The following is a 286,091-nucleotide window of genomic DNA, read 5'->3' as shown; positions in this document are numbered from 1 at the left end:
TTTGAGCGAAAGCCAAAGAGCTCCAACACATTGCAGAATCACTGACAGAATAGTTCCAGAGCCAAAGAGAATCACGTCACGTGCAAATAAATTATCCTATAACCCAATGCTCCCTGACCCCTGAGTAACCAAGATGCAAGCCAGCCATGCCAGGCTAATAAGGTTACGAGAGCAGGTAACCCTACAACAACATCCTGGATGAGCAGAGCAGATCCAGCAGGAGAGACATCGAGGGAAGGATTCCATGAAGCTGAAGAGATTAAAGAAAGGGGTGAAAATTAAGGACACCAGGTAAAGAGACACAAGAGGGGAAGGGCTATTGAGGCAAATACAGAGTCAGAGAAGAAACAGGCTAAAACTAAGAAAGCAGCTACATCTGTACCTGGGAGAGGAGGATATTCCCTGTCTTTGATCATTCCTCCTCTCTTGGCACAATGGGATCCTGAACAGAGAGAAAAGTAGAAGCAGACAAGGGGAGGGTTTGAGGAATGACTCTGAAAGCAGCAAAATTCAGGTGCATGTAGGAACAGTGCTCAGCTGAGGGTGATGCTGAGTGCTGGCAGGCAGGGAGAGGGCAGAATTGGAGAACAAATCAGCAGTGAGGAAGTGTGCTTGGTCATGACATTTCCTCCTGAGACTCTCCAAGGAGGAAGAGCAGGAGTAAAGGAAGCAGAGGTTGAGAGTGGGAAACAGGGCCTTTGAGAGGAAAGAAGTAGGCAGGAGGAAAGAGGACGGACGCTGTGACGCAGAAGGGCAGCGAGGTGAGAGCCATGAGTGGCAGGGACAAAGCTACAAAAGCAACTGCTGTGAAAGCTGCCCAGCTAAGCAGCTAAAATGCATTATCCCCTCCTGGGAGGAAAGGTAGAGAAAACAACTAAGGTCATGCCCAGCTTATTACAAATGCTGGGCACATCCAGAGCTCTGCACTGTCCCCACACCTGGCAAGGGGACAAGCTGCATTCATCTGATACTATTTGAAAGTCCATCCCAATCTGAATTTCTGCCAAGTTCAGGAGGTTGCCAGGGCTGAGATCTCAGTTCCAGCCCACTTTTACAAGTTGAAACAAAAAGAAAACAAAATATGGCTGCTTAGACAAAAGCACTTCCAAGGAAATACAGATTTGTGGCTTATCTGTGCACAGTCCAGCGGTTTAGCTATTCAACACAAAGCTAAGCAGATATAAACAGCTTTGAAGAAAGCAGATCTCCTTAAAACTTCCACAAGACAAACTCATTCCCCCAGTCACTTTTACTGGAACCCAAGCTACCCTAATTTCTCTCTCCCAGCATCCTTACCTCCTCCTCCAGTTTCACCACCTTGGCCTGAGCGTTGTTCAAGGCCTGGTCTCGGATCTCGATGTGTCGTCGTTGGTCCTCGTTGGTGGAACGGGCAGCAGCCAGTTCTATTTCCAGTTTCTCTTTTTCCCGCTGTGTTTCCTTGTCTGTGAAAACAAAGAGAGAGTTATCAATGGACTTGTCTCTGCCTAGCTTTCAGGAGTATTTCACTCCAGAGGTGAAGGAATGATTGTACTGGAACTTCTCACAGGAGGGAATGTAAATCTAGTGCTAAGGACAGAAAAAAAGGACATGGCTTTCAAGGAAGAGAAAGACTTATAACCCTGAAGAACAAGCATGGTACCTTCAAGTAACAATGTGCCACAATGATAGTAAGAAGGAATAGAAGGTGCATCACTTAGTACAGTTAGTCAGTGAGGTAATTTGCTGTGATTATGCAGATGGTTAGTGAAACTTGGTACCTCTTCACATCTGAGCTTTCAGTGGTGGAAAACAAACTGAGTAATTGTAATATCTCAGGCTGGGGAGAGAGATGGCAGAGTTCTGTGCCTGAAAAACTTGCGCTCCTTTTTTCCACACTGACCTCACAAACAGGAAGGCTGCTCTGTCCAGGGCAACTGTCCCTTTTCAGAGGAACCCTCAGCTGTCCCACTTTGCTGGCAGTACCATCAGAGGAGTCAGAAAACAAGTGAACAATGAGAACTCCTGAGTCTTCCCCTTAAAAATGACACCCTTGGCCAGAACTGAGGCACATATATCTGTTTGGTCACTGCTCAAAGCAGACCTGCAGCTAAGAAAGCCCTTTGCCCAGCACTGAGAGTTCACGTCTGATGCTTTAAAGCCACCCCAAGCACAGCAGCTCATTCTTTTCTGCTGCTCTCCAGAAAGAGCTGGATCAAGTTGAAGCAGCAGTGCTGTTTCAGGAACAGGGCAACTGCCTTCAGAAAAAACTAAACAGGATAAAAATAATTGTGGACTGGAGAACTTATCACACAGGGGTGTAAGGCAAAGCCACAATGCAGAGTTGATGTCCTCTGTATGTTGTCATTCCCAGCTCAAGCCAACCAGCAACAATGATAACATTAACCCACTTGCTGGATGCATAACCACAGAATACTCCCTGGAGTGATCTACACCCAGCACTGATGACACCAGAGAAACTGCATTCCAGAAACCAATATCCCACGACAAAGGAATGAGGACAAGGAGTGGAAGGCTTGAAAAACAGGAACTAGGTGCTGGGTGTTAGAACAGACTGCATACGGAGTACACGGGCCCGTTTGTGCAAGCATGTGCATAACTATATTTACAGCACCACAATTACTCCCTTTCTTCTGCCAGCAAAAAGCCAGGAGCAAAGCTTTAGCAACATGGAGAAGCTAAAGATTCCCTTTTGCTGGGAAATCAGCACAGCCCACACACAGGTTGCAAAACAAACCTGTCCACCACCAGCACCCAGAACTCTGCAGAGCAAACCCTGACTGCAGCTCAGAGCCAGCCCATGACAGAAGACACAAGGACAAAGGCTAACATCACCTGTCTATTTTTTAATTCATCTTTTCCCAGCATTTCTCCTCCACCCAGGAATGAGCTGCTGACAGTGTGAGCACATTAAAGTGTGCTGCAGAGATTGAGCTGCAAGGAGACAGGGTGGCATTATGCCAGCAGGTATCAGTCAGTGCCAGCAGGCTGTTTTTTAATCTCTAAGTGCTTGCAGAGAGCCTTTTGGAGTTTTGGTGCAGACTTTTCCCCAAATGAGAACTGCTTCACTTGACAAGTGCCTACAGCACTCCTAGAAATGCTGGGACTGATGAAATGTAGCACTATGGCTTTCATGTTCCTTCAAAAGCAGAAATGGAATGGGAGGCCTCACAGCTTTGACCTTCCCATCTCTTTGGAGGCACCTATGAACCTTAATGTCCACCCAACCAGTCTGAAGGAGAGACTAAACTCACAGACTTTCCCCTACCACCAGGAGCTTGGAATTCACCCCCTGACAGCCATTTGTTTGCAAAGTAAGCCACAAGGAATAGAGATGACATGAGACAGGAATACCAGCATTGTCAGAGTAGCAGCAGTGTGTGTTGCACTACAGAAAAACTCTATTTTGCAATTTTATTGTGCTACCTTTTCATGTAACAACTAGAGAAAAGTGAGCGTTGTCAGAAGGGTGGAGTACACTATGGGATGACAGAAAAGTTGGCTCGTCACCATCAGCCTCAAGACATTTCAGTACAAAGGAAAAGCAGCATTTCACATCCGTCATTTTGGTTTGCCTTGTGATAAATCCGCTGCTGTGGACAGAATTCCTGACCCTCATCCAGCCCAGCAGACTGCAGGAGTGTTCATCCCCTTTACTTTTGCTGACAGGATAGGGCAGGGGCAAATAAAGAGGAAAGAGTCAGGAGACCTAGCAGGCTCCACTCCCACTGGCCTTAACTCATGCCAGGAGTCCTGTCATTCTGGGAAGGTTTAATTCCAAAGCTTTCAAGGAATAAAATAGGTGGATAAAATATCCTGTAAATTATGGGGTAAACATTAATTTTACAGTTTAACTGCAAACTACCTTTGCTCTGCAATCTCTAATAAATCCCATCAGATGGACTTTACATACTGACAGAAAAGGAATTCTTGAATCTCTCCTCCTTTCTCCACTGCCAGTTTTGGACTGTCACTGAACTGATTTCTGTCCTGATAATTAACCTGCTGCACTGTCCTCTGTCCCAGGGTGGCTGGAGCTTTCCACTGACCCATTATGACTGTCAACTCACCTTTGTGCAAAGAGCTGAGAGATGGTTTTCCGATTGTCTTCAGACCCCTCAAACTCCTTCTCTGCAAGCTGCTGTTGGCTGTCTCCATACGTTCTGCAAAAATTTTCAATAAAGCAAAACTAAATAAATAAAAACTTTCAGCGTTAAGTTACATCTGCTCAGGGCATTTCTAATGCAAGCTGAGGGAATGGATCTCCTAATTCTACACAGTCTAAAGTAAAATGCCCATCTGAAGCTGGCACTCACTTTTGAAATGTTTCTAATTATGTCCTTGAAGAAATATGCTCAACGAGACAAAACAGTTTAAATGAAGTTCCAAAGAAATTACTTTAAACAATTATAACACAGAAGAAGTTTGGTTTTTCAATTATACCTTTATTTCTTCCACACAATTAAAAGATTATCTTATAATTACCCACTAAAACTTAACAGAAGATTAAATCACTGTTGTCCAATTACCTGACTTGAGGGAGTAGTGTGAAATGCTAAGAACAGCTCAACAGCTCTGCTGCTTCAAGATGCTAGAAATATGTATCAGTCTATGAAAATTAGAATAAAATGTGTATGCTGTGTTCTACTCTGAATAAGATTATTTAATGCAGACATTTGTGTACTGTCCTTCTCAAGGGCACTGGGCACTGCATGCCTTTACTTCCTGGATGCAAAATAATTTCTGGGAGCAGGCTCTTAGCAAGAGACACAGACTCTCTCTTAGCAGTGAGAGCAGATGACATGCAGGACAATCAGAAGGCTTCCATAAAAAATTAAACTTAAGTTTAAAAGACTGTTGTGCACCTTTAAACACCTCAGATGTGTTTTTTCACTTTCACCTTTTGAACTAATGCTTAAACTTTTACTCCTGTTAAGGTCAAACACCACTCTGCCCTGCCAGCCATCATGCTGCTTCAGCCTCTCGGCAAGAGCCAGACACTAATAACATCTCCCTCTGGAAAAGGAAGGGAGATCCAAAACCAGATGCCTACATTGGATAAGGAATGACAAGACCTTCAGGAAGAACAGACAGCCTGCAGTTTGTATGTAAGTGCAAAAGGGTCACTGGACAGGAAATCAAGTGAACACGCCCGGTGTGGGATTAGGCAGTCAGCAAAACCTCTTTCCATTTGTGCAAACTGAACAAATTGTACAAATTATCTCTAGGATATAAGACATGAGAGAATTCCAGGCTTGCATCTGGTTTATGGTATTTGGCTTATCACATGCTTCTTGTCAATGAGAAACAGGCTGGAAATGAAAGACTACAGCACTCTCCTAAACCTCTTTTTCAATTCTTCCAGCAAGTGCTTCAAATCTCCAACTACTGAATAGTCCTGAGTATCCCATCATATTCCAGTTGTGTCAGACACAGTGAATTCTGCAGCAAAATGCTGTCCTGTCAAGTAAGTATAATAAAAAAACCAACACTGATGAACAGAAGATTTACTTCATTTACCTCTTAGATCCCTGTTGAAATCATGAAGCCTTCGAATTTCTCCTTCCAGTTTGTTTCTCATGGCCTTTTCCAGGGCATCCCGCTTAGAGGATGATTTCTCCAGGTTTTTGTATGCCTCTGAAACTTGCTGAATTTCTGTTTCCAACTGCAGTGGAAGTGAAAACAAGCACTTACTATTTTATCACTAACAATATTCGTTCGGTCTCAGACGAGATTCCTTTCTCTCAAGTGTTCTTTATTGAGAGAAACCTACACTTATAAACTAAGTAAAACAACACTCTCGGGTCTGGATCCATCTGTATAAAGAATACCAGTGTCTGAAACAGAGTTTTGGACCCTCTTTTCAGACTCTCACTCTGGTTTCCCAACATGATGAGAACATGGATAGAGCAAACTGAAGAAATGCAAATGTAATCTATTTTTTTTCCAAGACTGGGGCAGTTTGACACTATAGTAGTTTGGGCAAAAAGCATTTATATAAATAGCTAATGCAATATGAGGTAAGTAAAATTAAAAAAAAAAAAAAAAAAAGGTAGATCAAACTATGCCAAAAAACCCCAGTGACATACCCTGCATTTCTGAGGAACTCTGTAGATAGTTGTAATGGTCCAAAATTCACAAAAAAATCTCCTGATCTTCTATGTTTACACTCCTACAACTTAGTTGTGCTTTTAAAAAATGCAAATTATAAATGGGGAGAGGGAAACTTTGCAGTAGAATATGTTCTATCCTTCTTTCTGGCCTTCAGTGTAAAGTTTCTCTGATCATTCAGAGCAGAAGGAGATTCACTTCTAACTCTCCTCACTAGGCATGGTTTGCCATGGAAGTGTGGGTTTATGTTACAGCAAACCCCACCAGCACTGTCTACAGCAAGTGGTCAACAGGGAGGTGGAGGGAAGTGCATTTTTATCCTTCTGTTATTATCAGAAGCTGTCAAATACTTCTCTAAAGCGTTTCCCTTGTCAAGAGCCCTCTAAAAATACAATAAAACAAACTTATGTCCCTGAAAAGAGGTACCACAGCAAATAATGAGTGTGGAAAGCCATGCTGGTCACCTGAACGCAAACATGTGTTTCAAGCAGTCACACATTTTTATGGCCCTGGACACTGGGCAGTGCAAAGAGCACAGCAAGGCCCACAAAGTCCTAAACTGGAAGTAGCATCAGCCTTTCCACAGTTGCAAAGCAAAAACAAAGCTGACCTGCTGCACAGCTTTAAACCACTGGTCATCAAGAAGTTATTTGTATGAGGCAGCATGAAAACACCTCCACACATGCACGTTAATGATGGGTCTCACTGAGATATTTTCTTTTAAATGTTTTAGCGTCATATACTCTGCTTGTTTCATAAAGCCAAGGTGGCAAATAGCGGGTCCAAATCAAGACATTAAGTTTTCAGGGAAGTTGTGTGGCATTAAGACAGTGACAAAAGAAGTTTTAGTCCCAGTCCTGCAGTCCAAATGTCTTTAATGTAGCCATAGCAGCACTACTTGCATTGCACTCTGTCCTGACGACCAGTTTTGTAGCAATGTCCCCTGTGCCTCCAGAGTGACTATGGTCTGGTGCTAGTCCAAACAGGTCCTTCCTGCAGCCTCCAAAATCTCTAAGGGAAATGAAACCTGCTGCTATCCTGGACACAAGCCTTAATTTAACCAAGCAGTCAGCCTCTTCAGCAGCTGATGAGGATGTGCATTTGAGCGTGGTCAATAAACTGTTAGCAGAAAACTGATAGCTTTGCTTCTATCTTCTGACAAAGTTAAGCTGATGCCCAAAGGGACAGGATACAGACCAATCAATCTGCATATGAAAGACTCTGAAGTAGTTAATAAATTTGTTAAGCAAGGAATGTAACAGTCGCAGATTAGGTGATTCAGCTGTGGACTATACCAGGCACGGGAGAGTGCCTGAATTCTTACCAAAAACACCCACCTTCTGCAGCCGGGCCACTTTCTCATAACACCCATCCAGCTCCTGTCGCAGAGACCGGTTCTCTTCTGACAGGATTTCCACCATTTGCTGGGCCCTGGAAACGATGGCAAAAGGATCTACTTGCATCTGCTGGTATGGGGAAGGGATCTGCTGAGCCCGGGGCATCACTGAGTAGGAGTCGCCTTGCTGCTGCTGCGGGCCAAGGAAGGGCTGGCATAGCCGGTACAAATCTCCCTGATGGACTTGGTTGGACAAGAAAGGCTGCTGGGTCCGTGGCAGAATGCCAGGATCTGCCTGGCTTGGAGTCAGAGGTTGCTGATGTTGGGAAGGGGACAGCCTAGATGGTGGCGGAGACTGAAGCAAAGTCAAAGATCCCAGGGATGTCAAGGAAGACGTCGGGCTGTGGTGGTGAGGTGGTCTCTGTTGTAACTGCAGTGGCACATCTGGGTTCTGCCTGGAAAACAGAGAGCAGAGGCTCCATCACAGTCATGCAGAAGGTGCAAAAACCCAGTGACAAGGTGTGGGATGACCCAGGTAGCTCCTGTGCACAGGTCTTCCTACACAAAAGATTCATGTGAGGTTTTCTCAATTTTATATGTTTGTTTTTAAAAATGTTCCAAAATAAAATCTTTATCAGAAATATATTCTAAGTGCACAAAGGTCTTTCCTCTGGGGACTATTTTTTAGACAAACACTAACAGAAAGTCCAGCAACAACTACTATTATTTTCATAACTTTTCACCATACTTTGCAGATAAAACTGCTCAACCGAGGACTGTTAGGAACGGGCTCTTTTGTTCTGCCCTTATGGCCTTAAGTGCCATCTCTCATGAGAAAACAGTGAATTTTTTCTGCAATTCAGGATACAGAGCTAAAAGGATTGGCTAAGCTTGATGCTAGTATGCCAGCACTACTGATTTGAGCTTTCTGAACTATCAACCAAGAAGCTGCAGCCTGGTTACATGAGACAGTTAAAAGATCTGAAAATCAACCTAAGAATCAGAAGCAGCCTTGTGATTTCAAACCCTGCTCAGTCCTATGCAGTGGGTATGTTTACTGTTCCTAACAATAACCTCTGCACGATATCAAAGACAGATCTAGCAATCTGAGTCCATCACAGAACTAACTCCAAGCTACACCAGCTCACATTTCCCAGGCTCTGGAGATCCCCAGCTCAACTTCTGCTGCTTTAGCCAGTAGAAATCTTTCTTAGGAGACTGTGTGGATTTATCATGCTTGCATGACCTCAGGAGGCAGGTTTTGCATTCTTCTCCCAAGACATTCAACCTTTAACTTCTCTGGATGTTCTTTATTCTAACAGTTGAAGTCACTCCCTCTCCACACTGCAGCCAGTCTCTTAAGCACGGAGCTCAGCCTGGTGCAGACCCAGTCTGGCAGTCAAACATATTCTGAAACACTCCTGCTGCTCTGGTAAAATTTCCCACCCTTTGGGATGCAGTTCAACCCTGCAGCTGGAAAAGCACACACTGTTGTTCCACCTGGCCGTGGCTGCTACAAAATATCCCCACGGCTCTCTGTGCTCCCGGGAGGGACCCAATACACCCTGCAGGGACCCGGCTGGACAAGGCAGCTCCCGGGACACCGGGAGCCTTAGAGGAACTGACAACAGCGAGCATGAACTGGGAACTAAAGGGTTACACAACGGGCTTCTCAGCCCAAGTGCAGAGAAGCAGCATCATCCTTCCTGTTCTCCGCAGAAAGAAGGAATCCACTCCTCATCCCTGTCCAAGAGGAAGCTCCGGCATTACTCACATCTGGCTGGCAGTGCTCGGGGAGTTCAGACATCCCCAGGCCAGCACAGGCTTCACCATTTCAGTATCATGCACCTTATGGCTCATTTCCCTGCTTCCCAGCAGACAAGGGGTATGGAAACCTCCAAGCTTATGAGACAACTCCTTAACAGGGAAACAAATCTAGCCTTTGTCAGTTAGGAAAAAACAGAATCGTTGCTTTAGCTTCTGTTTCTCTCTTTCCCACACTCACAGGTGACTGTGGTCCCTGCCAGCAACATCATTTCAGGAGCTGTATTTCCCCAGAAATTATCATACGCAGCACGAGGATTTCAGGGGTCATGCAGAAGAGTGATGTGCAATTAATTTCCTCAGGAATGTTCAGTTTCGTAGCAGCAATTTGGTTCTTCCCCTCCCAGGAGGCCAGCTCTACTTATTGTTGCATTGATTTCATCAACTTTATTTGTCAGTTCTCATAATGAAGAATGAGGTAAAACCATCACAGGCCATGCTCAAGGTCATCTGGTTTGTCTTAGGTGGTTTCCAGCTCCATTCTTAGCTCACCCATTTGTATGCAGTTAAAACTTTGCATCCTCACAAACCACTCATCTCCTTGAGCTTATTCTTTACCTATCACCCGGCAGCTCTGCTTTGATGTTATAATCAATTAGGGAATAGCCTTGCTGTGACATTTAATCTATGAAGACCTATGGAGGTTAGATCAAAAGAATTATGTTGCCAGCATCCCTCATGGATGCAAAAAACCAGTTTTCAACCTACAAAATACTCTCTTCCAGTCTGAAAACAACCCAAAGCAGTTACTCAGAGACTGATTCCACTGCTCTCAGTGAGTTAATCTTACAAGCCTAAGGAGGACTACTTAGATGCCAATGTTAACAATTTGAGCTATTTGACTAGAAACATCTGTTATTCTGCTCTCAGAAACAAAGTGGCAGAATCTTGCCATCCTGAGCACTAATGAAAGGCACAAAATGATGACCAAAGAAAAACAACAGCAGCACTTAAATTCAGAATTTATGAAGGGACAGAATGCTGACATGCCTAGCAATGATTTTAAAAAAACCACCAAACACCTATTGTAAAGAACAACTCTAGGAAATCACGAGTATTTCTAAACAAGATATATTTCCAAGATATCCAGCATCTTGGCACTCACATCCAATGCCTCCTATAATCTTGAAATTATAGCAATCTTGTGGGCTCAAGCTAAAACATGAGAGCTAGGAACCTCTAGTTCTGTGGCATCACCAACAGCATTAGGACTTCTGATTGTCACAAATGCATTTATGTTCCCAGCAGAACAAGATAACGTGGCTGGGCTAATACATCCTACCTTTAAAAAAATGTATTTAAAAATCCTAGTAACCTCACAGTGACACTAGACCTTTTAAGATCTTGCATGCCAACTTTTACATACACATTCAAAGAACTTTTTAGCATCCCCACTACTTACAATTTTGTCTTATAAAATACTTGCATATATTTTGTGGGTACAAAATACCTGGCTGTGAGATTCTTTCATATTAACATGAAGATGGAAGAATTTGTTCCTCTGGTGAAGCAATTTTGAGCTGAGAGATTCAGAAAAGGTAAATGAACACAACTGGACTTTTCAAGATTTTCAGGCCAGACTGTGAATTTTAAGGTTCAAATGACTACTGGTGTCACCCAACAGTATTGCTGATAGAATGGAAGTAGAAAATTCCCTTCAAACAGAATGAGTCCTTGGGTAAACCTTCCACTAGTAATCAAAAGTCTATCTGAACTAACCACTTCAGAAAAAATGTAGTCTCTCAAAATACATGGAAAACAAAATTATGCAATCTCCTTCCATTTGCCTCAGTGTCATAGAGACCTGAAAAAGCCAAAGGCAGGAAAAAAGACCTCAGAGCAATAATTCCAACAAGTGTTTAAGTTTGAAAGCATAACTTTAAGCACCACTTCACTTTGCAGACTGTATCACGCAAGAATCTCTGCTTCTCTGACAGTTTCTGGTGAGTATCAGAGAAACACTCCACATGGGCCAAGTACAAACCTGGATTTATGGTTCTGCAACTACAAGGGTCACCTCAGCTTTTAAGAGATGAAGACAGAGATAGGGAGTGAGGCAGCTCTGCAAGCAGACCCAGCTATCAGGAGTGCTGAGGCGGCCAGGACTGCGGAGTCACACAGAAAATCTGTGGGTAGAGCAACACAGTGGGGAAGGTAGAAAAATGAAGGGCTCAGGAAAGGTCTCTGGCTTGTTAAATTTTTCCTGCCTGTTTCGTGCTCAAGAAGCTCCAGTTCCCCTCTCTTCCCCAGCCCTCCTGCACAAACCAGGAAGCGCTGGCTGCGGGAGGGAGCAGGCTCCACTCCATTACACAGCTGAAATCAAAGCCAGACATTTTTGTTCTGCTTCCCAGTCATACCTGATTAGCCCCCACTTTGATGCTGCTCAGGGGAACGCAGTGCACAGAAGTGATTTACTAATTATGGGACAAATTCTGCAGACCTCCCTCTCAAAAACTTTCTGTGAAGTCAATGGGATTAATCACCACAGCAGGAGCTCAGTCGCTTGGGCTGCAAACAGAGGATGGCACTTGAATCGGAGAGACAGGAACTTCCTCTGCACCCAAAACTGCATCAGCTCTTGCTGTGCTCTCACAGGAGACCTTGCAAGCCCCTGGACACCGAGTGCAAGGCACCCGTCCTCCCCTGTTAGGCCTGGAGGCTTGTTTTCATCACCAAAGTGCAATGGAGATATTAGGGAAAGAACAGGAAAGATTTTGGAGCTTCACATGCAGCTACCCCTCTTTCTGAACCTTCCTGAAAATTTCCAAATAACAGCACACATGCCTCCAGCGTGCCTGGTATTTACATTAAACCGGCATTATTACCAACATACACTGTTCCCAAACTTACACCACCCAGGAGCAGGTGAGGCAAACTGTTTGCAGACTGGTTTAAACTTACCACACAGCCCATTCCTTTCCCAGACTGGGGAGGGTGAAGCATGAGAATGCTGTGAATTCCCCAATGTTTATCTTGCTCAACGAGTTTTATTTAACTGCATCATTAGGTCACCCTCAAATTCCCCCGAACAATGAGGGGAAAAACCCGCAGAAAAGGGTGTGGCTTCGGGAGCAGAGAGAAGGGGCTTTGTTTCCTTGACGCACAGTTCAAAAAATGCACACATTTACCAACCCGAATGAATCCCGATAAACACCGAGCTGCAGCACAGGAAAGCTGAAGACTGCAAAGGCACCCCTCGTGCGAGGCAAACTCTCTCCCCAAAGCTGTATGCCTTTAAAATCCCCACACCGTCACCCAGCTGCACCTTTAGTAACACAGAAGGTTTCTTGTCTGAGTTTCTCTTAGAGTGTGTGGGAGAGGGAGGGGAATAGAGGACTCGTTCCCTTCCTTTGCTACGCTGCTCTGTAATTTATGGATTAGTCTTGCAATTGTTCTACTTCAGCATTTGCTTGCAAAGGAAACCTCTTCTCTGTGCAGCTATTTAGGTTAAAAAGTAACCTCATTAGATTCCCAATGCTTTGAAGACAAATTTCAGTTGCTTCCCCTACTGGAAACCTTGCCAGCTGAACCTTTCTCCTCCCCCCGCTCCCCCCCACCATGTTCTTTCAAAGCAGCCAGGATCCATCCAATACAGACAAAAATCACCCTGTCTAGAGGAGCTGACTATTGGCGTGTTTTCAAATACCTCTCCCTTAAACGGCAAGCAGGCTAAGTCTCACTTTCACTGCATATATATTTGGAGTATTTCTGAAGCATAACCATCGAGGATCTGTTTCCCTGTCCTGTGTGACAGAGGTTTGAGGCCTTTGAATTTTCAAAAACATTTACAACAAGCCGCTACAATCATTACCCCCCCTAAACCCTTTACTTCCCCTTTTCCTGGCCTCTTTATTATTTATTTAGCCAGATCAAAGGGCCTTTTCATCAGGCTTGTATGCTGCTGAAGTCATTTCAGATCACAAACAATGGTGGACAAACTCTGAAAATAGCTCCTCGTAGGACCAGGAAGATTCTGAGCAGATTCAAATTCCGCAAAGCTCAGAATCTGCTCCCAGATACTGACGGGTTTCTTCATCATGCTCCCCTCAGAACACAACACAATATCTGCAAACACAAACCCACAGAGACCTCACCATTTACTTATTGCAGCAATGCCATCCTGTTGCTCCTTTGTATTAGCCTTTTAGCTTCAAAATGAGCCCAAAATCATTACACCAAATCCCACCTGGTCTTGGACAGAGATGGGATGGGATGGAAACAGGTAAAGTAAAGTAAAGCTGGGGTTTAAGCCCACCGTAAGAAAACTTCATCTTCCCCCACACGGACATCAGAGTTTGACTCAAGCCAAGTCCAGCTCCTTATCTAGAGCGAACCAGAAGAGGCTGAGACTTCAAATGAGGCAAGGAAAATGAGCAAAAGCTAAACAAGCAGGTCTGGGATGAGGTACTGAGCACACTCCATTTTCCACTCCTACACTTCAGTCCACTGAAGACAAAATTTGAAAAACTCTACAGGAAGCTCAGGTGATTTCTGTTACCTGCACCTTTATCGCTTTCATTCACTTTCTCCTTTCCTATGTGATGAAGTTTTTAAAAAATCTTTTGTCTGGACAGACATATGTAAACAACAGCTTAAGTCTTGCAGTAACTAACTGCAAGTTTCTACAATGAATCACACCATCACTTTGGTTTTCATAGCAAAGCTTTTGTAAGGCTCTGGAGCCTCAGCATTAAACTTCTCCATGCCATAAAATCAAGCTAGCTTGTTTTGAGGGGGTTTTTTGGGGGTTTTGTTTAGTTGGGTTTTTTTCATTTGTTTGTTTTTTTGGTTTTTTTTAATAAAAAATAGTCAGTCCTCTCTAGTCAACAACTGAACCAACAGTCCTTCCAGTCAGTCTGTGGATGAACACAACATGTCATCTCCCACAATAAAGATAGGATCTTTGCTGAAAAAAACCCTGCTTCAGGAGTGAGTTTTATACTGTCTTTCCCTATGTGGCTGTCATGGAATTTAAGATCTTGCTTACCTGACTGACCCATACTCAGGGGGGTGCTGATACCTCATCATAGGCCCATCAGCTCTTCCCTGCTGGCTCATGCGATGGTCACTATAGAAATGTCCCGAGTCCTGAGGTTTGCAGTTCATAGACGGGGTGGACACATTTTTGTACGGATACTCGGGAGGAGGACCCCGCTGCTCCATTCCTTTCATGCTGGGCTGGGAAGGGGGCTGCACCGAGTTCTTGTAGAACTCATTGGAGCCAGAATTTTTATAAGGGTCGCTGGACTGCTGAGGAGAAAGTGGAGAGAGGGGGGAGAGCGGCGCGCTCGTGACCGGCGCGTGGGCCTTGACCCCGCTGGTGGCCAAGGACAGCTGCATCAACCTCTCGCTCAGCGAGCGCACGTGCCCTTGCTTGAGGTCCTTCAGTCCTTCATCCTGGTGGACCTTCCCCGGGCTCACCCGCTGGACCGTGGGCCGCCCCTCAGTCCTCATCTTTTGGTTGGTGACCCCCGTTACATAGAAGGCTGCCCCGACGCTGGCGTGAGGCTGACCCCGGAAATACTGGGACTGGACTTTGGCTTCCTCGTAGGTCGGGAGATCCTCGCTGTTCTGGAGCCGTGGGGAGAGCTGCTTCTCCATGATGCTGTTGTCCACCTGTATCTCCTGGCCCTGGGGCTCCTGACGGGCAGCATGAGTCACAAGCTGGTGGTCCTGGGAGCTCAGCCCTTCGTTCTGAGATGCTGGACTCCCGGTGCTGCTGAAAGGGGGGGCATTCCCTGTGGCCTGCTGGTGTAAGGCAAGAAGGTTACGGTTGTCATTTGGGTTTCCGTATCGGAGTTGCTCCTGCAGCAGGCGCTGTAAAACTGTCGTAGCTGCTTGCTCTTCTGAATTCCTCATCTCAAACTCTGGTGCCTTTTGGGTGGAATGTAAAAGCTGCCCTTGACCTAAGGGAAGGAGACACGGTTATTAGTGCCTGGGTGGATCAAGCAAGAGATATTTAAGAGCGATGGCTCGAAATACAGAAAAGAAGCAGGTTCGATTACCAAAGGTTCCCACAACAATGGGAATCATTAAGGTCCTAAGAACGACTTGCATGCCAGGGGGCAAAGCCTCAGAAAGGTGATGAACGGTGACTAGCAAGTTTATAGGCAAATCGATCAACTGGGAGCTGTAGGGATGCATGCCAAATACCTCAGACAGCATCTCGGGCAAAAAGGAGGCCTGGAATTCACAGGATGATGGCAAAAATGCCTGAGACCTGTTCGCTTTACTCTTAGAGCTGCCAGTGGTGAAACATACTTCCCATATTTGCAGGCTGACAAGCATTAAAGGGTGAAATCAGCAATTCATCAGTTTTAAGGGTGTCATGGTTTGAAATTGGCCCCCCCTTGAGAGTTCGGGGGGCTCAAGGGTGATTGGGTGCCAGGGCAGTGTTCCCTGGAGAGCCAGTCACTGTCCATGTTGTTCACTTCTGCTCAAAATCATATATCACAGCCCCGGAAGCTGTTGGCAGTCTTGGTGTTCTGCTGTTGGTGTATGTCTGCTGCATGCAGGTGTAGGAGGCCAGGGGCTGGCTGGGCTCCTTCCCTCCCCCCGGGGTGGGGGAGAGGGGAGCCCTGCAGCCCCCCCAACTCTGCCTGGGCCGGAGTTGGAGGCAGCATTTGGAGTGTGTGCTGTGAAGGAAGAGATTCACAGCACCGGAGGTAAGAAGAGAGGCAGGCTCTGCAGCCAAGCCCTCTCTCCCCCCTCCTTTCTGCAGTGAAGCTGTAGAGGGGCACTTTTCCTTTCCCTCCACTGTAAGCGGAGGAGAGGCTCAGCATTGAAGCTGAGCCAAGAGATGGGCTGGAGGAGGAGGCTCGGCGCTTGGGAGAAGAATCCCAGGTGAAACTGGAGACGGGCCAAGAGCTCGGGGGTTGCCCTGCAGAAGCCGACCTGGGGCAGCCGAAAACTGACTCGGAGGATGCTTGATAAGCTCAACTACACTGCAGCAGCCTACGAACCGAGGTATGAGATCGAGAGATCACACAGCAGAAATGACACAGGATAGAGGAGAAAGGACTCAAAGCTATCTTCTTGGACTTCATGAGGAGGAAAAACTGCAACAAACAGCTGGAGCTTGGTGGGGGGGGAGCGTTCGGGCCCAGAACACTCCCACAAGGGAAAGACTGCATTACATATCAGCCTTGAAAGGGCTGCTTCTGGACTAAAGTTAAGGGGAGGAGCTTAAAAGACTGATAGAAATGTAAAAATATATATATATATATATAGTTGCTTTTAGTTTGTACAGTATATTTATTTGTGTAAATAAATGTATATACTTCCCCTTCCCCTATAGAAGCCTCTGGCCTGAAAGTTTCTCTCCGGTGTTGAGATAAATTGTGGGAAGGGGTGAGGGGAGGCCTGGAAATTAGATTTTAGATTTCTAATGTGGCTCAAACTGCTACAAAGGGAAAGAAAAAGAAAAAAAGAGAGGCCCTTTGAGATAGCATATGGTTCAAAGGAAGTAAAAAAATCTCTTTGCTTAGATCGTTTAAAGCAATTAATGAATACCTCGTTAGCCAGCAGGTTCTCAGAGTTATGAAATGCCCAGAGTGAGATCAGCACCTATTCTCCCTGCTGCAGAAAACACCACGCACGGTGCAAGTGAGGACTCGGCAACTTCCTGCTGCACAAAGGCAAATAAATCCTCACCCATCTAAATATCTCAGCGGAATGCATGCAAATGCAAGGGCAGGAAAGAGAGTTGTCTGATCTAAGGAACAGAAAAAGACCTCCGAGTGGCAGGGAAAACCACTGTGTCCAAATGAGAGAAACACAAAGAGCCAGTGTCAAGCCACATCCTAAGCACAGATTAAGCCAGTGACCAACAGGGATTACATTTCAGTCAGTCTCCCAGTGGACCCAGGAATTGGTCATGGAAAGTCAAGCCCATTGGTATTGCGTGAGCTGAAATATCAAAAATTAACAATACCTCTGAGACATCTAACTGAAAGCAGAGCTACTTTTGAGCTAGAGCAGCTCAGAATAGAGGGTATGCCTCACTTGTGGGCTAAACTGTGGCTCTGCCCTGACAGCAGAACACATGTTGGTATTCTAGCACTTTATTTTGACACCTTTTTCCTATATAACATTGTCCCTTGGCAAAAGGTAACTTGCTTCCAACAAATTCCGTGGCAGAATCAGGAATGCACTGCAGGAGTCAACACCTGAAGGTTCTGCTTTGTTCTGCATCTCCACAGCCACCCCCTGAAACACAAGGACTCAAATACAGAGACAAAAGCCTTCTACAAATATTAAGGAAGAGAAAGTTAAAATCCACCTTGTTCCGGGCTGTCTCACCAAGCTAGGAGGAGTTCAGGCCCTGTCACCTGGCCTGGAACATGACTCTTCTGAAGTCTGAAGAGGCACATACCTATGTCCTTCACCTGGAGTTCCCTGGTAAGGAGAAGCAGTTCTGCCACATGGGGAGACACACTCAGCCTTCCTTGTCCAAGTCCAAAATTTCCACTCAGGGATGGCTTCAGGCTCCTCTTCAGTAGGCCAGATCACTTGATACTCTCCTCCCTTCCAAAATAATTCTGAGGAAAGCATTGAAAACATCATTTTAATTAGCAGATGAGACCCTACAAATAATAAACCTTGGCCCATATTTCAGATTTTCCTTTTGTAGCTTCTTGTTTTCTCCCAGAGCCCAATAATTTTGATCCCTTTAGGATGAATGAATCCCCCTGTCCCTAGCAATCTACTCCAGCTGCTGCTTTAATCATGACCATTTCTGCTCCAAGATTAAACGTTGCCAAGTAATGCTCTGTCCCATCTGTGCCTCCAAGTGAAACAGTGATTAAAACCCGCTAATTCTTTAACTCCATTGTTTTATTTTTTGCTCAGAATGAAAGCTGCAACACAGATGAGGATGCCCTGTGCTTATGGCTCCTTTGCCTGTGGTGCTGTGCATTTCAAACTGTATCAGCAGAAATGCCTTGATGAACCATGGATAGTGAAATACTTCATAAACTTCAACACTCTGTGTCTCAGAAATGACTGTGAGAATGATCAGTATACGAATATCAGCTTTATTTTACAGACTGGGAATGTGAGGAGAGGAAAAGGACACAGGGTTTATGCCAGAAATATAATGCAGAGTACAGCTCTAATTCCCAAAACATTCTTTAATTACGTGACTTTTTCAGAATATGAAGCAGTAAAGAAACTTTAACCATTGAGTGGAAAATCAGGAGAACATAACAAAATGTGTATTTAGGTGTGTTATTCAAGCAGTTAAATCTACTACTGAAGGTGTCCTAAAGGAAAAGGCAAATAATGCAAAAGAAGAGAAAGATACTTGTGCACTCAGTGTGTTCATACTTAAAGGGAAGGCAATGAAAACACAACTTAAAACTCTTCGTTGATATGTATAATTTAACCTAATTTCCTGGAATGTTGCAAAAAATAAAATGAACAGATGTAGTGAAGGAATGCAGACATGGATACTTCTGTCTCTGACTTATTATAGCACACATCCACACCCAACGAAAATTATCTCAGATCTGCAAGTTAAATACTTGAGGTGTCAACAGCAATTTCAAGGCACATGAACAATATCTAAGGAGAGAACAAGGCAGTGTTGTGTGGTGTGGTACTTCAAGATGGTGGTTGAAAAAAAAGAGCTAATGTCAAATTCTTAACTGGTGACTTAGTTCAAGAGGGATATATTGAAAACAGCTGCCAGCAAATATGCAGTAAAGAACCTTTAAGCCAGGCATTAAGATAGCAGATAACTAGAGCAATTTCCAACCTCTTTCCCAGTGTTACACAACTGAAGTTAGGGATTCCTCATCCCCCTCACACCAGGATCATCACTGACTCTTCTTTTTTTTTTTTATTTCTTTTAAACCAAGCTGCCCTGAGCAACCCTTTTTATTAGAGCATAAAAAGGCTTTTATTATGCAATATGATGCTGCCTTTCTACCCAAAGATTTCTTTTGTCTCAACTGGAAAAATCTAAGCGGGTGGGGGAGTGTTATTTATTTTTTTAATACGAAGATACAACCCAGCTTGAGATTCTGCCTCTCTGCCTTACAGATTTTCTCAACAGACAAATCCAATCTGGGCATGTTTAACTCCTTCAAATGCTCAAGGAACCATTTCACACACAGAGCTTCACTCCTCAGCACTACCAGCTTATCCTGCTGAGCCGATGAAGGGAGGCCCCAGTTCACACTGAAAACATTTGCTGGAACTGAATACTACCAATTTTAATGTGGATGTACCTGGAATCAGCCTGGAAATCCAAGACAAAAGGTGGACTGAGATACACTATAACAATATTCTGGCTAACAAATACCGACTAATAGCATTAAGGCTATTTTTTCCAGTTTTATCCCATTATGTTTAATTAACAAAGAAAATCTTGTGCAACTAACTTGGGTGGCAGTATTCCTGGAATCTGCTTTCTGAGCAAGCTGGAAACTCCTGGCAGAACCAGTGATTTAACTTTTCTATTAACAAAACACAAAAAAGAACAGTACAAGCGATGCTGGAGCCCATGTGTTATTTATTTGGACCCAAACTCAATTTGTGTTAGGCTCTTCCAGCAATTTCAGTTTGCAGTGTGCCAAAGATGGAAATTAGTGAAATGCACTGGAAAGGTTGTTACGACAGACCTGGAAGGAAATTGGAAAGGTTCTGTAGACATTTTAAACAGACACATTTGGGAGGTTAGTCTAAATCTATTATGAAGGACAGGGCTGAAATCAGACTTCCAACAACTCTGCCAAACTGTACTGGCTTATGGATTAGATGGTGCACTCCCCATAGCCAAAAAGTCTAGAAACACCTTGCTTTTGCAGTGGAAAATTCAGGTTTAGATCAATTCTAACCCAAGGAACCACTGTGAGATTTCCCAGGAAGAACCAATTTCGCAATTTGCTCCGAGCATCGCAGTTCTATCGTCTGACACCGCATTCTAACCTCTGGTCTGAAATTATCCGTGGTAACTTGAGGAAAAAGCTCTTGAGGAAACATCAGAACCTAGAGCTGGTAGAACTAACAAAGGAACTGCAAATAGTGTTTCACCAGGCTGAGATCAAGAACGGGCACAAAAGGGGAGGTAGTATGGGTACTATTTAAGGAAGAAAAGCCTCATATTTGTAAGGCTTTGTGTAAAAACCCAGTAGCTGAGGCTTCTGTCCTAAAGATCATGTAATTATGCACAGGAACCTTGCCAGTCCCTCATGAGAAAGAAAGATTAATGAAGAATTAAAAATGATAATACTGCCAGGCTGTAGGGAATCAAAGCAGCACATTTCTGTACAGCATGCAAATATTTTTCAGCATTATAAAAATAAACAAGCTTAGACAAGTGAGCGACTCACCACTGTTTGATGAGTGCCTCTAATGCTATAGCTCAATTAACCTGCATGGAGCAATAATAACCTCACAAGCACAGAGAAAGATCTTTCTTTAGCTTGTGAAACTAAGAGGAATGCAAGAGTCCCTGTGAGGACAGCCTGTGCATACTTGCCCAGAATTACTGCTTAGCCAAGGAGCTAATTATCTTATGCATCAGGTGGGACAAGAACAGGTTCACCACCTCAATAGGGCTGGAGGACAGTTAAGCACTTTCAGTTTTACTCCTAAATTTTGAGTCACTCATACACAAAACAATCCAGTTACAGACTTCAAACTCCAGCAGCAAATTTTGCAAAGTAATTCTGTGTTTTTCTTAGAAGACGTGCATGTGATACTGTTTGTCCTGGTTGGCAACAGGTGATGGGATGTTATCAGCTAGATGAAGTCTGAGGTGGGTTTTTTAGGTGCAGAGTTATCTTCAGACATACCTGCACACTATAATAGAGGAGGGGAACACGAAACAGAGATAGCACAGAAAGGACTGGCTGTGAGGTCCCCAGGCAATTGCAGGGACCAGCTCCCATGCTGAGTCACCCCCTGGTTAATGGGAACACGCTGTTGCTCCATGGCCCACGCAAACCCCAGCAGGCTGATCGCCTGATCCTGCAAAATTCACTTAACCTCAGTGTCTCCAAGACCACTGGAAACAACATGGCTATTCTGCACACACATTCACTTTGAAGTGGCTGGGAGCACCAGACTCCCAAGGGCGAGGTCCCAAATTATTTAATGAATAGTGCAGGTTATCACTGAATGCTCTTTACTTCATTTAAGTCCTACCCAAGGAGGAGGAAGGGAGAGAATACTCACAAGGATAGTCCTTGGGAATAAAGGTCCCCAATGTCTGGCACCAACACCCAAACCTGCCAGGCAGCACACAACAAACCCCAGTGTTGTGAGAGTATTTTAGCACCTGCTCCTAACCAGGAGGAGGTTTCAGATCCCAACCATAAACATCTCCTCAGCTTCCATTCAACTGTCCCATCCCTGCTTGCCCTGATCTGCTGCCTCGGGCTCAGGTGATCTCAGAGGGTGGCACTGAGCAGGTGCATGGAGCAGTGCCAACATTATTCATCTTCATACCAGAAGGCCAGAGTCACTGGGCAAACAAGAAAAACTTCCTTCTTTTAACGAAAAACAAGAACAATGTCACCCGGAGGGGGACAAATAATATGCATACCCATTACATTAGATCATGGGGTAACTGTAGAGAGAGGCCACCACAATACCCGAAGACTGATCACAATTCTAACAACTCTCTGGGCCAAACAGAGTCCACCTGAGCAAGGACTAGAACTGCCTCAACAACAGCCACTAGTCCTTCTCCTCAAACACTCATGGCACTGGGATCTGGGCACAGAACAGCACAAGAAAGCCTGACAGACCTAAAGAAAAGGTAGCAAGTTGCTCAGCCTAGACTGAGAAAAATAAGTCAAGACATCAACATAGAAAGACTCTCCCTAAATAACATTTCTGAGGAAAAAACTGAAAAGACCTTACTTGACCTTTGAGTTACTGCTCCCTCACTAAAAAGTATCAATTTCTTCACAGGGAAGTTCCTATAATCTTCAGCAACATAATTTAGGTTTCATATTACAAAGGGAGGAAAAAAAAAAGAGAAGAATAAACATTTACAAAGCCCGGTATAAATAGGAATGTGTCATGGCTCTTAAGTATTTTGAGAAGAATGCTATGGAATTTCAAGTTCCTCCATAAAATTTTAAAAGTCACAGGGGCAGGAGGATTTATTCTGAATATACCAGTCCTAATAGCCAAACCAGTCCAGCTGTTCTTATTGGGAATATTTCTACAGGAACACATCAGTTATTTAAGCTCTTGTGCAGAGCTACCTAACACTACTCACACACCTGCAGAGACACAACCCTTTAGGGGCAGGTACTGGAATTTCTGCATCATTAATGAAACACAAATTCCAGCACAGGCAATGGGAGCTCTGCTACCAACTCCAGAAAGGCCCAGATCTCACCTTTCAGATGTCTTCTTGCTAAAACCAGCTCCCGCTTACAAAGGTTGAGTCACACTAGCTCTCATTTCAGAGTGCTGCCTCCCAGAGCAAGGAAGATCCACCTCCTTTGAACTTTCCAGATCTCCAGTTATTATCCCTGTAGAACTGGGGAACTGCTGCAAACCCAAGCTGCAATTTTGATTCAACATCAAGTTTAGTTTTGTCTCCCCGAATGCTCCGTGCCCTGCTGCTGCTGGCGCTCCGGCAGCACCCCACTCCTGTCTCAGCAGCCCCTGTCCCACAAGTATCCCAGCTATGCCTCAGCACCATTTTCATTGCATTGTGTGGTTTCTCCATTCCTTCCCTGATTTAGTCCAGGCCTCTCCTCAGGGCTCTCAGATAATGAAAACCATGTGAGAGTAAAATGTAATCTTCAAACACACAAACCAGTTTCATGTGCATTATCTGAAGGGAGCAAAATGTTGACAGTGCATCATTTGTCCCTACTGATAGGATCAGGCTCTTTTAATTGCTGCTGAGATTAAAAAAAAAAAAGAAAAAGATTGGAATCACCATCTATATTAAAAATAAAGTCAAAATTCAAACCTAAAAGCTTAAGTAGTCCTGAAAACAACCCAGATACGATCCCCAAACAGATATATCCATTTTATACTACCTTAAGGGAGCTTTTTCGCATATGTCAGTTGTGACATACTGAAAATTTATATATTAAGTTGACATAAATAAAAACCTCAGGTGGAGAAGGATGTGGAGAAGAAAACAATGACTATGGCCTAACTTTAGAATTGAATTTTCTGGCTTTTTCTAGCAATACCACAATTTGAACTATTCTCTTCTTATTTCACAAAAGAGTTTCACAGAATTTAACAGGACCAGTCACAGAATCCAGAACACAGGTAGGCAGGGCCCCTCCTTTTTGTTAAAGGGCTGGGTTTTTTTCCTTTATAAAAACAAACAGTTAAAATACAGGTACCTTATCAGTTGTCAGGTACCTTATCAGTCAGTCAGCCCAACAGAGTTGGTAATGCTCTTTCTGAGATGCTGTGGCTCAAGGAAGGGTACAAACCTATTGCAGTATTGGTATAGCCCAGTTCCACAAAGTGATCTCAATGGGTGCCATGGATCAGCAAGATGAATTACAGTGAAACCCAACAGAAGATCCAGAGCACCAAATTTTTAGAAAGTGACGATATTATAAAAGTGGTTTTAGGGTTGTTCTTTTATCGTAACCACCTGGGGGTTTCATGTGCACCTTGTAAAAAACCTTTAATTACTCGTAAGATGATTAATTGAGCCTCACCACCACACTGGGAGGAAGATATTAGTGCATCCATTTTAGCACAGCAATGACTGGCTAACTCCTGGCCTACATTTATGTTTTTTGTTGCCACAACTATGTCACTGAGGGAATTGATTTCTTTCAATGTAACTCTTCCAACAACCACTGCAAAGCAGATGCAGTTACAGTAGGAAATAATTGGTTTTAGGTGTATTGCTTAGGAAACCTTGTGTAAACCATCCCAGCACAACCTCTTCCTTGCTGATAGAAACTTCATCGCCAGTTTTCTGTAATAACTGCAACAGTGAGTACAGATCCTGCCTAAGTGGTTTGGATCAAGGATGTTGGCACCCCAGACCTTGTGCAAGCAGGAGACAGGGGAACCTTCTGAATGTTTTCTACAGCTGGAGAAGATACTTCTGCCAGGTCTCCCTAGTAGCTGCAGAAAACACAGTTAAAGATTTAGAGGTATGCAGTATTCCCTCCTGAGCAAACGACCCTGGCCGAAGGCACAGAGCCCACAGGTAACACGTGGCCCCTGGGGCACAAAGCCAGTGTGACTACCCTGAGCTGCATTCCACCACTGGAGATTGCTCCATGCAAACATCCCTTCAAAATCCACCTGAGCAGCACGGGATGGGGCCAGTGGTCTCTCACACAGTTTCTGTTGCCAGCCCTACTTCCCCAAATCAGAAAGATACTGGTCTTTCACCAGGTGGTAAATCCACTCTTCCCTCCGGGGGTGCTAAGATTTTTCTATTATTTTTTCTTTTTTTACAGAAGATTCAAATGTTCCAAACCCAATCCCAACTTGACAACAGCAAAAGCTGCTTTTTTCCATGTAACTCTGGAGTGCTCTTTTCTGCCTGCTCCCCATGGCCCTGATCTTATCCAAAGGAAGGATGGGACAGGCTACATAATTGCTCTCAGTCTCTTCAACCTTCATCATTCTACAGTAAAATGACTTGCAAATTTGTTCTTACCCAATAAGAATATCAGCACTCAGCGGGGATGATTTCAGAAAATTACCTATTCCTAATCCCTTGTGTACCTCCACAGGCTATCCCAGGATCCCAGACTGGTTTGGGTTGGAAGGGACCTCAAAGCCTGTCTTGTTCCAACCCCCCACCATGGGCAGGGATGCCATGTCCCACTGGTTTTAAGTTCTGTCTCTCCAGAAATACCAAGGAGGTTTCAACTTTGTTTTGTTTCAAAAAGACAATGGGAAAACTAGGAAGATATGTTTTTCCACCCTGTTTTTCCCAAGCCCCACAACAAGACAGGCTAGCCCTAGTATGAAGCAATCAAATTTGTTTCAGCTGAACACAGAACCACCCAAATTACAACAGCAGGAAAAGTCCACCAAACCCTGATGGGAACAAAGTCACTGAAATGTGGAATTACTTTCCTTGATGGTTACAGTAACTAATCCTAAGAGAATAAGTAATTCTTTTAAAAAACAAGTTGTGTAGAGACACAAAACATTTTAAAGCAAACAAATATTACTGTGATACAACTCTTAGACAAGGTCTTACAAATGCTAATTAATTCACTAAACAAAATCCTAAATTAGCTTAATTCATAAACATTCTTATAAGGGAACTGCTCAACAACATCTTGGTCTACAATCAGACACTGTAAGTGCTTTGCTAATACAAACAGGCCTTTAAAAACCAATTTTATTAGATCAGTGAAATTTTTTATCACTTAAAAAAAATCTGGTTCTATATTGAAACCAATACTGATGAACCTTATATAGCCCAAAAGTAGTTACCATGGAAAGTGACCAAATACTTTTTCAAACTCCCGAAGAATTTCAGATATTTAGTATTTTAAAAAATCCAAAAGTTTATTTTAAGCTTAGACACAACCAAACTAGACAACAGTCATTCTCAGAGAGGATGAGAAAGTAAAAAAACAAGTGTGAATGGTAGCATTTATGTCTGAAGCCCTTCTTCAGGACCAAGAATGCAGACTGCATGCCAGAAAAACAGGAGACGACTGAGCCACTAGGAACAGGAGGGAGCCCTCACTTTCCCAGTGCCAGCCAAGCAATATGGGAGCTGCTCACAACAAGGAATGACACATCCAACAACCACCAGGAGAGATGACCAGTGCTCATGACCCCCAGGCACCACAGGAGACTCCAACACATGTTCTTCCTTCCCTTAGGATGAGCACCTCACATTAACCTCCCTACTCTACTAAGGCAAGATTTTAAGGCTTTGAGAATTTTGTTTCCACAATCTTTTTATTTTGTTCTCAAGGGTTTTTTTGTTCATGACTTTTCCATTCCTAGTCATTCACCTATTCATTCCTCAGTCACTGATCTCCTGCTGACATCAAATGTCTGGTTTGCCCTGAATGGCCATTTATACACAGAATTTCAAATATATTCTTACATAAAAAATTACATCCAAGTGTCTATGTAAACATGAATTTCATCAATCCTGAAAAACTCCTTTCACTTACAGGCATAGTAGGCAAGTAAGACAAAGATTATATTGCAGATTTAAAAATTAATTGCTCCTAGAAGCAAGTTTAAACTATTATTCCCCAAAGCTGTTGAGATTTTTTTTCTGTCTTGAAGATTACATTTCAAGGCTACTCTGGAGAGCCAAGTAATATGCAAGACCTGGGTATTTGCTGACTTTAGAGTTCTCCATACAGTCCATTACTTTTACATGGATACAATTTCAGCATCAGATCTGTCCAAAGCATGAAGCAAATACTTTTGCAAAAGCTGAAGGCACGGCCATAGCACAGAGGCTGCAGCGTGCAATCCTTCCTGTGGCCAGCACTGCATTCCAGAGCTGCTTGGGAATACACTCTCTCCTGTGTAAAAGGGTTTAACAACTGAGGAGCTCCTGCAGCCACACTGGACTCACAGGGCAGCCATGTGCCTGCTCCTTCATAAAAGACAATGATTTAGGTCCACAGCATGGTGATGGTGCCACAGACACGGGCACGTGCAGCCAGGGAGGATGAGGCACAAGAGTAGGTGCAAGTCTAACCAAGAAAGTAACTACTCATCAGAAAGTGAGAGAAGCAAAGAAGTCCTGAAAGCAAGGAGCTTACAGAAATGGGTTGTGGCCCAGATTCAACACAACAGACTAAATCACTTTGACAAATCCTCTAGTGCTTCCTGAAACTGTATAACCCCAGTAACAGGCAATTTGGAACACTTCTATGAAGAACTAAGAGATCCAAGTCCTCTCTTGTATTTCGGGGGACAGAAAAGGAGAAAGAGAGCCTTGAACCTTTTTGCCAATCACCAAGAATGGCTGTTCTCACACTATTACAAACATTTGGTCTCCATGGAAGGAGAATACCTAGCAGCAAACATTGGCAACCAAGGACATTCCACTCCCATTATATTGTCCCCAATAACAAGGAGAAAAAAAATCCATAAGGCTGTTTTGATTAGGAACCCTTTGAGAGGACTTCCTCAGAAGTGAGTGTCTGAAAATACCTTGAAAGATGGGAATGTGCAACAACAGTCAGATGGGGGAAAAGAGGCATCTTACTTTATTCTGAAAGCATTTACACTTCAGCCCAAAGTGGGAACACCTATTAATCCATGAACCTTTTTGCCAAGAACAAGGTCATTGTTTTCTTTTTAATTCAGAACAGAACCTAACACACAGCATATTCTGCATCTTATCCTTTACAGGTGTTTGGAGCCAGGTTTTAGTTCAATACATACTCTGAACGTGTCAGAACTTTCTTATTGGGCTTTGTCTTCCCAGCAGGGTACAGCTCTGCATCTATTTAAAAGCCATCAGTAAGAATGAAGCAAGAACTGCACAACGGAGTTCTGCCCCATGAGGGGTATGAACAGACAAATTCATTCACAGCTATAAGTATTTATACTTTAAAATGATCTTGGACTGTTGCTAAATCTAGAATTAAAGACCTATCTTTGTGTATACATTTATACAGCAACAACCTAATCTTACATCAGATTTTGCTCCATGTTAAGAAAATAAAGCTTTAATGAGCTCAAATTTTACTTGAGCTGTTCATTCATTGCAGTGACAGTGAGCCCCAGCATAGAGCAAGGCATCATTGTGCTGGGCCCTATAAAGAATTAAATAGTGCAAATCGTTCCATTAAAAAAAAAAAAACAAAAAAAAACAAAAAAAAAAAACAACCCCACACAAAAAAAACCCAAAACAAAACAAAACAAAACAAAAAAAACCACAAAAAATCCAAACCAAACAAAAAACCAACAAAACCCAAACACATTACACTTAACTGAAGACTAAAGGAAGGGAGAGAAGTGGGAGAAGCATTTATGCTTTGAGGACTTGGGGATTGCAAATTCTCAATTTCACTGTCACGGTTAGGAAAATGTGGCAGTAAAGCAATGCAACCTTATCTCTAAATAAACAAAAAGAGTGGTCAGTCTGCTGATGCAAGACAGACTAAAGAGAACAAGAGAACTATTAAACTATCTCCACTTCTGGGATTCTGGCTATTCTTTTGCAAAGTGAATGGCTTATGCTAATCAGGATGCATCTGAAATGCATCATTCAAGCCTTCTTGTACAAATATAGTTCTTATTTATCCCAAAAGATCCCCACCAGCTGGCCATGTTTGCATACAATGTTAAACCCAACCTCAAGAGCCCGTGCATTATGAGTCATTTTACACTTAAAAACATTAGTTCCCTTCACTGTTCTTGAAGACAGTGTATCCCATGAGGGGATTTTCAGTGGAATTCAACAATAATATACTATGTTACCATCCAACCTCCTCCAGCACAAAGAAGTTACAAGTTTTCTGCTGTTTGATGGGTTTTATTCTCCTAACAGTGCTTTTTCTACAGAACATCTTTGGGGAAGGGACAAAAGGATTTGCACCAATCCCTTCTATATGAGTCAAATATTTATGCTATGCCCTCTTGAAGCACTTTCATCTAGTAACCTGTGGAATGTGATCTCCTGACCTTAACACTCAAGCACATCTAAATCAGCTGCCCTTTGAGCTGTATTACAGACTGCAGAGAATTTTTATACATTTGTACTCCAGCCATATGAAAACCTTGTGGTCCAGCTGTAGCATTCTCTGCTACAAAGCTTTAGTCCACAGTGGCCTGAGCGTGCTTCAGGAAAGAGGAACCCTTCGGTTCTCCCACATCTGTGGCAGGATCTCATGGTGTGTGTCACCATGCACAGGCAGAGTGGTGAACCACCCTCTCGGTACATTAACCAGCCTGCACAATTGAAATAAGTGTCATGGCAAGCCAGGCCCCAGTGCTGAGGTGCCAGCACCACTCCAATCCCATGTCCCACTACATGACCCGTTTTGCCCACTCCCACTCCCAGCTTCCTTTCTGCCTCCAGCCTCCTCCCCAGGGCAGGCAGTGCTGCCTGCAAAACATCTCCAGAATCAGAAAGACAAAGAGCTTGGGAGAAGGCCAGGCATCCCCTTTCCTCCATCTGTAAATCCCTCACTTTCCTCAAGAAAAAGAAATTATTCTGTGTTGTGTTTGGGGCTTCCAGGAATGTTTTAAGGAGAGGGGTTACGTTGCATGTAAGTGTCCTGGAAGTAAAAGAGAGGGAGACCAAGTGTCCCAGATGAATCTGCATCTTCAACCATGGGACAAATTTTTCCAGGGTCAGCTCATGACCCTATTTCCCTTGAGGAGCAGTCACTGAGGTAACCCTGGTGAAAGTCTGACCCAAAGATTTAACAGGGTCACGGTCCTGATGGTAGGGTTCATGTTTTCATATCAGCCCTGAAAACCAACCTGATGCTGCCCATCACTCACACAGGAGCAGCACAAGGGTGCAGGGAAAGCTCGAGAATATGGTTCTTGTGTTCCCACCCAGATCTGGTAGAAAAGTTCAGTCCACAGAAGGAGTCAAGGGTGGCAGAAAAAAGTGAGACGGCAGCCAAAACCTACACCGTGTCCTCTGCCCCGGGATGGACAGCGGAGAGTCACCTGCCCCAGTCCCCTCATGCTGCACCTCAGCAGAGACTGAGTCCTCTGAAGGTCTGGCAGCTCAGAGCATGCTGACTTGTTGCCTCTCCTCTAAGGCAGGAACAGGACACCTTTTCCACTTTCTTTTCCCACAGAAATCCCTCCACAGAAGGGGAAAAAAAAACCGAAAGAGGAATGAGGACCAGGACCAGGATAGACTACAGTGTAGCATTTCCTGTATCATCCACAGGAAAAACCCAGCAGTGGGGAAGAGCTTGATGTTAAGGCTGGTTTCACCACGTGAACAGGCAGTTCCTCCTGCTGGGGGATGCTGTGTGTTTCCACAGGGAACAATGTAATCCTCCCTGACACAAGGAGTCCTACTACCAGCCACACAAAATTCCACCGGTCCTTTCCTTGCAGGAAAGGTTCATAGTGCTGAAACTCCGGCCTTTGGGAAGGGGGTATGCGGTTACAGAGCTGGGGGAGAAGGAAAACGACACAATCACAGTAGTATTATCAGTTGTAAACGAGGACACTTCCAGCACTTGGCCCCTACAGAAAGGAGTATTCTGCGAAATATGTTTCCCTGCACGGAGACTGGGCCTTCATCCAGTTATTATGTGCATGTCTCCACTGCATTTTCAGTCTTACTTTGAAAAAAAATCTCAAAACAGAGGAAACATCTCCTCATACTCTCTCTGCACAATGCCAAGCGTGTTCCTAGCCATGTTCAATAATCTGTTAAGGCAGGTTAATTATAGATCCAACACTTTTACACCTTGTGACACAGTAGTAAAGCACTTAATGTAAAACAAATTCCAGTGTGAAACAAGAAATGCCAAACAATTGTGGCAGCCCTGTTTGCATGTGTGATATGTAAAGGCACATACGTGCTCCTCCGTGAAGCACAACAAGCAAAGACAATCTCAACACGTGGATTACAAGCACAATGATTGTGATTATTTTCTCCAACAAAAAGAGCACCACAAGAAACGCAGCTGCTTTCAAACACAGCCTGACACAAAACCACTTCAGCGACTTCCACCGAGTTTTACTCGATCCAGTTACACTCAAGTACATCCCTATTGATTTGGCAATTAACTACCAGTGGTAGTGGACAAGTGTAATTTTTTTTCTTGCAAGAATTTTGCAAGTTGAAAAGTAAACTTTACAGGAAAGAGAAGTGATGGGCAAAAGCTGACAGAGGAGAGCCAATCTAACTCCCAGGTTCAGGCTGATGAATGAATGCAGAGTCCCTTGTGCTGTGCATGTCTCTTACCTACTGATCTGCTGAAGACAAAAGGGTTTTCTTCTTTTCAGAAACTGGACACTTGTAGCTCGTTGGGTCAGTCACACAAAGCTTCCCTGCTGCCAAAGGTATTCTTTTTCCCCTCGGGTTTTTGTTGTTGTTGTTTGGTTTTTTTACCCCAGAGAGTAAAGGGCAGAACAGTGGATTCAGCAGGGGCAAAGGGTGGAATTCGAGACTCAACAGGCTGGAGAACTGCAGAGCTCTCTCCAAAAGATGCTGTATTTCAAGGCGCTTTCATTTGCAAATCCTTCTTCATCCTCAGTGTCAATAAAAGTGGAGGAGGGGGAGTAAACTTTTTTTATCTGTAGAAATACACCGGGCTCCACAGAAAGGGGAATGTGATACGAACTGGATTTGTGGCTGGACTTTTTCTTTTATTAAAAATAAATATATTTTCAGACAGGAGACCGAGACAGAAGGGTAAAAATCCAATACGGTCAGCCGGGACCTGCCCGCGGTGCCTGGAAGGAGGAGAGCGGTACCTCGAGATCGGCGGAATAAACAAAAAGAAGGGCAGTCGTTGTCCCGGTGGCAGCGGCGCCCCTGGGCTGTCAGTGGCAGCGCGGCGCGGGGCTCCCGCGGCCCCGGCAGGGCAGGGCGGCCCAAGGCATCGCGGGCTCCGCTCGCTCCCTCCCCGGGTTACCTGTGCGCGGCGGGGCCGGGCTCACGGGCGGTGGCACGGACGGGACGGACCGGGCAGGGCAGGGCAGCTCAGCTCCTTCCGCTGCTCGGGCTCGGGGCCGCGGGACGCGCTCGGCGGGGCGGGCAGGAAGCGACCGCCGGGCCCGCCCCGCCCGCGGCACCGCCCCGCCCGCCGCTATTGTGTGCGGGCACGGAACCGCAGGGTCCTGAGCGGGGAGGGACGCGCGGGGATCAGCGAGTCCAGCCCCCGGCCCGGCACAGACACCCCAACAACCCCACCCTGTCCCTCAGAGCGTTGTCCAAACGCTCCTGGAGCTCTGGCAGCCTTGGGGCCGTGACCACTGCCCTGGGGAGCCTGGGCAGTGCCCAACCACCCTCTGGGGGAAAAACTTCTGTCTAATACCCAATTTAAACCTCCCCTGACACAGCTGCAGCCGTTCCTCAGGTCCTGTCACTGGTCACACAGAGCAGACACCGGAGCTGCCCCTCCACTGTCCCTCGGGAGGATGTTGTAGACCACAATGAGGTCTCCTCTCAGTCTCCTTCAGGCTGAACACACCAAGTGCCCTCAGCTGCTCCTCACAGGGCTTTCTCTCAAGGCCCTTCCCCATCTTCGTTGCCCTCCTTTGGGTGCTCTCGAATGGCATAGTATCTTTCTTACACTGTGGTGCCCAAAACTGCCCCAGTATTGCAGGTGAGGCCGTCCTAGTGCAGAGCAGAGCAGGACAATCCCCTCTCGCCCAGCAGCGATGCTGAGCCTGATGCCCCCCAAGACCACCCTGGTCCCTCCACAGAGCTGCCCCACCAGTGTCCCCACTGCTCCCTGAAGCTGCTGAGCGCTGTCCCTGCCCTGGGGAAGTGGCAGAGCTCCGGCCCAGCCTGAGTTTCAGCCGTGCTCCAGTCCCGGTGCTCCGCGGAGGGGCTGTAAGGGGGAGCATCCACAGAAGTCAGACCCAAGGTCTCACACCCGACCCACTGAGCCAGTGGAGTGAAACAGGTTTATACCAACGTACACTGGCCAAGGGGCTGACTCACCCACTTTTTCCTGGCCAAATGCTGAAAATAATTGAAAGTGCAGCAAGAACTGATCATGACTAACTGCACACAGGCAGAATATTAAAGGAGTTCCCCATATGTAATGTTCTGCTTAAAACCAAAATGTACATCACGGAATCTTCCAAGGCTCAGCTTATCCTAACAGGAATTATCCACAGACCTCTACCACCCTACCACAGCTGGATTGAATGGTCAGTGTGGGAAGAGTAGGTGGAAGAGACTTCATTTCTTTTCCCCAAATACAACCATGGTTTTGCTTTGTTTCAGCATTTTACCGCATAATAAAAGATGATGGCCACGCTCAGAGATATCTTCTGTCTAAGGCTTTAAAGCCTGGAATCACACTGTAGAATTTCAACTTCTAAAACAGCTTATCTTTAAATATGTCACAACCTTTAAAGCAAAGCATGTCTCTCCACTCAAAAGTCAGTAAAAGGACCCCAAAATGATTTAAAAAAAGAAAGACTTAAGCCAGTCTCCCTCTTTTAGATCTAACAGGAGTTGGGAATGACAGTAATACTGTCAGCTCTGCAGTGGAACCAGCCTCTGCATCAGAGAGGCAAAGCTCTTGCTCTGAAATGGGGTAAGCAACACCAACTTTTTCTTGCCCCATCCCTGTAATCAGGGCAAATCCCCAGCCTAAACAAAGCCGAGATAACAAACTGGTCCTTCAATTGGGACTTGTGTACAAACAATGGTACCCTGTCTTTCTCACAATCCACCTCCAGCTTTTGCATATAAAGCAGTAGAATCCTTCCCCAGTGAGGTCACTCCTGTCCTGAACTCAGGAGGAGAATGATCTCCCAGTGACAGCTTTCACTTGGCTCCTGGTCACTAACTTAGAATTTCAGGAAAGAGCGACACAAAAAAAATGAATGAAACTGTCACAGTGTGTCCACAGCTGATTCAATACATAGAGCATAACCATGCAAATATGAAGCCCATTAAGTAGTCCCAGTATGACAAGGTGTGGCTGTAAGATGCCACCAGTTTCCAAAAGTACTAAAAGTGAAAAAATTGGCCACATGTCAAATCCTTGCACTGTGAAATTCTGCCTTCATGTGAGGAGACATGACATGATTCAGCCATTTACCTTTTACTTGCTCTGTGCAAACGAATCCTTTCTGACATTCTCAACTCTTAACATTGAAAAGAAGCTCTGGACAAAAGTTCAGGAAGTCAAACTGCAGAAATCCCAAATGCAGAATATATATAAACATCTATTTTTTCGCCTCATAACCGACATTCATTCATTGGAACATTTCACTGGAACAAATGTAGAAACACACATGTAACCAGCTCATTGACATCCCGTAACGCTACAGTTTGAAAACGCCAAAGGAAAAGGGCAAGGCAGAAGGAGCTACTGAAGCACATATTTGCTTGGATGCTGTGGGGTAGAACTGTAAGGGAAATACACAGCTACAGCGAGTGGAAGAGTTAGAAAATGTGCCTCAGTCACACATCCTGTCTCCCTCCCACACGCTCAAAGAAAATATGGGAGCAAAGCGAGAAGGCAGAGTCATCGGGAAAGCACAACTCTTGCTTCACGCAGGCACTGGGAAGGGGTGAGCCTTGCCTGAGGCGTGTTAACCCCAGCTCCTCTGCCGCTGTTTATTCCAGGAGCACTGCTCGTGTTTAACCCACAGCTGGAGATACCAGCACTATCGAACTGCAAAAGAACAAAGCTGCACGAAATCCAAATTCTCTTCCTCACAATATTGTCCCGCTGTATCCTCCCTTCACCCAGCTCCCGCCCAGCGCAGTCCTCAGGAGCTCCAGCGCTCATCTGAGCGGCTGCCAGCAGAGGAAGTGAGTGGTTTCCACACACACATCACGCCACAATGTGGGAATTCAGGAAACAACACAAGAAAGGGGTTCCTAATAACTGTTCCAGAGTACTGGGGCCAATTTATGCAATCACACAAAGGTGACGGTAGTTGTGTCAGAAAGCACAGAAGATAAACTCCACAACGGCAACTACGTTCAAAGTAGGAAAATAAATCTTGGGCTTCGGAGCTGTTTGAATGACCGGGAATCGCTCCACCCACAATTTTTTAAGAGGTTGTCCTTCACATTCTTTAAAATTCCTCCATCTTAAACTTCCTCCCTCCAGGAATCACTGTAGCTCTGCTGCCCTTTGTCCCCAGCAGCTGGAGCTCAGGAAGCTGCTGATATTATCCCTCCTGTACAGACACCACCGCTCAGTCCGGCGCTCAGTCACTGGAGAGGGGCATAAATTAATTTCCATGGATCTCTGCTCTTGGGCCAGTTTAACAGAGCTTTTCTTCTTACACATAAAAGTAAACCCTTAGCAGGGCTCGGAAGTGCCGTTGTCTCTTGGGACCAGACAGTACATCCCCACCACCAACAAAGCTGGATGTTCTTTGCCCAGTCTGTAAACACACTGTTGGGTGAAATAAGGACCCTACTGTAAATAGACAGTAATGCAAGAAATAGTAAAAAAGAAAAAGAAGAGGAGCTGAATACGTTTACTATGTGAGCAGGAGCAAGGAACAGACATTTCTGAAAAGGGAGATTGTATTTCTTGTCACGGATGCAAAAGTCACAGAATGGTTTTGGTTGGAAGGGACCTTGCCATGGTCAGGGACACCTTCCAATAGACCAGGTTGCTCTAAGCCCCATCCAGCCTGGCCTTGAACACTTCAGGTCGGTTTGACAGATAGATTCATTAAAGAAAAAGAAGTGAACCAACACATTAGGGGATACAGACCAAAACGAGACTAAAACATTTCAAAACCTGGTAAGAAGCACAAGAAACAGGTGAAGAAAGTACCAAGGTATAGGAGTGGTTTGTCCAAAGTCAGTTCAGTCTGGACTTGGAGAGTCTCTGAGAGTCACAGGGCACAGACCCTGCCTTGCTGCCCACACATATAGTGAGCCTGGACCTGCAGCACTGCAGCTTTTGCTGCAGTTTTACCACCTGGTTTTAGCACTCAGCCTTCAGGGTGGTCATGGCCATTTCAGAGTCATATGCAGAAGATTTGGTGTTGCTGCTACATCCAGCCCTGAGCTGTAACAAAGCCTGAAGGACTCCCTCAGGTCCTGCCATTGGGTACAGCTGGAGACCAGCTGTGACTTCTGAAGAGAAACAGAATCCATCTGACAGACACAAGATTGAGGCATGAATTATATGTAAACCCAGTTATCATTCACCAAGATGGCAATGACAGGTATTCACAGACCAACAGCACCAGAAATTACTACCATGAAACTTGACATGCACAAAATCACTAGAAAAATTCTCCTTCTCAAAACACACAAGCAGGAATAATTACACACTATGTACTCCTCTGGCCTTCACTAAGTGATTGCTGTGTCTTTCTACACAAATGTATTATTTTGCCTATTCTATATAATCAAACTTTGATGACCACATAACTTCTCGGAGGGAAGTAACTGATACAGAAACTTTTGCACAGCCAACTTAATATCCTGTCTATATTGTGATTTACGTTGTAACACAGCTCCCGCTCATCTAAGGTTTTGCATGCTACTGCCTGTGAAGATTTTCAAAAGTATGTCAGCTTGGGAGGTACCTCTAATGGAGTGTAACTCAAGTGCAGCATGGTTCCTGGGAGAAGAAAGGGCCTGCACAGGAAGGGGCAGAAAAGGAACAGCTTACACAGTGAAATGCAATATAGAGGTCAGCAGTCTCATGTCACCCGTGAGGTGATTGATCAGGTACCACCTGTAAGGAGAATTATTCTAACTGCTGAACTCTGGCCCCTTTCTATGCAGAATTTCAGAAGAAAGACGTGTAACCAGGAGAGCGATAAACAACTGCCAACTATGAAAAAATAAACGTCTCAGCTTTGCCCTAAACACATTCACACCCCAGTGCCCTACAGCTAAATGTACTTGGGGCAAAATAAGGACAGCAGGGTTAGTCTGGACAAAGGGATTTCCCTCCAAGACACTATTCTTCTCCCAAAGAGAGTTCTGTAAGCCGTTAACTAATGTCTATTATATATTAACAACCTCGATGTAAAAAAGTTGACCATCTCCCTTGCTTACCTGCACTCCTGCCTCTCATGTCTCTTTAAAAAAATCTGCTGAAATGAATGAAAAGATTCCTTCAACGTCCAGTGGATTCAAATCAGAGTAAACCCTAAGAGTAAGACATGGAGGCCCTGGACTTCAACATAGCATTTGTTCGGCCTCAGTGACTAAAGAATGATGAAATTAGTCAAGAACGAGATGCACAGCAGGTTCTGCAGCAAAAAACAGACTTGATAATCCTGATATTGCAATGATCATAAAGACTGTGAGGGGACAACCATGGCTGATTTAAACCAAAAAGCCTAACCTCTTCCAAGTCTCCAGGCCTTGTAAGGGTGCAACTGTATTGATAAACACCATGGGGATGGGGGAGAGGGGGTGCTTTTTGATTTTAAGCTCTTGCAACTTCTTTTTAACGCTGATGTCAAGCAGACTCAGGACTGAGAAATGAAAGAGGCCCAACCAACAGTAATCTTTGGCTGGAAGCAAACTTCCATAGCCTGGGAAGTTTAAAGGTTTGGTCGCAGTGAAACACTGAGTGCCATACACATGCTAGAGCTCTACGAATTGTAGGAGCAGGACCATCTTCCCCCAGCACAGAGAAGCTGTACTAAAGAGTAAACAGCTTATTTTGAACATGAAATTAAAGAACAGAAATTAAAGGAGAAATAATTTTATGAACAAAAAAGGTCAACGCACTGGAACAAAATAGATTAATTTCTGTTAAATGACTGCTTCAAAAAGTGGCAATTAGAATTTTTCTGAACATAGTTAGTTGTGCTCCTAAAAACAATCCCGTAGTAAGCTACAAAACTATTGATAATTAGAGACAGCAAGGTATCAAGTTACAGGTAATTGATTAACATTTTGTTTTCACATAAATGAAAAACTAAAAATAGAATTATGGAACAAAGTCTGATTAGATTTTAGAATCGAATTCAGAAGCTACTGCCACATTCTTGAAGAGCCACAGCACTCTCTGCTGGTGATCTTTGTTCAACAGTTATTGAGAGAAAAATGAGGAATGAAAATGCATTATGTTCTCGATATGAAATGCCTTTTTTTTTTTTAATGGATGATTAATTAGATCTTGGAGCTAGATATGTTTTTGGAAACAACACAGTCATTACTAAGAACTGCACTTACTATGGGCAATCATCACTCACTGGAATAAATTTCACTGTCACAAATAAACATCTGATGTACATGCTTCTCTCAGCAGAAAGCACTTCTGTGGTGCTGTAGCACAAAGACAAGCTGGTGTGAGAAATTCTTATGATGCCAAATCCTTTGGCTCCACCCTGACTTTCCATCAATTTTAGAGTCATGCCAAGAAAAACAGCTCTCCTTAAAATTAAGTCCTAGTACAGTTCCAACATCTTCCCCGACAGGAGTCACAGTGGAAATGCTGCTGCTTTAATCAAAGCAAACCTGCTCCCAAACCTGTCTCTGTTCCACCCTTTGCCAGGAAGCTGGAAAGGCTTTGATTTCCTCTCCCCAGGATGCACCCAAGCCTTGTCCACACCTCTCCTGGATTACCTTACCACACCTGAGCCTGCACAGGGACAAACAGACCAGCAGCAACAAAATAAACCCGAGGCCAAGTACCCAGCTGACAGGTGTCCCAGTTCCCAAACTGCTGAGATCAGGGTAAAAACTGGCAAATTGAATCCGTGTGCAGCTCGTGGAAGTGTGGGAAACAAAAGAGACAATGTTAAGGACAGAGTATTCATTAGCAAAGGGCTTGAGTTTCTTGGCTTTTGCCATCTGCTTCCCAAAGGCCATTTTTCAAGGTAGTTTTTTGTTCTTTAGTTTCAAATGTACTCATGGAAAGACATCATACTCCTTCTTAGCTGATGAACTAAAGCTCAGTACACACTGAACGGCTTAAAAGAATTGTCTTTAAAATCCCCGGGGGCAGGAGGGGAAAGCAATGTCAAAGATGGGGCTTTTCTGCTGGACTACAGTGGGATTTGCATCAGAGCTTTACCTGACAAAACTGATCTAAAGACCTCAGCCAGCTCCCCAAATATTCATTTACACTATGGTAGTAAAGACATAAAGAAATCCCATGTTTACCAAAAAACAATACACGAGAGTTGAGAATGCAGTCCTATCAACCTGAGTCACAGCAAAGCCAGGGCTCAGCTCTGCAGGGCCGGGCTGGACCTGCCATCACAAGGACCTTTCAGTACCTGCAGGGCACTCAGGAGCTTGTTAACGAGGATGGCTTCAAGTACTTGGGATGCTGAAGAGATGCTTTGGGAAAAAGGGGTCCCAGTCATACCCAGGTCATTCCTGAGGTCTCTGGTTTTTCCACCTAAAGGGACAGAGTTGGCCCTCTGAGCAGGCAGAGGGTGCAGCCACAGCTGCATTAAATGGTGTGGGAGCAAGAGCTCCCAAAGCCCCGTGGTGGGCCTGTACCCCTCCATCACATGGGAGACATCTGGAGCAAGACTATGAATCCCCTGATGCCCAGGCCAGGATTCTGAAAGCAGCTTCATGTCTGGTAGGACATAAATATCACCTTAGGATCTGCTTCACTATGCCCCCACATATAAGCCAAATTTTGAAAATCTGACCTTTGCTTCTTCAGAAAAATCTGAATTTTGCTAATCCTGGGGCTCAGAGGGGAACTGGTGTAGAGCTCAATCCAGAAACTGCAGTGATTAAGGTGAAGTTCTGGAAGTTCAAATAGGGGGTCAGAAATTGAAACCCAGGGCCTATTTCACTGTTTCAGTCAGTAGATATTTGTATATTCAGTGCAGCAAGATACACAGCACTTTCAACCATTTTTCTTTATGAAGTAAAAAGTGGGAAGAACAGAGAGAGAGAAACTGCAGAAACAGCTTAGAGCCTTAAAAGGAATACACACACTGGTAAAAAAAGTGAGTTTTAACATAGTTATAAGTCAAAGTCAGGAATAATTGTTGTAATGCATTCTGCTCCTGACAAATCTCAAATTTAGAAGAGCTTCACATCTGCTGAGAGTCCCAAGAAACTTTTTAAGCATTCAGGGCTCACCGACACTTGGCAGAGTAGGACAGAGTGACAGCCAAATGCCAAACACAGCTCCAAAACACTGCAGCAGGAACAGACATTCCTGCCTAAGGGATCGCAGCAAGTTTCCTGTCACAGAAAAGGACAAAAGCTTTAAAACCTGAAGTTTTCTACTTTTCAAGGAAGTTAATATTGTGGACATAACAGCACCCAGCAAGAGATCAGTGATCTACAAGGATGAGAAGATGCTCAAAGCCTTGAGAACCTGAGTAACTACAGGAAATTAACATGATTACTTTTTTAATGTTATTAACTATACATGCCAGACTGCTCCTAAATATTCTCTTCCCACATTTCTACCCACACCTTTACCTTAGTACCATAGGAATTCTGTATTCAGCTCTGTCCCTTGATCATTAATGCACAGACTCCTAAGCTTCAGACTTCAAAGCAATGCACGGCTAAGAGTCACAGGCACAGGACTGGGACAGTGTCAAACTCTCCCTCCACCTTCTGTTTGACTTCACCATACAAACACCTCCTTCTACAGGAAAGCCACTGATTTATGTGGGGCTTTCCACAGATTAAGTTAATAAGGGAACCCAACAGTGCTTCATCTCCTTCCACCTTCCAAACACTGGAAAATCAAAGGAAATGGGAATGTCTCCTGGGGTAAGAGAAAAACACAAGCACTCCACAAATATGCAAGGGAAGAAACCAAAGGCTTCATTGTGTGGATATGCACTTCTCCAGGAGCCCTCTACCCTCCTCCTCCCTCCCATAAGTCACATATAATGTTCTTAGGGAAACTTGGTTCAACTGCAAGGCCTCACCCACACAGATCGTCACCTACAACGGTGGTGGTTTAGTTTTATTCCTGATTTTTCTTTTAGATTTTTCTTTCCTTTGTCCCTCTCTACTTTCTTCTGTTCCAACCCTCCCTCTTTCTGCTTCTCAAAATGTCTGCATTCCCTTATTTCTGCAGATTCCCTTATTTCTGCAGATTCTCTCCTCTCATCTGTAGCACATTTCCAGTACCACCATCGTTACTCAAAGCTCCAGTCATGCCCCACTGCTCAAAGCTTCCAGCATATGAGAAGGAATTACACTTAACACAATACAAATGAAGAAATTACAGCGCAGATATATCAAGATATAGGTCTCTACAAGACCTAGGGGACTTAGGGACTCATTTTAAAGTAACTTGCAATCAGCCTTCCTTTGAGCTACATTTGAAAATTACACCAGCATTCCCTGGCAAAGATTAAGCCCCATCAGGGTCAGGCAGAACAGCAGTCTGGGCTTTTCCAGCTTGATTTGTAACTGTTCTTATATCACCAACTTTCAAGGAAATTACACACCACCAGACTAACACAGGTGCAGTTCTTTAGTGGTAAGAAAGCTGCTACAGGTCATCAGATGCAGGAATTTTCATCAACAAGATGTGCCTGCTGTGAGCTGTCAGACATTGCAATGGTACAGTGGGAGAAGTGTTGTAGATACACACACTTCAAAGCGCCTTCACAGTCTCGCTGTCCCTCATAAAACACTGGGCTAAAGCAAAGTACTGATGCAGATGGTGTAACAGAGGAATGATTTACTTTCTGAGAAGGTGAAATGTAAAGCCCGGCTCAGAAATTTCTCTGCCTAATGAGAACGTTGCAATTAGGTCATCACTGAACACTGTGTAACCACAAATCGGAGCAAAAACATTCCCACAGAATAACTAAGATGTGACAGGAGGTATTTGGAATGAGAACAAGATTTCATCCACGTAGCCCTGCTGCTGAATTATACAGATAAAGAGCAGCCCTGAGATAGCCAGCTCCCCATACACAGGTGTCGGGATACACAGTCCCAGTTTAGCAATCTAGAGCCTAAATTCCCAAACAGGAAAGTTCATGTCTAACTTTGATGAAATCTGACAAGGCATTCAGAGCAAGTTTCAGGGTCAGAACTCTATTTAGGTCATGGATGAACTGGATCCAGGCTACAATCTTCTTTATATCTCTTGGACTCTGGTATGAGCAATGCTTCTAATTTCCAAACCCTATTTCTGCTAAAAAATCCAATCAGTTCTATGCCCTACCCTGCTCAGCTCAGGCTGGACACAAGACCTGTATTCAAATGACAAGATAAGGGAACAACAGAACAGTCTCCAGACTGCTTTGGTCACTGAAACACCCTGCACTTGGTCCTGCACTTGGAAGTACCTGTTGCTGGGGCAGAAAAGTCAGGAAAGGGAAGATTTGTGGGATAATGGGATACTCTTCTGATCAGGGAGATTAGGTTACAAGGCCATGCCTTGTAACCTAATTTTTCATGTTTAATGAAAAATTTTCATGTTTAATGAAAAATTATCATTAAAAAGTGGAGTAAAAATGAAAACTAAAAACTAAAGCGGAATTTGCTATTTTATACTGCACTAGAGCTGAATTGAGGATCATTTATCAGAGGCAACACTGAAAATTTTAACCTGAAAATTGAGTGGGGATCTTCTTGATGCATCTCATGATGGGAGAATGCAGGTGGGAATGCCAAGGACCAGAGTCTGGGCCTGGATGTTGTGAGAAGTCCAAACAGCCCGCCAGGAGCCTAAAATACGAAAGTGCTGGGCTGTCCCACCACGTGCTGGACATTGGTGGGACTCTGGCTGGTTACAGCACCAAGAAAAGCAATGAGTGTCTGGGATCACACAAGTCCCTGGGTCCACCACGGCTCCTCCACATCAAAGATTTGGCCTTCCAAGCACTCACCTTCCCCAAAAAGTATCCTGGAATTGAGGCAGAGGGGATTTGAGCTGCTTAGACCTTGCAGCAAATACCACGGTGAATATTCATGGCCCTACCCGACTCAGTCTAAGGAAAGGCCTGAGGGCAGAGGGAGCGGCAGGGACGGCCAGAGCCAGAGCCTCGAGGGGGCTGGGGTAGGATCCCGCTCTCCACAAGGCAAAGCCTTTAACTCTTCGGGGATTATCACCCTCGGACTGGCATTCTGTTCTCTCAGAGATCAAAGCAGGAGGATTTGGAGACGTTCCTGTTAATTTGGAGTTGGGTCAGGTGCGAATGAGCTCCTGTGGGACCGGGACGAGCGCGGGAAGAGGAGGGCAGAGCAGGGGCCATCTCCCGCCGCTGGGGCAGAGGCCCCGGGCTGTGGGTAACAAAACAGCGCCTGCACTGTCCGGACTTGAAAATGGACCTGGGAAGGGGCAGGATGGCTCTGCGTCCCCTTCGCACCGGCCCCGCCATCCCCACTGCCACACACGCCCAACAGCCGCCACAGCCCCTCAGCGCCGCTTCCCCGCGACCAGACTCTCCCCAGACACCGGGGGTGCCCGCGGCGACCCCCGAGCGGTGTCCGTGGTCCCGGGGGCTGCGGGATGACCCACAGAACCGCCCCACAGCCGCCCTGGGAGGAGGACATCTCCGTCAGGGCAGCTCCCCTCCCCGCCTCGGGGGGACCGTCCGGGCGGTGCGAGGAGGGGACGGCGCCGGCCTTCAGCCCCCTCGGAGCGGCCTCGCCCGGCGGCCGCAGCCTCCGCTCCGCTCTTACCCCGCGGGCGCCTGCCCCGGCGGCCGCCCGCTCATCCATCCTGCGCCGCTCCCCTCCGGGCTGACAAAGCCGGCATGGCAATGAGGGACACCGGGGAGCTCTGGGAAGTGCCCACCCCACATTCAGTGATTAACTTTCACCAGGCGGCTGCAACTACGGCACCCGGCATCCCCCGCCGGCCGCGCTGCGGTGGCGGCCGGGAGCTGTAGTTCTGCCCGCCCGGGTCAGAGCGGCCTTGGCTCGGGGGAGCCGCCGCCTCGGGCAACCACGGCTTGAGCGAGGAGGAATCCCAGAATCGATTAGGGTGGAAAAGACCTCTGAGGTCATCGAGTCCAACCTGTGCCCGATCCCCACCTTCTTACCCAGCCCAGAGCACTGAGTGCCACGGCCACTCCTTCCTTGGACACCTCCAGGGACGGGGACTCCACCACCTCCCTGGGCAGCCCCTGCCAATGTTTAAGCACTCTTTACATGAGGAAATTCCTCCTGATGTCCAACCTGGCCTTCCCCTGGCACAGCTTGAGGCCATTCCCTCTCCTCCTGTCCCTTGTTCCCTGGGAGCAGAGCCCGACTCCCCCGGCTCCCCCCTCCTGTCAGGGAGTTGCAGAGCCAGAAGGTCCCCCCTGAGCCTCCTTTGCTCCAGGCTGAGCCCCCCCAGCTCCCTCAGCCGCTCCTGCTGCTCCAGCCCCTTCCCCAGCTCCGTTCCCTTCCCTGGACACGCTCCAGCCCCTCAATGTCATTCCTGAATTGAGGGGCCCAGAACTGCCCCCAGGATTCAAGGTGCAGACTCACCATTGCCAAGTACAGAGGGACAATCACTTCTCTGGTCCTGCTGACCACACTATTCCTGAGAGGCCAGGATGCCATTGGCCTTCTTGGCCACCTGCTTTTAATGTTTCTTCTATAGTATTTCTAACTAGCACCATTCCTTGCCCCAGAAAGATTCTCAACAAAAGCAATAAAAATGTAAAAGCCAGACTGTCAAAGATTCATGTCTAGAAAGGTTGCCATGTCAAAATAATTTAGGAAGACCAGTACGACTCCAGAGGATATAAAATTTAATAAGAAATTTCTAGATGCCTTAAGAACATTTTAGCACCTGGCAATAGTCAGGTGCTAAAAAGTATTAATAGGTAAAACTTAAAAAAATCTGGAAACCCTGTCACTCAAGTAATCAGCAGCTGGTCGTCAAGTGTACAGCTCTTGCGATCTCATGTTAAAGTGTTTCATCCATTTTTATTTACAACCCATAAAGTATCTCTCTGGCCATGCAAGGTTTACTGTGTTAAGCACACAGAACAATGCATAAAACAAGCCATGTGGAAATAAAAGGACATTTTAGAGATGTGAGTATGAAGCCTCCGAAGTCAGGTGGAAAAATGCTTTTAAGCACAGACATCTGCACTCACAGAACATTATTACTCCTTGCTGTTTTTGATTAAAGACAGCTTTGTTTTGTTACTTTAGATGAAGAGAGGAAAAACCCAGCAGAGTTAGTGGCCATACACCAGCTTCCACCGTAAACATCCAGAAGGGAGGGATGGAGGGAAAGGCTGTTACTGCTCCATGGGAATCCAGCAGCATGGGGGCATAAGAGTGACACAAAAATGGGCTGTGCTGTCACAAGGCCTTGTTTGCAAAAGCAAGACAAGGAGAATGTATTAAAAAACATGGTGGAATGTTTGTTTTTGTAGTACTTGATTTCCAAAATCCAGTCTTTTTGTGGCTGACAAGCTCCCTCCTTTCTTTGCCTCGTTCCTGCAGCTGTCAGGGGTCTGCACTCTCGCCTGGGGAACACGAGTACAGCAAGCAAGCCCTCCCAGGAAAAACCTGAATCATTCATGCACAATCAGACAATGTTTGGAAGAGTCACAAAGGATGGGAGGAGGAGGAAACCACGGCGCTGTAGTCATTTGCATTATTTCTAGTTTCTTTGCAATAGTCACTTTCAGCTGTAAAATGTAACAATTATGTATTTCATACTTGTTTCACCACTACTGGGCTTTAATTTGCATCCCACCATGATCAAGTAAAATCTGGCCAAGAGGTTGTGTCTGTTGAAATGTGTGCTTTCATTTTGTTTTGGTAGAATCAGGTACATTCATAGAAATTAACTTAAAAGCACAGTCTGTGTTGTGGCCTCACATTCCCTCCATGGTTCATCCTGGCTGCTTTATATTGTGCAAAATCTCATGGGAAGAAACACCACCACTGAAGGGGATTCACTAGGAATCAAAACAGGCTATCTGTCACTGCTTCCACACCACTCTTCTTGGATCCAGCAGGAAGACACACCAGTTCAGCTGGAGCACTGCATCTCCTCACAGCTCTTGGGAGCAGGGCTGTGCCTGCTGACATTGTCCAAACCCAAGGCCAGGCTGAGGCTGGAGAAGGCTCAAGTTTGGTTTAGAGCCACCCTGTGCTCACATTTGGGTCCTGCAGCAAGCACAGGAGCCAACACATGACAGCCAATATGGGAATCCAGCACAGGACCCATGTTGGTGGGCCTCCACTGACAGTCCCTGTGGCTCTGCGTGTGCTTTAAGCCACACTCAAACCTCGCTGTCCAACTGTGCAGTTTAACTATGCTACTTTTAGTGCTTTTAGGACCACAAACTTGAGCAAAGGCTCATTGCATTTGTTTGCCTGTAACTTCATTTTTACCTGCCTGTTTTCAAAATTTCCCCTATATTGACATGAAATACATTAGTTGCCCACTATTAGGCAAGTTCTCTAAGTGAGAAACACTTAAACTTGTTGTTTGTTTTTTTTTTTACTTGACTTACACTTCAAATTGTCATCTTACTTTATTACTGGATGTATGGAAGTTTTAACGTAACAGCACATCTGTAACAATTTACTTCCCTACCAACCAAGTCCCCTTTGATGATGACTGGGTGCTTATAGATCCAGTGGACAAACATAAAAAGGAGATTTAGAAATATAAGTAGTTCAAGTAGGAAAATTAGCTCTGATTCCCAATGCTAGGAAGAAGAAATTTTAATTGTAAAATCTGAAATAAGGACAACATACAAACTGGGAGCACTTTAAATATGTTTATTCAGCAGCTATTACAACCAGCCTCCAAAAAACTGGAGTCCCCTCTTATTTCAGAACCGTGTCAAGTGATGAAAATGCCTCTAAGATGGAAGCTGAACAGTGCACTCCTTTCTGAGATATATGTCTAACAGGGATTAATCTCTTTGAAAAGGCAAAATATAAATATATACACTCTAAATTCACAACAACAGTTTCAACTCACTACATTAATTTAAGTGGGGTAACAGTGGACAAACCCACATCATGTAAACTGCAGTTGGAAAATCTCTGCTCTCTCCTCCTCCAAGCCTGTCCCGTTTACATTCTGGGATGTGCCTCTGGCAGAGCTGGAATACAGAAGCTGAAGTGTTGGATCTCAGGGGCTGTGCACAGGACGGGATGTGGGGCTCTGCTCTCTACACGTTGCTCAAGGCATCCACACCAGGAAGAACCTTCCCTGTGAGCAGTTAAAACACACCAACAAAGTTAAGAACCCCTCTGTGCTCAAACAATTAAGCTTTCCTTTACAGCTTGCAACTGCAACAGTTATACATATTAAAAACAGAAGTAAATCAGAATTCACAGGCTGAGAGTGGAGGAGCTTGGCTCCACACATGCTCCTGAGGACCACTGTGGTTACATGGACACTGCTGCACACAGCAAGTCCTCCTGCAGCCCCCCACAGTCCCAGAGCTGCCCCTGGATGTCAGCAGAGATTCCCAACACACCCTGCCATCAGTTCTCAACTAACAGTAAGGGTACATTTCTATCCAAGTCTCTGCTAAAGTCACATCCAAACACTCAGCATCTTTTTCCACTACATTTGATGGCAAAAGGATTTTTTACTGGATTTAAGGAGTTGCTGCATGTTTTCTTCCATCCCTAGTGGCATTTAAATTAGAATTTTGGAGTGTGTAGTGGAAATGTTAAGAATTAAGGAAAAAAAGCCTCCTACAAGTCTAAAGTCTTTTACTGAGACTGAAACACCCAGATCAAGACATTTACGTGTCTCAATCCAAGTGAAGGAAGCAAGGAATATGCTCATCTTTGAGTATGAGGGCCCAGATTATTCAAGTGCAATGTTTTCTAAAGCATTTTTAGCTTTTTGTCCTACTTTAATAATGAAGAGACATCACCCTGGTTTTGCCTTTTTTCAGAAAACTGACCTTCTAATGCTCAAGCTGTGCAACAGGACTGAATTTTAACATTGTTAACAACTCATGGCTTGCTGGGGTTTCAGGGATTTTTTTTTTTCCCTTTTTAATCTTCAGAAGCTTTCTAATTAGCCAGACTTCCGTTACATTTAAAAGATCACACACACAAACCCACATTTTGGGCCAAAACTTAGCCAAGTTTGTCCTTTTGAATACACAGTGTTTCCTTCGAGCCATCCGCATTCCTTCCCTTTCCCATCACTCCCTAGGCAACAGAAACAAAAGCTCTGTCTCCCATCTAACTGCTGGAAATAGCAGCTGCAAGGCAGTTTATTGCAGTTTCTCCTCTCCAGAGAAGCTAACAGCATTAGGTGATTTACACAAACTGGGAAACAGCTAATTAGCAGAGGAAAGGAAAACTCCCGTAACTCGTTAGAAGAATGCTGCCAACCCTCACCACTCTGAATTCCAAGTACCCTCGTGCAGGGCTGTCACTGGGCACTAGAGGGCTCCCCAAAACCAGGGAATTCCATACGAAGGGCTGAAAAGACCTCTCAAGAATTCCAGACTACTCTGATGAGATTTCCTTAACAGAAACCAGGCATTTTAACAGGCTGCTTAGCATGTCCTGGGGAATCACCTACAAAAGCCCACTCTCAGTTTGGTTTTCTATTCCAGCATTTTTGTTTTCTGGGAGAGGCAGACTTGGCTGTTTACAGGAATACTCCATTTTCCTTCCTCTATGAGGACTACAAAAGAGCAGCAGGAGGAGCTCATTGCTCCAAAGCTATGTCCAAACTCCACATGGTTGGACAGAGAAGACATTCACTCTGTTGTTGTGCTTTCTTGACTACCAACACATAATAGAGCACCCAGAACTTTGGATTTACTCATAGTGAAGATAAAAGAGCAGTTACCCTCTAGCAGCTCCAGGCTGGCACCACCTCCTGTGCTGACATGGCTGACTTTATCCTCAGTGTTCCACTTAGCACAGCAAGTAGCTGTATCTCCACCACCTGTAGCACAAACAGAATCAATGAGACACACAAGAAATTCAGATTTGATTCACCTGAAGGTCCACAGCCTTGCTACAAGCTGGTGTTGCTCCCAAACACTCAGCATTAGGACATGCAGCAGTTTTTTAAAGTCCCATCTCCAAGCTGAAGAACAGATGAAAACATGAAGAAGGGAAAAAAAATTTGACAAGTATTTTTAACATGATGCTGGCAAGCAGAAGCTTCCTTGGGGAGTTTAGAAAAACAAGAACAAACACAACTACTAACCAATAATGGTGATGCAGCCTTTTCCAGTTACTTCTACAACTTTGTCCATCAGGGCTTTGGTTCCTTTGGAAAACTTGTCCCACTCAAAGACCCCAACTGGACCATTCCACACGATTTGCTTGGCCCTTCCCACAACTTCAACAAACTTCTTCACACTTTCAGGGCCGCAGTCCAGGCCCTAAGGAAGGGAGAGAAGCCACAGATACGGTCACTGCCAACCCTCACCTCACATGACCCATGTCCAGCCAGGATCCCCTCATCCTGGATCTGAAGCAAGAGTTTCTCTGTATGCACTGACAGATTTGCCTGCAGTTGCTGCAGGAGAGTAGAGTCTGGTGTGGTATTTATCTTCCTAATACCAGTAAGTGAATTTTAAACCAATGCTTGAAGCCTTAGTTAGAAACCTTTGCCAACTCTACCTAAATTCCTAATAAAAGGGATTCCAAATAAAAGGATTTCTACTGCAATCAGATCTGAAAGTTGTAGAGGAATTTTGCTGTTTTAATCCAAATCTCACAAAAGCTACTTTAGACTTAGAAATTCAGGACAAACAACAGGGCTTCAATTTCACTAAACCAACCAACTCTACACAGCTCGAGCGCCCTCAGAAACATTTGCCCCGGATCACAATTACTCCTCCTACTGCTTTAGGAGGCGTCCTGCCCACCCCACTGCTGCCTTGCAGTGCCTCCTTTCGGTCCCTTGCCTATTCAAACCTACCATCCAGCCAGCAGGGATGCCTGAAGCCACTGTGGCTTCCCCAGTCTGTGCATTCTCATCAAATTTGTCAGCAGTGATGAAGTCAACAGGCAGAGTAATCTTCACACCGTTCTTCTCTGCCTTGGCCATCAGGTCCTTGACAATTTTTGACCCCTCTTCATCAAACAGAGAGTTGCCAATCTAGAGAAATTATTTGGGAAAAGAGAAAAACGTTTGTTTAGTTCCTGGTCGTTACAGAAGAGAACAGCAGCAGCCAAGCCCAACTGCTCAGCAATTCTGGAAAGCCTATTTTCTTAAAGGATCTAGTAAGACATGGGCAGTAATCTGAGTTTTGCAAAGGGATTTTCAAGTAACTTCTCAGTGCTTCCTACTCTTCCACAGAGCCGAGACAGCCAGTGCCCCACATCAGGACATACAGGGGCACTCAGATCATGTTCTTTACTAGAAGTGACCACAGAATTGCTCTCTTCTTACCTCCATGTTGTTGAGCACTTTGAGGAAGGTGAATGCCATTCCACCACCTATGATCATCTCATTGACCTTATCCAGCATGTTACTGATCAGCTGGATCTTATCCTGAACTTTGGCTCTGGCAAGAGAGAAAAAGAAAAGAATGAATAATGTAGCCACAGCCCAAAACTCCTCAGATAAAACTTACTATCCAGTAATCTTTAGCTAAGACAGAATGAAGCCTTGTAAGGACTTTTTGGATCAAAGCTGAATTAATCAACTTGCTCTTTGGTAATGCCAACGTCGTGATTGTGGCATGTCATGGTTGTTTTGAAAGAATGAACCAACAAAGGAGTTGTTGGGAATGGGCAGAAAGGGAATTTGATGAGTTAGCAGGCCAGCATTACACATCAACTTATCAGAGCATTATTCAATTCTCCTTTTTTTTTCTATTTAAATAATAAACCTCATTTGGCACTTTAGAGCCTGACTTCCTCTGACTGTCCAGCAAAGTTAATTCACCTGATGACATACACCCCCCCAGAGCTGCCCCCTAGACTGGGCACAGACGTGACGAAAATGGCCTCAACTGGAAAATATTTCTGCACAAAAGCAGTTACTTGGTTTGCACCTTCAAGTCCCTTTGCAAAGCAGCTGCCAGGGCAGAGCAGGGCCTGCCCAGCTGCAGTAGGGCACTGTTGCATAATGCCAGGTCGGGTCAGTTTACAGAGTGCTGAGCCTGCAGCCTGTACCCTGCACTGGGGAGGGAAGGTCACTGCCCATGTCCCAGGGCCATTCTGTGGCTGTAACTGCTCTCCCAGTGCAGCAGGACAAGCTGCTGGGCACTGTCTCTGCCTGGGGAATGCCAGAGGTCAGGAGATGATGAACAGACCCTGATTGTGTCCACAGAACAGACACAGTCAGGTAGCTCCTCTCTAGTGCACATCCTACAGAGATCTCAGGACTCAGCTACAAATCTGAACTGTAGGTACGCTTGAAAGGAAAGCACTTGTTTGAAGCAAGACAAAACAACTTTTAATTTCTTACAGAGGAGCTAGCCAAATACAGTCACTATGTTGTTGAGTCTTACCCTCCAAGGATTGCCAAGAAGGGTCTCTCTGGACTCTCTAGAGCCTTGGCAAAATAATCCAGTTCTTTCTTCATCAGGAAGCCAGCAGCCTTCTGAGGCAGATTGACACCTACCATGGAGCTGCAGAATAAAAGTAAAAAGTGAGAAAAGGGAAAATTATCTATCAGTACAAGTTCAAACATCACAGCATTACAAAGCCAATCCTTCAGTCAGCTGCAGCAATAAGAACAGCTGTATGAAAACACATACATGCATGAAAACACACACAGGGGCTTTGTTTTCCTAGTTTGATAAGATGGCTGTATGTGCTTATGTTCTGAGATTGGTTTTGCCCACACATATTGATATGCAAGACATTCATAGTATTAACTAGTGATCCAAAACACTGAGGGACAAATAAGCATAGCTAGAGCAGAGATTTCATCTTCCAAGACAACCACTACAGTTTGCAAGTACACGTATCTAAACACATTTCATGAGAATAATCATCAAGGAGAAATCAATCTTTTGGAGAAGATGTTTGTTTCAATTGCAGGACTATTTACACAAGCCCTAAGCAAGTAATTTTTATATCTTCAATGTCTAAAAAGTCACTGCAAGTCTTAGGCTCTTGTTTCAGCTGTCTCCTGTTCCCAGAGGCAAACTTGAAAGAGCATACACGATGACAAATACCTCCAGTAAATCTATTACTCAAGAACAAACACAGTACAGCAGTACTGGGATAAACCCAGAAGGAAGTTAAAACTCCTTGTAGGCAAAGCTGTCTGTGTTTCCATGGCAGCCATGGTTCTGCAGTTGTGCCTGTGGAAGGGAAATGGGTACACACACACCTGTGAGCTCGGTGGGCAGTTCCAAAAGCATCGTTGACATAGATATCTCCCAGTTTGGAAAGAGAGGCTCTGAAAGCCTCCACTTTCGGGGCATCAGCCTTGATCTAAAAAGAGAAATAAGGACAAGTTTGTACACTTAAGAGTTGATTCTGAATCTAATGTCAAAGTCAGCAACTTGACTCATAAGCCCAAAGCAAAGAAAGGTCAACAGGAGGAACTCATCAGTTCATCCAGTGGGTCACTGTATTTCAGACCCTCTTTCCCAGTCCAGCAGGAGTAACGAAAAGGTTTAAGTGGTTTAAATTCCAGATTAAACTCCCTGAGACTGCTCCACTGCAAGTTTCCATTCCATAAACAGAGCAGGAATGAATTGCAGCGCTACCAACCTTTCAGTGTCTCTCTCCAACAGATTTCCAGCTTTGTGTGGTACACACAGGTAACACAGGAAGGGGCAATGCTGAGATCAGACTGAACAAAGTCATGCTCGATTACTGAAGAAAGCAAGCATAGTCTCCAAGTGCCACAGGTAAAAGGATGAGCTCCTGGAGGACTGATTTAGCAACTGCACTGAGGATTAATTGATAAACAGTCTGATAAATAGCCTGCACACTATAACATGCCCCAGTGAAAGCAGCCAGCTCTGGAAAGCTAGAGACAGGCACAGTGTGTAGTGGGCAACAACAGATATATTTCTGTTAAGACTTTTTCTCCATCTCTCAAGCATCCTACCGAATCCTTCTGGAATGGTTTATGCAGTAGAGTTTTCCTTCCCATCCCGAAGAGATAGCAGAGTTCACTGGGACAGCAAGTGACTGCTCAGACCTAGTTTCAGCCACTTGCTCTTGGGGAACAGCCCATTCTGGCAGTGAAGCCATCACCTCTCCAAGTGCTTTCTGCTCTAATCAGCTCTCCATCTCATATCAGGCCCCTGCCAGCACCCAGATATGACACCACAGGAACAATGGCAGGAAGGCACTGCAATATATGGCAGGTGGGTTCAGCCCAGCTTTGGGTGCCCTTTGTAGCCCAGCCTGAGCAGGACACAAGTCAAAGGGACTACACAGATTCTATATCAATGCTAACAACTGCTCCTTCACTCAGTAACTGCCTGGCTTTCTGCAGAGACTAAGTGCTCCCATTAAAACCAGTACCATCTGTGAGCAGAACACAAGAGGTTCCTGTGAAGGAACCACGACCACTCCATTTGCTTTGGAAAGCCACAGCTTAAGCACCAGTCAGTAACATGGAGTCTTGTGCTGCATCACTGTTTCCACAGCACTGCCTTTGAGCTCCACAGGATGAGAAGCAGGTCTGACAATGGCACGTCTCTTGTGCTCAATGCAGTGTGTGTCTGTATGCAAACACCCAGCTAAATCATCTGGGAATTAGAGAAATGCACAAAACCAAAGGACTGCTTCCCAAAGAAAATCAAATCCTGACCCCGCTCTTCTCCCTGCCACATACTGGCTTGCAGCAGTTCTACCAGTGAATAATTCCTGACTTCCTCATTTCTCCTTGCCATCTGCACAGGCCCACTAATTCTCTGAGCTGCTTTCCTAAGGTACAGGAGTCCTGTGTCAGCCCATAAAGGGCACCACTCCGTGTCACATTCCGCTCCACACACTGGATCTGAACGGAGCCAAGGCCTGTGTAAAGCCAACGGGGTCAGCATTGCTAAGAAAAGCAGCTGTCTGGAGCAAGCACCCTTCCTGACCTTCAACAAAAGGTCAGAGGTGCAAGGCAGCCCGCTTCTAGATGACTGCTCCTAAGAGTAGACAGGCTTAAAGAAGGGTTTGATAATGCCTGTGCTGCAGAATGTTTAAATATTACATTAAAATATTAGCCATGTAACCAAGAAAGAAGCATCATTCTTATAGGCCTAGTGATAATAAACTAGATAATAAACTATCTCCAACAGACCTTGGTTTTCATTCTAGACATCCAAAAATAAAGTCTAACAAGCAGCAACCAGTTTCCTGCACAGTCCTATTTTGCTAGTTTTATCTTCTTTTACAGACTACACCACCTTCCACAGAGCCATCTACAGCCTTTCACTTGAAGTGTTTCATCTTGGAAACTCAATGCATTCCACTTAACTTTTGCATAGCAGTGGGACACGCTGAACTAAAGATCTGTGACATCCTTCTGAGAGGAAAATCATAATCAGTGTTTTAGACAGGCTGCTGGTTCCTTGTCAATCTGCAGCAAAGGAGGTGGTAAGACCAGAGCAGGCACACAGGAAAGCCAGACTTGAAGTTTCACCTTGTTCCCTGAAGCATCCTTCCCTTTCCCTTCTTCTTCTACATGGAATCGGAGGTTCTCTAGCAGGATGACAGAGCCAGCAGCAGGATTAGCACAGGCTTTCTCCACCTCAGGGCCAACACAGTCCTTCAGGAATAAGACCTCCCTGCAAACACAAGATAGACACTGTGTGACTCTTCCTGTTGGAAAGGAAAGCATCCAGGTCCACTGCCAGGGAGGGCCTGATGCCCACCAGACTGCTCCTCCACCTTACCTGCCCAGGAGTGCCTTAAGCTCCACAGCTACGGGGGCCAAGGAGAACTTTTCAGGCATGGGAACACCATCCGGGCGACCCAGGTGACTCATCAGAACCACTGATTTGGCTCCATGGTCCAAGCAGTGCTTGATGGTAGGAACAGCTGCCTTGATTCTGTAATGGCATAGAAGAACAAATTAAAAAGGATTCAATCAGTTTACCAGGCAAACAGACTATAATCACTTACACAAGAGCCCTGGGAGTTGTCCCTCAAAAATGATAAAAGAAACGGAGCAAAAGAGCTGGACAGAACAATTCCTTAAAAAAGCATCAACAAAATTCCCCATCCTAGCCTGTTTCATGTTTCACTGTTATATTCCAAGTGATGCAGGACACAGAAGTAAAATGTGTTTTGTCATCTAAAGTCTGCTGATTGCTCAGCTATCATAAGAAATGCCAGGACAGACTTGAACATTACCAGGCTTCCTGGGTTAGTCTGTGATCCTGCACCAACAGAGAAATTATGGGAATACTGGGCAGTGAGCACACAGTGGTGAACAAAACTGGCACCTGCCTGCAAGTGGGAGACCAGCAGGACAAGACATCTGGTATCACTGTTTCTAACCCCCAAGTCTTTGTGTGCTGCACTGCAACAATTATTCTAACATAAGCCAACAAGTTAGTGTAGTTTGCTAATAGTTGCAGGAGGGTTAATTAACAATTGTTGGACTTGCTCTGAGACATCTTTAATATTCTGGGATGGGCAATGGCAGTTTAATGACTGTAATGTTCCAGGTACTGGGCTGAAGTAAGAGAGGAAGCAGACTCTGGGGTCTCCATCTGGGATGGAAATTATGGCTCACCTCTGATTGTTGGTTATTTTGTGATCCTTCATTGGAACATTGAAGTCAACCCTAGAAAAAAAAGCAACCAGAAATAAAATTACATATTCAACAAATTTATTTAATAATGACTGAGGGAACCTGTCAGTAAAGGTGCTGGCTAGATCAAATTAGAGTAAGATGTTCAACTCTGCCTGGTACTCAAGTTCCCTTTTGAAATCAGTGTGTTATCAACCATTTCTGCTTGTGATAACAAAACACAGAGAACAAACCCTGCTGGAATGACTCAGTAAAGCTGGGCCACCGATACCCCCTAATACACCTCAGTAGCAGTGATGCTGAATAGGAAATAAAACTGAGATTGAACCTTTTATTTTTAAACAGCATCATCTCAGATCCCACACGAGGAGCTTCCATGGGAAAGAAAGTGAATAATGACAAGTGACCTTGTGTTCTCTAAGGAGGTCTCTAAAATGCTTGGCTGGACTACTGTGGCGAGCAGGCAGTTCAAGGAAGCTTTAATTTCTGCTCTCTGCAGCTCTAATCTCTCTCCAGCTGAGTGCTGTGGCTCAGCACATTCTCCCTGGAAGACCTGACTTCGATCTAGAGGTAACTTCCTCAGTCGTGCCAGCCGAAGGGATGGAAGGGAGGAGTCTCACTGGCATCCCTTGTGCCCATGTGCAGGAAGCCTCGTTGCGTAAGCACAGAGGCAGAAATCGCTGCGAGCTCCGGAAGGAACCCCCAGGACTGCAACAGTGCACCCGAGCGAGGAGAGCCAGTGTGCTGCCACAGTCCATCTCTCGCCCTATACACTGAACAACAACCGAATTCAGCTACGGGCACGAAAGAATTCTCCGACGGCCTACTCAGCACGGGAAACAAACGGGAAGATGGACGAAAGCTGCCAGCAAAACAGGACTAGCTGAGCAGAAAGAGATTGAACTGGCAGCCCCAGAGCACAGTGAGCTGATTCTAGAAAGGGGAAGAAAGGCACCATTATCGTGCCATTATCCTAAAAGGAGAGAATGAAAGAACAGTTTGTTTTACAGAGCCATCAGAACTACAAAAGAAAGACCCAGCTCAGCCTTCTTCCCCACTGCAGACAATTGAAATCTGAGCTCCCCTGAACCCTTTCCCCTCCCCATTCCCAACTTCTCCTAATGGGCCGGAAGCTAAGCAGGGTGTGAGCGTACCTAAATTATGATGGACTTGGGCAGAAAAAGAAGAGGTATCGATTTTAGTACTACTGAGAGCACGTGGTGACTCCTTTCAGGGAGATGAAACACAGGCAGGAAACACAAAGCTTGGCAGGTCACCTGCAGTGTTTGAATAGCCCCTCACAGAATTGTAAAGGTAGATTTGTGCATTAATTATTGGAGATTTCAAGGGGGCAAACCCAACCCATCCTCTGTCAAGGCACGGCTGCTCTGTAAAACGGCTCAGAGAAGGGAAAAAAACAGTCAGAGAGAAAATAAAAATCGGGTGCTACAGAGATAGAAAGATCTTTTGTTGTACCAGCTTTAGGAAGCACACAGAAATCCTGAGCAAGCTTCTTCAGTACTCGCTACAGGGGCTGGTTTCTGGTAATCAAATTTCTAGGGAACTACTTCAAAATAAGGTTACAGAGACAAGAAAAAAAGAGCAAGTTGTCTGACAAACTACAGGTAAAAGAAATCATACTTTTGCTATCCCTGCCTACTCGCAAAATAGTTAACGGACATGTAGTAGCCACATCATAGTGACCTTGAACAAACTATCCCCTAATAAGAGTATTTCGAGCAACGTGTATCACGATGTCCCTTGCTGCCCTTATCTCCCTGGATTTGGCAGCAATTCCAACATTAGGCTTTCAGGCCTCGATACTCTGTAAATAAGCTATAAACTTCGATTTTACGGTTTTAGAGCAGGATGTACTGAATACCTGCGATGATGCCCCATCCCTGGAAGTGTCCAAGGTCAGCTTGGACGGGGCTTGGAGCAATCTGGTCCAGTGAAAGGCGTCCCTGACCGTGGCAGGGGGTGAGTTTTAAGGTCCCTTCCAACCCAAAGAGGATGGAAAGAGAAGAACTTTAAGGTTCCTTCCAACCATTCCAAGAATCTGTGATTCGACTCCTGCTGCAAAAAGCTGAATTATCAGCCGTATTTGGGTAGTTGGACAGAGCCACAGCTTCACTTTTTTATTACAATGCTTACTGAATTTGCAGTAAGGAAAAAAAACCTCGGAAATAAGTCCTTTTGGGGTAGTTCTCCCACCTAAAAGCACGGCAGTCTGGCTGGATTTCCCCTCAGGCCGCCTGTGGCCGACACACGTGCGAGCGGAGCGATCCAGGGCGGCAGAGCCGGGCCGGGATTTACACCCTGCCCGGCCGGCACGGCCCATCGCTGAGGGATGGGGGAGCCTCTACAGCAGGCGACGAGGGAAAAAAACGAAACCAAAACCCCACAGATCGCAACGTGCTGGGCCTGGGCACAGCGCTGCTGTCTGGGGACACCCGCCCGGCCCCAACGTGGAGGATGGGGCAGGGCGGCCCGCGGGAGACGCACATTCCCCCCACAACGCCTCACCTCATGACGACCCGCTTGCCCTTCACATCCACCTTGTCCAGGGTGAGCTTGTTGGAGAGAGACATGTTTGCTACCGGCCCGAGTCGCTCAGCTACCGCTCAACTCCCGCTCTGCCCACTCGGCTCCGCCGCCGCCGCGTTCTGCCGCAGCGCCCCCCGCGCCGCCAGCACCCCGCCCGCCTAGCCCCGCCCCACCCGTCACCGATTGGCCCGCGCCGCGCACCGCGCGTTGCTATTGGTAGAGCCGCCTGCTCGTCAGCGGAAGCCTCTCACCGCGGGGCGGGGCTGCGGCGCCGGCCCCGGTCACGTCCCGCACGCAGCCGCTACTCCCTGAGGGGCGTCCGGGGCGCGCGGGGTGCGGGCGGAGAGGGCCAGAATTAACAGTTCTGCATCTTATCTGAGCCTAAATTACCCATAACTGTGGCAAAGAAGTGCGTCGGTTGGTGGGAATCCTTCAGATGAAGGGCAGGCACCTCCGCAGCTGAGCCATAGGCCTGGGGCAGGCCAAGCATCGGCACTAAAGGATGAACAAAACCCGGGATATTTTTAAGTGACTTACATAAATACTTTCCAAGTCAACTGGGGAAAAACCAACTGTTTGAAGGGATGCACTTTCCGGCAGCATGGTTTCATAGAATCACACAATAGTTTGGGTTGGAAGGGACCTTTAACCTCATCCAGTCCCACTCCTTCGTGGGCGGGGACACCTTCCACTAGCCCAGGACACCTTCCACTAGCCCAGGACACCTTGCACTAGCCCAGGACACCTTCCACTAGTCCGGGACACCTTCCACTAGCCCAGGACACCTTGCACTAGCCCGGGACACTTTCCACTAGTCCGGGACACCTTCCACTAGCCCAGGACACCTTGCACTAGTCCGGGACACCTTCCACTAGCCCGGGACACCTTCCACTAGCCCCACTAACCTTCCACACTTCCAGGGATGGGGCAGCTACAGCTGCTCCGGGCAACCTGTGCCAGGGCCTCCCCACCCTCACAGGGAAGAGTTTCTTCCTAATACCCCATCTAACCCTGCTCTCTGCCAGTTTGAAGCCATTCCCCCTTGTCCTGTCACTCCAGGCCCTCGAAAGTAGTCTCTCTCCATGTTTCCTGTAAGCTCCCTTCAGGTATTGGAAGAGCACAATTAGGTCACCCCAAAGCCTTCTCTTTTCCATCCCAAACAATCCCAACTCTCTCAGCCTTTCCTCAGAGCAGAGTTGCTCCCTCCCTCTGATCAACTTGGTGGCCTCCTCTGGACTTGCTCCAACAGGTCCTTCCTGTGCTGGGGATCCCAGAGTGGAATGCAGCACTAACCCTGCCCTCTGCCTGTTCAAAGCTGTTCCCTGTTGTCCTGTCACTCCATACCCTCACAGTAGGTTTGTGTCAAAAAATCACCTGCCCCAACATATGTGCAGCCCCTAGCGCAGTGCAGAGGGCTGTGCACTGGGTGACAATAGCACAGTGCAATGGACTCTACTGGTTGAAAAAGGAGCTCATGGTCTTTTGTCTTTTCCCCATAGGATAGGCCTTTCTGTTTGCTGACGGGGTTATTTTTCTGCCACGCTCACAAAATGTACAGGCACTGCTGAGAAAATGGTGATGGTGAGCTGAGTGCCTGAAAAAAATCGGTTCTCTGCTGACAGCGAGGGCAGATGCAAAGGGAGAGTCCCCGAAAGGTAAGTGAATTGCAGGCAGGATGAGTGCTGTGTCCAGTTCTGGACCCCTCAATTCAGGAACGACATTGAGGGGCTGTACATGTCCAGAGAAGGGCAACGGAGCTGGGGAAGGGGCTGGAGAACTCCTGAGGGAGCTGGGGGGGCTCAGCCTGGAGAAAAGGAGGCTCAGGGGGGACCTTCTCACTCTCTGCAACTCCCTGACAGGAGGGGGGAGCCGGGGGGGGGTGTCGGTCTCTGCTCCCAGGGAACAGAGGACAGGACAAGAGGAAATGGCCTCAAGCTGTGCCAGGGGAGAGCCAGGTTGGACATCAGGAGGAATTTCCTCATGTAAAGAGTGCTTAAACATTGGCAGGGGCTGCCCAGGGAGGTGGTGGAGTCCCCATCCCTGGAGGTGTCCAAGGAAGGAGTGGCCGTGGCACTCAGTGCTCTGGGCTGGGTGAGAAGGTGGGGATCGGGCACAGGCTGGACTTGCTGATCTCAGAGATCTTTTCCATCCTAAATGATTCTGTGATTCAAACAAGCATGCACTGACAAGAAATTAAATATGAACATACATAGAAAGCCAGACAAATGTATTGCTCACATGTGGGTGAACACACTGCCTGCGTGGCTCTGGGGCAGAAGGGTGGGAATCTCCTGCTTCAAGACTTGTCAGGAGGCTTGGAACAGCCTGGCTGGGCTTCCAAGACAAGATAGAGATGTCAGTTCAGCCAGGTGATGTGCCAGTCCCAATAGCACCAAACACTGAAATGCACAACTGGGAACAGAAAGGTGATGTGAAATCACCTCTCAGGTAGGGTACTGGGTTTATGTGGCCAGGTCTTGGCAGTGGGGAGGGCTACAGGGGTGGCTTCTGTGAGGAGCTGCTGGAATCTTCCCCCCATGTCCCGTAGAGCCAATGCCATCCGGACGGACCCACCTCTGGCCAAGATCGAGCCCGTCAGGAGTGATAATAACACCTTAGTGAAAACATGTTTAAGAAGGGAAAGAAAAAAAGTTGTTGGGCAGATGTAAATTGCAGCTAGGGAAAAGCAGAGTGAGAATATGTGAACAGCTGTTCAAACACCAAGGTCAGTGGAGAAGGAGGGGCAGGAGGTGCTGCAGGTGCCAGAGCTGAGGTTCCCCTGCAGCCCGTGGTGCAGACCAGGGTGAGGCAGCTGTGCCCCTGCAGCCCAGGGGGAGCATCGGGGTGCAGAGACCCCCCTGCAGCCTGGGGAGGAGCCCATGTCAGAGCAGGGGGATACCCAAAGGAGGCTGTGACCCCATGGGAGGCCCAAGATGGAGCAGGGGCCTGACAGGGACCTGCTGATCCCCGGGGAGAGGAGCTCTGCTGGAACAGGTTTCCCTGGTAGGACTTGTCGCCCTGGGGGGGACCCAGGCTGGAGCACCTTGTTCCTGAAGAGCTGTACCCCATGGAAAAGTGACCCATGTTGCAGCAGTTCGTGAAGGACTGTTGCCTGAGGGATGGACTCACATTGGAGAGGTCCATCAAGGACTGTCTCCCGTGGGAGGGACCCCACGGGAGCAGGGAAAGGACTCCAACTCCTCTCCCTGAGCTGCAGCAGAAACAACAACTGACAGTAACCCCCATTCCCTGTCCCCCTGTGTAAGGGGGGTACTTTTGAATTGGATGATCAATGGAGCATAGAGGCGTGAGAAAGGAATCATATTAGGATGTGAAACCAGTTAGAGTATGGTACAATGGAACTTCATGGCACAGGCTAATTGTAAGGTCCATTGTGCTTTTTAGCAAGTCAGCCTGATATCCCCTATTATCAGAGCTGAGTTCTTCCTTAGTTTTGCTACATACTGCAAGATAGATACATCTACCCTTGAAACACAATGGTAGAGGTCATACATAGGGGTGAGAAAGATGATGATGGGAGGAAGATTCTGTGGGCAGGGGTCGCTGGCCCCTTGCCCTACAAGTAGGGCATGCACAGACTGTTGCCATGAGGGAATGATCAGGCAGGGTTTGGCTGCCACTCAGGCATCACCTTATACTGGGTACTGGCCCTACGTGGTGTGATGTGGAACTGATAAAATGGGGTGTCAGAGCTGCTGAGCTGAGCGATCCTCATCCTACCACCCAGCCTGTGTTGCTCCGCGGGGACGCCCGCTAAGCACGGGCACCGACCAGCTGCTGCAGATCCTGACAGCCCTGGCCTGTCTGGGTGGGTAAGCACAGTTTATTGAGAGGAAGCAACTGAGAGAACAAACTTTTCTTTTTAATATCCTTTTAGTGTTCCTTTAATTCCCTGTTTTGTTATTGAATATTGTTCCCTTTAATTTCCCTTTTTACTAACCAATATTGTGTTAATAGTTATCCATAATATTGTGTTAAGATCTTTTTTTTTTTGGTATCCCTTTAACCCCCCTTTTTTTTTCATTAGTTAATACTGTATTAAATGCTGTTCGTAGTATTTGTTTTAATGTCACCCGATAAGGTAGTTATTTTGTATCCCTTTTTTAGTTTTTGATTCTTCTTGCTAAGTTTATTACTATTATTATTATTATTCTCACTGTAATAAAAGATAGTATGTGTGTTTGAATATTTCTGGCTCTTGTCTTTATTCCGAACATGTATCCAAACGAACTGTTACACCCTGCACAGCTGGGGGGGAGGAGGGAGAACATGGAAGGAAGGAGTGGTGAGGGTAAGGTGTTTTTAAGATTATTTTACTTCTCTCTTTTGCTCTGATCCTATTAGTTATAAATTTAATTAATATCCCCACTTTGAGTCTGTGTTGCCTGTGATGGTGATCAATAAGTGACTTCTCCCAGCTCTTCTCTCAGCTCATGGATCTTTCATTGTATTTTCTTTCCTCTGTCCAGTTGCAGAGGGAAGGGAAAGAGTGGCTTTAGTGGGTACCTGATGTCTAGCCAGGGTCACCCCGCTACAGGTGGTCACCTGTTCAGATGGATGAGATCAGGAAACTTCAGCTTAGTTTGTCAGTGTGTGTCGCCCTAGTTTATCATCTATTGCTATAAATCATACAATCGGGGTTCAAATTAAATTAGGCCTGGTAATGGCTTGACTGCAGAATAAATCTGGGGTGTGCCCAGTGGTCCCTCCTGCGATGCAGCAAACCAGCCCAGACCTTGCAGTCGACCTCACAAGGACCAAGTGGGTCCTTGTGACCCGGAGCACCTGGGCAGTGCTCGCAGCCTCACCCACGGGCAGGGACATCTGCAAGTGTGGATGCTATTACAGCCTTCACCAAGGCCCAAGAGTCAAAGCCTAAACTGGTCCTGGATGCAGCCTTCCCACGAGGCGAGAGCACTCCACCTTTGGATCCTCTTCAGGGTTTATTGAGCAGAAGAGCTCAGGTGAGCATGGCTGCCCAGAGCCACTCCTGTCTGCTGAGCCAGAAGCACGAGTGGGAGCAGGTGAACAAACACTCACCTTAAGGGACTGCAGGTGAGGAGATAAGGAAGGGGTTCTGCAGATCCATGGGAGCTGTAACTATTTAACTGTTCTGAAATTAATCCATTTCCTTCTCCATGTTCTACTTTGTGCAGTGCTGTTTTCTCCAAAGGCAAAGGTTAAATTCCTTAATGCTGACTCAGAAAGGAAAGCTCTTCCCAGGTGTAGTCCCCAACCCAGTCCTTGTGGCACCTAGTGCTTTCCCTGGGAAATGGATTCATTCATTAGTACAAGACTTTATTTTAAAAATCTTGCACACCACCTCCAAGGGGTAAGAAAGCACGGAGCATTAACGTCCTGGTGTGTGGCACACAGTAACCTGAGCACCCACAGCAGTGAGGGACAGCTGACTGAGGAGAGGGGACAAAGGACACTTGGGAATCTCCAGGTAGATGTGGGCATTCAGGAATAAAGGACTAAGCAAGCCATAAATAAGAGTCAATAAATAAAAATGACCAAGAGTACTCTACTCAAGAGGACTAACTCTACTACGACTATATCCACCCAATAGGTTAGGACAGTACTGGGTAAGAAGTCTGTAGTAATCTCAGTGCATTTATAAGGATCATTGTTCTGGCAGAACTGCAGCCATCATTCATGAGATGTACTGTGGTTTCATCCTTGCTTGCTTTTTCTCCAGCTTTGTGTTGTGAAGAACATGAGGTAGGGGAACAGGGAGGATGTCATGCGAGAACTTGCAGTGGCAGAACGTAATTCCAGATAGGATGTGGCCAAGGCACCTGAATTTGTGTGTTATAAAGAAGTTACAAAGAAGGGGGGAAGTAATCCAGACACGCATTTGAGACACAAAGCTCATTTCCATGCTTGAGTCACCTCTCTGTCCTTCCCTCCTGTTGTGAAATATTTAGAATATACTGCAAATATTTAAAGAAAAAGGCCCGTGCAAACAGTTCAAACCCTGTACTTTTAAATTAACCTGCAGCAAAGCCAGGAGGGCAAAAGGCTGGTAATGAAAAACCCACAGCAATAACAAAGGTCTGAGGTTAGACCCGTGACCATCCTGGGAAGTCATTCCCAGCAGCAGCTGTACTTTAGACTGGCATAGCCCTCACCTGCACGATGCTGCCAGCTCTGTTTAGCCAAGAGGAGTGGGACTGTGGCAAGTTTAGACAGACCAGGCTTTGGTGCCCTGGGGTGCACGTTTATGTGAGACAAACTGGAGGCTGTGGTTTGGAGACCAGTAATCTGCATCTGCATCTGTGTCCTGTGACCTGGGCTGCAGAAACTTCCTGCTTTTATAACCACCCACTGCAGCCGAAGCTTCCACTTAAGAACAGGCTGCAGCACAAGGTCTAAGCTGTCTTTTTTCTTTGTAGTAGTGTGATTTTCAAACACAGGGATCTTGTGGGAAGGGTAAGAACATTCTAGAGAGAGAGATGGAAATAGTTCAAGAGGGAGGCTGAGAAAAAGCACACTTTTTTCCCCTAAATACTGGCTCTTATCCTTCTGTGTCCAGATTCCAGAAACAGAGTATCACTGAAGGAGTCTGGAGCAAGACCAGTTATTTTAAAAGGCTTTTACACACATATCATGTATTTAACTATGGAGATTTAATACCACAGTTTAAAAAAATGTTTTTTAAAAAACTATTATTTAAGATGTCCTGAACTGATTTGTAGTAGAGATTTTCTTGGATAGTCAAAGCTGAGTCTGTTTGGGGCATGTATTTTGATATTCAACATAACTATCATACTCCATCAGTCTTAACTGCACATTTATCTATTCTAATGCATCAGCTCCTGTCCTTTGGTTTAGCCCTTAATAGTGTCTGCTTAAAAATGGGTAACAAATTACTGTAACACTGATCACCAACTAATGAAAGGCCAAATCCCCAGTTAGACCCTCCAGTAGATTTGCCACTGAGCTGGGCTTTCAGTGAACAGAATAACCCGAGGGAAGAGTGGTTTGGGGCACCTGCCCCCTGCCTGCTCCCCACTGGATGGAGCTCCAGCACAATCACAGCACTCTTGGGACTTAGGAATTTCTGAAAAGATGCCATTTCTGGAGCTTTGAAGAAGCAGGGCCCTTCAAGGGAAGGTGGGCAAGGACTCACTGGGAAACATTTATGCTCCACCAATATTTCATAGTGGTTTCACAGTGCCTCAAAGTGCAAGAGAAGGCTTTTTTCTGCCCCCCAAATTCCTCCTCAGCACTCTTCCAGGTGTTCTTTCTCTGCGCTTTCCCTGTTTCAAGTTACCTGATTCGCTTTATTTTATTAAATATTTCTTTAATTGTGCTTTAAACTTTGGCACTCACACATCTGCTTTGCTAAGTTGTCATTCACTGGGTTCCCAAACCACCAAGCACTAAAGAAATAAGCAGATTGTGTTTTTCCTCCTCTATTTCTCTCCTACCTCCTTAACGTGGCAGTTTCTCACAGCACAAGCCAGTTTGGGTGCTCCAGGGCAGGCTGTGAGGTGACACCCCACTGGGAAGCCATCCCTGCCCCCAGCAAAAGAGGAGACAGGAGGAAGCACCAACCAGTTCTGCCTGGATTTTGTCTCCTGAAACTGCCCATGGGAAGAGGCTCCTCAGGTGCTCCGGCGGGTCAGGCCTTTCGGAGAGGGGGGAACTCCGGCATTTCACGGGAGGGGACGTTTGTCACTGCCCTGTAAACGATCACCCGGCTGTGGCTCGTGGGATCAGCAAAGGCTGGGAGGAATTACAAGGATTTGTGGCAGTGTGCATGCACAAGGTCAGCTTCTACCTTTTAATCCTAAATAAGCGCTGGAGTTGACTGCTCCACGTGTGATTGTGGGCACTGTGAGCATTGCCAGGTTGGGAGCATCAGAATTTAAGGACAAATTAGGAAAAAATGTTAAGATTTGTACCCCCAAACTTGCTGCTGCTCTGGAGATTAAAGATTAACGTGAATGCACATTCCGTGTGTTCTCACCTGCTCTTGCTTTGTCTGGGTTTTGTAATCCTTCCCTGCTTTTCCTTTTAGTCATCTATCGGGATAAGGAGTTGGAGCAGCCAATCTGGGATTGTGGGAAAAACTGCCTGAAGAATGGGCACAGATCTAAGAGAATAAAGGCCAATGTGTTCTGGCTGCTGCCCTCACCTGCCCAATGCCAGCACACAGTCCCATTTCTACCATCTGCAGAGACAAAGGGCTTCAAGGCTGTCCAAGGATTACATTCAATGAGGAGTTAAACCAAAAATGCTGAAGAATCCCACTCTGTGTCTCCTTTTCCTGCATCTGAGTGTGTGTGTGTGTGTACAGCTCTCCAAATGTCCTTAAAAACTTCATTTTAGAGATATGTTTAATGGAATACAAACAGCCCAATCTTACCTCATCAGCAGTTTTCCTTCATGACTGAGCAGATGTGGTACAAAGTCACAGCTACTACTTAAATTATCCAGTCAACTGGAAGGAAAAAAACCCCAAACTCTAACATTGCCAGTGGCACAGCTCTGGTATCAAGGCAGATGCTGAATTTGGAATCAGAGCCTGACCTTAAGGGCTGGTTAAACTGTTCTGCAGAGATGTGCTCTAAAAATGCTACTAAAAAACTTACTGAAAAAGAAAATGAAAGAGCACTTTAAAAGATGATGCAGCCATCCCGAGATGAAAGCATCTAGGGAGTGGTTAAAAAATCCATGCAGGAGCTGCGTGCTGGTAAAATGGATCCTGTCAAGCCTGAAAACGATGTTTGAGGCATCAGCTGCAGAGGCTCCAGTATTAACCCCTGGAGCTCCTGGCTATGACAGGCTGCAGGAACACAGGACTTCTCTGTGCTTCTGCAGTGCCCAAGAAAAGAAGTTTTAAACTAACATTAATCCTACCATTATCTATGATAGGGTTTTCCACCAGAGCCCTAGAAGTTGGTATTTGGTCCACTGATTTTGTACAGTGTAGAATGAACTTATATTTGATCCAAATAATTTAACCTTTCTCTTTTTTTCCCCAACAGAACAGTGATATGGAATGCCAGAGCTCTGCTCACCACTCAGAAGGTGCCTGCTGCCACCAAGGGAGGTGAGGCAGGTGAGAGGCTGCTGTACTAGACACCTGTACGAGCTAAAGTAAAACTGGAATCAGTGGCTTGTAACAGCATTTACTCTGGGGTAACTCAAAGCTTTCACTTTGGAAATATCATTGTCTTATCAGATTTCAGGAAAGGAGAGGCATTGTCAAATTCCAGGAGGATCCTAATAATTTCTAATTCTGTATTAATCTTGAATCACAGGTGATATACATCGGCCAGATGAATAAAAAGATTTATGTATCATACCTTGTTCCTAAGAACATTTGACACAGTATTTGGGGCCTTCTTGCTACTTGATGAACATGTGAGTGTTTGGGGTTTTTTTGTTGGTTGAACAACAAGATACAGGTTGCATAAAGATGTTTCAATGAATTCAGATCAGGGATTCTGCAGATTTATCTTCCCTGAAACTATGGAACCTTCAGCTGAGATAATCTTAAGATGCAGATGTGTTAATTTGGTGAGTTTTCTGTTCAGAGAGGTGGTGCAGCTTCACATCAGGGTAGTGTGGTACATGGCAGGTATCATGTCCATCCTGCAGTGACAGAAGCCCAAGGCTGCAGACCAAGATGCTTTAGATCCATTTCCCTAAACAATCTGCCACAAAACTGTGGATGGATAGATACGTTAAAAAATAAAACAAAAAAAATTCTAGCTAATTTTTGTTGGTTTGGTTTTTGTTTTTAATTCAGTCAGAGCTAAAGTAGAACCATTCAGACTGAAACAAGAAGGTTCACACACTCTCTTAACCCAAAATGACTCAAGGCCTAAATTAAACAAACTCAAATGTTTTGGTTACTATTTCTGTGCAACAAACATGTATCTTCCAAAACACAAGTGCTAAAACTGCAGGTTTCCACACCTCTTGGGGCACACCAGGCCAAAGACACAGTCCAAGAGGAAGAAATTACAGGGTTGTGTCCTAATGGAAAGTACAACTAATCTTGGAAAGACTTGGATGCAAACTTCTACACACAGCAGAGCCGGTGGTAAAGACTCCCTGTGCCTAAAACGAGTGGCCACTGAAGGTGCCTGCAGAGCCCGGGGGATCCCCCTGCCAGGCTCAGTCAGACCCGGGCTCAGGGATCCCCCTCCTCCTTCCCACTGCCCCGGGACGCTCCCAGCACAGCAGGATCTGCCCATCCAGCTGCAGCCAAGCACTGAGTCATCTGGGGAGGGAGGTGCCTTCAGCACTCAGATCACACCAAAACCTCTGCCCTGTGTCCAGCTGAGACCAGCACTGGGCAGGGATGAGCTGAGGGCCCAGGGAGAAAGCGGAGCTGTTTGGGACCCCAGCCTGAGCAATCCCAAAAAACCAGACAGGATTTCTTTTTCTGGCCATGCAGCCCGGCCAATCTACTGTGAACAGGCACAAGGCACGGGGGAATGGACAGAGCAGAGGGGGTTTTTTAGTTTGTTGGGTTTTTTTTAACAGAAATAAGAAAGCAGCTCAGAGAAGTAGTGGAGCATTCACTCATTGTTTAGTTAAAATGCTTGAGAGCTGCTTCTAGAAAACTCAAAAATATAAGACCTGTTCAGGCCTCTCACCTTTTTTCTATCCTGACAAATTGGAGGTATAAACCCCCCTGGAGCTGTGCTGGCCCTCATAGACCACAGCAGGGTACGACAGGGGGGTAAGTGCTCTGCATTCCTTCAAACACTGCTCAGGAAAGTGTCTGGGCTTTGGCAGATTTTGACCCAAATGCTTATCCTGAGGCAGGGAGCCCAGCCAGCTCCATGAGAGGAGCACAGGAACACTCACAGGCAGTTTTCCCCCCCACTTCACACGTGGCACTTTGCTTTGGGACACAGAACTGCACTTCAGCCTGACTGCTCCGTGACACCCACTGAGAGAACAAGGCAGGGGGCACAAACCAGAACACGGGAAATTTCATCCCAGCACAAGAAAACACTTTTTTACTGTGAGGGTGACTGACCCCTGGAAAAGCCTGCCCAAAGGTTATGGAGAAGCTGAAAACCTCAGTCCTGGGCAAGCAGCCCTGGGTCAGCTGCTGTGACAGGTTTTGACCCCGTGACCTCCAGCAGCCTCTTCCAGCCTCAGGTACTCCCCCGCTCCCTGACACAGCGCTGCTCCCACAGGGGGATTATCCCCCCATCTCCCAGCTCTCACTGACACCACTTGCTCCCAGCCCTACAGCTCCATGAAGGCTCAGTGTTTGCTTAAGGCTGTGTTTAAGCAGGGCTGGAAACACACATAAACCCCAACCCTTGGCCTTGTGCTGACCAAGCAAAAAACACTTAAAAGAGATCACAGAACATGATTTAAAACAGCCTTCAGTCACATTTTTATTACATGACTTGTAATTGCCATTATAATGATGGAGGCACAGTCTTAAAAGAATAGAAAGCATGAGAATGTTTCTAGATGCAAAGAACTGTAACAGCCCTGCATTAACATTCCACACCAGCATTCACTTCTCCATTCTCTGTAGCAAAATTGAATAAAAAAAATTCTCAAGTTTAAAACATTTTGTTAGAAGTTCTAAGCAAAAAAATAGGCATAGTTTTTAATAAATAAAAATGTTTGCTTGCTTCAATTGTGTTGTCAACTTCACGTGTTTTTTTTTGGTATAAAATTTCAAGTGTTTTGAACTCTTAGAAGTTTAAATAAGTTTGGTAAGAGTCAAAGAGCAACTTTTAAAACCTGGAGCAAATATACTTTTTTATTAAATAGAGCACAGGTTTTATAAATAGACACAGAAAACAATAAAATAGACAAAGGAGTAATACAATTTTGTTTGTAACTGTGTGTTTCCAAGTGATATTTTAAATTTCTGAATCCAAACTGTCTACAGCAGGAATAAACCTATTTACATATTAAAACATTTACATTTAGCTCCCACATTATTCCATTTGCACTGTACATTCAAACTGAAAGACATTTTGGTTTTTCAACATAAAGCACCTTATGTAATATTTTAATCACAAGATAAACATTGTGGAAGTCATTAGCACACCTTTGGGGAGTGTTGGACAGACAACCTGCTTTCAAAGATCTGGGCTGAATTTATCACAACCACCTTGTCCCCATCCATCCTTGGGCTCAGTTATTTCCTCTCCCCAGGGTCTGGTCCTCTGGCTGTCCCCACAAGCTGCTCTCACATCCTCCCAGCCAGCATTTACTGCTCCTTATTCCCTGATAATCATCTCTGCACATCATTAGGTATCCTGGTTTGGAAAAGGAGCCTTATTTTGTTGTAACAGGATCAAACACTGAGTTTCACAGAAAATGGTGAACATGGAAAAACATCTGTGTTGGGATAAAGTTGGAGATAAAGGCAGCAGTCTGCTGTAAACATTCACCTACATACAATTTGGACAACAAGAGGCAAAGTGCTCTAAAAATATTCTTGGAAAGAGTTTAACAAGTTCTTCATGCTGCTTTATCTACCAACCAGGAATTTAGCCCTGAACCACCTCCCCATTTCCAGCAGGAAGAGCCTGATGTGTCATTTCCATGCCACTCACTCCACAACCAGCACCTGCAGCCATGAAACTCCTGCCAGGAGCAGTGACTGAGACCACCCTCAGCACAGTCAAAACCAGCTAAACACTTCCCTTTCACCTGCAGAACTGTGCCAAGAACAACACCGAGAACCAGGGTGGATAAACAAGGAAACTGAAATCCTTGGAAACAGTTTGCATGACTGTGAAGCACTAAACCCCATCATAACATGATTAAACAGCTTTCAGGTAACAATCTGCTTTGTAAGAACAGCTCTGCTGCTGCAAAGTGAGAACACCTCATGGAATGGCTTTGCAGTGGTGTATCTCAGCATGTAACAACACTACCTATTACATACAGCTATAATCTAATTTTTAAAAATACTCTGTTTTCATTAGAAATATTAAAAATCAAAAATCCTGCAACAGAAATATTTTGTTTCTTAAACTAGCAGAAGCAACACATGATGTTGTTCTCCTCACTGCAATGTGAGTACACTGATTTACTGACAACAGCCACAGCACAGCTCTTCTGCTCTCACACAGCAGGACTTTTCTAGTAGTTCTCAGATAAAATGCAAAAGGTGTTTACTCATGACTTTTTACATACACAATCTATGCCCTGACATCAGGCTTCAAGTTAAGAACCAGAACATTACAGAGATCTCTTTATCACATGCCAAACTGAACTGAGTATTTCTCCTCCACAAGCACGACTGGTACATGTTTACACCATGGGCTGTACTTCCTAATGAAATCCACCTTTACTGATCCCAGGAATTGCTGCCAACAGCCACCTCAGCAGCAGGCTCAGGGAGTAACCAACAGGTAACCAGCTACTGGGTGATGAACACCTCTTTTCTCACCAAGGGTATTTTTAGTATTAATGATTTCATGATCAAAACCTGCATTTTGATATTGCAGTTCAGTAGCAAACGAGGACTGTCTCAATTCACAAAGCCTGGATCTGAACAGTGCAAGCAAAGGGGGTTTGCACCAACCCATGGAGGGATTCTGAACCATTCCTGGTATACAGACATTTATCTTTAGAAGGAAAGACTGAACTGTAAAGATTTTAAAGGTAGTCTGTGTGACAAACTCTCCTGATTCATTTAAGGAGTGCCAGCAGCCACTGGTGGTGAGCAGTAACTACACTGCCTTCCTAAATCTGAACACTTTGGCTAATACCACATCACACTGATATTGCATTCACATGTTGCAGAAGTTTTTGGCTTAGGAGAGGCTGGGAATGAACAAACCTCCCAACCCAGCCAACCTTCAAGCAGTGTCAGTAGCAGGAGTGTCCCAGGGCACGAGGTGCAGAGCTCAGTGTGGGTGTGACCCCAAAGCTCCCCGGATCACACGGGGAGATTGTCTGAAGCTCAGAGTGTGAAAAGCTGAAACCAGATGTTTACAACATGAAAAGGCATTTGAGAGGAACCACTTCTGGCAGAAGGCAGGCTATGGAAACGAGAGGGGTTCAGGAAGTTCTGAAGTAAGGCACATCTCTCTGCAAACAGAACCTCCAGATTTTGCAGATGCAGTAATTCACACTTTTTCAACACAGCACTGAACTCAACTATGCATAAAGCAGCCTGGTATAAGGCTGGGAAATATTGTTCTGGTTCCTTGGTTTCCTTAGTTGTATTTTGACAATTTGCCAAAATAAATGCTATACTGCAAGCTTCATGGAATGGGAACACAGCCCTGTTTGTCAGCATCAACAGCTATGCACCAGATTTTTTGGTAAGTCTAGATTAAAAAAAAAAAAACCAACAAAAAATACTCTGGAAAGTCACTGCAAAAAGTACCTCTACACTGAAGAAGAAAGACCTCCAGAGGGATCAGTACATGCACAGACCTCAGACAGCTGTTTTGGTTGTGTTTTCATTTTGTTCCAGGTGTTTTTCTTTGTTTTGCCCCAGTGGGGGTGGGAGGAGAGGGTTCAAGTCTCTCATAAGGCCGTGTCATCGTCCTCTCCAAAGTCCCCCACCAGCAGCGAGTGCTTGTCTGGCTCGTTGAGGACGATGCTGTTCACGGAGCGCTTGTCTGAGAACAGGGAGTTTATGGAGGCCCTGCTGTAGTGCAGGATTCGATCCATCAGGCTCAGCTTGGGGGAGCCAGGCCCAGCCTCATCAATGCCAACGTGGACACTGATCTCTGACGGGCTCTTGTGCCTCATTTGGCCACGGGCCCTGTACTCCAGTTTCTCAGATCTTGGTTTCTGGTACCTAGGGAAGGAAAAAACAAAATATAACAAACGCCTCTCAGGTTGAAGTGAAGTACACTGAAATACAGAGAAAACCTGCCTATGTGTATGATTGTGCCCAAGCCAGAGCCATTTATAGTTTGACTGACAAGGTTTCTCACAAATCCACAAAGGCCATAAGGAATTTTCCATTCTGAACACGCCTCTGATTTGTACATCCCTCTTCAAGTCAGAAATGACATTTTTAAGCACTAGTGCCTGCTAAACAGACCTGCCTGAACTGTTCTTCAAAAGGCTTTGAAATCTCTCATAGTCCCACCCTTATCTTCTGCCACTCTAAGTGAAAGATCCAAGCTTCGAATCTGTCCCAACTCACATCTTTAACAGCAAAGAAGAAAGCACAACAGAGACAGAGGAGGCAGCCATTGCTGCAGATCCCATCCAGGGCTGCAAAACCAACCCAATGGGCAGGAAGACACCTAGAAAAAGCAAACAACAAAAAGTTCAGAGCAGGAACACTCCATTATTCATGTATTAACACCTAAAATTTCACACAGACTGCCTAGTTTTAGTTGCATCTCAATGTGTTAATAAATAGGATTTTAATTTAAATGACAAATATTTAATACATAAGGATTTGTGTTCTATCTCAACTGGAACTTCATGTGAATTCACACCCGGGCGTGTCACCTGCACACTCTGAAACTCAGAGGAGAAATGTCCTGCCCACCTTGCAGTAAACTGCTTGTTCACAAGGTCAGGCTCATTCAATAAGCCTTTTATCTCGAAGTTATTTTGATGTGTTGAGCATATCCAGAGTAGCCACAGTGTGGGAGGAGGACAGCTCACAAATACCCACTGCAACGTGCCCAGGCAGAGACCTCTGCCCTCACCAACAGCCAGAAGCAAAGAAAATGGAAACTCTCCCACACAGCAGTAAATCACTGCAATCTGCTACTCACTGGGCCCAATCTTCTTAGTGCAGGGAGACACTCACATACCTGCAGCTATGGGAACTCCAATGAGGTTATAAATCAGAGCAAAGACAAAGTTGATCCGGATCCTCTTCACAGTTTTCCTTGATAAATCTATGCTTGCTACCACATCCATCAAGTCATCCTGCAAGTTATGTTTATTGGAGAAGTCAGAGAGAAGGAAAGGCCCCCATGTAGTGTCTTTGCACTCCTGTTTTAAAGCTAAGTCCCACACACCAGGCGTCACAGACTGTAGTAAGTACCCTGTAGGCTGCTCTAGTCTGTCTGCAGAGCCCATACAGTCAGTGCCAGTCTTATTCCACATGTCATCATAACCCAAGTAATGTACACAGCACCTCACAGTGCAGCTCTAAACACTGACCACAGTCTCTGCCCAGGTGTTGTTGATATGTAACCTCGTGACTGTAAACCTGGAGGTGCTGTGGGACAAATACAATTTATGTTTGCCAAAGATTAGGTCACTTTTTCCTGTTTTGCCCATTCTCAAACTTTAATTACCCCAAAAGGTGCAGTAGCCAGAAGATTGGGGAGTTCCCTTCATAGGATAATCACCACCACACTGAACAGACATGATGAAAACAAGCCCTGCTCCAGTTCTCCTGGTTTGTGGAGGCTGTACACCTGAGGGGAGATCTGCATCATTCAGCACATCCCGAGCCTTCCAACCCCTCCTGTCAGCTCACTTCAACCAAGCACTTTTCTCTCTCACCCTGATGAGAACCACGTCAGCTGCCTCGATGGCCACGTCGGTGCCGGTGCCGATGGCGATGCCCACGTTGGCCATGGCAAGGGCTGGGGAGTCGTTGATCCCGTCCCCCACCATCGCCACCCGCTTCCCCTCGTCCTGGAGCTGCTTCACTTTGGCCACTTTGTGGGAGGGAAGAACCTCTGCGAACACTTTGGTGATGCCAACCTGAAGGGACAGAAAGGACACGACTGTGTGGCAGCTCTTCTAGCACCTGTTAAAGCTTCTGCCTGGAATAATGTGACTGGGAAGGGTGAAACCCATGAACTCTTGAGCTAAAGACAAAACCCATCACAGTGGATGGGTTCACTCAAAAAGGCTCCTTGCATTTCCTCCTTATTCCAAATGTTTTTACGTTGCCATCTTTCACAACAGACCAGTTCTATGCCAGCCACCAGCACTATCAAGTGCCACAATGAGCCCAGCTTCAAACCCAGGCACAGGAGCAGCAGCTCACCTGAGAGGCAATGGATCGGGCTGTTTTGCTGTTGTCACCAGTCATGAGGACAACTTCTAACCCCATGCTCTTCAAAGTGTAGACTGCCAGCTCAGCCTCTGGCTTCACAGTATCAGCAATAGCTATCAAGCCACACAGCACTCCTAAAAACAGAAGGGAAGTATTTGTAATGAAGATGTTTACTGCTTCAGAAGGAAACAAAAAAGTAACTTTTTTCTCCCCAGTAAGACCAGTTCCAAACCCAAGTAATATTGACAATAAAAAGCAGAATGAGAACAGGTATCAGGGCAGCAAAGTTTAAAGCAATACAGACCATGGACTATCCAACCAGAATAAAAAACCCCACCTTTTCTCTCCTCTCTTCCCCTTTGCTCTCTTTGAATTCTGTGCTCATGTCCAACTCTCCTGTCAGCTAAGAAAGGCATGACAAGGTCCTTCTCATAGGAAAGTGCTGCAAAACTAGTTAATGATCTCTTTTCATCTCATTATTCTGCTTCAGGTATAACTGCTATTACATCACTAGTTAATAATTCCTACTTATGGGATATTTCAGATGGTATTTAGTGACAAATCAAGCTCAGAACAAAGCAGCAGCACCACACTCACCATCCACAGCTGCCAGAACGGCCGTGCGGCCCCTCCGCTCGTGCTCCATCATGGCTTTGTCAACCTCACTCCTCACAAGGAGCCCGTTCCTGGTCATCCACTCCCGGTTCCCAATGAGAACAGAGTATTTCTGAGAAGTCATGGTAGCTGAAGGAAGAAAACACAGTCCTACCATCATATGGATTAACCAGGGAGCTTCCCTTCAGCTCATCCCATCCGTGTTCTCTCGGCGTGCAGTGAAATAGCACTGCAGAGAATTCAAACAGAAATAGTCTTTCTTAATAATTGCTGCCCTCCTGAACTCCTCATGTGTTCTTGACGAGAGAGACACCAACATTTCTTCAGTGCTGGGTAGTTACACGTCAGAGGAACCAAAAATCCCAGGTCAAACAACAATAAAGGACCAAGTCCCCCTCTCAGCCCTTCTAATATATATGTAACAGCCCAATGCAGTTGAAAGAGATCTAACAGTGAGTGAAAACCACTCAGCTGTGCAAATGTACATAATTTTGGCAAGCAAGTGGTAACTTGGGATAAAGTAAAGTAAAACTAGAGAGAGCTGACAGAGAACTCCTGTATGATTTTCCAGCCCCATATTCAATATGTAACTTGAAATTGTATTTAATTTAAACGTTTGGAGTGATGTGTGAGCACAAAATAAACTAATGACCAACTAAATAATGTGTGCCTTGATGCCAGGCCAGTTCTTCGGGACAAAAATAAGTGACCTTACTCTTGAGGATCCTAAAGGCACAAAAGCAAAAATTCTTCATTTTATTCTCTAAACCAGAATGAACTTACTTGGTAGCTCAGCATCAATAATCAAAGCAGGCTGCACCGATTCATCTGTATTTTCCTCAATTTTCACGAGAGTTGCATTTTTAATATTGTTTTCTTCAACCATTCTATTTTTCCTGTAGAGCAATGCTTCAATATTGCTGACTTTACAACTAATGCCACAGCCTGGAACTACCTGAAAATCTGTACATGTTCCAAGGGTTTCCAAGTCCAGTTCCTAGAGAAAAAGGATGGAAACGGAGGAGGTTTTTAAACATATATAAAAACATGTTCTATTTACAAAGCCCCACAAAATAAAGTGCACTCGAACAAACAGGAGGAATCATCAAAATCTAACTTTGAGTACCCATCTAACATGGCATGAAGTGCTTTATGTGGTCCCACAATTTTCAGATTTCCCAAATAAATACAGTAAGTACTTCATATGTACGAATAGTCTGGTGTTATTTATGAAGTACTGCAAGAGAGGTTCTTCTGTAACACAAACTGCTCTTCCCTTGTGTAACTAACTCACCTTTTTGCAGTACTTGGTTATTGCTGCTCCAAGGGGGTGCTCACTGTTACTCTCTGCAGTCCCCACTATTGCCAGCAGTTTATGACAAGGTAGTTGGTTACCCTCCACCAGGAACTTCACCTGCATCACTTCTGGAGTCCCGTGGGTGATGGTCCCTGTTTTGTCAAACACAACCACCTTCACCTGCAGCACAACAGGAAGATTTTTTTCAGTGAAACAAACTTTAAGGTACAGATTCCTCAGGAAACCACCGCTTTTAGAGAAACCTGCTGACGTGGACTGACGACTGACACTGGTGATGTGCACAGAAGGATCCCGGGGGACCCTGCTTTCAGAGATTGAAACAGTTAATGATTTATGCATTCTAGGATTGCCAAGGGACTTTTGCAGGCTTCTGCAGGACTTTTGCATTATATCTCTGATGGCCCATCAAAGCCCATCCCCCCCTCTGCCAATCTTGAAAGGTGGGAAAAACCCTTTGGCCAGAGCCCTCACGGGAACTCTGCGCAGGCCCAGGAGATGTTGGGGGCTCGTGGCATGGCCTGTGACACCAACCATGGATACAGTAACTCATAACTTCCTTGAATGTGGGGGCTTCCCTCCCCCACCCCCAACGGATCAAGGCCACCACTTCAACTCACAGACGTGGAAGCTGCAACTCCCAAGTTCCATCGCTGGACCCCGTGAGTGGTGACTACAGACATCTGTCCACTCTCAGCTTTTCTTTCCCTTACTCTCCCTTACCCTTATCCTCTCTTTCCTTTCTCTCCCTTATGCATTTTCCCCCCAGGGGTTATCCCTATGATAGATAATATAGATGACAACACCCAAAATGCTAACATACCTGTTCAAACAAAATTGTTAAAATGAACCCTACCTATCTATGTTTTCAGACACCGATTATTCAGTGTCGTTTCACTCTAATTCACCCCAAGAGAATTATTGATAAGAACCTGGGTTACCCCCTTCCCCTTTTTCTGAGGTCAGTGTGGGGTGAAGTCGCAGCCCCACAATTGAAGCTTGAGGGGTTTGGAATATTACAAAGTGTTGGGCCGTTTTCCACGAGAACAGTAAAACTAATTAGATAGTTCCCATGGACACAGCCTTGAGTTATAAAGAACACAAGGTTAAAGCTGTTTGGCTGAGTGCAGGTGCCTAAATGTTTTTGCAAGAATATGTTTATATTGTATGCGTGAGAAAGTTGAAGGGAGCGATCTCAATAAAAGCTGCCTGCTACGCTGAGCAGGCAGACATCTCTGTCTCATCACCCTATTTATTGTGTGATATTGTGTCTTTCTTCCCCCACAGACCAAGACCTACCAACAGATACCCAACGACAGGCGAGTCGTAACACCTGCTACCTGGGGATATTCCCCAGCCTGCTCCAGCAGCAGCTGGCACACACCAGCCAGCCCGGGCTGGGCGCCCCTGCAGCAGTGTGTGCCCCCCGCTCACCTTGTGTGCCATCTCCAGGGGCTCCCCCCCCTTGATGAGGATGCCGTTCTGGGCCCCCACGCCCGTGCCCACCATGACGGCCGTGGGGGTGGCCAGGCCCAGGGAGCAGGGGCAGGCGATGCACAGCACCGTGATGGAGGCCTGGAAGGCGAAGCGGACGATCACCTCTGCCGAGGAGAGGCTCTCGCTGTAACCCTGCGGGCGGGACGGAGTCTGCTCAGAGGAGAAGCTGGACAATAAGACAACACATTCAACTGCACATTGCCCTGGGTGTTGGAAAAACCTGCAAATTTATCAGCTAAAGTATTAATATTAAAACTGAAGCACGGGCAAATTATAAAATAGCTCAGAGTAATGAGTAAATTCATGACTAACTAACCAAGATCTGAACCACGGGTCATCTACCGCCACCACCTGCGTCTCCTCGAACGCTTCCATCAACACTGTTCAATCCTAAACATCCACTGGTCAGATTATGTGACCAATCCATCTGTTCTAGAACAAGCAGCAGTCACAAGTATTGAGGCCATGTTGCTGAGAAAACAGCTGCGATGGGCAGGGCACGTCTCCAGGATGAAGGAGACCTCCCCCCTCCCTAAGATCCTGCTCTATGGTGAACTTGCCACCGGCTGCCGCAAGAGAGGAGCCCCGAAGAGGAGATACAAGGACTGCCTGAAACAACATCTCAGCCTTGGCCATATTGATCATCATAACTGGTCTACTCTGGCCCCCAGTCAGGAGGTCTGGAGACACACCATCTATAACGCTGCTGATGCCTTTGGGAACGCAGCAGGATCACCCTTGAGGAGAAAAGACAACGCAGAAAGAATCGTGCCCTGCAGAATTTACCACCCAAGGAGTCTTTCTGCTGTGCCTTTTGCAATCAGACAGGTCTGTCTCATATTGGCCTTCTCAGCCACCAACGCGCTTGTGACAAACGTGGGTAGAGCCCTCCCCAAATCTTGGTTCCCGAAGCCCGGCCATGAGTGAGTGAGAACCAAGTTCTGTTCTGTACTGCATATACCCATGACTGTTTCATTTATAGGACATTTTCCTAAACAAGGTACCCCATGCCATAACTTTCACCCTCTAATGTAATAAAAGATACTGTATCAATACAGTAAGGGAAAAAAAACAACCAGATATTCCATGAAGATTGCTTTGCTGAAAGTAATAAATTCTAATCAGAAGTAGTCTTGAACCAAGAGACCTGTGATCTAAGCAACCCTAAAGTCCAGGCTGGGATCCTGACCCTCCTCTGGCATCTGTAATGAAGATGAATTCCAGGATTCCCAATATGAATTCACCTAGAGCTCTGCTAACAGAGCTGGATGCAGACTTGGAGCTTGTGACACAAGGGACCTCTTTTCTCCACAGAGAAGGGATGGATGGTGGGAAATTTCTGATGTTAGTATTTACATTTTTTTAATTAACTTTTTTTTTTTAATACTAACTTCCAGGAGTTGATTAATTACTGTGGATTCTTTCTTTAAGTATAAATGTAGGAGTGATACAGTGTAAAAAAATACATAATGTAAAACTGTAATAACAAGAACAATAATAGTCAGCAACTGTCTGCAAGGACAATTCAGAGAGGGAACCACTGCAGTCTAACAGAATTATAAGGCTATTTATTAAATATTTCAGGTGTTTAAGGAGATTTACTTACCAGAAAGTATTTTTCCACTATTCCAAAATCCACAAACCCAATTATAATCCAGGCAAGAAGGGTAACCACAGAGACAGCCACAATAAAAGGAACAAAGTAGCCACTAAGTTTGTCTGCAAATTGCTGGATGGGAGCCTGGGAAGGAGAAACAGGTCACTCAGCAGCATCATGGTGACTCCCTTCTGTGCCAGACACAGTCACAGCTGCTGCAGCACACTTGGTTTGCCACAATTTATAATTAGAGATTGACTTCATAAAAGGATGAGGTTTGGCACAGGAGCCTGTATCAAAGTCCTTAATCAGCAAGAACCTTCATTATGCAATTCAAATCTAAACAAACTCAACCACTCCTCAAGTGATGTGGTGTGCTGCTGTCTAATGTGAATTTGACAACACCCTACCTTTGAGGTCTGGGCCTCCTCCACGAGTTTAACAATCTGGGACAGAGTGGTGTCAGCCCCGACGTGGGTCGCGGCGATGAGCAGGGACCCGTTCTGGTTGATGGACCCTGCAATGACTGTGTTCCCAGGCTTCTTAGTCACAGGCATGGCCTCACCTGAGGGAAGGGCAACAGCAGAGTGCTGAAAAACAGATCTTTGTAACAGCCACCAACTCCTCATGAGAGTGAGAGCATCAGTTCCACCTTCCCTTCTTCACATTTGTCTAAAGGAGAACGTTTTTACATCTGCAGAAAGCAAATGCTCACCTGTGATGAGAGATTCATCTACCATGGAGTGGCCTTCAATAACCCGACCATCCACCGGGAATTTGCCTCCTGGGACCACTTTGACAATGTCACCCCGCTGAACCAGCTCAACATCGACTTGCTCTTCACTGGAATGATGGAAATGTTTCTTAGTAAGAGATGTAACTGAAGTGACCCAGTGCAAAAGGAGCTGTCACTACACACAGAGCACAATCCCACTGCTTGACACAGTTAATGCATACAAAAATTAAAACAGAAAAAAGGCCATTTTAAAGAAGATTATGACTTTTATCATAATTTTATTTACTTTCCAGTTAAGAAAATCCACTAATTGTCTTATCACAGCAAAAATCAGCAGTAAGTCAATAAGCTAAATTAGAGCAGTGTTAATTCTTCTGCATTTTAACATTTTTAACTGCCAGCAAATCTGAAGTTATTTGCTTCATGGTTCTATTGAATGGTAACATTTATCTGTGAATTAGGCATATTAACATTAAAAAAGGAACAACAGAAAAAGCAAATGACAAAGCAAGATACCTTAAAAGAACGTTATCAGGGCCCAAGGTAACAATAGTAGCTTCAGTAGCTTGTAATGAAATTAGTCTTGCCAGGGCTTCTGAGGTTTTACCCTAGAATAATAATTTTCATATTTTTCTGACTATACTATTGAAAAAAAAAAAAAAAGCTGGGTAAATGACAACTGCATGTGTTGCAATTTACCCTGTTAAGAAAACACAGACTGATAATAAGTCATTTCATGTTTTTACTAGTTCAGTTACTAAAGATGATTTTACAGCAAAGAAGGTTAAAAGAACCTAACAAAGCTTTTTCACGGGACATTTTTCAAATATACAGGACATTCTGAAATGATTCCTAGTCTTGCAGCTATCAGGGATTTTCATTTTCCTTACCTTTGCCACGTGCTCCAGCCACCGGCCCAGCGAGATGAACACGAACAGCATCGGGGGGGTGTCAAAGAACGTGACAGGGTTTACTTTTGCTTTCTCAGCCATTGCCACCAGGAGAATAACGAAGGAGTAGAGGAAGGCAATGGAGGTGGCCAACACAACGAGCACATCCATGTTTGCAGTGCTGTGTTTCAGTGCCCTGTACGCCTGGATGTAGAAGTGCCACCCTCCAAACACCTGCAACAGAGTGTATTTTACACACACCCGTAACACACAGAGCAGCATTTCCATAAGAGAGGGAGACACGTGTGATTTGTGTTATCTGCCTTCACCATCTCTTCCTGAGCAAAATCCCAGCTCTAGCCAAGGGCTGTGATCTCCTCCACAGTGCTCTCAGGTACTCCCACCTCCTCCCCATGCCCACTGGTGTGGCTCAGCAGCTGCCTCAGGTGCTTTTTGGGTGCCCAACCCCTGGGCACTGACTGCCCTGCCCAGGACAGTCTCTAGCATCAATTATTTTGGCAACAGCAAAAGCACGTAACAACCTCAAAAGCGTTTTGCATCAGCATTATACTCACTTTTCAAATTTACTTTCTTCATAGTCTTCCAGTTTGAGTGTTTAAACCCAACAAACCAGGAGTTGTCATAATCCCACTTACCTGTACAGGGACACAGAGCAAAAATGACAGAAAATTCATAACAGACAATCCTGGCAGGAGCTGGTAATCCAGGACCATGGAGGAGTGAGAGGCCTCCCTCTCCTGACTGCTCATGTTGTGATGTGTGTGAGCACCCGAAGGATGACTGTTCATCACCATCATGTAAATCATCAGCCCCATGACAGGGATACAGAAAACAAAGCTCACGACAAAAGACCTTTTCCACCTTTGGATTTAAAAGAGAAAGAAGAAAAACAACTTGTATTGCAGTCAGGTGCTGGAGAACTTTTTAACCAGCAACTCTGGACAGTCACAAAAAACCCCCATAGATTTACGGGTGATTAAAAAAGAAGAATCAAAGATATTTACAGAATCTAAATATGTTTAGGAATACTTACTGTCTGATTTCCTGTTTGTGATCCAGATGACTAGCAGATCTATCCTTTTTGACTAAGGAAGTAGTGAAACCTAAATCCTAAGGAAAAAAAGCATAATAAAAAAGAGAACAGTCACTTTTAAAATACACTTTGTGGTCAGTTATTGCCAGATTACTGGTATGGTGCCAGCCTTATCTTTGAGTTACTTTATTAACATTTCTGATACAATAGTTACTATTGTTTAGTTACCTTGTAAAGAGAGAAAAGCAATTTGTTGTAAAAATCAACCTTTCTAGAATAAAATGCTTTTCTAAAATGTGGCTTTCCAAAATGGTTTTTCCTGAAGCACAGACATAGAGAAATGGAGGGAGAAAGCTAAGAAACATATTTCACCTCTCACCTGCTACAGTATTAATTTTTAAATAAATGTGATTTATTTTTCTACAAACCTATAGCTGGTATCTCCAACTCTACCATAGCCTATTTTTTATAGTATTTCTGTTTAAAGGTTTTAGGCAAAGTTGTAACAGAGCGTTTCTGAGCCAGAACATATGTATTAGTTACAAAAAACCTGCACTAAGAAGAAAGCAGATGGAAGAAGCAGACCTATTTTTTCCTTTAATAGCCTTCCCTTCTGTTTCTGGGGTGTGTAACTCTTCAAAGGATACTGGATATTTTATGAGACTTGGCATCTGAATGACTCTCACCTTTATCACTTGTATAACATCTCGAGGACCAACAGCCTCAGGGTCATATTTGATGTGTGCTTTGTTGGTTGCAAGAGCTACTGAGCAGTATAAAACACCATTAGTCTTCATGAGGGTGGATTCTATCTTGTGCACACAAGAAGCACATGTCATCCCTCTCACCTGAAAAACAAAGGTTCCTTCCTGTTATCAAAACCACAGCTTATCTGGTAAGTGCATCTTAAAAAGCAGGAAAAGTCCTTATGACTATCCTTCCTTATTTATTGCTTTGTTCTGGGGTTTGAAGCGGTGAGATGGAGCTCCAGCTAAGGATGAACTATAGAATCACAATAGTTTGGGTTGGAAGGGATCTTAAAGACCATTTAGTTCCAACCTGCTGCCATGGGCAGGGATGCCTCCCAAAAATCGTGTTGCTCAGGGCCCATCCAACCCTCCTAGAGGAAGCAGAGCATAGAGACAAGGTTATTAAGCCCTGCTAAGGCTCTGTTGGCTCTTCAAGCTCAGAGCTGGGTACACAGAGCCAGACTCACCTGCAAAAAGTAAATTCTGGCAATAAGCAGAGTAATCAGAAAAATACAGGAATATTTCTCTGACTTCAGTGTAGTAGTAGTGAGCCAGAAGAGTTTGCAGGACCATTTGTGATACATACCTGAAGTGCTGTTATATTTTAATTTTTTGTGAATTAAGCTCTATTATATGATTAAACTTTAGGAAGTGGAACACTTGCACAAGTGCATCCAGTAGATAAAAGTAGCAGAAGCCGAGGGTGTCAGGTTTTAATCACTAACTTACAACAAGTTCCAGAATTCCATCTCCTTCACCACAGTTTTCCATCACGGTGGCTCCAAATCCCAGCTCCCGAATGAGCTCTGCAATAGCTGAAGGGTGTATGACAGCAGGATTATACCTCACTTCTGCCTTTCCTGCCATGAGGGCAACAAGGATTGAATGTATTCCTGGGAAACAAAATGTGTGAGCAGCAGATCAGGTTTAGGAAAAATCCTGCACTTACGGTAACAGGAGGGCATGACACAATTTGAAATTGGGAAAGGTACCCTATTGCAAATCAAGAAAAACATGTTCATTTTTGGAAGATACACCAACAACACAACCACAGCACCTCAGTGTAGGTGTGACTGATGAAAGCATTGCTCTCCGTGAGTGGCATGTTTCTAACAGTCTAATTACAAACATTCTGTCCATGCTATATGAAAAGATTATCTATTTTTACTCCAAAGTAGTTCTTCTAAAATACAGTGCTATATCTTTTTCTGATCTGCATTTACTACTTCTAGAAGCCTTTTCTTCAAGGGAGAACATGCACGAGAAAGGGCAGATCTAACAGTCAATCCTATTGTACACTGAAAGGATTTAGATTCATCCGTTTTCTAGGATGAAAATATTAAAATCCAGGTTAACCTGGAACACATCTACCTTCATTACAATAATTAAACACAGTCTGCATTAATGACTGTTTGCTACATCACAGTCATGCAGCCGTTTGTTCCTGCAAATATAATCAGACAGACATGCCCTGACTGCCAGAGCTAAAATTAACTTCTGTCTCTTTAATCCACACTAATACTGTCCCCCTCTAATAACTCCCTCCCCAGCACACACACAGTTGTTTCTGCCTTTCAGCTGCACACCTGGGCACCTCCCTCCAGTAGGAAAGATTTGTTTTCCTTTCAAAAGGATCCATATTTGATCCCTACACTCTTTGGAGCACTCAGGTGCTGTTTTTGTGAGGGCAGTCCCTGGTCAGCATGTCCATAAAGCAGCAAGAACGACCCTGTTCCCATCCCCTGGGCCAGAGGTGAGCAGGCTGTTGTCACACCTGGAACACCTGCAATGTCCTTCTCCTGACAACCCAGCCATGAAAAACGCTGTGCAAAAGCCAGACGGATTCTCCAAAACAAACAGAAATGTAGCAGCTCACACTGACACACATCTTACCATCTTCCCTTCTCAAATTCCTCTCGATGTTGGCTACACACGAAGCACATGTCATTCCTGTGACCTGGACATAGCACTTGGAGATGGTCTTTGCCTCCTGCCTCCCGAGGTGGGCTGGGGGCACTTTGGAGGATGGTTCAGGTTTGTGAGAGTCCAGCTGTGCTTCAGGTGAGGGCTGAGCTTTGGCCACAGGCAGTTCTGCCTTTGCTGGAAAGGAGATTGCAGTTCATGACCTCAGGAGCAGCCATTGCAATGAGGTGTGAGCTGGCATCACAGACTGCTCTGCACTTACACTGAAAATGGAAATTGTATGTGCCCTGTCAGTCAGACCCACCCACCTGTCTGTGGATTCAGAGTCAGCAACAGAAAACAAGAAAAAGGGTTGGGCCACTGATTAACTCACTGTTTTGTTACTGGTTTTCCTTTTGCCTTTCCTCACTGTCTTTGTTCTGTTGCACATCCTTTGTCCTCTTCTCTAGGCTGTAAGTGGAATGTCTGCATTGCAACCTTAGTTTTACACACAATTTTATTGACTTTATCTGGAGCACAAAGCTGAATCTGTAAGCAAGTGCATGTTTCATAAGCAAAGTCAGTGATTTTGACCTTAGAGAAGGGCTCTGGAACTAGAGACACCTGCTCCTTACAGCAATTCAGGGAATGCTGTGTTTGTGCAGGAGCAGTGCAAAAGGAACTAAATGGGAGCACCCAACCACTTCTTCAGTTATTGCCATAAAATAGCTCATGTGCTGTATTTACTGATATTTAATCTTACTGAATCAACAAGTGGAGCTTCCCTGTTCCCTCAGGAAGCCTCTCTTCATATTGCTGGAGGTGGGGGTGAGAATCTGGGAGAGGCACAGCTAGGACAGCCAACCCACAAGGATGGACAAACATCTGCCTGCCCATGGGAAGTAATTAACTAATTCCTTGCTTTGCTTGCAGGGGCAACTTTTGCTTCACCTGTTAAACTTATTTTTATCTAATCCACCTAGTTTTTCTCTTATACCCTTCTCTTCCCCCTCCCACCATGGGGAAATGAGCAAGTGGGTGGTTGGTGCTGAGCTGCTGACCAGGGTTCTCCCACAGCATCATCATTTTAACATTCTGAGTGATGTCCACTCTCTTCAGACTCTAGTCACTCCTCAGTCATGCCTGAGCCTGCTTAAATCTCCCTTCATTAGTTAGTCCACAGGAGCCAAGACAGATAATTCAGTATTAAAGAAACTTCAGCACAGCAATTCATAGTATTCTTCACAGCTAGCAAAGCTACAATTCCATATTCATGCCATGAATATTATAAAGCAGCAAATAGGAACATTGAACATCAATATTTATCTGACATTTATATTTCCAGGCATCTCAATTATTTTAATTAATCTGATGTATTAAAGGCTGTGCACGTACCTCTAATTATCTCACTGGCAGAGAAGACAGAAAGCTTGGCAAGCACAAAGTGCGTGTCAGCTGCTGAATTTCATCTTGAGTCGTACCAAAGGCTAAAAAAACTGGACAATCCTTTTGAATTTAAAAGTTTAATATGTTATTACCTGGAAAAGAGGCATCGAATCCCATGTCCTCTATTGAGGACCGCAGGTCTTCTGGGCTTGTTTGCAGCGGGTCATATTCTATAGTCCCATTTCCATTTGAGAGAGAGACATGAATGGATTTCACACCTGGCTTTTGGGATATGACTCCCTCGATGGACTGCACACAAGAGCTGCAGGTCATCCCCTCAATATTGATCACAACAACTTGAGTAAGTGGCTGGCTGGGATCCTTCAGAGCTGCGTGAGATTTCAGGGGAGACGCCAGCGGGGGGAGAAGTGCCAGGTTTTCATACTCCTCAGGAAGGCTGACTTTGAATGTCTCAGGAGACACGGCCTCTATGGCTTTCCTCAGCCTGTCTATGCTAATTAAGTTTGGGTTATAGCTTATAACAGCAGATTTCTTCTCTAACGAAACCACGACCCCTGTTACTGCCGGGAGTGCTGACACAGTGCCCTGGATGTTGAGGACGCAGGAATTGCAGTGCATCCCATCGACTCTGAACACAACCGTCCTGCTCCCAGTCCCACTGGAGTTTTCCCTCTGTGCTGGCTCAGAGCCTTTGGGCTGAGCACTCCTCAGCCTCTCCAGGTCAATGGCACTGAGCTTCAGGGCTCTGGGCTGCTTTTTGAAGGATGCTGCGAAACCCGCTGCTTCAATTTGATGTTTTATTTCTTCTGCTGTAATTAGGTGAGGCTGGTAGATAACAACAGCCTCCTGGTTGTCCAGAGACACTGAAATTTAACCAATAAAATAAATTAACCAATAAAATAAATGAACAAAAGTGTGTGTTACTGCCCTAAACATAACGAGCACATCAACAGGTCTTGTCAAGGCTTTCCAAGAACACTTTAAATGGTCATAGAAGCAAATGCAACAGAAAGGAGATTTCACTTGTTTGGTAAATACCAAAAGTTAGTTCTTCAACCATTTTTTTGTCTAGTACTACAATAATTTTCAATTCCTCTTTTCCTCAATTTTTTGCTCTTTCCCCAGGACTTTCACAAATGGCATCGGTACTTATTAAATTTACCCTTTTATTAGGTTCTTTGGCAATACATTAATGCCAAAGCTAATTATACAGATAAGTTGATTTTGCCTTTTAGATACAATTATATACATGACAATAAAAATTTTTAATTTACCAGAAAAGATAAATTAATATTAATTAAAACATAAAAACAACATCTTGTATTAGAGATTTCTGTAACTGGTAATAAAGTTATGGAGCACAACTGCTCCCAACCAAGATACAAAGCAACCACTGAATACTGTCACACATGTAACAGCAACAGCCACCCCACAGTTTGGGCCCATTTCTTCACTTCTAGTTCAAATTAAATGTGTAACTAAATAGCCAGTACCACAAACAGTCCCACACTCAGCTCTCTCACGTAAACACAAGGCATCTCCACAATGCCATCAAAGAACAGCACGGTCAAATGACATGAAGATACACTAAGGTTTCACCTCTAACCCGCTGAATTCCTTGCAGTTTTCCAAGCCTGCCCTCGATGGTGCTGGTGCAGGAGTGACAGGTCATCCCGTCCACTTTCAGGCGCAGCACAGCACTGCTCGCCTGAGACCAGACGGGATCCTCCCAACTTCCAGGGGTCACCTCTGCTGCAGAGATATTTAAATCTACTCCTGGGACCACCTGGATAATCTGTTTGCCGTTTATGATGGAAGAAATGAAAGTCACCACTGCAGTTTTTTGGTCAGAGGAGACTTTCACATCCAGGATCCCTTTGTTCTTCAGCAGTGTGGTACAGATCTGTCTGGGTGTTAGGGCTGACTGGGGAGGGATGGTAAGGAAAATAGTGTCAGGTATAACAGGTTGTGGGTGTGAATCAGCCAGTGTAGCATCAAATCCCATGTCATAGATGGCTTCCTGCAGTGTCCCTGGAGTCTGGAGCCTGGAGTCATAAATGACGACAGCATTCTTATCCTCCAGAGAGACCTTGGGAGGCAATAAACACAACAATTTAGCAAACTGCAATACAAAGAGTTACTAATACTGCATAGGACTAGAAATTGCTTTTACTTGCAAATATTAGTGACACTTGTCCAGTATAACTTCATCCCTCATTCCTCACCTTGAGGAGCAAAGCCATACCAGCAGCCACCACTGAGTGACTTCTGTGCAACAGCCGGGCTGGAGAGAAGAGATCCCACCCCTTCCTTACTCCCAGTTTCAGAATCCTTTCCAAGTCTGTCTGGCCACTTTTACTTATGACATCCAGACAGCACCAACGCATTTAATGAAACTTCCAGAGCCAAATTCTCCTGAATTATGATGATGAACCCAAAAGACCCCACAGCAAAAATTCAAATCAGTTAACAGTAATTCTAATGCAGTTAGCAGTAATTACCCTCAGGCTACAAGGATGGAAGCAAACAGTCTTTGAAAAAAACCACAGCTTTAAGTAGCAGTGGAAGGAACCCAGTATTTCCAGGCATGGGAGGCACAGGGTGGTAACTTGCTGTGAGCAAAAACTTGCATCAGACTTCACTGAACAAAATTCAGTTTGGAAATCTGATATATGACAAACATTAAAGAAGCTGTTTTTCCTCTCTCTGTACATTTTGGTGATCCAGAGACATCCTGATTTGGTATTAACCTTTCCCATTAGATGGTACAAATATCCTCAACTTAATTTTCTCCCAAGGGATGACAAATCAAATATAATAATTGCAGTTTCCAAAAGGAAAAAACGAAGCCTGCCAGGCCCAACACATTACCAATTCAATTCTGTTTTTCCTCTGGGCAGAGGTACAGCCTAAACATCACAGTCATGATTAAATTAGACCAGTTAAATCATTTTAAGAACCACCTCTCCTCATTTCTGTCCCAGTTATGGGCCCTTGTAGAATTAGCAACATGGACATTTATTGGTTTCATTGCAGTTGGAGGCAAAATAATCAAAGAGCAGCTGTTTGTCTGTATTAGCCATCTAACATTCCCACCCCTTGCTGACCTGATTCATAATTACTAAATAAAATCCTGTTTTACTGTTCTCAGAGAATTTTCTGAGTCAAATGATCTGACTGAACCGTAGCTCTGATGTTATAAAGAGGATAATTACTAAATATGTCCTCTTAATGTTTCTTAGAGTCCTGTTCTACTCAGATTACATTTTTGTAATACAGTTTTTGAAACAGTGTTCAGCTTTGGGATAAGGTATTTACCTTAAAATCTAAATATAAAACTCTTAATATTGTCCTTCTAAAAATCTGCTTCATTCCTTATGTAAAAGACAGTATGGGATGCACCTTGTCTTGAGTTAAAGCAGAAATCTCTCCTCCCTCTTCTATCTGCAGTCAATTGTATATTCTCAGAAATAGCTGAGAAAACACAAGGCTGACGAGATTACATTTTCTGCTAGAAAAAGGAGAAAGTGAGGATTCTGAAATCCAATTATCTGGGGGTATTTTACAGGTTGCTTTCAGCCTTCCTGTGACTCCATGTGGGCAGACACCCAGTGACTGATCTCACCAGGCACAGAGATGCTCCAAGGTCCTGGTGGCAGAGCACAGACCCACATTAAAGCTCCACTACAGCTGAAGGAAGATGAAAAATTATGTGTCTTGTAAATATTGCTGCTCTTCACCAAAATTTCCATTTCTGTACAGGAACATCTACTTCAGGCAAAAGGAAACTGCACTGAACTAGTGCATCTCTTGCCTCTGCAGGGAAAGTGCACCACAATGAACCCTTCAAAACCAGCTACAGGTAATGATCACATGCAGCCCAAACTAAGATACTGTGCCCAGTCCTGTGAGAAAACTATTTGTTAAAGGCATTTCTACTAAAATAGAAATTAAATCTTGATGAAACCAGGAAGATAGTGCTTTCTTTGGAGTAAAATCAACCACCATGCAATGCTATGGTATGTTTTCAGAACACAGATACTCAATAACTCAACTTTGCAGTTTTCTGTTGCTGATATTGATAAGACTGTTCTTTCTACCACAGATTGGGTCACAAAATTAACAGCAATCTCCCAGCTTTTAAATTGTTTCCATCAATAAATCTACTGTAAAATTATGTACCGGGTAGGGATAATCAGCTCACTCTGGAATACTCTACAGTCCATTGTTTTGCCCATGACAAAAAAAATACTAACAAAATACTGATCTCTCCTCCAAGCTAAGAAAAAAAGTTAAAATCAAGATAGGTCAGGGAAACCTGGATTAGGGCAAACCTTAAGCTTCGTGAGCAATTCAAGATTACAGTTCTGCTGCCCTTTCTCTCATTTCCTCATGGACAGTACAAAGGAAAGGAAACTTCTAAGACCTGTCAAGACTTTCCTATGTTATCTGGATTTCCTGCTACTCTTATTTCATGGATCACAACAGACCAGGTGTTTTTCATGGTGAGTCAACTACCCCACAATTAACTGGACACCTCAAGCCCACAAGCACGTTTGAGCCTGTGCAAGTGACCTCCTTGCACCATCAGCTGGACAGAAAAGGCCTGTAGGCTTTTGAGCAAATACTGACATTTGTGCAGTATAAGGGACAAGGACAGCTCCCTTTTTTTCACCAGTGCAAGTTCTAGGGCTTTTGCTTTATTCTATTTTAAAGTTTATTGTTCTTGCCTTTTTTTACTTTTTTTTCCCTTTACTCCACAATACTGAATTAACTGTAAAGCAGAAAATTAATTAAGAGCAACAGGTAATGACTTAGGTCCCACTGCAGGAAAGTAAGCACTTGTTTTCTCTTACATACCAGAACTACACTAATGGATCTCCAACATCAGCTTCCCCTCAAACATTCAGAATATACTCTTCTCACATCATTTTCCTCCCTTGGTGCGAAATTTTATCATGGTTTCTCATATAAGAACAAAGTTTTGTAAGAAACAGTGACAGCATTACTTACTTTAATATTATGGATTCCATTCATCTTCCCAACATGCTGCTCAATGGTCTGAACACAGGAATTGCAGGTCATCCCCTCCACACCGATGACCACGGACTTGGCCTCCATTGTGAATTTCTACTCCAGTCTTCTCATTGCTGTTGGCTAAAAACAAGTAAGACATTAGTTCTTAAATCATTTCACACAGACTGAAATGAAAATAGGGATGTAGTGGAAGGTGTCCCCATGGCAGAGGTTGGAACAAGATGAGTTTTAAGGTCCCTTCCAACCCAAACCATTCCGTGAGTCTGACATTTAACAAATGTCATACTTAGCCACATGTAACTCTAGTAGACACTAAAATATGAGCAAAGCTGTACAGAAAGATACTCTGAAGAGTATCATTATTATTCTTTCTCGTAAAAACATGTCCAGAAAAAATTACTGAACCTAAATGAAATTAATTTGTAGAAATAACAGCTAATGCAAAGGACTCCTTTTGCCAAATGAATAAACTGTTTAGTGACCGAGGGAGAAAGAGGGCAAAAGAAGTGATTTTCAGATTTTTTTCTTAACATTTTGAAAATTTGCATTATTTTTCCAATGACAGAGAGGTTAGTGAGCAAGAAAACGATCACAGTTAATGTCTGGTTGCAATGGAAGCAACAGCAAAATGTGATGCCTAATTGAAGAGCTGAAGTTAAGACCTGCTTAACTCATTTTTCTTATCCTGAAGACCTATCTTGGAAAACTAAATTACATTAACAATGTTGAGTAAAATTAGTTTTCTTGCTCCTTGGTGACATTTCCAAGCTGTTCCCTGTTCCAGAAGATCTGGGAGTTTCTGGTTTCACTTTGAGTTGTGTTACAAACCACGTAAGAACACAAGAAGTTTCATCATAGAAACAGGTTTTACCTCCCTGATGCAGAAAACTAAATGTTGAAACTTAATAAACAAGGAGCAAAGACAGTATAAAACTGGGAATTAGTGACTTTTTCAATAGATGAAATACATCTCAACCCTGCTAAGAACAGAAATAAGACAAGTACATCTGAAGAGTTATTACAGCTCTCACTTCTCACACACACACAAATGTTTGCATGTAAATATTCACACATTACAGAAATACAAAATTGTCACTTGACAAACAAGAATTATCAATCAGCAGAAGAGTGTATTTTAAGCAAATTTCATATAGCAGGTCCTTTCTCAGACTCATCTGCACACTTGGAGGCACTTTAAAAAACTCTGTAAGTCACCCAAGAAAATACTTGCTTTCATGTCATGTTGAAATGTGATCCTCCCTGATTACCTCAGTTCTTCCCTAAGGAATGCTCAGTCCACACAGAGCAAACAAAGACATCATTGTAACTCCACAGTCTGGGAGAAACTGAATATTCCCACAAGCCTGAAGGGCAAATAAAGTTGCAAGAAGTACTTGACTTAGAGTGCACTTTGTGAACACAACCAGGCACACAGAACTAACTAAAATGAGACACAAAAGACTGTCATAGACAGAGACAGCCTGTCCTCTAGTCAGCTTTGGATAGACATGAGTTTAGAAGCATTTCAGGTACATGATCAACTTGAACTGCCCTGATAACTTGCACAATTACTGTACTTTGAAAACAAAAATAAGGAAATACTGTAACTGTGAATTGCTACCTAAAACAAAGGTTGGCAAGATGCTGCTTTAGAACTGGGAAACAGCTCTAAGCCAGAGCCTGCTGACTTGTCTGTTCTTTGGCAAACTACAGTATAAAAATATTCATTTTTACAGAAACTAGGATACTGTGTTAAAGTTTTTTTCGAGGTCCTATGATGAAGTAACAGCAGCCTGTGGCTAGTGAACCAGCACTGTTAAAGAGATTACATTCACCATCAGCACTACTACCAAATGCCCACCAACACACTAAAAACCCAACTGCTTACATATGCAAAAATAACATTACACTTTTTCCCTATCTATTATTATCATAGTTTGTATGCACAAAGTATTTCCTCCATTTTCTCAGTCTGCTTCCTTGCCCTTCTGCTGTTCATTCATAAACACAGCAGAGAACACCCTGTCCTGGAAGAGACTGTAATTCAAACATGCAAAAAGCATAAAGACATCAGGAAAGTAAAAAAGGCAAATTTCATTTTCATTTTTAACCCCTCAAGGCCCCAGAATACCAGGACTGAATCCAGAACTTCCACCAACAGAATTCCTCTGTTGGACCAAGCTGTCTCTTCTTTCTGTTCTCTGACTTTCAGTTCAGAAACACCCTGGCTGTCTGTGACATGTGCATCACTCACAGCTCTCTGCTGGAGGGGAATACGACCAACAAGGACTTTTATTGACATTGTTGAAAGTTGCTAACAATTTTTATATTAATTTTAAAAACAGGCTGTTCTCTAAAAAATGAGACGTGTCCAAATCTAAATAAGCCATTTGAGAGCATTACTGCCTCTTCACATCAGTCACATTATATTATTAACACTGAATTAAGAACCAGCTCATTAACAATCTCAGTTTTCTGTACAGCCTTAATGAAATTTCTGAAGACTACATTGCCTGAATTTCCAGTGCTCCTGATGCTTCAAAGAAATCTTGTTCTCGGAACAAAGTATAGGGTTTACACAGCGACTCTAAAAATACACACATCCTTCCCCCTCCCCTTACAAAATGCCCAGGACAAGCAGTTAAATACATGCTTACAGCTGAGGCAGTACCTTGTCATATTCCATTCCATTTCTAATGCTCTGCCTCCCTCACAAGTGCTTCCTGGAAAAAATACTTCAGCTGAAACTTGAAAGGAATATTTTTGTCATATTTCCTCCTCCTGACAGCATGAAATTAAGAAAATTCATAACTAAGTAGACTGAAAAATATCTGTTGCACCAATACATCATAACTAGATGCACACAAGAGGTGTATGAATAATAAGAATTGAATCCTAGTTTTTCTTGTATGTGTTAATATTTTACCAAGTTCACATTAAAGCAGATGTAGAAGTCAAAAGATCTGCATGAGACTGTGCAGCAATCCGTGGATACCACAGCAATGGCTTGAACTTGGAACACGCTGTGTCCTCACTCTTGCCATCCATCACTCCATCTGTGTGATTCCTCACTCCATTTTTTATACATATATATACACACACACATATATATATATATATTCATTCTCTGAAAACAGAACCCCATCCTACAGAGGACAGCTATGGTTCTGGCAGATGCAGCTGAAACAGCCAACAAACTTCTGCAACACCTGAAAAGCTTTGCAGGTGCTGAGAAGTATTTTAAGAGTTGACCAAAGCTCTCAATTACTGAATTCAAAGCAAATGACTGCTAATAAATAAAGTTATCATGGATATATCTTTTTAAGTTAGAAGCTAAGTTATGGATTGCATGTGTTTTAGAGAAAAATAAAGGTTCTATCTTAAGCAAGGCATTGCTTCATCTGTAAAACACCTTAACCATCAATTAGTAAAGCATTTTAGGATTTGACAACAGAAAGGAATGGCAGTTCCCCTGACAATTTAACAGCTCTGTATTTAGTTTCATTTTCTTGAAGAAAGTCAGCTAGTGTTTCTACGAAGAATGAAGCAATTGAAAGAAGTAATTTCTACTTCCAACAGCAATTTCTTCCTACGGAAAGGAAATTTCAACAGTGAAAAAGCACAAGGTGACTGAGCCACTCATATTCATCTCAATATTTTTTGGGGATGTGCTAACAGCAGTCACTGTAAGTAAAATAAGTTTGATGAAGTCAGAGGTCAGTAATTCATAAACCCACACTATCAAAAAAAATTAAAAAAAAAACATAAAGAGGCAACACAAAGAGGAAGTTACAACACTGGTAAAACCACAGAGTCCCACTGAACTCCACAAAAAACACTTTGGTGTTTCTCACATCTGAGTTCACCCAGGCAGCACAGTGTTCTGTTCTGGGATCAGCAGGGACACAGAATGGGGAAGGACACCACACTTCTGCCTAAGTGTACAGCACCAGCTTCCACCAAAGTTCTCTGTATACAGTTAGATTTTATATTTTTATATGTAATTTATAGCTGCTGAAACTTAACTTAGAGGTAAATATCACACAAACACCAGAAACAGAATCTGTCAGGTTTAATTACAGCCTTTGGATTTTATTAAATTTCCAAATGGCCAAGTGCTACTTAGCTTACTATATTAATGGCAGCAGAAAGCTATATTACTAATCACATTAAATGGAAAAAAGGTGCCTGTTCCTAAAGGTCTGCAGGGACCTGTGGAAAACAGCAAAGGGTAGCAAGAAAGGAAAAAGCTGCATCATCTCACACTTGGACTTAAAAAGTGCTCCAGAAGATGGCATCCAACACAGAACGAGATTTTATAGGATTCATGGGCAAACAGAGCCATCTGAAAGCATGACTAGATAGGAGATATTCTGGATACTCTCATGGATATATGAGGCTTAATCACTGAGAGAGAAACTGTGCATCTGTAATAAATGTCAGAGCTACATGACTCTCTAAACAGGCTGTGTTTCATGTTGCTCAAGACTCTAACAAGCCTTGCTTGGTCAGCAGACAATGGAAATTGCTCTTAGGGAATTTATTTCTATTCAAACTGCGTGGGGGAAAAAAGTACATATTGAAAACATTCTGTTTCATTTCTAACAGCAATTTTATAGCACTTGAGACAAATCCTTTGCAAATCCTTTTATTTTTTTTGTAAGCTTCCACTACCTCTTCAAGTCAGATTTTTGGAGAACATGAATGTTCCCTTGGAAGAAACACAGCAAGTATTAGGAGTAGAATATAATGTACAAGCTCTTGTTATGTGAGCATACTAAGGCCAACTAGGACTTCTCACTCTTCAGCTTGGCCTCAAACTACTTGGCAGAACAATGTGAAATGCATTATACAAGTGAAAATAAAAATAAAAGAGTAAATGACATGCAATGCTAACTTTCACTTCCCTGATTTGCCACTTTGAACGTAAAACAGCTTCATGACTTTTCTCTATAAGGAAATACACTATAATAGTTAATTTCTAATCAAATTGTGTTTGTGCTCACACAGTGCATTGTAATACACACAGCTACCTCCCACATTACCAAATCTTAGCCTATTTACTTCCAGAAACACAATTTGACAAGTATTTTAAGTACAGAAATACAATCTTTGCTGACTGCATGAAAGATTTTAAGCAACTTTACACTAATTATGTGCAATTTCCAGAACATGCACACAGAGAGGCAACAGTTACGGCTGTTTTGCTCTTGCTCATTTTCACAAGATTTTACCCCAAAGCATCACGGACAACTTTCTGCTCTTTTCCAGAACATTTATACTATGCTTTAAATGAAAACACTGGAAAAGAGGAACTTGTGCAGAGAGCTGCCATCATAAGGTGGCATAAGGTGACATAAGGCAAAACGCTAAGTCAGATGTTTCAGAGGGACAAGTTGAGCAGCTCAGAACCGGAAAAAAGGCCCTGGGAGCAGAGGCTCCGTGTGCCTTCACATTCCCGACGAGTCTTTCTCTGCCGACCGACGAGAGCTGAACGGGGCCTTTTCGAAAGCACCCGTGAGAGTGCACCAGACATTCCTGCGTCCCAAGGAGAAGGAAATGTGGGCGCTCCCTGAGAAGCAGAGCCCGCCCGCTCCCCGCCGGGCACACCGGGCTGAGCAGGGCTGAGCAGGGCACCGCCCCGGGATGGGGGCACCGGAGACCCTCACACAGCCCACGGCCCCTCCGCGGGGCTGCACAGACGCCGCCCGAGCCAAGGGCTTCTGGGGCTCGGACCCTCCTCGGGACCATCTCCCCCCCGTGTCCCGGCACCGCGTCCCGCCCGCGGGAGCGCCGGGAAAACCTCCCCGGGACAGCGGGATATTCCCCCGCCCCGGTCCGTACTCCCCGGGGCAGCGGGATATCCACCCCCGGTCCCTACTTCCCAGGATATTCCCCGGTCCGCACTCCCGGGATATCGCCCCCCCAGTCCGCACTCACCAGGATATCGCCTCCCCAGGATATTCCCCGGGCTATTCTCCGGTCGGCACTCGCCAGGATATCGCCCCCCGGTCGGCACTCGCCAGGATATCGCCCCCCGGTCGGCACTCGCCAGGATATCGCCCCCCGGTCGGCACTCGCCAGGATATCGCCCCCCCGGTCGGCACTCGCCAGGATATCGCCCCCCGGTCGGCACTCGCCAGGATATCGCCCCCCCGGTCGGCACTCGCCAGGATATCGCCCCCCGGTCGGCACTCGCCAGGATATCGCCCCCCGGTCGGCACTCACCAGAATATCGCCTCCCCGGGCTATTCCCGGTCCCGATCGCCGCTCCCGGCCCGGGCCCCGCCGGGCCCTTCCCCCGCCCCGCGCACGTGACACGCCGGTCACGTGACGGCGGAGGGCGGGGCGGCGCCGGCGCAGCCGCGATCGCGAGCGCTGTGGCCCTGTCGCGACAGGCGCCGCGGAACAAACGCGGGCCGGTGCTGGGGGCGGCTCCCGCACTGAGCCTCGGCCTCGGGAGCAGCCGCTCACAGCCCCGCACGGGGCCCGGCAGGGAGGGCTCGGCAGGGGCAGCAGCGCTCGGCGAGGAACCCCCGTTACAGTCTGCGAGGAGCGAACGCTGCCCTCTCACACACCTCTGCGGTATGAAAACCAGCACGCTGGGGCTTTGCAGGGATTCGCAGAGTCGGAGGTTTACAGAGTCTGCATACACCTCAGATCTATTTCCTAACAAATCTTGAGTGCCCACGGCCAGGTTGGACTGGGCTTGGAGCAACCTGGGCTAGTGGGAGGTGTCCCTGCCCATGGCAGGGGGTGGGACTGGATGGGCTCTCACGTCCCTTCCAACCCAAACCATCCTGAGATTCTCTGATAATCAAGTACCAGCGTGAACCAGTAACTGTTGTTTTTCCACCTCACTTCTCTAATAACTTTGACCCTACACAGAAGTTAAGTGCAGAGGCAGAGGGTTGGAACAAGACAGGCTTCCAGGTCCCTTCCACCCCAAACCAGTCTGTGATTCCATAAGAGTTCACTAGGAAAGTCACATTTCTCAAAACTGCCTCTTTCCATGGAGCCTGACTCAAAATTGAATTTAGTTTCTTCACAACTCAGAGGCCACAGATGCAATTACTGGCAGAGTGATTCAAGACATAAGAGTCCTTCTGTTGAAAAAAAAGGGATCTCAGCTTTGTCATTACAAGTCAGAGGTAAAGGGATGTGCACTCTGCAGTGAGAATGCACTGAGGCTGATTTACACACACATCTGCCCAAGTGGCCAACTCAGCAAAATTCTGGATTTGTCCTTAATCCACTGGCAAACTTTACAGGAACAACTGGGATTACCCAAAAGTACTTTAAATTTTTACACTTACTTATACTTCATCAGACTCCGAGCACAGAGGAAACCTGGAAGAGCCAGACAGGTTTCTAGGTATGTTTATTAGACCAGGAATGCCACTGCACAAGTGGTAATCAGGGAACAAATGCCATTACAGGACCATTTTCTCAGTGAAAGTTCAGAGCAGTTCATTAGAAGCAGAGGCTGTTACTCCCTCCATTCTCTTGGAGTGATTCTGCCAACAGGTGACAAGCCCCACTCCATTCCAAGCTGTGTTAGCACCTGTAAGAGCATAAAACCCAAGATTACTAACTCTGAAATTAAGGAAACCTTCCAAAAGAGGGCTATTTCTATTGTTTTCAGTTTAGATTTCTTGTATTAGAACACAACACCTCATTAATTTTCTAATAAAGCAAGTGGAATATATTTATATTGAACAGTATTTAAATATTTCAGCTTTCTCTTTCAAAATACCCAGTTTTAGCACAAAGAATCTGGAATTTAAAATCCCATCACCATACTGATATTTTAATCTAGAAATTTTTCTACTAAAACTCGTAGCTGTATAGGTTAGATATCCGAAACAAAACAGAGATCACTTGTGTTTCTCATACATTTTCAAATCAGGCAACAGGCTGACAGAGAAATTCGTGTAACAACTCAAAATCAAGACATGAACTAACACAACTTTCACCTCTATCACTTCCCTATCCATTTACAGCAGAAGCTCCTAAATTCTGACCACTTAACTTATTTCAAACAAGTAAGCCTTCATGAAACTTGATACCTTTGAAGTTTACAGCTGGAGTCACAACTGGCTACCGAAAAAAACAACTTACATATCCCCAGACACTGACGAAAACGGCAGCTCCACCAAGGAGGACCAAGTTTCCGTATCTATCATGGAAGTTCGGCTCATGCTTGCGATGAGCTTGTCTGACTGCAGTGTGCTGGATGCCACGAGCTAAGGAATGATAACGAGAAGCACAGAAATCAACTAAAACACACACTCAAACCATTCACAGTCCTCATTTTCCACCAACAGAGAGGAAAGCATTAGCATTAAAAGACTAAAAAAAGCTGAAAAAAAATTAATCTTTTGGACTTAGAACTCTGGAATGACTCCAAAACAAAGCATATGCACAAATCCTTTACTTGTTTGTGGTTTTTTTGGTTTTTTTTAGCCCTCTCAATTTCTCACTAGAAAGTTATTCCTTAAGTCTAATTCCAGTAAAAAACCCCCAATCCTCTGAGTTACCTTTTTCATCGATATGTTTTGTTTGGGCCTTCAGTGTGAAAGTACCTTTTTAAAAATTACTGTTTCTCTCATAAAACATTTTGCTTAGCACATAACATTTTCAGATTTCCATATATAAACATCTATCCTGTCAGTATGGGAACTAATATAAGCATTTTCAGGATGAAATTCACCATCAAATTATGGGGTTGAATATAGCAGCATTTTTTAAAGGAGGGGAGGGAGGTGAAGAAGGAAGTGGAAATAACTGTGGGTATGAAGTAAATAACAGAGAATAAAATACAAAAAGGTATCTCCAGATGATGTACATCATAAATGTACACTATAAAGGCTACATTTATTAAGGAGAAGACAACAGTGAGGAATCAAACCAGCCACAAAACAGAGATATTGTTTATAGTTGTGTACAAAGTCTTTGATGAGATAGTGACGTGCATAAAGATAGACTTTACAAACTATAATCTTTTAGTTCCAAGTCAGTGGTCTGCATTTACCCAGCCACGAACAGAGAAGATGATGGCGATACACATCATGTTATTGCAGCCCTCGCGTGCTCTGTGAGGCTGCACTAGGGTTTTTTAAAACATAAAAAAGCCTGAATATCTACCGAGACACGTTTACTTTAAGTGCAAACACCTAGGGCTAAGCACATCATGAACCAGGACCAGATTTTAGAGGACCAGATTAAGCACTGGGGAATCTGCATCACTGAAGAGGTAACTTTAACCTTGAGTTTAAGGGATGGGTATTGACTATGCTTTGTCACCTCAGGTTAAAAGATCCAGATGTGCCTCCAGTTACAAGAAAAAAAAACCGCCGAGGAAGGGAATCCAACTAGAGTCAGAAAGAAAAAAAAAAAAAAGCAGGAGGCGAAGGACGCCAGAGCCCCTGAGGTGCCCTCACTCACTGTGCTCCCGGGAGCGCAGCGAGCCGGGGGCTGTGAAGGACAGCCCTGACGGGGAAGGGCACAGACCCGGAGCAGACCCCCTGCGGGACCCCCCGCACCCCCAGAGCCGCCCCCGTCCTTACCGGCGAGGTTCAGCGCGGCCCTGGCCACGGGGAACATGGTGCGAGCGGAGCGCGTACCCTTCACGGCGCTGAAGAACAAAATGGTCGCGGCGGAAGTGGCGGCGGGCGGGGGCCTGTGGGTAACGCCGAGCTCCTCCTCGCGGCGGCCGAAGCTCCGCGGCCGCGACAAAGAGCGCGGTTACCTGGCGGCTCTCCGGCACCTCCCCGGCACGGACGGGCTCTCCGTAAGAGGCCGGAGGATACAGAAGCGGGCGCGGCCGTGAGAAGTGTGCTAAGGGAGTCCCGGTCGGCGAAGTTATCGCAGTGTCAGGATGGCCGAGTGGTCTAAGGCGCCAGACTCAAGGCGTTCCGCGCCTTCCCGCCGCGGGTTTGGGTGTTCTGGTCTCCGTATGGAGGCGTGGGTTCGAATCCCACTTCTGACACCACTTTTTAAGCTGTGAATTCCTGTTTTTAAGGTGTGAATTTAAACGCATGAAGGTGCCGAGCTGCTGAAGCCGAGGATTTTAGTGCGAATAGAAATCAGAAATAATTTTCAGAATGTGCTCGAATAGACGAATAAAAGCCAAAGCACGAGTAAATCCCCATGTCTCTGGCGATTTTGTTTCAGAGTCATAACCCACCACACACCAGCTGAGGAATACCCCAGAGTGGTTACAATTTTAACAATATTTGTCACACAGAACCCAGCAAATACGTGCATATATAAGATTAAGCAAGTGCATCTCTTTTGGGGAGCTACTAATTAAGCTCCATGGAGTTTTATTCAACATTTCTTTTCTGGTCTTGGGGGTTTTTTTGGAGTTACTGATGTGCAATCCAGCCCCTCACCCCAGTGTTGGGGCCCCGGGCAGCCTGAGCAGCAGTTTGTGTGTTTAAAGAGCGACGGGGGCTGCTGAGGCAAGCTGGGCTGTGCCCTCCTCGTGAGGGAGCTCCTCAGTACAGGAGCTGCTGGCAGTGGTCCAGCAGAGGCCACAAAGATGATGAGGGACTGGAGCACCTCCCTGATGAGGAGAGACTGCAGGAGCTGGGCCTGGTTAGTCCAGAGAAGAGAAGACTAAGAGGGGATTTCATTAATCCATGTAAATATCTCCAAGATGGGTGCCAAGAGGATGGTACTGGACTCCTTTTGGCGGTGCCCAGCAACAGGACGAGGAGCAATGGCCATAAACTAAAACACAAGAAGTTCCACCTCAACGTGAGGAAGAACTTTACACTGACAGTGGCAGAGCACTGGAACAGGCTGCCCATGTCTCCCCTCCTGGACACATTCAAAACCCACCTGGACAGTTCCTGATGTTGCAAAATGTGGAATATGTAAAATTTCTTAAGCAAGGATGTTCTTTGATGTTTGATCCTTGGATACTTTCAAGCCTAATCAACAAGAAGGGAGATTTAATCCATGAAACAGGGAGTAGCCAACAACCTGTAAGTGATGTCCAGGTGTTAGAAAATTACTTGTTGATAGAATTGCATGGTTAAAGTCTAGGGCTGGACATGCTTCAATGACCTCAGACCTGTGGGGAAGTTAGCAAAGCTTCGGAAGAAGGACGTACCACGGATAGTGGAAACAAAGAATACAGGATTTACACAAGGCCACAAGGACATCTGGCAGAATTCCCAAGAAAAGGAAGAAACTAATAAACCCAACTCAGCAACTGTGCTGCATCAGCTCTGACTGGGTGATTGCGGCAGGGGCAGATCAAGGCCATAGACTCACAGACCACCGAGCTAAGAAACCCACCAACCCAAAAGAAGAGAAAAACTGAGCATGTGGACTAATTAGCATGAGAATTGAGAGAATAATTAACTAATATTAATTAATAAGAGACTATGTAACTTGTAGCCTCTGAACACTGATTCATTTCTTTGCTAAAATGTATAAATAGTAAAAAGTTTTGATAGCTGGGGTGCTTGATACCAGCTGGTACCCAGGCTTGCACAACTCTGAAACAAATAACCAGTGTCTGTCCCGAGTGTGTCATTACTGGCTTGTTGCAGACTGGGTAACGAATCCGATTTTTGTGGACAACACCGTGTCACCTGTTCGGAACACGCTGGCGGGGTGTTGGACCGGACGGTGTGCAACGCTGCCCTGCGGCCCCGCCCGCGCTGCGCCGGCTGAGGGGCGCTGGGCAGGGCGGGCTCAGGGGCGGTGCCGCCATCGCTCCCCTCCCTCAGGGCGCGCGCGCCCTCCCCTCGGGGCTCCGCCAATGGCGCGGCTCCAGCTCGCCGCGCTCCCGCAGGCTCAGCCAATGGGAGGCCGGGGCCGGGCGCGTGCCGGCGGCTCGGCCAGTGGGCGCGGCGCGGGCGGGGCGGTGCTGCCGGCGGGGCGGGGCGGAGCGGGGCGGCCATGGCGGCGCTGCCGGTGCCGGTGCCGGTGCTGGCTATGGCGGCGCTGCTGCTCTTGGGCTGCCGCGGGCCCGGGGCCGCGGGCCAGAGACGGAAGGAGGTGAGACCTCGCTGGGAGCCCCGTGGGCAGCTGCTGGGGCGGGTTCCCGCTGGGCCAGGGGGGCTCGGGGCAGGGCCCGGCGGGGCGGCCCAGCCCGGCCTGGCCTCACAGCGGCTCCCCGCCCTCAGGCGCGGCCGGCGCTGACGGGAACCCGCGGGCGCGGCTGCGACCGAGTGTCTTTAATTCCAGGTTCTTCGGTTCTCGTTAGGAGCACTGTTCGAGTGTTGTCTTCCTCCTGCACGGGATTTGGGGCGGAGAGGCTGGGTGGTCTTTGGTTGTAATCACGAAGGTGCAACTTATTTCCACACTTTTGACTCCTAGGGTTTGGAAAGATCCCTCTGTATAAGTGTTTATACTTGTGTCAGTTTTATTTATATATATCTATATCTATTTAGTTTTGTATAAGTTGTAAGTCAAAGAAGGGTAGTTTATTATTTTTATTATTATTATCATGGTGGGATTCTTGGGGTTGCCCTGTACGGGGCCAGGAGTTGCCCTTTGATGGTCCTACTGGGTCTCTCCAACTGAGGATATTCTGTGATTTTTTTCACTGAAGTATTTATCTCAAGAGGGGTTTTAATAAAGAGTAGAGGAGTGCTTTATGGTAAATGTAACATTTGGGAGTCTGTCAGTCTAATACATCTTTGTATAATGTTATAGAATTGGTTGGCTCCTTTTTAAGGAATGTTTTAGTGTTGAGCACTCCTGAGTTCCTCAAATATGTTCTGAATCAAATTTTTTTTCCAGCAAGGCTGAAAATGAGATGTTGAGCTTACTACTGTAGAGCTTCTATCTCTGGTGTTGATTCCACTGCGACAAGTTTTGCAATCTGAAACAATTTGATGCTTGGTTTTGAATAAATGCAGCGGAGGGATTGGGGCAGTTTGTACAGCTGAAAGAAATCTTGCAATTAGCAGCAGAAGGGAGGACTAGTGAGCTGAGGGACTTCACCAGCACGTGTCACACTAAGTGCTTAACTCTGTGTGCGTTACCAAGCTGAGATCACGAATACTGACATGAATGCCAAAAGCATCTGTGAATGCTTTCCAGAGTCTCAGTGAAGTATCACATCGTCTGGCCTGTGTTGTTAGGAAATACAGTGCACATATTTGTTATATCAAATCTAAAACCCTTCAAGATTGTGCTATGAGACTGGAAAAAAGAAACAATGATGTTCCTCTGACTTTATTTTCAGATGGTGTTATCAGAAAAAGTGAACCAGCTGATGGAGTGGGCCAGTAAAAGATCCGTTATCCGAATGAATGGAGACAAATTTCGACGCCTTGTGAAGGCACCACCCAGAAATTACTCGGTGATTGTGATGTTCACTGCTCTTCAGCCTCACAGACAGTGTGTTGTGTGCAAGTATGGGCTCCATTTAGTCGTAAATTAGAACTTGAAAGTCATCAGATGCTTTATAGGAAATGAAATTTAACAATAGGGTTGAACTTTCACATGTGTAGGAGGAACATAAATGGCTAGTTATAATAGGATTGTCTTTGAAATTTAATGTGTGGGAATATATGTGTAGTGTGTATGTAAGAAAACAACATAATCCTTAGTTTTACCTCCCTCCCAAAATATAATCCCTGCATTGCAGAAACAGTATTTACACTGATAACTGCTGGAGAAAGACAGGGTGAAAGCTCAACTTTCCTGGCACGAGCTGCTGAAGAAATGTTTGTAGAATTACTGCTGGCCATACAGCCTAAAAGTTGTTTGGCACTTATTTATTTACAGTTATAATTTCCTGGATCTTTAACCATATTATGGCTTTCCTGTATTAATCTGGAGGTGGCAGAGGTCTGTGAGGGTGATTTTTATACCTTGTCAGTTGAAATTACTGGTTTGCCATCCTCTGACATGGAAAGGAGGGCACACCTGGCCGTGTTTTGGTGCTCTGTGGACAAACAAATCAGGAACAGCTGGGTTTCATTTCACATTTCAATTAGAAATTCCCTCTGCCTGTGTTCACGGACTCCACAGATCTTGCCCTTGCATTTGAAAAAGCAGCAGTGCCAAATGCTTCACCTGACTGTAGATGAGTGTTTGATCTAAAACTTTTTCTTAAATCCTGAAATTAAAACTTCCTTTTTAATAGTAGAAATATGGGGGGGGGGAGGAATACACTTATTAATAGAGTGGGTAGGCACAGCTACCTCAGCTTTATAACCTGTGTTCTGGACAAACCCATGATACAGCATCTCTCTCGCTGTGTTTTCCAGGCAAGCTGATGAGGAATACCAGATTCTGGCAAACTCCTGGAGATATTCCAGTGCATTTACCAACAAGATTTTTTTTGCTATGGTAGATTTTGATGAAGGCTCAGATGTGTTTCAGATGGTAATGTCTTTCTCTTTCTCTTTTAACATTGTTTTTAACTTGGGTTTTGGGCAAGAAGGTAAAGATGTATACAAAATCGAGTGTTACAGTAATTAAAGAGTGAAAGGTTAGGGGCTGCCACTCAGAATAGGAGAGCAGAGGACTGGAGCATGGAGTTGCCAGGAAAATTAGCAGAACTGACAGATCTGGAATAGGCACAAGGAATGGATTGGTTTCTCTGATTGTTCTTTTTTCCCCTGAGTTTGTCTCTTATAATTCTTAATGGAATTCTCTTGTGGTACCTGAAGAGCCAGAATATAAAGCACTGATGTCGTTAAAAACAGCTGTTGCAATTTTTAAATTAGTAGAGAATAATAGATTAGGCTTTTGGTATGGTTTAACTAATTTCTTTTCAAGTACCCAGTCATTTTTCTCTTGTGTTAACATTATGTTACCACATTTTTTCTAAAGGTGTGAGAACATTCCATGTACACTTGGAATTGTAGGTCACATTAATAGTTCATTGTAGTCTTGTAGATGTTAATTTTTTTTTTTTTTTAAGACATACTAATGTCTATTTAAAAGCTACAGTTTAGGCAATGATATTTTAGGAAGTGGAAACTTTTGGACTGGAGAGTTGAAGAGGGATGTCTTTTTATTATTCCTGTTAATTTTTTCCTTAGTATTAAATTAAAAATGCATTCATCAAGGTATGGCCTTTATAGATTTGTAGAATCATGAATTCCTATTTTGCGGATTTCTTTATTAAAAGTAGAATTTAGAGAAGACACAGGTTAAAAAAGTGTATGAAATACAGAAATGCAAGCTGTGTGCTGTCTTTACTTTTTTTAAAAAATGTCATCGTCAGTTAAACTGAGCAGTGACTTTTTCTGATTCAATGAGTGCCAACGTAGCAAGATAGATGTGGAATGGAATTTTGTTACTGAGACCTTTTCATGGTGCTGTATTCCCTGTGAACTTCCTCAATGCAGCTCAACATGAATTCTGCTCCCACCTTCATCAACTTCCCGGCCAAGGGGAAGCCCAAGCGGGGCGACACGTACGAGCTGCAGGTGCGCGGCTTCGCGGCGGAGCAGCTGGCGCGCTGGGTGGCCGACAGGACAGACGTCCACGTGAGTGCCCGGGGACAGCTCTCCCTTACTCTGCACTGCCACCTGGGAATGGGTCACTTGTGTTCTGGGCCTGATGAGCTGCTCGAAAGAGCTCTTGTCTACCAAACCTAGTTCAGACACGACTGCATCTTTCGCTTTCATCGCATTGTGTCATTCCGTATTTGAGATGGTAAAACTCATCGCCTTCCTTCTCACTCTTCTGTTCCTGTGGAAGAAAAACAGTCTTTTAAGAGAGTAAAGGCGTGTAACACTGAAGTTACAGTAGTGGGGGAAGAAGCATTGCTTACTTCCCAGGTCAGAATTATTATATAAAAAAATTTGCGTGTATGATGCTTTTTCCACTCCAATATGTTGTGAGGCTTGTTGGCAGGAGTGCAGCTATGGTGTATAACCCTACTGAGAGGAAATGATTCCGGTGTGCTCTGCTCAGATCCGTGTGATCAGGCCCCCGAACTACGCGGGGCCGTTGATGCTGGGGCTGCTGCTGGCTGTCATCGGGGGCCTCGTGTACCTGCGGGGCAGCAACCTGGATTTCCTCTACAACAAAACTGGCTGGGCTTTTGCTGCTTTGGTGAGTCATCACAGCTCCTGCCTGTCTCTTGTTGTCAGTTGGGAGCATTCGAGTCTTCGAAAGCTTCTGTATTTAAAGATACTTAAACGGGATAGAGGAAAATGAGGTGCAGTTAATTTTACTTTTTCGTAGATGGATTATTTGATCTTGGTCCTTTCAGCTCAGTGTATGTTTGATTAGATGCCTTTTGTACAAATAAAAGGTAGGACCATGTCTAGCCTAAGGTTGTATTCCAAACCGGTACGTTTTGGCATGAAATGAAAAGATACTGGGTTAAATTTAGAAAAAAATTCCTTATGAAATAGCGTTTCTCCTTTCCTTTTTAGTGTTTTGTGTTAGCAATGACATCAGGCCAGATGTGGAACCACATTAGAGGCCCCCCCTATGCTCATAAGAACCCCCATACAGGACAAGTGGTGAGTCTTGGCTTTGTTTTCTTTTCTGTATTTCTGTTGTATTTCTGTAGAATAAGGCTGATACTAAGAGAAATCAGAGTGCAAATTCTCTGCTTGGCTTCTTTGTTTGTGAGTGAGGCTCACCTGTGCTGCAGTGAGCAAGGCAAATCAACATATGTCTTGTAGGTTTGTTGCACCTTCCATGGTGAAGTGATAGTTCTAAATTGCTAACAGCAAAATAAAGGTGTTTGTGTCGAGTCTTACATGATAAACAGTCCTATTGCTGAGCCTGGCAATTTTATCTTCAACTTGGTCATGTTAACTGTACACTCATTGAATGACCTCCATATAAAAGCATCTTTCTTCAAGATTCTTGAGGTAAATTAATTTTTAATGACCTCAGATTGTGAAATTTCTTTCTTGGGAAAAATGAGTTTTAACGTAATTTGAAATGCACTGTTCTGTTTGTAATACAGAATGAGATGCACTGTAGAAGTAGTCAGAATGCTTTGAGAGCAGTCCATCTCCTCAGGTGCTTACATTTCACATACTGGCTTTACTGATGCTTTTACTCAGGGAATTGATTGGGTGAAAAATTCTTTTGTGGCTGGTTAGATGGGTCAGGCACTCTTTATTCTTCCATGGAAAGTGGAACTGCTTATCAAACCTTTTTGTTCCTGCTTAGGTACAACATCACAAACAGTAATGTAGATCTTGCCATAAAGGATACAAAAATAGTATTCTTTCACAAATTTCAATCTGTTTGTTAACCCAGTTGGTTAGTAAACTATTAATGTAAATAAACTGAGCCAAATTACTCAGTGGAAGTTCTCATTTCAAGTGTTTTCTTGAGAACACTTCCTTTTGTTTCTTCTGTTTACATAATTTTTCAGCTTTCTTGAGACTGAAGGATGTAGCTCCAGGGGCATTGGTGGTGATGTTTCTTTTCTTGATATGCCATGCAAAAGATTTCAGCTGCTTGGTTCTGGAGCTGAGCAAGGCGGGTTCACATGGGAACTGCTCCTCAGTGCCAGTGGGTGTAACCTGAGCATCTGAGGTGGGGAACGGCTCAGGTTTGGATCCCCGTGGGTGCAGCAGGGCCTAATCATGGGATTTGCCCAGCTGAATGGAGAGTCTGCACCAGGAAGGCAGTAGCTGCACTTGCACATAATCCAAGTGGTACTTGAGGCTGATTGTCCGTGTTAATAGAAAGGGGATTTTTGATGCTGTCCCAACTCCCCCGAATTCAACTGCTCAGCAGTTGAAATTGCTTGTGCTCCAACTTACACTCAGTCTCCTGAAAGAAATGTGCAGAACCCAATGCCAGGCTCTGTAGATGTTATTAATATGTCAAAGTCGACCCCAGTCTTTTCTAAATTCATTTACTCTGTCTCTTACAGAATTATATCCATGGAAGCAGCCAAGCCCAGTTTGTGGCAGAAACCCACATTGTCCTGCTGTTCAGTATCCTTCCTGGGAGAAGCACGTGGATGATTTTTTGGTCACTTAGGCTGCTGCCTTTCCTGTGGTACTTTGTCGTGGCTGTAACTGGCACCCACTACTGATGCAGGAGCTTGTAGTGCCTTTCTGCATTGACAGCTCTGCTTTTCCTGTGCCTGTGATCTTTCAGTTGAATACAAAAATGTTTGCAGCTTTCTCACCACTTTTTGCTTAATCACCAAACTGAATAGAGCCTTAAAAATCTGGATCTTTGTGGAATCAGAAGATTCTGTTCCTCTGAGCATGTCTCCAGTCTCACTAATTTTTTGCTTTGGCGTTGAGTTCATTCCTCTGTTACTGAACTTTCTTCTTTTATTTCTTTGCTTACCTTCTTTACTAACAAAATGCGAACAAATCAGGTGTTTTTTTTTGAAATGGAAATATTTCTTGATGGTCCTGTTGCAGTCAATGATAAATATTTCTCCTTTCATTAAGAGGAGACTTGTGACTGAACATCTGCAGTGAAATGCAACGAAATCTTTGGGAATTTTGACTTTTGTTCCATTGGATTCACTATTTTGCTTTGCTAGGATTCATTCTTTGCAAATGTCAGATTTTTTGTGTTATCTGTGCTTCCTTAATTTTACAAGCTTTTAATTTTTTTTTTAATGGAAGAATTAGAAGAGAAATCTTGCCACTTGAAAGATAGCCTATTAGAATAAATACTGTATGTGTTTAATTTGTTCTGTTAGCTGAGTAAAATGCAGAGGCTGAATTCCTTTGGGGATTTTCCAGTGGAGTAGGAGTGGACCGAGCTCTCTGGAAAGGAGTGCTGCTTCATTACAAGCTGAGATAATAAATGCACGGTTTTAATTTTTTCCTCGAGACCTTCCAGTTTGTATTTTAACCTTTACATTTTTCTTCTCTTAAAAGTTGACATCATGAATACTTTTCCATTGCTTTTGTTCCCCCCATAGTTACTGGTTTGGCTGAGAAGTCTTTGATTTTTTTCCAGTGAGTTTTAATGCTCCAGGTATGGTGTGGGAGCTGAATTTGAGAGATTAGGAATGTATTCTTTTGAGTCTATTGAACTTTGTTGGTTTATCCTTAAACAGTGTTTGTAGATGGTGGTGTTACTTTAGGAATGGTCCTTCTCCATGAAGCTGCTACTTCTGACATGGATGTGGGGAAAAGAAAGAGTAAGTGCTGATACTTTTCTCTCTAAGGGAAGGCATATTCAGTGAAGGTGTTTGAGATGCCGTTTAACAGAAATGCTTTTGCACTGTGGGGTTTTCTACACTTTCCACCCCTAAGCCAAAGAGAATCCTTTAGATTTTTGACAGTATTTGGAGTTGCTTAGCAAATTGCAAGGTAAACTCCAAGCCCACTTGGCAGATGGAAAGATCTAAAGATGCTTTGCAGCACTTTACTTAGTAAGGGAGAGAAGAAGGGACTTTTTTCTTAAAGCAGTTGTATAAAATTGATTTACAGAAGGAATTTGAAAGCAAATGGTTGCTAATTTAGTTTTTCTCAATGACTCTAAGAGAGGCCTCATGTGGCCAAATCTGTAAATATCCCGGGAGGCTTTTGAAAACCCCAGTCACTGTGGTGTTTGTGGGGTCAGCTGTCAGGTTACCACTCTCCCTGTGCCTCTCTTGCAGTCATGTGCATTGCTGGGATTGGCTTGGTGGTGCTGTTCTTCAGCTGGTTGCTGTCTGTCTTCAGATCCAAGTACCACGGCTACCCCTACAGGTACGGCACCGGAGCTCTGGGACCTCGTGTGGGAGGAGACACTCTTAAAACTGTTCCACTTCTTTCTTAAAGAGTAGCAATACTGGTTGATATAATCACCAGAAATAACAGAATTTAGTGGATAGTGGTTTTTTTTTTTTTTAGTCTGGCTGAAGGAAAGATTGTGGAACTCTCCTTTTCATGCCATTGCATATAATAAAATATTTCTACTTTCATAATGGTATCTCAGCCAGTTTATACTGAAAACAAGTCTCTTTTTACCTCCACTTTTCTCTCATCTTGATTATTAATCCTTGTTTGTGAGAACAAGGAGGTTTCCTGATGCTTTAAAGCTTCCTACATTTTGGATTGCTTCTGTAGAGAGTCTAATACTATTAATTGGCTGCTTTATATATGTATATGATCAGTATAGATATCTTATGCATTTTGAAGGAATAAATACATGCCGAGGGACCAGCTTCTAATCATTTCACCTTCTGCTAGGAGTTTAATTTGTCAGGAAGGCTAATCTCATAGGCAGATATCTCCTTTCTATGAGAAATCAGTTTTTATTTAAAAATATCTAAACAATAAAACTTGTTATTTCATGAATATGTTTCTCAAGACCAGAAAAGGGCTGAACTTATTGCCTGTTTAGTAACTGGTCAGCTTTTATTCTGGTTTATGCAATGGTTTTTTGTACTCCTACTAACTTTGTTGTAGGGAAGATGTGGATGTCTTTGTATTTCAGTTACTAGAAAACACACTTTTGAGCAACTTCACAGCTGTTTTTGTTGTAGTTGCATCAGGCCCAGCTTCTCATTCACAACAGCTAAGTGGAATGTTGCACACCTTTATTTCTTACAAAATTAATAACAGTGTTTGTTATTTTGTTCTTGCAGTTTCCTAATGAGTTAAAGGATTCCAGAGTCTGTAACATCAGGAAGGTGGTGGCTCTGAAGTTGGGTGTAATGGAAGGAAGAGCTAAATGTGTGTTTCGTGCTACCTCTGCTTACACTGAACGAGATAGTGAAACACTGAACCAAAGACCACGTGTAGTGCCTTAAATAAAACAAGCAATTTGCTCTGAAGGACACAGAGTATTAAGATGCAATCTCTCTTTCATAAGCTTTACATCTTCTTAAGCAACTCTACTTCTAGTGAAATTCAAAATTTAATGCTTAAAACTGCATTTCCATAGACTAACTAGAAACAGGGCTTTAAATTCACTGGGATAATCTGTTGCTTTTCCCCTCAAATATTTATCACTTTATTTCCTGTTTGTACATAGCAGGTGACAGCAGCATCTCTTGTCATGCCTTTCCATGGTTGAGGAAACACCATCAGGTACTTGGAAATCTTTTCCTTCAGTCTGTGTGCAACCCTTGGAGCATACTACAGATTCCAGTGTGGAATGTGCATATCCTAGAGCTGTGTCTCATTTTTGAGAAGAGTTCTTAACTACTGTATGATGCAAGAGGTTGTTTCACAGATGAAGGGAGAATTTTCAATGGGTAGAACTGAGTTAATAATTCAGTTATTCATTAAAAACTTTTTTTGCCAAATGCTGAAACTGCAATATTTAAGTTGTAAAGTGAGTCTCAGCTGAAAAAAGTGTTCTTATGCTGACCAACACTCAAAAATACAAACCAAAACTACAAAGGTAACTGGCTATGTGTGGCATGAATTAAAAGTTGCTAACTGGCTTTCAAGTTGCTGCTCAGAGCTCTGGCAAACCAACAGATACCAGATTTCTGGTCTCTGTGTAAGTTCTTACATTTTCCACTTATTTTCTCCGAAGTTTTTACCCTCGGGGAGGACATGGGAGAGAGGAATCTGTGTCCCAGGATAAATGTTGCTCCCCCAGGACAGATTTGTTAGCCTTACAATGGAATGCATGTGCTTTTTGCTCTCTCCTTTTGTTCTCTCACCTCACAAAGATATTTTGCCTTAAGAATTCCTGAATTAAGAATACCTTGTGCCTCAGCCCAAACTGCACGTGTGCTACGGGAAATCTTTGCAGCCTGATTCAGTAACACTTCCTTCTGTAGGCTGTGGTGGCCTTGGAGGTTACTAGAAAATATGAGACTTTTGTCTCCTGCTTCTTCCTCTCCCCTGTCTTAAGGGGTGACAGAATTTGGATGCTTTAGATTGACTCTCGGAAAGGACAATATCATTCCAAGTAGAATGTTATTCTTACGCGGTCGTACTAAATTAACACACATCTCAAGTGCCTTAACTTCACTAATTTAGTTGTTTGATGTTTCAACTTGTTCAGATGCATTTTTCTATGCCATACAGAATGATAAGCCTTAGTGGAATGGATAAATTGTGTGCCTGGCTGGATTTTGGACAAGTCTCAATAAAATTTTTTAGTCTAATCCATGCTCCTGTGTCTTTTGAACTTTAACATAGAACAAATCAAACCAACCTCTTTTCTTCCACTATTGCTTCAATGTGTTGATAATAGATTGTATAAAGACCCCCAGGAGGGCTGAGTGGGGTGTGTGTGACTGGCATGGATGCGTTTGTGTGGAAAATTACAGCCCAGGATCTCGACACCAGGGAGCTGCTCATGTAGCCAGCTAATAGCATAAAGATTGCATGGTTGTGACTTGTCTTTGGCAGCTGTCCTGTGGTGAAAATCTTGGCTTCCTGGAGTCCTAGACAGGTCAGCTAACAGTGTTTCTGGAGGTGGAATCTCTGCACTGTAAATTTGCCTGGAACAACTTGGTACTGCTGTGCCTGTGGCTTATTTTCCTGCCCTGTTGGTAAAATGTTCCCAATAAACCTTTAGGTTGGTGGTACTGCAGTCATGAGCAGTACAGGTGAAAGTGGCTTACAGTCTCTTTCTAAGGAGATAATAGTTTTTCTAAAACTTTCAGAATTGTTTCTAATTCTTCTGACATGGTGCATAATTTATTCTGTCCCTCTAAAACCATCTTGTCATACATTGACTAAGGTTAAACAGTTGCACGTCATACAGGTGGGTGGTGAAGTCATGTTGGCCTTCCACTTAAGGTGGTCAAGACACTGAGAGTTTGGGATTTTCCTCTTTTTCCGTGCTGACATATGAGATGAAGTAATGTTTCCTTTCTCCAACAATTTTTCTGCTCTCTAGGCTGAAACTGAAGTGCATGGAGGAAGGAACAAGTGTGGTAGTGGAGCAGAAGATCCAAGTGCAGGACTGGTAGCAGGTTTAGAGAGGATGAATTCTGGAAAAATTTGACTTGTACAGCAGTTGGCAGGTAATGGGCAGCTCTAATTGGTGCCCAGAGTGACTCTTTGGGACACTGGCTCTTGCAGCTCACTGGTCAGTGTGACACAGCCTGGACCAGCAGAACAAAGGTGGATGAGGCACTTGAGATCTGGTGTGGGAAAGCTGGGTATTGCTGAGGCCATCTCCTCAGAGGGTGAGTCATTAAACAGCTCAGAAATGCCCTAAAAGCTCACCTTGAGAGAACACTTAAAGGGAGGAAATGGCATATTCTGTAGCTGAAAATGAGCTGTGTGGTTTCGTTAATGTGGTTGGTCTCAGAAATTGCTACTTTCTTCTGCTTTTGAGGTGGAACTGTGGTGTATTCAAAAGATATTTTGGAATAATAGCTAGAAATAATTTAGGGAGTTCTCTGGGTTAAGTGCAAGGAAAGATAGTAAATTTAATTGGATTAATCTGTGTAATGGTTTGCATTATGTACAATTTGCTGTAAGCTCCTGTCTTCAGACCATTCTAATGTTCAGCACAGAATGTGCTGCTTCATGAGCCCTGGCACAGGTTACCAGAGAAGCTGTGGCTGCCCCATCCCTGGAAGTGTCCAAGGCCAGGTTGGACGGGCCTTGGAGCAACCTGGGATAGTGAAAGATGTCCCTGTCCATGGTGGGGGGTGGAATGAGATGAACTTTAAGATCCCTTCCAGGCAAACCATTCCATGACTCCATGATGGTGGTGCCTAGTGGTCATTCCTGCATTTAACCCTTTAACATGCTCCTTGAGCAGGTGCTCTTCAGGGGTAGAACTGCTCAGTCCTCCAGCGAGATGGAAGATGTGCTCAGCTCTGCATCAGTCTGTTCTTGGTGCTCATGCAAATAACCTTAATTAGTCGCCTGACTGGTGGTGTCTGTGGCCGAGGGTACAGGCGCAGTCACTGGATTAAGATTCACAGTCAGCCATGAGGGTAAGACCAAGTTATGCTTTTTGGCAGGTAACGGGAGGCCCATCCATGTCTTAATGAGAGGATGGCTGGCTAGAGGCTTCAGGAGAAAAATGGAGGTGCTTTTGTGGTCACAACTATTCAATGATTTTACAGCAAGGCTTGTTCTGAGCCTCGTTAAAAATGTGTAACAGTAAATGCAGCAGGTACTTTCTGATTCCTAGTCTATATTCCTGACAAATCAAAGTAGGAGTTTTAGAAGTACTGAAGAAAGTCAATTGCTGAACTTCCTAAGCATTTGGAACATCCAAAGAAAATCAGATGCCTGAACGGCTTGTGCCTGTTTGGATGTGCTGCCCAGGACATCAGATTATGCCAAATCTCGTGGCATTTTGTAGCTAAACTTTGTTGGGAGAAAATAATGATCCATAGTGTTCCTTCAAGATTTAATGTCAGTGGCTTGTGGTAGTCTGGTTTTAAAAATATCCACTTGATAATGGAAAACCATTTAGGCTTAAATCAGGTTTAAGAAGTAAAAATTTACACATGCTCTCACCTGCTGCGAGAAATAATTCTCACAGAGCATTTGGAAAAGTACTGGCACTTGGTTTCTGTGTTGGGCCTTGATGTTTGCTGCTTTCTAGTGCTGAAAAGGTTCAATTCTCAACTACAAACCGCTGCTCAACTGATTCCCTGCTGTCACTTTGAGCTTTACCAAGGGGAATAGAGTAACAGCAAAACAAAGAGCAAACCCAGGCCCCTCAGTGAGCATCATCTGGTTTCAGTTTTGTCATGCTTTTTGTCTGATGAATAGAGAAGGAATTTCATTGCACATAATCTGTTCCATTTAACAGCTCAGATCTTGTCCATTCCTACAAAATTAATTTAGGCATAGTGTTTTATTGGTCTGGATTAATTATGCTGCTTTTATCACAGATAATGTGCAAAAGATATATATGTAGTTTGTATTTCTAGGTCAGAAGCACATCAAGTTATTAAAATATTCTCTTGTCAGTTTATAACTATACATGTCTTTCAGCCATTTTCCTTAAAAGTAGGCTAATATGTACTTAAGAAAACTAATTACTATCATTATGAAAAGAAATAATCGGTGTGATGAGACTTTACAGTGGCCCTTGGTTTGTCCTGAAAACTGAGCTGTGAATCCTGGTTCTCCAAGGTCTGCTGGAGCAGGCAGCAGTGTGGGAGTGCTGGGGGAAGGGGGTCCTGTGTGCTGGGCAAACTTAGCTGGATGAGGCCTGGTGGATGGGCAAAATGTTTCCCTACAGATGCACTTGGCATCTGTCACATGGCCTTCAGTGTGCTTCTACCATCTGGTTTCTGACAACCTCGTGACATTGTCAGGGTTTGTCTACTGGAGTAATTGCTGGGAGATGGAAACATTTCCACTTTTATCTCAAACCTTTTCTCATGTTAGGATCCCTTTTTCATGTGTGACTTCAGATATAATGTATGAATTTGAGACAATTAAATATGGGCTTTAAACTGCTTTCAAATACCTTCTTCCATCTCCCCAGGAAATAGTAGAGGAATAAAATATTGCAGAGTAATAGTAATGAAGCTGTGTTGTTATGCTAAATCAGTCAGATATTTGTCAGCATTACGGACTAAATCCCTTGAGGAGGAAAATGAATGTTTTGTGTTCTTATTTTAATCACACAGTTGGAATCCTAATGCAGAGCTAAGACCAGGTAATGCTTCCGGTTTCCTTCGTCTGACTGGTGGCAATTTGTGATGGAATTTGTAGCAGTCAGTTAACAGGGATTTAGTTTTTTCCTTCTGAAACTGAGTGAGAATGCAGGCAACACTTGGTCTTCTCCAAGTGTAGCATTGGCCACGGGGTAAGTTTGGTAACAAAGCTGCAGTTAAACCTCTGGTATTACTAAATTGCAATTACAGGATGTAGCTCTTGGGTAAAATGTTACATTTCTAAAGCAAATTGTGGTTAGACCCATTTGTAGAATCTCCCTGGAATGTGTGAGCTTGTATGTGCTGAGGTGTGAAAGTGCTATTGATTCTGATATTGTTGCCTCTGCAAATGAAATGGGTGTTTAAGGATGATTTGCTTGGATGTTCTTATGTTTCATACACTGCTTTATGAACACAGGTGAGTTGGTACATTTTATTTTTTCTTTAGTTTCTGCAGAAAAATATATTAATTTTCAAAACTGGTTTTCTTTATAATAAGTGAATAATACTTGTCACCTCTTTCAGATTCTGTGTGATACTGGACGTGGTTTTGGTGGTTTGTTCTGGTTTGGTCGTGTGAGGAGATGGAATTTCTCACAAAACCTCAGCCAGTGGAGTCTGGTCACCTTCTCACAAAAGTCAGACTGCTTTCTCTTGGAATAGGGCTGTATTCCAATCCCCCTCCTTTCACACATAACATCTGACAGGAGTGTAGAAGCTGCTGGTACCAGCAGGGACGATGGTCTTGGCATACTCAGGTGAAGCTGCCAAGGATGGGTTTCCTTGTCTGTTTAAAGAAAAACGTAGCCAAGCTGGGCTGAGGCTGCGGCAGGAGGGGAGACTTGGGGCTGCTCAGGTGAGACCTCGGCCGTTCTCAGTGTCGGTCACATCACCCCGGTCTGGCTGTCTCTACTTGGGAACTTTCCTCCCAAGCTTCTGTGTTCATGTCCTGGTGAGCTGTGAGTGCAATGGTTGATCGATCCCCACAGGGCAGAGGGTCAGGTCATTTTTGTGATCCCCGTGGAGGAAGAGGGTCATTTTGGTGATCTCTGCAGGAACCAAGGGTCATTCTGGTGATCCCCATGGAGGAGGGGGGTCACTCAGGTGATCCCTGAAGAGGCTGAGCATGATCCCTGTTGAGGAGGAGGATTGCTCTGGGGCTGTTACTGGAGTTGGGGCTCTAACCCTGAGTAACTGTGTTACTCTTTGTGAGGGTGCTGTATTTTACCGTGGTGATTCACTTGCTACAGCTGAGTGGGTGTTGCAGAGTGGCCCAGGTGGCCCCTGTGCTGCAGTGGCTCCTGTTGACACCAGCTCTGTCCCCGTGTCCATCCCGTCCAGGGCCGGGCCGGGCCCCCTGCTGGGCACAGGGGGCAATGCACTTTAGTGCGAAATGACGTCACGGGCCCCGCTTCGTGACGCCACCGTGACGTCAGCCCCCTCCCAGCCAATCAGCGCAGGAAAGGTTGGGACGGTGACGTGAACTACCCTAGCAACAGTCGGCGCGGCGCCACCCAATCAGAAAATAGCAGTGGGCGGCCGTGAGCCAATGGGCGCTGTCAGCGGAGGCCGGCGGCGGAGGCCGGCCCGCGGGGCTCACTCCGATAAGATGGCGGCGGCGCTGGCGATGGCGGCGGCCGCGGCTTTGTCTGCGCCCAGCGCCTGAGCGCGGCCCCGGCCCGGGCGGTCGCTCCGCTCCGAGCAGCGGCGGCGGAGTCATGACCGCAGAGCCCGTGAGGTACGGCCGGGCCGGGCGGCGCCGCGGCGGTCGCGGGGTGGGGCGGGGCCGGGCCCGGCGCGGCCCGGGCGGGCCGAGGGCGGGAGGCGGGAGGGCAGCGCCGCGCTCGAAGCCGCGGGGCGGCGGGGCCGGGCCGGGCCGGGCGCGGGAGACACCGGGAGGGACAACGCGGGGCCGCGGGAAGGCCCCGGGGCCGCCCCCGCCCCACGTGCGAGCGCGGCGGGGAAGCCCCGCCGAGCCCCCGCCGGGCGCGGACATCGCCCCGGGCTGTCCCGGCGGGCGGGCACCGGGAGCGGGGGGACGGGCAGACCCCCGGCGGGGTCGGGGCTAAGGGAGGCGCCATGTTAAACTGTTCATAAATAGTTGTCTTTGTGTGCTTTCGGTTTGCCCGCGTCTCAGCCGCTCTGACTGACCCCGCAGCCCATCACCCACGGACGCTCCACGTGCCCCAGGCACTGTATAAACCTTCCAGGTGTTGGCACTTGACCCTCACAAATGTTGCACATATCTTCAAAATCAAAGTGTTGTGAGGGGGGGAGGCATCACTCTGTCTTTAGCAGTGAGCCTCGGGTGAAGTTTTTTCTGTGGTCATATTTGTGTATCTTCACCTCCCGCCTGTACACTTATTTCGAGTAGTTCATAACTACTGTGTCATTTTAGCCAAAAGTTAAAGGGACGATGGTTTTTCTCCTCTTGCGTATTGCTTGGTTTTAAAGCCTTAATGCTTCCGAGGAAGAATCTACAAAATCCAGATTCTCGAAGGTGATCATCGTTGTTGATGTTGATCACATGCTGATATAGGTCATGAGTATTGCAAATGCACATTATTTGGTGCATGACTTCCCAGCAGTTTCTTCTGCATATGTTACTTTGTAAGACAGGGATTGTCCATCTTTCCTTCTTTCTTCTCACTCCCACTTTCTCCTCTCTGTGTTCTTAAAATACTTTTTTTGTATTTTTAAAATACAATTTTTTGTTGGATTGATTTTTTTGTGTATAAACTGAAATACTAATTAAGGGACTTTCTCTTTTTTCTTCTCTAGTCCTTGAAAATCGAGGGTAGAGTTTGTTTTTTGTATAACAAAAAGATCTGGGTTATTAATATTTATGGACCGGTACAGTCATCATTATATATTCTGAAAAATGCTCTTCCATTTGGACCACTTTGCTTTTTATTTTACTGTGATGGTTGTGTTTTGTTCTCTGTTCTCCCATATTCTGCTTTGTCTGTTTTTGAACTACTTGTTCATGGTCAAGAGGATGAGGGGTTTGTACTTAACCTGTTCCACATTCTTATGTTGTCATTACTGCAACAATTAGTCTTTCTACCAAGGGGCTGCTTTAGTTGGTGCTTCAGAAGAAGAGGACACAGAAGTCATACATTTCCCATGCTATTTTTAGATTACCTGTAGAAATGATTGGATTATTTCAGATTATTTGTAATCTGGAAGATCAGAAAGCATGTACAGACTAGATCTGAAATTGTGTGTAGTCTTTGGGTGGGAACCTGTCCACAGAATAAGCAGCCCTGTGCCAAACTGTTTCTAGGGTGGACAAGATAAGTTTTTTGTCCCCCAGACTTTCCTTCTCTTCATGACCTCAGTTCTCATTCAGTCTAAATGTGTGTTACAATTCTCATCCCTCATAGAGCTCATCCTGAGCAGTTTGTCTGTACTTTACCAGAACAGATCTGTGCCAGGAGCTGGGCATGGATTGTAGGGTCCCAAGATTTCAGGGTTACGATGAACACATTGCATGGGCTTTTCCTTGTTTCTATCCATTCAAGTTCTACTTAAAGTTGGAGAGAATGAGGTGAAAAAGCAAATCTCGTGCTCTCTCTCTCTTGTTCCTGTTTCCCACAAGTCCTCTGGCTGTCAGCTGCCTGCATTTCTGTCACCCCACACATTCACTGCAGTTCTGCTCGAGTCAGAGGTGTGCAAAAATAAAGTACCAGGGGATTGTTGTTAACATTCTTTGGAAGGTGTGCAGAAAATTAGATTTGGATGGAGAAATCTGTTCCCAGCACTTGTTAAAGATAGACTTACAGTGTTTAAAAGAAGAATAATGAATCAGTACTGGTGTGCTGTTGATGAAATTTTTAAACTTTTGTTATAAGGAATACTTTTATATAATATTAAGATCTTAGGAGTCTCCCATGTCCAAGGTGAGAGATTTAGAATGATGAAAACTGGAGTAACTTACGAAGAAACTTTAAAAAATAATGCTGCCCCTGTAAATGTTTATAAAGATTTCTCTACAACTTTTGTCCCAAAAACTTGGAGGTTTTGTCTTTTTTTTTTTTTTTTTTTTAAAGTAGAGGAAGCTTTGTCATAGTGACTTACCCCATTCCTACAAGTTCATACATTGTACAAAATAAGCATGGCAATAGAAAAAGAAGACAACTTTGGAACCTTACTGACTTGAACCTTCTGGTAGTCAGTGTAGTGACTGCGGATTTTTTAAGTTGGCAAAATAAACTTGGCTCTTATTTTTTTTTTTTGTTCAGACTTTTCAACTCACAGTGTGATATTGCTCATTTGGTCTTAAGGTTTTTGTTACATTGTCTGCATTTTTCAGTCAGTTGACTGTTCTGAGTGATATTACAGGGTCGTTTGAGGCGTGTTATGTGATGCCACAATAATATAATTGGAAGGAAGTCGATACCAGTCTTCCGTATTCCCTGAAGGGACAGCGCAGGTTCCCAGCTTTCACACTGTCCTGGAATGGGCATAGGTGGATTCTTTGACTCTTCCCCCAAGAAGAGCAAATCTGTGTCATCTTCTGTGCCAGATGTGCCCCGGAACCAGTGTTTGCACCACTTAAATTCTCTGAGAGGATCTTACTGCAGTGACTTTGTTATTCCTGGTTTTGTGCAGCACTGTTTATTAGGGTTTTGTAAGCTTTGTGTCAGGATTGCTGTCGGGCTTAACTGAAGGTATCTTCATTTTCTATGAAATAATTTGGTGTGACAGAGGGGCGTGTAATACAAATTCTGCAATAAGGTGACCTTAACATCCTGGAAGCTTGAAATTCCCAGTTCTCTTATAGATGAACTTTTGCACCCTCTGCTTGAAGGGTGGAAAAGGGAGTGCTTTTTACGTGGCTATAGCTCGCCAAAAGAAGAAGCCAAAGCACTGCTAAAACGTGCTGTGTTCACCATAAAACAAATGTCTGTGGTCTGTGATGAAGTACATTTTAAATTGGATCACTAGAGGTGTCTTTTATAAAGGAAGGGCCTGAGGATGGTGCTGAACCTCGTGGAATCACTTTTGGTATCACTGAAGCTCAGCTTGTGCCTGCAGGTGATTTGGAAACATGAGTTAGTTCAGGGACAGACCAGTGACAAGTTGTTCCAGTGGTGTGGCAAGAGGAGAAAGAAGAGATTGTAGAAATTCAGTGGCAAATAGAATGGAAGGTTTTATATTGACTTTAAAAGAAGTAAAGTGCCCTGATTTGCTAAAGGAGAAGAATAAAGCTTTCATAGATTGTAATAAAAACTAGTTATCATTCAAGATGGACGATGGATTGATTGGTGGTTTTTTTCTCTAGAAAAGGAGTGAAACCTTGAAAAAAATCAAGAATTTGATTACACAGGTTGCTGACCACTGTCAGCTTTAGTGCTATTCAAGCAGTTTATTTGCAAATCCGAAAGCTGCACAGTTGTAGAAATTTCTGAGTAGGTCCAACTGAAGGTTTTTTAATAGGTTTAGCCTAGAGGCCTTGTTGGGCAAATACATCTATCATGTAAAGCAAACTGGAAAATAGGCAATAAATTCAGGACTGACAGTGGGGCGAACTGAGATGGCTTTTATCTTGTAAAATAAAAAGCTAAGCTTCAGCTGGACTACAACCCTTAAAGCCTGTGGCAAGCGTGATTGGGAATATCTGGGAGAGCTGAAGGGACAGGCTTTAATTCCCAGGGAGAGTTTGTGCTGAAGGATGTCTCATTGAGAACCTGTGATCAACTCCGGGAGCAGAAGGCAGATGAAGTAAAAGGCAGTTTTAGTGAGGGGCCTGATGCTGTTGGACATGGAGCCCTTCATTCCCTTTACACAGAGATGTTTAAGCATTTTAAATACAACTGTCTGGTTTGTGTGTTATATGTGCTAGTTTGAGCTTCCTTTCATGGATTAATATGGTCGGGTGTGCAGTTCATGATTTTATAAGGGTGAAAATACTGTGTTTAGATTTTCAGGTGGTGACTTCAGTCTTTTTCAGCTTGCAGAGTATTTCACTGTTGAAGTTACACTTCTGTGTGGCATTGAAGCCAACCTAACAGTGAGATTGGTTGTCTTCGTTTTGTGTTTGTGATGATGTTGTTTGTTTGGGTTTAAGATCCCATTAAAGGAACAGGTTAAAAGTGAAAGTTTATTTTCACTTTTTAGTGAAGCACAATAACTCATGCCATGTCAACAAAAGGAAGTTCTGTAATCTTCCTTGAGCAGGATAAAGGGTCTCTTAGTGACTTTGAACCACTGCTTTCTCATTCCCCATGTGTGTCTGGAGGAAGATAATTCTGTTTACTTGTCTGAACCTGTTGTGCTGTATTTAAGCTCCAAAGTTACTTCATCCACATTACTGAGTGTCTTCAGCTATAGCAGGTATCACTTGATTAGGCCCCTGTGGATTTAAGGTCATTTCTAAACCAAGTCAAATACTGAGTGTGTGTTAACAAAGTCTTTAGCACAGAATCTCTGATGAAGTGCTGAATGCCTCCATCTCTTTCCACTCAGGGGTTTGGTATTCAGCTGTTTCCTGATGTACCTGATTTAGTAAGTTCAATATGGTACAATTCCTTCTAAACACAAGAGAACTGTTTTACTGTGATAATGGTCAGACACTGGAGCAGGTCACCCAGAGAGATTGTGGAGCCTCTGTCTGTGGAGGTGCTCAGAAACTGCCTGGACATTTTTCTGGATGACCTCCTGTATCTGTCTGCTTGTGCTGGGGCGTTGGACTGAGACCTCCTGAGGTCCCTTCCAACCTAAGAGTTCTGGAATTCTCAGTGTCTCTTACTTGACCATCTGTAACTTTGCTGCTGCTGAAGGTACAGTCCTTTCCTGCCCAGCCTGGGCTGACACCAGCTCTGCTTGCAGGAACATTCATACTAGTGAGCAGTGAGCTGCATGAGGGAAATTCCGAGATTCAGGAGAAGAAATGGCTACTTCCCATGTGGATCAGCTTCTGTACATAAGTCAGAGCAAATACTTGTATGGAGTGGAGGAGAAGGGAGAGAACTGAGGGTGTGGGGGGCATCAGGTGTGCACGAGGCATGAGGGTTTGTGTCCTTTGGCAGTGGAGCTGGTTGATGCCAACACAGATCGTGTGATCCTGATTGTAAAAACCTCACCTGTTTTGGCATAATTTGGTCCAAAATTTGAATTTGATCTAGGGTTTACAGCCTCATGTTGCTTTGCCCTTGGAAAACCATTATCGAGTTAAAAAACAACCACTGGGATCAAGTGCTCTGTTTCCCCGCCTTTATAAAACCATGTTTTACTTTTTCAACTGATGCAATGGTAGGCTGATTTTATTTTCTACTTTTGTGTTTATTCTGAGAGAAGTAGGCTTCTTAAGATATTGCAGGTGTGTTCACTCCTTTTTTTACTGGGATAAGAAAATAAATAATTTCTGTTGTAGATTTTATCCCCTGTCACTCTTTCCAATCGCTTTAAGCTATTTCATTCATGTGTGTTCAGCCACAATATTGACATGTTTTGTATGAAACAACTGTACTATGTAGGCTCTACCCTCATAACTAAAATCTTTGAAGGAGGGTAAGTCTAATCCCTTTCCTTCTCATCAGGAAAAAATTTATGAAGATTTTCAGATGTCACAATACTGGCCTGATTATATGAAGGCACAGGTACTGTGTTCCCAGCATCTTAATTAAATTAGTCAGACTTTTGCTGTGGGTTATTAGACTTCTGCTGTTCACACAGGGATACAGACTGAAGCAGAGGATGGCAGTCTACAGACCAGCAGTTGAAAAGCACATCTGGTTTTATTTTTCTGTAATTATTTTTCCTAAGGATTGTTTAATTTTGTCTGCTTAATAGTTATTCTGCAGTGTTTCATTTCAACTTCAAAAGTAAAAAATGACTGAGATTTAACTTGAAGTAGCTGTAAACATGAATTTAAAAAACTTGTGCCCTTGAACTATTTTAAAAGTTTAAACAGTCTAAAGTTTTAGACAAGTATTGAACGTAAGGAAGGCAAGTATTTAAGAAAAGCTTATTTAACAGCGTTGGGATAAAAGCTGGAAAGCACTCCTGTCTCACTGACTTCCAGGAGCCACTTGAAATTCAGATGAGGGGCACTTGTTTAGACTAAAAGTTGGTAGGATCCTATGGAAGAAGGACACATTTGTTTGTTTGAAGAGAAGGTGGTTTTCCAACTGTTCTTCCAGATGTTTGACAGTAACTGACATTCTCCACCTACATTTTTGAAGAAAGTAGATAGACACTGATTGCAATAACCAGGTTTTTAGTGCAGTTTCACACTAAACCCAATGGGACCGGGTTTGCTGCTAAAATGGCCAATCCTGTTCCTTCCTGGCCATGAATTTTCATCACCTGAGGTGCCTTCACAGGGAATAACCATGTGAACGTGTGGCAAGTTGGATCCAAATGAAAACCATTCCTTAAAATTTTATTTGTCCAAGGTGATGTGACTCGCTTTGGGGAGGCAGGATCAACAGCTAACAGAGGTGATGTGCTGGGCTGACCCTGGCTGGACACTGGGTGCCCACCAAAACCATTCCAACACTGCCCCTCCTCTGCTGGGCAGGGGAGAGGAAATACTATGAAAAGCTCATTTTGAAATAAGGACAAGGAGACCACTCAGCAATTACCATCACAGGCAGAACAGACCCCACGTGGGGAAATCAGCTGAATTTATTACCAATCAAATCAGGGGAGGGTAATGAGAAATCAACCCCCAATGTTAAAACACCTTCTCCCCACCCCTCCCTTCCTCCCAGGTTCAACTTCACTCCTGATTCTCTGCCTCTTCTCCCTGAGCAGTGCTGGGGGACGGGCATGGAGGCTGTGATCCCTTCATCACACCTTGTCTCTGTCGCTCCTTCCTCCTCACACTCCTCCCCTGCTCCAGCGTGGGGCCCATCCCATGGGAGACAGTCCCCATGAACCTCTCCTGTGTGGGTTCTTCCCATGGGCTGCAGTTCTTCCTGGACTGCTCCAGCGGGAGGCCTTTCCCGAGGGGTTCAGGAACAGCCTGCTCCAGCACGGGCTTCCTGCGGGGTCCCAGCCTCCTTGGGGTCCTTCCTGCTGAGGGGTCCTCCCCGGGCTGCAGGGGGGTCTCTGCTACTCCATGGACCCCCAGAGGCTGCAGGGGCATCTCTGCTCCAGTGCCTGGAGCTGCTTCTTCTCTGGCCTGGGTGTCTGCGGGGCTGCTGCTCTCACACGCTCTCACTGCTCTCTCCCAGCTGCTGTTGTGCAGCAGGTTTTTTCCCCCTTCCTAAATACATTATCCCAGAGGCACTACCAGCATTGCTGGTGAGCTCAGCCTTGGCCAGCACTGGGTCCATCATGGAGCCCTCTGGCATTGGCTCTGTTGGACATGGGGGAAGCTTCTGGTGCCTTCTCACAGAAGTTTGTCACCCTGTAGTCCCCCACCACCAAAATGTTGCCACACAAACCCAGTATAGGTAAGAACATAAAAGGGGACAGTGGTCACAGCCAGATTGAGTGAATTATGTTGTGTTTAGATCGGGAAACCACCTGTCTAGTTCCTTATTTATTCTAAATATTTGTGGACTCATTTATCCTTAGAGGTCATTTGCCTACTATGGACCTTTTTGCTATCCTGTTAAAGGCCAGGCATTTATTGTTTGATTTTACAGCGCTTGGTCAGAATGTGGGTAAGAAATGGTATTCTTACAAGATAGTTTCCCAAGGTCACAAATCAGGTTCATGGCCAAGCCAATAATAGCAGGGCACCTTCCCTTTCATTCCTGTTTTAATTAGGCTGAACAGTGTTGAAATAGCTCTGGACTGATGGTGAAGCCGTTTGCTTAGTGCACACAAGTCTGAGAACAATAGTGAGTTGTTCTATGTCGAGGAGCCTGCTTGCCTCAGTAGTGCTTCTGACATGCTTCTACATTTTGGGGTTTCTATGGTTTTTTTTTTTAAAAATACACATTTATAGGTTGTGATCAATTTAATAGTAGATGGGTTTGTATTGCAAAGAATAAGGATTTTGCAGTAGAAGCTTTAAAAAAGGTAGATTATTATTCTCAAGTATAAATAGGTTTGACCTGGTATTCCTTAATACAGCCTTATAGTACAAAATGATGATTAATCAAGAGGAAAAGCAAGCTCAGAAGACTTTTTAGTATTAATTTATGTATTTTCTTTTTTGGTTGTTTGTCAGCAAGAACATTTTACTCTGAAAATGATAATTTTAGTCTAGTTAGGGTAAGAGTTAATAAATGATAGTAGATAATGTTCCAAGTGTTAGTCACAAAGACACGTGCCTACTATACTGAGTTTGTTTTGTATTGAGAACAATAATACTAAACTCATCTGTAGTTCCCATTTTCTTTCTGAGATGCTGTTACCAAAACAAGTTATTTATAAACTAAATGCACAGAATTCCACATGTGGCCCCTTTTTTTAGTTTTTACTACCAAAAATGTACTTTCTTTTGGCCTTTCTAAATGTGCGTTATTTCTTCAGACCATCTGGAGTGGATATAAAATCTCTTTATATGCTTTTACTATCAAATAATTTTGAACAGTTTTGAATAGTTTTTTTTTTTTTTTAACTTAATGTGAGTAAATTGTCATTAAATCTCCTTTCTAAAGGAGAGCATGCAAGCTGTTAAAACTGCAGTGTATCGTTATCATCTTCCATAACGTTTTCCAAGTATGCCCTCCATCCATGAGAAAAAGGGAAGCCCAGATTTAGGGACTGGCAGTTGTGTAGCAGCATGAGTCCAGTAATTAGAGGGAAAGACTTCTGGACAGATTGAGAGGAAAATTTTAAGATACACTTGAGAGTTAACCAGCTTTGTTACACTCTTTCAAAGTCACTTGAGTGATTGATGGCACATATGTAGTCTTGAAAGAAGAGTGCCCTTCGCTCATGCAGAGGATCTTTGTGTTAAAAGGTGCTGTTTTGTTTTATTTTGAGTACTTCAGAAGATTTAAAGACATTTAATGTTATTTTTTTAAATGGATGTTTTATGCTGTTTTATTTGTGGTTCTTTTCATTGGTTAAAATAGTCACTTGCATTGACGTGATGATACCCTTTCACTCACTGTTCACCTGCATGTCCTTCTTATAAAACGGGATTTTTTTAGCAATAACAGTTAAAATTGAAAGAAGCTAATAAATCGATGTGTTCAGAGAAACAGTAGAGATGGTAAAGGTGAGTGGATTGAGGTCCTGCTAAATACAAGTTCCTATGACCTGCAAAACAGGGACAGAAAATGTTATTTCTTCCTGCTGTTAGAAGCGTGTGTTGAAATGAACGGGCTCCCTTCTGCAGGGGGCAGGGCAGGGCAGCGGTTGGAAGAGCCTGTGGAGCAGCTGATAAGGCAGGATGAGTCAGCCAGCCCGGCTGGCAGGTTCCAGAGTGGGCAAACAGCTGAGTGGGAACTTCTCTGCGGGGGTCCCAAAGCCCTTGGCCTCAGCACCGCCCCTGCAGCTGGAAGGGTCTTGTCCCAGGGAACTGCAGAAGCTCTGGGAGCAGGAGATCTGGGACAAAGCGTGCACAGAGGGAGCAACATGTGGGTTCTGGGGCGGTGCCGCTCCTGAAGGAAAGCTCGGGATCAGGGGTTTCCCTGCAATGGGCATGGACACACCAGGCTGGCAACTCCTGGGCTCTGGCAATGCCAAGGGAAGGTTCCCACTGTCTTCTGTAAATGAGTTACCAGTTCTCATCCAAACAGATCAAGGAACGATCAGGTCCTGCGTGGTTGTTTTTTGAGCAGGTGACGCAGCAGGTTCATGTAGATGGTTGGTTTTTAAGAAAAGTTTGGCACGAGCGTGTTCATCTGCCACACTCAACACACCTGTTTTTTTCAAAGGCTGTAGGTGAAACTGCTGTCACTTCTAGTGTTTTATATCCCCAAAGGTTACATTTTTGGTAATAAAATCAAGATTTTATTGTTTTTACCTGTCTAGTCTCTGACAAAGTAGAATCTTAAATTAATTTTTCTCTGTCTTCATGGCATAGCAGCATTACCACTCAGATCTTCTTGAATTCTGTCAGTAATTGTAAACAGTAGAAATGACTTAAAATAGAATTGTTATTATTGACAAAGTCCTTAGTGCTTTTTTGTCAATAAGGGTGCACCTACCACTTTGCTCAGGTTTTTAAAAAAATTATGTGTGTTTTATTTACTTCGATATACTTATGCAGAAACAAATGTTTAAATCTCTTGTAGGTGTGTATTAATCAAGATGAAACAATTTCTTTCAAGGTTGGTAAATTAGAGTGAGATATGTAAGTAATTTGAAGTATTACTTGTATTTTAACAGTGAAAGCAAGTTGAACACATTGGTACAGAAACTACATGACTTCTTGGCTCACTCATCAGAAGAATCTGAGGACGCAAACTCTCCTCCAGCATTATCTAAAAACAAAAGCACAGGTAAAAACACATCTTATGGGGTTTTTTTTACTTTCAGTGTATATATGATTCTCAAGTCAACTAACTTGCTGTTATTTCAATTTATCACACTTCACTGGGGCAATTATACAAAGTCCTAATGTGATTTATGTGGTGATATCTTAATAAATACACAATAGACCTTTGATGCAATATTTATTTCAGTTCTGAATCTTTCTAAATGTGAAAAAAAAATCTAGCCTTCTGGTTAGATTTACCTTCTATAAAACACGAGATGGCAAACACACGTGTATTTGTTGTGCTAGGAATTCCTTGTTCAGTGTTCCTGAATTTATAAATGCAGTATCTTGGTTCTTCTGCTGAAGTAAAGCTTTTGCAGTCCTTGTAGTTGTGGAAGAAGTTCTGGAGGTTATGCTTTCGTAGTTATTTGAAAAAGATTTCCACATGTAATCTGGAAACATTTGAAAAGGAAATAAGATTTCTGAAAAACCTTGAGTCCTGCACTAGGTCAGAATTGGTTATTAGAATTTTTACGTACAAGTTAGAAATAGGTAACGAATTTAAACACTGTTTTGATTACAATGATTAAAAGTGAAATCATTTCATATCAGTACTGAATAAAATCTGTTTCCAAATTTAACTGGTTAAACTGTTTCTTAGTTTAACTTGGACCAGATGCAGGTGCAAAACCTTTCAGTCTCTACTGTTCTATGAGCTAAAAGTTGTGCTGAAGAGGTGGAGTCCAGAGAATGAGGGTATGCTGGCTGTGTTATGGAGTTTATTTTCAAACTCCTGTTGTCCTAAGTAATATCTTCCATGGGTTTTCTGGCATGCTGTTTTTGTCTTTTAATGATTTGTTTTGAGAGAGTCTGCTGCCTGTGGCGCTCACCAGCATCAAACTGAACTGCTAACATAGGAAAAAGAAATGACTCCTGTGATACCTCAGCAGAACAGTAAAATAAACTGTGGTGTAGACACATCTCAAAGTGAAATTTTGCTGGGGAGCACACTGGGAAAAAGAAATCTTTTCTTTTATCCTGTGTAGTTAAAAGATAGAATTTGGTTCTTTGCTGTAAAATACAGATTGTCTTTGAAATGGGTACACTTGCAAACCCATAGCAGGCCTGTTTCAGTGTTGGTTTTGAGATCTAAAAGAACGTATTGAAGTAGAAAAGTCAGGATTAAGCACTTAAATATTAGGAAATGTCAGAATTAACTGTGCAAATTTCCTTCCCCTCCCAATGTTCTGTGGATGATGACAGCATCTTTAGCAACTGTGCTTGCTTTTTTTGTAATGCACAGGATGCTTGTTACAAGCTCAAGTTATGGATGTGACTGGGGCCAAATCAGGTTTATATAGTAGTGGATCTTGGATTGTTCCAGCATGTGGGAGATATGTGAATTATTGGGTACTGTGTTGTGAGGAGGGAGATGATGGTGAAGGTTAAGTATGGCTTAGGAGAGTTGGAACATGTCCCTGCCACACACAGAGGTCGATTAAAATAGGAAGCAGTACTTGATTTTCCAGCCTTACTGATGTTTCAGTCTCCCCTCTGCACTGGCACTGGATGTGTCCCTCCTGTGCCCTGCACGGTGCCAGGGACAGTCCCTGGGCTGCTCCAGTGTCCAGTCCAGCCCCTGCCCTGGAAAGCAGGGAGCAGGAGCAGGGGGTCAGCACTGGGAGCTGGGAGGGGATGGTGCAGCCACTCCCTGGTTCTGTGGGAATGGATAAGGAGCAGCATGTGAGTACCAGGTCCAAGTGCAGAGTCTGCAGGGATTGGAGCTGCCAGAGCAAAGAAAGCTCTGCCAAGATGTACAAACTGGTATTTTCCATGGATTCATCACTTGGCCAAATTGGTCAAGAGTAGAAGGTGGGCAGCATGCGATCTCCAGAAGGTGTGTCACCCTCCTTCCAAATCTCAGGTTTTTTCCTCAGAATACAGAAATACCTGTAATATTCTAGAGAAGAAATTTCAGGTATTTAAAAGAGCCAAAACCATCTGCTTCCGTTTTTTTATTCCCTCCTTCACATGCAGAAATGACTGGATAATTTTTGCTGCAATTTACTGAAACAGTTCAGCCCAGGTCAAATAGCCAGCATTGAATTCTCTAATCAAAGTGATTTGATTATTCTAAAGTGTAGAAGAAAATTGTTCGGTTTTCCCAAAACTGAAGTTTAAGTTGCAGTGCTAGTAGTCTTTTGCTAAAATCACAAATAATCCTGATATTTACAGGATAATCCAGGACTGTAATTACACTTCCTTCTCTGTAGTGCATCTGTTAAAATCCTGCTGTTCCTGACCCTTTGGAACATCTTCTTCCAAGTATCATTGAATCACTGAACTTGAAACATTCCCTTCCATTGCCAGGACTGGTGGATGGGAACAGGTGCTAATAGGTTGCAGGTGTTTAGGCTTTATATTCCACAGTTCCCGAGACAGAGAAATGGGAATTCACAGTCATATCCTATATCAGATGGGTTTTTTGTCTGTGGTTTTGTGATCCCAGATTTAATACTTTATTTCTAATGTCAAGATGTGTAAGAGAAAAAATTTGAAGTAACTGCTTAGAGATTAACAAAAATGCACTAGTGTATTGTTTCCATTGCTTCAGGATTTCTGCACCAACGGGAAGGCTGTTCCTCAGCCTATCTGGAACTGAACTGAAAGGGATTCCTACATTATTTCTGTAGAATTTATGCCATATAGTGGAACGTGTTTCATTGTGCAACAGTTTGTCTCTGAAAGTCACACAGTCATCTTTATTCAGGCTGGTGAAACATTAACAATGTGATGTGCAATGTGAAGAACTTCTAATGTTTCTTGCAGTTCAGTGGATTCCTTTAATTTCTCTCCATAGGTAAAAGTAGAGAACCTAAAGGAAGTCCAACTTCAATGGAGAACAATAGAGATGAGGTAGGAATAAAAGCACTTTTGAATTCTAGTTGCATGTCTAGTGCATAATGGCTGAGTTCACTATGTTGCTTTTACAATAAATACTTAAAAAATATTGTCAGAACCACCCAGTAAATGTCATCATGTCTGTTGAATAGAAACGTTAGCTGTAAAATATATAAAAATAAATGTAAAATTAAATTTTATATTTTGAATTAAACTCACTTTGATTTAGGCACGTGCAAGCAATTGTTTCTGTCCTCCTCCCCTTTTATTTCTAAATTACTGAAATACATGAATTTACTTGGGCAACTTCATTGTCTTTCTGGTGCACAATAATTCCTGAGAATAATGTCTCTAACAGTCTAACAGAGAGTTAGGCTTTGCTTACCTGAGGTGTGCAGTTGCATTTTTGTTAAGAAATAAGTACTGTTGCAGTTGCATTTTTGTTAAGAAATAAGTACTGTTGCAGTTGCATTTTTGTTAAGAAATAAGTACTGTTAACTGATTCGTATTGAGTATATTGCAGAGTGAGATTTTCTTTATAAAGAAATTTGGTTAATATTGTTTTATCCTTATTCTGTTCTTTGGATTATAGGTTACCAGGCTCTTACTGGTTTTGGTTTAAAAGAATTGGTCTCTATTTACACTTGCACTGTGATACTCAGATAACAGTACTTAGTTGTCCTTTGAGGCAAATATGCTTCCTTTTTTAAAAGAGAAAGAAATATGGGCATACAGGATCTGTATTAAACATGAGCAGATTTCTTCTGTGTGATGTGTTATGCACATGAAAGAAATTTTTCGTGTAGTATATGTTACTACTAACTATTCTTCTGCTGGAAACATTCTGCTTGACAACACCTTAATATGTAGAGAACACAAGTGTCAGAGTCCTGCCTTAGTTTGCCTTTGCTGCTGTAAATTCAGGTATTTTAAACTACCCAGACCTGGTTATGATATGAGTGCAAAAACCTCTGAAAAATCAGTTTTCCTGTGAAGGCAGCCAGTGCTTTCTGGCACATGAGCCAGGTAACAAGTGTCAGTGTTGTGCTGGCAGTTCTGGGGGCACACTGGGCACAGTGCCCAGGGCCAGCCTTGCAGAACCCTCTGGGAGGGGGTGTTGGAAAAGGCCGTGGTTTCTTTGTGAAGAGCATCCACAGGTGCATCCACAGGAAGCTGCTTCCTTCTGATCTGAAACTCCATAGATTTGGTTTAACTGAACTGGCATGACTGTTGAAATTGTGTGTCATTTGTTAATGCTTTTCCTGCGGCTTTTTTTATTTATTTATTTTTTTTAATAAGAGCATTGGTAACTTCTGAGATGTATTCTAGTTAAAGCAAGAAACTGGTTTTGTTGACAGGTCCCTTGGATACAAATGTGTTGACCTTTACATTTTTTTTCTTGTTTTTAGGGCAGTAGTTCTTCAGAAAGAACCAAATCCTTAGGATTATCCCGTTCCAAAAGGTTGGTTTGGAAGATAAAAACAAATAAATTACTTTTTGGTATGTGAAACTATAGAAAAGTTGATGCACTATGCCAAATATTTTTGGTATACACCAGTGTAAATCCATAAAGTTAGCAGAGTGCTGGTAAAACAAATGCTTCATAATACAGTTAAAATTCGAACCGTTTCTCAGGGTCAAAGGTAAAGATCTTAAAGCCTGATTTTTATAAACAAAGACAAGATTATCCCGTTTATACAAGAGTTCTTTCACTCTGGCTATTTCTACATGTAGGATTCTTCCAGAAATGTAAATTGGGTTATATGGAAAAAAGGGCTTTATTTACCTTACTGCTGGGAGGCTGTAGCATCGGACTGTGCTGCTGAGTTGTCCTGTGCAGGATCTGCCATTTGCTGTATCCCTGCTTAATCCTTTTGCCCTCTTTGATTTACAAAGTCTGGAGTTAACTGTTTACCATCCCTCTGAACCTACAGGAGACACAGGTTGGTTGTGTCCCAAGTACCAGCAGACTTGCTCTAGTCCAGCTCTTCATCTGCTCTCGGCTGATGCTCGTTCAAGTTCTGTCATTCATGATTTTTCATGCACAGTTTCAACAGCTGCCTTAGTACTGCTCTTTAAAAGTCTGTATCTCTTTTCACTCTCCTTTGTATCCAAGTTGGTTTATTCTGTCATGTCTGCTGGCATTAACGTTCTTCAGTCTTCTTTTGTTCGTCTTGATGCCATATTTGCAAGTGTGGTTTTATACTTGGCTTTGATTTCTCCCTCATCTTCTGAATACAGTGTCCTGCTGAACTCTTTTTCATTTATATTAGTCCTGGTTTTTTTGCATCCTGTCTTATCACTAAAGGTGTTTTCACTTATACATGTAACATACTGTTCCTGATACAAAACCAGTATCCTGCAGTAGTTTGTGTACTTCCTTCAGACTACTGAAAATTATGCTCCATATTCAGTATTTTCTTCTCCCTGTCCTGACATAGTAAATTAATTAATTTCTGTGGATTCAGTTAGAAATTATGTTTATGTGGAATTCTGGCAGCTGTTCCTTTTATTCAACAGTCAGCTTTTTCATTTCTCTCCACATTTCATTTATTTCCTTGCAAACATCTCTTCAACCAAGCTACTTTTTGTAATTTGTTAGTATCTGTGTGCTCTCTTTGTGCTACCTGTTAAACCTGGAATGATGGATAAAATTTCTGAGTAGACATTCACTTGTGTTTCATTTAGGGTTTTTTTCGTAGAAGTGTGACTTCCTTAAAAACACATCAAACCTTGATTTTACAAAAAAATACAGCAAGCCTGTGAAACAAAATATTTTATTAGTATGCATTTTTATTTTTCATAGAGGGGAGAATTCCTGTTCCTAACAACAAAATTAACCTACAATTTATATATAGTAATAACTTGGAGTATCCCACCTCATAAAGTCCTAAATGAATTTAGAAAACATAGTTTTCCCCAGTTAATATCATGTTTGCAAAGCTCCAGGCTTGCCTGAATTGCAGTGTGAACTGTTTGTCAGAGCATGTTTTTTTCTGTCTATGCAGGAAACCTACAGTTGTAACAAAATACGTTGGGTCAGATGACGAACAAATTGTAGATGAAACTGTAAATGAAGATGTTTCAAATGAGAACTCAGAAAACGATGTAGATATGCAAAGCTTGCCTAAAGGTAGGTCGTGTCTTTTTTCATTTGTGAATTCAGGAAATTAGCCAAGGTGATGAGGCAGCACAAACAATGAACTGGAATGCACGTGTGTGAAATGGCTGTCTGGGGTGCTGCTGGCCTGTACACACACACAGGGGTGTGAGCCTATACACAGAGGGGTGTGAGCCTACACACAGAGGGGTGTGAGCCTACACACAGAGGGGTGTGAGCCTACACACAGAGGGGTGTGAACCTGTACACACACAGGGGTGTGAGCCTGTACACAGAGGGGTGTGAGCCTGTACACACACAGGGGTGTGAGCCTGTACACACAGAGGGGTGTGAGCCTGTACACACAGAGGGGTGTGAGCCTGTACACACACAGGGGTGTGAGCCTGTACACACAGAGGGGTGTGAGCCTGTACACACACACAGGGGTGTGAGCCTGTACACACACAGGGGTGTGAGCCTGTACACACACACAGGGGTGTGAGCCTGTACACACACAGGGGTGTGAGCCTGTACACACACAGGGGTGTGAGCCTGTACACACAGAGGGGTGTGAGCCTGTACACACAGAGGGGTGTGAGCCTGTACACACACAGGGGTGTGAGCCTGTACACACAGAGGGGTGTGAGCCTGTACACACAGAGGGGTGTGAGCCTGTACACACACACAGGGGTGTGAGCCTGTACACACACAGGGGTGTGAGCCTGTACACACAGAGGGGTGTGAGCCTGTACACACACAGGGGTGTGAGCCTGTACACACACAGGGGTGTGAGCCTGTACACACAGAGGGGTGTGAGCCTGTACACACACAGGGGTGTGAGCCTGTACACACAGAGGGGTGTGAGCCTGTACACACACAGAGGGGTGTGAGCCTGTACACACACAGAGGGGTGTGAGCCTGTACACACACACAGAGGAGTGTGAGCCTATACACACACAGGGGTATGAACCTGTACACACACAGGGGTGTGAGCCTGTACACACACAGAGGGGTGTGAGCCTGTACACACACACAGGGGTGTGAGCCTGTACACACACAGGGGTGTGAGCCTGTACACACACAGAGGGGTGTGAGCCTGTACACACAGAGGGGTGTGAGCCTGTACACACAGAGGGGTGTGAGCCTACACACAGAGGGGTGTGAGCCTGTACACACACAGAGGGGTGTGAGCCTGTACACACACAGAGGGGTGTGAGCCTGTACACAGAGGGGTGTGAGCCTGTACACACACAGGGGTGTGAGCCTACACACACAGGGGTGTGAGCCTGTACACACACAGAGGGGTGTGAGCCTGTACACACAGAGGGGTGTGAGCCTGTACACAGAGGGGTGTGAGCCTGTACACAGAGGGGTGTGAGCCTGTACACACACAGGGGTGTGAACCTGTACACACACAGGGGTGTGAGCCTGTACACACAGAGGGGTGTGAGCCTGTACACACAGAGGAGTGTGAGCCTATACACACACAGGGGTATGAACCTGTACACACACAGGGGTGTGAGCCTGTACACACACAGGGGTGTGAGCCTGTACACACAGAGGAGTGTGAGCCTATACACACACAGGGGTATGAACCTGTACACACACAGGGGTGTGAGCCTGTACACACACAGAGGGGTGTGAGCCTGTACACACACAGAGGGGTGTGAGCCTGTACACACACAGAGGGGTGTGAGCCTGTACACACACAGGGGTGTGAGCCTGTACACACACAGAGGGGTGTGAGCCTGTACACACAGAGGGGTGTGAACCTGTACACACACAGAGGGGTGTGAGCCTGTACACACACAGAGGGGTGTGAGCCTGTACACACACAGAGGGGTGTGAGCCTGTACACACAGAGGGGTGTGAGCCTGTACACACACAGGGGTGTGAGCCTGTACACACAGAGGGGTGTGAGCCTGTACACAGAGGGGTGTGAGCCTGTACACACACAGAGGGGTGTGAGCCTGTACACACAGAGGGGTGTGAGCCTGTACACAGAGGGGTGTGAGCCTGTACACACAGGGGTGTGAGCCTGTACACACACAGAGGGGTGTGAGCCTGTACACACAGAGGGGTGTGAGCCTGTACACAGAGGGGTGTGAGCCTGTACACAGAGGGGTGTGAGCCTGTACACACACACAGAGGGGTGTGAGCCTGTACACACACAGAGGGGTGTGAGCCTGTACACACACAGGGGTGTGAGCCTGTACACACACAGGGGTGTGAGCCTGTACACAGAGAGGGGTGTGAGCCTGTACACACAGAGGGGTGTGAGCCTGTACACAGAGGGGTGTGAGCCTGTACACACACACAGGGGTGTGAACCTGTACACACACAGGGGTGTGAGCCTGTACACACACAGGGGTGTGAACCTGTACACACACAGGGGTGTGAACCTGTATACACAGAGGGGTGTGAGCCTGTACACACAGAGGGGTGTGAGCCTGTACACACACAGAGGGGTGTGAGCCTGTACACACACAGAGGGATGTGAGCCTGTACACACACACACAGGGGTGTGAGCCTGTACACACACACACAGGGGTGTGAGCCTGTACACACACACACAGGGGTGTGAGCCTGTACACACACACACAGGGGTGTGAGCCTGTACACACAGAGGGGTGTGAGCCTGTACACACACACAGGGGTGTGAGCCTGTACACACACACAGGGGTGTGAGCCTGTACACACACACACAGGGGTGTGAGCCTGTACACACACACACAGGGGTGTGAGCCTGTACACACACACACAGGGGTGTGAGCCTGTACACACACACAGGGGTGTGAGCCTGTACACACACACAGGGGTGTGAGCCTGTACACACACACAGGGGTGTGAGCCTGTACACACACACAGGGGTGTGAGCCTGTACACACACACAGGGGTGTGAGCCTGTACACACACACACAGGGGTGTGAGCCTGTACACACACAGGGGTATGAACCTGTACACACACAGGGGTATGAGCCTGTACACACACAGGGGTGTGAGCACAGCCAGCAAAGAGGAGCCCAAGCACCTCTGCCTTGGCACCTGGTGTAGCTCAGCCCACGGGGCACCGGGATGTGCTGGGGGCTTAATGTCGAGTGCCTGCAGCCATCTCTATAAAACCATCGTACACAGGGAAAGAACTGCTTCCCTTGTTTTGTACAAGTCTCAAGCTCTGTCACCTGGTGGTCTTATTCTACAGTTCTCTCTGAGGTTATTTATTAGCAATTAGATCAACAAAAGCAAAACTAACTCTGGGAGGGAAATGTCGTTATTTGATGTATTTTTAAGCACCTTTTAGGAACAGTTAATTCTATAAGCTTTACATCCCTCTGCTCTTAAGTACAGTGTGAGTTTGATTATCTCCTCCGTTTCTTACCTAGGGAAGTTACAGGAAAAATTGCTGCTGTTTACTGCATGAGCAGCAGTATTTAGAGCAGTCACTTTAAAATGATTTTTTTCAGAGTATGAGATGATTTTCAGTGTCCTCACAACAAAAGTATAAAAACTGGGCTCTTAAGTAGGAAAGATATGTTTTTTCATTCACATGATTTTGACTAGTACTCTTCATTGAAATGAAAATGTGAATTTCTGAATTCTGTTAAAGACAAAGCAGTTTTTATTGTATTGCTTTTTCATTTATTTCATGCTGAAATAAATGCAGGCGAGGGAAACTGGATAGAAGGGGACAAAGAGAGAAATGCATAGTTACTGTAGAGGTTTTGAGGGGTTTGAGTGGTGTAACCCGGGTCCTTTATTTGTAGCATTGCACTACAAATCCCTATCCACACCCCCAGCAGTGTGACAGTCCTGTCCTGCACGTGCCACATCAGGGCAGAGGGGGCACAATTTGCTCCTCAGCCCATCCAGTCTTTGACTTTTGTCCTACAGCTGCAACACAGATGTACTTTGAAGTGTGTGGTGGTTTGTTTTTGGTTGTTTTGTTTTGTTTTGTTTTTCTGTGAACAGCTGTGCATTCAAAACTTTGTTGAGTTTTAGTCAACAGATTGCACTTTTTTGTTGGCTTTATTTAAACAGAACTTTTGCACTTCATTTGGATGTGTAATGGTTTCCAATTTCTAAATAAAATTATTCTAGGTACAGTGGTTGTACAGCCTGAGCCAGTGCTGAATGAAGACAAAGATGATTTTAAAGGGCCTGAATTTAGAAGCAGAAATACCGTTAAAATGAAACCTGAAGCTCCCAAAAAGCGTGGAGGTAAATACAACTTAAAACATCTATTAAAACGGGTTTAAATTGTTGCTTACGACCACATTTGGTACATCTAAAAATTGTTCATATTTCTGATAAATTATCCTAAAAATACCTCCACTCTTCTGGCTTTTTGTTCATTAAGGATGCTAACTGACAGAAATTAGCCTCCATTGCTGCCCCTGCAATGCAGCAGTGAAAGCTAAGATTAGTTCCCATTATACTCCTTATTTTCTGTAGGTATAGGATGCATCATTAGGTACAGTTGCTTGGTTGCAATCAGGTGTTACAGGTATTCCTTTTTTAAGGAATTACGTTGTAACAGTGTTGATACAGGAATGTTCACTTACCAAGAAAGCAACCATGTGGGACATGTATAGGCAGATTATCCATCAGTGAACTGAGAAAAATCCAAAACCCTCAAACAATTCAAAGACTTCTGTTTTGTTTTTAAATTGTGGGAAATTCCCTACCAGTGGGCCCTTCTAAGGATTATCTTTGAAAAACTGCTGTGTCAGCTGCTTTTCCATAGCTACTGCTAAAATTGAGAAGTTAGGTAGATTATAGCAGTAATAGAAATTAATTTCTCGTGTTTCATTCCAAAAATTAAAGGAGAGGGAGGATTATTTATAAAGTAGCCAATAAGAAGGCAGATATTTTTATTAACACTACTGGCAGTATCTTAATTCACATACCAACAGCAGTACCTAGGATATTCATACAAACAGATCTTGTACACACTCTTCATTCTTCCCATTATATCATTTGAGATACTTGCTCTTTTTTAGAGTCTTACTGTAATTTATTAAGTGCTATTTCTCCATTTGTGGTGGAAGGGGAGTAGAATGTGACTGTGTGGAAATGTGCTTGTGCATACACATGGGCTCATGCATGATGTTAATCACATTTTGAGCGTTGATGTTTTCTCTGAATAATCCCTTTCTTAATCTTTGGAAGTTGGTTCTGTTTATTCATGCAAGATGTCCTGTGCAGCATTTAGGAATGCTTTTCCCATTTGTGCTTAAAACATTTGCAAATGGTCCAACAGAACTCTTCAAGGGTGCAGTGTTGAGAAGATAGGACTCTTCTGCTTGAGCTTTGTGGCCTGTGTCTGCATCCCCAGGACAGTTTGTATGACCTGCCCTTCCAGCTTTTTTTCTCTGTCCCCAGGGAATTGACAGGCTTTCCTTTGAGTATCTGGACTGGTTACTCATGTACTGTGCCTGACATGGGGTAATAGTTTTGGAAGGGACATGAAGAGTTTAAGCCTTACCTTTGTCCAGGGCGAACTCAGCTCTGTTAACGTCTCTGCTGATAGTGTTTGGTTTTAGAGCTCTCCAGGAGGTGTGTTAAACTCCAGTCAGCTTCCAGGGAAATGGAACAGGTACTGCCTGCTCCTTGTGTTGACCCTATTTCCAGACCAGGAAAGGTAGCCAGGTGAGGGATGTGACTCCAGTCAACCTCAAGAGCAGGATTAGGGAATATATCAAACCAGTTTGTTTTTGTCAAACTTCATCAGCTTTTTGCATGAAGTGGCACTGAGCTGTCTCTTGATGCCCTGAGCACGTACAGAGCAGGTAAAGTTGTAGTCCCTGAGATCCTGAATTGTCTGCACAGTGCAGGTAAATAATAACAAGAAAATAAAAAATGCCAGTCCGTCTTGTTCATTGTGGAGTGCATCTTTGCACTTTTATTAGGAATTATACGCCCTGTTTATATTAGAAATAGTGGTAGTAATAGAAGTCTTGCCTTTCTAGCAACCAGGTGCTCTCATCTGAGACTCTTGAGAGACATTGTGTCATTGTTTTCAAGTGTTTTGTCTGCAGAATGGTTATGGTTGTATTTTTGCTAATAAACTCTGGTAGGAATGTTTTTAAGTAAGTATTTTCTCAGTATTAATGAATTAGTAGTTGTTGAATTTCTGTAGGTCATCATCATTTGTAGCAGTAACATGGCTTACAAAGGTTTGCCTCATAAATTCTCTCTTTCTGGTGCCAACTTGCAGATTTTAGGAAGGAAGCCACAGTGCTTCCCGTAGCTGTAGAAAAGAGGGAAGTGGCTCAGGATTTGGCAGGGAATGGCCTGTTGTCCCTGAGCTGGCTGTGGCGTGTGACAGACCTGGGTTGGGTTCCATACTGCAGAACAGGGGATTGCTTTCCCGGGAGTGCGATACGATGGATACCTTTAATTCAAGGTCACCAGCAGTGCCTGAAACCAGTGTTTGAGCTGGTTTTGAGGTGGTGAGAGGGCTTTGTGAGTGCCCAGGCTCTGCAGACATGCAGTCATGCATGCCTGGAGGTTGGAAAGAGCATATATTCAGAATTTCCCTGAGTTGTGAGGGTGTATCAGCTGTTCTCACTGGCCCCTCAGCCATCTGAGATGGTGCTTCAGCAGCAGGTTGCTGGTAGCTTGCATTGTGTCTTGAGAATGTTCATTCAGTTCCTTAACACTGTGGTGTTGGTGCTTCTGTGGCAGTGATTATTTGAAAACTAGAAAAAAATACGGTGTCTGTACTCAGATTGTAACCATTGAGTGAAACCATTTGAGTTAATTTCCTTGTTCCACTTACTGAACATGGCAGTGAAGGACAAGTCACAGTTGAGTGGTCCCATATCAAACCTCTATCTGCTTGATCCCAGATTAGGATTTTGAAAGTGTATGAGCTTTCACAAATGATTTTCCTTTTTCTGCTGCTAAAACCAGAAAGATCTCACAGTGTTAACTAGTTGGTTTAACAGCCTGGCATGGAGTGAACCTGCCAAGCCCACGTTCACCCCTTCCAAAGTGAATTTGGGGGGTTGGCAGTAAAGAAATGTTTTCTTGACCAAATATAGGTACAGCAGCAGGGTGGTCCACAAACTGAGAGCAATCAGCAAGATGGGGAGTACATGTGTATTATAGCAAAATTGTAGTTTCAGAAAAACCCAAACAGCAAAAACCACCATCAAGAAGGGAACAAAAGGTGAGAAAAGATTTTTCAGGCACTATTAAAAGGATTTTGTGCATCTTCTGTTATAGTTTTCTGTATTCTTCTTTGAGAAACTAAACTGTGTGTGAAAGAAAATATAATATAAACATGCATTTGTTAAACAAAGATTAAATTGGGAACATTGTCCAGAATATCAGGGCTGCTCTGGAAGAGTTTTATTTAGGTGTGTTCTCATGAGGTGACCAATTAGCCCAAACTGAATCTCTCAAAGGAAAAGAATTGTATCTTCACCCCAAGTGGAGCATAGAAATTAGAGGGAAATTCTTTCAGTCTTTAAATGACAAGTGGTTACAGAAAGATCTCTAGTGCTGGGCGGTAAAGAAATAAAGGCTTAAAACCTGACAGGCCGAAATATTGTAAGAAAATTAAATAGGTATATATAGATTTCTTAAAAAAGAAAAAAGAAAACAATTAATGTGTGGTTTATAATCCTCTCTATAGAGGAAGGACTACATGGAATTGTAAGCTGTACAGCTTGTGGGCAACAGGTGAACCATTTTCAAAAGGATTCAATCTACAGACATCCTACACTGAAAGTTCTTATTTGTAAGGTATGTGGTAAATAGTTCTACTGTTTGTTTTTGTTTGAAATGTCATATTAGTTGATTTGGATGGGATTTTTGTGGGAGGAGTTCTTTTTTTTAAGTCATTAGCTGTTACAATTAAGGAAAGTAAAAGCCGGGGGGGGGAAAGCAAATATACTTACAAATTTATATTCCTGTTTTCTTATACCTCAGTTTAACTCATTGTGGTTTATTTGGAATTTAGTTTTATAGCTTTAAGGCTGTAATAGTAGTGAATTTTTAATGTTAAATGATCTGTCTGAAGTTTCTGCCTACTCATAATGTATTGTGAGAGCAGATTCAAGTCTGGATCTCCTGGTAAAGTGTTCTGTGTAAAACAAGATTGGAATAAGGAGCAGAAAAGTAGCTTCAGAGCCATCTCGGTTTCTGCAGCTCGTGGACTGTTTTAATTTATGGCAGCTTTGAAATAATGATCTAAACCTAACTTAAACCCAGATCTGGGTCTTCAGCTGCCTGCTTTCCTGGTGGCTTCAGAGAGGCCCTGAGTTGCCTGCAATGGAAAGAGGGGGGCAACAGGGCAGGAAGGAAACATCCCTGCCCCTGCTGTGAAGACCTCTGTTAATTTTCAGAGATACAGAGATATCTCTTGCATGTCTCTACAGCCTATAGATGTTGTATTTGTAAAGGTGTTGCCAAAGACAGAGAGATACAGCTCTGTTACAATGCACATGTAGCATTCCTGTTCCTTTCCCTCCTCCTTCTCCCCGGTTCCTGACTGATGTTCCATGTTCAATTGACAGACTGTCACAGGCATGCCCATGTAGTCTGATGTTCTGCCTCTTCGTGTATTCTGACTTGTTTCTTTTATCAAATATGCTTTACAATAATCAGCTCACACGATGACTGTCTTCCATCTCCACTGGAGTCCCAGCTCTTGTTCTAGGCTTGAAAATCCTCAGCAGGTGGCTGAAGCTGTCTGTGTTCCTGCCATGCACAAGAGACCTGGGTCATTTTTTTAACTTCTTTAGCGTGTTGGGTTCAACAGCAGCTCTTGACTGGGGGCTCTGCTACATGAATTGCATCCAGGACTTTTTCCTTTAAATTTTCTGTATCTACTTAGTGGAACATGGCCTTAAGTTAATGTGGGAGCGAGGAGTGGAAGTCCCTGATCTCCATACTCCAGGTCTTCCGTTGCTTTCTGTGCCTAGTTCTGCCCTTATTTTTCTCCTGCTTAGGTCAACAGTCTCAGACCTGAGAAACTTTTTTCCTTCAACTATGAATGTTCCATCAAATGTCTAAATATCAGACATTACTGGGGTTTTTTGTTGGTTTTGATTGTTTGGATAGTTTAGTTGAACAGGTATATAAATCTGTTCCATGTAAAGGGGCATCATCATGTTAAATTCATGTGCTGAATCCTCTTCTGGATTCTGAATTCACTGATCTGCTGGGTAAAAGGACAGAATGTAGCTAATAGTTTGTATTAATGCCTGTTCAAAGTAGAACTGCAAGTCTGGGAGAACCTTTTTCACTAACCACTGGGAAAAAAATAACATCACACCTTCCAAATTTGGTGTAAAGAGTTCAGAAACTGAAACTATTGCTACTTCTAGCTGCGTTTTTTTTCTTACCATTACCAAATTTTCAATAAAGATACTTAGTTTGTACCTGGAAATTGAATACTTGGGTGTTAACATCAGGATAATTGCTGAAGACCTTTTTATGTAAAGCTTTATGGCATCAGATGCCATAAGGAGCATACAGCTGAAAACTGTAATTTAGGTAGGATTAATTGTGCTGGGGAGGATGTGGTATTGATTTACCTAGGAAATGGATGGGAAAAAACTTAGAGATTTGAAGAGAAATATTCAGCTGATATTCTAAATACACAGTTACACAGCAGTCAAACACAAGCCTATTTAATTTTCAAATAAACCTTGAGCCATCTAAATAAGAAGTCACGTTTTGGGACCTATTGTGTCCGTGGTAGATTTTTTTTTTCTTTAGATTAACACAAATGTAAAAGGCTTAGAATGCTGAAGACCTTGCAGCTGCTGCTTTTACTGGCAAGCTTCGGAAAGCAAATGAATCTCTGAAGCCTTGTTGGGATTTAATAAAGAATTCCTTGTCCTGTCTCTTTCCAGACTTGCTACAAGTATTACATGAGCGATGACATCAGCCGGGATTCCGACGGGATGGACGAACAGTGCAGGTGAGGGGCCAGGAACTGCAAACACACCCACAGCCCTTCTGGCCTGGGGATCTTTATTTGTCACTCATCTTATTATTGCAAGAAATAAGACCAGTACAGAAGAGCTTAAGAGCTTAATCAGCAATTATTTCTCACCAAGAAATACTCAGCCCCAGCATTTTCCTATCTATTTGATTGTTATTTTAGTAATTAATAGGAAAACATTTTATAAATTAATCCAATAGCGAACACTTTTAGGCATCACATTTCTAACTAAATAACATGCCCATTAATTGGGTATTGACCCATAATGCCCATTAACCTTACAAACTCTTTAAAGGTGGGGATGGAATCTGACATTCTAAACCTTGTGAGCCACAGAAACTTATTTCTACAGATGCATTTCCCACTTTTGAAATACTAAAGTATTTCTCTGTCTTTAGGTCAAATATCTAAATGCGTAATTCTGTAAAAATTGTGCAGTCTGTGATGCTTATGAGCTTTCTTGTCCACCACTTTTCAGGTCATATGTGCCTGCAGTAGTAATATATCAGTTAAGGCTAGAAAGACTCAAACCAATTACTTCTGATGTAAAATAAATCACTCCACTCCCTCCCCTCTCCAAATTTTCAGAAGAAACAGGGAAAATAAAATTTAATTAGTTTTTTCTTTTCTTTAAAATCAGTGCTGAAATTGTGTTTGAAAATTACTGACCACTTCAGCCTTGTGAACTTTTAATCTAATACATGAATTTTTTGATTTTCCAGTTCTCATCTGAGTGCTTTTAAAAATGGTTTCCATTAACGGATATCTGTTTATCACCTGAATTTTTAAATATGTCAGCTTAAGAGTTTACCGCTGTGTTGGTCTGGAGACAAACCTCTTCCATTCCTCGTGTCTCATTTCAGGTGGTGTGCTGAAGGTGGAAATTTGATTTGCTGTGACTTTTGCCATAACGCCTTCTGTAAAAAGTGCATTTTGCGCAACCTGGGTCGAAAGGAGCTCTCGACTATCCTGGATGAAAATAACCAGTGGCACTGCTATATTTGCCATCCAGAGCCTTTATTGGACTTGGTCACTGCATGTGACAGTGTCTTTGAAAATTTAGAACAGTTACTTCAACAAAACAAAAAAAAGATCAAAGTTGAAAGTGAAAAAAGTAAAATATATGACCATACAGTCAAGTTTTCTCCAAAGAGAAATAGTGCAAACTGTAATGGTGAAGAAAAAAAACTAGATAATTCATATTCAGGTTCACTAACATATTCTTATAAAGCACTAATGGTGCCAAAAGACTTGCTTAAGAAAACAAAAAAGCTGGTTGAAACTACAGCAAATCTCAATTCTAGCTTTGTAAGCTTTTTGAAAAACGCTGCAGAAAATGTAGAAATAAGCCCAACTGTGCAACTGTGTCAGCTGAAGGCTTTTAAATCTGTGCTGAGTGACATGAAAAAAGCTCATCTGGCACTAGAAGAAGGTCTGAACCTGGAGATTCAAGCATTGAATGTTAAAATTAAAGATAAAAATACCAAAGAGAAAAAAACTGAGGTTAGATCTGAAAAAAATGAGGTGAAAAAAGATGAAGGAAAGGAACATGTGGCATTAGAAGAGGATGACACTGTACAGACACCGAAAAAGGTTGTATCAGAACAGCCTGACAGTGAGCCCATGGATCAAAGTGTTCCAGCAGTGGAACAGACTGATAACAAACCTACTTCTGGGGAAGAGAAAAAGTCTGGCAGAAATGAAGAACCTCAGTATGAACCGAACAGTACAGAGGCTTTGGACATGGATATAGTGTCCATTCCCTCATCTGTTCCTGAAGACATTTTTGAGACTCTAGAATCTGCTATGGAGATTCAGATGCCATCAGATGAGCAGGAGAGTGGAAATACAGGAGCAGATCATGAGACTCTAAATTCAAATACAAAATCGAACGCTCCTGTGAAAGATGCCAAAGGTAGTACCAAGTTAAAATCATCGGCTAAAGGAACAAAAGAATTGGTTGTAAAATTGACTCCTGTTTCCCTCTCAGAGGTTACAGTTAAAGCCGAAGATCGAGACAACAGTTTAGAAAAGGAAAATAAAAGTGTTGATGCAAAGCCTAGAGCAGAAAACTGTGACCCTGTGAAACAAAATCACAACGCTGGCAGTGAACCCTCCACGGAGAACGAGGCCGTGCTCGTCGAGGAGTCCGATCTCCGCAGGTCGCCGCGCGTGAAAACCACCCCCCTGAGGCGCCCCACGGACATGAGCCCTCTGACATCCAACTCGGAGGAGGACAGCAACGACATGGGCAGTGAGAAGCACAAGGGAAAACCAGCCAAACAGCCACGGAGGAAAAATGACAAGAGAAATCCTTCTGACAGTGCTGCTGATGGCCCCAACCCTGATAACCTTTCCGAATCCAAGAAGCCATATGTTTTGGATCAGAGCTCGGATTCTGATGAGATGCCAGCTGTTCTTAAAGAGGCAGGAATGATGAGTCGCAGTTCCTCAGACATTGACAGCAATAGTGAAGCACCAGCAAATGATCAGAAGACTTCAGATTTTCAGAAGAATCAGCCAGTAAAGGATGAAAATGGAAAACGAAAAAGAAAAAGTTCCAGTTCTGGTTCAGATTTAGATGCTAAAAGAGGCAAATCAGCTAAAAACGCCGCTGCTGCTAAAAAGAAGAGACAAAACTATTCAGATTCTTCAAACTATGATTCTGAGTTAGAAAAAGAGATAAAAATGTTAAGTAAAATTGAGGCTGCCAAAAAGCCTAAGAAAAAATATTCACGAAAAGAGGATAGTTATGATTCCTCTGAAGAAGAGCAGAGGAAGAAAGTCAGCAGTAAAAGAAAGGTAAATCGGAAGAAAAAGAAAGGTAAATCTTCTGAAGATGATGATGATGTTGAAAAGTCTTCCCCAGAGAAGGAATTGAACCATTCTTCTAAAGATAAAAAAGTGGGTAAGAGGTCGTCTGCTAAGGAGAAGATAAACAGGGACTCAAAAGAAAAATCCACAAAGGGAAAACATGATGAGTATTCTGATGCTGAGAAGTCTTCACTGGAGAAAGAGGAAAGTTCTCCTGAAGGTAACAAAAACAAGGATTTGAAAAAGAAAAAGGCACAAGAAGATTCTTCTTCAGAGAGTACTGAGAAATCTGCAAAGAAAGAGCACAAGTTTGAGTCTTCAAAGGACAGACTCAAGAACAAGAAAGGATCAGAAAACAAAGTGAAGAAATCTGAAAAATTGAAAAAGAAAAGTTTCAAGAAAGAGGAAGATGATTCCTCATCTGATGGTGAGAAGTCCTCTCCAGAGAAAGGAAGTTGCAATTCTTCTGAAAACGACAAAATTAAAAAGGAACCTGTATTTACGGAAAAGAGAAATTTGAGAGAGAGAGTACCTAAAAGAGTACACATTGATTTATCCTCTGATACTGAGAAATCTCCCCAAAAAGAGGAGAGTTCTTCTGATGATGCCATGCAGCGTAAAAAACGAACTGAAACTAAAGAAAAGAAAAAAACAAGTCACAAAAAGAAAATTTCCAAAAAAGAACAGAATGATTCATCTTCTTCTGATGAGGAGTCTTATGAAGACAGTAAGAAAAAGACTAAAAGAGGGTCGATGAAAGAAAGTAAAAGGAGTAGCTTAAAAAAGAAAGTGTCAAAAAAGAAGGTGGTTGTCACTTCCTCTTCCTCATCTGATAAGGAAGAAAATGATGAGCAGAATTCCAGCGGTGATGGAAGCAGCGACGAGCAGAAGATCAGGCCAGTGACTGAGAGCTTGATGCTGTCTGCTGGTGCAGGATTCTGTCAGTCATCAGGTGTGCAAAAGGTGTTCATGTACACCTATTATTAATATATTAATAGAGGAATTCTGTAACGTTTGGGTAACATTTAATAATCTAGAAGTGAAAAATATTCGTCAGTTGGTAATTACACATTTAAATATTTGCAGGCAGTTAGGTTTTCTGATACTGGTTTGGAAGCACCTGTTTTGAAGTGCCTTTTCAACCCAAACTATCTTGTGATTCTAAAATTACATTACTTCAGTTTGTGCAGCTTGACCCTTGAGGATGTCGCTGTAAATGGAGAGGCTTGAGAAGCTGCAGTCTGTAGTTGCAGTAGGTATTGCTTTGGAGCTCGGCTTTCCAAAGCCCAGTCCTCGCTTTGCCTGCCAGGGACTGCTTTAGCAGAAGCTGGATTAAAGGAGTAGATAACCCAGGGAACTCACGTTTGTCACCTCCTGGTTATGCACTGGAGATGACTCTGAAGACCTTTGGCATTGCAGGACACATTTAAAAATCAAGGAGATGATTTTTGTGCCTCACAAGAGCCATGTAGCCTTAGAAGAGCTGGTGTCACTTACAGAAATCTGTCATTGCTTATTGTTTTCATAGTAGTTCTAAGAGTAATAGTTATTTTCCTTACCAAGGCAAAATTACTTTGTCAGTGTCCTGAAGATTTGGTAAATTTAGAAAATTCAGAACTGCTGTGTTCCAATACGTAGTTTTAAAGAACTTAAGAAAGCAGTTTTCACATTACACAGACAGTAGACGTGTTTTTAATAAATGAATTTTCAACTAGGAAAAATATTTCCTGTTTTAATTAGCATGACAGGTAACCTGTTCAGTTTCTTTTTCTTCTAATTATGTTTCACAGAACTTTCTTTACGTGACTTTAACTGTTGGCTCAAATACAGTTGTTTGCAAAGCTGCAGCTAAACTGAAAGTGAATAAAACTACAATATTTTATGAAGATACAAGGGGGAATGGCTTCAAACTGAGGGTAGGTTTAGAACAGATATTGGGAAGAAATTCTTTCGTATGAGGTTGGTGAGGCCCTGGCACAGGTTGCCCAGAGAAGCTGTGGCTGCCCCATCCCTGGAAGTGTCCAAGGCCAGGTTGGATGGGACTTGGAGCAACCTGGGATAATGGAAGGTGTCCCTGAGCTTAAAGGTCCCTTCCAACCCAAACCATTCTGGGATTCCATGATTCTGTGGTAAGACAGCAGAAGGGATACAGCTATATTTTGACTTTTCAAGAAAATACTTGTAGGCAGATACTAGGTGCAAAATGAAGTGATTGTTATTTGTAACATCTTAAACAAAAAGCCTCAACCGTAAAAAAACCCTGAAACCATTGGATTTTGAATTGGACATTAATGTTCCTCCTTTCTCCTACCAGCTTGATGGTGACCCACTTCTTCCCAAAGTTTTCCTGCAGTTCAGTTTCAGGAGATAGTTGTTCATCTTTGCAGATGTAAAGGCTACTTTTCTGAGTGCTGTGCTGCTTTAGAGCCCAAGCAAACTTTGGTTAATAGTGTTTTGCATTATCCTTGAGTAGCAATTGGAAAATAAGTTTCTTGTTCTGTGTTTTACGCGGTCCTGTAATGTTTGTTTTTCAGGGCCTTCCAATGAAGTGAGTTTAGTTGTGTCTCTGCACATAGTACTGGGACTTTTAGGGCTTTACCTTGAGTGCTGCCTTATCAATGTTTTCCCCAGTGATGCCACTGCTGGGGGAGATTGCAAATAATTAATAGTTTACATAGTAATGAACTGGCTTTTTGTGTGTAGTAACTGCCATGGCTGTTGAAACTCTCCCAGAGACAGACAATTGATGGTACTCTGAGAGTTCTCAGCATCACTGAACCATCGAAGAAAAATACCTTAAAAATGGGATTGCTTGTGTACAGTTAATGTTCACAGACTTGGTATTGAAATGGCCCAGGGGGAAAAGGTTGGTTGTAGTATATCAGAAGGTCTCTGAGGCAGTGGAAGCAATTGTTTAACTTGCAAGCTACAAGTGGAAGGGTTGGATAATTATTGGAGAGAAGGGTAACAGTGTACAAATTGGAAAAATGAGATGGTGATGTGGGATGATTGGCAGTAGAGTTAGACAGAGAGAAATGGGTTGGTTTAGACTGGAGAGAGAATGCTAAAAATGGGAAGTCTAAATTGCTACCTGCAAATCACCTAATGGGCAGTTTTAGGGAAGGCTGAGCTGGACATGTGGTGAGAGGATGAGGCAGTGGGTACAGGATTTAGCAAAGAAAACTGATGTAGGTACTAGCAAAAGTATTTTATACACTGACCATGATCAAAGCTTGACAGTTGTCCAATTTTGGAATCCCTGTCCTTGGAAATGCTCAAAACTTGATTGCCCAAGGCCCTGAAAAAACTGATCTTATTTGGGAGTTAGCTTTGCTTTTAGGAGGGAGTTGGAGTAAGTCGTGTCCAGAGGTCTTTTCCAACCTGAGTTTGATTCTATGAAATCCTGCCTATATTAGATTATTTTAAGAGGAGATGTGTGTTGGCTTAATAAGTGAATTAATGAAGGAATCTCTTCTGTTTCTGAACAAGCTGCATAGATCGATCATCGAATGAGACTTAGAATCTGTTTTTTTCACCAGGATGCTTTTACCTAAGTGAGGTACGTCCTGGCATCACCTCTTAGACAGTCCTGTCAGATGACATCTGGGTAATGCTGTTTCCAGGACAGGTGTACCTTAAAACAACTTGGAGTAGCTTCTCACAGCCTGGTTTTAGTCCAGTCCACACAGGTGGCAAATAAGCAGTAGAGGTTATAAATGGAGGGATCTCAGCTAGTTAGGATTGTGAGGTTTCTTTTCCTTAGCTTAATTTTACTACCTAGCAGATTTGTCTGACTTGTATACAAGTCAGAAGAAGAAGAGAAAAGCAAGGGTAGAGGCCTGAGTGTGTGCTAGAAATAATTTGAATTCCTCTGTGTCCAGCCAGGAGAGTGCAGAGGAGCTCTAAGGCGGGTGCCATCCTGTGCTGTTCTTTGTTCCGTGTCCCACACTGTTGGTTTTCGTGTCCTTTCCATATGAGACAGTGCCATGTAGTGCAGCTGAATTTGGATATTTACAGTTAGGATAGCACGTGGAATTCTCAAAACATAACTCTTTACACACACACATGTACTCTGAAAGCAAATGTAGATAAGGATTAGTGTTCTGCAGTGCTTCCTCATGGCAGCGGAGCAGCTCATAGGCTTGGCAAGCAATTCTGTAATGGATTCGTACCATTCAATTTACCCAAACTCACTAGTGGAGATTCTGATAGAGCCAATAACTTCTCGGGAAACTTAATTTCTGGCTCCTGGGAGGAGTATTCAGGTTTTGGTGTAAAAAACCCAATTCACAGTGTGTAACAAGGCAAGAATTGCAAGCTATGTGTAGTAGCAAGCATAATGTGGATAAAAGTGCTGCTTGAAAAACTAGATACTTTATTAATAAAAATACTTATTTTTATATGTCAGGGTAGGTAACTGATAGAAAAGTGGTATTACCAAGCTATTTTTACTGGGGATTGTTGGTGGAGATGTAGTTCACGCGCTCTAGTGTTTATCGTGCTGTCATGTGTTGTTGTTCATTGCTGAGTTTCCTTGTGTTGAGTGTTTCCTGTTCGGTTGTTTTTCAGGAGATGAGGGAGAGGCTCTATCAAGGACTGTTCCAATGGAGGAGGAGGAAGATGATGATGATGACGACCCTGAGAATAGGTATGATACCCTCCGTAAGGACTTAAACTCGATTATAACACACCCTAGGCGTGGGCGCAAAGCGGCGCAACGGAAGAGCAAGCAGGTTGTAAAAGCCACGGCTGCCTGCCTGGTACAGACTCGCTCACGGGCCTCCCGCAAGCCTGAACACGGGGCCAGAAAACAGAGGCCAAAGCCCAGAAATGCAAAGCAAGTCTTTAGGAGCCTTAGTTAACACACCTGGCGTAGGGTGTGTTATAAATGCTCCGCAGCACTGGCCGGGCTGTGTTCCTGTTGGAAGTGTGGGCTTTGTGACAAGTGTTTCTTTCAGGCAGGTAAAAAGCTACTTCTGATAAATGTGAATTTCAGCTAGTTCTTTGAATAGAAGGTGACAGTTTGCATCTGTGCAATATGCAGTGCTGCAATATTTTTAGAATTAATTTGGTTATTACTGTTACTTAATATGCTTTTTTAATTGAAATGCCTTTTCCCAATAAAGAGAAAACACAAATGTGGGGAAAACAGTATTAGATATTTTCAGATAATATTAATTGTCAGTAATGAATTAACTCAGTTAATTCAACTGAGTTCTAATCCACTAAAGAGCACCTGAAGTGACTAATGTGACAATTAAGGCCCTGATTCTACAAGCACTGTGCATAGACTCCACTGGTATCAAAGAGACTAACTATACACATATATTTTAAGTCTTTGCATAGATATTTTTAGAATTGTGGCTTATATGTATTGCTTCACTTTCAAATTCAATAAAAGTATCTGTAAGATACAGTTAGTTAAGACATGTCATATTTTACCAGAATCATTGTAGCTATCAAAATTAGCCTGGCTAGAAATGTAAAAGCTTTGTTTCCTCATGAGTAAATGCACAACATGAAGCATTGCTCAGTTCCGAGCCACAGGTTCTTTTTGGAAGTTATTGTAGTTAGACTGAAGAGTTGTTCAGCAAAGTTTTATATAGTATTTCAGAAACTGATTTTAATTTTTGGCCATATAGCATGTGTGGGACCAGCTTTGCACAGTTGCTGATGGAGTCTTTTTCTGCTTCTGAGCCTTAATAGTTTAGAATATGGAATCTTTGTTTCACAGAGTATGTTTTGATATGTGGCTAAAGTAAATTTTAAAAACACTGTTTTATATCCTTTACGGACCTCAGTTTGGCATCAAAATGCTGCTGCTGAATTAGTTCTTGCTTGTTTTCAGTCATGAAATTTAATCAAGTAATTCAACTTTTAAAGAAAGACACTTTTTAGGGACTTGACAGCACAGGGTCATAAGCAGAACATTTAAACTTTGGTAATATCAAGATTTTTTTTAAACTATACTTTAATTTCAGTCCTGTTTTGATTATTTTCTTCACTTTTTTTCTTTTTTCTTTTTTTTTTTTGGTGAGTTTCTGGTTCATAATTAAACTGAGACACTTTTGTCAGAAGTTCAGTATTTCTCATACAAATGTTTTTGACAGATCTTAATTATTAGTTTAAGAGCTATATTGGGAAAAGAATTAATTGCTAACAACTCAGTAATATAAATTTGGGCTTTAAAAATCACTTTCTGTACTTTGTTTTTAAGCTGCCTCTTTGTTAAGATTTTCTTTAGGGGATATTTTGAATATATATTCATGAGATGGGGAGGTATTTTGTCAATAAACAGTGTTGTCAACCTTCAGACATGTTAACTGGTAACTGCAGTCTGATTTTACATTAATCATGTGTTGTACTTGGCACTAGAATCAGAGATATAAAATGTAAAAAGATGGAACAAATTTCAAGAAGTTAAAAACTTGTTCTTCTGTTTACTCAACACAAAGTGTTTAAGTAGTTTACCTACTGATTCAGAGAAGTTGCCTATTTTCTTCCAGGCCAAAGAGGGTACCTAGTACCTGCTGGGTGTTTGTAGTGTGGGAACTCTCCTGTTTGCAAGTCTCTAGTTTAGATGTTCTGTTATTTGCATACCTGGGGATGTGCATGACATGAATATTAATAGTCTTGAAATCATTTTTGCCAAAATGCAATATCCAAGTGGGTCATACTATGCCATATAGTGCTGTATGCTTTCATCTTCTGTTGTGTAACTATTATTGGTCCTTCTGATCTTTTAAATGGTACTGTTTGATATGTTTGCAGTAGTTCTGTTTATTAAGAAGTAATTAGTGTATTTAATGCAGAATGCCTTTAAGTATTTGATGGTTACAATAAATTTTTGTAAAACATTTTTCTTGTCCAAGCATTTAATTTAATACAACTCTTGACAGCTTGAAAATCAGCCTCTTCCAACAAAGACAGCACAGTATTTAGAACAAGATGTTTGGCAGTTTTCACTCATTTTTTAGACATGTATGACATTTCATCCAAGTATTAATCTCTAAAAATCTATTTTAAAGGGTTCTGAATTTTCTAGTAATACCCCAAAGGCCCATTTAATTCAGTAGTGCTGTAGCTGGAATTGTGGTGGCTTTTATTAGCCATACACAAACCTCCTCCCCTGCCCAAGGGCTTGTTTTGGGCATTATTTCTACATATAATTCATAGGTATTTATGAACTCTGCCTGTGAGTTGATATGATCTAATTGGTAATAATACATCATGATAATGGACTAAAATTTAAAATCATGGCTTTTTAAAGAAAATGCTTTTCACAGTGGTAGCATTGTCTCACCAAGATTTTAACTAACTCTAAATGAGTCCATTGTATTGGCACTCTAAAATTCATGAGCAAGAATGGTGCAAATTACCACATGGACTTAACTCCACATCATGAGAGGCTGCACCTGCTATTCCAGTTTTGCTGCAATGTCTGAAGTATAATTTAAAGTAGTCCTACAGTGTAACTAAGCGACCCCTGAGTAATTTCCAGTTTACCTGTCTCTTGGGAAAACTCTTTTCTTTTGGCATAACTTAAAAATACGTAGTAATCAGTTAATTCCTTAGAAATGTATTTTGTTGGTGATGTTCTTACACACCAACAAAGGGGAAATATATTTAAATCCCAATTTATATAAAACTGTGCATATATACTATCATTTTATTCTTGAGTTGTTTTTATGCATCTTGGTTGAGATTGCAGCCCTGTTCTGTGAGGCACTGTATAAATACCTTGGGGAAGTGCCCTTCATCCAAACCTCACAGTTTAGGTAACATGGAGTGGGGCAACACCACGTGCTCGAGGTCACAGAGATAATAAACAAAATGCAGGGATTTTTTAAGTGTATTTTGGTTTTTACTACCTGAAGTCCTGTGCCGGAGCTCATATGGCTCTTTGCCTCTTAATAAATTTATTGATAGTGTTCAGCTGTTACATCTGGTTGGCCAAGAATCTTTTATGTCCTTAACCCAAGTAAATATTATGGTCCCTTTCGATTTGTGTGGGTTTCTCTGGAAGAGTGTGAGCAAGAGAGTTTCACACTACCATAGCTTGTTTTTCTTGCTGCTGTTAATGCAAATATTAAAATATTAAACTAGCATATGAAGTTCCTTAGCTTAGAAACCTGATTGCTTTAGATGGGTTTTATCTTAAAAAAGAAATAAGATGTATTATCCTGGTCAGCATACATTGTAATTTAATTTAAAACCAGTTTCAAGAGTCCAGTACTCAAGGTATTCCAGTTCATATGAGCCATTCGTTACATCAGTCCTTTGTCGGATACATTTACAGGGCTTAATCTCGTTGGGTCTGATATTGCTTACACTTATAATTCCTATCAGATACCTAGTTAATTAAAACCAGGTATCTTTTAAATTTTGAACATCTTAATAATATCTTATGTTTTTAGCCCGACAGTAAATGCATTGAAGAGAATGTAGCTTTTCTCACTAACAAACAGTCTCATCTCAATTTGATTCCAAGTGGTTGAGTCTTTATCCTAGATAAAAAATAGGACTAATTTTCTATGGCAAAAATAACTTCTTAATCAATATTATTGTATATAATTAGAAACTAATAAGTTTACCCAATCTGGTTGGTGGTTATGGTGATTAATGGGAAAATCACAACATCTTCTGTTCATGGATAGTAGATTTTATGCATGGTATTTTTAGGTGTTAGATACATTTGCTTTGGGTTTTCTTTTTCCCCTTTAAAAACCACTTCATGAAAGAACAGATAAAAGTGTGTGTCTTGTTTTCTTAAGACCTAAAGTCAGCCTTTTAAAGGTGATTTGTGTAGAGGTAAGTATTACCAACCACATACAAGTTGTGTTAACTTTGCTAATTCACGTGAGACCAGTCAGAGGCAGTGTTACTAGGCAGGACTTTCAGGATTCAATTTTAGTTTTTTTCAGTTCTTTTTAGTGTTTCTCATTTTTTTTTCCCTTTTCCAAAACTTTGGTGATATTCTAAGCCATTTCATTGTGAAGGAAAAGTTCTGAGCATTAAGAGATGGAAGAAATATAGGCTGAATTTGTTATATAAGGAGCTGTTTATTTCTGTTGCTGTTACATATGATGTGGTGGGTTTTAAAAAAAGAAACAACCCAAACTAACCAAGCTCTAAGTCCCTTTTCCAAATCCTCTGGAAGGACCTAATGCAAAAAGCATTTGGAAGAGGATGTTACTTATCTATGGACTTTCGTAAGTTTTTGTTGAGTTCACACTGTGATCTGTTGATATATATGGAATTAAAGCTCACCAAGGGTTCTGCATGGTGAAGTTTTAATCAACTTTTTCATCACAAGCCATCTCTCAAAAGAGGAGGAGGGTGTGTTTTGGATGCTGGTGGATTGTCTGGCTCACTGAACAATCTTAAATGTTTATTAAACTATTTTGCTTCCATCTTTTAATAATTACTGAATATGCATTAGTGTGAGAATCTTTTTGGAACCACTCAAACCTCAGAAAATACAGCTTGGAGTGTCAGGAAAGATACCTTGGGAAAATTCTCTTTGAAAGGTTCTTTTGCTTTAGGGAAACGTTACGTGCTGGAAAATTAAATACTCATTGTTAAAAACTATTTTATAGTGCTCTGTAAAAGTAACAACTTAATTTCTGTTGTATAAGGAGCTTTACTCGAGAGATCCCCGTTCCTTTGCCGTTTCCAAATAAAGCTCAGTTTGTGGTTCAGTTCCATGGGTTTTGAACTGTTGTTTTGACTGGTATAAAATCTTTCCTGTTCTGAACTGTGTACTTAGAGTATACATTAATTCTGCCAAAAGGCAAGACAGACGAGGTTTGACCTAGAAAAAGAAGTATTTCATTTAAAAGTGATGACCCTAGAATGAAACCTATAGTATTTCTGATGTTTATATAGGAAGACCTGGTTTTGTTCTTTTAGGATTATTTTTTCCCTTAGAAGTACAAATTCTCAGATAACTCCACTATTTCCCTGTGTTTTTGACATATCGTTTTATATTCTGCCTTAGATTCAGACAAGATTATGTTGCAAGAGCAATGTAAAGAAAGAATTTTTCCATAGTCACTTGTACATTAGCTGGAGACTTTCTTGTGCTGCAATGGGAAGCTGAGTGGACAGTTTGTGGAGCAGGAAATCATAATTTTTCTGTGAAATTCAGGTCCTGTGATGTTGGTGAAACTTTTGGGGGGATGTGTATGTGTATACACAAAAGGGTTTTTGCTACAGTTGCTGTAAGGCAAGTGCTTGTAGTTAGTTATCCAAATAGACTGAATAAAATGAAATCTTTACGTTCATACATTTTATATTTCTCTCCAGTCTTCCTGTAAAGCAGGAAACTTCTCTCTTAAGAAGCATTACACGAATCTGCTTTCTAAAAGCAAGTCAACACTTTACATTTAACATGAGATTTTTGCTGATATATCCTGTCTTGCCACAATGACTTTTCATCATGTCTTTTTTTTTGTTCAGCTTTCAGCCCTTTTTTTGAAGTTCTGAATGGTGTAGGGTTACACTTGTCGTTCATAGATTTATTTGAACAATGGAATAAATAGTGTTTTCTGTTTTACTTCAAAGAATTGCCAAGAAAATGCTTTTAGAAGAAATCAAAGCCAATCTTTCCTCTGATGAGGATTCATCTTCAGATGAAGAGCCGGAGGAAGGAAAAAAGAAACCTGCAAAGCAGCCTGAGAACACGGGAGATGATGGTAAGCACCCAAAAGCATCTGGGAAAAAGTGGTGCTGTGGCGCCTGTCATGATTTCAGAGGTCACTTGGGAAAATTATAATTGCTTAAGTTTCTTCAGTTTTCAGCCAAAAAATGTCATTGGTGTTGATGGGTAGTTGCCAAAGAGAGGCCATTGTATGTGGTCATGAGGATTATCATCTCTTTCAGTCTTTCATACGTTTATTTTGTTACTACTAGTCTGGCTTTTGTAATCAGTTTAGAAATCTGAGGGCTTTGAGAGGAGTAATCTATACAGAACAATAAGTTCTGCAAGTGCACAGGCGAGATTTGGCTAACAGAGTCATTGAAACAGGCTTTTTAAACATTCAGGCAGCATAAAATACTTAACATTTGGGGAAACTGGTATGTTGTTGCTTGTAATGCCCTGGAAAACCACAAAATTTAGCTGGAGTTAATTCAGATTTCAATTCTTGCCAAATTTAGGTCGGGAAAAAAAGATGACCGGTGTGTATGTGGTACTGACTCTTATATCTGACAGGAGAGAATGAAAAGGAAGAAAATAAGTCTGTAAAGGAAGAAAGTAATTCTGAATCGGATTCAGAGGAAGAAGAATCATCCAAGAAGCCCAGATACAGACACAGGCTGCTGAGGCACAAGCTCACCATGAGCGATGGGGAATCTGGTGAAGACAAAAAGGTGGTGAAACGAAAAGACAAAAAAGAAGGGGGGAAGCGTAGAAATAGAAGGAAAGGTACATAATCCAGACCTTTTTCGTCATAAAAAATATTTGCTTCTATAAAATAAGTCCAAGGCTTTTCAGAACGGAGACCTCAAACTGTGATTTTAAGATCTGTGTAAACTTCCTTGTGTATGAAATCTAGGATTCTGATATCTTTGATTAATAAATTGTTTTATTTGAAATGTTGAATACAAGTGCAGCTCTTTCCCCTTCCTCTGACCTCTGAACTGGATTAATCTTGTGGAGTCTTAGAATACTCATCTGAAAGAGCAGAGGCAAGCCCAGATGTCCAGACTGGGAAAATCAGTCCTGTTATTTCTGTACTTCCTCTCTTCCCCTTGGACTGTTGGTAGGCCCTGGAGCACGAGGAACCTCTCCATGCTGGAATTGCAGTGTTGCAGGCTGTAGCTGAGCACCAGATGGCACTGTGAGATGAGCCTTGCCTGGGGCTTTGGTTTGCTTTTCTGCAGGCAGGAACAAAGAGTCTGTCAGGTGTTGACAGTGTCCCACGGCCAGGAAAAGTGCCCTGGACCTTCCTGTCCTCGGTGTTGCACTAATGCCAGCCAGCTTTTGTGGGCTTCCACACAATAACAGTTGTGATTTGTTTAGCATTTTCCTGTCATTTTTATCTGATTGTATACTTGTGCTTTTCCTCCCTTATGGAATTACTGACAACATTTCTTTCAGGAGAAGTAACTGTAAATTACAGTGGCAGTGTGCAAATAAGATGCAACCAGGCTGATTCTCAGGGTACTTTAGTGTCAGCCTTTTAAGTTCACTACCTTTAAGTAGAACAGTACACTGTATTTCACCTTCTCCTTTTATCCCTATGTTATTAATGTTACATTTCCTCAAGTATGTAAACCCCAGGTTTTAAGCCTTGTTAAAGTTTAACCAAGTTAAACTTTCCACTGTTCAAGGTCAAACTGAAATTAAAGATGCTAAATGGCATTCTGGTGTCTTAATTACCTTTTTCAATGCCAGTGATAGCTCCTAAAACTAGTTATGAGAGTATTGCCTAATAGTGCTAGTTTAGGTGTATTTTTAGTTGCTCTTTGAGTGGGTTTTGAACTTGCATTACCTGAAGAAACATCAGGCCACAAATGCAGCAATGCCCTTGCATATGTTGTTAGTAAATAAGGGTTGTTTTCATGAAGTATGATTATAAAGTGACATCTAAAACATTTGAAACAAAAGCTTCTGTTTAACTAAGAATCATCTTCTGTTTTCTGCAGTTCTACTTTTCCCACTGTGGTCTCTCCTCCTTGCCCACAGTCTTGACCTTCTGATATAATACTTTGTCATTTATCTGTAAACTGTATGTAGATATATTCATGCATAAAGACCTCAAGTCTTGTTGGCATAATCCATCTCCCAGGACTCAGCTAGTGCTTCAGTATTAAGCTTTTCTACTCTGTACCCCTTACATTCCTCTTACTTCTTTATTACTGTGCTTAGTGGGTCTGATATTGTCTGAAATGAACCTTGACTGTGCTTGTTGGTCTTGAACAATTTGTTGAACCATTAGAAGTTGCTGACTTTGCAGTGATACTCCACGTGAAATCGTGTTTTATTTTTCAAGTGAGCAGCGACGATTCCAATGACTCCGAGTTCCACGAGTCTGCAGTGAGCGAAGAAGTCAGTGAGTCTGAAGATGACCAACGTCCAAGGACAAGGTATAAATAAAACTCTGCTTATCCTGAGTTTGGGTTTTGGTTTTTAAGACTGCAGTTTAGGCAGGGACGTGGTAAAAGTTAAAGACTTTGGATTGGTTCTTAAAACCCTTGATGAGACTTGTTTGTCATTGGGTATCTGCTAATTAATTTCGTGGCAAACGTGGGAGTTGTGAATTGGTACTGCAGGAGGGAGTACACAACAACTTGATGAGCCAGTATAAAAAAAAAGATTAAGAAAAAATGAACATTTTTATGCCGAATACATCACTGTCAACTAAGGGATGGTGGATTGCAGTAAAAAACTAACGCTTAACAATTCTGAGATTCTGTGGGGTTTTCTGGGATAGACCATTGCTGTGAGTTGAGGGGGAGGGAAGAGGGAATTTGAAACTGCACAAAAGGAGTGCATATTCTGCTAGTTAGGAACAATTATTATTGTTAGTCAGTAATAGTGCCATTTTTTAATAGATCTGCCAAGAAAGCTGAGGCAGAAGAAAACCAGCGCAGTTACAAACAGAAGAAGAAACGAAGGCGAATAAGGGTTCAAGAGGATTCGTCAAGTGAGAATGACAATAAGGTACCACGTGGTGTTTTGAAGTAATAAATGTCTCTTGTCCACTGCTCAGGGACTTGGGTATCTCAAACAGCTTTGCACAAAGTACAGTAAAAAATTACAGCTCTTCAGTGTTAATTCAGGCTAAAATTTGTAAAATGGCACCATTAACTTTTCCTGTCTAGATCTTGAGAAAAATCCTTGATGTTTAAATAAATGGATTTTTTAATCTAAATGTAAATGAGACAAATAGTAGATTAGGGGTTTAGTACTACTAGGGTTTCTTTTCCTGTATGGAGCAGGTAAGAGCTGATCCGATCTAGCACCACTATAATAGAAAAATAGTTCTTTATTAATTATTTTTAGCTACTAGTAAATGGTAACAGTGCCTTCAGTACTGCCTTGGCACAGCTGGGCTTATCTTTAGTATCTCAAAGTACATTACAGTTAAGGTGGCACTTCTTTTGTCATGCTGGCTGACTTTTAAAAGAGGTATCTTTTTTCTTATTAGCTAAACTTCACCTGTGTTTATAAGAATTTTTGGGGGCTTGTCTAAGAATGAAGTTTTGATGGTCTGTGCTGTAATTTTCTTGCTAGTATACACTTTATTTAATTTCTAACAGAGTAATTCTGAGAATGAGGACAACGATGATTCAAAATCTCCTGGAAAAGGCAGGAAGAAAATAAGGAAAATTATTAAAGACGATAAGCTTAGAACAGAAACCCAGAATGCACTTAAAGAAGAAGAAGAAAGAAGAAAACGTATAGCAGAGAGAGAACGGGAGAGAGACAAATTGAGAGAGGTATGGTCTGTTTTCTTTGTGAAATACTGGGAGGTGGAACTGCTGATGTCTAAGGCAGATATTTCTACCTGAATTTAATCTGATAAGTCGTTTGAAAACTACTTACATGCAGCCTTGTAAGCCACAAGTTTTATTTGCGGTTTCCTTTGGGTTAACATTGGCAAGTTTTATTTGACTACTGTGAGCTTTAGGAAGCTGTTTTCATTCCCTACTCGTTCACTTTTCATAGGGAAAAGCACTCTGCAGGAGTGAGTTGTGGTGCATAGTAAAGAATTGAAGATTTCTCTTTACTAAATAAATTATACCTCCCAGTTTGTTAAATCTAAGTGTCTCTCGAGTGCTTGGTATTAATCATGTGAGAACTATTCCTATGATGCCCTGTTTCTGTTTATAGGTGATAGAGATAGAAGATGCTTCACCTCTGAAATGTCCCATTACAACTAAGCTGGTTTTAGATGAAGATGAAGAAACCAAAGAACCATTAGTGCAGGTTCACAGGAGTATAGTTACCAGACTGAAACCACACCAAGTAGATGGTAAGGAAAGAGAGATTAAAAAAAAATGTTTTTTTTTTTTCTCTCCAAGGGCACAGCACCTTATGCATCCTGGATTAAATCATGAGAAAAACTCCTTGACAGGCAGATACCAGAATGTTCCCTCTTTTCTCCCTGTCCCCAATCATCTGCAGTCCTTACAGTAATATTTTCTTACCCAATTGCTACATCTTCAGTGAAACTGTGAATATAATCAAGACAAAGATCACCCCACTTAACAACTCACTGGACAGAAATGAATCAATATTTATCCTAACAACTGCTTTTCTAAACGTTACCATGACCTTTAAATGAGCACACCTGTTTCTTGTAGGCTGAACTTCGGTAAAATGAATGTTTAGTAAGAACTTTCAATAATTTTCTTCAGGTGTTCAGTTCATGTGGGATTGCTGTTGTGAATCTGTAAAAAAAACAAAGACATCTCCTGGTTCTGGATGCATTCTTGCTCACTGTATGGGCCTGGGGAAAACGTTACAGGTAAGGAACAAAAGTCATCTCGTTTTTCGGTCAGTGGCTTCCTCTCAAAAGCTGATCCAGCAAAAGCCAATTTTGATGGCTTTCCTGTTTCACAGATAGTGACTCAGGGAAAGTTGCTGGAGGAAAATGTTTTGTGCAGAGATCTTGAGAAAGAAGCTGTGTTTGTAGCATACAGCTATGAAGGTTCTGATACACATTTAATGCTTTCTCTGCTTTAAAAATATATAAAATTAAATTAGGTAATCACTGATGTTCATGTGAAAAGGTCCAAGTGCTTTGTAGCTCCCCTGCAACTCAGAACAAGAAAATACAGTGATAGGAGACAGACTTCAGGAACCTGTTTATGAGACAGTTTAATGATCTTAAGCAGGTTGTGTTTAAATTTTAGTGTCTTCCTCATTTGTGTGTTTCTCTCTGAACTGTTTGTTTTCGTGAGTGCTTTTTAAATTTATTTGCTGTACTGATAAAGTTCAAGTTTATCGGGTTTGGGGCTTTTTTAAATGCCAGACTTTTAGTGCCTAAGGTCCAATGCTTTGTGCTTTTGCTGCAGTTTAGACACTTCTGGGCTGAGGGACGGGGTCATTCATTCCCATCAGTAATTGTTCATAAGTACATGCAGGTTTTTGGAGCAGTTGGGAAACTTGGTTGCCTTGGCAGTTCACTATAGGACATGCTTTCAACCCTTTTTCACTTTACTTCTTTTTTTCCAGTTCTTTGCTTCCTGACATCTTCAGGTTCAAGCTTTCATTGTCCCTTGAGGGCATGTTCCGTCTCCTTTACACTGCTGAAGACTGCTTTGTAAAAATCTTGAAAACAGAATATTGTAGCGTTTCTTAAGGTCTCCGTATTTCTGGGTCTCATCCAAGTGGTTCTTGTGCCATGTTAAAAGTTGCACAGTGAACAATTTGACACTTCCATTAGTCCTTAATAGTGGAAGCTTAATCCTTGCCTTAAAATGTTTCTGCTGAAGCTCATCAGACAATGCTCACAGCTCTTGCTCTTGGGCCTCTTGCAATCATTGCAGGCCTCTGGAGAAGCTTATGCCTTTGACCTTCAAAAGAGGTGAAAGATCAAACCCAGTTTTCTTTTCCCTGCATCTCCATATTGATGCTCTTTTGCAGGTAGTCAGGAGTGTTGAATTCCCTTTGTGTTTGCTTGTTTCCAAGCATCAGTCAGCCTTCATGAGCTCTGGGTTTGCATTTAGCCAGGTGTAGCACCACCACTCATCCTGTGAGCAAAGAGCTGGGGTGAGCTGCCTGTCTGGCTCTGCTGCCTGGTCTCTTCCCAAGGATCCCTTTAGCAGAAGTCATTTGTCAGAAGAACCTTTCCCTCTGATTCTGGGAAAGAGAAAGGGAATTTTTCAAGAACTCTGAAGAAGAAAGGTAGATGACAACCTTGTCTGTGCTTGAAAAGGCAATCAGAAAAGCAGGGCCACTGTGATCTCCCTGTCGTTGGCCTTCATTGATGCTATTTCCTCATTTCTGGAGGAGGGAGATATTCCCACATTTTTATCAGGGCAACTGGCCAGCGAAATGATCTGCTGTGAATTTTTTGATCTCTAGCTTGAGCTGAATCATTAGAAATGCAATTGCAGCTTCTGCAGACATTGGATTGACAAGAACCGATTTCAGCTCGGGATCCATCTGGGCTTAGCTCTGAAGTCCTTTTTCAGGAGATCCTCCTGGTGCTCTGGGGAGTTTGACCAGCAAATCTAGATCACATTAGCAGCCAGCACTTGTGCAACACTTCATTCTAAATTCTTTCTTCACATCCTCCAAGTGTGGATGCACTTTACCCATTCCCTGGAGTACAGTCTCTTGAGCTTGGTGATGGTGGTTCTTGAAGAGGTTATTTTTTTCCTGCAATGAGGTAGACCTTTTCACCATCATCTTACACCTTGGTCAGTTGTGGTGAGAGCTTCCCCACTGGATTGGGAAGCCCTGTCACCTGACCCAAAGGCCCTAGACAGCTCAGTGTATCAACACCGTGGAATTCCGAGCTCCATGGAGTTTGGCTCAGCATTTTTGTGCTATAGCTGGATTCATAGTTTGCAAGTGACTGCAGCCAGCTCTGCGACCTTGGCAGTCACTTGGCAAACAAAATGCTGTGAGATCCTGTGACAAGCAGTCAGTCTTTGACACCTGAGTGTTTGGAATGAGGCATCTCTGTAGTTTTTACTCTCTCACCAGTAGTGCTCACTCTGCCTTCCTGGTTGGTGTTTGTCAAAGTCAGCACACCTGGATGCTGCTAAAGAGCAGACCTGGCTTGGCTTGATGCCTTTCACTGTTATTATTTTTAGACCCTTGAAGTGTGCTCCAGGAGAAAGTCTTCAGAGTGAATCCAGCAGGAGGTGGCTGTTATTCCTTGCTGGCCTTGGCTGTGCTCAGGTGGCTTCCTGAACCTTGAGTCTGCCCTCTAAACCAGGAGCTTCAAACAGCGAAGTTACATGAGAAATAGCTAATCCTGCTCTCTGACCTAATTCAGACTGTTTTTTTAGGACTTTCTGGTCCCAAGAATCTTTCTGTACCAGCAGACTGTAGGATATGGTCAAGGAATGCCTTGACTGGCAAAACATTTTAAGATTCTGTGGATCCCTTGGATTCTTCTTCTGCAAAGAACAGGCTCAAGGGAAGCTTGGGTTTTGTGGTTTTCTGAATCTGGCTTTTCTGGTGGGCCTGGGGGGTTTGAGTGCCACAGAGCTGTAGATGATCAGGGGGACTGAGGTCATTTGCTGTATGTACAGTTTAGGTAGCCTAAGCTGCAGTCTTGGTTGGTGGTGCACAGCATGTGGGCAGCGGGTTTTTGAGAACTCCAGCTGCAGTATGTACAGCTTTGGTTTGTTTAGGGAAGCTGGGGAGACAGACACGGTATTTTGACAGTCTACAATTCTATAGAACACTTTTGAAGATCACCTTTGAAGAGTATATTTTTGCATGCTTGTTTCTAACTTAAATGTTGTGGTTCTACAGGAGTAAATTGCACTTTTTACTGGAGATTTGTAACGCTTTGCAGGACTGTTGCCTCGGGGACTTTGTGTACTTACGTTTTATGCGCTATATGGTTTAATGAAATGTTTCGCAGCAGAAAATATTTTTCTATGTGACCCATATGTGTTAATGATGGTATTGTGGCTGTAACTTCCTGATAATCAAAGAAAACCATAGTTACAAACACGTATCAACAAAACCCATTTTTAAGGCTGGTGCTTACAGCTTAGGTAGCTGGTTTTTTCCCCTCTCTGTTCATCTGCCAGTCATTCTGCTGTGCTCTATGATGGCATTCGTTGTTTAGCTCTTCAAAAGAGCTGAGTCAGCCATCAGTTCCAGCAGACTTTGCAAACTGCAGAGCAGGATGTCAGGAGTGATCAGCGAAATCAGGCAGTTGGGGCCTTGCTGGCCAGGAGGCAGGACTTGGGTGATGAGTCTTCGTGGGTACTTGTTGCATCTGAGCATGAGATGCTTTAGTCTTACCACAAAACAGCCAGTGACTCCTTTTGTCTTGCAGCAGCTAAAAGCAATTTGTTGCCCTGTGTTCCAAGCATAGTCATGCAGTTAGAAATTCCTTTGAACAGTGTATTAAATCAGAGTTGCCAGATACCAAGATTTTATCCAGAAAGAACTGTGAGAAGTGTAGATTAGAGTGCAGTCACCATTAAAAGTCAGGTGGGAGAGCTGGAGATCACTGACTCTTCTGCTTCTGAGTGCTCTAGTCCTGCCTTCATTTACTGCTGCACAAAACAGGCCCAGCACTGAGTGACCCAGAAGATTTAGGGTACCTTTCTCAGGCCTCAGGGAGGTGTTGTCATCTGCAACTGTAGAGCCAGGCTGGCTACAGGTGAATCCTTGGAAAACAGTTCCATAACCTGCTTCAGAGATCCTCTGAGAGAATTTGCCGATATGTTGAAAAAATGTGAAAAACTGTTTTAAGACTGAAATTTACTTTCGAGAAACATGAATGTGAATTTATTTGATGTTTTGGGCGAGTTTTGGGAGAAAGCTTAAAAATGACCTAATAGAAATTTCGAATTTATGAAGATGATTGGTGAAATGTAAAGGGAGGATTCCCTACTTACAAAATCCTTCAGCAATTCAAAACTGCCTGTAGCTCAGTATGTGAAGGATGTGTGCAGCCATGTAACACAGAGTAAGAAGTGTATGAACTCAAAATACACCTGTATTAAATTTTAAGCAGCAAGTTGAAAACAGAGAAAGCATTTTTAAACAAGTCTGTTGTTGGTAATTAATTACATAATTGAATAGATACTTGTATCTTTCTGTCCCGGTGTTGAATCCCCAGTGGTTTATTTAGTGTTCTGTTTTTAACTCTTGCAGGTAGTAAGTTTTCTCCACACAGTCTTGCTGTGTGACAAGCTGGATTTTCGGACAGCTCTGGTTGTGTGTCCACTGAACACTGCCTTGAACTGGCTGAACGAGTTTGAAAAATGGCAAGAAGGTTTAGAAGATGAGGAAAGACTAGAGGTACAAGACTTAAAAACACTTTCTTAAAAATGAAGTAATTGAATGGTTTACACATAATCGGGAAGCTCCACCACTCAAAACATAGGCTGAGGAATGTGAAAAATCTACTTGCATTAATAAGTCTTAAATAGTAGAAGTTACACCGGCATTGCAGTATTGTGAGAGGAATTCCAGCATGTTTTTCCCCTTTGGAAGGTCTGTGAGCTGGCAACCGTGAAGCGCCCTCAGGAGAGGAGCTACATGCTGCAGCACTGGCAGGACGAGGGGGGTGTGATGATCATAGGCTACGAGATGTACCGAAATCTGGCACAAGGCAGGAATGTGAAGAGTAGGAAACTTAAAGAAATATTCAATAAAGCATTAGTTGATCCAGGTAAGTGAAAATTAACACATTTTGTATATATTGTACTTCCCAGTTTATGCACGTGAGCAAAGTAAATAAATAATAACATCAGTAAGATTGATCAGATTTGCTTTGTTGCCTTTTCTGAGTTACGGAAGTTCTTGTCCAGAAACTTCCCCATCTGCTTTTATAAATAACAGAAGTCTTTGTAACAGTCTTTTCTATTAGATCAAATGCAAGAATGACCCCAGGAATATATCCTGGAAACTTTTCCCGTTTTTTTTCCCATTTTTTTTCTACCATTTCTTTCTTGGCAAGGTGATTTAAAGTAACCTTATGTCCAGAATCTAAGGTTATTTTCACTTGCTAATTTGTTACAATCAGGAGCTGCTTTGTCCTTGATAGAAATCTCTCACTAAGGGGGCAACTACACAGGAAAATAGTTGAATTTGTGCCTTAGAAGAGTGAAAAAAACAAATGTTAATTAAGTGCTAATTAAGTGAATTCAGATAAAGCACTTAATTATTTTTTTAGTCTTGAGAAGCAGATGTCTGGTTTGAGCTGAGCTGAACTGAGCAAACTTACATCAACATGTATGGAAGCACTTGAAAGTATTCCAAGTTAATATTAACTGATCTATCAGGTGGTCACAAAAAAGAACTAAAAATTTTAGGACTAGCAAGTTTCACCAAAATAGCAAAATTTCCCTTCAGATTCTGCACTGGCACCTGATACCAACTTAGTTATGCAGCATGCAGTGTATCTTAAAAACTGTTTCTAAAAGGCACCTTTGCTGTAATTTCGGGATTTCTCTGCCTTTCTCTTTAAATTGAGAATGCAGATAGGTAGGTGGGGTGAATGGAGGTGGGTTTTCTTGGATTTTAATTATCTGACTGGACTTTATGTTGACACTGTGTGATTGATTTTCTTTTTTTTTTTTTCCCTTTCTCTTTCTTGTTGATAATTGTACTTGGTGAGCTTGATTTTGTGAAGTTCCAGTTAATAGTAGGACTGTGAATTTTGTTCTGACTGACAAGGAGTTTATTCTAATGGGGAAAATAACTTTGTGATTATTGGCATTGGCCAAGTGGAATTGGCATCTCCAGTGCTGCAGAAAGCCTGTTTGAGCAGCTAAAACATTAATTAATTTTCTGCCATCTTGACTCACAAAATCATATAATTGCTGTGGAGTCAGGGAAGCTCTAGTACAGCAGCTGGTGAACTATTTTTGTGGTCATGATGATTCCACACACATTATTTAAGCAGTGAAGGAAATGCCCTTCTTGCCATGGGGTTTTTTGACTCCTAAAGTTGTAAGTTACTAAATACAAACAAACCAAAAACCCAGCAGGAAACCAAAACAGAAAAAGAAGTGTAGGGGAACCCCATGCTGTCAGTGTTATTCTGTGTCTGATTTACTCAGTATATTGCATTTCTTGAGAATATTGTCAGGAAAGTCAAAGCCAGAGAAGAAAAGTGTGAATTGCTGTCTCAAAGTAGTGGTGACAGGACAATAACTTGATACTCAGGGGGTCGTGTTCTGGTGCAGCGAGGAAATAAAATGTGATTGATTTTCATGGATTTTTTTCCTCATGGAAATTGTGAACGTGGAACTTCGGGTTTTATTCTCTTCTTGGACTCGTGGGTTGGTGGGATGGAATCGGACCATAAGGAAAATCAACCTTGAAATAACTCTGTAATTATTTTCATAGAACCATACGATCTTTAAGGTTGGAAAAGACCTCCAAGGTAAAGTCCAGCCTTCAACCAAATGCCCTCTAAACCATATCGGGAAGTCTGCTTTTTTTCTGAACAGTCCAGGGATGGGAACTCCACCAGCTCCGTGGGCAGCCCCTTCCAATGCCTGACCACCTTTTCTGTGAAGAAATTTCTCATAATATTCAACCTGAACTTCCCCTGGTGCAGCTCGAGGGCATTTCTCGTTACTTCGTGTTGTTTCAGATCTTCCTCTATTTTAACTAATTGCAAAAAACCAGAAGTGTCCATCTGTTGTTATCCATTAGTTTGTGGAGCCATTTGGATTGGCTAAATTGGTGAGAATGTTCATTGCAAGATACTTATTTATTTCTTGCTATCTGGGAGCATTAGCATGGACAGTACAGCAGGCTGGCAGGACAAGGGTTAGAAGTGATGTGCTGGCTGACTGCTGTGACTGGAAAGAGGAAAACCTTTGCCCTTGGGAGCATTTTCCATTTAAAAAGCTGCAAATTGTTATTTGAGTGCTGATTTAATGATATGTATCTGTTCAAGTGAACACTGCTGGGGTATGACATACTGTATAGTAGAAGCTTGTGTTGCAGTGTAGAGGTTTAACCAAAGTTTATGGGTGGAGAACTGATTTCATTAATTAACTAGCTCTGCTGTGTTAAATAATGGCAGGATTATAAACACATGCAGAGCAACAAATGGTTTTCCATGATGCTTTGTGCCACTGTGGAGGTGCTGTTGGTTTGTGGATCACTGCTGTGCTTTGCTCACAGCACTGCAGAAACTTCCTATTTTTTTCTAAGTGTTGCTACTAATAAAAATTCCTTTACTGTTTGACTTGGAAACTGCTCTTCAATTGGCAGTTGTATGAAGTTCTTGTAGACTTCAGAGGAACAGGAGAACTGTGTGTATATATCTCTGTATATCCATCTTTTATGTGTTTCATTATGTTAACACCTGCAAATACAACAAGGATAAGAAGATGAAGACTGATTTTTGAGGAAAGATTGCAAGAATAAGGCTTTTCAGCCTAGAAAAAAGACAACTAAATGACAAATTTTCCGTCATGTGAGAGCTGGTTAATGAAAGGAGTTTTACCAGTTGGTTTTGACATCAGCTGGAGAAAGGAAAGGGCAGAATTTATTCGGATTTGCAACAGAGATGATTTAAATTGGGTGTTATTGCACAGTGTTTTAGCAAGAGAGAGGTCATGGTGTTTGCCACTTCTGTCAGGGAGGATTTGTCTGTCCCTTTCTCATAACTTATCTCAGATGGAGAAAATAGACTGACTAATCCCTTGAGGTCCGTCTAAGTTTTACATTCCTTTATAATATTTTGAGGAATGTTCTGTCCATAGTGACTTGTGTTTGTGTTTTTTAAGAACAAGGGAAAACCCCCACAAATTTATGAAAATCCTTGTTGCTGACTTGGAGCCAAGATGTTAGTTCAAAGTATCAGTGCCTGCCAAGCAAAGCACAAATAACTGTACTAAGATAGGGGGCTTTTTTTGTATTTTTGCTGTCATTCACTTACCTGAAGATGTTAATGGATCAGAGTCTTTAATGAAACGAGGACAGGTGAGAGGATCTGTCAGTATTAGAGATGGTTGGCTGCAATGGAAGGAGGACTTTTTATGTAGCCACTCAGTGATTTTCATGCTTTCAAAACTGGGAAGGTACAAAAGTTGTGAAATAATATTGGGAAATGTTTCTGTGGCAGGTGTGAAAACTGAGAAATAAGTAGGCTTGGACAAGCCTAAGTGTGTTTGGAATTCACATGTGGATTTTCAGAATTGTCTTCTAGACTTGGCTCAAGAATCTTTTATTTTTTTCTCCTTGGAAATAAATATTTTCTTGATTCCTTTTCTGTTAATGTGTAAGGTTCAAACTACTTTCTGACCCTTAGAATGGTACAGTTGAGGTGACTGGCACTGGCATGAGATCATGTGAGGGGTCAGAGGTGTAATTCTCTGTTGTTGATCACTGCCCTAGAATTAATTTTCTTCTTTACAAGGTAGTTTAAATTTCATCTGAAGAAAACTGTTCTTAGTAAGTTATAGAAGATTGGATTGTCCTTGCTGATAAACACCCCTTTGCCACCTCAAATATCAGCCTTTTTAGAGCTAAATATTGAACCCAGCTTATGGCTTTTCTCCAAGGTGCATCAGCTTGCCTTCACTGACTGCAGGGTTGGTAGTGTTGGAATTGAGGTCGGGTTTAGAGCTCGTAAAACATTCCCTCTAAGTTATTAGAGGCGTCCTTGAATATCTTTTACTATTCCTTTCAAGAAAGGAACTTCCAGAAATTGCCCCAAATCTGAAAACAACTAGGGTGTGTAAGTCTGTTGTGCCAAATTTGGTGTTATTTATCTTAAACCCCAAACTATAACATTTAATTTTAATAGAGTGGCTTTGCATATTGTGGAAATGTGTTGTGGTGTGGTTTTGACATTCTTGGATTTATCTTCTGGAGGAAAGCTGAGGACCTTTCTGAGGTGACTTTCAGCTACAAGGTGACAATTCACTTGTCTGTAATTTCAAATCAGATTTGGTTGTGTTTTATCTTATCAAGGCTTCTGATTGCACTGTGTATCCCTACTGATACTGACTTGTTGCCTTAATGAAAAATTGCAGGTGACTTGAATTTTGGTGGTTTTTGGGGTTGCCTGAGCGTCAGTAGATGGCAGCCTAAAGCTGGAGGGAAGGAATAGTTTTCCAGAGTTTGGACAGGGTTGATGGAGGTGTAGCCATGCACTCACAGCTGCAGGGATGGACCATTTTAGTAGGAATATATTACAAATCTGTAATTAATCCTTCCCATGAAGACTTCACAAGCAACAGCCTGTTGTTTACCAGAATGGCTACTGTGAATGCTTGTGCACAGGCTGAGTGAGAACCCAAACGGTGCTAAAAAACCCCACCATAAAACACACACACAGAAGTTTAAAAAAAAAGTTAATAACATCAGTAGAACAAATTTTGGGTTCTTTAGTCTGTCGGTTTCTTTGTGGTTATAAAGGATGGGAGAGATCTAATGTTTCTTTTCTAGGTCCTGACTTTGTGGTTTGTGATGAAGGACACATTCTGAAGAACGAAGCATCTGCTGTCTCCAAGGCAATGAATTCTATTCGGTCTAGGAGAAGAATAATTCTTACAGGAACACCACTGCAAAATAACCTTATAGAATGTGAGTAGTTGTCTGGTTTAAGAAGCATTTATTTCCTTGGTTATACTTCAGTCTGTCAGCAAGATAAAGATAGATTTAGTTTGATTAAGAGGAAAGAATTTGATACAATGAAGCTGCCTGTGAGTTCTCGCTATCTATATTTGGATATGACACATTTATTTTCTGTTTGAATTAATCCCAGTACTGTACTTTCCATTTTGAACAATTCAAGTGTGATCTTTCTGTCCTAGATCACTGCATGGTTAACTTTATTAAGGAGAATTTACTTGGTTCAATTAAGGAGTTCCGGAATCGGTTCATAAACCCGATCCAGAACGGGCAGTGCGCAGACTCCACTCTGGCAGACGTCAGAGTGATGAAGAAACGTGCACACATCCTCTATGAGATGTTGGCTGGATGTGTTCAGGTAAGAACAGTTTGACTCTAGCTACACATTTCATTTAACTGCAGGGAAGGAGAGGAGTGATTTCATCTCGTTCTGATAAAAGCACCCAAAGGCCTGTAAACTTGTTATCTGAGAGCCCCATTAACTCTTTTGACTTTATTATATTTTCACTGAGTCTTAGATCTCTGCACTATTTATCGTGAGTAGAAAAAATTACACTGACACTTGGATAAAAACTAAGAAATTTGTGTATCCTAAACAGGACATCTACATGTGTTGAAGAACACAGCTGTTTCCTGCTAGGGGTCTACAAAATTTTATGATAGAGTGGGGCATTAGTTGCTTTGAAATATTCTTATTTAATTTGATATGCATGTTTAAAGAATACATATTTAAAAACTCAGCTGCCTTAAAATCTACACAGAAAGTTGGTGATCCGTAGTTTGTCACTTGGTTATGAATTCCTCTTTTTTCTGGTCTAAGAGAATCAGTACAATGGGGAAGAGGAGAGAAAGAAAATTATTCAGGTCCAAAAGAGTGAAGAATTTGTTATCTTAAGGACCTTAGATTAAAAAAAAAATAAGCAAAACTGCCTAGACTTCCAGAATAAAGGCTGGATTCTTCACCCTTCAGTTAAAACCTGCACCTTGTGGGCTATCAGCAGGGTGTTCCTGCTCTTCTGCTTTCCAGCACCAGGCCCCAGCAGCCCAGTCAAAGGTGTGACACCCTGTAGGCACAAAGTGCTCCCTCCTGGCTGGGCAGTTGTTGGTAGTGGATTTAATAATCCATGTGAACATGAGCTGGGTGAAATGATCATGGTGGGACAGTGCCTCAAGCAGAGAAATAAGGAGCTTTATGGCAGTGTAAAAGACTTCCTATCATAAAATCTTGGAAATAGGAATAGTACCGAGAGCATAATGTGCATAATTCTATACAGCAGTACAGGAACACAAACTGAAAGACAGAATGGGAAGAGCAGCATAAATATCAAGTAAATTTTATGTGTGTTGGGGTGCTGGGCACCCTGTGTTTGTGCAGCACTGGGTGGAGCCCACAGGAGCAGATCCTGTCCATGGAGAGCAGCTTTCCCTTTTGCTCATTGAGCTACTGTATCACTGCCTTACAAGAAAACAGCTCTGTTGCCAAAGGATGTTCTCTCGAGCCATGAGGTGTCACCATCAGCCGGACCAAGTGGGAGCTGCCCACAGGCTCCTGTTGCTGAGGGTGTCCTGCAGGATAACCAGGGGTTTGTGCAGCACAGCACAGGCAGATCAGCTCTGATCAAGGTTACTTCACTCCTGAATGTACAACAGTCTCTGGTCAGGATCAATCACCATTTGGCTGAAGTGGGGGTAGAGAGACGTAGACTCTGTAACAGTAAAAAAATTAAAATAGAAGTAAAATCTGCATTGGCCCAAGCAAGTATTCAGGAAGCGTGTTATCCTGAGTGGGAGTTCCTCCATGATACAAACATTGATATTAGCTGCTTGGTTTACCCATGCTTTCACAGAAAAAGGTTTTAGTATCCACACTTAAATACTTAAATATTTAGTATTTCACACTTGCCTGACATGCTTTTGCAGAAAAGGTTTTAGTATTATAAAAAAACCCACAAAAGTAGTTTCCAGAGCAGCTACTGGAGTTGCAGTCAACTCTGCAAGGACTTGGAACTGGACATGGGGTTAACAAGTCACAGACTTATGCCTATGTAACCACACTGACTAGGTAAGATGGGTTCCTGCTGACAGGGCCTGTAATTGGGTTGTATTTCATGGGTTATTTTTCCCCCCTTTGTGGTTGGAAAGCATCTGAATCGTTGTAATTTATCCATTTGGCGTTGGAGATGCCAAAAGTTCTTAAGCTCTCGGGAGTCATTTTCGTGTTTATGTGACTAAAGCACTGTTTGTAAAATTGCAGAGGAAAGATTACACAGCATTAACAAAATTCCTCCCTCCGAAATATGAGTATGTTCTGGAGGTTCGGATGACTCCTATTCAGTGCAAACTGTACCAGTACTACTTGGATCATCTGACAGGTATGTGCCTACAGTTCTCTCTGGTCACAAGACTGATGGTCATTTAATAAGGTGCATTTTGCTGTAGTTGGTAGGTTGGGGTTTTTAGATGTGTTGTTGGCTCTGTGGATGTATTTTTCTGCTTCCTGTAAGATTTACTTCAGCTCTTGACACTTGAATTGTAGCAAAACATCTGGGCTTTTTGAGAAAGAATAATAATATTTGTATCTCTTAACAGCAGTCCACCTTCAGGTTTTGGTTCATAGATATTTCTTGCTTTTCTAAATATAAAATATAATTGATTTTATGTCTTCCAAGAGGAAGAAAAAGGTATTGACTGTAATACTGGAGGGAAAGAATACTGAATTGAGCTGTCCTGGTGTAAGCACAGCCAAGCCCTGCAGTTCTCTTCTGCCTTTATGCCAGCTGAAGCTGTTATTTGTCAAATATTGGCTCTTTTGTGGAACTGTTTCTTCTTTTCCTCTCAAAACCCATAAGTCTAGGTTTCACAATGACTGTGCTCTTCATCAGCTTTCAGTGAGATCGTGACTGGTCTGTCTTGGAAATTTGCATCTTCCCCCCAGAAAATGTAAATTTGTTTAAAAGGTGTATAAGGGGAAAAAACCCAACCCTAAAATGTGTTACTGTGGGTTGGTGTGCTGTTCACTGCATTAGAGATGAGCCACTGTAGCTTGTAATTTTAGTGTATCAAGGTATTGGGATATCAGCGTCTCAGTGACACATGTCCCACACACACTGTGGGAATGGTCACCTCCAGGAATGCCTGGGGAGGTTTTCTGTACCTCTGTGCTTCACACAGCCACGTCCCTCAGCTACGGCTCTTGGCTTCTAAGCAATTCACTTAATGAATTTCATAGTGAAGAATGTTTAAGGCACTGCTAGTAGGATTTTTTGTAAAGCATGAAGCAGGTATTCCCTTTCTGCAGCAGTTACAAAATGTCCTACATAGTCTGCTGGGACAGTTTATTATATTTTTTTTTGCACTTGTTAAACTACCTGTCTTAAAATGCTTGTCGCTGAGGATTTTTTAAACCATATTTTTCTGTTCTGGTTATTCTCCCAAGTTTAATTACTAGAAAAATGAATTGTATCTCAAATTGGTCTGTGATTCATAGCAGTATGGAATTCACTGTGTTAACACCTTTAGATTCTGGGAAATGCAGTTTCTGATCTCCTAGGTGAACTGCCAGCTTCATAGAATCATAGAATTAGCAAGGTTGGAAAAGGCTTCTGAGATCATCATGTGCAACCCTTGATCCAACCCCACCGTGGTTCCCAGCCCATGGCACTGATGCCACATCCAGTCTCATCTTAAAAACCTCCTGGGATGGAGAATCCGCCCCCTCCCTGGGCAGCTCATTCCAATGCCTTATTACCCTCTCTGTAAAGAATTTCTTCCCAATATCCAACCTAAACCTCCCCTGGCACAGTTTAAGACCCAGCCCTCTTGTCTTGCTGAGAGTTGCCTGGGAAAAGAGCCTGACCCCCAGCTGGCTCCCCCCTCCTGTCAGGGAGTTGTAGAGAGTGAGGAGGTCTCCCCTGAGCCTCCTCTTCTCCAGGCTGAGCCCCCCCAGCTCCCTCAGCCTCTCCTCACAGCACTTATGCTCCAGTCCCTTCCCCAGCCTCGCTGCTCTTCTCTGTACCTGCTCCAGCCCCTCCATGTCCTTCCTGAGCTGAGGGCCCAGAGCTGGACACAGCACTCCAGGGGTGGCCTCACCAGCGCCCAGTCCAGGGCGAGAATCACTGCCCTGCTCCTGCTGCCACACTCTTCCTGAGCCAGGCCACGATCCACTGGCCCTCTTGGCCACCTGGGCACACTCTGGCTCATGTTCAGCTTCCTGTCAATGAGCAGTTCTGTTTTCTGTTGCCTCTATTTAGTTAAGTTATAAAGAGTTTTAAAAGTCTATAGAACTTGTTAAATTGGAACTTGCTAATGTCAACTTCCTCAGTGAAACTCATGATGAGGGAGGTCAAGTCTAAGGATTTCTGTGATCCTTACAATTCCATTTCCCAAAGCACAAATAGGAGGATACTCCAAGTTGTGTGACTAAACACAGCGAGAACCTGCTTTCTTAAAATACTTTGTAGATGTTTAGAGGGATTATCTTATGCATTGAGCAAATGCACCAAATAAGTTTTGTGCTTGTTTTTTTGTAGACATTTGATAACTGCAATGCAATAAACACTATTTTCTTGCAGGTCCACGTGCCTTAAATTATGCACATAATAAATATGAAAAACCATCTCTTTCAGGAACCTAACGTGGTGCTTAATGAGAAATCGAGACTAGAAAAAAGAAATTTAACTCTCTGAACATTGTTACTACTTTGCACTAGTCTGTGCTTCGACAATGAACAAATAGACTGGGCTCTTTTAGGGTTTCTGTTGTAGCAGAATACTGCAGCATTGCAAGGCATTAAATAAAGGTAGATAAAAATAGTAACCCAAATTCATTGAAACCTAAATGCCAATGTTATTTTGTGTTTTCCACCGTGGGCTGCTTTTACAGAACCCAAATAGACATGGATGTCTTTTTAAGAGGATTTGGAGTCATTCCTGTACTGGGGAGAAATGTGCTTTTATGTAAAAATGTAATCATGTTTCTCATTATTTAGAGAAAGGGGAAAATCTAATTTTGACAACTTTAACTAGGAAAAAAAAATGCCTGTGACTGAGTAATTTGAGCTCTTTTACAAGAGATGTTACAAGATGATGTGCATCTGGAAAGAACACTCAGTGCTGCACTGGTGGGTTGTTCAAAGGGGGAACAGAATGTGGCAAACTCACTTCAAGGTTCCACTCTAAAACCTGAACTTTATTGTCAGGTGTAGGTGGTGGCAATGAAGGTGGAAGAGGCAAAGCTGGAGCTAAACTTTTCCAGGATTTCCAGATGTTGAGCAGAATCTGGACTCACCCTTGGTGTTTGCAGCTGGACTATATTAGCAAAGAAAATAAGGTAAATTAAATATATCAAAATACTCTCTATTGGGAACTTTCCAAATAAGCTTTGCCAAACTATAGGTAAGGTTTTGTCAAATTAATGGAAATCTTTGTTGCTGTGGGGTATCTTTGCTGCTGGTTTTGTCATATTTTTCTTTCAGGGTATGTTGTCATTCTTAAAATATTTCTTAAGGCCAACCCTTGTAGAACTTACCATTGTTTAAATGAAGGCTAAGCAGATGACTAAAGGTTTAATAAAAGCTTCTGGATGAATATATGTAATAATTTCTGTTTTTTTTCTCTTTTGAGGGCTATTTTGATGAAGACAGCATGGATGACTTCATAGCTTCAGATTCGGAAGAAACTTCAATGAGCTTAAGTTCTGATGATTATGCAAAGTAATTGAGCTTTTATTTTGTTTGTTGGATTTATTTTCCCAATAGAGCTGAAGTGACTCCTATAAAAGTGAATGTTTATTTTGTATTTTATGTATCTGTTAGAATATGTTCTCTAGCAGTGGGATTTAAAAAAAAAATGGGGTGTGTAATGTTGCCTTTTTAGGAAAAAAAAATCCAAGGGGAAAAAGGTGAAGAAAGAGTGTAGCTCAAGTGGAAGTGGCAGTGATAATGATGTTGAAGTCATTAAAGTCTGGAATTCAAGATCTCGTGGAGGTGGAGAAGGAAATGCAGAAGATCTTTCAAACAACCCGTCATCAACAAAGTCAGATGAAGGTGAGTATAATCCAGAATGAATAAAATGTGAGGCAGCTTCATTTTGAAAAAGGCAGTTGAAGAGGACTGTCAGGAATTCTGCTGTGTTGCAGAATGGCAAATTCCTTAATTCCATACTTACAACTCCTGCTCCTCCTAATAGTACACTCATCCTGGAAAAACAAGGGGCATCAATTTAGAACTTAGGGGTCTTGAGGCAGGGAAGCTGCATAATGATTTTTTTTTTTAATTTAGAAATACAAAATGATATAAAGTTAACTGAGGAGCTATGCTGCTTTTCATCTTCTTTTAACATATTGCTAAAAGATTAATGGAAAGATTAAGAAATATACATGTCATGATTTGTTGCACCTGGAATTTGAATTGGGTGTTGAGTGAGCAGATATGATGCAACAGGAATACAAACCCATTTTAAAGATTATTATTCAAACTTCTTAAAACTGCATATTTCATTTTTTGATTCTTCTTTAATAATCTAGATTTTGTCTTGTATCAGGAATTATAGAGGTAATTTTCCGATTTTGTCATTTCACGTGTGTCTAGTGATTTTCCCTAAGTAATTGAATTTTTTGGGGACAGTTAAGGTGAGAACTCTGGGGTTTTTTGGTCTCCAGACTAAAGACAAACATATTGTAAATGTGTAAGGGAGGAGTGTGTGTATGTAAGACACACAGAGATTAAACGTGTTAATTACATTATAGGCAGGGTGAGTTTCTGTCTCTAGATCACTTAAAAGTTTACCTCTAGTGCAGCCTTGTAATTGCTAATAGTGCAAATGCTGGGGCTTTTTTGTGTCTTTAACTCTTTTCATACCATTTACATCCAATGATGAGGAAACAAGTCTGTTCAGACATTTCAAAGCATTTAAATGGAGACCGTATTCTTATCTTTAATTTTGGTTTGGTTTGTTTTTTTTTTTTTAGGCAAAGCTACATCCTCTTCCAATCCTGGCAGCCCAGCACCAGATTGGTACAAAGATTTTGTCACTGATGCAGATGCTGAAGTGTTGGAACATTCTGGGAAAATGGTGCTTCTCTTTGAAATTCTTCGAATGGCAGAGGAGCTTGGAGACAAAGTGTAAGTCAGTTCTAGACATATTACTAATGACCTTATAAATATGTAGTCTGACAGTGTTCTGAATTCACTCTTGGTTATGCTGTAGCTGTTTTCTGAAGCAGATGTGCAAAGGCTACATGCCTTTTTATGAGGGATTTTTCCCACACATGCCCAAGATTCCACCAAAGTCTTCACCTGTGTCTAGAAGGGCTGTTTGTCTCAAAGGGAGGAGGGAAGAAAAACCAAGCAGTAAAATAAATAAAATAACTTCAGAGATGAATTTTGTGTTTTCCTGTTTCTGTTTCCAGCCTAGTGTTCAGCCAGTCCCTGATATCTCTGGATTTGATAGAAGATTTCCTGGAGCTGGCTAACAGGGAGAAAACCGACAGAGATAAGCCTCCTATCTATAAAGGTGAGTGTCTCCTTGAACAACTGCAAACCTCATAACTCTTTTACAAGTCTCTATTCAGTCCACAGGGAGTGGATTTGAAATAAGTATTGCATGCTCTGGACTGTTCCTGAAGTTGGCAGGATTATTGGTCTCCCCTGCAGGTGGTCTCTGCTATCCCATTATGGACTCTTGCTTCTGATTTCATTCTGTATCATCCATGCTTGTTACAGCCTAAGCAGCTTAAATGTTCATCGTCTGAGAGAAGGCATTTTGTTAAATCTTTTATAAAAGTGATGTTACATTCTGATCTGTGGCAAACTCTGATCCTTCCTTCTGTGGGAGAGCTGATGAAAGAATTAGGGTACTTTAAACCAGTGTGTAAAACGTGCAAAATATGAATTTATATGTAGGGCAGTAGATTGGCTTATGGATTTCATAAGGGAGCAAATATTGAGTTAATTATTATCCTAGTGATGCTGAAATGCCAAGGAATGTCTCACTCATCTTCTGCTCAGGATGTTTGTCCTGTTTACTCTGAGATGCTCCCAGAGCTCCTGAGGATGCAGTTGATCCTTATGTGGAGTTTCATTTCCCAGTACATGTGCAGTGCAGAATTCCTTCAAGTCTGCCATCCCTTTCAAACATCCTGTGCAAGTGTTTGGTGTGTTTGCATAAGAGGAAGGTGGCTCAGTGACAGACACAGTCAGCTGGAGACTCCACATCTCCCTCTCACGGATTTATTGTTTCTGGCTGTTGCTTCCTTTTCTGAGCTTTTGCCATCTTCAGGCATTACAAGCTGTCTGGTTTTGGGGGAGTTTGTGCCTTTAGTCAGAGAAAATGTTTTAAGGAGTGGTTTTTTTCATGTGTGGTAGTTCTTCTGGTAAGCAATTAGATTATGTATCATGGCAAGATTCACTTCCTGGCACAACAATCTGTTTCTCATAATTGATTGAACTGAGCAATGCTGTCTTCAGAAATGCTGTTTTCTTCATGATTGATGGCTCAGTGCTGTTAGTTTTGTGTACATACACCTTGATGGCCAAAGAAAATGAAAGGTTACTTGTGAACTGGGGAGAGAAGAAAATCTATCAACTGTAGCATTTTCCCCCAGTCTGGCAAGAAGTTGCTGTAACTCACAAGGTAATTAAACTCAAAGATTTTTCCGAATTTCAGTCCCAAAATTATTAGAGCTTGACTTTTGAAATCTCCTTTGGAGCATTTCCTTACAAATGCCGGTTGTGTGGGAGAGACTGACTTACACTCGTGCTGTAACATGAAGCTACACAGATCAGCTGGAAAGTACAATTAGTGCTGTAATGCCTATAGATTAGATTTAACTGCAGCTACACGTATCTACCTTTTAAAATTAACTTTGACTCCAAGTTAAGCTAAGGCATATCCCTCCAAATGTATATATATAAATAGAATAGTGAAAAATAAAAGGAATGACCCCTGAAAAAGCTCAGGTATTTTTTCAAATACTTCAATTTAAATTTAAGCTCAGAACATTTTTTAAAAATGTCTATCTTTCTGTAAAAAAACAACAAAATCTTAAGAAGAAATGGGTAGGGATAAATACTGGGTACTTTTTACGAGGTAAAATGATATTCATCTTATGGCATTCATCTTATTCTGATATTGAATAATTTTAGACAAAACCTGTGTGGGGTTTGTACAAGCTGTTGCAGGCTCGTGGATGATGGTTGTCATCACAAATGCAATGACTATTATCTCCTGTCATGATACATATTTTATATTTTATTATGCAAGCTCTTCTACAGAAGGCCCGTGACAAGTACCTGTAGCCTGCAAAAACATTCTCAGTCTTGAATACCAATAATAGTCTTCTCCCATTGCCATACTAGTATATTTTATGTTCCATATTTGTTCCTTACTACTTGGAGAGTTGTGTGTATCCAGTGTTACCAGTTTGGGTACTTACACCCTCAGCATTTTAATAATTAACATTTTAATAATGTTACATTTACAGGTGAGGGAAAATGGTTCAGAAACATCGATTACTATCGCTTGGATGGCTCAACTACAGCTCAGTCAAGAAAGAAATGGGCTGAAGAATTTAATGATGAAACTAATGTGAGGTGAGACCTTTTCTGATATAGGTGCTTTATTTCCCCCCTTTTCTTTCTTTTGTTACCTATTTCTTTGTTACTTGTATTAGCTTAATTACCTTAAGGGTAGGCAAATAATTATCACAGTGTTGTCAGAACTTGCACAAAATACGTGCAGCAATATGTTCCTGACTTCTTTAGATTAATTCTATTAGTACTGCTCAATACTTGTTCAGTGTTTCCTTGCTGGTTTCGTAGTTCTTTAGATTGTAACCAATTTAAACCAGAGAAGATATTTTTATTACAATGATTTAAAAGGAGATAAGGACCTAGGCAAGATCCCTGTGGGGTCTGACCAGGAGGCAGCAGTCCCTGGGCCACTCAGAAACATGTGGCTCTGTTAGCTATCTCCAGAATTGTCTCCCAGCCATCCACTGCTCATCCAAGATGGGACTTGGAATTCACATTTGGATAGAGAGGTGTAAGCTTGCACAAGTTAAGTGAAGGTAAGGAGCTTCACCTTCCCAGCTTTGTTTAAAAAATAAAGTCTGTAGTTATATTGTAGTAATTTATAATGTACAGGGGAAAAAAGTTAAATTAAGAAGTAACCTAATTCAGTGTTACTACTTGTAAAGAGTTTATTCTGTCAGTACCTGTCAAGAACTGATTTCAAGTTGAAACTGAGAGAGGTGACCTTCAAAAAAAAGCAGGTATATCAGAAAAACAGTGTCATTCTAGAGTTATCCTGAAAGTTTGCAGGCCAGGAAGCAGTTTCAATAGCATGGCATCTGCCTGTTTAAATTTGTGGTTTATTTTGATATAACTAGTTTTATTAGAGTTTGAAAATGCAGAAGTTCTTTCTTCCCCTCCAGTTTTTGTTAACAGTTGGTTTGCAAAATCTGTATTTTTGGGAATATATGTTTTGCTAAAAGTGTTGTTCTTGTAAAATCTGCATCTGTTTTATGCTTAATATATTATTTTAATGAAGTTTTTAAGTTATTTCAGTGCGTGAACAGCTCCATAGTAACACAGCAACAATAGCTGTTTTCCAAAATACTCAAATTTTGCAACTCTTCTCTGTTCCAGAGGCCGCTTGTTTATTATATCCACTAAAGCAGGTTCCCTTGGAATAAACCTGGTGGCTGCCAACAGAGTCATCATCTTTGATGCCTCTTGGAACCCATCCTACGACATCCAGAGTATTTTCAGGGTCTATCGTTTTGGACAGAACAAACCTGTGTTCGTGTACAGGTTTTTGGCTCAGGTGGGTTTCTGGCTGATATCTTTGTGATATTTCATCCTGCAATCAAATGTGAACTGTCTGTATGTGCACTTGTGTTGGAGTCTGGAGTGATCTGCACAAAGCAGTAGTTTTGCAGCCCTCATCTGTAGCAGTATTTGGCCACTGAAGCAGCTCTTGAAGGAAGGAATGGTAAAATAAATAACAACTGAAATTATTTCCTCTTCAGCCCACCTCATATGACACTTTGTGTAATGCAGGTTCTGGAATTCTAGAAGTGATTTACACATCTAGACTCAGAATAGGGGCTCAGCTTTTTCAATTTGCACACTACTAAAAATTCTGAGTTGAGTAGACCCTCTGGAGGATGGTGGTTGAGGAATAACCTTGCTCAGTACAGGTGCCTTCTACAGACCCTGCTCTGTGTGGCCCTGATGGTCCAACTGGAATGAAATCAGAGGGAGATAAAGAAATTTTTGTAAAAGGCATCAAGTCATGACTTGAAAACTTGTATCACTCCCTGCAAATATTAAAGATGTCTAATAATTCTGATGGACACTGAACTATGCTTTATTTAACTGTAAGGCCATTTTTTCTGTTAGGAAGTATCTTGTGTAATGTTCTAGTCCTTCAGGTGTTACAGAGTAGCCTGAAGACCTTTCTCAGTAAAGCACCTAACCCTTGATCAAGACACTATTTCCATGCCAACTGTCTGTAACATGTTACTGTCAGAAATAGGTTTTCTCTTCAGGCTTCAATTTATTGTTGTAGTTTTCTCTGTGCACTTTTGAACTGTTGATATCCTTCCTAAATTAGGCTTTTCAGAACAGACTGTGCTGTTCTCATCCTTCTCAGTCATCATCTTTTTTTTCCAAAGAATAAGTAATTTTCCTTTTTTCATCAAAGATCTAATTTTTTTCATACACAGCTGTGATGAATTAGACTTGACTGCTTCCCTTTCCCTCTCCCCCCCACCACAGTGATATGGTATCTGTTTTCCTTTTTGCAGGCTGCTCAAAGCAGCAAAATAAGGTACATGCTGTGAAAATTGCCATTTTTTGGTCATAATTCTACTTTGGGGAATTGCAGCAAAACGGGATCTCTTAAAAACACTATTGAAAGAATAATTTCCTTACTCCAGTCAACAGCTAGATGACATCTGTCCCGTACACAGTTCTTACAGCATTCGCTTCCAGCAGGTTTTTTCTTTTATTTCTTAACAAACAAAGGGATTTTGGGTTCTTTGTAGGAATTTGGTGGAGGAAATGAGGGGAATGGAGCAGTGCTGTGTTGTGCTCTTGGCTCTGTTCTCTCTGTGTGTCCCTGTGCCCCGTTGGTGCAGTGTCTCATGGCAGGGGCTGTTTGCAGGGCACGATGGAGGACAAGATCTACGACCGCCAGGTGACCAAGCAGTCGCTGTCCTTCCGCGTGGTGGACCAGCAGCAGGTGGAGCGTCACTTCACCATGAACGAGCTCACAGAGCTCTACACCTTCGAGCCAGACCTGCTGGACGACCCGAACTCGGAAAAGAAGAAGAAGAGAGACACCCCCATGTTGCCCAAAGTAGGTCGATGCCCAGCGCTGGGAATTCTGTGCTGTGACAATGACTTGCGTCTGTGTAAGGATATGAAATATTTCATCTTGGGAGCAGAGTGTTGTTTTCACTGCAGAGCAGTGTTGTCCACTTTGGAGGGAGGTGAACAGCAGGTAACGCAACAAATACATAATTAATATAATAGATGGTATAATGAGCTGCATAAGGAGTTCCCTTCGGTGTGACAGTGTACGAGAAAGATATTCAATTAAAAGATGAAACTTTTAAGTCAAAACAAACAAAGATACATTTTCACACTGTTTGAGTGAATAGAAGTTTTACTGCGTGTAACTGGAGGCCAAAATTCAAATTAACATCTGAGTGGTTGCTTGTGATACCCAGCACAACCTCAGTTTGTGGTAACAAATCTCTGAGGTGACACTGTACTTGGAGGTCTGTTTTTTATCTGACTAGATAAGAGTCCAGTTAATCCATGCTCTCCTTTCCAACATGTTTTGGTTTTTAATTCCTTGTTTACCTCTTCTTGAAGGGACTATTAATAGACATATGGTAGAGACATGGGGAAAAGTTGCAATAGTCAGGCAGGAGTGAGCTTTAGGGAAAAGAGTAACTGGTTCTTTTATTTTATTCTTTTTATCCAAGTCACTTTAAGATTAGGCTACAGTTTTATACTTATATACTCTGTTTATGTGGTCTGCTAAAGATTAGTTCATCATTTAGCTGTTGTGCAGTTCTCTTTACTTCCTACAGGTGAACCTGGGAAACAGTAACGTGTCAATGTGTCCTTTGTTAACTGGTTAAATTTCTGTGTTTTGGTCACTCCACAGTGTCTGGGTGGGGGGAGGGAGATTTTCCAGTTTGCAAATCTGTTCATTTCCTAGGAAAAATGGTATGTATTCCATTCTCAACTATCTGTAGACCACTATAGTGCAATCAGTTCTGGTCAGGCATCACACTGGATTGTTAATTCTCTGCCCCAGCCCATGGACCACCTCAGCGTGGGTGCAGCTGCCAGGGGATGTGGGGAGTGGGAGCCCTGTGTCAGTCACTGTTCCCCAGGCACTGTGACCCCCTGGCACACACACTGTGCTGCCTCTGTCTGAGCTCTCGTTAGTACAGTGTTTCTCACTGGAAGCACCACATTGTAGATAACTGAAAATTGCATTCTACTCTTTTACTGTGTTGTGCATTTTGATTTTGGCAAGTTCTTTAGTTTTCCCCCTAAAGCAACTTCCTTTAGGTTGTAATTAATAGTATTTTATCTTTTATACGTTCTTAATTATTTCACGCCATGTGCATTTATGCCTCCAGGAACTCATAGCTAATGTTTCACCATTTCCTGCTGTTGCTACTTATTTTTAAAAGCTTAGAAATAGGTTGAAAACCTGTGAAGCAGCTGAGTCTGTTTACCCAAAGCATTGATAAATCCAGTGCAATAATTATATTTTGAAGGTTATTTGTTTTCTTTTACAAAAATAAATCAATTAATGGATGAGTATAATGTAAAAGAGAAAGTTTATAAACTCCAAACTTGCTTGCTTTATCCTTCAGTTTTGTATATTAAGTTCCATCAGTGTAAGGCTTATGTAATTCAAGTTGAATACAAGCTTTTGACTGTTTCCTGGCTGTAAATAGAGTAAATCTGTGCACTGGAATAGTTTTGGAGTTTTTTTTTTTCATAGTTTTAGCAAATAGTATTTCATCCTTTTGAAGATGTGCATCTGAGTACATGCTGTGTGCAGATTTCTAATCCCTTTTTATTTATTGGTTGAAAAGGCTATAAATCATCAAGTACATTCATCTTATTTTAGCCATTTCTGTATTTATTTCTAGAAAAAAGGACTTTGTGTTCAAAATAGCCTCAGAGAATATGGGAAGCTACCTGTTAATCCCCAAATATTCCTTCCCTTTCTCTGTCCCCCAGACTAGTCTTGGCAGTGAGGAAGAGCCGTGCTGGGTGCCCTCAGGTCCTCCAGAAGCTGCTGGTGGGAAGTAGGGAATTCCCAGTGTATGGACTGAGCTGGTTGGCTCATTTTCGGCAGCATCTGTGAAGCTCAGCTGATTGGGGTCTTGTATTTTCAGTTTATCCACAGTGAGGTTCTTGGTTTGCTCACAGAACAGCTGGTCCAGTAGTTGCAGTGACTCCTTCCTTGATTCCTGCAACCTGTTTAATTGAATTGTGGCTCAGGCCTTAGTTATAATATCACAGTTCAATTTTGTTTTATTTCCTATTCTGTCTTTTTTGGTCGAGCCAGTTCTCTAAAACCCCACATAAACAATGGAAAGAAATATCAGCAGTAGGAAATATTGCAGTGGGTGTTATTCTCTAAGCTGTGCAAGGTTATTCACTCAGTTAAGTATTCTTCATTTCACTGTGATTTTAGCAAATATGCATGATCTATCTTAATAATTACAAATCTTAACTAGTTAATTTAACAGCTGAGCGTTTTTTTAAAGTCGATGTAATTCTATTGAAATGAAAACATTTTATTGTAACATCAAGTAATCACACAGCATTTAGAGACAAAAATTCTCTTTAGGATCATGTTGCATGATGCTCTGATGCTTTGTCACGGTGGGCTCAGCACCCAAGCCAAGCCCATCCCTGCAGCTCTTCCCTGGAAACAAAGGCCACTGGAGCTTCACCTGGATTGCTGTTCCATCACTGAGCTGTCACAAAGCCTGAGCTGCTCCTCTTTAATTACCAGCAGAGCAAAATAGCTATTTAGGCTAAAAGGAGCTTTAGTTCTGCCTCTGACAGGTTTTGTCTGTAATTGTCTCCTTTTGTCTCCAGGCCTTTTTTACCTCTTCAAAGCCCAGTGTGCTGGGCAGTGCTCTGGCTGTGGAACTGCTGCTGGGCAGGCAGGAAAAAGGACACTTGCAGTGCTTTTACATGTTTTTAGTGTGCAGGGGGAGACACAGCCAGGCACTGAGAGAGCAGATTCCTCAGAATATGGGTACTGAGCTTTGTTCCATGTTTTCTGTAGGGATATTGGAATAGGAGTTAGGGGAAATGTTTTCCATCTTTTCTCCAACCATCTATGCAAGAATGTGGAAAAAAACTGGAGGTACAATAGGTTTTCTTCTCTGAGATCTTCTTAACTCCAGTGATACCCCACAGTAGGAAGGTTCTTTACAAATCCCTTAGCCAGGGTTCATGTGTGTCGAGGAGTTATTCAGAGCTGAGTGCTGGGGATTTTCTTGTAACTCCTAGTTTTAACACATTTTTCAACTTCTTTGATGTAAGAAAAACCAGATTTTTAATTCTTTTGCTTTTAATGGGTTAAGAGAATTCATTCTGTATCGTTTTAAAAGTCAGAAGTAAAAAGCCAGTGAACGAAAAAGCAAATAGTGCTTGATTTTAAAATGTATACTTGAGAACTTTGGCTTTGCAATAATCCAAATTTCAGCCCAAGACCAGTTTTCTTCCACAGTGTTGTTAAGGAGGGAAGATGTTGAATGCTTCCATTCTATATAAGGAATCACATGTCAAATGTGCAGTATGTGGAAGGCTATCCAAGTTTCAGGTGAAATTTTAATTGTAGCAGCAACTTTCTGCCTTTTGTGGTCTGGACAAGACCTCCAGGGGGACGAGGAGCTCAGGGGAAAATGCCTGTTGTCCTTCAACCCCAACCCCAGAGGGCCATTGCTCTGCCCTTGCCCCTCTGTAACAGCTCCTGTGTCTTCAAATATACAAATACTTGGGGTTAACAGAATATTTGTATTATGAATGTTGTTCACATGAATTATTAGGTTAGTCTTAACTTCCACTGCTTGATTTCATTCATCCCCTGTCTCTGCACAGCGGGAAAGGAGTGATTTGGAATTTCAGTCCAAAAAAGGTGTACTAGGTATTTAAAGACTGAGTAGTCACTTGGTCAAATATGCTGTATTTAGGTATAGAAATAATTACAGTATAATTTACAGAAATAATTAAGCATAGGCCATGAGCTTTATAATGTAGTGACTTCCTATCTAACCCACAGTAAAAACAGCTTGAAAAAGCAGGTTTTGTTGTTAATTTTGTAGAGTAACAGCAATTCAAAAGGAGAGGATGGGGTACAGTGAGAAAATTCTGTTGAGTGTATTATGGCTGTGCTATGTTTTGCTTTGCTCTGAATTTAACAGTGGATCCAGAGCCTTTTCTTAAACCAGTGAGATTTATGACTGAGCTGCTGGCTTGGGGTTTTTGTCAAGTAGGTTCTCCCAGGCTCGGAACACTCTGCTCTGGGGGCTTTGTGTGCTGGGCTGACTGGGGCTGCCACAAATCCCCAGGGATCAGGGTGTGATCCTGGGATTTACCTGGGCCAGTGGGACACGTATTTCAGAGCAGTGGAGATGGGGGGGGTGGACAGAGACAATACTGGGGGGCCCTCTGTGTCCTTGGGAGCTGGAACTGTTGCACCCTCTGCCCTGGGCTTATTCTTCCCCACACGAGCCTCTTCAGTGGATTAGAGTCACTCACATTTATATTTATGTGAAATGAAAACTTGGCTAAGTTGAGGTCATGTAATACAGATTGAAAAAGCAGATTAAAATCATAGTTGGGATTCAGTTGGATATAGCATATCATTATTTTATACTACCTCAGGACATAGCCAGAACATGTGTTTGACTGTAGTTCCATATGAGGGGACAACTTTATGAATTTTGATCTCAGAATCGGAAGAACTTGCTGCTTATTTTTTTATATTTTACCTCGGTATTAAATGTTCAATTGGTTGAGAAAAACTTTTTTATGAATTAAAACATAACTCACATTCCTTCATGGAAGATTTCCTTCCTAATACATTTCTCTCTCCATAACATTTAATTTCTATCAGGATTTATAAAAGACAACCCTTTTTTTTTAAATTCAAAAACTTTTTAAAGTCTCTCTTAATTTTTTCCTTCATCTTAAAGCTTTTAAACCAACTGATAATCATTATCAACAAACTAAACAAATTAAAAGAAATAATTATTCTGATGATTTTTCATATGTAAGGTGGATTTATTATTTTTTCATAGTAAAATTAACCCAAAAGGTAGTTTAGTCCATATCCCAGTTTTCAAGCTCCATCATTAAAGTTAATGCAAAATAAAGTTTAGACAAAGAAAAGCAAGCACACAGTTGGATGTAATTTAAAGCACATTTTGAAGCCTGTGCTGGCTAAGTGGGGGTGGATTATGTTGCAGTGTAGTGTGTTCCCATGGCAGTTCATGCACGTCCAGGAGCCTCCACACTGGGATTCAGCTCTGCTGAGAGCACGGGAGCCGTGTCCACTTGTCTGGGGGTCTTGGCTTCTTCCCCCACTGCCCTGGGGTGTTTTCATCAGCCCTGTTATGGCACCCCTGGTTCTCTCTCTGTCTTCTCTCTCAGCATCCCAAAATCCCATCATTTGTTCCTTGTGCCCATTAGTTGTGCAGGTACCACACAGAATATTTTGTTGAGGAGCTGGCAATGAAAACAATGATTCAAATTCAGGGAGACCAAATAGTACAAGGATGAAACAAGGACCAGCTTTTACGTAATTGGTTAACATAACAGGGAAATAAACATCTTTCTGTAGCTGCTGTGACAGAACCTCTGGTCAGGACTTCCACACACAGTTCCCAGAGGGGTTGCAAAAATCAGTTTGTTTGTGGGCACAGGCCATTATTTCCAGTCATTGTTCCGTGGACATTTTGAAGTGTCAGGGTAGGATTGGTTGGATTCCTGCTTGTACAAAGGGCTGGCAGAATGAGGTCATGATGTGCAGGGGTGTAGGTACTCATATGACTGCATGAAGTGTGCTCACTGTAATGCCTTTCAGGAGTGGTCCAGAAGTTTAGTGATGTTTTCATATAAGGAATTTTAGACTGAATGCTGAGGCATATTGGAGCTCATCAGTGATACAAGTGCATGTAAAAAACCCATGTTGAATAATGATTTCCAAAAGGGAGCTCCTGTGGTGCAGCAGGAGCAGTTTTTCATAGTCCTGCAGAGCATGTTTTTCTTCATCCTTTGCAGCATTACCTTTATTCAGGCAGAGAATCATCATCTTTGAAAAACTGGAGATGTTAGTGAGAATGAGGATTGCAAACCCATTACTGTCTGTCTTGAAATGCCAGCTTTCCACACTTACTTTCCCTGTCTGATTTTATATCACTTCTTAGCTGAGGTATTCATCTGCTATAATGTGGCATCTGCAGTCCAGACAAGGGCAGTGGCAACTTAATATTTTGGTTGGCAGCCAGTTTGGTTTTGCTTTATCTAGGAAATATTCAACATGCTGGTAACTCTGCATGTTTCAAAAAAACAGGACTTACATAATTTGTAGTATTAGAAATCTTAGATTGAATGCTAAGCTATACTGGAGATTTTATATGTATGTGTGTGCGTGTTTTGTATATGCACATACACACAGAACCTGGGCTAGTGGAAGGTGTCCCTGCCCATGACAGGGGATTGGAATTACATGGTCTTTAAGGTCCCTTCCAACCCAAACCATTATGTGATTTATATATCACACCATTATGTGATTTTATATATAAAAACAATTAAGCATTAGAGATATTGTGGAATACGAAGGTCTAAATTGCAACCTGCTGATCTAATCTGGTTCATAGCAGTGCTTTGACCTTTCTTAGTCCAGAAGGGTGGGGAACTATTTATGTCAACATGTATCTGAACAGTTTTAAGAGAGCAGCCTTTTCTTTTGAATGCTGATAGACAGTTGGTAGTCCCAAAGTACTGCTCAGTGTTTTAAAGCCTGCAGAGATGCTCTTTATGTATAATAAATGCAGATTATTGATTGTGCTCTTAGGTGTCCAGTCCAAGTGAAGGAAAAATCGTTGAGCACGTTCCATTCTTTTTAGGTTCTTAAAGTGCATTTAGTGTTGTGGAGTCTGAGTGCATTCCCTTGGTTCATGAAGTGATTGGACTGTCATCTCTGCAACAAATTGTTAATCCATTCCTTGTCTTCTGAGGAAAATTGTACTTTTAAATTATTTTTGAGTTTTGTTGTGCTGTGCAGTGCCCTGAACTGCTGTGTGTGACAGGGAGGAAATACAGCAGAGCTGCTGAGTGACTCTTCATTTTATCTCCTCCTGTGAACAGGACACAATCCTGGCAGAATTGCTTCAGATCAACAAAGAGTATATAGTTGGATATCACGAACATGATTCACTCCTGGACCATAAGGAGGAAGAGGAACTCACTGAAGAAGAAAGGAAGGCAGCCTGGGCAGAATATGAAGCAGAGAAGAAGGTAAAGCTGTCTAATCAGGTTTATGTCTCTGAAAATAACCTTTCCAAGCTTAGAGTATCAGTTACCTTTTCAGTTTGTCTTGGGGGAATAAAGTTTTCTTAAAGACCAAAAAATGAATATAAAAAGCAAACTTTGAGATACAAAAAAGAAGATAACGTTTCTTTTTTGCTCTCTTGATGCTGGTCCTTTCTGTGTGTTTTCTTAATAATAACTTTTAAATTAAAGTAACATTTACACACATATATTTTTTCTATTTTATAATAAAACTCAAATGGTGTCCTGTGTAATACCTCTTTTACCATTTGAGGGCGTCCCTGCAAGGAGTATATATACTGTGTAGTATCCACAGTCTGATAACATCTAGAACAATATTTAACAATGACCATAATACGACAGAAATCAGCAAAATTCCAGTAGGGTACAACATTAGATCTGGAATTCCTCTTGTGGTTGGGGTCCCCCCAGTGATGTTCTCCATCTCTCGTCCCTCTTTCCAGGACATGGTGTGTTGGGTTGGGGTTCTGTGTCCGTTGTTCTGGGTGTGTTCCAGCAGTTGGCACTGGTTTGTCTCTGTGTGGTTGTTGTAGAGGGCCATGAGTTACCAGTTATTAAATTATAAGTGCATTCCGTGTTTTCAAGGGCATCACTATGCGTTTCAACATGCCAACTGGGACCAATATGATTCCCACAAATTTCAACTCTCAAACATATATTCCCTACAATTTGGGTGCTCTGTCAGCAATGAGTAACCAACAGCTGGAGGTAAGTAGCACAACGTGTCTGTGTTGCTGTGGGCCTGCAGGGGTTTTCAGTCACAAACTAGGGCTAATATCTCCACCTTTATGTAATTGTATCCTATTTTTAATTTTTGTGTGTATGTGTGGAGCTGTATTGAAGTCTAACTTGCATATAAACCTGGGGACTATGGCAGGATTCTGGAAGATCACCTGCATTCTTTGCAGACAATAATTAACACATTTGAAACTGTAACATCATCAAGTCTGTATCATAGGCAATTCCCCTGGGGAAGAGTGTGGCACTCCTGTGCTGCTCTGAAAACATGTGGGTACAAAAAGAGGTTTTTATGAATCCTATCTACAAATTGCTCGATTTATCCTTGCTGTGCAGCTGCTCTGTGCTGGAGGTCAGTCCTGTGGAAGCTTAGACTCATTGACTTGTGCAAATTGAAAGAAAAAAGTAATTGAAGTCTAGGTATGTAAGGAAAAAGATGAACAACTTGTAAAATGTTGGCAGAGAAATGTGTTATTTGTATCTGTGCGTTATAGTTGAATTTCTGGTGTTTTTTCAGGACCTTATTAATCAAGGAAGAGAGAAGGTTGTGGAAGCAACCAACAGTGTAGCTGCAGCAAGAATTCAGCCCCTTGAAGACATCATTTCAACCATAGTGAGTGGAATAGATAATCCTAGCTTTAGATCAGGAGTGGAAAACATTAAATATTATCAGACAAAGATGTTGGTACTGCGTGTGGTCATTCAGCTAATTAATTGCACTGTTAATGAATATTATTTCCAGTTTGTATTGGCCTTTATCCCTGCAGCTTGCAGTAACCCTTAGTGGTGTCTGGATGACAGAGAGCCTTAGAGGACTAACAGTTTAGATCCATTCTGAGAACGCTCTTTTTCTATAAATAACAATTATGGGCAAGTATTTATTTTATCTTGGGGACTGCCACATTTCTCACTTACTCCCAGTAATTAGCAGTTAGAACTAAGTACTCATAGTTCTGATTCTGGTGAAGTACAATTTTGCATTGACTGGAAGTTGGGCTTGTTTGACTCTTGATGCAACTCTGAACATGATGCATGACTTCAGTCACCATCAGGCTTTTGTTAAAACGACCAGTACCAGGAAGGTTTTTTTGCCTTTCAGTGGAAAGAAAACGTAACCCTGACAGAGAGCCAAGTGCAGGCCCTGGCACTGAACAGACAGGCGAGCCAGGAGCTGGATGTGAAGCGCCGAGAAGCCATTTACAACGACGTCCTCGGGAAACAGCAGATGGTAAAATGTGTTCCATTTGTGTATCCACTGTCCACATTTGTGCTGGGATGTTGTGTGTGCTCATTCACCAAGTGCAAGTGCGTGTTTAGGTACAGGAGCATCACTCACAGCAGGTGTTGCAGTGGGTCAGGGGTGTGCTGGGGTGCATTGCTCTGCCTCAGCGAGGGAGACTCCGTGTCCATAAAAAAAAAATACTCGCCAGGTTTTTGAGTTGAAGTTGGTTTGCTGGAAGGTCATGAGGTTTAAAGAGAAATCTGATTCCCAGAGCTCAGACAGCCACTTACAAAATACATCTTAGAAAGTGTTGGTAATGTTGTTTTAGCTTAAAATTACTTTGCAAAATCTGAAAGTGGCCCAGATGATGTCAGTGGGAAGAGTTTTCTCTCAGGCAAACACTGACAGTCCACATGTGGGACTTTCAAAGGGAAGATAAATGGTACCTGACAAATGATGTTGTAACTTATACCTGGGAATAATTTCACAGTGTAGTGCATGTTGCCACGGCAACTCACCTAAATGCTGCCTGCAATACAATAGCCAAGTCATGGGAGAACTGAGCCCTAAATGGTGTTACTAAATGGTTTCTCCAGTAATGGGCTTGTGAATGCCATCACATTAGGGATGGTGATAACAATGGGGCTTTTTCCCCCAGCCATGCTGTCCCTAACAAATTGATTTTTAACTCTGAACCTGATACTTGGAGCATTGAGAGGGTCGTGCACTTACCCAGCTCTGCTTTCCCTTCACAGTTAATCGGTTGTGTCCAGAGGATCCTGATGAACAGGCGGCTCCAGCACCAGTACAACCAGCAGCAGCAGCAGCAGATGTCTTACCAGCAAGCAGCCATGGGCCACCTCATGATGCCAAAGCCTCCAAATTTAATCATGAATCCTTCCAGCTTCCAAGGGATAGATGTGAGAGGAATGTATCAGTCAATGTCTGGTGGGATGCAGCCACCACCCTTACAACGAGCACCACCCCCAATGAGAGGCAAAAATCCAGGGCCTTCCCAAGGGAAATCAATGTGATTTTGCACTAAAAGCCTAAAGGATTGTTAAAATCAGAGAAAGAACTTTTATTTTTTTAGGAATCAATGGCCTAACAGAACTCAACTGTAAAAAAAAAAAAAATTAAAAAGAATTGTTTGGTTGCTCCCCTTAAATGCCATGTTCCATATTAGTGTTTCAGCTTTGTTTAAATTGGACATGATGTTTTCCCTGTTGTCAGTGATGTTGCCTAGAATCTTCTTACATATGTTGAGTACAGGAGATAACAAGTTGTTTTCAGTGAAAACAAGTCCTCCCGTTACAGTAGCATCTCCACAGGTTTCCTGTCTAAACTCCTACGATTGCTTTTCATGGCTGCAAAGCTTTGGGAAGCTTAGGAAGGACTGCAGGTCTGTATGTTCAGTCTGACGTACGTGAATTGTAAACAGCTGAGTTCTTGATTAGAGTTGATTCCTCAAATTATGGAATACTTGTCTGCTTACCCCTTTCTTTCTATTAGTGGGAATGTTACAACAGAAATAGTCCAGTTTCCTTCTGACTGAGGTCTGGGCTTGTGTGGATCGTCTGTGCTGAATGAAACAGGAACTGAAAATACTCTCTGAAACAGAATTGAGTGCAATATTCGTAAATACTACTGCTCTGAACCTTCTGAGTCACAGAGACACTGTGCATCCAGCCTTAACCATGGCTGGGGAAGGGCTGGCCTTCCCTGGTCTTCTGCCATTTCTTATTTTCAGTTCCATGTGATAGAGTAGCAGCTGATGATCTCAGAGTGGGAGATGTTTTTCCTTCACACACTAATTTCCTTGATGCAGAGTCCCACCCAAAGCACATTTCTGGTAACTCCTTGGTGCTGGTGCTACTGTCTCTCCCCATTGCCGGCAATGGGAGACGGGCCAACGACGTTCAATTCCTGGTGTTGGGGGGTTAAAATAGTGATGGTGGCCAGGGTCAAACCCTGTCAGAGAAACACCTTTATTGTGGCAGATCCATTGCCCATTGAAAATCAATAGAGAAAGTGCTGTAGCAACTTCCAGAGCTGCCAGAACCATGAAATGATTTTATTAATAGAGTTTTGCTTATGCACTCCTCCCCATCCCTTCATTGTGTGAAAACACGAGTTTGGACACAAGGAGCTTGGGTGTTTTTGTTCTCTTTTGGGGGGATGTGTTAATGTAGGCCAGAGGTAAATTTCTGGTTTCTTCTATATCATTAACACTCTCTTTACCCACACTTGTTGTGCTTGTGAAGATCTCATTAAATACAAGTAGAGCTTTTCTTTGACTAGAGTTTGGTTGATTCTTAACCCCCCCCCCCAAAACAAAAGTTTATAATCTGGGGGTAGAAGTCAGTGGCAGGAACGTTGGAGCGATGGTGTGTGGATGACAGAGGACTCTGGAGACGTTGGCTCCAGGTGGTGCTGGACTCTTCTGACTTGCTGCCGTGAACTAAACTTGTTTTGGTTTCTGGAAAGTTTCTTGCAGGAGTTTGAGTTCTTGCCCTGAATGGACAAGTGGGTTTTGCATCTCAATACGCAGATCTTACCCCATGTTTCTGTTTGTGGTTGACACTTGGTGTGTGAGGTGGACAGAGGTTGGTTGGTCTGGTGCAAACCCAGCTGACAAGTTGCTGTCTTGGACTCTTTGATTACAAGATAATACAAAAGCCCCCTAGTGCTCTACAATTAACTCTGATTTGGGGGGAGGGAGAAAAAAGAGACGTGTCAGCACTAGAAGAAACAAACTGTGAGACTTTGAGACAAACGTTGGAAGGCAAATGAACTCTGGGCAACTCTCACCGATATTCCTACGTGAATAAGAGAAGTACTTTCTACCAAACCTGGGACTGTTGAATGGAGTTTTACAGTAACTCAAAGACTTAAATGTGGAAGTTTTAGGCAACATTGAAAGGCACATTTTATTTCATTCTGGACAAACCCATGGATAACAGAAGACTAATGCATAAGAAGGAATCCGAGATAAGCATTGGAATTAAACCTGGACCACTTTGCGTACGTGTTTTCACTCGACATTTTAGCTGCATAACAATGTGCTTTGAGTATAACATCAGGCTTTAACCAGTACTTAAAGACAGAACATACATCAGTAAGATAATAAAAGGCTCATTTTTATATTTGTTTTAGATGTTTTAACTAGATAAAATGGCTTAAGATGATGAATAAAAATGTTGCTTGTAATACAGTTTTGCCTGCTAAATTATCCACATTTTGTAACCTGTTTATTCCTTTGGATGTAAAGCGTTTTTGCTTAGTATTGTGATATTGTATATGTTTTGTCCCAGTTGTATAGTAATGTTTCAGTCCATCAACCAGCTTTGGCTGCTGAAATCATACAGCTGTGAAGACTTGCCTTTGTTTCTATTAGATGGCTTTTCAGTTCTGTATTAAATATCTTAAGTACTATAGAAAAGGTGTCCCCTCTTCCTATAAGGCTGTTTTGTAATATATATAAGGACTGGAAATGTGTTTTTAAAGAGAAGAAGCATTCAAGTATGACAATATACTATCTGTGTTTTCACCATTCAAAGTGCTGTTTTAGTAGTTGAAACTTAAACTATTTAATATCTCATTTAATAAAGTGACCAAAATACACGAACGTGCCTTGTTCTACATTCACAACCCAGCGTTAACTCCGAGGGATTCAGCCTGAGGATGTGTCTTTGGACAACTGTGCTGTGAGTTTAGACTCTACAGCAACAGAGGTAGCCATTGATTTCCTTCAGGGAAAATAGTTGTGGTACAGATTTTCAAATTATATTAATTAACAGCAGCTTCTGCCAGTCTGTGAAGAAGAGAGTTATCACCCAGCAGTGAGATGGTCAAGTGAGGTGAAATTCTACTTAGTCAAATCAGAACAACCTACTGCCATATTTTAGCCTCATAATTGTACTTCTCCCTGCCTTAGTTATTAAATCCCACCTGTTAGGAAAAAACCTCTTTCCTGCACAAAAAAATTGTGTGATGATTGTGTTTTAAATCTGCCCTACCCTTGTTCCCTGTGCTGGAGGGTTTTCTGTGGCTCCTGACAGTGCTGCTTGGGGTGCAGCTGGTGTGGGAGGAAGCTGAGGAAGGGCCATGGAAGATCATCAGGTTGTGCTCTGAGGGGCACTGTGGACACTGCACTGGGGGCAGTGTGTTCTTAAATATCCCTGTGCCTTTCAGCCTGGCTCCACACTCTGACAGAGGGCAGTGGGATGGTGGCTGTCCCTGTCCTGGGTAAGTCCCCTGGGCAGAGCAGGTGCTGAGTTGCTCCCACACTGATCGGCTCCGTGTTGATGTGTCACATCCTCAGTGCCCACCCTGAGTGGTTCCTGGTTTTACCTTGAAAGCAGAACCACTGCACAGAGAAAATAAAACTGAATTTATCAGTTCAAGCAAAAAATAATTTTGAAGTTGGATAAATTTTTAATCTTTATGGAAAGCCAAATGTCCTAAACATTGCCAGCTGAGAGGTGTGGAAGAACGGTGGTGTTGCAGCACCAGCCATGTAATCACACGGCACCTGCCAAGGTGGTGAATAACCCCCTGCGTGCCCTCTGTGCTATAGAACCTACTCTGCAGATGTGGCACCAGCAGGATTCAATCCAAACCTGTCCTGGGAAGAGCTGTGCTGCTGGGGAGGGTCTGGAGAAGCTCCTGCTCCGTGTGCAGGTGGGATGGTGACTCATCCTGTGTGTCACCCCGTGTCACTGCTGTGCCTGCAGCCACCACGCAGCAGATGGGGAAAAGCTGGGATTCATCCAGTCACAGCTCCTGTTCCTGCTTTCCCCAGGGGGGAGGTGGCTTGGGGGTGATTGGCAGAGGGTACTGGGAAAGGGTTGTGGCCTGACATGGGGATGCTGCCCTGGAGAAGGACAGGGCTCAGGGAAGGTGGGCAGAGGGAGAGGTGGAGTCACCCTTCAGCTTCTGCACTCAGCCACTTCCAGGGTCTGATCTCAAACGCTGCCCTGGCTTTGTGTTAATGATTGGTGTGTACGAAAACCACCTGAGATGGAGTGTGAGACAGTAACTGGTACCTGGGGCACTGCTCAAAGCCTGATCCAGGGACAGCAGCTACTTCTCTAATTCAGTTGCACAAAGTGTGTTGCCCATTTTGGGGGTTCTGGCTGGTGCCCGTGAGCAGCAGTGCAGGTGGATGATCTGCCCCTCCTGGTCACGGGCATCGTGGGGCCAAACACCTCCTGGTACTGTGAGGGAAGAGCCTGAGACTTTTCGGTGGATTTGGCTTTGCAGAGCTCCTGCTCAAACCCAGCACGGCCACGAGGTGACACCTGTGGTGTTTTCCATGATGAGAATTTAGCAGCTCTGAAGCCTTTACTTGCTTTGAGGAAAAAATAATAAATAAATAACCAGTGCTGTCCCAGAGACTATGGATGTCTTTCTCTACCCATCAACAGGAATTTCAGCCCTTCTCCTTCAGGAATGCTCCATCCCCGAGTGCCCTCTCAGGAACATCTCAGCTGCAGTGCATGTCTCTGGATGCACAGCCAGGTGGGACAGCACCAGAAGGGCTCCTTCCCTGCCTTCCAGCACCAAGTTTCTGGATTCCCTCTGCAGTTTTGGGGTCTCCCTTGCTCATTCCAGAGGAGGTAGGTCTTTGGGGCCTCCTCTCCTTAGAAAGGAGCCCCAAGCCACACGTTCCACCCAGGAGAGCTCCCTGTGGGCAGTGGGGTCTCTCCTGGGATGTGCCTGAGGACATGTGTATTTTGCCACTTGTGGGTGTGTGTCCTCAATCCATCCCTGTGCCAAAGCCAGGCAGATGGGCACTGTTGCTGTGCTTGGCTCCATGTTGGCCTCAGGCAGGAGGTTCCCCTGTTCCTGTGCCCTCCACGGCGAGACTCCAGCACTTCCCCACCTCTTTGCACCAACCTCCCTCCTGCTCTGCACAGTTGTCCCAGGATAATGTTTCCTGTACAACATGCCCACCCCTCTCGGGTGGAAGGAGAAGGGTTGCAAGTGATGCCTTTTGTCCTGTTTGCTGTGGTGTTTCCAGACCTGCAGCCTTTTGTGTGTAGAACAGCACTGGGGGTGGGGGCACCGTGGGGTTTCTGGGGACCTGCACTAGCCTTTGCCTTCCCTTTGGGAGAAGTTTTCCAGCTGGCTGTTGTGAGCTGGAATCACATGGAAACCACATAAACAGAGATCCCAAACAAACACTGACATTTCCTTTTGCTAATTCAGGAGCAGAGGCCCCTCGGCCAAGACTCCGTGTGCTGCTCTGCTGCAGGATCCATCTGCCAGCCCTGGGACACTCCGAGCTGAAGGACAGTTGTTATCTCCAGGTGGGGTAACGGCTGGATGGGAGAACAGCCCGTTCCTCTGCAGGGATGGGATGGGCCAGAGAGGGGAGTGTGTCCACATGAACCCCCTGCCCACCACTGGCTGCTCCCACACCACTCAAAATACCCCCGGAGTCTGTGGTCGTTCTCTCTGCTGCTGTTCAGCTCCCGGGTCTGACAGGTCACTCACATCTTTGTTTGGTTGGACCAGGACCAAACCCAGCAGATTCCTGTGAAAGAACCATCTGGGTGAGATTTAGCGATGCCGAATTCCCCTTTAAGTGCTCACACGGGAGATGACGCCAACCTTTACCAAGGGGTTTCCAGTAAATTCTTTGTGGATTTTGCTTTTTGCAAGTATCAGTTTTTTCAAGCCAGATCCCAAAAAGGCATTTACAGCATCCCTGGCACCTCTGTTGTGTCTGGAGGCTCTGCTGCAGCAGCTCCTCGAGTCAGGTATCAGATGAACGAGTCCAGTGTTGCACCCATGGGCCACATCATCTTCCCTTTGAGCTGGTGGAAAATGTACTTCGCATTGTGGAGATCAGGTTTTGACCTTCATTTTGGAAAAGAGCAGGATCTTAACCACCAGATTTATCTTCAAGTGCAATGGAAAGCCTGGGCTGGAGGGAGGCAGGATCATCCTGGGGGGCAGAGGGATTTCCCTTCACGAAGGGAAAGGTCAAAAGTGCACCTGAGGACGTGTCTCGTGAGCGACCGCGCTCCCGGCGTGGCGGCTGGGGGTGAGATGTTTCAGCAGTGACTCAGAGGAAGAAGCTAAATAAACACTTTTTATTTCAAACACAGGATTAAATTCCTTCATGTCTGGATCATTGAAGGTAAAGCTCCTATAATCTCCTCGTTTCCATCCCCAGCCCATTGTCTGGTGGCTGCCGGACCTGCTGGGACAGTGAAGGCACACAGGAGGTGGCAGAGAGGGCAAGAGACAGCTGGGAGCAGAGCTGGGCACCAGCTGCCATTGCCCTTAGTGGTGCAGCTCATGAAGAAGCTGGGGTGGATCCTCCCCTAGGCCAGTGAAATCGTCCTGGGAATTCACACACTGAAGCTGAAGGAGCTGAGATTTTACCTTGACTGTTTTGTGAGGAGGAGGTTGAGAAACAGCGTTGTGAATAAAGCAGTTGTGATAAGGAAAACGCCAACCCAAAGCCACCACAGCTGTATTTGTTCAGATTTTTGCACGTTCCAGACAACCCCGTTCGGTACCATCCGTGCTGCAAAGTGACTCTGCAACTGCACATTCCCGTTCCCACCTTGTGCTGGAATCCCTGTCTGCTGATCACAGGGGACAAAACATAAATGGGGATCCTTCCTGGGAGCTTTCCCCGCAGTTCTGTGCCATCCCAAGCAGGCAGTGAGGGCAGACGTGTGGCGCGGGTGTCACCCTGTGCTGCCCCGGGAGTGTCCCCGGCCCGGCCTGACCCGAGCAGGGCTGCGGCTCTGGGGGCTGCGGCTCTGGGGGCTGCCCCGGGCCGGGCTGAGCCCGGCTGGAGGCAGAGCAAAGGCGATGGGCCCGTGGGACCAGGCAGCTTCTGCAGAGGAGAATGTCACACACGTGCTGCCTGCGGGGATGATCCTCATCACTGAATTGCTTAAAAATGAGGGGGTTTAAAATTACTGTTGTTGCTTTCTGGTTTTTCTTCACCAGTTTTCCATGGTGCTTCAGGTAAGTCTCACGACAGATGAGGTGCTTTTATTGCAGGAATGGCAGGCCCATCCAAAAGGCAGCAGATGCTCTGGATGTCTCTCCTCCTGGTTTTGAACAGGACAGTAAATCCACAGTGGCTGCATCACATCCCGAGGTTTCAGCTGCCCACAACTCCTGCCCAGAGCTGCACCAGCGCTTCCCAGGCTCCTGGAATTTGATGTCATCCTTCTACAGCAGTTTGGGGCTTAGGTAATTGATCTTTACCATCCAAAGCCCTTTTAGAGGTGGTCTCAATGTCCATACTGAAGGGGAAATACTGGTTTAATTGTTGAAGAGAGCCAAAAAAAAAGGGCTAGCAAGAAATCTACAATATAAAGACAATTTTATTGCCAATAAGCTCTTAAAACTTTTTTTTTTCCTGTTTCAGTAGGACCTTATTCTTCCTGATGAAAATCCGGTCATAGCATCTCTCATTAAAAATAAAATTATTTTGAAATAAATAAATATATAAAATAAATATCATATACATTTTATAAATAGTTTTGTCCTTATGCACAGTATCCATGCTTACATCTGAATAATGTTCCTTGCCCCATTCCCACCCCAACAGCAGGAAGAACCCCACACATCAGGACCAGTCCACAGAGCATCATCCACGTAGCAAACCCCCCAGGCTGCTCAAGCAGGGCACCACTCAAAAGGCTTTTCCTTAGCAGGGAACCATCCCAGCTCAGCAGCAGTATCTGCAGAAGTTCTGTGATCTTTTGTTTTCTTTCCTTCTCTTCATTTTTAGGTCGGTTTGGGGTTTTTTCCCCCCCCTCTGGTGATCAGGTTTGCTCACCTGCTTGTTCCTTTAAGCAACCATAACACTGAATATTCAGACTCTCATGTAGCAACCGGGTAAAGAAGGTGAATGAGAATGAAAGATTAAATGTAGGGTTCCCTCCCTTCCCCTGCCCCCCCCCATAAATAACCCAGGTTTGATATACGCTGCAAACCAGGAGGAAGAGCAGTGTCTGAATTCAATGTAAGTGCTTCCCTAGGTCATCTATGCTTACAGGAATGATGGAATGACTATTAATATAGTGCTCTGGGAAAAAGCTCGGGAGCCCAGGTATGTACACTGAGCGCAGGAACCATCACCTGTAGTGGAAGAGGTCTCTGTACATGGCAGGGATTTTGGCAGGGTCCACAGGCCGGGGCAAGAAATGGGTGAATTTCTGGTGTCTCTTAGTCCTGTAGCCCTCGCGGGGGGAGCCGTCCTTGTTGAGGGCCACGTAGAACTGGCGCTCCGAGTCGGGGTGTTTGTAGAGCGTCGACGCGTACGTGTTGTACCAGTTCTCCTCGAACTGCTCGCGGAACACGCACTCCCGGGTGAGCTTCTTCTGCGGGGGAACAAGGACACGTTGCTATCGAAAATTTAGAAGAGAAAAGAATTTCCCACTTCCTTACTTTATATTTCCATAATTTTCTCGGCTGCCCTCTCCTGGCTCCCCCGAGGAGGGGGGAATGCGCTGCTGGGGATGCTCCCCCCGGCTGAGAGCTGGAAATGGGCACCGGCCGGGACCCAAAGACCACTGGAGTTGGAGGAGAAAGGAGACAGGAGGAGGAGCAGAAGGAGGGTGTGCATTTTGTAGAGGTGCCCATAAAGAAATCAAACAGGCAGACACGTCTGCCAGGCAGAGACATGTCCTGTGCAGGGGCTGCCACCTTCCCCCCCGTAGCAGCCCCCTCCAAGGTACTACACATCCCAAAACCCCTCTCCTGGGTGACAAAGCAGCAGGCAGCACATCTGAAGGGTCTAACCAGGAAAATAGGAGCAAGCACTGCTTTGGAAGTTCAGGGCACAGATCTATATGCTGCAATGGGAATGAAAGCATTCCTGAGGGTTTCATCTCCTGGAGCGCCAGTGAGCTCTGATGGGAGCCCATAACAAGACCCAGAGGGATGGGAAGCTGTGCTCCAAGGATGTCAGACCCCAGGGAAGACAGAGTGGTGATAGGTGATGTGATGAGCATGTGCCAGCCCATGGCTGGTGCATCCCACGCTGGGATAGGGGGATGGATGGCACTGATGTCACCACAGCCACAACCAGCTTTTCCCTCCAGCCCCTCCAGCCAGGGCTGTCAGCAGCAGCCCTTTGACAATGCCTTTCTACTTCATGCCCAGTGCTCCTTCCCTCTCCCTCCCACCTCCACGTGCCAGCTGTGGGATGTGCCCAGCTGCAGGGAGGAGCAGGGCTGTGTCCCCTGCCCTACAAGGACACGGGGGTCGCTTTGCCAGAGGTCACAGAGGGATCAGGCATCCCAGCCCATCCGACAGGGAGACTGCCAGGGGGACATGGGAGCCCTCCTGGATGAAAGGCAGTCTGCCAGTGCAGGGTGCTATGATATTACACACACTGTACTACACTGTCAACTACCCAGGCAGGGAATGTGTCCTACCCGTGGCACACGGAGTGCTCAGTAAATGTTACTGCCTGCGGTAGATGTTTTGTAACACGATCCAGGAGTTCACCTGTGCTCAGAACCTGTTTTCAATGTTTTGCCGCTAATTAAATAAACCCTGAGGCAAGTTGTGAGCCCTCCAAAAGCCCCAGGCCACAGCCCTGGCCATTTGAGACCCGGGAACCGTGGGCTTCTCTTCCCCAATGCGTCAATAAATACAGACTGGTTTTTTCCCTCCTCCCTGGGTGCCATTTATTCAGAATATGTTGGAACCTGATGACTGGCTGAACTCGTGTGCTGCTGCTTTGCCCCTGCTCACCCCTGCTTCGCTGGGCAGTTTGGAGTACAGTGTTTGTGGAAAATGTTTGGCGAGTCTGGGGTGACTCTGCCAGGTGGGATTTCTTCCTTTCCAAGCCCTGGGATGTCCCCACTGAACCTGACACCATACAGGCAGCATGCAAGGTGCTGCCCGGGACTTCTGCTGCCCTAAGTATTAGTGGCATTTCTGAAATCATTGGGAAGCTCCACAGAAGTGTTGGCACAAGTTTAACAGGGACAGGCTGTGTGTCCCGAGGGGACTCCACGTGTCGCTGTGGGGGTGGCTGGATCAACACACGGATCAGGCAAAATTGGCACAGAGGGAAATAATAAACTTGCTGAAAATTTTAAAATACCGCTGTACTGTGATGTCCCAAAATACCATTGTAATGCTAATGCTGTTGTCAGGCTGTTTTATGGACCTTTAATTAAGAATACTGTAGTGGCTTTTGAGTTCGAAAAGCCATCATTGTACAACCCACGTGTCCCAGATTTTAAAACTCCAGGGTTATTTGGGGACCTGGCTCGTGACTCCGGCACACTTTGGAGCAGCAGTTTGACTGCGTCCCTGCAGTGTCCAGTCAGGGTGCTGCCTGGTGCACAACATCCCAGAATGGTTTGGATTGGAAGGGACCTTAAAGATCATCTCATTCCAACCCCCTGACATGGGCAGGGACAGTTCCCAAGATTATGTCTTCAGGTCAATTCTGTTTCCAGATTCAGTGCTGTAAAATGTTATCCTATTTTTGTTCCTGTGTTGTAACATGAACACAGGCTCTAGAATTTAATTAACCCATCATGAAACTCAGTTCACAAACAGAGTTGCAGGGTTTGAAGGCAGAGAGGGGGACCTCATGTCCTCCTTTCCAGCAGGCACAAGCAAAAACTGTGACTCCAGGAGCTGCCGAGCACCCTTGGGATTTGACAGGAACGGTGATGATCCAGCCCTGCTTTCTGAAGTGGGCTTCAGGATTTTTTGTGTTTTATGGAATGCTGGTGATTTTCTTTTTTATCTATCATTTGTAATTCAATAAATAACTTGTAATTTAACTACTGTCTCTGCATTTAATGTCTGTTAGAAATTATTAGAGAAATGAGATGGGAAAAGAATAGTTATCAGTGCATGCTGATATTTGATTATCAGAAAATCATAGAATGGTTTGGGTTGGAAGAGACCTTAAAGATCATTTTGTTCCATGGGCAGGGACACCTTCCACTATCCCAGGTTGCTCCAAGCCCCGTCCAACCTGGCCTTGGACACTTCCAGGGATGAGGACTCCACAACCTCTTTGGGCAAATATCTCATATAAACATCAGCAATTGCATCTAAGTAGTGAAAGGGTCTGTGGCAGTCTCAGATGGGAACGGGAGAAGGAAAGATGACGGAAACTTGTGATTTACTGTCTGCTAAGCAGAAGTTTTCTGAAGGTTTCTCTGTACACAGAGTACATGAGTTTAAATTTTTACACTATGAGATTGATCTGATTTGGTGAGAGGAAGTATGTGCCTTCTACTTTGGTTTAAAACTGGCTTATTTTATTTCATTTTACATTTACTGTGATCCATCCTTAAAAATCAGTATCCTCACCCAGGGCAGTGCTAGGGTCTAGAAAGAGACATTTTAAAAAAATCACACACAGGTGATAGATTGAATTAAAGGCCATGGGGCACCTGAAAGCATCAGTGAAGTGCAGCAGCTTCAAAAAATGGAATTTAGAATGGCTCTCTGGAGTGCAATTAAGTTTTCAAAATAAAAGTGATTGTTCTAGCTAACTAGAAATAACTATCTTATATTGAATTGAGCTAAGTAACTGGGAATTGAGTTAAACTAACCTGTAGGAAGAACCTCTGTTCAGCTGTTAAGACCTGGCATTTTGACTGCAAATCATAACACTTAAGGAGTTTACACTTCGGTTTTTTTGTCAAAACAGGGAAAATTCTAGATTGAAAACATTGAAATTGTTCATAATTCTAGGGAATTATGAACAGCAGCCCTAAACTCCTAAAAGGAGTTGCAGAGCATGTTACAAAAACACTCAGGCCCACATTTCAGCTTCCGTTGGTTAGGGTCATAATACAAAGGTCAAATCTGCAGACAGGTGCAGACCCTGACCAAGCAGCACACAACTGATGTTAGTGGGGCTGGGAGAACACACCAGCATCTCCTGGTTTTACGCTAAATGTCCCCCGTCTTTATCTGGCCATGGCCAGGCCATTCCTGACAGCCAACACCTCAGTGAGCACCCCCTCACATCCACCATCTGTGCTGGACCAGCAGTGGCACCACGGGCAGGGTGGCACCAAGGGCTTTGGAGGCTGTGACAGACCCAGCTCGTGGCACAGCTGAGGCCCCCAGGCTGCAGTGCTGGGAGTGTTCCAGGGCTGGGCTCAGCACACCCCAAACTTACCGACCCATAGAGCTCCCCTCGCTCGTTCATGCCGAGGTAGAGTCCGGAGTCCACCCCACGGATGCTCACCAGCCCCACTGCCAGGCTAATGAACTCCAAAATCCCTAAAACAGAAAAGAACTGCAGATCATACAGAGGAAAAAACCAACATCAGGCTCCAGTGACAAACACAAATCAGCTTCCTGCAGACTCTGTTTTCGTTATAAATAAAAACACTGTTCTTAAACCTCTAGTCCCATCCGTGTGCAGTGTTCCAGTTTCCAGTCTGGGCTTCCCCCCAACATTGTGAATTTGAGTTGCCCAACAGGGATTACCTTTGCTAATGAGAAAAGCTTTGCAAGGTTTTGTTTTTTTGGTGTGGACTTTTTTCCAAATTATCACCAAGAAGACAGATGTAGAAACTTGTGCCTGGCCTCTAGAAATTTCAGAAGTGTGTTACCATGTTGGTTTTTATTCTTCACCGAAAGGAGAGCGATTTTGGCTTCTGGTTTAAGACGATAGTCCCACATGTTCTAAAGTGATGAGTTCAGTAAAAATAAGTAAAAAAACACTAGAAGAGATGTCTGTGAAGACCATCTTCATCCTGGCACTCCAGTGGGATACTTGACATCCCCAAATGTATATACAAGCCACAGGGATAAAATCCACCTTCAAAGCACACAGGTAAAAATTAATCTTCCTCTGCAGCCTTCAGAGCCACGGTGCTGCCAGTCCTTCCTCCATCACCCCCTGTCACTGTTAGTGCCACAACCCCCCTCCTGCTCCATGTCCTGCTGCCTGCCCCAGCCTCCTGCCAGCTTCTTCCCAGCCCAGCAGCATCTGTCCCAGTCATCCCCAGCCCTGCGAGAGCAACTGTTTTACCCACGGGCTTCAGCCTGTGTTGATGGTGTCAGACACTGCAATAATGAGGGGCAGCCTCATTTCCTCTGGCAAGGTAATTGGTGGGGTCTGCCTGCTGCACCCCAGTGCCGGGAAGGGGCACAGCAGCTGTTTCCATGGGGGAAAAACTTGTCATAGGAGAATCCTCAGTGAAGCACTTAAAAACAAACAGCTCCTACCCAGCATCACAGGTGGTGGAGACCTTCAAACTTCTCAGGAAAACCTCCCAAAGGCAGTAGTGGGACTGTGTTATTCTGGATATCACACACTCCCTAGCTAGAGGTCATGGGCAGCCTTTGCCCGTGTCCAGTGCTGAATTAATTAGCTGGGAGGTAGAAGGAAGAGGGTTTTCCTCATCTCATCTAACGACTGGATGCCTCCATTGACAGGAGAAAGCTGCTCTAACCTTTAGCGTGGCTCCAGGTCTCCCAATATAGCTCCCAAACCCCCAGTGCTGAGCCCTGGCCGCGGTGATCGGGTTACCCCCGAGCTCCCCGGGCTGGCAGCACCTCGTGACGAGTGGCTGCCTGACCCAGCCAACTTGAGCTGTCCCCTGAGCCCGGGCACGTGTCCTGCTTCCAGGCCTGGACGTGGTAGCTCTCAGACGACTCTGCATCACTGCCTAAATATAGGACAGGCCAGACACGACGGACACCTCTGTCCCCCTTGGCTCAGGGCAGACTGGGCACTCACACGCTGGCAGTCAAGCTGGCTGCAAGGGTCAGCCCTCCTACCTTCCATCAGCCTTTCTGTCCTCCTTTTGCTCTGCCTACTCTGGGGCTTGTGCAGTGAACCCAGCTCTCCCTGCACCGAATGGGTGCTGAGGGAGATGAAATATGGACTTGAGAGCAGCAAGTCCTGGAGACAAACAGGGAAGCAAATAACACAAAACACACTTTATGGACCAGTGCAGACATTTTACAGGCTGAAATATGCAAATATGCCCAGCTATATGGCCCAGTCTGGGGGCACATCCTGCCTTCAGAGGGACCAGGACCAGGCAGCAAAGGCAGCCTTCCCAAGCCAGGCAGGCAAACTGGACCTTGGCTCTGCTCTGCTTGGTCCTCAGTAGTTGTTGTAGTTTCTCAGCTGAAAAGAATCCCAAACATGGAGGGAAGGGGGTAGGATGGGGGGTGGTCTCCTGCCTCCACTCCCCACTGGTTCTGACATGTGAGGGAGTTACTGAACTGCTGAGTACTCTTTTCCCATCCACAGGACAGAAACAACCACAGCCACTGTTGGCAAAGGAGGGGGTGAAGGAAGATGGACAACAGCTAGGAAGAGTGTAAAAAATAATACAGGAGTACAGAGATACCTAAGAACAGTGGAGTCTTTCCCAGGCTGGAGACAAGTGAAGTGAAAAATATCAGATACCTGGAGAAGAGTAGATGGACATTCCCATAGGTATAGTCACAGGTCTCAGTACAAGTTTCTGGTTTTTTTGGGGTTTTTTTGTCTTCTGTCATTCCTGGGAAGCAGGAAAATGCAGCTGACGGAGGTCTGAGGCAGGGGAACCAAGAGCTTTTCTTGAATATGCCCACACGTTCTGTAAGCACGTTCTGTACGAGGTACATGAAACTAGGTCTCCAAAGACCTGGCAAGGATGAAGCCAGGAGCTGCATCAGCATCTTTCCTCTCTGAGGGGAAGGTGAGACACCCCTCCTCTGGTGCTGGTTGGACAGACACTCGCTAGTTTCGCAAACGAAATTTCTTGTAAGTGTGCCCATGACAATCTTTTCTAACAACATCTCTTGTAATATTCCCCTTTTCTGATCTTTGAGTGGCACTTGGAGGCATGCACGGAAGATGACTATGTTGAAACGGCATTAAGAACGTAACTTAAACCCACAAAAGTCAGGAGACAGAGTGAAGGCTGAAAAAATGTGGGCGGATATCCATCCTGTCCTTAACTCACTCCAATTCTAGACAAAATTGCAGCTTCGTACATCTGATCTTTAGCAGCACAGGGAGTGGCCACTGGGGCCAGCTCAAGAATTCTCTTTCCAATTGTAGCGGTGTGTTTTTGTGGTAGAACATGCTTTTTCCCCCCCCTTTCCTTTCTTTTCACTTTCCCCCAGGACTTGCCTCTTTTTTCTCACTTTGATTCATTCTGTTTGTTCCTTGAGCCTTTCCAGATAAGACGTGGAGAGATTTGATTAAGACTCCAACTGGATTAATTTACCACCAAAGCACTGAATAACCTCCCAGGCTTTGCTGTGGCTGGACCCCCACACTCTTCCCTGAGGCTAAACCAAAGAACAGTTCAGCTCCCGGCACCTGTCTCTTCTTACACAACTATATTTGGGAGCTGGGGTACAGAAACAGATGTTGTATTAATGACTACAAACCTAAAGCTTCAGCTAAAAACCTCAACAACTGTTCGGCAACAGGTGCACTACGGTCTGAATGTCAAAACTGCAGCAAAACTTTCTCTGGAGGTTTCAGCAGCTTCTCCTGGAGTCTGTGTAACAGATCCATGAGCAGGTTTGTACCCGTGAAGAGCTTTGTTTGCTGCCTTTATTCATCTGCAGTGCAAACTCAAGGCTTCTTTCTCTCCTCCACTGCAGTAAGAGAAGAACTGTTGGGTTGACTTGAATGCTGCTGTAAAAGAGACACAAGGCAGAAAAAGAGCAGTTCCTCCTGGCATGGATTTCCCCAGTGAATGTCTCTTGGTTTCCTTCCGAGAAGGGTTATCAGAGGAGTGCTGATGTCAGTCCAGACCCTCTCCAGATTTTGACCTTCCTTTATTTCTTTGTATAGGAAGGTTCTGAGCAGATGCAGTCAGGACAGATACATTTTTGAAAACACTTTATTCTTTCTGGGATGCCTTTGCCAGAGCTGCCAGTTTAGAGAGCAAATTTGGGCCCTTCTCTAGTGTGAGAATGAGCATGCTTTCAAAAATCCCAGAGGGTTCCACCACATTTTGCTTTAAGATTCCTGTAGGAAAAGTATGCTGTGCTCCATTGTTCTTGCATGAATCTGTGTTTTTATAAGTATAAATTATGGCATTCCAGAAGACAGGTGTGATTTAGAATGGCTCCAGCCCTTGACAGATGAGAGGGAATAGTTCTTGTGATTGCTCGGGCAGTGTGGGTGGATGATGCCACCACCTCCCCTGTGTCCTACAATGCTGTGGTACAAAAGGATCTCCCCCTTTAACTCTCACTGTGGACACTGGGACTCTGTTCTGCATCACTGGGGCTTTGGTTCTTTATTTTTCTCTCTGGAAGATGTGGATGTCTTGGACATCTGGTAGCTCTTGGGATGGCTGTGCATGGGAGGGTGCAGATACTGCCTGTCTATTCCTGAATCCCTTCCAAGTTAAGAGATAGGGACGCCAAGTCTGGTTCTACCCTCCATCCCACCTGCAGCTGGACACGTGCCTCAGCTGTGGTGTCGCAGCCATCCGTGGAGCACGTTAATTATCCACTCATGAGATCAGAGAGCACCTTCCAGCCATGGGCCTTGATCCACAGAACCATTATACAGGATTTCTAAGTATTTCCCCAGATGCCCCAAGATTTAAGGCAGTTTTAAACTGCTCCCCTGAGCTCTTTGTCTAGCTCTGCATCCCCCACCACAGTTTTGGAGTCCCCAGACTTGCTCAGGCTGCCCAGTTCTGTTATAAGTAACTGCTTTCCGAATGCTGCATGCAAAATTTAGGAATGCATCGATACATGACATCCTAATATGAACCATACCAGTAACATTGGAATTTAAATATTCATGGCTACTGAATGCAGATGGTGAGTACTGTGTGCCAATACATTATTGCTTTGAGTCTCTGCTCAAGTGAGGCTTAGTCCAACTTTATCTGAATGCAAGGATTCCAGCCTAATCCTTTGGGGCTTTGTCTTGCAATTACAACAAATAACTATTTATTTTACACTGCCTCTGGGAAAAACCTGAAGCAGAAAACTATAATATCTGAAGTCTGGTCTAGTTTACAGAGCTGGATGCTGACTGCTAAAACACTTATGGAATGCCAATGTTTCGATTTATTGAATGCATTGTGTGACTTAAGCTTCAGTGTACAAAATTCATGCAAAGTTTTAGCCCATTTAACATGTTTTTCCAAGTTTGCAAATACACTTGTTTTACTCGATCTGTACAAAAAATGGACCCAAGCCAAATGGTGCTGTTTGAAACCGGCTGTTCAGTTGTACAAAGGTTAGATAGCAGAATAGAAACACTACGTGGCAGGTTGAACTAAACCCAACCAAAGGCAATGGGTTCTCTCTCAGTTCTTTTAATGCGGAAACCCAGCGTGAAAGGTTAAAAGATGGGTGTTTTTGGGAGATAATTAAAGAAACGCTCACCCCACGAGCAAATCAGTACCTGACTCTGACCTGCGGGTTATGACTTTCTTGTTGATTTAGGCAGGGACATGCTATGCACACACCTGGTGTTTATGGAAAGCGTGGTGCGGAGATAAGCTTTCCCAATTGTTCCAAAAACCTGCCTTACACCTCCAACAATAGCAGTGGCAACAGTTCCTGGAGTATCGGAAAGGACTGGTTGCAAAAAAGTAAAGGCAAAAAAAAATTCCTTTCACGGAGGAGATAAATCACTTGAAAACTATAAAAAGTCTTGCGAGCACGTCTTGCAACCTGTTGACAACATAGCTGAGATCACTGGCATGGGACTTGTTGATAGCTTACACAGACACCTGCACTAGATGTTGGAGTAGCGGGAATTTCTCTTAGCTGTGCTCAAACTGACTGTACTCCTTCGCCTGTGGCTTGGGATGCATTTTTTGAAGATTACATACAGTCTCATTAGAGATCCCTGATCTTGTGTGCCACTGATACAGGCGCTGCAGTCTTCCAGCTGTATCCCGGGTGACAAGGTAAATCCACAGTGCTCTGCCTATTGTTCCATCTTCTCCTTTCTTTCCGAGGTCCCCTAAGTGTTTCACCCCCTTCAGCTTCCCTCTTTCCTTTCCAACAACCTTCCCAAACCCAGGTCCTGACGCCCATCCAGCCATCTGATCCCTGCCCGCTTTGGGGAGACGCTCTCCTAATGGAATTCATGCAAGTAAAAGAAAGCAGCTCACGCATATCTGCGGAGGCCAAAAAGAAGGAGGAGGGGAAAAAAAGAAACAACCAAAAAAGTGAGGAATTGCTTTTTCCAACATAGGAATTTCCATGAAATTCCAACGAGGCATTCGTTCTTTTGCCTCCCTCACTGCTAACTTCAGAGGTGCAGCCAGACCTGGTCACCATCCTTTTCTAAAAAAATTTTTTTTTTTTTTTTTTTTTTTACTTTTTCTTTTTTTCTCCTCTTCTAAGGCACGTTTTAGTGCACCTGCAGAAAGGCTGAGCGCCGGGAGAGTAGGAAATTGGAAATAAAAACTCCCGCATTGCTGGAGAGTGAGAGCATTTGTTTAGGAGGCCAATTATATCCGTCCCGGGATGATTTATATTACCGGGGTAATTAGCTGTGCGCGCGGGGCACCTGCTCCCGGCCCGGCCGGGAACCCCCCGGCCCCTTACCGAAGCGGCTGTGGTCCTGCCGGGTGCCCTGCACCGTGCCGTTGGGGAAGATCTCCAGGTGGAAGCCGGTGCGGCAGTAGAGCTGCCGCCGCCGCAGGATGCCCTTGAGGTGAGCGAAGTCGGTGGGGGAACCCCGCTGCAGCCGCCCCTCGATCTGCCCCAGGCGCTCGTTGAGGAAGCCGGGGGAGTCGGCGAGGGGCAGCCCGGCGCCCAGCGCGGGGGGGAAGCCGTGCAGATCGGGGTCCAGCGCGCCCAGAAAGCCGCCCACCTCGGCCATGGGCGCGGAGCGCAGCGGCCCCGGGGGCGCGGGCACAGCGGCCGCTCAGAGCGCGCACTGCGGCCGCCCGGCCCCGGCGCGGCCCCGGCCCGGCCCCGCGCCGCCCGCGCCTCCCATCGCTCGATCCAGTGTCCCGCCGTCGGATGCGAACTGCACTTTATATACGTACACACTCCCCTTACATTGACATATTGGATATTTAAATGCAAGCCACACCTCACTGGCATCCCCTTTGGCTATTGCTTTTTTTTTCTCCCCTTCTTCTCTGATCCATTTGGCTATTTTTTTTTCTCTTTAAAAAAAAAAAAAAGTGGGGGGCGGCTTCACTCCCTCTTTTATTATGAAAAAAAATGGCAGGAAAAAGCTACACATCGCAGTGAGGCATAACAGCTCTTGGCAGGTCCCCGCCAGCCGAGGATGAAATCATGGAGCCCCCGCACAAACCCGCTCCCGCACCGCCCGCCCCGCACCGCCCGCGGCCCCGGCCCCGCAGCCGCGCCCCCGGACACCCCTCGGGCCGTCGGTGCCGCCGCCTCAGCCGCGGCCGCGCCCCCACCCAACAACTCCCCCCGAACGGACACGGTGGAAAAAACAACACGTGAGGAGAGGGTCGAGACGCGTTTTTTCAGCCGAACGCGTAAAAACGGAACGCGATGTCTCTGCAAGGCGCTCCCGCGGGCTGCACGGCCGGGCTACAGCCGGCGGCAGGGCAGGGAGCCCGCGGCGGGGCCGGGCAGCGCCGCTCGCCCTCCCTCCCTCCCCACCTTCCCCACGTTGGAAACAGGTGTTTCCGCGCTCTCCCGGCCCGCAGACACCGTACGCGTGGCTCCAGCCGGCGGAGCCGGGCGGGGCGGGGCGGGGGCACCGGGGCGGCCCGGGCACGGCCGGGCCGGGCGGGCCCGCGGGCAGGGAGGGCCCGGGCCCGGCCGCCGCCGCCCTGCCCGGCAGGCGGCGCTGCCCTCGCGCCGCCCGGGGCGCGGGGCGGCCCAGCCGGGGCAGCTGAGGCGGGCCCGGGCTCTGGGGCCGGGCTGGCGGGTCCGCGGGCCGGGGTGTCGCCCGCGCCCTCCTCCGTGCCCCGCCAGGGCACAGAGACCCCACAAACAAGCAGCAAGCACCCGAAGCTGCCCCCGAGCCACCAGCCCGCTCTGCCGCGGCGGCTCCTCCGGGGGGCGTCAGCGTGCAGAGGTCATGTCCCCCTCAGCAGGTTTCTCCCAAGGCGTGTCCCCGATGTGGGGCTCATCTCAATGGGATCTCTTCCCAGGTGGATGTCTGTGCAGAGGGTCTCTCCCCTCAGCGGGTCCCCCCCTATGGCAAGCATCCCGTCAGCAGACCTCCCACTTTAGCAGGTCTCCCCTCAGCGTGACTCTCCTCTTAGTGGGTCTCTTCTCTCAGCAGGTCTCTTCCCTCAGATCTCTCCTCAGCAACTCTATCCCATGGTGGGTATTCCCTCAGCAGGTCTCTCCCCTCAGAAGTTCTCTCCCTTCCAGTGAATAGCACCTCAGTAGGTTCCTGCCGTGGTGGGCACCCCTTCAGCGGGTCTCTCCCCTCAGCAGGTCTCATCCCACAGCAAGGTGCTGCTCCCTCATCACCCCAGCGGGAGGGTTAGAATGACCCTGGCGGGCAGCTCCTTCCCCTGCAGGCCTGGGCAGTGCTCTCTTGTGAAGACACGAAGGAAATTGAAACACCCGCTCATGTGCCTGCAGTGGGTGAGGGATCTGGGTTTTAAATGGGGCTTTGGGGTGGTTTTTCCTGTCACAGCTGTAAAAGGGGTGTGTTTGATGCAGAACTCAACACATGAAGCCTAAACCCGTGTTTTTTATAGAAATACAGGCTGTTCCAGAGGTAGTAAAATCTACAGAAGTGTGTTTGTTGACTATTTGTTTATCATGTGTGATTACATGGAGATACCACTGTCTGAGGAGTTCAAGCATCCCACTGCAAGGATTATGATTTTATTGCTGTAGTATCTATATGAAAACTTACGTGTGATGAGATAACTGTGGGAAATAAATTGAGCCTTCGTGAAACTGACAGTGATACAGGATGGGGACGGGGCAGACACAGCTGATGGGATACCCCAAATCCAGAATTACTGTTAGAGACATAATCCTGTGAATTTAATGCATAAAATTCATGTAGTGTGAATCATCACAATCAAATATGCCTTTCTGTAAAGTCTGGTTTTGTTGATGTATGCGAGAGGTTTGCCTCTAGATTCATAGCAAATTCATGTTTCTGAATCCCTGTTTCTGAACACGTCTGAGGGCTGATCCCAGGGGTACTAGGAAGAGAGAGGAAAAATCAGTTTCCACGTTGAAGGACTAACCGTGCAGAGGCTTCTGCCAGTGGCTTCAATAGCCTCTGGATCTGTTATAATATCCTTAAAACCAAATCCATACAAGCACTTAGTGGAACACTTAGGATACTGAAAAAGGTAACAGAGTTCAATTACACTACAGTGAAATCCAAGATAAAGTCAAAATCCACAAACCTGCGTGCTTAACTAATGTATAACAAAAGCAGCACAATCCCCCGTCCAAGCTGACATTCCTCACTTAACTCTCCCAATTATGGGCAGCTTTTGAAGTGTCCGCGATACATTTTATTGAGAAATCGTACAGGCTGGTACAACATGTTCTATTTAGGCACAACAGGATGTGGAAAGGTAGCTTTCTCTTTTTTTTTTTTCTTTTTCTTTAATTTCCTGGTTTATTTCTGGTTTTGCTAAGCTGAGGAAAACACAGATTTCTGCTTTTACATATTTCTTACACATATTTCTATTTTAAATACTGAAAGCTAGAGTGACTCCTTCAAAAGCAGAAACGGGTCTAGCAATTTTTTTCATGTAAAACACAGTTCTGCACTCTAATTTCTTAAAACAGTACAGAAACTTGTGTACAATTTGTGACACAGAACACAGTGTTACAAAATTAACTTTTTGCTCTGCTTTGTTTCAGTTCTCTGGGGTTTATTCTTTGATTACAGCTTCCATTGTTCACTTTGGGAACTGAAATGGTTACTATCAAACTGCTCTGCCTTTCAGTTTTCCGAAGAATTAGCAATGATTTTTATACACAGTTTGCAGATCCCTTCCCTCACACTATTTAGTGAGGTAGTAAAAATATTAAGGGCATTTATTTGCGGAATAATTGCTATCCATGGAGAGCAGCCACATTTGATATCTGACTATAAAATCAAAGGAAGAACAGGACTGGGATCAAATCAGTAAATTAATTAGAAAAGAGTAAGATAAATAAATGCAATGAGCAAACCTAGATACTGCATATCCTCTGCCTGGAGCTATTCCGTTTGGTAAAGAAAAGATCAAGACAGCTGAAATAATCTGAAGTAGCAACGGCCATGAATGAAAAATCAGATGTGAGGGATACCTGAGGATAAAGAAATAACAGAGCCTTGAGCTTTAATAAACAATACTTCTGCTTCCTTAGCACTTTCCACCTCAGGATCTCAAAACAATCTGTGTACACTAAGGAATTAAGACTCGCAACCAAGGTCACTGTGCAGCTCCTTTTCCCCGGACAGTCTCCTTTTCCACTAAGAGATGTTGTTCAAAGGATATTGATGGCTTTCTGTATTTGTTTGGGATTTTGGATGCATAGCAGCCCTGCTGGAGCAGCAGCTTTGACCAGGTTTCTGTAATCCAGAAACCAGACACGTGCACCATGAGCCCTTCTGCCTTTTGTGGTGTGGTGACCATCTGTGCTGCACATGCAAGGAATGTCTGAGCTCTCCTGGCAGATAAATAGGGCAACCTCCTTTGTGAGGGGATGAATAAAAAAATTTTCTTAAGGGGAGCAGAGAGTGGTTTATTGGTTTTTTCCTTTGATTGGTTTTACTTAAGCTAGTATTATTATTGTTTGTAGTACCACTTCCAGGCCCTAGACACTGTTTGTGCTGGAGACTGTGTTAACAAGTGTGTAACAAACCAGAATCGTTGACCTGAGGAGTCTCACTGCTCTGCCTTGTAGAAGGATTTCTGATGGAAGGCAACAGAATTTCAGTCCATGTATAGAAGTATGATTTTGTGGACAGTTTAGAATTGGTGGGAGAATGAAGGTAAGGGTCTAAGGATAAAGCTCCAGACTTACCTACCTGGGTCTTGGGTTCAGGTGCCTAAATAAATGATGTGATTTTCAAACAAGGAAGTACCCACCTTTTCCAGTTATTGCTAGTTTGGTGTCAAACATGGATCTGCTGGTTTTAGTAATCCATGTATGGATTAACAAGTAGGAAGAGAACCATTCTGGCTCAGCTCTGACTCATGAGAACTCCCATTTGGAGAGTTGCTGTAACTGAGAGCTGGCCTTACAGGATCAAGTCACTGGCAAGTGCAGTGAATGAACAGAGGAGCCTCGTTGACCCTCACGTATGTTGTTTTGCCTTGGTTCTGTCCCATTTGAAAATTGCAGGTACTTACTCTTCCTGAAAAATTGCACTTATCCTTGGCATGGCTAAACACAGGATGGAATCCTGACGCAAATTATTCCCGCCAATACATCTCCGAGTGCTGGGTGCTGAATGAGGAATGGGAGAGGCTTCTTTATTGGGTGAAGTGGTGAGTAATCCAGTCATCTCATCTCCACTTGTAACCTTTTTCCTTGGGATTTGGGCTAGAATTACGGGGCTACTGAGTCATTTGGGGCTTTGGCATTTGGCCAAGAGTACCAGAGAACATGTACCTGTGTAATTCTACCCCTCAATTCTGCACACCAGTGCAGCTTGCCATGATGCTACCGACTGAGACAGTTTTTCTCTCTGCAGTGTTTGTGTCTGGTGTGTGCCTTTGTCTTGTAGTTTGTGATGTAACTTTATGCCAAGACAGGAGCATTTCCTTCTCAGGTGTTGAACCAAGGGGCACAATAGAAGTTAGAATAAGAGTATTCTGGTAAAATGTCTTCACTGTAATCTTCTTTTTTAATGGTTAGGGTTTTTCTGGCGCTGGTTTGAGGAACAGTTAAGAAAAGGGTAGTGTATAATCTGTTATAGTAGGCTTGTCATCTGATTTGTAGGCTCAGAGCTGCTGTGGGGTGCTGAGTTCTGGGTGAGTCACTTCCCTCTCTGTTTCCCGTAATGGAGAAAGAGAAGATGAGGTGTTCGTGCAAGTTGTAAAGCATGCTCAGGATGCTGGAGTTTGTAAGGAACAAGATCTGTTTGTCTCTATTGTTGAAGCCTTACCATGACTTCAAATTCTACCCTAGACCTAGAGCAGGGCTGGAAGTTTTAGTCTGTGTTTTGAAGCCCCTCTGTGGCGTGGTCACATTACAACAAACTTGATAGGCAGTGACTCCAGTAGCTCTCCAGTTTCTCATGCTAAACTCTCAGTCACCTGAGTGTAAGTCGTCGCTGACTAACAGCTGAAATTTGGAGCTAGTTCTTTCCACTGGATTTGTCTCTTTTGCTATAATTAGGGAATAAAAAGAAGGATAACATCATAACTTTCTTTGGAAAACACAAATTCAGAATATACCAAATTAAATACAAGAACCAGTTCTAGTCCTTCCCAAATAAAACATTCTGGCATTTATGATATTACTCTTCTAAGTGCACACATTTATACTGTAGCAGCTTTTTATGAAATTATCCATGACCATAGACGGTATCTGTTTACATCTGCATCAGTGACTACTGGTCAAACACAAAAAGCAAAGGTCTGTCTAGCCCCATATCCTGCCTCTTGATAATGGCTAATAGCCTGTGTATGGAAAACAGGACAAGTATGGAGTGATACTTCCTTTTGTAAACCCTCCCAGCTTCCAGTGGTTTTTGTTAAAGAGACCTTCCTGAGCTGGAGGCTGCAGCTGTATCATTGTTTTTGATATTTCTTGATGGACCTTTTTCCATAAAATTGTCTAATGGTTTTTTTAAAACCCCCTTGTCCTTTTGGCTGCCATAACATCCCGTGGCAATGAGTTCCACAACATCATTAGGCATTGTGTGAAAATTAACTTCCTTTTGTTTGCTTTTGAACTTGCTTGCTGCCTGCCAGTTTGAGTTGGTGCCTTATTATTTCTGTTAAGACTACTTTTAAATAATCATTGCTGTTTACGTTTTCCATGCTGTAACAGCATGTCTAGAACTTAATTGTTATTATCCTTGTTTTCCAGGTTGAATGGCTCTGGTTTATTTAAGTTTTCCTTGTGCTAAGGCTTTCTAACACCTCTTGTGCAGCTTTGGTACACCACAGCCCTTTCTGTGGCTTTGTATTTCCACAATTGCTGGAACTGTGCTCAGTATTGGAGAAATAGGCATACTATGGATTTATTCAGAGAAATAATGCCATTTTCTGCTTTGTCCTCATTCTTCTAGAAATTCCCAACAGGACAGTTTTCCCCAACTGCTGACGCTGGGCTGTCTTTGTTTTGGAGAGTGATCCACTTCTCCAGGATTTCTTTCATGACTGATTTGAAGCATGGTAAGAATGGCTTTTTCCTCATCCATTCTTTTTATGCATGAACCTTGAGTTAAATTTACTGTTTTAACATCCACTCACTGAATAAATTTTAGGTTTCATTTTTGGGAATGGCTTTGTGTCATCAGCCACCTACCTACAGCATTTCATAGAGTCATAAAATCATGGAATCAACCGGGTTGGAAAAGACCTCCGAGATCATCAAGTCAAACCCTTGATCCAACACTACCATGGTTACTAGACCATGACACTAAGTGCCACAGCCATTCTTACCTTAAAAACCTCCAGTGATGGTGAACCCACCACCTCCCTGATCATTTATGGAATGGGACACAGCAGCAGTCCATCACAGACCCTATTCTGGGTCTGTGGGGAGCTTCCAGCATCACTGGTGCTGAACATCCATTTCTCTTGGTTATGATCACCACCTATGTCACTTATTCTCTCTTTCATTCTTGCAGTAAGGCTCATTTATGAGCTGGATTTCATACCATAGTTAATAGTCTGGCAATTTACCATGTGATGCCTGTAGGATTGTCAATTAATTCTCATGTCATGTTTTCATCTGTGCTGCTGCCCTAAATTCATTCTCCTTGCAGAAGGGCTGTAGGTCTGTATTGAACACGAATACAAAGATTCACCGAGCTTTCTTGCTATCACCTCATCACCTGGGGCTGCTTTTTAAATGTCTCAGTCCTTGGTGCTGTGAACTGTTCAGGCTGAGGCACAGATTTACACATTGCAACGCTGTCTGTAATCTTCTGTGGTCAAGTTGCTCTGGGACTTTTGGCCCAGTATCTCTCTATCTGTCTTTAGGGATGACACTGATTCTCTTACTGGAGAAATAAACTGAAATACGTTGGTGTGTGATGTGGATTTAGGAAGTCTAAGCTCAGAGTTATTCTAGAAGTGTATGATTCGATGGGACATCCTAAAATGAAGAGCAGAGGGAGAGAAAAGGGAAAAATAAAGTAAACAAGCCCCCCCCCTTTTCCTACTTATGACCCCCTCTTTTCCTACTTATGCTAACAGGCTCCAGTTTTGGCATTTTGGATGACTGAAGCTTTTCAGTTTAACAGTTATGTGAGTAACATTACTCAAGTTCATTTATATAGTACTGGATTAATTTGTATAAAGAAAATTATAAAGAAACACAGAAAAACATTTAAAAATGTAAATAAACTGACTTTCTAATTATTCTGTAATTATTCTCTTCTGTATAGAAATTCTCTATACCTTACTAGGTTTGTTCTTTTCTCTAAAGAATCAGTTAATTAAAATGCAGCATTTGTCCCTGTTTTCAAAAAAGCCGCCACGTACTTTGCAAACTTGATTAGAGAAATGTAGGATAACTGTAGAATAATTCCATGATCAAGCAACCAACTGCCCTACAAATCATTCTACTTCATCACTCTATGTCTGTGGAGAGAGGAAGGAATGGGCTATGAAAAGCATTGTAAAGGTGTTTTTTTGGTGAGTTCTGCAAGTGGCCAAAGGATAGGGAGCACACAGTCAAGAGAGCACTGTCTTGCTTGCATCTGATTGCCACCCACTGAAATGTGCATTACCCTCTTTCAGGAGGAAGTGTGGGTTTTTTTAGGAGACCTACTTGAGTTTCATAACATGAGTTTCATTAAAATCTGTCCTGAGAAATCGTGAGTTAACAGAATGCAGTTCCTATAGCATTAACCTTTCCCAAATGCAGTATGTAGTAATCACAGTTTTGGTAGATTGAGTTTCGTGTGAGATCTCAAAATGTTTATTTTACAGCATCCTTTGCCGTGTTTGTGCAGCGTTGCTGTTGCCTTTCTCCAGATGGGAACAGGCAGGAATGCAGGAGCCAGGTGGTTTGCTCAAGGACATGAGAGTCTGTCTTCAGTGCAGTTAACCGGTGCCTTACTGGCACTTGTGTTAGCTGTGCTTTGGTCTGAGCAGTCACCTGGATTGTGTTTACTTCCCCCTGTGGGCTGCTAGCATTCCTTAATTCCATGTCTTGCAAGAAAGTTCCCCTGAGGATGTGTAGGGCCCTGAGCAACAAGCACAGCGTGGCTGCAGAGTCTCTTTTGTCCAGAGATCCTGTGAGTGGAAGACAACTGCACCCTGTGGTTCTTGGGCTCAGGAAGGATGAGCCTCACTCACGTTTTCTTTCTCGGTTAATTCTGATAGGATTTATCTGTCCTAAGAGTAGGAGATGGGGAAAGCACAGAGGCTTGGTCTGTGTTCTACCTGAGTAGTGGTTCCAGCTTCAAAAATCAGAATACTGCTTTTGGTGTTGAGAGCTGGTAGTTCTGGTGCTGGGTGGTGGAGCTCTGTCTGAAGCATCGCCAGCCTCAGAGTTTTGCATGTGGATGGGAAGCAGAACCCAGGCTGACACTGAGAGCCATTGTTGACTGTAGTGAGGACAGAAACCCAGAGCTAAGCATAGCTGAGACCTCAGAAGTCTGGATTCTCAAACCTTTGCTTAAGAGCATGGGATATTTATGGCCTTGATAAAATAAGGGAAGAAAGATGAGGAACATCTTCTCATGCACTTGTCTAAATGTGTTGGGAAATCCTATTGCTGAGGTTTCCTAAAAGATGAAAAACTTCTCAGATATCTCCTTCAGCATTAAGAGTGTCAAAACACGGAAATTAAAATATTCTCAGAAACTGGGAAGTCTCAGTGTGTCAATGGCTTTGAAGATCTTGCTGATGTTGGGGTTATGGTTTAGCTTAGTTGGAGTCTGGTTCTTTCATTAGAAAAAACAGAATCAAATGCAAAAATGAAAATAAAATTAACACTTCTTCAGTTTCCTTTGTAAACAAATCAGAAACCTTAAGGCCAGGGAAGAACACCATGGCTACCCACTGGGATAACTCAGTTTAGGCCTGAGAGAAAGAAATGATAGATCTCTCAAGTATATGCTACCTCACAGGCAGACTGTAATGAAATCCAGCCAGATTGAAGGGAAAAACCAAACCTATTGATTTTATTCCAAGGGAAGAGAGAGAAAAAGAACAGATGTATGGAGTATTCTGTCCATTCACTGCAATCTGCAGTGCTGACTTAAACAAGATAACGGCTTAAGCTTTGTTTCTTCTTGTGCTTCCCTCTGTAGAAATGCCCTGCCTTATTTCCCCAAAAGATTCAGTTTGGGGTAGTAGAGAGGAGGGGGAGCAAGGACCTCACACAAGAACTGACCTAAACTCTGAGGAGGTTTGTATAATCTAATTTACAATAAAATGGTATTTACAATGTTATCAGACAAAGCTTAGCAGTGTTAAGTTAAACAGCATATAATGTGATTAGTGGGGCAGTCATGCCCATGATGTCATACACATTCTCTGAACTCTTGGAACGGGCAGATAATGTCTCAGGTATTTGTTCTCTTATGACACAGGAAAGGCTCCATGGAGCTCTGGGGGCTGGGAAGGCTCTGTGCATGTTCCCATGTGGCACAGCACTGCAGAGGCTGCTCCCCTTGCTGCAGCACTCGGGCTGTGGTTGCTCCCTGCCGGCTCTGTGCTGTGGAGTGGTTAAAACAGGCCTTTGGGAATAGTTTAGAAGCTTGAAATTCTATTCTTGACTCTGCCGCAGACTTGGGTTTTGACCACTAAATCTTCTTTGCCTCTGGTAACTCCATTTTTAACTAGCAGAGGTAGTCAGCTGTGTCTGTGGAGTGCCCTGAGTGGGAGCTGTATGGAGATGGAAACCACTGGCATTCTGTTCATTATGCAGAACAAATACAGCTAGACCACAAAGAGCTTTGCTGTAGCAATTTCACAGCTAGTAATGGCCTATTCAGAGAAAATTAAATCTTTATCTTTCTGCCTCTCCAAGGCATGCAAAATGGTATTAAAAATTTTGGCTAATCTAATTAATATGGATAAGCAATATAAATCTCAGCTATAGATTCACATCAAAGATAATCTGGACTGGGTTTATTTTAAAGCATGTTTTGCTTTAAAAAAAACTCTTGCTGAAAGCTACTGAATGAGGCAAAGCTCCCTTTAAATTTTCAAGTTTTTGTAGTGGTTGTGAAAGGACAAATTCTGGAACATTTTAAGAGTATTTGACTCCCCCGTGTCCATCAGGGACAATAAGCCCACATTGCTTCATGCATGTTAATGTTTAATAGAAACATGAAGATTGCATAAACATTCTTTCTGCCGTGGTGTGAAGGCTGTATAAATTGTTTAACTCTGGGGTAGAGATTGACTAGATAGTATTCCTGTTTTCAGTGATGCATGGAATGAATGTGGGCTAGCCTCGAGTTCAAATGGGAATTGCAGATGTGGAGAATTAAATGGGGGCTGCATACAGAGCTGAAAAAGCTGAAGAAAAGCGATGGGCAGGAAGGAACAAGTGAGCTTGGAAACTATGGCTCATGCAATGTCAACTCTATTATATGTTAACTGCAACACTTGCACGATGCCCATCTTTTCTCCCGAGCAGTCCCTGCCTTGGCTGCAGCACTGCTGTGTGTTCACGGCATGGGTGGGATGTGTTGGGAAGTGCACCCAACAGTTTTGTTTGGCGGCAGAGGGATGCCAGCGAGAGTAAATCTTTGCTGTTCAGAAAGCATAAGCCAAGCTTTTGTCTCTGTGGCTGATAAATCAGGAGCAGGGGCCAAGTATAATATGAACAGAGCATTGGCCAGTCTGGTCAGACATGTGGGATGTACTAACAACAAGAGGGAATGAAAGCAAAGCCTACAGGTAGACACCTTTTAAATAATCAAGGCTGACAGTTTTACTACAATGGCACAGTTTAACACTTTGTAGGTATGTGCTACAATATAGGTGCTGCTTATATTTAGTAGTCTGCAAGCATTACACAGCTTATTTAGAGGAGAAGTTTTATTTCAAGCATTTTTATGTTTGTTAATATAATTACAAATGTAATATCTTATTGTTGCAGATGGTATTGCCAAGGGACAACTCTGAATGATGTACCAGAAAGACATTTAAATGACCTAGATTAAACTCACAGAGGACTGTGCATTCCAGATATGTTCTCAAACAGAGAACCTTTCCAGGAATGAGTATTTCTGGCACTCCTTATTAAAGACATGTACAAATACTTATGTGATACCTGGGCAGTCAGAGAAGTTGTGTGGAGGCAGAATGCACACAGTGCCTTGAGTCCTGAGGACTGGGCTAGGTTATGGACACCCTGCACACTGTGATAGGATGTTCTGTCCCAAGCCTCAGTTCACCTCTCTGGAAAAAGCATGTGATGCTGTGTGCAGCAACTGGCCTAGGAAAAGTATTTTGAATTTCTAGTGACAAAGACCAATTAGGGACATACACAGTCCTTAAAGCAAAAAACTTCACAAACTGTAGAGCCTGAAATCTCAGTGAGCAAAATACCTTCCTCCCAGCTCTCACAGGAAGCAAGTTAATTGGGAGGCCAATAACTATAATGAGGCAGAACCTGGGGTTTGCGTGTGTATAGTGAGATCCTCCCCTTGGGGCCAAACTCCTGTTCCGTATTATGAAAGCAGTAAAAGGTCCCCTCAGCAGGTGCTGCATAAAGGCATTTCAGCTTTGCCTTTGCAGTGTTGGAATTGCCAAGCTATTGCTTTCCTGAGTCTCCAAATGAATTCCCCTACTCAATGTGGAACAGCTGTGTGAGAGATACAGCCTTGAGAAAAGGGGTGGCAAAGGAACGCAGCAAATGGGGATTTAATCAAATAGCACAGGGCTGCAAAACGACATCAGCGTGTTCCTGCTCAGCTTTCTTTGGGAAAGGGAGACCCTCTCAGTATCAAAGTCCAGAGAAGAGAGGTAACATGTGCCACTGAGGCCTTACTGTGCGATGAGAGTGAGCGAATAGCACTGGCTGTGTCCATTCATGTCTCAGTAACAGCCGGGTTGCCTGCAGTGATGCCCAAGAACTTTACATCCTGGAGAGAGGTGGTTCTTTTTTTACCCACCTGAGTGTGGCTGCTGCCTCTGCAGAGCTAACAGAGGATGGCTGCCCCAAACACCCAGGCTTTGGCCATTTGAGCCAGGAAGTGGATCAGGGACTGTGATGAAATGGGATAAGTCTGAGAGGGTGGAAGCAGTTCTTCTAGTAGACTCTAATTAGGACATTCCTTCATATATGATTGTAGAAGTAGTTGCTTTCTTCCTCATCAAAGCCTTCCAAAACATGATTTGCAACAAAAAAAAGCTGTGTCAGGTGAGAAAAGACTATATTAAGGACACAAATTGAGAGAGTTACTGTTTTTCACTTGCACTGCTTTTATTTAATACTTTTTGAAAGGAAAGTTTGTTGTGTGTCCAGTCTACCGATGTGAATTTTCAGAGTGCTTCCTACGAGGTTTTTGGCAATCTATCAACCTTATCAGATGCTGACTATGCCTGTTTGATGTGAGTGATTGCTTAGTTATAAGTGTTATGTCTGAAATATAAAACAGACAGGGAAAAAAGGAAAATGAAGAAGAGTTTGTAACAAGCAGAATATAGCTGGCTAATTACTGTGGCAGGATAATGTCTTAGAAAAATCCACACCATTATCAAACTGCCATTTTTTCTTGTTTCCATGACATAAAATTTCTTTGAAATCTTTTGGTTTAGAGTGTGTATGCACTTTAAATAGTGATCAGAGCTAAACAGCAGCATCTGTCAGAGAAGATAAATGACCTACCAGCAAATCCTCTCAGTTAAAAGCAAGACAAAATCTATGGAGTAGGGGAATGAGTTTTAAATTAGTAATTTTACTTAACTTTGCCCTAATGAAGGGCTAATCTTTGGACCCCTGCAAAACAAATGAGAGCATCTAGTTAGATCCAGCGGAAACCGGTCATTGAAAAGGCTTTTTCCTTATGAAGCCTAATTGGAAGCAAAGTAATTCCTTTGATAGCTGTCTTCATTTACCAGTATCTTTCCCTCTCCCTGATTTATGTACAGTAAACTAACGACTCTGTTAATTACAAACACATTTGTGTGTTTGCAGATTGACAAGTCACTCTGCTTGGGTGAGCCTGGGGCGAGCAGTCCCAGCTGAGGTGCAGGGATGTGCAGTGCCCGTTCTGTGGGGGCTCCTGAGCACACACAGCCTCCCGTGGAGGGCACTGAGGGAACGGCTCCAAAAAGAGCCTTTCCCGGATGCTGAGGCAGTGACCAGCTCAGGGTGAAGTGCAGTGTGGGCCACTGTGGAAATGAGCTAAATTTCCACAAGTTAAAATCTCACCTGGGATTTCAAGGGTATTTTATTCATTAAACTAGCTTACTCTTCTATTTTTATACATAATGGCAAAATAAATTTTTTTTCCTCAAATTTGAAGAAATTATAGAAAAAACATTGGACACTTGATTTCTGTAGAAGCAGGATTGTGCCTTTAAGGCAGAGGGAAGGAATGTGTCAGTCATGGCCCCTCTAAAAAACGGACTTATCTTGATTATAGTGTTAGCTAGGTAGTAGAATATGATCTCATCACTGTGAAAGATTACATGAAGTATCAGCTTGGCTGGCCTTGAAACAGCTCTATTCTCAGTTGCATTTTCAATTGCTGCAGCTGACATGGGGTTCTGTAATTTGAAGAGACGGCCATAAAGATGGCTTGCAGAATTTGGCCTATGTATTCAAGTAAAAAAATTCAGGAGTGGATTAAAGCACGGCTGCCTCTGACGTTTTCTCTTTGTTTATTTTTTGTTGTTAGTTTGGTTTGGTTTTGAGAATGTCAAGACCTAGCAAAACTTGAACACCCTTAACTTTACAGTACTTAGAATATACATCAAACCTGGGAAGATAAGACACCTGTCTGGTGGAAAGTCATTAAAGTCCATGTAGACTAAAATGTGAATTATTTTTCACCTTCAAGGAATGATATGCTCAAGGACACTAAGTGCATAAGACAGTTTTGAGCAGTAGGTGTTCTGGGTGCTGTAGTCAGGGAGTGGTTTTTGTGGAGCACACGATATGCTGTGCTCGTGCCTTCGGCTGTATGTTTGCTCTGAAGCCTTAAAACCAGATGACATCTTCCTAAGTGAATGAGAATTAGGTGTAATTTATTCTTGAGTAGATGGTATTTTTAAAAGAAATAACTTTCTACCTTGAAATTAAGCTGTAGACTAATTATTTACTCAAGATGATGAGGGATTTCTGGTTCTGAAACTGTCAGTCTGGCAGAGAAGAATCTACCTGGAAAGTAAATGACAGCTGAGTACTCAGCTGACAAGTCTGATGTTCTGAGGCAAAGTCAGAAGGTCTATTAATTTGTTTTCTCTTTTATGTCAGCATAAAAAAATACTTTCTAAAATAAGGAAAAAAAGGAAAAGTATTTCTCTGCTTGATCATATCGATGCCAGGCAGGTGTGTTATGTATTTACTTGTTTTCCTGAGCTTAAATTCAAAGAGCACATCAATACCCTGGCCCAAAAGTAAGGATGGGAAAAGGTAAAAAAAAAAATCCGCAATGGCCATGGTTTTCTCATGCACTAGTTCCAGCCATGATCTCTCAGAAACTGGCTCCTTCAGAGATGGACACACCCCTCAAACCGTATGGAAAGAGGGTACAGGCAACCCCTCTGTATTCATTGCCCATTCTTCTCTCACTTCTTTTTCCCTCAGTTTCCACTGTCGACCCATCTATTTTCCCTTTTTCCCCCTAAATTCAGTTTTCTTTCCTTAATCCATTTTCCTACTTAGTGCCTTGATGCCCTCCTTCCTCCTGTGAGCTTTGCAGGTATAATCCTGCAATGTTCTCAAGAATAGTTTGTGCTCCTTCTGTGTTTTCTGCTTAGGAAAAAAAAGAAGCCCTTTTCAGAGGAAAACGTCTGCATGTGCTCTTTTCCCTTTTGCACCAGGAAGGGTGCAATCTTTAAGATTCCTGCCAACTCTCGGGCTTGCATCCCAGCTGGGGACAGGGTAGGTTCCATAGCTACTGCACATTCCTTTGAGCTCCCCACCTTGTCTGAAAACTCCCAGGTCAGGAAGCCTTTCAGCTCTTCCAGGTTAGGAAACCTTTCAGCTATTTGCTCAGTGCACATGCACCATAATCCCTTTGGCTCTTGAACCGTATACTTTATGCCCTCATTGAGAGCTAAACACTTTATTTATTTATTAATGCTGTTTTCAGTTTGACTTCTCCAGGGGGTAGTAGATGCCATGCACTAAGTGAAGCACACTGGAGTGATGGAGGCCATTTGGGCATGAGTGGAGCCATGGTGTGAGTCCCGAGTCTGTGCAAATGAAACATCAGTAGGCCTGCCAAGCCTAAGAAAAACTGTTTTATTTCTAGGGGTGTATTCCAGAAACTGCATTTGGAACATAGACACTATTATAAATGACCATTGTAGCCGATTTTGTGCCATTTTGTGTTATCTTTCCAAAATCCCAGAAGAGGTTCAAATGGGGTTTCAAAAGCTGGAAGGGGCTCTCAGCCTCAGTGTGGCTGAGGTCAGGTTCTGCTGCATTTGTGTGTTTCTGATTCTTTGCCTGAAGACTCAGTGGCAGATCCAAATTAAGGTGGTATCTGAAAACTGAAATGGGAAGAGAGTGGATTTTCTCTGCCGTAAAGAGCAAAATTTCAGCTAAAGAGGAAGGTGTCATGGGCTTTCTGTTGTATAGACAGTTAATTGAGGTAAAGGATGGTGTAGTCTTTTCTAAACTACTGTTTCTTGTAAAATGTACACACGAAAAAAGCTCTGACTAATATAACTAAAGTTATATCAAATAATAAAAAAAGAGAGAGTGATGAAACAAGACAGCACTTAGTCCTGTATCTCTGTAATAATCTTGGAAAAGAGAGCAAAAAGGTGAACTGTAAAGAAAGTTAATGCAGAGCACTCTGGTACAGTGCAATGGGTGTTGGCTCAGAACCACAGTTCATTTGACTTGCCTTTTAATATCCTGGAATTTCTCTGTCATTCTCAGTGAAGATGCTTAGAAATGTTTGGAGCCTAATCTGAAGTGGAGAGGTGTTTTCTCTGCTCCAAGGCTGCAGTGGCTCTCGGGAGGTGAGAGGAGGTTGTGGTAAAACACTGCCCTGGAGCTCTGCAGTGTCTGACAGCTTTTTGGGATGAAAAAGTGTTATGCATCGAGGATCTCAAATTCCTTCCAAGGAATCTCACAGATAGTTGGGAACAGAGACAATGAGTCATTTCTTGGGAGAGGATTTTGTTTTCGTACCCTCAGTACAAGGTGTTGCTATAATAATACTAATCATTATTATGGAGAGAATAATAATTCAGACTGCGGTTTTGACCCAATCTGTTTTGCTGCTTCTTTGCATCGATATTTACTAGTGTGAATTGTGTGTTTTTTCTTTCTCTCAGTAACAGTATTTCTAATTATGGCAAATGAGAACAGCAAAGAATAGCATGACTCAAGTCTATGAGCAAATCATTTTTCTAAGTATTTTAATTTTAAAGGAAAATGTTTTTTGTTGATTTGGGTTTTGCTTTTGTTCTTTTCCCCTAAATATCTTGATATTACTGTAACTGCAAGGAACTGGTCTTCTCTGATACCTGTACATGATATTCAGCTAAGAAGAGAAAGAGAAGAAGCAGGAACCTCCAAGACTGGCAGACTGATAAGTCTAGAAGTGGCACCAAGGGCTGAAAACTGTCTCAACTGGTACTTTGAGATGAACAAAATTATGTGAGATTCATTATGAAGAGTTTAGAAGCAGTAACTTACTTGAAAGCTGTGTCTCTTGTACCAAGCCTGTGTGGCAGCCAAGAGTACAATGTATGGAGCTAACACAGTGAGGGTTGGAGTGTAAACTCACCTGGAACATAACTACAGACCCTTTTGCAAAAGAGTTAGCAATGAAAGGATCTGTGTGTGGACAAAGCATCAGCAACCTGCATACAATCACACTCAGATTTGAAAGATCTGTTCCTCTGTGGACAGAAAATCTTTGCTAGGAATCGGGGTTTGTCCTCACTGCCTGTTTCAGGAGTACTGATGCTAATTTTGTGCTAAGGATGGCTTAACCACCCCCACTTGAAGTGCTGATTGTTCTTTATTCTGTGCTCCAAATACATCCAGGCTTCACCTGAAGTGTAGAAAAGGTCATCATTGCGTTGGAGAACTCGTAGGGATTTTATGTTGCTTTTACAGACCCACCAAACTACGGGGCCTTATGCCTGTTTCATGTGGGTCAAGCCTATGATGTAGTTTTTTGGTTCTTCAAGGAGGTTTAAATTTTGTTTAAATAAACCCTGAAGCATCCAATTTTTCATTCATAGATTAGGAATGTCCAGCATGTGTTACAGTGACTTAAGAGAATTTGCTTCTCTTGAGCTGCTGAGATGGTGCACATTTTTCATTAGTGCCTTTTTCTTCCCCCTAGTTCTCCTTTTCTTGATCTCTGCTAATCAAATCTGAATTTAATACTTGAATTAAATTCTAAACTCTGATGTTCAAAGTAGGTTTGTGATTGGGCTGAAATAATTCATTCTGTCCATGCTGAACCCACCTAATCTACTTGCAAGTTGTATTCTTGCCCTTTGTAGTGCAACATTTCTGTCACCCAAGCAAGAAAAATAGATCTTCACATGCTTGGCCGATTCGTGTAAGCCACTGTTTAGTGAATAGACCCTTTGGTGTGTCACTTTTTTTTCTGCTTGTTTGATAAACTTGAGACATAGTTACTTTGAAGATTGGGCATTATCTACCTACTCTGGGAACAGTTCCATGAAAACTCAGATTGGATCTCTGGGCTGCTGACAAGCTAATTCTGGGCATTATTGTGAGCCTCAAGGTCAGCGTGCTTTCAACAGCAGAATAGAATTTCTGGTGCATTCATCTCTCACTTTAAATAGGCCTCTCAACCTGAGCTAGCTTTCCTACTGGTATGAGAATTCAGGCTTATATACGTTGTAGAAGGTTTTAAAGATACTGAGATAGGAAAGGGAGAGGAGGTTCAGACTCTGCAGAAGTGATTAAGTAACAGCATGAGTTTTTACCCTAATGAACCTCCACCCAAACTCTTGGCTGAATAAAACCACCTTCCTGTGTTATAGTACCTGATGTGAAAAGAACTGGTGAACATGTTTTTTGGGAGATGAATAGAAGAGGTTTCTTGAATGGTTGTTTTTATTTATTGGCAGTACCACAATAAGCCATTTATTGGCAATTTCAGTGAGGAGGTGAAGGGGCTGAAGGACAGGGATGCTGAGCTAGATTTCTCCAGAGCAATGAGAGGGTGTTCATCTGAGGCTGAAGGCACCAGTGTGATTTGTGGGTTCCGCTCTTCTCTGACTGTTTGGGACACCATTTACTCCCAGAATTTACTCCTGGCAGTTGTGTGCAGTTAGGGGGTTGTACTGCTGTCATGAGTGGCTTCTGCTGTGCTGTCAAAACATGCTTAGCTTTTTCATTATTGCCAATTAGTCTTCGGTAGAGTGTGTGCTGACAGTGTATAGAAATCTGGCAAAGATGATATCTGGCTACAAATAATAAATGGTAATTCAATCTCACTTCCATTGTCAAACACAGGTAGTGCTGTTACCTGCAGACTGGAGGTCTTTTTTCATAGAATCATAGAATAGTTTGGATAGAAAGGGACTTTTAAATGCCATCTAGTACAACCCCCCTGCAATGTGCAGAGATATCTTCAGTTAGACCAGGTTGCTCAGAGCAACCCCCATCCCACCTGGCCTTGAATGTTTCCAGGGGTGGGGTATCCACACCTTCTCTGGGCAACCTGTGCCAGAGTTTCACTACCCTCATCGTAAAAAATGTCTTCCTTATATCTAGTCTAAATCTAGCCTCTTTTAGTGTAAAACCATTCCCCCTTGCCCTATTTGCACCTCTTAAAAAAAGTCTGTTCCCATCTTTTTTACAAGCCCGTTTTAAGTACTGAAAGGCCACAATAAGGTCTCCCTGGAGCCTTCTCTTCTCCAGGAGAACACCCTCAGCTCTCCCAGTCTCTCTCCAGAGCAGAGGGGCTCCAGCCCTTGGAGCATCTTCATGGCCTCCTTCAGACCTGCTCCAACAGGTCCATGTCTTTCTTACACTGTGCCCAGAGCTGGGCACAGCACTGCAGGTGCAATCTCACTAGAGTGCAGCAGAGGGGCAGAATGCCCCCTTACCTGCTGCCCATGCTGCTTTTGGGGAAATAAATAAAAAATTTAAATAATAATTTGAAAATTTAAAATAAATTAAAAGCATGGGTGGTTTCTGGGCTGCCAGCTCACATTGGCAGCTCGTGTCGAGCTTTTCATCCACACGCATCCCAAAGTCCTTCTCAGCAGAGCTGCTCTCAGTCCCTTCATCCCCCTGCCTGTACTGATACCAGGGGTTGCCCTGTTCCAGGTGCAACTTTGCACTTTTTAGTACCAAGTTTCTGCAAAGAAGCTGAAATAAGTGTTGGAATTGTCAGCACTTACAAATCTGTAAGGAGGCCATCTCCTCATGGAGTGTCAGGAGAGGCTGGGCCAGCACCCCCTACCCTATGAGCTCAGTGTCCCTCAACAGGTGTTGGGTGTGCCAGAACACAGGATCCACCTCTTCCCTGGGAAGTCAGCCAGAAGGCCTTGCTGCTTCACACTGCAGTCTCCTGTGTCTCTGACCAACGAATCAGCTTCAGGGTGTAAATGCATTCCCAGCTGGAACTGAAGAGCAGTGGGACTAAAAAGACCAGCAGTCAGAAACGCTTCAGTTTTCAAGCAATGGGGTAACAAACATAAACACAGTAACATGTAAAGCAGATTTAGGAGAATGGAGTCCCAGTGCATTTGTCTCCAGGCAATGGAGAAACTGAGAGAGAGGATCTGCAGGAGATATGTGTTCTGATACACTCGCTGTGCAAGAATGTGTGCAAATTGTTATTTCTCTCTGTGCTTTGGTTTCTTCAGGAAATAGAGAAAAATTGCAGTCAGATGAAATATGCCATGTCAATTATTTTTCTTTCTTATGAAAGATCCTTCCTCTTTATCCACACCCTGCAATATGTGCCATGTTTTGCATGCTCTCTCTGAACACTCTGACTTGCTGACCTTCTTTGGGCAAATGAAAGTCTGATGTAACTTCCCATGAGTCCCATCTGATACAGCTTCCTTTTGAACCCATCAGAACTGGTTTCTGATGACTGGAGGGAATGCTGCAGAGCTCCCAAAGTTCAGGTTCTTGTCTGACCACTGTACACCCTGACTGTCTGGAAAATCAAAACCGCCTCTGGAGAGAGTGTCTTGGCCTGTTAGAAAGTAGCAGAGAAAGGCAGCTATATTTGAACTTTAATAAAGGTCTTCTGAGCAGGATTAGGTGTTCATGGAATGTCTGCACTAGTACATGATATTAAAGTATATCTTAACGTTGTTACTACTGTGTTCAAGCAAGGGGGAAGACCCTGCAATTTTTAATGAAGTGCTTATGGCTTTGTTGATTGCAGGAGTGTCCAGCTCCTGGTGCTATGGGACTGCAGAGTTCCTGAAGAGCTGGTGCTTAGCTTGGGTCTGCATGTTCAGACTGATCTGGCTGAGTCTGGGACTATTAACTGCTGAAGTCTTGCCTTCTATCTTGCAAGATTTGAGTAGAAGGTGTCAGAAATCTTACCGGAGTAAGTTTCTCCCTCATGGATGGTTCTGTCAGCTTGGGATGATATTTTGCAAGATGAGACACTGGTTTGTTCATGCTAGAATCAGATCTGTGTTTCTTCGGAATCAAAGTCTGGATAAATTAAAAACAAAGCATGGTACCTGATTCAGAGGATTTAAATCCAGACTGTTCATCTCCTACTTTTCAAGCAGTTCAGATCTGAGGGTTTGATTTCAGGAAATTTTCTTTTAGGGAGTGACTAAAGAGCTGCAAGAGCCCTAGAAACCAGAGTTCTTTGTTCATAAGCCATGCACAGTGCAGACAACAGCAATAGCAGCAATTCACTTCCCTGGAATTGCAAACAAGCTTAACCCTGAGTTGGAAAGGCCATACTCTGGAGAGGTGAAAGGAAATTCAATATCTGAGCTGAGTGTGTTCTGACCTCCTTGGCAGACAGACTGCCAACTGCACAGAGTTCTGCTGCTGATGGGATGGGGACCCAGCGTTCACTGAGGCCTCCATCAGCCAGGGACACTCACAGGGGACTCCAAAGCCCACAGTCCCAGGGGGTGGGGGACAGGGAGGTCAGCAGGAGGCCCATGTTATTATCCCCATGGTACTCGGATGCCTTGGAGAGCTTCAAGGTAAAATTTTGATGTCTCTTTTACAATGATCTGTTTCTCTACATAGTTTGAAATATCTGGTTCCAATGGTACTAAAAATTTGCTGTGACTGAGAACTTTTCCAGTGCAAAGTACTTGTTAAAATATAACATGTGTCCAGACCAGACTTGAATAAAGATTGTACTATTCTTCACATTACATTGAAAGTTTGGCAATTTTCTTAAGCTTACAATGTAACTTTCCATTGAAGTCTAATTATAGACTTAAAATAAAAAGTCTTTCCTGTTTTCTGAAGGATAATAGTGACATCTACCAAGTCCAATCTCTATTTTTGAAGTCAGATATTCAGGCATGTGTTGCTATTTGGTACTTTTTTTTTCTTCTTTCTTTTCAACAAGTGATTCTAAAAAAGTGTCATCTTTCCCAGGCTGTTTTCTGAGCAATGCCCCAAGCTTCATCACAGTCTGATAAATGTTTCTTCTGGACTATTTATGTCCCCTTTCTAAGGGCTGTATTCTTGTCCCCCTTAGTGTGGGTCTTGTCTCTTTATCCTTAGGGTTGTTATTTAGCCCTGGCCTGTGTTTGTTCCCCAGATGAAGGTGGATGTTGTGCTTCTTTGGAATCTCTGTTTTGTTTGAGGGAATTTTTCTACAATAGCAAATAAGTGGCATTTTCTGATAAAAGGAGTGTACTCTCTTCTTTTGAAACTAATATTATCTTCTCATCAGCCACTTGAGAGTGGAAATGTTGTTTTTTACTAATGTATTTCTAATACTCTTAATGCAGCTACCTGTGCTGCCAATCACTTTAATTCAGTGAAAGCTCTGGGGTGAAGAGATATGGTGGAAAAACTGGTTTCTTTGACTCTGAAGATCTTCACAAAATTCCTTCTGTTCAAGTTTAGCTGATTATTTTATGGTTTTCCACTACACGTGAGATTTATCCTGTGCAAGTCTGGCCAATCAGCACAAGAGCTCAAGGCCTTTAGCACAAAATATTTTCAATGGGAGCTTAATGCACCAGATAATGTCAATCAAAAGCAGCCATTTAAATCTTTCTGTAGCAAATGCCAGACAGATTTTTCAAGGAAGGCTTGTGTATATACTTTATTTTTTTATTTTATTCATGTTTTCTTTGTCTGTCTTTCTCTGCCTTAAAGATGACAGGCCAGAAATTATACTTTTTTGATGCCATAGATTTTTTCTTTTTGTACCCATATATTGCTAACGACTCTTGGGAAATTAATCAGAAGCAAATCCTTGATTATAGTTATAAGAACTCAATAATTAAGGACTTGTTCCTTCTGACATAACATGGGTAGACAGGTACTTTGGATTCAGATCCTGAGTCCACTGTACTGGTCAGAAAATACTTTCCTGTAATGCCATAAGATTTTGCCTTTATTGAAAGGAGAAAAAAATAGATGGAAAAAAAGCAGGTGAGGAGGATAGAAAAGGAAGGCTGTGGTATTTTCTTCCTAAAGAATTTATAAACGTTGGTGTGAGTCTTATCCAGCACAAGGTATGTAAAATAGTAGAGATATTCCTCCTCTATCAAAGTTCATTTTTTGCTCTCATAGTTTATATTACAGTTTGAAATCCTGAAGGCAGCTAAGACTTGGAACAATTCAGTCTCAGGAACCTCTGTAGAGCTCATTTTTACAAAGAAATACACAGTCTGATTTTCAAAACAGAGGGTGTAAACCCATGGAACAATATGAGGTTTAGTCATCATCCCTCTCTTCTCATATCTTTGTATGTTATATATGAGCTATGTAAAACTGTAGTTCCACTATGAGAGGTCGGTGTGTTCCCCCTGATTACAGGGTGTTATTATGATTTAAGGCATGGTGGCAATGCTGAGTCTGGGATTCCCATGCACTGGATTCTGGGCAGACAGGGCAGGAAGGGAGTTTCTCCAGGGAGCAGTCCGTGTTTGCTTCAGCCCTCCCTGGGAGGAGGTGGTCTGGCTGCTGAAGCCTCCCAAAGGGAGTGTTGTCACTGTTCTCAAAGCATATTCTTCACTTGGCACTACCCTGGGGAGTCACCCTGAGTGAGCCAGCCTGGAGACCCGCTGGGAGGGCCTGCTGGGGGCACGGAGATGAGCGTGGGGGTCACTGGGTGCATTCATCCTGAAACCCTGTTGAGAGGAGCAGTGCTGTAGAGCACATTCTCTGGTGTCCTTCCAGTGTTGTACTCAGGTCTGACTTTGATTTGAGCAGGTAAATGACTCGAGAGCCCATTAGCAATCATTTGACCTACTGCGCTCCCCATTTCCCGTCCCAGCTCCGACACTCCCTGTAATTTATGAAGCTATTACACTCTAGGTCGGAACTCAATTCCCAGGTTTGTTGCATTTACAGAAATTAGTACTGAAAGACATAGCAGTGATGGAGGGCTTGGAATAACCATGAAGTTATTTGTCTATTTAATATACATCTTTTTAAAACAGCACTTCAATATCTGTGAGAACACAGTGGGGCTGACTGTACTTCCGAAGTTCAGCACTTGTTTTCAGACTCTTCAAGTTTCAGGCTGCACCATCAGGGCTGAGTGATACCACTAAAGAACTGTGAAATGGAGAGTTACCCTGTCCCCCCTTCCTATTTCCCTTGCAAAATAAAAAGCAGGGGAGAAAAACAATGCTACTCTGACTTATTCATCTTTATTCAGTTTCTCTGTCAGTGAGGGGATGAAGCGAAAAATTCAGAACAAAGTAACTTAAAAAATCAAAGGATTAAAGCCCCATGTATGTGATCCTGATGAATTGGATGATTCAGAAGATGTTAACCAGAGCAACAGCTGTAATGGAAGGAGAGCCTGTAACAAACAGGTTTTCTGATTTATCGGGGTAATCAAGCATAGAAGTGGGCAGGCACTGGGTGGTACAGAATACCAACATTTTTTTTGTGCTGCCTGGGAGATATATTTGAACCTCTAGGGAAGAATTGCCCTTTCCCCCTTAATTCCCCTGAAGAATCTTTTTTTTCTTTTCCTGAAAATGAAAGCAGGGAAGGGATATTTTCCTGAACCCCTTTTTAAATCTTAAAAAGATTACTGCTTGTTTATTGTTGTTGGTAATGTAACAACTCTCACAGACTAATCTTGCTTGCTGGGGACTCCATTCCCTAAGATCAGGGAGGTAATAAGTGTAGGAAAAGTGGCAATTATCAATCTAGAGATGGTGGGCTGCTTAGAAAAATGCAACAAATGCCCTGTGTGTTTAGTCTGGTAGTAACTAATGGTCTTTGGATTGAAGACTTCTAAGAAAAGAACCTACTCTAAAATTATCCTAAAACTCATCTTTAATGCTCTTTTCCTTGCTTGACAGTGCAATGTCCCATCCTCTCTTTCAGCTGTAAACCCAATGGGAACGCGATGCAGCCAAAGTTTAACGTGACTTGACTGTGCTGGGGTTCCTGGAGATAACAACCTGTGTCCAGTGTGGTGGGACTGAGGCCTTCACCCAGTGTGGTCCCCTCTAATACCCCCCCATTTCAGCATGCAGAGAGCACGCCCTGCAGTACAGGCTCTCTGTGGTATTCCCTGAAATCCCTTCAGCAGTGCATTTGCTGGAAAATGCCAAGGCTTGGAATTTATCAGCCTGAGTAAGTTTTCTCCTGCAATGCTGTTTTCTTCCTGAGATCATACCCCTGAATAAAATTCCTACCTAGCCTTGACTGGGCGTTTTGAGCTTATACATGTCTGGTTGCATCATCTGTTTGGTTTTATTCCTTCTGGGTATTTTCCAAGTCTCCCCAGCAGCATGAAGTGCTTATCTCCATCCCATCCGCACAGCACCTTGCAAAGCTGCCTCTGTGGGACACCAGCCATAAGCCATCCACGTGTGTCAATCCCAGCCACTCCTGACTGGAAGGAGGAAAGCTTTGTTTTCATCAATAGTACTGTTTTTTTTCCTTAGTCTTATGATCTTTCTCAGTAGCGCTTTTGTCTGTTGTATGTTTATTAAGAAAATAATTTTTGTTTGCTTGTTACAAGAAGAAAGAAGTTCACTGCACACATGGAATAATATTTGTTTGATTTCCTGATGTGGTTCCTGAAGCCGGAGTGTGGAAATGCTGATACTGCCTCTTGAGATGAATATCAGTCTTTTCCAATCTGTGTGTATACAATTGTCCAGATTTAATTAAATTTTAAAGTTATCATTAGTATTTTAATATTATAAGCCCCTTAGAACAGGGTTTTAGTGGTAGTATTCTTTGCTGTTATTGTAGTTTTTAACCAGATGCAGGATTTTGTGGTCAATAATTTCTCTCTAAGTGTTTCAACAAAGCTGTTCCCACGTTGTGAGTGTGCTGACTGAGGTGGATTCCATTTCTCTTCCCTAACTGGATGCAAGTTCAAAATCCTTAGCTTTTGCCATTTTTTCTTTCTGCTGCTGGATTTGCTGCAGTTACCAGTGTGAGATTAATTTTTCTGCGAGGGAATATCAGTCCCAGGCTGGACTGAATTAGGCCGAATGCAGTGTCTTCTTAAATGAGAAATCACCTAAAAATAATATTGGAATAATATCACAGAGCATCCAAACAAGCAAAAGAAATAAAAAACAAATGAAGAAAACAGGCTGCCTGCTGTGCCTTCAGGTGGAGCAAATCTGGGCTTCAGTAAATGTTTTCCCCGGGTTTGTGATTTCATAGCTGAGTGACTCCCAACAGAACCACCTGTTTGCCAGCTTTTTACCAGCCCCAAGCTACTCCTTTCTCCCCTGAGCCTCACTAAAATTTTCCTGCTTTGAGAACCCCCAAATCAAAGCCCCTGAAACTACTGTGGTTGGCTGCCTGGCTGCAGCTGCTGATCCCCTCTTCCCTCCCGTGCTGCTCTGAGCAGCAGCTCTTTCCATCTCTTTGGCCGTTCTAGTGAACCCCCATTTGTTCACCTTTCACTGCAGAAAGTAACTCCCCATCTTCTGGGGCATTGCTCTGGTAGCAATTTAGCAATTAGCTCTGGTAGCAATTTAAGAAAACCTGGACGCCAGCTGGGACTTCCACGGAAGAAAAATAAGATGTGTCTGAGAGAAAACAGGTGCACCACAGCTCTGGGTTTGGTGAGCTCTAACAATACATCTGATGTAGCAGCAAAAATATTTGGGGTAACCTTAAGAAAAGCTGTCTCCTGCACTACATTATCATTAATAATGGCACATTCCTGGTTTCAGTAAGTATATCAAAGATGTTTATTTTAAGGAGAAAGGGCACAGTTTATTTTGTGCAGAACATGTTTGGGAATGTTTGTCATGATGTGTCAGTGACAATCCCAAAGACCTGGTGTTGCCCTCTTTGCCTGTCCCTGGCTCCCTTGACTCCCATCAGTTTGCATTCTTGGTATTGAACATCTCTCCCCCAGTGAAATGTTGATAGTTTTTTAACAAAAAGAGCCTTCATATAATTGATATCTGCAAGAAACTGAGCTCCAAAAGCATGTTTTAACCTGTGTATTTTGTAAACACAACATGAAAAATTCACAGAGAATTTCTGTTACATCCTGAGGCAACTGTGAGTCTTTCCCAAAGTAAGGGTAAGGGAGCTCTACAGTGTATAAGGAAGGTGTATAAGGTGTATGAGGAAAGTGAAAAAAGAGAAGCTAGATGGGAGAGCTTGCAGTTAGTATGTCTTGTGCACCCAGCAAAAGCTATTTATGGTGCTGTGGCTCCAGGACAGACTACCTCATGGAGCCACAGCCTATTCTGCTGCTTGAAGGACTTCACCTTCCTAAGCAGCAGAAGGTGCACTGCCCTGGACTTTGCTGCTGGCACAATTAATGTCAGTCCCTGGAGTCCCACCACTGTAATAGTGTGAGCTACAGGATGTGCATTTTCCATGCCCTGAGTTGACCTTGGGTATGCAAAACTTTGGTGAAGCTTTACTGTGTAGACAAGGCCTTAGGCAGGTAGAATTTGCCAAATGTAGTGTTTAATGAAACAGCCAAGTGAGTGTAACACACAGCAAGTTCAGTAAAGCCCCTGAGGCCTGGGGTCCGAGGAATGTGCTGTGATGTAACAAAATGAGTGAGTGATCCCTTTCATCCACCTCCCTGGTTAGACTGAACCTGGCTCCTCAGGGATACAGGGAGAGGCTCAGAGCACAGGGAAGCCAACAGCCCTGCCTGGCTCCTGAAGTGTCTGTTGGGGCTGTGCTGACCAGGATCTCTCCTCCTGTCCTGGTGCTCCCAGCACAGCGGTGTCCTCCAGACACTGGGAGTAAGGGAAGGGCCCCAGAACTCTGTTGTGCCTGGCACGGGGCACACCCAGCACAGAGCCAGGCAAAGGGCTGTGGGCTCTGGGAGAGCTGTCCAGGCCAGGGGAGGGGTTGTTGCCAGAGATGGGACATGGGCACTGAGGGGGCACGGCCAGGCAAGTACTAGAGGTGGCTCAGCTGTGAATTTTCTCTCTTGTTATGAGCTCCTGGTACAGGATATTTTACGTGGGATCCCCAAATTTGGACACTGTATTTGGTGCCATTATGGAACAATCAAGTACATAATTTTTTTTGTTATAAACATGGTTATTCTGAGAAGTATATTTACTGGTTTGAACAGTTTTAATCTCAAGAACTTGAGGTACAGGAGTTGAATGTTATTGTATTCCCTTAAAACATTGTGATGCCATCATTACAAATGCTATTCCTCTCTGTGTAAGTTGACTGCACCTCTGCACAAAGGAGTGTGTCATGTCACACACACACAGTTCAAGTTCAAACCTGCCTATTGCACTGTAATTCTCAGCATCTCTGCAATTGGAAACATGAAGAAAAGACTAACAAGTGGGTTTCTAAAGGGTTTTAAAAGACAAGAGTAGGGGTTTTTTAAGGCAAATTCTTCTATGTTTTATGCTAGAAAAACTGCTCACCAGTCTTGTGGTTTGTGGATGAGGATCAGAACCCATTGCTCTGTCCACGGGAGGGAAGGCACTGATCACTGGGTAAGGCTTTCCTGTCTTTAGCACCTGCTGGTAGATGAAACACCTTTTAAATGTCTAAGACAATGACACTTGATTCAATTTTCTTTCAATTCTAGATGAAGTTCTTTTCTCCCACACAGCTTTTGTTCTTTTAGATTGATTTAATCATAGGTTAAAACCATCAGAAACCATATGGTTCGAGAGACCTCCTGGATGTGCATCAGACCACACCCAGCAAAATACTGTATTTTGCTGGCAAAAGTTTAAACTGCAAGGAGAACCTAATGGGATTGTTAGGAGTTACAGTTCTAAAAACTGAGCTCTCCAAGCACAATCTCTTTGAACCTAAGAGAAATCAGTTCTGTTTCATCAAAGAGATAAGAAAATAAACATGATCATTCCTTGGCTCTGAAATGCTTTTTATTCAACAAAGTAATTTGTGTTTAGAAAGACATTTGGAGCTCTCCTGCTTGACAGTATCTTGTTCTCTGACATTCATCTGTAGATTGTAAAAAATAAGACTAATGCTCTTTGTTTTGTAGAATTTGGAAATGTGTTGAGAGGACCCTGAAACAAACAGAAGTTTAGCCCAGAAGGAAGCCCTGGAGGATGGAAGCACAGCCCTGCAAAGGCTGAGGTATAGCTGAGGCAGGGAGGGGGAGGAGGAACATTGAAGTGCTGCCTGTTTGGCTCCCCCTGCTCCCATTTCTGCTCTGGGAACACAACCTAAGGCAGATCCCCTGCTGATATGGAGGTCACACAGTTTATTTCTGTCACACTCACGTGGTCTTGCCAATACCAGGGGAGCATGAATCAGAAGGTTATTTTAAAACCAAAAATATATGTGTCGCTTTGTATTATGCAGCATCGAAGGACCACTTAGGATCAGGGCTTCACCTATTGCATGCTGAATCTGTTACAAGTGGAACATGTGTTGTGTTGTTGATCCTCTGAGAAATTTCAACCCAAGATGCAACGAGCTGTGGGAGGAGAAGGGAGGGTAAAGGAGCAGAAGTGTTGGGTGCTCTGCACAATGCTGGAAAGGAGGCAGAAGGCAATATGCTAAAAACTGTCACTTAGAACTATTTAGGCAAGTAACTGAAAGACTTGGAACAGTGGAAAAGACCTTCTTTGTTTAACTAAACACTAAAGACATCTGAAAGATCTGGAGTTGATGTGGGGCTGGGGTGGGAGGAGGCAGGACAGGCAGGTGAGCAGATTGATGGCATTGTTGCAGCTTGCCCATATAGTGTTTGGGTTCTTTATTTCCTCAGCTATGTTTATCTGGTGGGATATTGTTGATACAAGCTTGATCTGGAAAAATAAAATCAACCTATTTGAAAAGGTCAGCTTCATGAGAACTGTATGATTGTGTGGCCCCACAGTTTTTCAGGGCTGGTGAGCTGTGTGTGGAGGTGTGACTGGCAGCAGTTGGGATGGCCAAATGGATTGGAGATGAAGAGACACCTCATGCTGAGGATGTAAATGGGGAGGAGAGAGAAAGAAACCAGTTTGCCATATGATGCAAAAATGTCTTTCTCTCTTTGTCACATCTTTCAGCTATTAAAGGCAATATTATTCTCTCCAGGTACTCAAATGAAAAGTCAGAAAGCCAATTAAGTGATCTGTGCATGGACACTACTGCCATCTCCAGAAGAAAAAAATTAATGCTTAATCAGACTCATAAACTTATTAGACTCTGGCTAATGATACTTTCCTTTAATCTGAGCACCACTTCTGGAGCAGGATACTCAAAATCTTCCTGTCTCCTGGAAAGTCTATAGAGTTGGAGGCAGTATTATGGAAACCTCTCTTAGGTGTAATGTACTCAGCACAGATGAGCTTCCAGGAAATCTTTACAGCTTTTGTAATAAAAATAGCATTCATATATGACTTTGTTTATGGTGGGGCCCCATGGTGAATTGTTTGGGTTTTGTCTGTAAAAGTTCTAGCCAGTTGGTCATGCAAGGAACAAGTGTAAGTTGGAGCCTCACGGCATTTAAACTATGAGAAGGAAATAATATTTGAAGAGAAATCATATTTTGGGCCCAGCAAGTCTGACAATGACTAGTGCTGCCAGAGGTTTTAATATTATTGAACTCAAAATCTTTTCCATCAAATTCCAGACTCATCTGGAACATTCCCTCTTACGTGAAATAAACGCTTGCAAGCTGCCAGGTGATTAAATCTGTTAGCTGAGATGTGAGGGTGCCTCAGGAGACTCTGCTTTGTTTTGCTACTGTAATTTCCAGTAAAGATTTGGTCAAGTCTTGAAGCTGTCTCAAATGATGTATTTTGCAGCTTTAAGTTAAAATTTAGACCTGCCAAAAGCTTCTTGATTGTTAGTTTTTCTGGCTGAAACCACCTAATTTTTCCACTGTGCTTTGTCCATCTAGTTATGGATCACTGTTTTATCTCTCTGGCTTCAGAAAAGACAAACACTATATCAGTTCCTAAGTGTGAGAAGAAAAAACCCTACTAAAATATTAGTAAGAATTTTCAAAGGATTGCAAATAAATCAGATATTGTACAAATAAACACTGAAAGTGTAGGCCCTAGTGAAAAGCTTTGCAGCCTTAAAGAGACAAGCCATTGGTTGCATTTAAAGGAAAGGGTAGAGGTGGAGAAATTAATGGTTTTGAGAAGGAATCTAAACTGAGAGGGCATTTGGCAGACAAAATGAAAGACTAATCAAGCATAAAGAACAGCAAAAAATCAGTCACAAAATAAAGCAAGGAAGAAGCAAACTCAGTGAGGGAGAAATGGAAAGACCAAAAGAGATAAAAGTGGAAATGAAACCAAGGATACTTGGAGATATTCCACACACCAAACAACACTGACAAATATATATGTATGTATGTGCATGTACATGCATATATACATTTATATTTTTATAGGGAAACTCTAATGGCAACAGCATAAATGTCACAATTAACGACTCTATTGTATTATACAGACTTGTTTCATGTAAGAAGCTATAATTTATGTGTCTCCATTTTGTGTGTTTACTTCTGTATAATACATGACACAAATGAATAGATTTTTTTTCACAGTGGTAAACCATTCTTTCAAAGTCCTTAAATATACTTGACTGAGAAGAGTAATAAGTGAAAGTTGTGTTTTACTAGTAGGAAGATTTTATTATTTCTGTTTTGTTTTGGTTTTAAGATGTATTTAATTTGTTTAATAAGTTACAAAAGATACAGAATTGGTCTTGTGAAGTGTGAGTAGAGATGGCTCTGTTGGTTTCTGTAAGAAGGATGAAGGATAATGCGTATTATCCTTCAGCTGTATCCTGCATCAGTAGGATGTCTATCCTATCCTACAGCAGTAGTTTTCATTCTTTCTCTGGTTCTAGCATGGATCTGTGTTGGAGGGTACATAGCCTTGCCCTGACTGAAATGCATGGATGTGCAGCAGAGCTGGCACAGGGAACACCGTGTGCATATGAACTGTGCACCAAATCCTTCCCAGGAGCATTAAGATATGGCCTCATTCTGACACCACACTGATTTGTATCGCAGCTTGTGAGGAAAGGGGAAAAGGCAGGAAAGAAAGCTGACAGGTCTTTCTCTTCCCACACTGCTTAGAGTTTGGAGATTCCCCATACAAAGCAGATCATATATGCAGGAAACTTCCTGGGACTAAAGGCCGAAAGGATGCAACTTATTACTCCTGTATAAGACTTTGATATTCAAGACATTAGTTACTGTGGGGAGACACTAAGAAAGTAACACTGAAAAGACAACTCAATTTGCTTGAAAAATATACTGACAACATGAACTAGGAACGAACAAATTCCTGAAATTGTGCTGAAGTGGTGCAATGCCAGATAAGCTCCCAGGACAGACATGGGCAGCAGACAAAGTGACACAGAAGTCAGATAAACTGAGGAAGGAACTCAAATAGATCCTCCACGAGAAGAGCCAATTTAGTTTTCCAGGTCAGCAAGGCATATGAAGCTCTCAAGCCTTCATTACATAACCTGTGCAAGTGATCTGTAGCCTCTTGGGTGTGAGCCAGGGCAGGGCTGCAGTGTAGGAATCTTCCCTGGCAGGAGCAGGAGGAGGTGCACCGATTGACCCAGTAGGTATTTCCCCTACTCATCAAAAAGGAACAGGCACGAAGTCCTGGGGAGAACCATACCACTAGATAGCCTTCTGTCTAGTTATAGTGTCTCACCTTCTATTTTTAACTGTCTCATGGAAGCATTAAGGGAAAGCAATATAAAAGAGAAAGAATGTAAATATTATGGTTTCAAGGATATCAGCCCCAGCCGAAGTGCAAAAACCTGCCTTTCAGTGAAAGCTTTGAGGGGCTTCTAGTTCAAAGGATTCCAGAGAGGCAGCTATGCACGTTGTTTTCTTCTTCTCTATCAGTTACCCCTTATAGATGGCAGCCAAGTTAAAATAAAGAAGAGCACCCCTCCTAAGCAGTTCTGAGAGGACAGAAATACTTGGCATGGGAAAGAGCAGCTACAAGGTAGTAAATACTTTTTCCAATGACAGGATAATTTTTCTGCTGAGCCTGGAAGTGTCAATGTCGAACTTTTGCTCGTGCCTCTGACCTTCTGATGCAATTGGCTATTTCAGTGCATGGCAAAGTACTCAGGAAAACCCCCCACAGTTTTAAGGCTTTATTTCAGGAGGGCTTTTTGCTCTGCAAAAATGTGGTGATCTTATTCTGGTTTTATCTTTCAGGATTAAAGGACTACTGGCAAATATCTTAGGATTAAAATGTGAGTTAGACTTTGCTTTTTGTTTTGTTTTTTACAGAGCCTGATATGAGTGAGAATATCTGTGAGTTAGAAAACATATCCAGAAGACCCATAGAAACTGCATGTTTTTATTTAAACGCAGTCCTGCTGTGTTTAGTGTCAGAGCTAAAAAGGGAACCTGGTATGAACAGAAAGTGAAGCAGAAAACTACCATTTGGCTTCCCCAAATCAGCAAATGGCAAAATCAAGTGAGATCCTGAATGCAAAAAGTGAACACTTAAAATGTTTTGGTTTAATCACAATTTTTATTGTTAAAGACTTACTTTTTAAAAATAGACTGTTTGCTAGAGTTGCATCTTATGTATCCACAGACTGGAGAGCAGCCTGCACATGTTCTGGTCAATTAATTCTTTACTAAAGCACCATAAGCATACGTTCAAAGATTTTGTTGCTTTTCTGACTCCTTTCTCATATCTGGGTTTGCATGAGGTCTCTGTGTTGAAAATATTAAAGTGTTTTCTAATTTGTGATTAGTGCACAGCAGCAAGAGGAAGAGTTGGCATGAATAGCTCTTAATAAGTAAGGTATGTGATTCTTTTTTATCTCTCAGCCAGGGCTTTGTCAGAGCGGAGGAGCCGAAACTGGTTAATACTCAGACAGGCTGCTGAAGTTCCAGTCTGGTTTTCTAATTTAGAAGCACTATTGCATGACATAAATGGTAGGAATCATTGTAAATTCTATGTGAAAAAATAAAATAGGAGTCGCTGAGACTGTAGGAAAAGGTCTAAAGTAATCCTTTAAAAGTTAGAAACAGCTTCAAAAATTATTATCCTCCCAGTTTGAATGCTTTGCTTATATTTCAAGTGAATATTTATCTGATGCATTATGTAAATTCACCTTATTATATTTATTTACCATCTAGTTCAAATCAAGGAATTAAAAAGACTGAAGAGTAATTGTTGAGTTACCCTTGGAAAAACACAGTAGTGGTAGGCTGGACAATGCCAGCAAGAAAAGATTAATTCTTTATCACAGAATCCCAGAATATGCTGAGCTGGAAGGGACCAACAAGAACCATTGAGTCCAACCCTCAGCCCTGCACAGGCCCAGCCCCAAGAGACACGCCCTGTGCCCCAGAGGATCATCCAAACCCTCCTGGAGCTCTGGCAGCCTTGGGGCTGTGCCCACTGCCCTGGGGAGCCTGGGCAGTGCCCAACCAGCCTCTGGGGGAAGAACCTTTTACTGAGATCCAACCTGACCCTGCCCTGACACAGCTCCAGCCATTCCCTGGGTGCTGTCCCTGGTCCCCCCAGAGCAGAGCTCAGTCCCTGCCCCTCCTCTGCCCCTGCCCAGGCAGTTGGAACTGCACTGAGGTCTCCCCTCAGTCTCCTCTGCTCCAGCTGAACACACCAAGTGCCCTCAGTGTCCTCACACGCCTTCAAATCAAGGCCCTTCCCCATCCTCGTTGCCTCCTTTGGACACTCTCTAATGTGTCCAAAGATCTTTCTCGCATTGTGGTGATCAAAACTGCCATGATATTCAAGGTGAGGCTGAACCAGTGCAGAGTTATGTGCAGTTTCAGAAATTTTGTTGTTGTTGAGAGGTTTTGGGATTGAAGTTTGTAAGAAGATTACTAAGTAGAGTCTACACTGCTCTCTGAGTGCTTTAGATGCTGCCATTCCTTCCTCTGGCGATTCCTTCTTTCACCATCTGCCACTTTCTTTCCCTCTCAAAAAACAAAACACAAAAGATAGTATTTAAGAATTATAAATTTGACAGGCAGTCCAGGTCCTGTCCTGTGACCACGTTGTGTGATCTGCTGGGTGTCTTCATCTGCCTGTGCTCTCAGTGCCACAGAGCTGCAGAGGACCCTCGTGCATGGCTGACACCAGCAGCTGCCCCCTGAGGAGGATTGTCCAGCTCCTCACACAGAACAGCATCCTCCTTTTGTTCTCCATAAAGCATGAAATGAATACTTGACTGGGTCAGTGGCATGGACTGCTGTGTTCATTCACTTCAGCTCCCTTCCATCCTGATCAACTGTTACAAGGAGAGATATTTGATCTCTACAGCAATAGACTGTTTAGTCTTTTCAGAGCCCTTTTCATCTCTTGGAAAAAAATTGAGAATGAGGGCAGATAATGGCAATATAGATTTGGGGAAAATATTGGTCCTATTGTGTTTCTTTCTATTTTTGTCTTGCCTTGCCTTGCCTTTTCTTGCCTGGTTTTTTTTTTTTTTGGTTGGTTGGTTGGTTTTTTTGTTGTTGTTTTGTTGTTGTTGTTTTGTTTTGTTTTATTTTGGTTTGGTTTTTTCTATTTTTTTCCTCTGTGCAGTTTGAATGGAGAAGAACATAGGAGACTTAACAGGAAACCTGTAGTCAGAGTGCCCTACTACTTCACCACAGACTCTTAGGAGATGGTTCCCTTCCCTCATCCTTAAAAGTAAACGTAATTTTAGTTTATCTTGCTTCTCAGCTAACTTGCCACAGGAGGCCACCTCAATACTTCAAAAGTACTGAGTTTATTTGAAAGCCATTAAGTCTTGCAATGGATTACCTTGGAAGAGGGGCTAACTGGGCTGGAGATGGTGAGGGACTCTGAATGGTCTTAACTGATGAAAGGAAAACATAAGCGAGGAAGGAAAAAAGTACACTGCCTCCTAAAATGCCATGTATCAAGGATTGGTCCTGTGTAAACTATCAGAGCTCCCAAGTACTGGCTTTTATACTGTACTTCAAGTGAGACCAAAGGATGGAAAACTGGTCGTCTGAGCTATTTTGAGGTTTTTATTATGTTCAGGGATTAATTTGGATGACAACAATGGTGTTTTCAGTGCAACAAGTAGAATTAAATAAGCAGTCTGGCAGAAGATCTGAGAAGCAGGAGGTGAAAATAAATAAAATGGAGCAGTGAAGAATGCAGAAAGAAACAGAAAGTGTTCAAAGGCATGTAAACAGGATGAAGGCTGAAGCCAAATTCATATGCAAATATCGAAGGTACAAATCTTGTTCCCTCCTTTTCTCCTTTCCCTCACGAGGTGCCTGTGCAGCCCCTGCCCCCTCTCGTGTTTACTCTCATGACAGAGTTTAAGCGATGGAACAGAGGCAAAAGGGGGCAGATGTGACTATGTGGGAAGTTGCTTTGCCACTCACATGTGTATGGGAACCACATCTTTTTCTGTAGTTTGTGGGAGGTGGATTTATTCTTTCAGCATTTTGAGAAAGACTTACGATTCCACCTGGATTTATGCACAATAGCTTTTCTGTCTGCTCTCTTTATCTTTCTTTGAAAGCTTTCTGACTAAGTTATTTTCCTCCTGGGATGTATAAAGTATACTCTCACCTACACTGGGATAAAAGACTCTTGAATACAAAGGCTCCTGCTGAAGGTCTTTTGCAAGTATTGTCCATTCCCATCAACTTTCACCTGAAGCTCATCTGTCGGGCCTTACTCAGGTTGGGTCATGTGGTAGTGCATTGTAAACTCAAAATACTGTGACTGCGTGCTATGATACTGGGGCTAGGATGTTCACACCAAGGCTCTAAACTAATGAGCCATTTAGGTCTTTTTAATTGTAATGACTTTTAAGTCATCTCACTCCAGGCAGTGCCTGAGCTGAAAGCTGAAATCATGCTGGAGTGCTTCACTGGCTCACAGCCCACCCTGGCTCTCAGTGTGTTATAGACAGCCTTTCCTGGGATGGTGGTGAATCAGAATTGTGTTAAAGTATTTCTAGCAAGATGACAAATCACCTCATATCTAAGGGTTTTATTGCATTTTCCGCTTTCTATGAACTCAAAAATGAGGCTATTTCTATGAAAAATGGCACTTGAGAATATGCAATTTCCAGAAGAAGTGGGGATCTGTTAGTAAAACAGAAGCTGAATGCATGGTGAACAATCCTTTTTGAAAAATGAACATTGCTATCTGTGGAAATGGTGGTCACACAATTGTGCAAAGCTTTAGACCTGAAAAATAACCTAAATCTGGGAACTGTGCCTGGTTCTAAATGATATTTGCCTTTGTGCCCCAACCCTGCACTGATGGCTGCCCAGAGCCAGTGTGATGGGGCTTCAGAGGAGCCTGGAGTCTGCATGTGTGTGTCCACTTGGGCCTGTGTCCACTGAGGTGATGGCTGTGAATGTTCCCAGTGCCTGGGAACATTGTTGTCTTCACAATTTCTCAGTACAGAGAGTCCGTCCAACACGCTGCTCCTGCAGAAGAGATGGCTGCTTATGAAACAGAAAGTCATGGCCAACTGTTAAACACCATCTAAAGTTTCTGCTCTTCTTTGTGTGTTTCTCCAGACACGTTTGTTGTGCTCTAGGAGGGTACCCCAAAGAGCCATACTCCTCTGTAGTCTCTAGCTGCAGAGTGAGTAATATGAAACCATGTAATTTATTTAACACCATTTCACTACTTAGCTTGCAGAATCTCTATGAGCAATATTCCAAGACTCTTGACCTTCTTTTTCTCAGATTTGTTTTGAGCAGCATGTCTGGAACCGGTGTTTCATGTGTTATATTTCCTCTGTGGATTCATCTTTGACATTCAATGTGTGAACTTTTCCTATAATTAGTTCTGATCAGTAGAGCTAGTTCAAGTATCACTGTAGAGAGTTTAACTTGGATTTCTTGTTGGCAGTCCCAAAGCACTTACAGGATGCATTCCTGCAGCTGAGCAGGAGTGGGATTTCGCCCCTAACTTGCTTTGTACTGAAGTCAAGGGATACTCAGGCCCACTTTTGTATGCCCACAGCAGGTCTGCAAAGCCAGTGATCAAGTATTTAGCAAATGTACTCAGCACACAAATTTACACAGATCCCTGGGTTTGTGCATTAGTTAGATAAATCTACCTTCCATCTGGATGAGGTCTTATTCCACCTTTTCGTAAGCACTTGCTTTACAAACATCTATAAATTAGAAGTGGACTTACCATTACCAGTTGGGTTTGATTGTTTCAAATGGCACCTGAAGAGGAAGACAAAAGGAGCAGTTCAGTGGTTAGGCCAGACTCATTCAACATTGAAATATTCCATTTTTTTTTCCTTTAGTTGTTTGGAGTTTTGAGTAGATTTTAGGGAGGGATGTGTTAATTAGTCATGGCAAAAAATGCAAAGTAGCAAGAGCATAAATCCCAGACTGCTCCAGAAACAGTGTGAAGTTTTTCTTTACCTTTGATTGTATATCTTGCCTGTGCTTTTTTTGGCAACAATTGCAGAAGTCTTGCCTGTTTCAGGAAGGGGATGAGGCCACTGGAGAAGTGTTAGCTATTTTATTCATGATTATCTTAGTAGCATTAATAGTGCACTGTTGTGTCCATGCTTGTATCTGATGACTTTTGAGTCCAAGGGCAGAATGAGCAGCAAGAGCAGAGGACGTGGGCTCCTTTTGGCAAGGCCTTTTGTCAGGGAACCTGTTACCCGTGGGCTGGGAGGCTCTTCCCTGGCCCCAGCCCCCGGCCTGCCCGGCACACCCTGTGTGTACATTCTGCACATTCCACGGGCTTTGCTTACATAACCCTGCCTGCCCTGCCTTCCCCTGCCCACACAGGTGAACTGCTGCCCTCGCCGGCAGCTCCTCACCCACCGTGCACCCCTCGGAGCAGTCCAGCTCCCTTGTTTCTAAGAGCCTGGCACTAAGAGAACCAGTCTTGGGGTTATTTCTTTTCAGGGCAGAGCTAAGGCAGTGGTCTGGCAGCTGCAGAAGTCAAAGTGGAGTTGTATATTACTGTACTTTCCTGAACTGAACTCCTAAGAACCAAAAGCTGCCCCCCCAGGAGAGCTGCACAGCCACCCCTTCAGCAGTGGGTGATGGAAGGCTGGGGGAGCACAGCCTGTGGGGCTGGGCAAACCCTGCACTGTCCTCAGCCACCTCTTCTCCTCCCACACAGAAGGGAACAGTAACATCCAACTTGTGAAAAAGCACAAGCACCAAAAAACCAAACCCCAAACAAACAGTCCCCCCAAACCTTTGAGGTCTTGCATACAGATGTGCTTTAGGTACCAAGTGTACCTACACACCTTTAGAATAGACTCATCCAGGATATGAGTTCAGGTTTCAGCTTTTCTTGCCAGCTGCTGGTGATTCCATAGAAGTGAGCATTTTCCTGTTTGGACTGCTCTACCCGTGCTGTCAATAATCTATTGGGAATAATTGGTAATAAATAACTCCAGTGATAATGTTATCAATGACAGTAACATTAATAAACGTAGCATCTGCTGCCCAATGGCAGGTTGCACAGGTGAATGGAATAGTAATCTAAGAAGACTGTGTTCTATAATAAGCTTATTGTGTTTTACTGGTTTAGGATTTTTAGTTTTAAAATTTGATTTCCAAAGATTTCAAGTGTCCCCTTTAGCCATCATCGATTCACCCATAGAAACTTGTGCTGGAGCACATGGGACAGTTTTCCTTTCCAAAGCTGCAGAGCATTTCTGGCTCCCACTGCCATCAGTTGGAATTGTGGGCATGCAGGACCTTTAGGAATGAATTGTTAGTTGTTGTTATTAATTTATTTGGGAAACACAAACAGTGTGACTCATTAACTCATGTCTTGAAAAATCCTGTACTCTTTCTTCACAATAAGAACTACTGGAAATCTCTGCCTTCCAGTAGACTTGATGTCTGAGCAAGAAGTTATGAATAGGGAGTTACTTCAATAACCTGCAGATTCCTGGAAAATGGGTAATATGCAACACAGACAAAAATACAGGGGTTCAAAATCATAGGCTTTCATCTCTAATGAAACCACCAGAAAATGTCTCAGTGACATAGGACATACATAAATATGATGTCACCAGCTTGGAGGCATATCTTCCTGAGGTTTTTGCATTGGTTCCTGATCTGGGATTTTAGTTTGATGTCATCTGTTTGACCATTATATCCTGTTTCTTCTAAAATTCTTGGCTAATTTGCTTTCTTTTGCTGTAATTTCCATTTCCAAATTCTTTGATAAGTGTCAGCCAGTGCCTTTTCAGACATTTCCTCTGTATATAACCCAGAGAGCTGCTTAATCATAAGTCATATGTGCAGCAATATGGTTTTATTATTATTCACATCTTTCTAAAAGCTGAAGTCAAATCTTAGTTTGAAAGCACAGTAGCTGAGGCTTTGAAAAGAAGAGGAAGAATAGTCAGTCAGTCACTGTGGACCCAGGAATTTCCTCAGCAGCCTTTCCTAATAAAGGGTTCTGTAGAGTACCTTTCACTCAGGTTCTGCCCTGTGTGTCTTTGGATCTGCCCTTTGGCTCTTGTGCCACTCTCTGCTCAGGCAGGGTCTGCACTGGGATGGAAGAGATGTGTTACTGAGGGCTGGACTGCAGAGGAAATCTCCTTCCCAACTCTTCTTTGCTGTGTTTCTTTCTTGAAAGGGCAGAATTCCTTTGGGAGGGACGTGTGTGTCACTGAGTCCCCAGTCTGCAGTGTCAACAGTCCCAGTGCCTGTCAGCCCTGAGTGCCATCAGCACCGAATTTCACATCTGTGTCCTTGGGGAGGAATAGAAATAGAAATCAAACCCAGTTGGGCAAATGCATCCTGTAATTAAGCCGAAAAGAAATGCCTCCTGCCTGCACTGTAATTCCTGTCTATACCTTCATCAATACAGTCTACTTCCTAGTTGTAAATCGAAATCACTGTGTCTGAAGATACTTGCCACTAGATCATCCAGTATAAAACTATTGAGAGTGTAAGAGAGAGAGAGAGAGATCACCTAGCACAGGAAATATTTTAATGGAATGGAGAAAAAGATGGAGAAATGGACTGAAAAGGCATTATGTTTTGCGCAGTTAAACATTCTAAAACTAAACTGGGAACATAAAAGTATCTGATACTTATTTTTTTCTTTTCCTCTGTTCTTGTCCTTCCCAGACATGTGTACTCATAATATTTAATGGAGTGGAATTGCCTGAAAGAACAGGACCACTTTTAATACACCTTTCTGTGGCTCCCTGGTACATATGTGAACAATTTTAATACAAAAATGTTGATTTGTAGTGATTCTTAGATGTCTTGTGGTATATCATCTGTACTGGACAGATGGATTTGGTCACTGTAAGCCAAATAAATAAATTAGCGCTATCTTTGAAATGTATAGCCACAACTGGCATCTGCAGTTACTGTACTCCCCTCCCTCAGCTCAGATGCCTTCACCTACACTGCTGAACTGGCCTAACTTTATACTCTGTTTGGCCCTGAGTCAGGGCAGAGGACCACCTGCAGGAGAGAGATGTGAAATGTTCTGCGTGCCTTTGGAATGGGGTAAAGTACCAGAGCACCAAGACTGCAAATATTTTACTGAGCAGGTCATGTATTAAGTAAAATGATAAATGATGAGGTCATCGTTTTAGAACTGGTGGCCAGGTGGTGAAAAGCCAAAGGGCTGAGATGCAGAAAAAAGGGACTTCCTTCCAGCTCCACTGACTTGGGGTGTTCCCTCACTGCACAGGAAGTGGTTGGACTGTCTCGGGTGGTGTTTTGGTCTATTTGTGTTTGGATCTGTCTATAAGGATCCTTGCAAAGAAAGGATATAGATCTGCTTTTGACTGTCTTAATTTGTCTTTTCAAGTGGCTGCAAATTCTGTATAATGCTAGCTTGTTACCTAATCTTGTGTAATTATTTGTGAAATGCTTTAATTCTGCCTGACAAGACCAGTCCTGGAGGTTGGATTTAGATATTTCCTCTCTCCTCCTTCCCCCTGTTTTTAACCCACAAGCTGTGTATCAGTAGTACCTGCAATCTCCAAACCAACCAACCATTTCAAACCCATTGGAAACAACTTCAGGTGAAAACTTTCTGTCCTGTTCTGTCTTTTGGAGTTAGTTTTCCATCACATTACTTGGTTGCAGAAGAATCTAACAACTGCAGGAGATGGGGTAAAAGGTACTGGACTGGATCAGGGCATTTCACGAAACTTCTCTGTTGCTTTCATTATCAAGTGTTGTTAGTGTATCCCAGAAGGAGATTCTGTTTGATTTGAAATTGCCTCTCTGGTTTGTGACTGTTCCTTCAGTTCAGTGTGTGATCTGGGTGCCCGGGTGTGAACATACACATGCAGACTGATGTGGGAAGCACAAAGGTATGGGGTGGAGGGCCTATCAGTCATTTTTCAAAGCATTCATGCTTTGTCAACTATGCAGCAAGCTGCTTTATTCTCCTTCTTCTGCCTGGGGCAGTGGAACATCAGTCAAGTATTTTCAGAGTGAAAGTCAGTTGTTTTCTGGTGGTCTGAAGAGCTGAATATGCTCCCTGAGGGTCACTTCAAGCCAGGACTGACAGGAAGGGAGAACTGAGATGGCACAGGCAGGAGGAGGGCAGGGGACAGGCAGAAAGCTGATCTTTCTGTGGCAGCAGCTGGGAGCAGGTAGAAAAGGTGGTCCTGTAAACTGGCATAATTTAAAGAGAGTTTCAAAAGAAGAATTCAGGTTTGAATAATATGCATATGTAATTGCTGCCCTTAGGCTCCCTTCTTAAAGAATAAATTGCGCAGATCTTCAAGAATAGTAGCTTCCTTATTTCTTGGGGGCTTTGTTTCTGAGGGACAGAATTCATCTCTTCCTTATGATCTGTCAATCCCACTGAGATTCCCATTGCCTCCCTTCCTAAACGGAAAGCTCATCACAGATTCAGAGCAATGAGCAGTGGCCTACTGCCATTTTTCTGACACTCTGTACTGCCTGGAAGGCACTACCTTGTTGCATAAAAAGTCTTCTGAGGGAAATAAAATCTCTGGTGCCCCTGGACAGGGCACAGCACTGGCAAAGACACAAGATGGTTGTGTCCAGCCTGGCTGTGCACTTGGCTGACAGTGCCAAGTCCTGAACTCTGTCCTGAGCCTTCTTTCTGTTTGGAAAGAGGAGAAAGGAGGAAAATGCACACCTTCCCTAGGTGTAGGAGGGATTTAGTCCTTGGGCAGGAGAATCACACAATTTACCCCACGTGAATTCCTTCTTCTGTGTTTGTATGTGTGTAAAAACACTTGGAAAGCACACAAACGCTCATGGCCCAGCTCTGAGTGAGGCTGCCTTGAAGCCCAAAGTAGGCAAATTTGAAATTGTTTGGAGACTTTTCAGACCTTCTCATTGTTTCGTTTGTGCGTTTAATGATTATTGCAAGTGCACTCATCGAGAGTTTCTGAGGCTTGGATGCCACTGTCAGTGGTTGGAGGGACAGAGAGACCTGCCTGCAGCAGGGGCACAGTGACAGCCTGTGCTGATTGCCTGGGCACTGTGTGGCCAGAGCAGGCAGTGCCATGTGGCAGAGCTGACATGCCCTTTAGACGTGGGGAGGCAGGAGTTTGGAAAGAGCTCAGGATATGTTGAGAGTGGAAATATTCCTGAAAACCAGGGATTCCAAGTCATCTATGAGCTTTTGGAAACTGCATTGTCTCTGAACTCCTCAGCAGAAGCTCTCAGCTAATAAAACTGTTGAAAGCAGAAAACACTCCTGGTGGTTGGAGTGGTGGAGTCCTGTGTGCCTTGGGTGGGTACACGTGGGCTTTACTCTGGAGTCTGTCGTGCTCAAAGAAGCTGAGGAACTGCCTGCTGTAATAATTTGCCTGAAAGATCATGAAATCAGTTTAGGATTCTCATGCATGGTCATAAACCCAGTCCTAGCTGAAAAGAGGGAGAGGCTGAATGATAAAGTTTAGAGGTTTTTATCTGTAATTTGCTTGTATCCCAATAAAATATGAAAGTCTTAAACTGAGGGCTACTTATAACTCCTGTCAAAGGCACTGTTTCCTTCTGAATAGTGCAACAGGATGCAGTAAGGTGAAAAAATTAAACCACAACAATTGAGTAAAATTTTTGATGAATTAAAAAATTAAATGAAAACCGTATGTAAAGCATGTACAGATAAATCAATTCTTTCTTTCTGTCTTTCTTGGAATCCACCCTGAACCAGATGTTGGGAGTCTGTAGTTTAGTGTTTTTGGATCAGTGCCCAGACTTTTACCTATCTTTTCAGCTATTTACGTGGGTTTTATTTCTCCAGCTGCGCTTTCACTGATACTGTACAGCCACAGACCTGCTAAGTTGGGAAAGTTGGGAGTCACTAATAGAGGGAGTTACTGGATCTGCATGGAGATGAACAGTGATACAATACATCAAATGGAAATAATTTTTTCTTTGCTCAGATAGAAAGAGGATCAGGTGTAATGAAGGGTGTGAAGAAAGCTGCTGTGGACAATGATAACGCAGGAGGAGGGAAGGGAGTGGCACAGGAATTTTCTTTCCAACACCAGCACAGAGAAGGAACAGACAGCAGCTGCTGCTGCTGTGTATGGGAAAATGTGCAGGGGAATGTCTTTTATTTAAAACAAACTTGACTTCTATTGTGTTGTTTGGCTTTAACTGGGTTTTTTTGTTTGTTTTGTTTTGTTTTGTGGGGTCTTTTCTTTGATTTTTTTTTACTTTTGATGGTTTCTACCTTTACTATGTTTTAATTTCCATTAAAATTATTTTCTCCATTACATATGTAATAATTATTAAGGATTTTTAGTTAGTTTACTGATCCATAAAGACTCAGTACAGAGGAAATTAAAGATTATTGGCATAACTGTGTGTAGCCTCTATGCTCTGGGCACAGAGAACTGCCTTCATTTGTCTCTTGTGTTATAGTGTGTATCAACAGAAAAACCATGAGCCTACACACCCCTCCTCTGAAAGACATGAAATCTAGTGCCTGGCACTTCTCAGGCAGTTGCACTAAAACTTTCATTTTGTGTTGGCATAACATCTTGCACGTTTCTGAACTCCAGCCCTCCACCTTGTCTCAGCTGTGCGGTTCACACTGGAAAGAGGAGAAAGTTCCTCAGCAGAGGAGTGGTGAGGGCTCTCCTGAGTGAGGAGAAGGATTTTTAGAGGTGTTGTGTGGCAGCCTGCCCAAGAGACTGATGCTTCGTGTTCGTTCCTGACTCTGGATTTAAGCCAGTACCCTAGAGATTCAATATTCCATAGCCTGTTACCAATCCCTCGAGCAATCTGGTGTCTCCAGGTGCTGGTCTTTTACACAGACTTCTTAGCAAAAGCAATTTCATTGGCAGTAAGGATCACCTAGTTCAGTTCAACTGGAATTTTTTAATGAAGTCTCTCATACCAGTCGGGTTGAGGATTACCCAATGGAAGGAAAGGCAAGTGAAAATAGGGATATTCTGGAAGGCTGTTTTGCAGTGCTGTGTCTGGGAAGAGGTGACAGAAGCGTGTGTCTAAGAATGGGTGTGATGAGTCTGTGTGTCTGAGCCAGCTCAGAACAAACATGTTGTTACTGAGTTTGCTGTATGATATGTAGAACTTGTTATTCCCTAACAGAATTAGCTGTAAGCCTAACTCTTTGCAAGAAATCCTCCTAAAACACAGTTGGTCATGATGGATATAAAATGGATGTCTGAGCTATTGCCACCCAGCACAGCTGACAGTGGTGACCCTTTTCTTTAGGGGATTGTAACCCAAAATCACTGTACTTGTGCCCAGCTGGGGACTATTCTGCATATATACAAACATTTATTCAAATCTGGATACTTATGAATATTAATTCAGTACTAGTATCTTTCTTTAGGACAGTATTTCTGAAGGCAAGTTAAAATGAGACAGATCTAAAGTGATTGACCTCAGTGTCTAGAGCTAGAAGGAGGGGACCAGCAGGTCAAGACCATGTATTTTGTAAGCCTCTCTCACTGATGTTCCTAAGTCAGTTATATGTTTGATCTTTAGAGCTAAATTTTGGCCCCACATCATTTCTTCCACACCATTTTCTACTAAAGACAGGGCCTACTACCACAGGATGAACAATATGGATTTTGATGCCTCTGATTTCCAAATAGTTTATTGGTGATTGAAGTTTTGTTGAAAGATTGAAGAAGTGCACACTCTATGTGTAAAAGGTATGAGGGGGTAGGTTTGCACAAAAGTGTATGGCCACATAAGCAAAAAGACACTGTTCAAAGAGCATTCTCCATACATTTAATTTATACAATTTGTCAATGCTGTGTTGCATTTTAAGGGGCTCTTGAGGCCGTCAAGTTTATGCCTTGGGTAGATGCTCCATTGCTAACATGGCTCCTGTTAAAATCCAAAGGCTCTGGTTCTTTACTTACATTTTGATTGTGATTCGATCCTTATTTCTACAACTCACATTTCAGTGTTTTCCCCTCTTCAATTTTTTCCCCATCCCAGCAGCCATCTGGTACTTTCTTCTGTCAGCCAAGTTTCTGTTCTTTGCCTGGAGCCTTTCAAACAGCAGCTCTTGAAGAGAGTGGATTAACAGTTGTCACTGGAAAATGAGTTTACTTCCAGCTGGAAAAGCTGTGTGATATAACAATTCATCGATATGTTATGCACTTCTTGTTAGACACTCATAATTCTATTTGAAGGCAAATACCTGGAAGTAGTTTTTCTTAAAAATCTCTCAGAAGACCCTTAGTACCTTTAGAGTGAGTCGGCTGACTTTACTTCTATTATGCATGGAGTCTCCACATAACAAATGTGTTCTTTAGCAAACAGGTATTTGGGATTAGCCAAAAATGAGTCTTGAGACTTTAATCTGTGTCAGATTTAGTCCAAATGAAAGAGATTTGTGAGCATTCAACTATGCTTTTTTTTTTTTTTTTTTTGTAGTATTAAAGTCTGAAGTTTGTATTTACCCTGCACTATCTTTGTTCCTTTATTATAAAAGTAGAAGTACATAAATAACTTGAAAAGCAACCTATTGTCTTTTCTGTTTGTGGTTTATTATAAGTATCCAAAGAGTAAAATTTTTTTGTGTACTTTTAATTATTTCAAGAAACAAAATATCTAGGCTAGTAGTAAAAGTGTCATGAAATTACTGTAAGGTTGCATGAGTTTTGGCTGTAAATCTTATTCACCTTGACTAGATCTCATACTTTAATTCACTGGGGTATAAAATACCATTTACATTAGTTCTTAGTTCACTTAATCACAATTAAATGACTTCAAAGGCCAATAATTCCTAGAGATTCTTTCTTTGATGTGACACAAATAACAAACTGTGTTTGTAATGTGAAGGTGTTCTACTTCACTGTTACATTTGCCCAACCTTATACAGCATATAATGTTCTCTTTAGGTACAGACATATGCTCGTGTTACATGCACCATATGGGTCACAGATGTGGCTGACATGGCTACATGACATCTTTTTTAATTTCAATGCACTATACCAAGGCTGTGCACAGACCTTTTCATGATGATTTGAAGGGATTTCTGCTCAAGATTTTAATTTTTTTTTTTAACCAGAATGATGAGGGGGAGGGAGCCCACTTTTTCTGCTATCAGGTTATATTGTGGTAATAAAAACCCTCCAGAAGGGAATATTTTGCAGCTGCTGAATTCATTGTCACCTTAAGCACTGCAGTGCACTTGTAGTTCCTTTTTTACATTTCTGTGTATACCTAATACTGGAGCTTTGCCCTGCTTTTCCTCTTCTCATCACAGTCAAAGGGTGATTTTTGGAAGGAGAACTGCCATATATAGATTCTCCATGAACTTAGAGTTTGAAAACCAGTTTTAAGTTTTGCAACTACATTTTGATTTAATGCAACTTAAGAAATAATTTCATGGTAAAGACGACATTTGGAAGTCAATGTTTTTTGCTATTCAATTTTGGCATGGTATATACAGTTTTACTGATCTCAAATGCTGCTATTACCTGTGAATGTGTAGCAGCTCACTTTTCCTGTGAGTTGTGAATCAGAAGGACAATACATTGCTCTCATGTAGCATCTTCTAGCCATGCCCAGTAACCTGAGGGAATGGCTGGAGCTGTGCCAGGGCAGGGTCAGGTTGGATCTCAGTAAAAGGTTCTTCCCCCAGAGGGTGGTTGGCACTGCCCAGGCTCCCCAGGGCAGTGGGCACAGCCCCAAGGCTGCCAGAGCTCCAGGAGGGTTTGGACAACGCTCTGAGGGACAGGGTGGGATTGTTGGGGTGTCTGTGCAGGGCCAGGAGCTGGACTGGATGATCTTTGTGGGTCCCTTCCAACTTGGGATATTCCATGATTCTGTGATTCTGTGAATATACCTCCCTTGGTACCTGCTAGTGTGGACCAGCCTCAGGATTTCCAGGTAAAGAACACAGATGTCCAGCTTTGAATGGGACATTTGGATGTTATCTCAATCAAAATATCTGTGTGTCTGTCTGTCTAACTAACTAACTAAAGGCTCAGTGAACTCTCAGTATGGCTGTGTCAGGTTGGAGGAACAGAAGTTATCTCAACAATAGTGCTGGTTAGGAAGTGGGCTAATAAAATTCCAGGGTAATACTTGTTAAAGGTTCTCATCATTTATTAATGAACATTTTATTGTTGCCTCCAGAGGAAGCTGGACTGGTTCCAAGAGGAAACATACAGTTTATCATATCAAAGTTGAACAGGAGATTATTTGTGTTCTTCCAGGAGCAGCAAACAACCATGGAAGAAGAGTGCCCAAGGTAGGTTAGAGGTGAAGATGGGTGATTACTTGCTTATTTCTAGTAATCAGCAGTGGAAAGGGAAGGACTACAAAAAGGGATATTTGTATAGGCAGTTGTTCCAACGCTATCACTGTTCACCCAGTGAAACCCAGTCTTGGCAAGACTGAAAACTACCTCAAACCACTCGATTATTAATTGTTCCATTATTAATTGTGAGTACACTGTGTAGCCTAATGTAGCCTAATGAGGGAATGGAGCTATCACAAAGCTCCAAAGGACAGGGCTGGAGCAGCCATCAATGAGGGAGAACCTGCCAGACTCAGAAATAGTCTGTGCTGCAGTCTGAGGTCCTTCTGTATGGCCTGTGAAAATCCTAATGGCTTGCAAGTTGGTACCTCTCAGGGTAGGGAGAGTTGTCATTAAGCCTGAAATTTTTTCATTGTAATATTTCATACATGGAAAAAAATTTCTTTCTTCTTTTCCAAAGCATGAAAAGGACCACGAGATGTGCAAGTGTGGCGTTTCTTTCTCACAGAGTGACCACACCTGAAACCAAACACTGAAAAGACGTCGACTAATATGGAGCTGCTTCAAGACCTCAGACAACCCAAACAGTAAGTCTTGTTCCTTTCTCCAAGATAGAGGAATCGGGATGAAGGATGTTTGGGGATTTTCAGCGTACATTTATTAATTATTCTGAAATTTCTTACTTCTGCCTTTAGGGTGAGACAAGGAATGAGAAACACACATAAAATAAGTGTTTGATTTAGTTTCATCTCATGTCAATTTTTTTCACAGAATTAAAATATTACTACTTCTGAAATGTAAAATGTTTTCCATAATTGACTGGTCAGGCAGTTTAATGAAACAAATCTGTGGTATCTCATGTTAGCAATATCCCATCCTCTGTCTCAAGACATCACAAATGCAGAATCAGAACTGTAGATGAATAACTGGGAATTCTGTACGTGTTTCAATTACCTGCTTTTTAAATGGACTTATAGAAGCTACATTCAGACATGTAAAAATGGTTCTAAATTATGTAAATTTTCTAATGTAAATGTCTGTTAGCAGGCAAATGGAACGAGAACACATTTTTCTCTGGGTAAATTTGCTACATGCAATTCAGGTGCTTTCCTCCCCTTATTGCAAGCCACTGCAGTTTTCTGATTCCCTTGGCTGTTTGTTAATGCAGGTGTTTCCAGTGTCACTTCACTTTCCGTGGGAGCTTGTGGGACACCTCCAGCAGTGACTTGCACTCTCACTTCCCATGTGCCCTCAGCCACTGGAGAAAGGTGCAGTGGAGCTCAGGAGATCTCTGCAGTCTGAGTCTCAGTGCACAATGAGCTCCCATGGCATGCAGTGGCTTCCTGTCCCTAATGCTATCTAGGAGATCAGGGCAATTAATCTCATTAAATTTGGAAAGTTTTCATGGCAACTTTGACCTTTTATTTGAATATACGTTCATTTAAATTTGAAAAGCAGAAGTGGACTGCAATTCAAAGGAACTCATTTGTTCAAAATATTTTGGAAAGGACATTGGGACAGTTTCAAAAGGTTTTGGCTTTGTTTTAATGGGAAATTTGCCCAAATTAATTTATTTCCACAGTTTCTGTTTTACTGAAACAGCAGTCTTCTCACCCCTCCCCGTCCAAATCATGTCTTCTTGATAAACCTTTCCCTGAATCTCACTTATTGACAGAAAGTAGATATGAATGATATTAATGTGAAAAAAAGAAATTCAGAAGTGAGTCTGAATTGACATTCACCAGTGTTGGCATACATAATTGGACTAATTATACTAAATATGCCTCTTTACTTTGCAGTCCAGAGAGGCTGGATACTGCAAGCAGAACCATCTCTGACCTGAACTTCTTGACCATAGTTTTTCCATCAATACATATAATGTGTTCAAGGTCCTCCTTGATTCTTTACAGCTCCTAAGGAATTCTTTCACATTACAGCATTGCACCTTTTGTCCAGCTTATTTTATAGAAAAAATGGGATTTTTTTATTTAACTTGAACCTTTTGAGCACGACTTTGCAAATTTACCCAAGAACATCTGTCTGAAAAGTCTTCAGTCACCACTCTCAAGAACAGAGAATTTACAGGTGAGCACGGTTTGGGCTTTGCTGCTTTATCTGGAAAGATAATTGCCTCATGGCCATTTAGATTCCTTGGGGCAACTGCTACCAAAGCTGACCATGGCAGATACTGTTACACTGGAGCCTACTGAGGAGAAGGGATTCCCAGAGCCTTGCTGCAGGACAAGGAACTCGCATCCCAGCCCTGCTGCTGGCCCATAACATCCTGACACCCCATGCTGTTAAACTGGCATTTCCTCCTGTCAGCTGTTTCTGCATCAGCTTTTCATAGCAATCTGGAAGGTACTTTTTTGAGAGATTGTTTCTCTACATCCTATTCAGACAACTGAGTTTCAGCTTTAAACCATGGGGATTCTGTGAGGAGGAGTTTCTAGCACAAGGAAAGGTCAATTGAGAAGAGAAACTAATGGCTGCAGAAGAGACCTGAGGGAGGGAGTGTGTTCCTTGGAGTAAGGGATGTGAGAGGTGTACAGACAGGGCTGTGATGTGGCAGATGGGAGCTGAGATTGAAGTACAGGCCACAAACATTAGTGCTGAGTATTGAAAGGGAAGACTGACAAAGAGATCCCCAGGTCCATTCCTGTTTTTTCATGTCATAGGAGTCATTGATGTGAACAACATGAAATTCCTCTGGCACATTTATCTGCTAGAGCTGCCTAAACTCAAATGGGATGATACTCTTTCTCTCTGGGGAGACCATGAAGTCCAAAGCAGGTTTCTTGGTGCTTTATGATGTTTCAGTCAAACTCAGACTTTTGGCAAGTCTTGCAGGGAGGAAATCTGTACAAGCAACAGCTTGTACTGAAGGTGAGGGATGTTTCATGGATTCAGGACAGGAGCTGCAGAAAGGCAGCTGAGGCCAAATGTGACCATCTCCTTCAGCCTATCTGTGCCCTGAGAGGTTCTGAAACAGGAAAGAACTGTTGAGCTGGAAGCAGTCTAAGGAAATAAAAAAGCAACTGTATGAATTAGATGGGATAAGTCATATAATTATATAACTGGATACAGTCAAAGGTAATTTTAGCAGGTCAGTTTTTGACTGTGCACCACAGACATTAAATCTCCAATACCACATCATAATCCTGTAGTTTAAATACCAGTTATCAACTCAGAATAAACAAGGAGAAAAAAAAATCTCAATTACCTCTTAAGGACTGAGAGGTGGGGGTTGTTGCTTTAACACAGTGAAAAACAGTTGCATCTCCCCTTGGCCATAGCTGTAGATTAGGTATTTCTTTAACAGTGTATTGCTACTGATCCGTGGCCTCCAGAAGAATCCTCCATCTGGATGCATGATTCATTCGGATGAATTACTTCTCCAATCCTGGGATCTGCAGTAGAAAAGCAAGCAATTAACCTTTCCTAATAAGAGCCAGAAGCAGGCCTTAAGGAAGTTAAAATGAAGGAGGTAACTGGTGTTTGGTTTCCAGAGCAAGTTTTAACACCAGCAGATGGTGCTAAAATGTCCATTTAAAGGAAAAAAAAACCCAACAACCCAAACATCTCAAATTTCCTTAAAATCATAAACTGTCAGGGAAAGATAAATTGAGATACTTTAGCTAATTGCTGTGGAAAGTTGAATCTAGGGTGATGTTAGTCATCTTTTTACTTAGACTAGCACAACACACATGAAGATGTGTGTAGCCTTTATTTTCTAGTTTGCTTTTAAGATGGATCAATTTTCCTTGAGTCAGGTCTTTACCTTCAATAAGGTGACTCAAGTATTTCTGGAATTTTCATTCATATTCAGAGTAGGGATTAGAAACATTGTTGTATAATGTTGCTGATTAATTATAGGAATAATTTGTGATTTTTAGACTCATTTTCTCTCTGAATAGATACTTGAAACAATTAGCAATTGTTTTGCTAAGGATATTGCTGTATCATTTTTTTAGCCACTAAACAGAAACTATGTTTTTTCTTTTACATGCAGAAACTCCTAGTATCACATGAAGAATAACCTCTAAAAGACATTGTAGGGGAGTTGTATGGTTAAATTAAGGGAATTTGGCATAGGAATGAAGAAGTATTCCATTTTACTTCAACAGATCTGAAGCTGGTACCTATGGAAGCTGCTGGCCACTAAGAAATGTGTCAGGAGGGTGTAATGGGGCCTCAGCCAGCTCAGGCAGTCTGCAACCAGGACAAGAAATTAAAACCTTCTTGACAGCTCTGCAAAGGGGGAATGCCACGAAAATGGCTCTTTTCCTCTTAGATCTAAATGCAACATGGATTAGTTCGTGTGTGGTAGCGAAGAGAAAACTGGGGAGTGAGGAGGTAGATTGTGGAGAGTGTGTGATCTCAGAACCACCCAGTAGTCTGGATAGTACCCACTTTTATTTGGTTCACTGCTTGGGTCTCATCCCCTCAGGTATGACTGTGTGATGTATGTAATAAGTGAAATGCATGGGTTGATAATGGTGGGGATTTAGGGTCAGCATTGGGCACAGTTCTTTAAGCAACATAAAGGAACTATGCTGGAATTTCTGAATGGTAATGCTCCAATAGAGGGTAATGTAACCACCAGGCACTCCAAATACTCTCGTCTAGCTTAAAATGTACAGCCCTGCAAGATTTTGGAGTAAGGGACTCTGCAGCAAGCTTGGCTCAGGTTTAAAAACCTGTGGCTTCATACCCAGTGCCTGTTCTCTGTCACATCAGAGGATGAAGCAACACATCAGGACTGCGAGTCGAGAGGAACTGCAGAGCCCATCCTACAAAATGACAGCAACCTTTCTAAGGATCTGAAAATGATTCCCAGCAAGATAAGGAATGTAAAATTATTTCTAGCAGAATATTTTGCCAAATGTATCCAAGAGTGGTAGTTACATCCCGGTGTCTCTTACATGCACTTGTGACACTTGTGCCTAAATAAGGGCTGAGAAACACCTTCAGAGTTTATCCCAAATTAATGTAATGCAGCTTCCAAATATTCCTGATTGTGTGACCACTTGGGACTGCTCAACTCTACCTCCCTGCTGTTCACTTCAGGAATACTCCTCTGCAAGAATCAGCCAGGTGACTGAGTAATGCAAGGTGGAGGTATACACAGCGATGTATTATAATATCCTATTTAACTTTTTTTTTGGCAGGGATGGTGTATAATTATTTACTGACCTATTGAATTGGTCACTAAATGACTGTGAAATTCAGATTCTCAGCAGCACTGTCATTCTGATAATTAGAGGCTCTACCTTACTAGAATATGTGCTTGTTAAGTTGTAATTTGCATAAAAAATAATTAAAGACAGAGGTTATTTAGGAAGGAAGGCTTAAGACCCAGATTATATTCAAAGGAAATTAAAGACAGGGAGCCCCAGGGTATTCCAGCCCTGCCATGCAGCTCCTATTAATGAAAATGAAGTCTTACAAGCAGCACAAATAGTGGTGTTGGCCATGGGGCTGCCCAGCACTTTCTATTATAAGATTCTGTTTTCTATTCTTTATGACTTTGCCAAACTTTAATAATTTGGGCCAAAATTTTCCATGCTGTCTGCCTCAGGCAAATATTTTTGAGAGTTTACTCTAAAATTCTCAGTCATTTCTCCAGCTGGGGTTAGGAGCAAAAAAAGAAGATATTGTTTTGCCCGTGTTTACAGGGCTATGTGTAGGTATGAATGTAGGATGGCCATGTGTGTGTATACAGAAGAAACTCTGTCTTTTTGAGAAATAATAGTGCCTCCATGCTCTGCAGTGAGATGTGAGGGCTTTATTTTTTAATCTGAAAAATGACAATTTAATGTGCTCAGGGGAGTGTCACTTGAATCTGTTGACTCTATTTTTGGGAGATGCCAGCAGAGCACTGCACACATGCGGTGTGGAAACAGCACACATGCAGCCTTTGGCAGACACACTGAGTGTGGGCTGGAGTCTTCAGCAAGCAGTTGCGTCCCTCTCCTTGCACTGAAGCTGTAGTAAGTCTGGTGAGAAGATTAAAAACCAGGAATGGCCCAGTGCTGTCTGTGCTCCTCCTGACTTGTGCTAAGGCAGTGGAGGAGAAAAGGAGTCTGCCTTGCTGTGTGGCAAAAGGTGAAGGGCAGTGGGTGAGGGAAAGAGTAGTAGGGTAATAGGAGAGAGGTAAAGGAAAGAAGAAGAATTTAGGAAGGCAAGGATATAGAAACAGTGAAAAAAAATAAATTAGTGACAAATTGGAAAGGATACTCTGGAGACGATGTAGGGAAACAGGGACAGAAGTGCTTTACAATAACTACACCTCTGCACTTGTAAGCCAGAGATGTGGTTTGTTTCTCCATCTCTTCCTAGTGGCAAAGTCAAGCAGAGTATGTTGTGTAGCCTGGGCAGGCTGACCACCTGGAAGGGTGGAATTCTACCTCATGACATTTGATTTGCAGTGTAAGCCTTTTAAAGCATTTATTCAAGCCCACAAATACCCCTCTTCTCTCTACAAACTGTTGAAGTAATCTTTACAATGAAAAGTCAAAGGTCTTATGATGGTTAATTAAGAACTTAAACATTATTTTAAGAGCTTGTGGGGTGTAACTGTCACTTCTGTCCATGTGCCACCTACAGCTTTCCCCGGGTGCCTCTCCTACACCACACGCTCCCACTTTCCCGCGGACTCCTCCACTCCTCTCCTCCCTCTCATGCCCCTGTTCCCCACTTTGCTGTTTCGTTGCCTTTTCAGATCATCTCCCTCAAATCCCAGTCCCTGCATTTGCACTTGCTATTGCATTCTCTTTTCTTTTTGTGATCAGACACAGTGTTCCCCTTTGCTAAAGGCTGTAGCTTGGGCTTTTTTCAGCCCGTGTCTTCTCTCAACTGGCACAGGCTGGCTCTGGGGAAATGCTTCTGCCTTTTCCAACAGGGCATGTAGAGCCCCTGCCCTTTACATCACACGTGTGCTCATATGCAAAGGTGTTTCTGGGCTCCCCTCATCTCGGGTTTCACTAAAGCAGTGCCCTCCTCTCTGCTCTGGCTCTCTGCAACCTCACTCTCACGCAGTCCCTTCAAACTCTGCTACTTAGATCATTTTCCTGGCTCTTCTTCCTGTTTCACACGTTCTGCTGTCTTGTTCCTCTCTCTTCCACTTGTTCTATGTCTCAGCTGGTGCTGCATCATTATTTACAGCTGTCTTCACTTTCCAGCAAAGCAAGCTCTTCCCCCATGGCAGTCTGCTCCTGCAATCATTTCTTCACGTCCCCGGTGCCTAAGAGAGCCTACAAAGCTGAGAGTTTATAGGTTGAAACTTTGAACACCACCTTGTATCAAAACACTTGCTGAACAATGCTGGCAGGCCAAGCTGTATGAGCATATCTATTCAGATTTCTGCTGCCTTGTCTTTCCACCCATACTACTGCAGCTCACCCTTTTTTCCCCTTTATTCCTCTGTTTCCTGAAAGTAACCCAGATTATAAGGTATGACCAGCCTTTTTTTACAATTTATGTACAGATCTTACACCATATGTCTTTCTCCAATTCTTGACTGGCCTCAGGCAGCAGCATGATGTACATAACATTAAAAATAATTGATGTGACTTTGAATAAAACCAACTAATTTAGAAATTTGCATTTTGAAAAATGAGTCTTAAAGGAACCAGTCTGTTTCATCATAGTAGGACTATCACAGCAGTAGCACACCCTCCTTTTAGGTAATTAGGAGAAAATACCCTGTATTTCCCTCTCCTTATTGTTGAGTATTGTAAATATTTGTGGAGATCTTTTTCTTTAATCTTACATTGTGTGTGTTGTCTTTGCAACAATACTTTTTGCTATGGTAACAACTCTTTTATTGGAATCCAGAGCATGAACTTGTAATGCTGCATTGACCTTATTACTCTTGAGACAAATTAACTTTAGGAAGATTTGTTTTGGCCAAACTTTCAAGGAGGAAACAAAGTGTAAAAATGTGTATTAATTGAAAAAAGCCTTACTTCTAAGCAATATTTCCCATTTTTATGGCCATTGTCCTTTCATTAGAGCCTTAGGTTTGAAGACATTCACTATTTTTTTGTAAAAAACAGGGTGGGGAATGCTATTTTTCTCCCATTATTTTATTTTCATAATTTTGCACATCAGAAAGCAAATGGTTTCTTGAGTCAAATGCACAACAGCTAGATATTCCTGTACCCCTCCCATTCTTCCAGCTGAGGATCAACATCATCTGTGGCTTTATGCAGAGGTACAGGGAGCAATCAAGACTGATTTAGCATCTCCTTCAGCTGATATGAATATGTAATTGTAATTAGGAACTCCAGGGTCCATCAACACATGTATGAGCCTGGAATTTAAGCTGTATTTTGATGTATTACACCTCTCAACTCTCTGCTGGGTAATAAACTGCAAGCCAAGAAATCCAGAGGTGAGAACTTTGTCTGGAGGTACTGTAGGGCTTCCCTGGAGGTCCTTCAAACAGTGAATCATCAATGTTGAAATGCTTGCAGCTGAATTCCCAGCTCAGGCTCAGCTACAGAAAGAAGCAAACTGCAGGCAAATTGGGCAAGTGAATTGTCTGCTCATGGTGCCTGGTACTTGATAGGCTTCTTCTAAAATTGAGATAACAGTTAGTACTGAGTGCAACAGTGTCTGACTGGTCCTAATTCTGCTGGATGCCAAGGACTTTTGGAGATCTTCCAAGTATCATCTTTTGTGTCTAAAGTCAATGGGGGACACTGTCCAGTGATCAAGGAAAGCCAATGGTGTCTAGGGCTGTTCATCTGGCATCAGGCTCACAGACTGTTCTTTCCTGAGGCAGGATCTTGCATTTCATAAGGGCACTCAGCTCTCTGATACTTGGAACAGAAACTGTTGTTCCCCTCTAATACAGGTAAGGATTTATTCTGATCTTTTTTAGGTGGGTTGAAGCAGATTTTAGGGTTTATAAATTAAATTCAGTGTATTCTTTACCCTTATCTCTGGACTAGTAGTCACTATACCCTTTTGTCCCTGTTCCACCTTTCAGATTCCATTTGTTTTTACTACATAGTAATACAAATAATGCAGAAAGAGGCTAAAGCTGCAGGTTTTCATTCACACAAAACTCCATGGATGTCAGTGGGTTCAGATCTCATTCACAAAAGTCTTTCCACTTCCCAAGGTTTACCACGGATTCGCAGTGAATACCTTGATGGGATATTCATTCTCACAGAAGCTAGGAACTAGAACTTCCCTTCTCCAGTTTCCACGACTCCTGTAGCTCAGCCTTTCCAGGAAAGGTCTGCCTTCAGTTCAAAGTCAGCACTTGGTCTTCAGGAATCAGTTCTGGTTTGAGGTAAGCTGTTGGCCACAGAGCCAATGTTGGGTGAATGTGCAGTTGGGTGTATGGTGATCCTCTCACCATACCTGTGGGCACTTGCCAAGGTTTGCTGTGTGTTTTAGTGCCCGGGAGAAGGAGGTTACACTGATCAAATAAATCTTGCATTAATTTATGAAGTGACTGATTAGTGTGTAAGCTGAGCTGAAGCAGCATTCCTGACAATACTGCTCTTCCAGGCACTCTGTAAAGGCAGAGTGGTCAGGATGGAAACGGACCATCCTCAGAGGGGAGTGCCAGCCAGGGCTCAGGGACAAGTGACCCCTCACAGATCCAGAGATAGTCTTTCTGCTCCAGCCCCTTTGATCTCCTGGTCATGGTGAGCGACAGCTTCCCTGAATGAGACTTATCTACCTGTGGGGAAGGGACTATTAAAGGAATAATCTTTCATATCCACTCAAAGAAAGGAATTTCACAAATGCGAAGAAAAAAACCAACCCCAAGTCTGTGTAAATGAACGTGTGCTAATGGGAACTGTCATCACAAAGAATCCTGTGCAAGCAATTCCTGAATGGATGCAAGATATCATGGATAACCAAGACTGTCCAGCTCTGGAAATAAAATAAAGCATCCACAATGGAAAATATATGTTTAACACGCTTGCAAGAAAAAGTTTCAACAACATATATGGGAGAATGAATATGCTTCCTTCTTTTGAGATTCATGGATGATCTGTAGGGCAGAAAACTTTAACTGAAAAGATTCCCAGATGCCATATTAAAATATGTCAAAGCACACAATGCAACAACTTTGGGTGAATGCTACATTATAGGAATCCCACTTATTTCATAGTTAAAAAAAGAAAAAAAGAGAGGAAGTTGGTGATCCACTAGGATTTGTACTAGTCTTTCCTAAGATTTGTACTAGTCTTTCCTCTCTGGTAGGCCTGTTTTCCTTTCACTTGTTTATTTAGGTACAAATCTGTATCAGATACTTATGTAAGCACTTCAGAGCCCTGTGCTGGGTATGTGAAGTGCACCAAAGCAACAGGGAAGAAAGGCCAGTTAATATCTAGGGAAGGGGGTCAGGGTGGACAAGGACCTTTGGAAAGGTATTGAAGGATAAGAGGTCTGCAGTTTCATTCTTCAGCTCTTACTCTTCTGAGTAATAAAAAGAGAGAGGCTTTTAAATGAGGCCCAGAACAGAACTGGCAGAGGATGCTGTGCTCTGACTTGCACTGTGCTGGGAGAACCCCCGTGCTGGAAATGCCGTGCAGGTACCGAGGGGCAGGAGTGGGATGTGTTTGGGGAAGATGGGAGTGCTTGGACTATGCGGTGTTCCTTGCCCAGCCCATCCAGGGCAGTTGTGAGCTTGGCTGGAGCCTGTGCAGGTGTGAGGATGTGTCCAGGTTGGGATGGATGTGTCCAGGCTGGGATGGATGTGTCCAGGTTGGGATGGATGGCTGTGTCCAGGCTGGGATGGATGTGTCCAGGTTGGGGTGGCTGTGTCCAGGCTGGGATGGCTGTGTCCAGGTTGGGATGGCTGTGTCCAGGTTGGGGTGGCTGTGTCCAGGCTGGGATGGCTGTGTCCAGGTTGGGGTGGATGTGTCCAGGTTGGGGTGGCTGTGTCCAGGCTGGGATGGCTGTGTCCAGGTTGGGGTGGATGTGTCCAGGTTGGGGTGGCTGTGTCCAGGCTGGGATGGCTGTGTCCAGGCTGGGATGGCTGTGTCCAGGTTGGGGTGGATGTGTCCAGGCTGGGATGGATGTGTCCAGGCTGGGATGGATGTGTCCAGGCTGGGATGGATGGCTGTGTCCAGGCTGGGATGGCTGTGTCCAGGTTGGGGTGGCTGTGTCCAGGCTGGGCTGGCTGTGTCCAGACTGGGGTGGCTGTGTCCAGACTGGGGTGGCTGTGTCCAGGCTGGGATGGATGTGTCCAGGCTGGGGTGGCTGTGTCCAGGCTGGGCTGGCTGTGTCCAGGCTGGGATGGATGGCTGTGTCCAGGCTGGGCTGGCTGTGTCCAGGCTGGGGTGGATATGTCCAGGTTGGGGTGGCTGTGTCCAGGCTGGGATGGATATGTCCAGGCTGGACTGGCTGTGTCCAGGTTGGGGTGGCTGTGTCCAGGTTGGGGTGGCTGTGTCCAGACTGGGGTGGCTGTGTCCAGGTTGGGGTGGATATGTCCAGGCTGGACTGGCTGTGTCCAGGTTGGGGTGGCTGTGTCCAGGTTGGGATGGCTGTGTCCAGGTTGGGATGGCTGTGTCCAGGCTGGGATGGCTGTGTCCAGGCTGGGATGGATGTGTCCAGGCTGGGATGGATGTGTCCAGGCTGGGATGGATGTGTCCAGGTTGGGGTGGATGTGTCCAGGCTGGGATGGATGTGTCCAGCTTGGGATGGATGGCTGTGTCCAGGCTGGGATGGATGTGTCCAGGTTGGGGTGGATGTGTCCAGGCTGGGATGGATGTGTCCAGGTTGGGGTGGATGTGTCCAGGCTGGGATGGATGTGTCCAGGTTGGGGTGGATGTGTCCAGGCTGGGGTGGATGTGTCCAGGTTGGGGTGGATGTGTCCAGGCTGGGATGGATGTGTCCAGGTTGGGATGGATGGCTGTGTCCAGGCTGGGATGGATGTGTCCAGGCTGGGATGGATGTGTCCAGGTTGGGGTGGATGTGTCCAGGCTGGGATGGATGTGTCCAGGTTGGGATGGATGGCTGTGTCCAGGCTGGGATGGCTGTGTCCAGGTTGGGGTGGATGTGTCCAGGCTGGGCTGGCTGTGTCCAGGTTGGGGTGGATGTGTCCAGGCTGGGCTGGCTGTGTCCAGGTTGGGGTGGATGTGTCCAGGCTGGGATGGATGGCTGTGTCCAGGCTGGGATGGCTGTGTCCAGGTTGGGGTGGATGTGTCCAGGCTGGGCTGGCTGTGTCCAGGTTGGGGTGGATGTGTCCAGGCTGGGATGGATGGCTGTGTCCAGGCTGGGATAGATGGATGTGTCCAGGCTGGGATGGATGGCTGTGTCCAGGCTGGGATGGATGTGTCCAGGTTGGGGTGGATGTGTCCAGGCTGGGAGGGCTGTGTCCAGGTTGGGGTGGATGTGTCCAGGCTGGGGTGTACCTCTGGAGCACAGGTCCCTGCTGGGAGGATCCAGGGGAGCAGGGGCTGTCTCAGCTGGATGCTGGATGAAAGCTCGGGGCAAACCCCACTCAGTGTTAGTGGCTCCCTTGCTCCCTTTCTAAATAACCAGACCCATCCTGCAGGAACTACAAGTCAGAAAGAAAACTGCTTTTTTAATAATGCTGGCTGGAGCCAGGCACTGAGAAAATTGTGCTGGTGTAAGTTTGAGGACTGCATGAGGGTGTCTGTAACAAGGAAAGGATTCTGCTCATGACTGTGCAAATACTAATTTTGATATTAGGCTCCTAAACATTGTAGCTTTGACTATGCCATTAGCAATGCAGAGATACTTCTTTAATTTTAAAGCATCTTATATGTGAGTGTAAATTGGTGATTTCTTATAGTTTTGGTGTTTACATATTGCAGTTGCTTAAGAAAATGGGGCCAATTATACATATTTGGCATCCGCAATACATTTCCTTAGTTTTCTGGGTTTTTTATCCTAATTTCTTTTAATTATGGGATTTTTAAAAATTGTGCTGTAATTACCTGATTCTATGCATTATGTAGAAGGATGTTGAGAGACATGTGATTATAAAATCCAGGCTCTGTGTGCTGACATTTATGGCTTTCTCTCTCAGCACTTGCATGAATAGAAGCTAAATTTTCTCAAGCTAAAATGTAGCTGAAAGGTTTCTGGTAAAAAGCAATTTGCATTTTTGGACAACAAACAGAAAAAAGGGCAGATACAATTTTCCAACACCTGCTCTGGTTTTTAACTTCTTCCATTGAGTCTCTGCATTGTTCAGAATTGGTTTTCTGCCTTTCACTGGAATGTCTAAAATTGGCTTCTGACAGAAATAAAATACTAGAATAATTGGATTCTGTCCTTTCTCATTATATCATTTTCTGTTTCCTTCAACATACAATCCATAGAAGAGATGTTTCTAACATTTTCTGAAAAATGTCTTTCAGCATAAGCTTTTTCCATCTGCCTTTGGAAAATCAGAATATTTTATAATTATACAATCATCTTGCTCAAGTTACTTGTTTTTTATTTCAACATTTTGTACCACTAGTGGTGACATCTAAGAAAGATTTAGCAAAAGTTAGAATTAAAATTCACCTTTCTGTCTAAAAGCTGCTCACAGAATAAGATAACTGAATGGATTTGCCTTTTTTTTTTTTTTTAGTATGATGTCAGAATTTCCCTCTAGATACCAATTATTTATTGGCTTACGATGGAATTAAATATTACTCATCTTTGCTAACTGTTCCATAACTCTGGTTTAATGGATGAACTCTCCACTGGTTTCTCAAAACTGCCATTCCAGCTTGGCGCTGATACACTTGAAATAAATTCGAACCATTAGGTGAGAGGTTTATAGGATCACAGAATCACATCCAAGTTTGGGCTGGAAGGGACCTTAAAGCTCTTCCAGTCCCACCCCCTGCCATGGACAGGGTCACCTTTCACTAGCCCAGGTTGCTCCAACCTGGCCTTGGACACTTCCAGGGATGGGGCAGCCACAGCTTCTCTGGGCAACCTGTGCCAGGGCCTCCCCACCCTCACAGGGAAGGATTTCTTCCTAACCTAAAGGTGGGCATGAGTAAGGGTCCAGTTAAAATAAAACTAATAATCAACCAGCATGGTCATTGGAGTCTGTCAAGATATTTGAGGCTGAGATACATTTGGGGGGATTAACTTGATCTAATATACTTTCTCAATTTTTAATTTCTATGATAGTTTGAAATCAGGAAGGAATGAATAAATCCACAGCAAAAACAGAAAAAAAATATCATCTAAATGGAGAAAAAAGAAAAATAAAGTAGTTCATTTGGGACTTGTAGGAAATAAGCCTCTCCCTGCTCTGCTCATTATTCTTAGTCTTACTGGGATCTGCTCGGCTTCTTGACAAACACCTGGGCAGTGCGAGCAGAGAGAAGGGAGGAGGGGAAGCTCTGCCCCTGTCCGGGCCGGGCAGTGCCTGTGCCCGCAGCGAGCCGGCACATCCAGCAGGGCACAGGCACTGAGGGCAGCGCTGCATCCACCGGGACAACGCCGGGAACGGCGGCGGCTTCCCCGGGGCTCTGACTGCGAGCGCAGCTGTGCCATGAACACAGACAGCAGGGCATGGGCAGGTTAAGAAAACACCGACTTATGTCTGAAAAGGGAGGGTCAGCTGCTACCAAGACATGAAAAACCAGCTCTGGAGAAGTGGCTGGGTCCGAAGGAAAATCCTGCCATACGGTGCCAGGGAATTATTGCGTTTGCAGTGTGTAAACAATATATTTTAACTTGGTTTGTGTGTGTAGGACTCGGTCCTGGAAGAAGCCGTGACTCCCACTGGCTTCAGTGAACGCTGCAAGTGCACAGAGCCCCTGTGTGCGCGATATGGTTCACAAATGCTGTGTTTAAAGAGTAGTGAAGCTCTGGATTAACCCTTCCAAGCCCAGAATTCCTGTTGTATTGTCTCAGGTTTGTATAGACAGGCATTTACGAGATGTAATCATTCCCTGCATCACTGCAGGACAGTTTTCCCCTGCCCAGAAGCCCTTACTCATGTGTGATACATGCACATGCAGGGTTCAGTCTTGTGTTGCATTTAATTTTGTGAAAATATGCAGATTCTGGGCTTGTCCAAGAAGCTGTATCAACACAGAGCAAATTCTTCTATTACACACATAGGAGTTGTGTAATGGAAACAAAAACCTGCAAATTTGATAATTAGATTGGATTAGATCCCTGTGCTCTAATGTTGGCAACATACACTAAAAAAAAGTGTGTTTTGATTTTAAGAACAGACAAGTAACCTTTTCATGAAGCTTATGAAATCAGCTGGTAGTGACTGATGAGTGTCTTGGCATAAAAGATGTGTTCAAGGGAAATGGGCATGTGCCCACTGTTTCACACTGTAGCCTAGAAAGAGATAAGGAGCAGCCTGGTCCATGTGATGACATTGCATGTGTGGTACTTTTAGATTTTAGCAAATCATATTATGTTTTCATATACCTTCTTTTATCATAGAACATTTTGAGGAACTGTGTTGTTGTTTTGTTCTGAAGAGGAACACTGTAATTAACAAAGAATGTAACGTATGAGAGGAGTCAGAGGCTCATGCAAAACTCCCTTGCCATACTCTCTTCTTACCTATTTTCCTCCCTAAAATGTCTCTGTAATAAAGCAGCATGTTTTTGCTTCACAATGCAAACTGTATTGACACAGGATGGAGAATGAAACCACTAAATCAGGTGCATAAACATCCTTCTTGTCTTTAGGCAGGGACAGAGACTAAACTGCACAAATAGTGTTCACGGGCTCTTAAGAATAACAGTTGTTTCCTTCCTCTCTCTGCTTTGGCCATCGGATTAATATCCAAAGCCTCTTCCTTTCTTATGAATCTTGAAGCCATTTTAGGTACATTCTTTACATTCTGGGCCAAAGCAGAATCTTTTTCAAAACTGAATGAGCATCAGTGCTGTTGTTTTTCTTCTAATTTTTTGCTTAAATGTCAATTAGTCAAGAACTCTGATATCATCTTTCTGTACTTACCTGAACTGCTCAGCAAAGTGTTGATATGCCTGCGTTAGGCACAAGCTGTAAGAAGGCTCTTGGTAGCAGAGTCTGTGCAGGACCAGCAGATTTATTTGTGTAGTTTATTTTTTTCTCAGGTGTCGATGATTCCAATCAATAAAATAGACACCAGAATGTAAGTGAAGATGGAGAAGGGTAGTTCTGTGGGTATATCTCAAATCAGATAATATTATTTTTAAGATTTGATGTCCAGACCTGACCACTGCTGTTTGCTATCCTGCCTCCTCAGCTGCATTTGTACAGGCGGTGGAGAGAAGGAGCATTCTGAGGGCACACTCTGTCTAAAACTTGCTGACTCTGCTCAGATGTTTCATTGCTTGGCTGGAGCTGATGGATGATCCACACGCCTGAAATGAAGGGAGAGCAAGAGGAAAGACATGCAAAAGTTTTGATAAACCATAGTCTAAGTACAGGAAACATATAGGAAACCAAATAACTATGACAGAACAGAATAGTCCTCACTGTTCAGAGTGGAATGACACGGGAGAGTAGAAAACATGGACCTAAATGGTCCAGTGTGAATTCAGACACATGTACTGAAGAATTCTTCTTATGAAAAAAAAGAAAGGCAATGCTGGTTTATATCTAAAGGATGATTATGAACCCAGAGACATTGGTGCAACCTTTGTGTACTGTGGCCATTTCCTGGAACATGGAGGAACACTAATATTTAGGTTTAATATTAATTAGGTTTAATATTCTGGATTATGTGACTATTTTTAGAAACAGAATTGGAGGTAAGATAATAAAGAGATTCCTTTGTGGAAGTATTTTACAGATTGTGTTTATAGGGGTGAATAAAAATAAATAAAAGCAGAAGAGATGGGGAAAATTCCTAACGCTCTTTCACCTCAGTTGAATCCATACTTGTCAGGGAACGTAAGCCTTAAAAAGGAAACCCTCTGGAAAAGTCTGAGAGTTGCTACTTTAATCTTCACCTTCTGAGAAGTTTCAAATATCAAGAGCAGAGAGAAGAGACAGGCTGAGTCTCTAATTAGTGAAGGAGGCAGGTAGGACATTAATTGATTTGCTATGCTACTTCTTTGACCTGAGCTGTGTTTGAGAACAATAGAGGAGCTGTAATGCCCCTCAACAACAGAGCAGAGCTTTTATCTAATAGCAGCTGAGGGACCTTTGATCACAAACTGCTGCTGTAAATCTGTAATTTTTATAATGATACTTTTTGCTACATTTATTTTATTTTTAGTTATTTATTCTTTGCTTAGGAACTAGTTTCTCAGAGTTTGGACAACTTTCTTGTTTTACGCAGCATTTGGCAAGTCCTGAAATCATTTTCTCTGCTCACAGTGGTATAGTACAAATCTAGTAACATCCCGGAGAAAGTGGTTTTATGGACGATCAAGTCATTATAAACTTGAAAATTAAGCAAAGAGGGGAAAGAAGGTGCAGAAAGATTAAGGAAAGATCTATTTGTATCTGTCCTGGATTGCTATTTAGGGTCAAACTTACTATGTAACAGTGTCTGTCATGACTCCACAGTCCCAAATTTCAAAGTGAAACATGATACTGTCACTGCATAGCCCTTTGAAAGTTGACTTCAGTGAAGGTGTTTAATAGTGCAAAGAGTTTAATTAATGTTTTAGAACCAAGGAGACATTTATTTTCAAGAGAAACATAAAAATAATGCTCTAGAAAAGCGTGTGGGCTGTGACAGTTTGATATCAAAAATTATTGGCTTACAAAAATGTGAGGGCTTGGGCATAATTGGATCAGTGTGTTGAGCAATGACAGAAAGGATGTCTCAGCTCTTGTATAGCCCCAGAGCAGAAGCACTGACAGAGAATTTAATGAAAATGTGCGATACAAACACACAAACATCCAACATCTCAAAAAGGGAAGAGCCAAGAGCTTTTCGTTGCAAACAAAAGGTCCCTGACACTGAACATAATTCCATGCTCCCTTTTGGCATTTTTTCACAGTAGGACTGCTTTCTGCTTTCCCTAGTCCCAGCAGCCAGTTTAAAAAGGATCAGACAATTAGCCTGAGTTTCAGACAGAAATTGGATTTCTGTTTGTCAGGGTTCCCTGTGTAGCCAAAAAGGAAACAGAGATGATCCCTCACACCACAGAGAGGTGACTGAGACATTCAGGATGCAGTGTCTTGGTTAGATGAAATGTCCTTTGCAACTGGCTGTCCAGCCTCAGAATCCAATGGCAACAGAATGATCTTGGATCTACCTTTGTCTTAGCTAAATTGTGGATGCAAACCAACATAACTGCATAGTAAAATGATTCAATAAACACTGTTATCTGGGCAAGTCACTTTGGAGGGGATTTCACCTAAGACAAAGAAAATAGTTTTTTATTTGGTAGAAGAATGCCCAGATAGAGAAATGGGCTTGTTTATTTGTAGTAATTTAACTCAACATCTGTGTAATGAATAAAATTTTAACTGTGGGACAAGTCCATATATCAAAGTGAAGTGTTGCTTTTCCTGAAAGGCAGCATTTCTTGTGTGTGGCCACATGGCTCAGTGAGCCTGAGAGCTTCAAGTGGTAAGGGATGGGGTTATTTTGACATAATATGAATGGTTTATTCCTCTCCACCTTGATCCGTGATTGTGCCTGTCATTGTACAAGATTTCTGATTATGTCAAACAGCAGTAATGTGTACTGTGTACAGAATAAGGAATTCCTTACCTGGATTTTGGTGCATGAAGGTACAAGCAAAAGACAGACATTTACATTTTCTGGAGAACACAATTATCTATTTGTTCTTTAAGCATAATTCATTTCATGGCCCTCTGTGTTATGGAATAGAAAATAGTACATGTGGACAGGAAGAATACCCCAGTCCTGTTCTGGAAAAAAACCCCTCAGCCAAAATAAGTATTTGACTGTTTTACAAGATACTGTCTCACATGACGTAATATCAGGCACCTGGTGTAGCCTCATCATCATTGGTCTCAGCTTTTGTCCATGACTAACAAAAGTTAGGCAACATATTAAAAAAAAAAAGGAAAGGACTGTGGGCCAGATGGTTTTTGAGAACTGACTAAAGTGGGAGGTGAAGTAAGCATTTGACAATGCACGGGGAAAAGATTAATCATCACTTCATGTTCTACATCCAAACCAATCATGTCTGTGTTATCTGTGATGCCTGATTTTGATTAGGACAACAGGCATTCCCTGTCTGGGACACTGGACTGTCCCTCTGAAGGAGAGCTGGGATTGGGCAGATACAAACAGCCTGCATAACTCAGATATGCACAGAAATCCTTACAGGTATCCACACAATGGGATCACAAACTACCACAAGGGCCTGCAGAAGTTAACTGAGGAACCGTCTGAACCACAGAATAGTGCATGTTTAAATAATTCAAAATGCTGGCATCTCATGTTAAAGGCTTTGTTGGCTATTTGTGTTTGTTTTCAATAGGATTCATAGGAATATCCTGGGATCACACAGGAAATATGTCACACCTGTCCAGGCTGGGCCACAGGGGGAGCAGTGCCTGCTCTCCTTTGCAGGCAGTGACCTGAGGGTGATGTGCAGGGCTGGAACCATCTGCACACCTGGTGCCAGTGCCCTGCACCAGACAGCCTGCAAGGGATATCCAGACTGAGCACTGGGGGTACCAGGGACTTCTTTGGAAGTGACTTAACTTTGTTTGTTTTGTAGATCAGATGGCAAACACTGGAACAGAAGAATCTACAAGGGGATGCAGGTATAGAAAATCATAAATTGAGACTATGTTAGCCTTTTTGTTCAGATAACACACATCAAACATGTTGAATTTTGCATTTTTAAAATGCCAGGTATGGCACACCAAACTATTTCAGCATTTTTAAATTTTCCAATCAAATTCCCAAAGCAATTATCAAAGGCCTACTACATATCTAATAACTATTTGCATAGCTGGAACCTGGTATAAGTTGGTACCTCCATGGTAAGAATATTTTTGTTAAATGCTGTCCTTTTGTGGCAGTTTTTCTATGGGCCTGACAGCTGATTATTTTTGTGCACAAAGGATATTAAGCAAAATGAACACAACTCATATATGCAGGTGGATAGAAGTGGTTCCTGATACACACACAAACACACTCTATTTGTCTATGTATATACATATATAAGTTGTATAGAAGTACAACATTTGACACAAATTTGTGAATTTTTATGTCCCTGATCTATATTCTCTTGTAATATTCCATGACTACTTCATATACTAAAATCTGTTGTGATATTTAGACTGTTAACACCATTACAAAAGCAAACTTTTTTTTATTTTTTTTCATTACTTTCAGGGCTATCAGCCCTCATTTCACATCCTGTTTTGTGAAAAGAGAGGCCAGTTTCAACAGGTTTAGATTTCACTTTTGAGAGAGGGAAGAATTAGTAGTTCAGAGACAGCTCAGATAAGCCTGACCTTAACTGACACAGTGGTATGTTGGTTTCTGCTCAGTGAAGGAGAAAGAGGGAGAAGCAATATTGCCAAGAACTTCAAAATCATGAAGATTTCAGCTTAGATTTTCTACAGATGACTTAAAACAAAAGACATACGAATTTCTACAGTTAAGTATATTTTGTCTCAGTGACCTCCCATAAGATGTGAAAAGCAAGGGGCTCGGTTTCTGGCTCCCAGGACATCTCCAGGTAATGTCCCAAGGGCTCCCACGAGCACAGTCCCTGCTGAGGGGGAGACTCCCCTGTTTGGGTTCTGCTTCTGACTCCTCCAACTCCTGCTGCTTCCATGGCCCCCAGATTCTCACACTGGATGGCTCAGCCTTTGCTTAAAAGGAACTTAGGTTTCCTTGCTCCATCTTTCTGGATTAAATGGGATTCGCAATTCCTGAGCACTTTTTTCCTTTCCTTTTCTGCCTTATTTCTTTGCTGCTGCTCAAAAACTTTAACAGAATCTCTATGAGCTTCTTACAGGTGAGATTTTCAGTGGCATATTAGTTGCCTTTGTTCATCTAGGCTGGTGCTCTGCCCCCAAAACTGGGAAGAAGGTGAGAGAAATATGAGAGTTCCTGGTTTCAGAAAAGCTCCCCTGAAGAAAACTGTCTTTTCTAAAACCTGATAATTAAAAATTCATATCTGAGGGTTTATTTCCATTCTAATTAATCTCCTGAGGTTAAAAATGTTTTATTTCTTAGTAATGTAGTTCCTGATGTTGCTGTCATTGTTGAAACATTTGGATCTCTGTACGTAGCTGTACTCTGGGTCCTCATGGTGTCCTGGAAGGAGCAGATAAACACTCCGGGCAGCAGCAGCACATGCTCCTGGAGCAATCCAGCCAACATTCCTCAACTCTGACCCGAGGACCACCTCTGGAGATAAGAGTCCCTTCTTATCAGTGAGCCCTGGCTTTCTCTGCCAAGGCTGTCAGCAAAAAGGACAGTCAGAGCCAACACTGGAGTTGTGCAGCAGGGGCTCATTCACCAGAAACCCTTCCGTGATCACTGGAGTGATTTCATATCCACCACCAGAAAATTTATATCGGAACATATTCACATTCCCCTTTCACCCAGAGCTTGAACCCTGGAGATCTGGCAAATGACCAACTGTGTGCCTCATTAGTTTGTTCCAGAGCTGGCACTTATGTAACTCTGAACTCTCTTGCAGTGTGTCAGGAATCACACGCACACTGGCTGCGCTTTGCAGACTGGGAGGGGTTGTTACCTGTTCAGAGATGAAACCTTAGAACCCTTGGATATATTCTAAAAGTCAAACATTTAAATTGCTATCTCTACTCTTACCTCCTCTTGATGTAACTGGTCATGTTATAATTTAAAATATTCTTCATGTGACTAATTATTTGCCTAAATCGCAAATAATTCTTTTCCTTTGCAGATATTTGATATGGTAATTGCTGGTTTTCAGTTCTCAGAAGTCACTGCCACATAACCAGAGGGTGGCTGAGAGACCAGTTGTCTTAAAAGCTTTGGTTCTGCAGACTTGCTCATCTGCTGTTCAGTAGCAACATAAAATAGCAACACAGGTTCTTATAGTGCCAAATCATCCTGACTCTGCAGACAGCTCTTTCCATAACATACATGAAAAGATTAAAAGTTAGTCAATAATTTTTCAGTTAATCATGGTTTTCCATCAAATCATTTTCCTAGGATGACCTTAAAACACTTAGTAATTTTATTTCATGTATCTCAGTGCATATAAAACTGTGCTCATGCATCATTTGACATTCCTCGACTGAGGAGGTTGATGTTTTGGCAGAGCTGGGTGTTGATGTCTTTATGGATGGAAAATTTTGGTTTCATATTGTATCAGTAACTCTACAAGATGTGATACTGGGATTTAGGGATCTAATCTCCTGGAAAATTATGAGTGAGACTCAAGTTTATTCTTGCTAAGCTTTGAGAGAAAGGCTGACACTAGGGGCGTATGCAAGTGCTCTTTAGTTGTTCGTTTGACACTGGAAGTCTGAAGTACAAGAAAATCATTGTTTTTAGCCCGGCTCCAGCAGATGTATTTATAAAATATACAGATTCTCTTTACATTTTAAGTAAGACTTAGATAAGCCTGAAATTTGAAGCATCTGTCTCTTGGAATAGGATGCTGTGGAATATTTATTTTTCCTGCTGTGCGATA

The 286,091-nt window shown here is 43.3% G+C and overlaps 8 protein-coding genes, 3 long non-coding RNA genes and 1 other non-coding gene across 21 annotated transcripts in view; 7 read left to right on the top strand and 5 right to left on the bottom strand.

Annotated features, from left to right (window-relative positions):
* Window positions 1-43,596, bottom strand: part of AMOT (angiomotin) — a 62,616-nt gene extending 19,020 nt beyond the window's left edge. The window contains 8 exon segments of the mRNA XM_032702272.1: window positions 1,297-1,442; window positions 4,057-4,140; window positions 4,143-4,160; window positions 5,518-5,662; window positions 7,446-7,899; window positions 14,256-15,174; window positions 17,643-17,808; window positions 43,422-43,596. Of these exon segments, the coding sequence (XP_032558163.1) occupies window positions 1,297-1,442; window positions 4,057-4,140; window positions 4,143-4,160; window positions 5,518-5,662; window positions 7,446-7,899; window positions 14,256-15,127 (1,719 nt within the window). The 5' untranslated portion in view covers window positions 15,128-15,174; window positions 17,643-17,808; window positions 43,422-43,596.
* Window positions 43,597-46,461: 2,865 nt separating this feature from the next.
* PGK1 (phosphoglycerate kinase 1) lies at window positions 46,462-58,078 on the bottom strand. The gene is made up of 11 exons (XM_032702265.1): window positions 57,892-58,078; window positions 55,348-55,398; window positions 54,503-54,658; window positions 54,250-54,394; window positions 51,988-52,091; window positions 51,158-51,277; window positions 50,092-50,206; window positions 49,618-49,797; window positions 48,898-49,075; window positions 48,532-48,630; window positions 46,462-46,917 (listed from the first exon to the last, which is right to left on the bottom strand). The coding sequence occupies exons 1-11, from the start codon at window positions 57,954-57,956 to the stop codon at window positions 46,877-46,879; spliced, it is 1,254 nt and encodes a 417-aa protein (XP_032558156.1). The 5' UTR covers window positions 57,957-58,078; the 3' UTR covers window positions 46,462-46,876.
* A 131-nt stretch (window positions 58,079-58,209) lies between these two features.
* On the top strand, window positions 58,210-67,252 carry LOC116793994. The gene is made up of 2 exons (XR_004359666.1): window positions 58,210-58,440; window positions 66,933-67,252. It is a non-coding gene; the product is annotated as an uncharacterized LOC116793994 (long non-coding RNA).
* Window positions 67,253-69,286: 2,034 nt separating this feature from the next.
* On the bottom strand, window positions 69,287-97,988 carry ATP7A (ATPase copper transporting alpha). 7 transcript variants are annotated; one of them, XM_032702257.1, is made up of 23 exons: window positions 97,915-97,988; window positions 91,663-91,806; window positions 88,249-88,738; window positions 86,781-87,512; window positions 85,234-85,440; window positions 84,070-84,233; window positions 83,278-83,439; window positions 82,592-82,668; window positions 82,194-82,419; window positions 81,538-81,771; window positions 81,164-81,255; window positions 80,627-80,754; window positions 80,322-80,476; window positions 79,921-80,055; window positions 78,252-78,446; window positions 76,797-76,979; window positions 76,286-76,499; window positions 75,485-75,631; window positions 74,879-75,021; window positions 74,386-74,589; window positions 73,683-73,800; window positions 73,058-73,160; window positions 69,287-72,703 (listed from the first exon to the last, which is right to left on the bottom strand). In XM_032702257.1, the coding sequence occupies exons 2-23, from the start codon at window positions 91,768-91,770 to the stop codon at window positions 72,427-72,429; spliced, it is 4,494 nt and encodes a 1,497-aa protein (XP_032558148.1). In that variant the 5' UTR covers window positions 91,771-91,806; window positions 97,915-97,988; the 3' UTR covers window positions 69,287-72,426. The 7 variants fall into 7 exon arrangements, with proteins under 7 accessions (XP_032558148.1, XP_032558151.1, XP_032558149.1 ...); XM_032702260.1 differs by having other exon boundaries at window positions 97,886-97,987; XM_032702258.1 differs by having other exon boundaries at window positions 97,857-97,981.
* A 1,062-nt stretch (window positions 97,989-99,050) lies between these two features.
* LOC116793989 (cytochrome c oxidase subunit 7B, mitochondrial) lies at window positions 99,051-101,634 on the bottom strand. Its single transcript, XM_032702271.1, has 3 exons — window positions 101,256-101,634; window positions 99,808-99,932; window positions 99,051-99,250 (listed from the first exon to the last, which is right to left on the bottom strand). The coding sequence occupies exons 1-3, from the start codon at window positions 101,290-101,292 to the stop codon at window positions 99,176-99,178; spliced, it is 237 nt and encodes a 78-aa protein (XP_032558162.1). The 5' UTR covers window positions 101,293-101,634; the 3' UTR covers window positions 99,051-99,175.
* Window positions 101,561-101,677, top strand: TRNAL-CAA. Its single transcript has 2 exons — window positions 101,561-101,598; window positions 101,632-101,677. It is a non-coding gene; the product is annotated as a tRNA-Leu (tRNA).
* Window positions 101,678-103,587: 1,910 nt separating this feature from the next.
* Window positions 103,588-113,681, top strand: MAGT1 (magnesium transporter 1). The gene is made up of 10 exons (XM_032702267.1): window positions 103,588-103,704; window positions 104,900-105,069; window positions 105,930-106,047; window positions 107,019-107,159; window positions 107,590-107,730; window positions 108,057-108,146; window positions 109,526-109,589; window positions 110,690-110,764; window positions 111,227-111,317; window positions 112,199-113,681. Exons 1-10 carry the CDS (start codon window positions 103,606-103,608, stop codon window positions 112,212-112,214), a joined length of 1,005 nt encoding a protein of 334 aa, XP_032558158.1. The 5' UTR covers window positions 103,588-103,605; the 3' UTR covers window positions 112,215-113,681.
* A 5,105-nt stretch (window positions 113,682-118,786) lies between these two features.
* ATRX (ATRX chromatin remodeler) lies at window positions 118,787-198,755 on the top strand. 4 transcript variants are annotated; one of them, XM_032702253.1, is made up of 35 exons: window positions 118,787-118,895; window positions 129,404-129,516; window positions 132,355-132,410; window positions 133,805-133,857; window positions 135,404-135,528; window positions 139,594-139,713; window positions 143,138-143,247; window positions 145,365-145,432; window positions 146,320-149,222; window positions 152,840-152,918; window positions 158,837-158,967; window positions 159,486-159,698; window positions 161,269-161,362; window positions 161,831-161,939; window positions 162,539-162,718; window positions 163,113-163,254; window positions 163,640-163,749; window positions 168,081-168,227; window positions 168,423-168,600; window positions 173,346-173,483; window positions 173,714-173,889; window positions 175,786-175,903; window positions 178,729-178,859; window positions 179,153-179,241; window positions 179,405-179,574; window positions 180,498-180,651; window positions 180,939-181,042; window positions 183,012-183,120; window positions 184,177-184,354; window positions 185,699-185,893; window positions 192,964-193,113; window positions 193,753-193,875; window positions 194,423-194,518; window positions 195,005-195,133; window positions 195,883-198,755. In XM_032702253.1, exons 1-35 carry the CDS (start codon window positions 118,876-118,878, stop codon window positions 196,159-196,161), a joined length of 7,290 nt encoding a protein of 2,429 aa, XP_032558144.1. In that variant the 5' UTR covers window positions 118,787-118,875; the 3' UTR covers window positions 196,162-198,755. The 4 variants fall into 4 exon arrangements, with proteins under 4 accessions (XP_032558144.1, XP_032558145.1, XP_032558146.1 ...); XM_032702254.1 differs by lacking the exon at window positions 139,594-139,713 and having other exon boundaries at window positions 195,883-198,569; XM_032702255.1 differs by lacking the exons at window positions 195,005-195,133; window positions 195,883-198,755 and adding an exon at window positions 194,242-194,325 and having other exon boundaries at window positions 194,423-194,519.
* Window positions 198,756-203,918: 5,163 nt separating this feature from the next.
* FGF16 (fibroblast growth factor 16) lies at window positions 203,919-214,928 on the bottom strand. The gene is made up of 3 exons (XM_032702270.1): window positions 214,652-214,928; window positions 208,278-208,381; window positions 203,919-204,489 (listed from the first exon to the last, which is right to left on the bottom strand). Exons 1-3 carry the CDS (start codon window positions 214,926-214,928, stop codon window positions 204,244-204,246), a joined length of 627 nt encoding a protein of 208 aa, XP_032558161.1. The 3' UTR covers window positions 203,919-204,243.
* A 425-nt stretch (window positions 214,929-215,353) lies between these two features.
* LOC116794021 (translation initiation factor IF-2-like) lies at window positions 215,354-244,684 on the top strand. The gene is made up of 4 exons (XM_032702336.1): window positions 215,354-215,526; window positions 215,740-216,189; window positions 243,309-243,393; window positions 243,915-244,684. The coding sequence occupies exons 1-4, from the start codon at window positions 215,354-215,356 to the stop codon at window positions 243,930-243,932; spliced, it is 726 nt and encodes a 241-aa protein (XP_032558227.1). The 3' UTR covers window positions 243,933-244,684.
* LOC116793993 lies at window positions 238,680-240,154 on the top strand. The gene is made up of 2 exons (XR_004359665.1): window positions 238,680-238,802; window positions 239,788-240,154. It is a non-coding gene; the product is annotated as an uncharacterized LOC116793993 (long non-coding RNA).
* Window positions 244,685-263,428: 18,744 nt separating the features above from the next.
* LOC116793991 lies at window positions 263,429-264,839 on the top strand. Its single transcript, XR_004359663.1, has 3 exons — window positions 263,429-263,529; window positions 264,047-264,125; window positions 264,707-264,839. It is a non-coding gene; the product is annotated as an uncharacterized LOC116793991 (long non-coding RNA).
* Window positions 264,840-286,091: the final 21,252 nt, after the last annotated feature.

This window comes from Chiroxiphia lanceolata, chromosome 14 (genome assembly GCF_009829145.1).
Source record: "Chiroxiphia lanceolata isolate bChiLan1 chromosome 14, bChiLan1.pri, whole genome shotgun sequence".
NCBI lineage: Eukaryota > Metazoa > Chordata > Aves > Passeriformes > Pipridae > Chiroxiphia > Chiroxiphia lanceolata.
This window is presented reverse-complemented; position numbering and strand designations above follow the sequence as displayed.

Bases quoted from the DNA above. Each gene is read 5' to 3' on its own strand.
- PGK1 (XM_032702265.1), bottom strand. From the start codon at position 57,956: ATGTCTCTCTCCAACAAGCTCACCCTGGACAAGGTGGATGTGAAGGGC. The intron at 55,399-57,891 runs GTGAGGCGTTGT...TTTTTTTTCTAG, and splicing joins GGCAAGCGGGTCGTCATGAG to GGTTGACTTCAATGTTCCAA. The intron at 51,278-51,987 runs GTGTGTGTGTAC...TTTATTCTGCAG, and splicing joins ACTGCCCACCGAGCTCACAG to CTCCATGGTAGGTGTCAATC.
- ATP7A (XM_032702257.1), bottom strand. From the start codon at position 91,770: ATGGAGGCCAAGTCCGTGGTCATCGGTGTGGAGGGGATGACCTGCAAT. The intron at 88,739-91,662 runs GTAAGTAATGCT...TTGCCTCCCAAG, and splicing joins ATGGAATCCATAATATTAAA to GTCTCTCTGGAGGATAAGAA. The intron at 76,980-78,251 runs GTGAGCGGGGGG...GTTGTGCTGCAG, and splicing joins CCCTGGAGATGGCACACAAG to GTGAAGGTGGTTGTGTTTGA.
- LOC116793989 (XM_032702271.1), bottom strand. From the start codon at position 101,292: ATGTTCCCCGTGGCCAGGGCCGCGCTGAACCTCGCCG. The intron at 99,933-101,255 runs GTAAGGACGGGG...ATCATTCCTTAG, and splicing joins GGCCGCGCTGAACCTCGCCG to CTCGTGGCATCCAGCACACT. The intron at 99,251-99,807 runs GTAAGTTGTTTT...ATGCTCTTACAG, and splicing joins TCGTCAGTGTCTGGGGATAT to GTGCTAACACAGCTTGGAAT.
- MAGT1 (XM_032702267.1), top strand. From the start codon at position 103,606: ATGGCGGCGCTGCCGGTGCCGGTGCCGGTGCTGGCTATGGCGGCGCTG. The intron at 108,147-109,525 runs GTGAGTCTTGGC...TGTCTCTTACAG, and splicing joins ACCCCCATACAGGACAAGTG to AATTATATCCATGGAAGCAG. The intron at 109,590-110,689 runs GTATCCTTCCTG...CAGTGTTTGTAG, and splicing joins CCACATTGTCCTGCTGTTCA to ATGGTGGTGTTACTTTAGGA.
- ATRX (XM_032702253.1), top strand. From the start codon at position 118,876: ATGACCGCAGAGCCCGTGAG. The intron at 163,255-163,639 runs GTAAGGAAAGAG...AATTTTCTTCAG, and splicing joins GAAACCACACCAAGTAGATG to GTGTTCAGTTCATGTGGGAT. The intron at 193,876-194,422 runs GTAAGTAGCACA...GTGTTTTTTCAG, and splicing joins TGAGTAACCAACAGCTGGAG to GACCTTATTAATCAAGGAAG.
- FGF16 (XM_032702270.1), bottom strand. From the start codon at position 214,928: ATGGCCGAGGTGGGCGGCTTTCTGGGCGCGCTGGACCCCGATCTGCAC. The intron at 208,382-214,651 runs GTAAGGGGCCGG...TTTCTGTTTTAG, and splicing joins GCAGGACCACAGCCGCTTCG to GGATTTTGGAGTTCATTAGC. The intron at 204,490-208,277 runs GTAAGTTTGGGG...GTTCCCCCGCAG, and splicing joins GAGGGGAGCTCTATGGGTCG to AAGAAGCTCACCCGGGAGTG.
- LOC116794021 (XM_032702336.1), top strand. From the start codon at position 215,354: ATGGAGCCCCCGCACAAACCCGCTCCCGCACCGCCCGCCCCGCACCGC. The intron at 215,527-215,739 runs GTGAGGAGAGGG...CCCGGCCCGCAG, and splicing joins CACGGTGGAAAAAACAACAC to ACACCGTACGCGTGGCTCCA. The intron at 216,190-243,308 runs GTGGATGTCTGT...GTTTTATGCTAG, and splicing joins TCAATGGGATCTCTTCCCAG to AAAAACTGCTCACCAGTCTT.